Below are 288,358 nucleotides of genomic sequence, written 5' to 3'. Positions count from 1 at the left end.
CACTCTGCACCCCCACTCTGCACCCCCACTCTGCACCGCCACTCTGCACCGCCACTCCGCACTCTGCACCGCCACTCTGCACCGCCACTCTGCACTCTGCACCGCCACTCTGCACTCTCAAACTGCACTCTCAAACTGCACTCTCAACTCTCAATCTCCACTCTGCACTCTCAAACACCACTCTCAATCTGCACTCTCATACTGCACTCTCATACTGCACTCTCATACTGCACTCTCAAACTGCACTCTCAAACTGCACTCTCAAACTGCACTCTCAATCTGCACTCTCAATCTGCACTCTCAACTCTCAATCTGCACTCTCAACTCTCAAACTGCACTCTCACAATTGTCATATACACGTATGTGAGTGTGACAGGAGCAAGGCGGTCATGTTTTCTGCCCCCAAGACCACTGTAATCAGATGCTTTACTGTCTGCTAGAATAGTGCAACTACTCCATATAAACAGTCCTGAAGAATTCCAGTTAGACTTCTGAAAGGGGAAACCTGTTGACAGACAGCCTTTAGAGCGAAAGACAGTTCCCCCCAGCTTATCCCAGATTTGCTGCTTTTATGAACACTACACATAAACTTTGAGAATGCTATTAGGCTTTCAACGTCTTGCCCCTTATTAAAAAAATATTATAGTATGCCACTTGTAGTATGTCATTGCTCTGCATTGTGCTGCTTTGGCATTTCATCTTGAAAAAATACTTTTGGATTGTCTTAAGATATGTAGAAAAAATATACACAAACCTTGAACACCTAAAGAGTGATATTTAAAGAGGAATGAAAGTGAATCTCTGAACTATATGAAACCAGTCAAAAGGTTCCTATCTCCCACTTCCGATAGATGCTTGCTTTTAGAATTCTTGAACTAATGAAGCCCTTTCCCGGCCTGGCATGGAGCAGCTGCGCGCTGAGCGCTGCTGAATGGTGAACGCGCCCGGCCATCTGGATTCACTTACGGAGGCACCCTGACAGCTCCTAATTATAATTAATGTACTTCTTTGCGCGAGCACGCACGAAAAATGCCCAACATGGCGTCCGAAAACTACATTTACCCTATCACTTCAAGCCTATTAAAACGACACCACAACGAAGACGAATCACTGGCCAGATGAGATACCAGACTAAGGAATGTGTGGAATTTGTCTCGCAAAAGCCCTAGGAGATACTTTTTTTTTCTCTTCTTTAACATTAGGATCTCGAAACTCCTCCCACTTACGTGGGCGGAGGCCTCGCCCTAAAAACAGTGAAAAAGGGGGAAGCAAAGATGGAAACAAACCTGCAAGAGTGAAATAAAGTGTCAAGTAGCGCTTGGTGGTGAAAAGAGAGGCATGAGCTGGAATCATAACTGCGCAGCCGTGGTAATCGGAAATCCTGACGTTCGTCGGCAGTGTCTGTGAGCTTTAAAGAAGGCTTTGAGCACAGGCACTTGCTATATTACAAATGAGACAGTGTCTTGTGTTGTGCTTCAACACAAGCTGCTCTCTCATCCTTTCAATGCTATGCAGGCCTCTGTTGCTTCTAATTACATTAATGCGACAACGCTCTCACGTTACCCAATTGTGAGTGTTATAGACCATTTAAAGGGCTGACATATCTGCTGCTTTGCATTTTGAGCCTTGTAGTTCCTCTAATGAGGACTGTCCATAATGCAAAAATGAAATGTGCATTAGCAAATTAGTCCACCTGGCAAAGAGGCAAATTCTGGGCAGTGACTATAAAAAATTTAGGACAAAGGATCACTATTCACTATAAAAATTCAGGACCAAAGGTTAATTTTACAGACATATCTGAGGAGGTCACACAGTTCACAAATAGGAGGCTAACACAAGCACAATCAAGATAGAATGCTATTATTTTGTCTGTGTAATATATAGTAGTATTGATCAAACTTTCAAACTAGCTGACCTTATTTAAGGGTCACAAAAGCTACCAAGCATACACAGTAAGTAGAATTTGACAGAGGACTTAAGAGAGAGTTACAATTCCACCCATGTATCATGATTGATTGTGCCAGAAGCAGCACTCTGAACGTGGAATGGACTTTGTGTTCAGTAGATTTTCTATTTGAAGTTCCTCTTCTTATCAAAGCTGGCAGACTTCAGAAGTTCTTTGTTCCCAAGAGCAAATGAATAGAGGCAGAAAAGGAATATTTCAAATGAGCCCTGATCCGAAGTTCCACTTTAAGATGTTCAATATCACACCTGTAGAAAGTGTAAATGACATCACTCTTTTTACATTAAGAACTTAACCAGGCAGCTTTGAAAAAGCAGTTTTCCATTTCTGTGCACAGAATAGGATGTTGCCTGTTAGAGCTTGCAAAGCAGGAGCAATTAAACTGTGTTTGTTGATTCTCTACAAGAGTTCCAGATGGTGGGTACAGTTAAACACATCAGCATCTTTGCCAAGTTGCTGAAAGATTTAGAGAAGCAAAAGAAGCCTATGCAGATACAGCCATTGCCTCACCTAAGCTAATATTGGCAGCTGCCTTACAGATCCACACTACAAATGGCCACAAGAGTTCAGCAGATGTCACTGAGGCAAGGGCATATGAAGCAATGGATAATCAAAGGGAAACAGCCATTACAAGGGATGCACGGTTACCATGGATAGTCTTTACCATGCATTTTTTTACAACGTATATGCCTTTACCAGGTATGCCTTTAAAACGAATTAACATAGTAAAGGTATGAATGGTAAAGGCGTATACGTTGTACTGGTAGTAAGGGCATACGCTAGTAATGGTGGTAAAGGCACAGGCATTGTAAAGGCTATCGGCATCGTTAGAGGAAACGGAGAGACCCTTCTGCTTCTTTTGATCGACCTGTGCCATGCCTTAGAAGAGTTGCCTCGTCGTCCTGTTATGGTAAGTGGGGATCTGGCCTGGGGCGGGTGGTACTGACTTAGGCATTTAGACTGGGGATGGGGTTTCTTTTTAGGGACTGGGGGTCAAGGGAAGGTCCCCCTGGGGTACAGCTTTAGGGTTCAGGGCAGTGGCTGTGTATTTGTTAAAAGGGATGGGGGCCGTGGTAAGGGGTCTGGTTTTACGCAGGGGCGGGGTGATTGTGAAAAGGGGTGTGGGCCAGGGAGGTTTACGCAGGGCTCCAATTTTAGGGCTCAGGGCCGGGGTTGGTTACTATTAACAAGGGTCGGGGACAGGGGACTGGTTTGGGGGCTTGGGGCAGGTGTCAGGGAAAAACTTTATCACACATAGGCTTTTGACATACATACCATTACAAATAAATTTGCTGTAAAGGCATGCGTGGTAAAGACATACTCGGAATAAAATGTGGGGTAAAGGTTATGTATGGTAAAGGCATTCGTGTTGTAACACTTGCATGGTAAAGGCATGCATTGCAATGGAATGCGTTGTGTCATATATCATAATCAAACAATGTGGTAGAGTTGACTTAATTATGCAGTTATAAATGCCAAATTGTGTGGCCCAATATAGCTCATTCTGTTGCAATAATATTACTTTGTCATTTTAACAGGCCTTAGTGCGATCTGGGTAAAGGTGTCACCTGATTAGTACCTGCTCCTGGCGTCTTCTTCCCTCATGTTCCCGCTCCCTCCGGTGTCTTCTTCCTGCCCTCAGTAGCACCGCCCACAGCCACCCCCTCCCAGGACCTACTTAATGGCAGCCGCAGCACGATTGCGCAGCGGGTATGCCGCTAGCACGCATTGGAGTACCAAAGCCAAACCTATCTGCAGCCGTTAGTGCCTAGCACCACCAACCCTGGTCAGATCAACCCCAGCCGCTACATAGCTTCTACCCTTCACTAGCTAGATTCAGAACGGTAAACCACCCGTTGCTACCAAACTGCACCACCCAGCATGGTAGGACCTTTCTCCTGCCCCTACTGCCACTAAACCTGCAACTACTTGCCCTCATGCTCAATCCAAACTCCTACCTCCACGCCACCGTCTCAGACAACTACCCCAACACACACCACATAAGACCCTCCACCAACTCTCACAGGCACGCTCATCAGCACCTGCTCACTCAGCAAACATGCTATAAAAATCTGAGACCTCCTCAACTGCAGTGCACCAGAATCACTCTTCCTGATGGAAACCTGGATGAACCCCACTTAACCTCCTGACATCACTGTGGCCATCGCAGCGGGATACAACAATGTACGCCAAGTAAGTAAGTAAAAGATTTTATTGCACAATTATTTAAAATCATTGCAATATGCACATACAAAAAAAAATGACTGTTTAAGTAGAAAAGAATTCAAATCTGTAAAAATAGGCTGTCGGATTGATGAGTAGGGAAAAGAGAAGGGAAAACAGAAAAACCAAAGAAATATCACTTAACGGGGCTTAAAATTCAAGCTTAATCAAATGGTTGAGTCCAGAAATTAATTTCTATACAAGAATGACTGTTTAAATAAAGAGAGAGTTCCAGACTATTAAAAGAAGCTATAGGATAAATGGGTAGGGAAAAAGGAAGGGAGGGCAGAGAGGCCACAGGAATGTCATTTAGAGGGGATTGAAATTTAAGCTTGATCAGATGGTAGAGCCAAGGAGTTGATTTCTGTGATGAATTTTACAAAGCGAGTCACCATCTGTGGCGAATCCCCCCCTCATACAGGCCTCGAGTGCTTCTTGACATGTCCTGACGCCTAGAAGAAGCCAAATTGGTCTCAGCCAGAATATTCTTTGTACTCGAAGGCGATGACAAATACACAAAACGTGGATCAGGCTTTCCTTTCCCTGATTGCAGAAACGGCACTGACAAGAAGCTTCTTTCATATATCCTTGGCCAAACTTGTATGCCTTCAGCGGAATTAAGCCGAAACGAAATCTCATTAATTGATGCTTAATATAAGGCTTCATTGCTGATGCGAGGTAAGATGGTAGGGTTTTCGGGGCATACAGTTTGGCAGCCCAAGTGCCATGAGAGAGCTGAAGTACACGTTGCGTATCCGATTCATTTGATAGAATTTTAGCTTGCTTAGTTAGAAGCTTTGATTTCGTTTTGTTGGACAAAGGAGAGGACCAAATATCCTCCGCTTCGAGGGATTTGAGGCAGAATGTTAGATATTTATTCCATGATGTAGTTGGATTACTGAGCAGGAGCCATATGCAGCTCTTTAGCGTATGAGATTCGGCTTGTTTCGCTTTTAGGCAATATGAGACGTATCTTGCGCCCATAATCCAGTGCATGGAGGATAAAGAAAACTCTTTCCGGATCTGGCCGTGGGAAGTCGAGTTTGGCAGTCGAAAAACTCTACGATAGCACGATGAATGTGCTCTATCTAGCCAGTTATTCATTTTATCTTTGAAGATGATTGCTCCAAAGGAAATTGTAGGGAGAAATTTTGCGTTGATCAATTTTATCACTGGGACAAAGTCATGGGAATGCAGAGCGCTCTTCGATCGCATGAAGGCCCCCTCTAGGCTACTAGCCACTGCCTGCATCTCAGTTGTATGCACCGAGCATCTCCCTTTATGATCAATCCAGACGCCCAGATACTTATATGCAGCGACAGTCTCCAGTGGTTTCCCTTCTATGAACCACGTGATCTTTTTTGTTTTCGCGGATGAGATTGCCATCGCTTTGGTTTTACTAACGTTTATCTCAAGCATATTGTTGTTACAGTACTGAGCCAGGGAATTGAGCAGTCTTTGCAGCCCCACCTGAGTTTGATCTAAAAGGATGGTATCATCTGCGTATTGCAGGATTTGGATTTTTCTTTGACCGATTCCTGGGAGAAAAGCTCTGGATCGGCACAACCATTCTGGTAGGTCTGCGAGGTATAGGTTAAACAGTAGTGGTACAAGAATGCACCCTTGCTTTAGGCCTCTATTTGTATAGATTTTATTGGAGGTAGACCATTTCGATGTTACTCTGACTTTCACCCAGGTGTCCGTGTGTAGGGCTATTAGTGCATTTAGTAGCACCCGTGAAATACCCCGTATAGCCAGTTTTTCCCACAATTTTGGCCGGCTGACGCTGTCGAAGGCTTTACGAAAAATCGATGAATCCCATGTACATTGACTTGCCTTTTGCAGCAAGGGTTGTTTCCATCAGGTGGACTATGGAAATCAAGTTGTCCTCGATGTGGCAGCCTTTTCGAAAACCAGTTTGGGTGGAGGGGATTAAGTTTTCCGCTTCCACCCATTTTGTAAGTTCTTTTAAAAGTATACTTGCGTAAGCCTTCCCATCCACATCAAGTAGGGCTATCATCATCAAGAGTGGGGAGGAGGAGCCAAGATGGCGACCGGAGCAGACCTGTAGGCTCCCGGCTCCGCCAGCCTTTGTCCGCCGCACCGACATCCTGGCATATATCCTGGTGAAATTTCATACCGGATCGCGTGCGGCGTGGCGCTGATTCCAGCGGTGTTTTCCCTGAGTCTCTCCCTGCCCGGCGGCCGGAGATAGCTCCGGGACGGCTTTCAGCCCTGGACCCTGCCTGCACACTCGCTCTTTGCCGTGCCCCGGAGGACTGATGGTGGCCAGCCTACCCTATCGGCGCTGAAGACCTGAGCGCCGGCGGGAATCTCGTGTGGCACCGGCCGTGTGGCGCCGCTTGAGAAGAATTGAAATAAGCGGTTAGAAGCGAGCGCTTGCTCCAATGCGGCACTAATCCGAAACGGATCCTTTGTTTGAGACAGATCATAGGCGGTGAGGGTCGCTCGGCCATGTTTGCTTGCCCACACTTGCCCGACCCCACGCCTCACTATCCTGCTCCAGTATGGAACGCCTCTCCGCAATGTGACACTCACTGGCTTTGTCTTTGGTGCTACTGAAGTCCTGCACTGCCGCTTGTCTGTGCCACGTTACTCCTGGCGATTACCCTGGATTTGCGCCATAATGGCTTTGTCTGGTGCTCCGTGTTCTGGGGGAGGGCGCCCGTCCCTGCCAGTGGACTGTGCTGCCCGGCCTGAGATGGGGTCCGATTTTCAGGCGCTTTCCTTTGGAAGTGAGAGACATGGGCTTCAGCCCACACTTTCTTTCGGTACCATCCTGCAGGCCCTGCGCGACTTCCGTGCCGATCTGTACCGAGGCTACCAGATACTTGGGGGGAAGCTGAACGATATGGCGTCGGCGCTGCGGCAGGGATGCGACGCTTTGACTCAGCAAACCCTCCATTCGTCTCCGCCTGCGTCCCACGGGGATACAGTGCTACCTTCTGCCCACTGGACGGATTTGCCCTCCTCCAATTCTATGGACGCCCGAGGCCGTCAGCCTTACAACGATGTCTGGGATACTTTGTCTCCCCTTTCACCGGAGAGTGCTACATTGTTGGATTTTACATCGCGAGTCCCTTGGAACCTATCTACAACATTGCTGACTCTAACGATGGCTCCTGAGTTATATCCTCCGACTTTGTTATTGAAGAACTCACACATTCTGCAAGTATCTGAGGAACCCCCTACTGTAGTCGGTGGATTTTCTGGTGACTTTCGACGGCCATTTTGTGTTTCTACGGCACTTTCATTCTCTCTGCGGCCATATTGTCTCTTTGCTTTACAGTGGGCGGGTTTCTCCAGGGGAGCATGTTTATGGATATATCCACGATCGGGCCAGGGCTAGGCTGCATCTTAGTTAACAGCTTCATTGTTGGTTGAGCCGGGGTTGGGACGTTTTTTCTGCATCCAGTTTATCTAACGCAGCTTTCCTCTTTGCTCTCCCTGGGGCGGACTGTTTCCTTTTCTCTGACGGTTGTGGCTCCTCACGGGGGGCGGATGAAGGGGGCCACCTGAGATCGGGCCAGGGCTGGGAGATTTTTAGTGTGCTGTACGCGCTGCCGGGCGGGGACTGGGATGGGACTACACATTGTCTGATTTATTCGCACATTTTGAATTGTCTTTCCCCACCTCCAGCTTGCTTGCTACTTCTGTTGTGTTGCTGATACTTGAGGTTGGGGATGCTTTACGGGGCTGGTGGTGACCGGGAGTATGTTGAACTTTCCTCCTCCTACTTCTTCTGAGAGTTGGAGATTGGGATGGACTTCTCACTCTCTATACTCTCTTTCCCGCTTGGGGTTCTTTTGGGGCGACAGGCATGCCTATTGGGGGGGGGTGGGCCGTAGCCTTCCGTTGGTATGCAGGGTGGGGGGATGGGATGTGTTTCGTGTTTTTCTTTGTCTCTATGGCCCTCCTCTTTTTATTCCCTTTATTCTTTCTATATTTCGGGTGACTCTGGGCGACAGGCACGCTGTTTAGTGGGGTAGACCGTAGCCATTACAGTGATGTAGGGTGGGGGGGATGTTTGTTGTTTTAGTTTGTTTTATTCTATGGTCCCTTTTTTGCCTTTTTCAGGGGGTGGGCTGTGTCCCTTGGTGTCTATTCCTTTGTCTCGTGAGCGTCTGCACTTTTCTCCTTTTCGGGGTGGGTGGGCTGTACATATGGCGTCCACTTTATTCGTTTGTTGGTATTCTTTGCCCGTTTCGCGCCTGTTATGGGAGTGTGGGGTCTCTGGGCTCTGCTCTACTGTGGTCGTCTACCTGCTTAAGGGGTTGTTCCTCCCGCCCCCCCCATTTTTCTTTTTGATATATGTTGCTTGACGCGCTAATAGATATGGTTGCTGCCTCCCTTATTCATGTACACTGTAAAATGTAACCTCTTTATCCTGGCGCGGGCGATGTCCTGACTTTTTTGCTTCTATCCTGTTTTTATCCTGTCGTATACATTGCTTTAATTTTTCGATTCTCCTGACTTTGCGGCCGGCCCCTGTGGTTGTGGGCCAGCGCTTGTACTTATACTTGTCTTTCAAATAAAGGTTTTTCAAAAAAAAAAAAAAAAAAAAAAAAAAAAAAAAGTAGGGCTATCATCCGATAATTATCGGGGTTGGGGACACGGAAGGAACCTTGCCAGGAGGTCGGGATGGTGTGTCCCAGTATTGCATCCTCAAAAAGAGGGGTCAGTATCAGAGCCCATTTTTGTACGCAGGCTTGGAGCACCTGCGTGGGGATACCATTGGGTCCAGGAGCACCACCGGAGCGCATTTTCTTTATGACTCCTACCATTTCTTCTGGTGTTATCTTGATGGTGGAGATTTGGTCATCCTCAGTGGTTAGCTGGTCAAATGTAAGTCGGGAGCTGCTGCTACTATTTAATGTATACGATGCTGTGTAGAGTGTTTTAACATAGTTCTCCCAGGCAGCAGGGGAGATATAAGTTGCGATAGGTGGTTTAATGGCTTTGGTTGCCTCATTTATCCACTTCCAAAATTTCCTTTGGTCCTTAGTTTTGATTATCTTAAAGACTGTCGCCCAACGCCGCTCTTCTTCCTGTCTTTTCTGTCTTTTTAAGGCGAATCTGGCCTTCCTGTAGTCTTTTCTGGCAGCTGATATATCATTCTTCAAGGATTTAAATTCGCTTTCGTTGTTCGCATGGGCACGTAGCAGCTTATTTAGTTTACTCTTTGCGAAAATTATAAGTTGTTTTTGCTCTAGCAAAGTAGTTGGGACCGGGAGGGCCTTCGGAGGGTTATTTGTTAGTTTTAATATTAGTTGGTCTCTAAATTCGATTAGTGTTGCTTCCCAGGAGAATCCTGTTGTGTAATCAGTACCAACCGGATGCCGTTCGAGGAGAAGTTTATCAACTTCCGCTTCTATCATTTCGCGATTCCCTTCAGACCATCTCAGTTTTCTGACATTCTGGAGGTTAGATTCCCGGTCAATCAAGGGAGTTATCGGGCGATGATTCTGCCTGAGGGCAATCTTGCATGCAAGAATGGCGTGGTCGCTGTCTAAAGTTGGGATTATCGAGAGCTGGCGCACCAGGTGAAAGGCAGTAAGTGATATCCATATATAGTCTAAGGTAGCCATACGGGATGGAGATATATGGGTGTATGCAGCTGGTTGATCAGAGGCTAACCTTCCGTTCAAAGTACGCAAGCCAAATTGATTTAATTTTGTTGCCAGTTTTATTCCATTGGCTTCCTTCCGTTGGTACTGGGGTTTAATCTCCGGGATTGCCCACTCGTCATTTACTGATAATATTTGAGAAGATTGGGTGGAATCAATGTCCATTAAATTTGAGTTGAAGTCACCCATTATCAGCCACAGATCATTTGGGAATAGAGCTTCAAGGTTATTTATTATAGGGAGCAAATTGCTTAAAGTAGTCTCCCGTCGAATTTTTACGGGATGTAGGTAGACACAGCCGAGAATGATTTTTTGCTTTGATTTTCCCTTGTTGTAGCTCTCGGTCTGAACGCTGATAAAAATGTAGTCACCTTCGCCGTTATAAAGTGTTTCTAATTTTACAACCAATGTATTCTTTACAGCGCTCAACACCCCCCCAGATGCATGACCACCTACTGTGGACGGACTAGCAAGGGATTAGACTACAATAAAATCTTCCCAGGTAGTATTCTCCAGGGCCCAGGTCTCTTGAATGGCGAAGACGTCATCTGACTTCCGGGAGTCCGTAGTTAATCGACCTATTTTCTCTTTTGTTAGTCCCCTGATTTTCCAGGAACAGACATTTAGGCAGCAGGCTGTGTCATACTTTGATTTGCTATCCTGCTGGATTATCTGTACATTACCCTAAGGCCTTGGAAAGCCACGACCAATCTTGAGATTTATTTGATTTAAATACGCATTTACGTGGACCACCTGTTGTTGTGGCTATCACTTGAAGCGGAGTATCGATCCATGGTGCGGCCTTTGACTCCTGTCTATGGCCGCGTAGCAACGGGGGGAGCTGCCGTTTGCTCCCTTCCAAATTTAAATCGGAACTAATGTTGTTGTTGGTAGGTGGGAGTTCAGGGATGTTTTTTAGAAAGGTCGGATAATTGATGGTGGTATAAAAGCTAGCATGAATGCCCCATTCACTCAATTGCTTTGCGTTGTTCAATAGTGACGCATTTCCTTCTTTTATGAACCAACTATACAAAATCCCCTAGGACCCAAGAATTTATTGATGTACCTAGTGGATTATTGCATTTATAGTTGTCTGCGCCAATAAGTCCGTGAATTGACATATTTATATGTTGTTTTAAATGTGTATCAGTCTTGCACAGAATTGATGTGTTTTATATGTTTTATGTTTGTGTTTTTTGGACAGCAAAACTAATATTTGAATACAATACAGAGAATATGAAAGTATATGAGTAAAACTTTACTTGAATTTTTCTTTGTGGTCAGTGTGTTTGGTTATACTAGTATAGGTACCACTGTTTGTGTACCCTACATAGGGACTAAGTTTTCAAATAATACAATTGAAATACTATACTACTGTGTATTTCTGTCCGACAGAACCATTATTATCAATTTCTTCGTTCAATAGTGTGGCGGCCAGATCTGGGTTAGAAAAAGTTACCAGGGTTGACCCATTTTTCTGTCCCGAAGCAGGGTCCATAAAGGCCACTGTTTCAATGTCCGCTGAGTTGACACTTTCTAAGCCAGAGAGGTGTTGACATAGCTTTAGAATGTTTCCCCTGTTTAGAATCTCTTGATTTTTTTGGCACCTCCGCCCGGTTTGTAGGGGGGCCCCTCGTGTTTTCTTCAGTTTTTTCTTGTTCTTTCTGGACATCGAGGTTCCTTCCTTTAGAATTTGTTTGGTCTCAATTAAAGTCATGGAAGAGCTTATTGTGGTAGATGGTTGATCAAGATGGGTATTTATTGTGGCATTAAGTCGTTGTTGGTCCAGTTTTAAGGTATTATAATTATCACTAGGGCTGACTGAATTGTTGAGGTTTAATTTTGCTGTACGTGAGGTTTCTAGGGTTTGGAGTTGAGTTGGAGAGCTTGTTTTCTGTGGTATAGTTTGAGACTTTATCTTTAAATCTTCTATTAAAGTAGACATTATTTCGAGCAAGGATTCAAGTTTTGTATTAAAGGCTCACAGATACAGTTTGTCTGAGCATGATTAGGATGCGAGGTTGTACTTGCAGACAGTTCCTGACTTGAATGTACTGTGGGGTTGTAATTTTGTCCGGCATTTTTTTGAGCTCGTCGTATCAGTGAGTTTAGCTGTTCCAGTTTAGAGTCTATACCCGTTATGGAGTCTGCTAATAATTGCAAAATGATTATCTGTGTCTCCAATTTATCCGCGTGCATATGGGCAGCATTAGCCATAGAGTTCAGAGCTTGGTTAGTGACTGCAAGAAGCATTTCAACTTTAGCCGTTCCTGAACTAACTTGAGAAGACCCTTGTCTAAGGTCTGCCCGGTAGGGATTGTTTTCAATGGGATAATTACAGGCGAAAGGCGAATTGATAGAGAAGTGAGTTTGGTCTTTTTGAAGATTTTTGTTAGGGTCATAATTGAGACCTATAGAAGGACGTGCTTTGATCGACGCCTCGGATGGGGCAGTGTTGCTGAAGGGAGAGTGTTAGGGTTTGGGGGCTAGTCCCATTTCCATGACCATGTACTGACATCACATGATCTGGGCAGAGGGATAAAAGGTTGTCCTACCTTTGTCTCAGTGCTTGATATTGCCCTTGTGTGGATTCTGGTATCCTGCTCCCTGGTTGCTGGTTATTGCTGTTGAGGATTCCTGTTGTTCTGGATTCCTCGATCTAATTTTCTTTCACGGGCTCGTGAGAGACTTTTCCTTCCCCTGTTTGCTGCCCTTTTCTTGTCCATAGTTAGTTAGTTCCTATTCCCAAGTTTTGGTTCCCTCTCCCTTCCTTTTGTGGTTTCCCCGCCTTGTTTCCCTTTTATTTGTCATTAGTGTTCGGGGGCTCCCGTTCACTGTGTTGCCTTCTTTTTTCTGGTTACAGTGCCCTTATTTTGTGACTACGAAGAAACGCTATAGAAACGAAGCGTTTTCACCGCGCACCGCGTCCTTTCTTGAGACGCTTTTTGCATCATTTTGTGGCGGATGTGACGTTTCGGGTCGCTCCGCGAAGGGCTGTGATACGGAAAGTTTGGAAGACTCAGCGTTACCGAGTACTACAGACCGACCCCCTTTTCCCTGTTCTTTTCCCGGTTACTCATTTTATCAAGGGTTTTTTTTTGTGTTTATCTGGTACAGCGTCATACTGTGTCCGGACTGGATCTTTTTTCCCCTTATGGCCCGTAAGTCGGAAAAACGAAGGACACCGATATTATTAGCTCCTGCGTGGCAATCCATCTAGAGAGCATTTGTCAATTTGGATTGTCCAGTGCCTGCACGAAGCAAAGCCTGCACTATCACGGGTAAGAGGCATTGTGTGTGTTTGGGCAGTTCATGGTCATTGGAATTGGGATACAGCCGTATAAGTAGAGTTTGTGTTCTTTTCTTTTTGTTTGCTACAGGTGCAGAAGGTGTGGGAAGGAGCTGTGTCCTTTAGATATCTATGGGTGGAAGACTTGGTGTCTCCTCAATATACCACCCTCTTTTCAGATCCATTGGCATACTCATTGTACTAATCTCGTGAGTGGCCACTGGGCAGGGAAAGGGGACTGGTTCATGCTACGTTCCTGCAGTGCTCGGGCTGGGCGGAATCCAACAGAATATCAAGCCCACGTATATTAGCACTGCCCGGACTAGCATGGATGAGGATGGGAACCTGTTGAGTGGGAATGCGGGAGGTCCCTCAATGCAAGACATTATGGGGGCTTTGCATGTTTTACAGGCGCAGGTTCAGGAGCTACAGCAAGAGAACGTAGGCCTTAAACAGGAACTGGTGGCTGTTAGGGCTAGAGAGCAGTCGCAACAAAGGGGAACGGCTCCTGTCATACAGCCCGCTACATTTCAGTATGGCGGAGGGGGGGACAAGGTGCGGTCGGTGGCAGCGGTCCCATAGCAGTGACCGTGTCATCCCCTGTTGCAGTTCCCTTAGCACCCCCTGAGTGATTCACTGGGGATAGCGCCAAATTTGGAATGTTCATGACCCAGTGTCAGCTGCATTTTATGTGTAGACCAAGTGCCTTCCCTGACGACTCTGCTAAAGTCGCCTTCATGATATCGTATTTGGCTGGCAATGCGGCCCAGTGGGCTATTCCATTGGTGGACAGTGACGATCGTGTGCTGTACAATTATACTGCGTTTAAAGAATTGATGCGGGGTCTGTTCGCCAAGCATGCGTTCATGCAGGCGAGCGATGCAGAATTGATGAAATTACGGCAGGGCAGGCAGGATTTGCTGTCGTACATAGCTTCCTTTAATCGGTTGATATCTGAGACTCACTGGCCAACTGAAAAGAGGACTTCTATATTTTATCAGGGTCTTTGCGAGGAGCTTAAGGACATAGTATCACAGGTGGTAGATCCACCGGAGGACTGCGCGGCGTTCATAGACCTTGTGGTTAAATTGAATCATCGGGTATCAGAACGGCGCGGAGAACGCAGTCGTTTCCAGGCATCCAGGAGTAGTTATGGGAAAGTTGAGACAAAGGTAGGTGGGGAGAGTAAAGCGTTGCCCGAACCCATGGAGATAGGAGGGGTGAGGGGTCCCCTGACCCCGGAGGAGAAGAAAAGAAGAAGAGAGAACAATCTGTGTTTGTACTGTGGTCAGGGAGGACATTTCGCACGGGAATGCTCTGTTAAGCCCTCTGGTGCAGGTTTCGGTAAAAAGGTAGCCTGTATACAAGTGGAAAGAGGGATGAGTGTGGAACGAAATAAACAGTATGAGGTTTTGGGCGCTGTAGACCAAGCTCCAAGACATTTCGTTATAAATGCTCAGCTACTGCTTTCAGTACATAACCATGTCCCTGTATCTGTTTTGTTGGATTCAGGGGCTACTGGAAACTTTATAGACATAGCGATGGCCGAGAAACTAATGATTCCTTGTAAGTTGAAAGAACAACCTGAACCGGTGAGGGCCATTGATGGGACTGAGCTGACCTCTGGTTGTATCACTCGCCAGACCGCTCCTTTATGCTTGTTATGTGAAAACGGGCACTCAGAAACAGTGGTGTTCGATTTGATCGATGCCCCTTCCTTTGGATTGGTGTTGGGTGTCCCGTGGTTGCAGAAGCATAACCCCAAGATTGATTGGGTACAGAGATTGGTGACGCTAGATTCGGTGTACTGTTTGGGGAATTGTTACACTGTGGCACGTGAGCAGGTTAACCCTTTGTTCTGTGCCGCGGCGGAGGTGGGATCTGTCCCGCCACAGTATTCTGCCTTCAAGGATGTGTTTGATAAGGGCTGTGCTCAAGACCTACCACCAAACAGATCCTATGATTGTAAGATCGAATTGATACCGGGGGTTTCACTGCCTTGCAGCCGAGTGTATGCTCTTTCGGAACCCGAAGAGATACATCTGAAAGGATACATCGATGAGATGTTGCGATTGGGGTTTATTCGTCCTTCCTCTTCCCCTGTGTCATCAGCTATATTTTTTATTCCTAAGAAGGAAGGGACGTTGAGGGCTTGTGTTGACTATAGGATATTGAACACGGCTACGGTGAAAAACAGGTACCCTCTTCCACTCATCCCCGTGTTATTGGACCAGCTCCGCAAAGCAACGGTATTTACCAAACTAGACTTGCGGGGTGCTTACCATCTTATAAGGGTCAGACCCGGGGATGAGTGGAAGACGGCCTTTAAGACCAAATATGGCCTGTTTGAGTACACTGTTATGCCGTTTGGCTTGTGTAATGCGCCAGCGGCATTCCAGTTTTTTATTAACGAGGTCCTCAGCAAATACCTAGATCGTACTGTTATCGTCTATTTGGACGATATTCTTATTTTTTCTGAAGTCAGGGCAGAACACACAGAACACGTGCTGCAAGTATTACAAACCCTACAGGAACATCAACTCTACGCCAAGTTAGAGAAGTGCCAGTTTAGCGCCCCTGAGGTGGAGTTCTTGGGCTTCATCATCTCGGCGGCAGGGATCCGGATGGACCCACAGAAGATACAGGCCATTGTGACCTGGCCTGTGCCAACTACAGTGAAACAGATCCAGGTGCTCCTAGGATTCGCCAATTTTTATCGGCGGTTTATTTCACACTTTTCCGATATAGTGGCACCCATGACCCGCCTTTTGAGGAAGGGTGTCCCTTTTGAGTGGACCAGTGAGACTCAGGTGGCTTTCCGTTCCCTGTTGGAACAGTTTACTTCGGCACCCGTGCTGGTGCACCCTGATCCTGCCCAACCCTTTTTCGTAGAAACTGACGCTTCTATGTGTGCCGTGGGTGGGGTGTTGTCCCAACGTGACGAGGCCACTGGCCATATGCATCCCATCGCTTTTTTCTCCAAGACATTACTGCCAGCAGAACGAAATTATACGGTGGCTGAACGGGAATTATTGGCAGTAAAATTGGCTTTTGAGGAGTGGCGCCATTATCTATGGGGCGCTAGGCATGTAGTAACCATCTATACTGACCACAAAAATCTAGAATTCTTTCGTTCTGCTAGGGCGTTAACACCTCGCCAGATGCGGTGGGTTTTGTTTTTTAATGAGTACGATTTTATCATCACGTATAGGCCAGCTGCTCAACAGATCAAATCGGATGCTCTATCACGAATCCATGGTGACCCCAAGGAAGATGGTTCCTTGAGTGAGGATAGGGTTATGATTCAGGGAGAAAGGATTATAGGGGCCATGGTAATGGATGATTTCCCCGCAGTAGTCAAAGAGAGACTGAATCAGTTGGATTTGGCTCCCTGGTTATCGTTGCCCCTGATGACATTGAAAGAGGGGTTGCTATACCACGAGAGTAAGATGTTTTTTCCCCCTGTTCTGAGACCTATGGTTCTGGAGTGGTGTCATTCCTCCGCTTTGGTAGCGCATCCGGGGGCAAGGAAAACGAAGGAACTGTGCATGAGGTGGTTTTGGTGGGATTCTATGTCTAGTGACATTCAGGAGTACGTGCGTGCCTGTCCTATATGTGCCATCAGTAAGCCTCCGCACACTAAGCCTTCGGGGCTTCTCCATCCCCTGGAGGTACCCCCTGCCCCGTGGCATACCATGAGTATGGATTTTGTTCCCTCTCCCTTCCTTTTGTGGTTTCCCCGCCTTGTTTCCCTTTTATTTGTCATTAGTGTTCGGGGGCTCCCGTTCACTGTGTTGCCTTCTTTTTTCTGGTTACAGTGCCCTTATTTTGTGACTACGAAGAAACGCTATAGAAACGAAGCGTTTTCACCACGCACCGCGTCCTTTCTTGAGACGCTTTTTGCATCATTTTGTGGCGGATGTGACGTTTCGGGTCGCTCTGCGAAGGGCTGTGATACGGAAAGTTTGGAAGACTCGGCGTTACCGAGTACTACAGACCGACCCCCTTTTCCCTGTTCTTTTCCCGGTTACTCATTTTATCAAGGGTTTTTTTTTTTGTGTTTATCTGGTACAGCGTCATACTGTGTCCGGACTGGATCTTTTTTCCCCTTATGGCCCGTAAGTCGGAAAACGAAGGACACCGATATTATTAGCTCCTGCGTGGCAATCCATCTAGAGAGCATTTGTCAATTTGGATTGTCCAGTGCCTGCACGAAGCAAAGCCTGCACTATCACGGGTAAGAGGCATTGTGTGTGTTTGGGCAGTTCATGGTCATTGGAATTGGGATACAGCCGTATAAGTAGAGTTTGTGTTCTTTTCTTTTTGTTTGCTACAGGTGCAGAAGGTGTGGGAAGGAGCTGTGTCCTTTAGATATCTATGGGTGGAAGACTTGGTGTCTCCTCAATATACCACCCTCTTTTCAGGTCCATTGGCATACTCATTGTACTAATCTCGTGAGTGGCCACTGGGCAGGGGAAGGGGACTGGTGCATGCTACGTTCCTGCAGTGCTCGGGCTGGGCGGAATCCACCAGAGAGAAAGGAGGTACCCCATTAGGATTTGGGGTAGATGTTTGTGATAGAAAGTCAAAGCTACGTTTTTGAATGCAGTCATTTGGTACGCCCTTTGGCAAATTTGTCAAATTTTCATGCGGTAATAGACTTTGCTGGGTTAAGATCTTTGATGATTGAGTCGAGGAGTGTGATGATGAAATCCAAATTATAGAATCAACTGGGGTACGTGCCGTGGTTTTGACATTATCTTTCTCTTTTCCCGGCTGAGAGAACGAGTTTTCTTTCTCTATGTCAGAAGCGATAACGAGGCCATTAACGTGCGATGGGACGGGGAAAGCAGACATTGACATGGGTGATGATGCATCAGACGGTTTGCTTATACTTGATTGGAGACAATATTCTTCTGAGGGAGGGGGGGGAAGGGATAGTGGTAACGAAAGTAGGGGTTGACTACCCGGTGAGTTAGCTTGTGCATTCACTGGCATGGTGACAGAGTCAGAGACTATAGTCTTGCGGCAAATGGTTATTTCTGGGTAGAGAGACATCGGATTAGCGGACATTGAGGAGTTTATATATTGTTGTTGTGAGTTCATGTTCTTATTTCGAGGGCAATGAGGATCAGCTTTTTTCAATTTGCCCATCCGGGGGAAAGTGATCTCTGATATCAGCGGGCCCACTGATTTTTTCTTTTGGCGAGTGCGAAAAGCAAGCCGTTTGCGCAAAAAGGCCGATTGGCGCGTTTCCGGCCTTATGGATTTCCATTGAGGCACTTGAGAGCGATTCAACAACCTCTTCCGTTCGTTCCAGTTGCAATGGGCGGGAGGGGGATTGGTGACCACGACCTGCCTCCTGGGGATACAACAGCTTTGATTTCTGGCGATTGGCAAACTTATGTGGACGATGTGTGGATTGCAATTGGAGACAGCTCCTGGTGCGCATTCTAGTAGGTCCTTAGTTAGGATGTAACTAGTCGTGAGTGCAACGGGGGTATCTCCTAGATGCGGAGGTGGTTGTAGCGTCTTAAAGTGTAGTGCCCTTAGTTTTAAATAGGGCCGGCGTTTCTCCCAGCAACCGCAGCCTTTGGTAGAGACTAGCTGAGACCAGCTGGGAGGCAGCAAGAGCGAGAACAAAAGCGAGCGGAGCACGCAGGGGGAGGCCACCGGCAGGATCCGATCTAGTCGGACCAGCCTAGCCCACTACCCCCCGGGCTCTTACTTTGCAGCAGCCTCTAACAGCAGCCGCGCTCACCGGTTCTCTGTTGAGCAGAGTGACCCTGTAAGGCCTTTTCCTTGATTCAGGCCGGGGCCCCCAGAGATCGCTATGTTGTGATTGCAGGTGCAGATGGTTTCCCTTATGATTCACTTGCACGACGATGACTCTCTTTCACAGGACTTGCAGGCGGCCTCAGGCTCCTCTCGCCCCTTTCTTCGACATTCCCCCCTGGGCGTTCCGCTCCTTGGCGCCGCAAATGTCCTACAGCGATTCGCCGGGAGTAGCTTGCACGACCATTGCCAGACTTCACTGGGGGGAATCGCTTTCGCTCTCCCTTGTCTCCTCCGAACAGCCGCCTGTTTTCCAAGGTGAGGCGGGGCAAGGCAAAAGTAGATAGTTGTGCAGTTTGTGCAGATGTGAGAATTTCAGGGTTGTCGGGCTGTTACAGGATTTTGCAGATTTTCGCAATATGCGGCAATTGTGGGAACAGGATAGTGGGAAGCAGGGGGGAGCAGTGGCAGAGCAGATGCCAAGGGGGGTGATGAGAGAGGCTAGGAGAGGGGGGAGCCGCACCAACCTGCTCAGCCACTCGTCCTCGTCCAACGTGGCCCCTCCTCAATTACCCCCGGTGCACAGCCCTAGTCCTGGTCCACGTCCGGGCTCCCTCAGTTTTTTTCTTGCAGCTGCTCCTTTCCAGGCCAAGCTTTTTCCAAGCCTGTTCCTGCTCGCTCGCTCCGGAGCCCATTCGAGCCGCCACCTGCTCCTTCCACTCACGCTGCACAACTGCTGCTAACTCCGCCTCCGCCTCCGAGAACAATTCCGAGCACCTGAGCTCTGACTCACAACCAGAAAGGATGTACCCCAAACCACCTTCACAAACCTGGATGTGGACTAGCCATCATATACTAGATCACCATCAAATGTGCAACAACCACATACAGTGACTCTCCCTTCATGGAACACATGCACTTCAGTGAGCAACTTAACAACAGCTCCACCCTGAAGGACGCCCTAGCATACAGACCACCCAGACCTCAAACTAACTACAGCAACCTCATCTCAGACTTCATCGCCCCAACACCATCAGACTCCAACAGCTTTATACTTCTCAGCAATTTAAATTTCCACCTCAAAGACCCCACTTGTCACTCCCTTACCAATCTCATTGAGAGTCTGAAGAACAGTGGTCTTTCCCAGCCCGTCACGGGCTCCACACATATCGTGGGACACACTCTAGATGCAATCTTCACCTCCGATAGCAGCATCTACTACAAATCCTTCTCACCACTCACATGGACTGTCCACTCCATCATCCATTTCACAATCTCCACTCTGCAAGCCAAAGTGCCACCAATTTCAACTTACCCAGTCAAATTGAAGCAGAATAACAGAAACTGACTGGCACAGCGCGCTTAAAACAAACCAACCCAACACCACAGACAACCTAGTCAAAGATATCACCAAATTCAACCAGTGGATCTCGAATTGTGCAGACACACTCACTCCCATCTAAATTCACAAACACCACAGAATGAACAGACAAACCACCTTGTACACCGACCAGCTTCAGAGCTACAAAAGATACTGCAAGCTGCTTGAATGGAAGTGGAGATCCAACCACGAAGCCGATGAAAGATCAAACTAAAAGGCCGCATTCAGGCACTACCACCATCTCTGTGAGACTCCAAGAGAAAATCCCTCACTGATTGGATTGAGATAGCTACCACAACCACAAAGACATATTTTCCATCATCAAGGAATTCACCACCCCAAAAGCCACATCCAATTCCATCACTTCTTCACAGGATCTCTACAACACCCTCTCAAACTTCTTTCACAGCAAAATCAAAAAGATTTACAACAACTTCAAAAAACAACCCAAACCCAAAGGACATCATCACCAACCTGCCCACTGCCTACCTGGACAACCATCTAACCAACTGGAGAACACTCATCAAGGAAGACGCCACTACAGTCATGAAAACTGTCCACTACAGGGCTATAACAGACCCCTGTCCACATCATAACTTAGGAAGTCTCTGATCAGCAAACTTCTCACACACATCATCAACTTCTCCATCGAATCCGTCACCTTCCGCGAAGACTTGAAACACGCAGTAGTCCTGGCCTTCCTCAAGAAACCTTCGGCCAACCCCAGCGAGATGAGCAACTTCCGACCTTTCTCCCTTCCCCCTTTGCCAGCCAAAGTGATACAGAAGAAAATCAACCAACAACTCACCAACCATCTGGAACTCCACAACCTTCACAACCACTCCCAGTCCAGTTTTTGAAGCAGCCAAAGCACAGAGACAGCACTCATCACCTCCACAGATAAGATCTGAACCCAACTAGACTGAGGCGACACTGCTGTGCTCATACTGCTAGAACTCTCTACTGTGCTCAATACTGTGTCACACTTCAGCCTCATCAAACGACTTCATAAAAAGGCATCCAAGGACAAGCCCTCAAATTGATATGCTCCTTCATCACAGGAAGAACACATCAGAGCCCAAAGACTCGAGCAGAGTCCCCAGAGGTTCATCTCCCAGCCCAACCCTGTTCAACAGCTACATGACAACTCTCACTGATGTCATCATAGCACATAGCATATCCATCATCTCCTATGCTGATGACACCCAACTCAACCTATCAATGTGCAACAAGTCCATCATCACCAGGACCAACTTCACTGACTGCATGAACAGCATAGCAGAATGGATGAAAACCAACTGCCTCAAAGTCAACTCCAACAAGACAGAAGTGCTGATCGTCTGGGAACAGGAACTCCCCTTGGGATTCCACTGGGTGATCGTCAGAGCTTGGTCCTACACCAACACCCAATCACCACATAAGAAATCTGGTAATCACCTTAGATGACATATTCAACATGTCCGCACAGGTTAATGCAGTCATCTCTTCCTGCTTTCATATACTTTGAATCCTCAGAAAAATCTTCAAATGGATACCCAGGAACACCAGGCATGCAGTCACCCAAGCCCTCGTCACAAGCCGACTAGACTATGGCAAACCTCTCTACACAGAATTGTTAACCACCTCCTCCACCAGCTTCAGACCATCCAGAACGCTACAGCAAGACTCATTCTAGACCCCACTTCACAACCACATCACGCCACACCTCAGAGAACTCCACTGTCTTCAGATACACAAACACCGTGAATTCAAACTCCACACACACACACACATACAGGGCACTGCACAACATAGGGCTAGCATACCTCAGCAGCCATCTTCACTTCCACCAACCCACCAGACACCTATGCTCAGCCTCACTCTCTCTCGCACACACCTCCCGGATCCGCAAAAGCGAAACGGGAGGCCTAGCTTTCTCCCACATCGCACTCAAAACATGAAACTGCCTCGCTCTGCACACCAGTGCCTCCTCCTTAGTTCTTGAATTCTTCAAGAGGCTGAAGACCTAACTCTTCAGCTAACTACACGACTCATGCACCTATACACATGCTCCAAAGCCTGCATACCATGGTGATAAGCAGCGCTTTACAAATCCAGTTAGCATTACATAACATAACAAATCCATTGACACAAAATTTGGGTAGTTGACTAAATAGATAATATTCTATCACTTTAGAAGATGTTTTAGTTCTTTTAGTTATATTGAAGATTACACTTTTTTTGTGCAAAAAACATATTATCTGGGCAATGTATTAATAAACGTAGAACCACATTTATAATCCCATAGTGCAGAGTATTTAGCCCTTTGTAGTCTTTTAATACATATGTTTTTCATTAACTTACAGACTCAGGGCCTGATTTATATATTGTATATTGGCGTAGAGGGTACTCCATTGGAACGCAACGGAGTTCCCTCCCCGTCAATATAGTAGTCTGCCCACTGCAATTACTTACGGGCAGAGCTTAGGGCTAATCACGGTGGGTAATACTCTGTCTCTGCTGTGATTAATCCGCTCTGATGGCCCTCCTGTGCTGTTAACTGTTGGTGAAGACCAATATAATACATAAAGCAAGGATATGTTGCTCTTTCAAGTCACATCTCAAACCAAGCCATTGACCCAACCATGGTGTCATCGCTCCACTCATACCTGCATGCGCTTCCATGTTTAACATGACGCTGCTCTGCAACTTTCATCCAACACTTCTCCCTTATCTACAAACATCATGCACACATGCACAGCACATAGTTTTCCCTTACAGGTGTAACTGCTACAAATTCTTTCAGACATGCGCAAGGAATATTGCCTAGGAACTCAACAAACACCGGAGGCCTCATGTGACCTCCCAGGACCTAGTAGCTCTTTATAAATAATGCATACAGTGTAGCTACTTGCTCAACCATCTGGAAAGTGATTTTGCCCTCTTGAGGTAAATGGAAAACACTCTATAATTGACCTTACAATATAATGCCACAAAGTACAGAAGGCTGCTTAATGTTTTATTACAGCTCCCTGTCCCCTCCTGCACAGATTTGTTATGTGACAAAAGCATATTGTTAGATGAAGGTTTTACTGGCCCTACCTAATAAACACAGAATTTCTTGGTTGTGTGCATATCTCCTTTATTTTGCTGACACCTCCCCGAGCACCTGAAGTAACTTAACATCACCCATGCAAACACCCAGACTACTTCCTCTATTAAGAGAATCCTACCTTTTCATTTACAGATTGAAGCTATTTATGTATGTGCTGCTAAGGTCAGTGTGTAATTTGCACATCACAGTTCTAGTCTTAATAGGATAACTGAGTGGGTTCATGTGCATACTGGTGTAACTGGAGGCGTAGATTGTGGTGTGGGGACCTCTGTGGAATATCGCCGGTATTGCAAAGCAGGATTGGAGTGCGCGGACAAAGCTGTGTCGATACTAGTGCTGGCACATCATTGTCTGGATTGACATGCCTTGGAATGCTTTCTGAAGATTCCAGCATTGAATATCTGATGGTTCAACTGAGGGCCCATTGCAGAGCTGTGTGGGAAACAGGGTTATCAGAGGTACAAAGAGAACTGTGTTGGGGTATCCACTTGGAATGTGTAGGTTGCTTTAAGGAAGCATGGAGATGCCTTGCTAACTGTGTGCAAGTCCAAATAGTGCTTCAATCCATCAGTAGCGATGCACTGTGAGAGCAGTAGCAGTGGCACTACTGGGCATCATTAAGGAGCACAGTGGAGCTGTGTGTGGGTTCTAGTTTTGGAACACCAGTGGTACAACTGCATTGTTGGCCAAGTGGGGGTTTTGGAGTTAATTCGGATTGGGGTTTTAACATTCCTCTTATATATGCTACACTGCAGCCGCCTACTCACTCCACTCTGCCAAGCCATCCACTTCCCCTTTTTGCTCATGAATCCCCACTCTCCCACAGAATGGCTCTTATTTTTTTTTTTAGAGTTTTATTTAGCGCAAACTAGACCCGCAGATAATGGGTATCAGAGCGCTTGACATGAGCACCAGTTTCGTTACACATGGACACATTCATTTTTGTAGGGCTCGGGGAGATTAAGTGATTTACCCAGAATCATAGGATGTTGAGCGTCGTTGCCAAGACTTGAACCCACTTCCCCAGCTTCAAGGTCGACCGCTCTAGCCGTAAGGCTACATCCTCTCCCCAAATGGTTGTTTATCCTGCCTCACTAGAGCCTTCCTGTTCCTTCTACCAAACTCTTTGCCTTTGGTCTAGTTCTTGATACCCTGCCTCTCCCACTGCCTTTAGTTTGTCTTGTTCCTTCCATTGAGCGCCAATAGGTGTATCCAGTGATCCTTATCGCGCCACCTCGGCTCAAAGACTGTTTGCTCCCTTCAGCCCATGACTGAGGCTTGGTGTCCAGAGTGCATCCACTACCCTTCAATGACTCCTGCTCACCCTGTTAGATTCTGGGAAGACCCAAACCCACGGTGTGTGCAACTCCTCATCTCAGCCCTTTGACATCAGCCTTGCTGGATGCTACGAAATGCCAAGCCAGAGATGAGTGATATGGAAAGTGAGAGCAGCTACACACCTGCAGGGCAGAAGTGTCATGCAACCCTCCCTGGCAGTCTGGCCCCACATGAAGTGTGTCCCTGCCTCGTGTGCACTATGGTCAAAGCCAAAGCAACCAATGCTGCCAGGTTTACTTATCCAATGTTTAGTTCTGTTACCTTGAATCTAGGCACAAAGCTTGCTGCTGGATCTGCTTAACTTTGATGTGCCTTCTCTCCCATTTACAATCAGCACTTAATTGAAATCAATGCTATTTACTCAAATTTACCATTGGTTTCCAAGACTATCATTATCTTTCCATGCAATGCTACTCAGGCCGGTCCAACAGTAAACTTAGAACAGAATATGGCACATGCACCCAACACAGCTTAGACATGCTATCATGGGCCTCACAGGGACTCAGCATTACTACAGCCTCCTACAGAACACATTAAGTGGGATCCTGCACAAACAAGCGAGCATTAGTTTGGGGTTTAACCTGCTCCCTAGAAAACTACTAAGTAATGGCACACCTGAAATACCACCCCAACTAATTTAAAAAATTGAAAACATTCAAAAATGTGCAAATGTGCCATTTAAATGGACATCATTGTCCATGGAGAGTTCTCCTATGCCATCAAGGCACAACATCAAACAGTGCCCATCTGAACAGAACTCTTATCATCCACCCAACAGAGTCCTGATTTACTAGCAGATGTATAACTGGTTTCTGAAATAACACGCAAGTCTCACATCAAACACACATGCACACACGTCCAAACACATGAACACACACAACCCTTCCGAATAATGTACAAGTCAAATAATCCTGTTATAATGTAAGCATGTTAGCTGCCTCTCCTGCCACACCCAACAAACTCATACTTCACTTAACTTCCTACAACAAAGTATCAAGCAACTTCACACTACCTGCTTATTACTATAAGTCATATACAGTGGCGGATTCCGGTCTGTGGTGGAATACTTAAAACCAGGAAGAGAGCCTAACCCAATAGGTGCTCTGAGGTCGTATCAGAGGCGCAACTAGAGCCAAACTTTCGAGGGGGCAGGGGAGGGGCTGATTTTTCCAGCAGTATGCAGAGTGGAGATGCAGGAGCTCTAAGAAGGGGTGAAAACACAACTAAGCCCCGTTAGCAAGGAAATAGTCTTTTAAAGACCTGTAAAGCAGGGCCGGACTGGGAACCACAACCGGCCCTGGCAAGGAGCTCAACCCCCCCCCCCACTCAGGGGGGATGGAGGTGCCGCCGAGCTCTTTGCCGAGGGCGGTCTTCGGCCGATTTTGGTACAGGGCCGAATTTGCAGCTATGCTGCAAAAACAGCCCTGTAACAAAAACGGCCCACAGGGGCCCAAAACCGGCCCCCACCCGTACAGCGCATCAGAGGATTGCCCGGTGCCCGCTATGGCCAGTCCGGCCCTGCTGTAAAGTACTCGGGTGCGGCTGTGTGTGAGCCCGGGAAGCTGTCTTCGCCGGGGCTGATCCACACGACGTGGGGGGGGGGGGGGCTGAAGCCCTGTAAGCCCAATGGGCATTGCGCGCCTGGGTCTTATAAATGACAGTGATACACATAATATACCACCTAAGGTGCCTTTGCTGGTTCTGTCTCCCCTACTATTTTCCAAGGATGGTGAAGTTAGGAGTGCAGCAGCAGGAGAGAGACAAAGATTTCAACTTTCAATCATTTGTGTTACCCCTCTGATCAGAGGCGGAACAAGAGCCACATTTAGGGCTGGGGGCTACTAAAAATTTCAGGGGGGCTGACTCATCCATAATATGCAGAGCAGAGATGCAGGGACTCTAAGAAGGGGTAAAAAACAACAAAGCCTCGTTAACAAGTAAATGTTTTTTTTTAATACCTGTGAAGAACTCGGGTGCGGCTGCAAGAAGACGGACGCCAGCCCACAGCAGCACAAAAACTGTGTGTGCCGGGAAGCTGTCTCAGCCGGGCTGACACACACAACGGGCGGGGGGGGGGGGGGGGGGGTGCTGAAGCCCTTTGAGCCCAATGGGCGTTGCGTGCCTGCCTCTGATGTCATGTCATTAAGCAAGGGTTGAGTTGCACGATCCCAGTAGATGTGAAACTGCCTTACTGAAGTCTTAGCTGAGTTCAAAGTTGTGTCAACAATGTTAGCCTAAATTCAAAGAGACAAGTGATAATTGAGAAGTGGAGACATTGTGTTCAGAACAGAGGACGTTTGAGATAACCTCTTAGATAGCTTAGGCCCAGATGTACTAAGAATGAAGCCAGTAGATATGGTCACAAATTGCAAACCCACTTTTACCGAATCCATTCTGTTTTTGTGAACAGACCTTTGTACTAAAAAGTTTGTTCATAAAAACCTGATTCATAGTGGGTAGCAATTCGACCTACTTCATGAATGTTAATGAGGTAGGTCGCAAATTGGGACCCAGTATGAACCACAGCCATCACAGTGATGGTGGCCTGCTGAGGTCAAGAGACCTCCATGCCTGTGATCACATTTAAATAAAGCAATTGTTTTTTTCAAATGCAACTTGTTTTCCTTAAAGAAAAATGGGAAGAGTAAAAAAAAAAAATGATATGTTTAAGTAATATTTTTAAAGAGTAAGCAGTGGTCCGAGGGAATACTGCCTACTCTTAAAAATGTGTTTTATCCACATTTTCAAAGGGTCCTTTATGTAACCCATACACCCTTTGCAAATGGTTACCGCTACATGTTTGTAGTCTGTAAAGTATTAGTGTTTTGCAACCAGGATTCGGCCACATTCTGATTTGGTATTTGGAAGGGTGCTCTAAACACGCACCTTCCAGATACGGAATCGGTATTTGGTCACAACCCCAAATTGTGATTCGGAAACAGTGTTACTGACACAATTTCTGTTTAATAAATGACAACATGCTTTCTTATGGTTGCAAAAGCACTTCGTACATCTAGCCCTTAGTTAGATAAATATAAAATGTTTGTTAATGTGGGTATTACTTTCAAAATATACTTTCATGTTAAGCACTCTTGCAAGCTATGCCTCAAAGCTGGCCCCCTAGAGTTTTATCTATGGAATTTTCTATAACATTGATTCATGTTGGGAGTGATATTTGGCAGTCATATCCAGGTACCTTTCATCAGGCCATGCAAGCAGAGTCATCATTCCACAGAGCCTATTTATTTCTGCTTCTTACCAAGCTATAATGTGAAGTCTGCACAGGGCAAAAAGCTTCTACATTCAAGATGATGATTCACAGTAACTACATCTGAGAAAAGCTTGCACACTGTTTTAAATCTGAGAACCACATACTAAATACATTAAGAATTCTTTCACTTATGTGAATGAGTATATGTACAGATATGTACTCCTCCATACATTTGATGCCATAGAAGTTAATAGAAGTGGAATCCAGCAATTTCTCACATATTAAAAGGAGGCATGTGCCAATTGGTTCTGGTTTTCCTAGTTTGGTTTCTTATCGCAAGACATCCTTAGTATGATTACCAGTAATGTTTTCCTGCTTAATGCACTAAGAGAATATGTGCCTGGAGTGGAATCGCACACCTGTCAAGGGCGTGTTCTATTTTACTGGGTGTTATGATTCTTACATTGAAATGAGTACATACCCAGGGCATTGTGATACTGTAGTGGAAATGTGAGCCCTTAACTGCAGCATAGTGGAAACTGGTGTTGAGCTGGAACACTCAGCCCATTAGTAAGTCAATCCCTGGTATGTCTGATCAGCCTGCTGGCTAGCATGTATGTTAAGCATCATAGTAGTAGCAGCGCCAATCAATGTTTGAGCAGCACTTTGATATTGCTCGATCACTAAACGATGTGTTTGCCTCATTCTCATGCATAAGATAGAAGTGATAGCAAGAGACCTACATTGTGAGGTTTGAAACATGTTGGAGCTAGTATTTCTATTTCTAAGTGGAAACTGATGTCATGAAGTATATTCTAAGGTAAGAGACCTCCTCTGTAGGTGAGCCGTAGTCCAGGCCAGAGCGAGATTGCATGTCTTACTTCTGGTCTCACTGTATCTGCTGTGTGTGAATTGGAAAGCTTACACTGTTGCACTGGCAGATACCCTTACACAACCCACTCTGCAACTGATGTGTGTCTAAGAGAAGCTTCAGATTGTATACCGGCCTATGTCTGTCTTTCAAGGCTCTGATTGGCTGCTGGCAAAGGAAGGCTGTCCCTGGGCATGTGGTAACTGTATCATCATGGAAGCAGTTTAATTAGTTTAGACATGGTGACTAAAATACACATAACTTTTTAGGTCGAGCAGTCAAGACCTCTTGTATATACTTTAGTATATACTTATTATATACTTATGTGTGTATGTACTTTGTGGGCTCTGTAGATCAGCCCTAGAACTTGTCTGCCAACGCTTAGGGACTTTTTTCTGTTCAACTGCCTCTATTTAACTATCTTGATAGAAAATGACCAGCAGCGGTCAGTAAAATACCAGAATTGCTTTCTGCTGAGGCACTTTCTTTTTTAATTTTCTGGCAACTGCTTCTATTTAACTTTTTTGATAGAATGACCAGCAGAGGTCAGTAAAATACCAGAATACCTTTAGCACTCTCTAGATTCCAGTCCATAGAAATTGTCTTCCACAAGCACCTGTATAGACAATAATATTTTTTTCAAATATTGCATTTTCAGAGATATGACCACTGAAGGCCCTGATTTTATATTAAAAACAGAGCTTTGGACTATACCTTTTCCTGCTGAAAGGCAATATTTCTCTCCATGTGTTCCCATACCTGGTATGTTGGCAGTGTGGTGCAGTAGATATTTCAGCACCCAGGCTAATGTGATGCATAGATAAATACATATAAGGTCCCAAAGGCGAGACCGATTGCATTGCACATGCTTGTTTGTATTGTTAATATATTGAATTTACTGTTTAATGTTTCTGCGATTTTGGTTTTTCTTCAACTATGTCCCTTCCTGCAGTGTCATCAGAGTCAAAGGTCCTAAAACATTACTTTATTTGATTCACCAGATCCGCTTCTTAGGAAGTCATTGAGGATCAACGGATATGTGTCAGCTCTGCTACCCCAAACATTTTGGTGAAGCGCCATCCATGGGGGAGGAGCACGGAAAAACCAAAGCGTAATTTTTCAACAACTAGTCCTTGTACCTTTGCTCAGTCTCCCCAATAACAAGCATTATTCACAAGAGTTAAAGCTATTGGCAATACAATAGCATAAACTCTCGCAAATGCGAGACGATTGGCATTGCAAATATTTTCTTGTTTGCTAGCACCCATTTCTTTAGACAAGCCGCGTCTAAAGAAAGGGGCGTGGACAACATTAAAGAAAAACCTCAGCATGCAACACTTTGAAAAAAAAGCATCTGTTTGTCAAGTTGACAAACAGATGGGTTTTTTGTGTGAAAGTGCCTATTCTACACTTTCACTTTAATAGCGGCCGTGCACCCTTCTTTTGACATGGCTTGTCTAAAGAAAGAGTTGTGGCCTCCATGAATGTGAAAGCTCCGCATGGGCGCTAGTAAACACATTTTTTATTTTTTTAGGGTATGCGTGGCCTCTATACTTAAAGCGGACCGCCATTAGTAAGTAAAATAAAGAAAGAAAGAAGCGTGGCTGCTATAGTTAAAGTGAACCGCCATTATTAACTCAAATAAAAGCAGGCAGCATGCTCCAACCTAGTGGCTGGAATAGGGGCAAATCATTAAACAAAATAGTGCTCACAGCCAAGATAAAGCAGACTGTGTAACAAGGCAAGTAAAAGATCCGGTTGTTATGGGAGGTAACAAATGCAGACAAGGCGGTACCAAGGACGGACTAATAAGCCTAATAACAACTTGGAAGCCAGCATTTACGAAGGACAATCGCACAAGCCAATTAAAAATATGGGCGGAGAGTGGGCGGGCCTTCAAGCCATACCCAGGCTCGACCTAAAAATGTAAGGGGAGGAAGTAAATGTAACGCAGATTACAAAGGCTCATCAACACAGTTGGCGGGTCAGAGGTGGATGTAAAAACAATGAAACACTGTGTAGTAACATGCTGGAGAGCAAGAGAAGTTGCTTTGTTCCTGGCACCTGTCATTCATTACACAGATATTTCCAGGCAGAGGTCCAAATACAATATTTCCTTCTTAATAAAAAATCATTTTTACCTAATCTTACCTTACTATTCTCCCAGTAAGAAATGCAGTTTTGAACATGTCGGTGGAAATCGAAATTAATTATGCTTTTATTGAGTAAACATTGGCATTCTTCCTAAGAGAACAGACTTTTAATTGGGCATATGATGATGTAAAAGCAAGATTTGAACCCTGGACCTTCAGACAAAGGCTCAGATTTAAAAAGCTTTTGCATAATAGCTGTGTTGTGAAATCCAATGCAATAGTTTAAATGCCATTTACCAAGTTGCACAGTGGAAGATTTTCATCCATTTTTACCCCTTGCATTGTGCCAGGTACCCAGTGCATTGCGTTGCCTCAAATATATTGGGGAGAGGAGTTGGCCTAACGGCTAGGGCAGTCGACCTCGAATCTGGGAACTAGGGGGCCTATTACGATGGCGGATTTCCCGCATCCTCCGGGCCGGCGGAAGCCACCGCCGGCCCGGAGGATGCAGGAAATCCGCCGCAGAGGCGTGAAAGACCCACCGCCAAATTAGGATGGCTGGTGGGTCTTACAATCTGTCCTCCGCTTTTCCGCCGCGGTCGCCTTCCGACCGCGGCGGAAAAGCATTAACATGGCTGGCGGTGTCTATCAGACACCGCCATCCATATTAGGATGGAGTACAAAGTATGCTTTTCCACTGCGGCTTTTCCGCCGTGGAAAAGCATACGGAGCTTCACTTCGGGGGCCCGTTGCGGGCCCCCTGGGTGAAGGGGGTGGGGGGTGCACATGGGGGGTACCTATGGTACCCCCCTGCATTTGCGTGGACAAAGCGGCAGGCACCGCGCGGTGCCTGCTGCTTTGTACACGCAAATGCCGTGCATGCATTTTTAACATTGCGGCGGGTGCAGCTTGAAGCTGCACCCGCCGCAATGTTAAAGATTGAGGATGTGACCGCCAGGGTGGTGGTCACATCCTAATTGCACAGGAGGGAACTCCGCAGGCAATGCGGAGGTTCCCTTCTACTATATGGTGGCGGACGGACTCAAGTCCGTCCGCCATCATAATCGGCCCCTAAGTTCGATTCTCGGCAATGATGCTGAACATCCTGTGATTCTGGGTAAATCACTTAATTCCTCCATGCCTAACAAAAATGGGAGGAGAGGCTCTTGAGGCAGAGGTTACAGTCAAAGACCAAAGGAGGACATCATCAAACACTACGGATTGAATAAAGCCAGCATCATCTCACTACTGGTAAAACTGGACCTAATATGGAGCCCATCACCGCACCATCACATGCAATACCATCACAGTGAAGCTCCTGGCGGTATTACACCTGCTTGAAGCTGGAGTTTTCCAAAGTACAGGGTGGCTGGCATTTCTCAGAGTTACTTGTCATCTTTTTTGTCAAATGTACTGAATGCCAATCTTTGCATTACTCCACGGTATCTACAGTGTCACGCGGAACAAATACAGGTAAAACAATGTTTTTACCACATGTGCTGGGTGTTATACCATTGCTGCCTCCAGTAGCAGCTGCACACATGTACAGAAACTCGAAACATTCATACTCCTTCGACATCCAAGCCTTTGTAGATTCTAACTACTGGATGACCAACATTGTGGCAAAACATGCAGGAAGTGCCCATGATTTTTATAGATTACGGCACTCTACAATAATCATCATCTTGAACATGGCCTGTGTGGAAATGTATTGTTATTATGTAAATAAAAGTATTTTATTTTCCTTAAAATCTTGTGATTAGTCATTTTAAAGAGCCGAACAAATTTGCTGGCTTTGCCAAACAAAAGTGATGAAAATTCAGTGCAAAGTATTGTGGTTTGATTCAATTCCCAAAGAAATGTTAGCCATGTGTTTGTAAGTTGGCTAAAGTAACGAAAAGTACAGCTATTCGCTTTGTGTCAGGAGGGTTTACCATGGGTGGTACATGGGTGTTTCAATGCAACCACTGATGGGTTTTGATGCAAATCCCTAGCTACAAAGACTGTACACAGGGATATACCGCAAATACTTACGCATCCATGAGGCGTGCGAAACAATGCATAAAAGTGGATTTTTTTTTATTTCTACTCACTTTTTCAACTTCACATTTGCGCTGCAAAAATAAAGCAAACATACAAAGTCAGTAAGGAACAGAGTATCAGTTTATACTGAAAGATTCACCCTCAGTACAAAGATTATGTAAAACAGAACACACCCTTTCACTATGTTCCAAAATTCAGATGTCAGCTTGTGTATGAAGCAAAGAGACATACATATTGTTGACATTAAAAGATAGCTGAGTAGTTACAAATGAACCACAGACCAACTTTAAAGCTGTAATCTCACACACCTTCCATATAAATGTTACACCGGCTGCACACACACACTTGCAAAAAATATATGCATGTGGGACTTATTATCGGGTTGTATTTTAGCCACTATCAGTGGCACTTTCCAACAATAATTCAGTATTTTGAAATTCCCATGAGAAATAAATATATATTTTTTTAAACTACTTGATAATTTAGGGAAAATAGACAACCACAAGTAATGTACATTCAGGATAACTGAAAACTAATGCTAAAACATAGCAAAGTGTATTTTTCTACGCCTTCAGATTCTAGAGAGTTACAAAATATAAGTGTAGTAGTTTCTCTCTCAGTTCTCTGTTTCTGTCTCTATGGTTACCATTTCCTATGATGTCACTGTCATGGCAATAGAACAATATGGTTTGAATCCCAGGATGATCTTGTCAGTTCCTGGAAGCTGTGGAGATGAACAGTCAATAAAGTACGTGCTCTTACTGCTACCTTGTCTGGCGTAATAACTACAAAGTTGGCTACGAGTTTGACTGTTCTTCCCTCCACCCACGTGTGCAGCGACAGTTTCCTGCATTTCCAGTCTTCCTGACTCATCTTTGCTGTCTGCAGTGTGGATATCCTTCTTGTTGAGACATCAAGGAAGAGGTTGTCCTTCACGCCTGTTTGGCGTATGCCCATTGATTTATTTTACCCTTCCAGTCTGTGTTACGACGCTGGTGAGCCATCTTCAGCATTGTATTTCCATCTTCAACTGTGCTGTTAGCCTTCAACCAGCGCTTGGGAACATTTCTTTTGGTGGCATTAGCAGGCGTGGCTGTAGCTCTACTTTTTTTTTGCTAGCGTGGCTGTTCTTCCAAGATGGGAATCATTTAACTGCCTGGGACAAGTGTGGTTGTGTGCTGTGGCCAACGTTTCACAAGGATTGTCTGTTTGAAATCGTTGGGAGACATCCTTCTCTCTCCACAGTTCTTCCCATTTGATGACGTCGTGGAATCCTCAGCAAGAGTCAGCGGAGAGAGATAGTGCGTCATTTCTGTTTCCTTGGTGACCGCTGAACGCATCAGGTGGTGTGCGTCTTTTTGTTTCCCTGGTTACCGGAACGAAAAGAGAAGCTGCGCGTCATTTACAGGAGACACTTCCTTTATGTTGTTGTTATTGAGAGAGAATTATTTGCGTGTTGCTGGGCTGTTGAGCGGTTCAAATGCTTTTGGGGGAAAGACTTTACGCTTCTCACTGATCATAAGCCCCTCATTCCCATTCTTGAGGGTAGAATTGTAAAGGTAAACACTCCCAGATTCGCTAGAATAAGTTCAAAGTAGCTGCAGTACAATTTTGTTGTTGTGCACATCCCAGTTGGGAAAAACACGAAGGCTGATTATCTTTCAAGCTCTCCTTTGCCCTTAGGAAAAGATGATTGTGATGTCAGTTTCAGTTTCAAAATGCTTTATTCGGTTTGTACGAGTACAACCATATAGCAACATTCAGAATGCAGTTGAAATCACATTTGTAAAAAGAAAAAAGAATAATGAAACTTTTACTAAAAACAATTACATCGATATCCAAGCCAATCTGGTTAAAACCTGCAAGATATATCACATTTGTATACAGTAAAAATTGGTCACTATAATTAGCAGCATTTAAAAAGATTAGTGCAAAACATGCCAAATGGAATAGTGCAAATCAGAAAAAGGCCTATGCTGGGTATAAAGTGCAATGGTATGTGCAAATATGCAAGGATATAACTAAAGTGCAATGTCTATATAGTCTCTTACGTGTTTTAGCAGCAGTTTGTATACAGAAAATTTAAAAGGACGTTAATGCAAGAGGGTTCAAAGCCGGAGGACAATCATTACCAGGATACACAACAAGTATAAAATACAGAATAACCAAAAATCATATATAAGAGAAATGCATGTGGTTTAACAATAGCTCTCAATTAGTCATAGGATGTGTTTACCAACGGGGGGAAGGACAACGGGAATCATATAATGATAGATTTCCTGTGCCCGATACATTTGAGAACATAGATGGCTACACGGTAACACACATTCGGAGAGGGCAAGTCAAACAACAATTGCATTGCAGCTCTTATATTGCACGCACTGTATTCTAAAAATAGTTGCTTCAAATAAAACTTTCTAAAACCAGTATAAAAATTACAAAATAATAAAAAGTGGCAGATGCTCTGTTTAGATTTCCCATCGCATGGGCACGGACATGACCCGGGTTTTTTTACAGTAGGGAAAGCCACCAAATGGTGGACTATACCCAGCCTCAGGCGTGCTAAAACAAAGCGATGGGAGTTAATATTAACAAATGTAAGATATGATGGGAATCCTGTGCTTAAATTATACTCCAGGTACAATTTGAAGGTGCTTTGTATAGCGTACCCCTTCATTCTGATCCCTTTTGCATGATCCATATAGGTGGTTTTGAGGTCACGCTTCGTTAAAACTGATTCTGTTGGGATTTCTTTAAAAATATCCTGACCAAAAAGGATCTTATACCAGTGGAAAATGTGTTTTAGCCAAGGGATTCTTAAGTGCTGATCCAATTTAATACAGTCTAAAATTACTTCCTGGGTAAACTTGGTTTCTTCTTTAGCCCAGATGGATCGCCAAAGAGAAAGGGGACGTAGTGCAATCAGATCTGTGGCATGATATATGCCCAGCTCCCTATGGGTGATCTCATTTGACGCTGAAGCAGGGAGACATAATAAGCGTTTCAGGTACCTGTTTTCCTCCTGCTGAATGGATAGGGCAATCTGGGAGTTATATCCCCATATCCCTGCTCCATATAGAGCAGAGGACATGCACCTTGAGTTATAGATGGAAATCATCTCTCTTATTCTGCGCCCCCCCAGTTTGGAAGCGAATCTGAAGATACAGTTTGTATTTCTAGTCATCTTCATGCCTACACAGGATTGCTCGTTTACCCATCTCCCATCTCCTGAGAAGGTAATGCCTAGATAGCAGAAGTGTTGCACAGACTCAAGTTTATCCCCATCTAGGAAAAATGACCTACTTTTCTTTAATTTCTTTCCACAGGTCATGGTCATAGTCTTACCCTTGTTAATTTTAAGCTTTCTGCCCTTAATAAAAATGTTAAATTTCTCAATTAGCTTTTGGAGCCCATTCGCGGTCCTAGAAATCAGGACCGCGTCGTCCGCATATAGGAGGACGGGTATTTGTTTTCCATTAATAATGGGGGCATCAGCAAAAGATTCTTGTAGGAACAGGTCAACCTGGTTTATAAAAAGGGAGAACAACAAGGGAGCAAGAACACACCCTTGTCTAATTCCTCTGCCAATTTTAAAAAAGGGGGTGCATTCTCCATTCGGTCCGAATCTAACTTTACTTGATAAGCTGCTATACATTCTAGCCAGTAAATGGATAATTTCTGGGGGTGCGCCCATAGCAAGTAATGTTGGCCAGAGCAGTGTGTGTTCCACTAGATCGAACGCTGAGCTTAGATCGGCAAAGCACATGAACAGATTCCCTTCCTTGGCTTTTGTGTACTTGCCGATGATAAGCTCAAGGTTCACACACTGCTCCATGGTTCCTATGCCCCTTCGGAACCCATACTGGATTGCTGACAGGACATTTTTATCTTCGGCCCAGGACTCTAGTCTTACCAGAAGCACGCGACTCAGTATCTTTAGTGACGAGTCCAAAAGAGAAATTGGGCGGTAGTTTCGTGCTTCGGCCCTTGAGCCTTTTTTGAAAAGTGGCACCAAGATAGATTGGCCCCATGAGGTAGGTAACTCGTCCTCGATAGCAGCATTAAAATAGCGTGTTAAAATAGGGGCCCATAAATCGATCTTGGATTTGAAGAAGTCCACAGGGACCCCATCTGGGCCCGGGGCTTTCCCCCCCTTGCTCTTCTCAATTGCATCCCGCACCTCATTTAAAGATACCGAAAACAATAATTTCTCCCATTTAAAACAGGTTGGCATTTCAGTTAAAACATTAAGATTTGAAACCGGAATGGAATCAAAGATACAATCAGAGTTAAAAATCCCAGTAAAGTGTACAATCCAGGCCTGACAACTGACATGGGAGGTTAGTTCAGGAATGTTGTCGTTCTTTAAGAATGGACTATTTACAGTGTCCCAGAAGAGTTTATGGTCTTTAGTTTCTGCAGCCTGATCTAATTTAGCCCATGCCTCGTCCTGTAGTTCTCTCTTCCGAGTGGCTAGTGCAGTTTTATAGTTATAACGCTCTTCCCTGATCTTACACGGGTCTCTTGGTTTGGCATCAAGCGAGATTTTTAACCTTTTTAGTGAGTGGGCACAATTGTCATCAAACCACGCTGTCTTGACTTTTCTTGGATTCTGAGTTTTGCGTGTCAGTGATTTCTCGATAGCTTGCGTAATAATTAGAAATTTAGATAGCAAGGTTCCTGGGCATGGTGTCGGGGATAAACAGTACTCCACCTCTCCATAGCAGTTTGCGATGACATTAGTAACAATTTTAGCGGGGTCAACTTTTGTCCACTTCACCCTTGTCCCGTTCGGCCTTCCTACGGTGATGTCATGAATGGGTTGACCATAGGAGTTCCTTTTTGTCCCCCAGCCCAGTAATTCAACATATACACTATTGTGGTCACTGACCGTTTGTTCAATTACCCAAACATTAATATAGGTTGCAGAACAGGATATGATGATATGGTCAATAAAAGATTGGCTATTCCTTCCATGGAATGTTGGACATCTAGCGTTGTTTGCATTCATATTACATTCAAGGAGTTCCAGGTCATATTTAGCCAATAGATTATTAAACGCGCTGCCAAGGATGTTGTGCGGGAAATGATTGTATACACATGTTGTTTCCCTTCCAGAGTATTCCTCCCTGTGGCCACATGCCCCCTTAAGTGCATAAGTGCATGTTTTGATGTTGAAATCTCCTGCCCACAAAATGGCAGCTGGTTTGGGTGTACTTAGTAACATTGCATCGATGGCCTGCTCGATATCAGAAATGAACATCCCCTGTTTGTGCCCAGCGATGTTGTTATAAAAATTCACTATTATTAGGTCTCTGTATCCACTGTGGGCCAAACGCAAAACGGAAGCATGTTCTCCTAAGACTGCCTGATCGCTAACCCGGAACTCAGTCAATGTTGTAGATAACAGAGTCACTAGCCCCCCCTTGGCTCGACCAGCCTGGGAAGCCACAGCCAGCACATTGAGAGAGGTATATCCCTCGACGTGTACTTCAGCCCTGTCCCAGGTTTCTTGTAGGCATATTATATCATAGCCCTGTTTGAGAAAGTCATCCCATACGGGTGTGTTTACCTTGGAAGCTAGCCCGGCTATGTTCCACGTAATAACCCTCAGTGACTCTTCCCTAGATACTTGAGGTAGAACAGTAACTGATGTAGCTGACGATAGTATTTGATTACCCAGATGATTTTCAACAATACAAGTGGTGTTGTCTATCGTGGTTAGATCGTTTAAGCTTGTTACAGGAATGTCTGTATGAGGTTCACTTGCAGGAAGTTCTTCAGCAAGGGTATTCATGAGTCAATCGTTTTCGTCTAGGGAATTAAATAACTGGAATCTATTTGATGTTGGGACTGTAAATTGACCATAGATGTTGTTTCCAGGCCCGATGGCATTGTGGTGATTAAGGTAATTGGGGTTGAGCATTCTGTACAAATTCATAGGAGGTTGTGGGACATGCTGATTACTAAAATCGTGAAGGGTCGAGGAGTACCCAGCTGATTGTACTAGTGCCTGCTGTACCGGTAGATAAGGTGTGTTAATTGCTCTAGGATGTTTAAAATTCTGCACCGGAATCTTGAACCCCACCAGATTTCTATAAAAGTAGTCCAATGGGAATAGGGTTGTATTGTAATCATTATCTGAAGGGGTGGGTGCGTTCAGGATAGAATCTCTTGCCCATTCGGTGGTTTTGTAATTTATGATTACACAGTCCCCATTGATTTCCTTTTTACTAGGGCCCACCCACCCTACCCTTTGAGTTGAAATGATCTGGCCTGCCCCACTTAAGGGGAATCCACAGTTATGAACAAGCCAGTATAAAATTTTGTTTTTAAGTGTTTCACTATTTTCAAATTGGGAGGGTTGAAGTTTTGGTACATTGGCAAGGATTGCCACGTATGGCCTACTTTCTGGTGGGAGGTTGATCACAGCGGGAATAATATTGTTATAATGGCTACGCGCTGGTGGATTCCTGCTTACTGAAGGGTGGCCCATGGGCATCTCCCCAGTTGCTCTGAGGGAGGAGGATGTTGAAGGGCCATTGATGGCATTGCCTGGTATGTTGGTATGTGGATTTACAGTTTTTCCGGTAGCTGCTGTGGGATTCGTATTTCTGGCTGGTGCAACCTGTGGTTTAGATGTAATATGGGCAATCGTGTTGGCCTTATTCACAGTCGGTACATTTGAGATGGTTTGAGTAATTTGTGGACCTAGATGTTCGAGAATGTCTAATTTGGCTAAGCCCAATTTTTCCAAGTTTTCCACCTTTTTGCCTATTTGCTCAAGTTTGTCGTTTAGGGGGGCAATGAGGAGCTTCATAGCATCCATAATGTGACCCATTATAGACTCCATATTAACTGCAGGTCCTGAATTTGGCAGTGGTGGTTCGCTTCCGTTAGTTTGTTCAATGGGAGGTGATGATAAGGTTGCCTTCTTTCTCCTACCCCTTTGTTTCGCACATCCCCTAGTAAGAGCTAGTAATTTTCTGTGATGGATACGTCTAGATCTACGATGGGCAGTGCCATGATTGGTCATACTGTTTACAGTGCTGTTATTGGGTAGATCAATTGTGTGGGTGGTATCTTCGTTGTCGCAGGAAATCAATATTGCGCTAGGCGCATTGCTGGGGCCCGGTTCCTCAGATGGTGTTACATTAATCTGCAGATTAGGAGTTAGGGACAGGCGACTGTCCCTATCTTGGAATACTGTTGGAAGTGTAGGAGGATCTTCTATTGGAAGTGGCACGGTCCCGGGAAGGCCTGTGTAAGATTGCATTAAAATGGAGTCATTTGATAATGCAGTCATATTTATATTATGTACAGTACTGTCGGCAAGTTGTGGTGTCCGATGGATTAGGCAAGTACTGGGTGGTAGAGACAATCGTCTCTCGGTGTTTTCAATGGCATTTGCTACCACCACAATTGTCTGTTGAAGCATACGGTCAATAGCAGTTAACGTTGGTAACGGTGTTTTAGTTTGGGCGGTGATCCTTGCAACAGAACGTGTGTTAATGGGCGTTTTTTTTGCCATGTTTTTAGTGGTGGATTTGGATACAGTAGGAGCCATTTGCAATGGGCTTTAAATCACAAATGTAATACCTTAGTGATCGGTATAGAATTGGCCAGGGGGTAGTGCCCAGCCCAGTCTCCTCGGGCCTCTGAGGGCCACAGAGGGCCCGCCCTTTGCCCGGGCTTCGCCCCGGGCACGGCCCCGCGCGCGGTCCCGCGACGCGGGAAGGCCAGCCCCTTAAACAGCGCCTCCGGGCGCCAAGCCTCTACGCGACTTCCGCTCGTGTCGCGGAGGCTTCTGGGTGTTGAAGTCTCTACTCCCCCTACTCAGCTGCAGACCCGGTGGTGGAGGGCTGCCGCGGGGGGAGGAGACAGCAGGCAGCAGGCGCGGCGGTGGAGGCTCTGGACCCCTGTCCGATGAGGCTGGTGGCTGGTGGCAGACCTGGATCCCTGGGCGCAGACGGCAAGCTGAAGGGCGGACCTGCGAGCAGGTAGGCTCGCGTGCTGTTGCACTGTTTACCGCCAACACCCGCTCCCCAGCAAGGCCAGCCCCTTAAACAGCGCCTCCGGGCGCCAAGCCTCTACGCGACTTCCGCTCGTGTCGCGGAGGCTTCTGGGTGTTGAAGTCTCTACTCCCCCTACTCAGCTGCAGACCCGGTGGTGGAGGGCTGCCGCGGGGGGAGGAGACAGCAGGCAGCAGGCGCGGCGGTGGAGGCTCTGGACCCCTGTCCAATGAGGCTGGTGGCTGGTGGCAGACCTGGATCCCTGGGCGCAGACGGCAAGCTGAAGGGCGGACCGGCGAGCAGGTAGGCTCGCGTGCTGTTGCACCGTTTACCGCCAACACCCGCTCCCCAGCAAGGCCAGCCCCTTAAACAGCGCCTCCGGGCGCCAAGCCTCTACGCGACTTCCGCTCGTGTCGCGGAGGCTTCTGGGTGTTGAAGTCTCTACTCCCCCTACTCAGCTGCAGACCCGGTGGTGGAGGGCTGCCGCGGGGGGAGGAGACAGCAGGCAGCAGGCGCGGCGGTGGATGCTCTGGACCCCTGTCCGATGAGGCTGGTGGCTGGTGGCAGACCTGGATCCCTGGGCGCAGACGGCAAGCTGAAGGGCGGACCGGCGAGCAGGTAGGCTCGCGTGCTGTTGCACTGTTTACCGCCAACACCCGCTCCCCAGCAAGGCCAGCCCCTTAAACAGCGCCTCCGGGCGCCAAGCCTCTACGCGACTTCCGCTCGTGTCGCGGAGGCTTCTGGGTGTTGAAGTCTCTACTCCCCCTACTCAGCTGCAGACCCGGTGGTGGAGGGCTGCCGCGGGGGGAGGAGACAGCAGGCAGCAGGCGCGGCGGTGGAGGCTCTGGACCCCTGTCCGATGAGGCTGGTGGCTGGTGGCAGACCTGGATCCCTGGGCGCAGACGGCAAGCTGAAGGGCGGACCGGCGAGCAGGTAGGCTCGTGTGCTGTTGCACTGTTTACCGCCAACACCCGCTCCCCAGCAAGGCCAGCCCCTTAAACAGCGCCTCCGGGCGCCAAGCCTCTACGCGACTTCCGCTCGTGTCGCGGAGGCTTCTGGGTGTTGAAGTCTCTACTCCCCCTACTCAGCTGCAGACCCGGTGGTGGAGGGCTGCCGCGGGGGGAGGAGACAGCAGGCAGCAGGTGCGGCGGTGGAGGCTCTGGACCCCTGTCCGATGAGGCTGGTGGCTGGTGGCAGACCTGGATCCCTGGGCGCAGACGGCAAGCTGAAGGGCGGACCGGCGAGCAGGTAGGCTCGCGTGCTGTTGCACTGTTTACCGCCAACACCCGCTCCCCAGCAAGGCCAGCCCCTTAAACAGCGCCTCCGGGCGCCAAGCCACTACGCGACTTCCGCTCGTGTCGCGGAGGCTTCTGGGTGTTGAAGTCTCTACTCCCCCTACTCAGCTGCAGACCCGGTGGTGGAGGGCTGCCGCGGGGGGAGGAGACAGCAGGCAGCAGGCGCGGCGGTGGAGGCTCTGGACCCCTGTCCGATGAGGCTGGTGGCTGGTGGCAGACCTGGATCCCTGGGCGCAGACGGCAAGCTGAAGGGCGGACCGGCGAGCAGGTAGGCTCGCGTGCTGTTGCACTGTTTACCGCCAATATTAATGTCAATATTAATGATGAGTGTTTGATTGCTGCGGTGGATGCCTGTTGTGTGGGTTGTTTTTCTGAGCGTGATTGGTTTTGTGGGATGGAATATGATACTATGCTTAAAAAAGTGAAAGAGTTTATTGTGTCAGGTTGGCCAAAGGAGAAACATCTTGACACTAATCTTCAGCCTTTTGCCAAGGTTGCTGAGGAGCTTACTGTGGAGGGTGGTGAAATAATCATGCAAGGGGATAAGTTTGCTCCTCCTGAGTCTCTTAGAAGTCTCATCATTAGTTATGGTCATGAGGGGCATCTTGGCCAGACCAACATGAAGAAGAGAATACGTTCTGTGTATTGGTGGCCTTCCATGGACCGTCAAATAAATGATGTTGTGGAAGGGTGTATCACATGTTGTACTAGTGATAAGACCATTAAGATTGTTTCACCTCCTTTACAGCGTGTCGAAGCACCTGAGGGTCCCTGGTTGAAGTTAGCCATTGACTTTGTGAGACCTTTCAATATGCTATCCAACAAGTAAAAGTTTGCATTGGTTGTTGCTGAATACTTCAGCAAGTGGTGGGAAGTTCATTTTATGACAGATCCTAACTCACAAGAAGTCATCAAATTTCTCCAAAGTCTTTTTGGTAGAGAAGGTTTTCCCAAAGAGATTGTATCCGACAATGATGTACAGTTTATGTCAAAGGAAATGTCTGACTTTCTTCACCAATCTGGGATCTCTCACCAGGTGGTGGCTTTATATCACCCACAAGCTAATGGTTTTATTGAGCGCAACAACCGCATTCTGGTTCAATGTGTTCATTGGGCTGTTTCAGGTAATGTTGATATTAGAGAGGCTGTGCAGAGTATGTTGTGGGCACATCATACTACCCCAAGCACCATCACTGGTTCTAGTCGTTTCGCACTACTTAGAGGAAGACAAGCTTCTTTTCACATGAGTCCTGTCTGGATGATGAAATGGAGTTTATTATCTCGTGATACAAAAGAAAGAAATAACATACGATCCCGTCCTGGTCGAAATGATTGTAGTGCACCTCCCCAACCGGTGGTTTATGCTGAGGATTGTTTTAAGACTACAATTAATGTAGGAGATTGGGTGAGAATTAAGTCTCCTCATAATGTCCCTAAGGGGCTATCAAAGTTTGGCCCTCCTGTTAGGGTGGATGCATCTTCACGCTTTGCCATAAGAATCAATGGGAAAATTTGGTGGAATATATCTAGAGTTTATAAAATCCCTTTGAAAGTTGTGATGCAATTGGGTATTGAATCAGATAATACTGTTTAGTCCCAATCTGGTTTGAGAAAATCATCAGTTAAAGAGAGGGAGCAGAGACCTTCCAGGGTTGGAACTTCTTTGAAATATGTTACTCCATGAAGGAGTAGTAGGACCAGAGTTCCGCCAAATCGCTTAAATCTGTAGTTTGTATTTTGATTAATTCATATCAATTATAATGTTTATTTATCACCATTTATTTTCATGTTCTTCCTTATTTTCCTTGTTCTTTTTATTCTGTATTTCATGCATTCATTCCTGCATCTTCATTTTTCTATTACTTTGTGCAACATTCGAGAGAGAGGAGATGTTGTAGTAGTTTCTCTCGCAGTTCTCTGTTTCTGTCTCTATGGTTCTATGGTTACCATTACCTATGATGGCACTGTCATGGCAATAGAACACTATGGTTTGAATCCCAGGATGATCTTGTCAGTTCCTGGAAGCTGTGGAGATGAACAATCAATAAAGTATGTGCTCTTGCTCCTACCTTGTCTGGCGTAATCACTACAATAACACATATCAATTCACCTTATTCGGACTTGATACACAGTAGGGTAGCATGAAATCCAAACAAAAACAACACAATATATTTATCTAATTCTGGTCAGTCAGGATAAGAGACATAACTGTAGAAACTGCAGCTGACATTCACATTACAGCATGAGTTAAAGATATCACTATCCATGAGAGATTAAAACAAAAATTTGAGACTACATTTTAATTCTTTTTTTTAAGTAATTAGTAACTTGAAAAAACAGGAACATACATGATGCAAAAGTTTATCTTTGACACACCATATCCTGAGATGGTATTGAGTCTTCAAGGTTGACAGTGTCAGCGCCCTGAATTTCAGCAACTATCTCTGGTCCTATGACTGCTGCCACCTGCTCCTCCACGGAAGTCCTCATGGATTGCTGGACCTCCGCCAGTTTCCTTTGCAGCCCTCAGGTTCCTTGCCAGCTTTTCCTTGCTCCTTGAACTTGTAACCATGCCACCTTTTCTTTCATTCATCCATGGTCCTTCAAGTAGGTGCCACTGCATTGACTTTGTCAACTATAGCTTCCATAAAAATCCCTTCTTGAATAATGGTAATTTAGAGGTGACAAAATGACACTGCTCTAGCTTGTCACCTCAGAAATCAATTATTCATTCTCCTTCTGGTTAAAATTTAGCTTACATTTTCTGGGAGTCTCCTAGGCTTGCTGGGTGACCTTCTGGCTGACCTCGGGCTGGTTGCATCTTCTTGGTTTGCCATCTTGTACATTGGAGAACTCCAGAACACTTGATTCATTTTTTCACAGCTCTTTAAAGTTAAACATGATGCAAGAACACCTTGCGTCACGCAATGTATGATCTGCGTCACGAAACGACGAGCAGCGTTAAGTCATAGTCCACTACCACGCAAGGCTTTTTACTATTGCAAGACGCATAGTAAATATGGCGCTGCCCATGTCAAAAAATGATGCCTTCTGATAGATTTTTTTGTTGTCTTTGCTGCCCCAGCAGCTCCTATCTTTAGATATGCTGTGCCACATAGTGCACGCGCAGCATGTCTATGGAATTGTGAATGTGTGAGAGGACTCAAATGAAAAGCGCCCTTCACACATACGCCATCTATGGAGCCCTGCTGATTCCCCATCTCCTCTGCAGCTGACACCCACCCTTTGTCTGTCAGTGTACAGGTGTTGGAAATGTAAACACACAAACAGACAAATCTGTCAATGTGTGTGTTTCTGTTTCTGCCACTCGAAGCTGCAAATAGCAGCCTCCCCCCATGCACCAGACACAACTGCATGCTTCTGACCAGTTTAACGTAAACCAGCCTTGTATTAGAACATTGGAATGTTGGGAGCTCCATTGAAAACAATGGAGTGCTCCGGGCTTATAATGGCCGGTATAAGCCAGGAGCTCCAACATTCCAATGTTTCTTTGTTCACAGCTCTGGCTGTTAACAAAGGCTTCAGGGAGCCTGAGGGGATTCCAATCCCCTCACGCTCCCATAAGGCTTTGTTCTTTTTTGTTAGAACATTCTGCCCTCAAGTGGCAGAATGTTCTAATAGCCTTATAGCCCTTCGTATCTGGGCTATATCAGCTTTTAAAGTCCCTCTCCCTTGCTAAAGGCCCTCGCCAAACGCTGGAGAGGGCCTTTAATAGCCGGTATAGCCCTCTACGGCGGGCTATAAGGCTATAATAAGTGTCTGGTGAGATGGCCATAATTTCCTGCTCTCTTGTACTACAAACATTCTACCTCAAATATCTCCCTCCCAGCCAATGGCTGTGGGTTTTCAGGTTGAACATTGCTCACCGCTCTTGCTGTTTCAACAGGAGCTTTAAGTCTGACCAGTGTCTTGTTTTCACATTGTCTGCCGGCTCGCTCAGCAGGCATTGTGCCTCCCAGCTCACCTGGATTCAATAATTTTGGACTGGTATCTGGGAATAACTGGGATATTTTTCACCAAGAGGTTCTGAGCAAGTTCTCATATTCAATGAGAGTGAGGCGCGCTCAGAGCGCGTTGCTGGTCCACGAGGACAGCTCTAGGGGGTGTGAAAGCAAAGTGGGGTGCTAACAGTCAACAAAGGATGTCATCTACTTCGGAGTCACATAGGCAACGCGAGCTTTGCCCTCATTATTTATGCTGTCCCAAGGAATCCCTCTGTGGAAATTAGCAACGCTGCAGATGCTTCACCCTAATGCAACTCTCTAAAGAACACAGGAAAGCAGCGGGTGGACAGATGCTGGACAGATGCCGAGCGCTGCCTCCTCAAGTCTATAGAGATGCGAAAGAGCAACTGGAAAACTGATAATGGCCGCTATCACTCTCACCTTGGTCCCACGATGGGCATCATTTAGGGGTCGCTAGGGGTTGCCCCTTATGACCCCTGGCACTGCCTTTACGACCCCTGGCCTCACAGGTGGCAAATTCAGTGCCAAGAACACAGGGGCAGCTCGTCCTTCTGTACGTCGATTGGGGCTAAACTTTCCTTGTTGTCCGTCAGTTGTTTGTTAAGCTAATGGAGAATGATAATATATTATTCACTATTACTGTAATACAGAATGGGGTATAATTTTGCTAGCAGCTGACGGTAAGTAAAAAGTTCTTCTAAATGTTTGTTGTGTGCGTGCGTGAGAGTGTGTTTATCTGAGAGACAGTGTGTATGTGTGAATGTGTGTGTATGTGCAAGCATGTGTTTGTATGAGGAAGTAAGGGTCAAATGACTAGTGATGTCACTTCCGCTACCTCTGGTATTTTGACGAATTGCCGTTCATGAACCCCACCCCACTAAATGTTCTCTTCTGATTGGATTAAAGCAGGGAGACAGCACATGAATACCTGGAGCTTAAAGCCACCATCTACCTACCACCCCTCCCCCATGGGTCAGTGAGACACACCACATGCAGAACAGTGACTGATTATGGGCCAGATGTAGGTAAAATCAAATTTGCGAATCCTTAATAGCGAATTTTACTGATTCGCTATTAAGGACTCGCAAAATTGAATGAAGGTAGGAATCGCTAAAGTATTAGCGAATCCTTAATATTCCTTAATAACAAATCGCAAATTGAGATTCGCTAATAAGGAATACCTACCCATTCATTCCTATGGGCTTGGAGGCCCATAGGAATGAATGGGAAGATATTCTCCATTTGCGATTTGCTATTAACGAATCGCAAGTAACAGGCGCTATTTTAAGGGTGCCAGGGTGTCAAAAGGATACCCTGTTGCACCCCTGAAATGTGCATGTGTGCACATATGGTGCACATACGAATGTGTGCCACATGGCACTTTAAAAAAAGCAAAAAAGTGTTTTTTAAAGGAAATCGCTAATTAACACCAACTTGAAGTTGGTGGTAATTAGCGATTCCTTAAGGCTAAAGTGCACTTTCTTTTGTGCTGCTTAGATTGCATTTAAGGAATCGCAATTTGCGATTCCTTCAATGCAAGAGCAAAATAAGGGATCGCAATTTTGCGATTCCTTATTTTGCTAGTAGGTTTAAACTCACCTATATTGCTCGTAGCCAAATAGCAATCGCATACGCTGAAATTCTGGGAATTTCAGTGTTAGTGCTCCCTATTTGGCCACCTACATCTGTCCCTGTTCTCCTCACATCTACAGAGACTGAAGAGCATAGCCCTCGTCCTGAAGGATTATGCATGTCCAAGGGTAGGGAGATGGTGGAGTATGGTGCAATGCCAAGTAGTCTTTTTAGGAGGCATTGTGTGAAGGGCAGAGTAGAGGGTGAAGGGAGCAGGTAACCAGAGATATATTTCCTAAAATACATATACAGGAATGGGGAAAATTGGAGGGAGGTGGGGGTCAAGGAAGACACTTCTTTGTATTGCTCTCCCATGGTTCTTTCCATGCCTTAGTAATCTGTGGTATCTGATCACTGGTGGGGCGCTTAGGTGGCGGCCACACACACAACACAGAATTGCAAATGTAGTTGGTACCAATAAAAGAGATTTTTTCACCTCAGTCGAGGAATATCAAGTCAGTTGCAAACCCTGCACTGAAAAACCCTATCTATGATTCTGTCAATGAAAGCTGAGCTACTACTGCCAGGATCAGGCTGCAATAAGACAATATAACACAACACGTGTATTTGTACAGCACGCTTTAACCCAGCAGGGTATCTTGGCGCTGAGTAACAGATGTTTATTGTTACCCCACTCAATGGTATAATATGACACATGTATTTGTAACAGGGTTGTCAGGCTTCATTCATTGCAGCAATATTATCTGAATCCTTACATAGTGTTTTATCATCTAAATCAAAAAGCACTTGAATAGCAGGGGTGACTGTCTCATTAATCAGTTTCAGAGGGATGGAAATCTCCTCCTTTGACTCTCTGGTGTGGCCAGTGGTTAGTTACACACTTCTACAGCAGATACCTTGACCTTCTGACCTATCTTACAAAAGGGAATGAGATCCAAGGGTACCATGCCACCCGGTCTCCTTCAAGTTGTGCATGGGTCAGGAAGGCTGTGGAATAGATTTATCAGAACCGGTCATTAACAGGAGATTAAAGCATCTGAGGTCAGACCTGGCTCTTGAGCATCAGCTCGTGCACAGAGCGATGGTACATCATTAATTCGAGAGCCGCAGAGGCTGCTGGGGACTTCTAGCCACATATTATCGCTAGTCGAATGGACATTAATGGATTATTTCAGTTTAACATTATGAATTCCTCTTGCTGTATTCATATTCTCAACCCTAATTGAAGTCACCAAAGCTGTGGAATGTTGCCACAAAATCCAGTATATTTTTCACACTTCATAAGAAGAAAAGGAAGTGCTTTTCATTTCCAATCTATACGTTACTAGCTGCATGCTAAGTGGTCCACGTGTTATCTGACATCTTAGCTAGTTGTAGTTTTTTATCCGGAAAGATTGCATTCTCTGACTTGTAATTTTCCTTTTACCATCGTAAAGCCACGCTAAAAAAATCCTAGAATGGGAAAAGGTGCCGAAGAAAAACCTAGGGCTACCTGGCGGTGGCACATCTGATATAGAGCTTCTTACATGTGCATTTCTATATGTTTGGCCTTGCGTAATGTCATTGTATAGGAAGGCCTGAAAAAAAGTCTATTTTACAATCAATCAATCAGTGCATTTATATAGCGCGCTACTCACCCGGGGGGTCTCAAGGCGCTTGGGGAGGGGGGTCCGCTACTGCTCGAACAGCCAGGTCTTGAGCTGCTTCCTGAAGGCGAGGTGGTCCTGGGTCAGGCAGAGGTGGGTCGGGAGGGAGTTCCAAGACTTGGCGGCCAGGTAGGAGAAGGACCTTCCTCCTGCAGTGGCTCTTCGGATGCGGGGGACGGCGGCGAGGGCGTGGCTGGTCGATCGGAGCTGGCGTGTGGGGGTGTAGAAGTTGAGGCCGCTGTTGAGGTATCTTGGGCCTTGGTTGTGTAGGGCTTTGTGTGCGTGGGTGAGGAGACGGAAGGTGATTCTCTTGTTGACCGGGAGCCAGTGCAGGTCTCTCAGGTGTCCGGAGATGTGGCTGTGTCGGGGGATGTCGAGGATGAGTCTTGCTGAGGCGGAGGCGTTCTGGATCCGTTGGAGTCTTTTCTGGAGCTTGGCGGTGGTTCCGGCGTAGTGGGCGTTGCAGTAGTCTAGTCGGCTGGTGACGAGGGCCTGGGTGACTGTCTTCCTGGTCTCGGTGGGGATCCACCGGAAGATCTTACGTAGCATGCGCAGGATGTTGAAGCACGACGAGGAGACGGCGTTGACTTGTCGGGTCATGGAGAGGGAGGCGTTCAGGACGAAGCCCAGGTTGCGTGCGTGGTCTGTTGGTTTGGGTGCGCTGACCAGGGCGGGGGGCCACCAGGAGTCGTCACAGGCGGAGGGTGATGATCCCAGGATGAGGACTTCCGTCTTGTCTGAGTTCAGTTTCAGGTGGCTGTTCATCATCCACTCGGCTACGTCTTTCATCCCTTCGTGTAGGTTGGCTCTGGCCGTGGCGGGGTCGTTGGTGAGGGAGAGGATCAGCTGGGTGTCGTCGGCGTAGGAGATGATGTTGAGGTTGTGTTGGGGTGCGATGGCCGCAAGGGGGCTCATGTAGACATTGAAGAGGGTGGGGCTGAGCGAGGAGCCTTGAGGGACGCCGCAGATGACTTCGGTGGCTTCTGATCTGAACGTGGGGAGGCTGACTCTCTGTGTCCTTCCGGCGAGGAAGGAGATGATCCATTCTAGTGCCTTCTCCTGGATTCCGATGTTGCTGAGGCGCTGCACTAGGGTGCGGTGGCAGACAGTGTCGAATGCCGCAGAGAGGTCCAGGAGAATGAGGGCTGCTGTTTCTCCGTTGTCGAGCAGGGCTCGGATGTCATCGGTGGCTGCGATGAGGGCGGTCTCGGTGCTGTGGTTGGCCCGGAAGCCAGACTGCGAGAGGTCGAGGGACCCGTTCGTCTCGAGGAAGGCTGCCAGCTGCTTGTTGACGGTCTTCTCGATGACTTTGGCCGGAAACGGGAGGGGCGAGATGGGGCGGTAATTTTTGAGTTCGGTGGGGTCCGCTGAAGGTTTCTTCAGTAGGGCGCTGAGTTCGGCGTGCTTCCAGCTCTCCGGGAAGGTAGCGGTGTCGAAGGAGGTGTTGATGATGTCCCGCAGGTGGGGTGCGATGACGGCGTCGGCCTTGTTGAAGACGTGGTGGGGGCAGGGGTCGGTAGGGGATCCGGAGTGGATGGAGTTCATCGTGCAGATGGTGTCTTCGGTGCAGATCGGGGTCCAGGCCCGGAGGGCAGTGGTGGGGGGCGTTGGTGCGTTCGTGGGGTGCGTCGGTTGTGTGCTGAAGCTGTTGTGAATGTCCGCAATCTTGTTGTGGAAGTAGGAGGCGAGGGAGTTGCAGAGGTCTTGTGAAGGGGTGATGTCGTTGGTTCCGGCGTTGGGGTTGGAGAGCTCTTTGACGATGTTGAAGAGTTCCTTGCTGTTGTGTGCGTTGTTGTCCAGTCGTTCCTTAAATGCAGTTTTCTTGGTGGTGTGGATCAGTTGGTGGTGTTTTCGGGTGGCGAGCTTCAGGGTGGTCATGTTGTCTGGTGTTGGGTCTCTGCGCCAGGCTTTCTCGAGGGCTCGGCAGTTCTTCTTGGAGATCTTGAGTTCGTCGGTGAACCATGGGGCTTTCTTGCTGCCGGGTCTGCTAGGCGGGGTCCTCAGCGGGGCGAGGTCGTCTGCGCAGTTGCTGATCCACTTCGTGAGGTTGTTGGCGGCCTGGCTGGCGTTCGCTGAGCTGGCGGGGGGGCCTGGCTCAGGGATGCGGCGAGCTGGTCGGGCGTGATCTTGTTCCAGTTTCTGCGTGCAACCTGTAGTTGGTGGTGGTGGATCGAGTTCTTTCTGAAGCTGAAGTGGATGCAGCTGTGGTCCGTCCAGTGGAGTCCGGTGGCGTGGCTGAAGGTGATGTTCTTGCTGGATGAGAAGACGGGGTCGAGCGTGTGTCCGGCGTAGTGGGTGGGGGTGGTCACCAGCTGCTTGAGACCGGGGTTGGCGAGGTTGTCCAGCAGGGTGGTGGTGTTGCGGTCGTTGTTGTTCTCCAGGTGGAAGTTGAGGTCCCCGAGGAGGATGTAGTCGGTGGAGGGGAGGGCGTGCGGGCTGATGAAGTCTGCGATGTCTTAGCTGAATTGTGTGCGTGATCCCGGGGGTCTGTAGATGAGGGTGCCTCTGAGGGTGGTCTTGGGATCGGTGTGGATCTGGAAGTGCAGGTGTTCGGCGGCTCTGAGGGTGTCGTCGGAGTTGGTCATGATGCGGATGGTGTTCTTGTGGACGATGGCGATGCCTCCTCCAGTCTGGTTGATGCGGTCCCTCCGGGTGATCTTGTAACCTTCCGGGATGGCGATGGCGATGTCGGGCGCCGAGGAGGCGTTCATCCAGGTCTCCGTGAGGAAGGCGACGTCTGGTGATGTTGTGTCGAGCAGGTTCCAGAGTTGGACGGCGTGTTTGTGGACGGAGCGGGTGTTGATCAGGATGCACTTCAGGTGGTTGTTGCTGGTGGTCTGCTTGGTGGGAGTTGGTGTAGTGCAGGTCCGGATGCAGGTGTACTTGCAGGAGTGGCAGCTGAAGGGTCCGTGGGTGCGTCTCGGGGTGGCACGGTAGCATCCCGGGATCCGGCCGGTGTTGAGTGCGCTGAGTTCGGTGGCGTCGTAGGTCCGGCGGGTGGGCTGGTGTCTGCGGAGGCCAGGGGTCCTGGCGCTGGGCGCGGGCCAGGCGCGGACGGGCGCAGACGGGCTTACCTTTGGCGCGCCCGCTGCGCGTTTGCCACTCTGCCATATGAGGAGCGTGGGGGGCGGAGCGAGGGAGGAGCAGCTAGGAGGCGGGAGCGGGGCGGCGAATGGGAAGGGAGAGAGAGGGAAGGGGGGCGGGGCCACAGGGGGGCAGCGGTGGGGAGCGGGCAGGAAACGCGACCGGGGCTGGAGGGGGAACAAACGAGGGGGAACAACGAAAATCAGAGGGCACAATAAGCGGACAGCAGAAAAGGTACAAAAAGGTACAAAACAAAGTTACTTAGAGCAGGGGGCAACGCAGGGAGAAAACGATGGAAAAAACAATACAATACAATGGGGAGCAACGCTGACACAAGCGACGTAGAATACAGCCGTGCAGCAGAGGAACTACCGCTCCAGCAGACCAGGAGCACAGCTGTGGGCAGCGGCGGCACTTGGTAGGATTGGAACCTGGGCTCACTCGCAGAGAGTGTGCGCGGTGTGTGGGGTGACCGGCCCAAAGGGTATCTACCAACAGAAGGTGTCCGGCTTCTCAAAACAGATTACTCAAATGCATTTGAAAGAAAAACTGAAAATACACTTCTCTATTTATCAGAATGGCAGACATCCACTAAATAAAAAAAATATATATAAAATACTTTAACAACCTTTTTTGAATTAAAAAACTAATGTAACAGTAGTTTTAATTAAAATATAATGAAATGGCAATCAATTTTTAAATTACTTTTAATAAATATTAATGCTTAACACACAAATGTAATTGTTTTACTTTTGGTGGGAATTCATTTTTATATTTAAACTGCAGAAAAATAATTTTCATTTTATTTAATATATTCAAATTAAATAATGATTTAATTCAAAATTAAGTTAATAGTGCTGCTGTTTTTTTGTTCTACCTTTAAAATAAATACATGAGATTAGTTTTCATTAATATTTAACATAACAATATTTCACTTTTTTTGTTGTTAAATACATATTTTGTTTTTTACTTTTCCCTTATACTTTACGCAGGGGGACATTCGAGGTCGAGCTCTCACTATGGCAAAGTATAGGCAATATTTAAAACATTTATTAAACTCTATGGTAAATTAGTAAAAATATTTGTACGTCAAATATTATTGCAAATTACTTTTATGTATTTATTTTAAAATGTAAGTGCAGCCAATGCAAGGCTCTTAAGTAGGGGGCATAGAAAGTGCCCGAAGGAAGGTCGCATGCCAGTCGCGCAGCAGTGTCCTGCACCACCTGTAGTTTAGACAGCACCAAATGATTTGCTGCTATTAGCAGGAAATTGCCATAGTCCAGGCGCCTCATAATTAGAGCTTGTTTTAGGGTTTTCCTGGAGGGTGAAGGAAGAGATGGGAACCCTTTCTTACGCAAGCGCATGGTAGCAAAACAGATGCCATAGATGGATGAAACATGATCTTTCAGAGACAGGGTAACATCAAGCCTGATGCTGAGATTGTTTACTGTTGGCCTAGGAATAGGGGCAGAACCCAATTTGGATGACCACCAATTTCAGGACCAATGCTGCTGTGCTTTTCCGAACAGCAATATCTCAGTTTTATCACCGTTCAGCTGGAGGCACCAACTTCGCTCTTCATCCTGGCAGCTATTTTCCTCATGCAGTCTGTGAATCTTAGTTAGATCCCATCAAGGTCAAGTACAAACGAGGTGACTAATTTGGTGTTGTTAGTAATGGGGGTCACTAGTTGGCAATGGTTTGCACCATTGACCAAGTAGGGAGCCTTCTTCCCATTTAGGCTAAGAGGGATTCACTTCTAAAATAACCCCTGCTCCGCCCCTTGGTAGCTTGGCTAGAGCAGACAGGCTTATCTTAGAGGCAGTGTGTAAGCATTTGGGCACACATACAGTAATACAGTAAAAACACTACAAATGGACACCACCCCAGTTTAGAAAAATATGTTATCTTTATCTAAACCAAACAAGACCAAAATAAAAAAAATTCACAACACAGTAATCAAAATATGGCTTTTAGGAGGTAAAAACAGTTCTGTCCATAGTAAACTACAGATGCGACACTTTCAACTCAAAGTACCTTGAATGTGTCACAATCACAAAAAAACAACCGCAGGCAAGGTGATGCGTTGGTTCCTTACTCCAGCGGAGGTGATGCGTTGTTTCCTTACTGCCACGCAGGAGGTGATGCATCGGTTCCTTACTGGAGGGGAGGTGATGCGTTGGTTTCTTACAGTGAAGGGAGGTGATGCTTCAGTTTCTTACTGTGGCCCCGGTGTCCTAGTAGACTTGGCGCCCCGGTGCGATGTGTCGGTTCTCTATGTGGCAGCAGCAATGTCACTGCGTTGGTTTCCCCATGATGCATTGGTTCTTGCAGCTGCACAGCAGTGCCTGTGTCGGAATCGGTGTGGTGATCTCGGACTTCGGAGATCAGTGCACGGGAACTGGCGTGCAGTGATTTCTCCAGCCGCGGGCAGGCGTTGCGTCAGTTTCTTCGGCAATGCATCGGAAACAGGTGCGGATGCGTTGCGCTTCTTGTAGGTGCGTCGCTTTTCCAGCTCCCAACAGCAGGAATAACCTCCAGAGGCCCAATTCAGCAGCAGGTACCTCCTGGCAGGTCAGAACTCCCAGCAAGGAGGTTCAGAGGATCTGGTGGTGAAATCTTTCTATCCCTGAGACTTCAAAACAGGAGGCAAGCTCTACTTCAAGCCTGTGGAGATCTTTCTCAAGCAGGAGACACAGCACACAGCAAAATCCTTTTCCTCTCCATGGCTCAAACAGCCACTGCAGGCCAACCCCAGACAGCACACAGTAAAGGGGCAGTACTTCTCCTTCAGTTTTCCCAGCTCTTTTCCTTGGCAGAGGTTCCTCTTGTATTCCAGAAGTATTCTAAAGTTCTGGGTTCTGGGCCCCAATATTTATATTCTGTTTCTCTTTGTTCTCTTGTGGCAGATAGGCTTTGTGCTCAGTCAAAACCAATTCTGTCCTCTCTGGCCCAGCTTCGCTGCAAGGGGTGGAGACAGCATTGTGTAAGGCAGACCAGGTCCATTCAGGAGAAAGGAAATCTCCACCCCCTACTCTAAACGCAGCCCAGGTCTATTCAGCCCAGCCCTGACTCATTCAGGAAAGAAAGGACACACCTCACCCCCTAGTGGCTGTCTACAGTGCAAGCACATCCAAAGCCAGACAGTCAATACATAAACCTAGCAGAGGCACACTGGATGGCTAAGCAAAAAACTCCCACTTTCTAAAAGTGGTATTTTCAAACTCAGAATATAAAAATCATCCCTACAAACAGATGCATCTTTAAGGGCCATATGTATGAAGCAAATTCGCATTCGCAAACGCCGAAATTCGCATTTCGGTGTTTGCGAATGCGAATTTGCCAAATGGTATGTATAAAGGAAAATCTGGTGCAAAACAAGGAATCGCAAAATTTGCGATTCCCTATTTTGCAATTGCATTTAAGGAATTGCAAATTTTGCGATTCCTTAAATGCAATGTATGAAGCAAAAAAAAAGCAAATTGTCCTTAAGGAATCGCAAATTACCACCAACTTCAAGTTGGTGGTAATTTGCGAATTCCTTGAAAAATGCAAATTTTTGCATTTTTCAAAGTGCCTTGTGACGCACATACATGCTTTAGGGCATGTATGTACGCCACATGTGCACCCATGCTTATTTCAGGGGTGCAACAGGGTGTCCTTTGGACACCCCTGCACCCTTGAAATTATTCTCAATTTGCGATTCTGAAATTGCAAATCGCAAAGTGAGAATAACTTCACATTCATTCCTATGGGCCTCCTGGCCCATAGAAATGAATGGGAAAGTATTCCTTAATTGCGATTCGCAATTTGCTAATGTAATTAAGGAATACTAAGAATTCGCAAACAAATTCCGAATTTGTACATACATCCCAATTTGCGATTCGTGGTTGCACTTGCCAGGTCAACATGGCAGTACTAAACTGCATAGAGACACTGCAATGGCAGCTCTGAAAACCCTTTGAAAGGCTGCTGGTGTGGGTGGCTAAATCAGTGCTGCAGGCCCACAAGCAGCATTTGATTTACAGGGCCTGGGCACACACAGTGCATTGTACTAAGGTCTTAGTAGTAAATCAAATAAGCCAATTATGGAACCACTAATCCATGACAACAATTTACAGAGCACTTGCATGTTGGCACTGAACAGCAGTGGCAAAGTGCCCAAAGCATCTAGACCAGCAAATACAAAATCTCACACACAGTAAAAATACAGGAGGCAAAGGCAAAAATACAGGGCAAACCCACGCCAAGGATGCCAGGTTTAACAGGTGTCATCAGCGTAAGATAGTATCTCAAAGCTCTACGCTATAACAATCTGAACCAGGAGGGGGCCACATAGATATTAAATAATGTGGGATTCAAATAAGAGCCCCGAGGGACCCCCTTATTGACAAGCATGGTATGCAACTTAAAAGAGTCTAGGGAGATCATCTGAGTCCTGTTTTCCAAGAAATCCATAAACCACTGTAAAGCCTTTCTATAAATCCCTACCTAGTAAACCCTATGAATCAGAAAAGTGTGCAAGACAGTGTCGAAGGCTGCTGACAAATCAAGCAACACCAGCGTAGATGGATTGCAAGCATTGAGGGAACGTCTGATGGTGTCAATAGTCGCCACCAGCGCAGTTTCATTGCTGTCAAACGCTCTGAATTTGGACTGAGTCGGGTCGAGAATCCCATGCTCTTCCAGATGAGCGGCGAGCTATTTATATACCAAACTTTCCTTGCTTTTTCCTAAAAATGGAAGAGGAAAGATGGGTCTTTAATTGGAAAAGTTCCTTAGGTTGGCATTAGGTTTTTATAGGATCGGGGAAACCTGCGCTGCTTTCCAGTGGAAATTTAGCAACGTTCAAGGAAAAATTAAAAAGGGACATAAAGGAAGGTGTGTAAGCATGGTAGATAAACTAAATGCTATAAAAGGAGGGCATGGGTCAGATGGGGAGCCTGATTTGGCTTTTTGTAACACACCCTGCACTTGGGCTTCAGTGAAGGCTTCAAACCTGTCCAAGTGGGCAGCGACATTAGAAAGAGGCGAATTGTAGATGGAAAGATCATCTAACTGCCTGGGGAGATTTGGAAAATTCTGATAGATTATATTTGTTTTCTCCTCAAAGAAGTCGACAAGGGAATCACATAATTTGTGAGATGTTGGGATGACACAAGTAAAAGCGTGCGGTTTAATGAATTCATTGGGTGCTATTAAAAGTTCTTTAGCTGAGTTTCCTGCCTTATCAAATTTATTGGTTATATGGTTTTTATGTGCCTCTCTAATTTTCCTGTATAGCTGGTGAGCTTTGATTTATAGGCATCTTTGCCCAAAGAGGATTTAATCTGGCCCTATCTTTATTCTAGCCCTTTACATGAGGCTTTCTCAATTCTCAGCTCTGCGGAATACCATGGGGCGTAATGTCTACTGGGAATAGATGATGAGTGTTTGAGGGGGGGCAATCCTGTCAAACACTAGGGAGAAAGCTATGGCAGTCAGCCAGAGCACAGTTAATATAATAGTGGTCTCCGAGGGTTGGAAGGCTGCATAGAAAGAGGCCGGCAAGACTAGTTTCCATTGCCTCAAGTCTATTCTGCTAACTCTTGTAGGCTTATCAGTCCCCTCTGCCCTTGGTATATGAAAACTAATCAGGTGATGGTCATTCCAAGTGAGGGGCAGTGGACAGTCACTCCCAAAGGATAGCTTGTTAATAAATATTAGGTGTAAGGTGTGTCTTGCCATATGGGTAGGACCAACCTCTTTCTGTTGGAGACCTAGCATTTCCAAATCTGTCAAACCTTGGGCTACCTCTGACTTCGAGGTATCTTCTCCATGGAAGTTAAAATCACCCAACAGAAGAAAGTTGTTTTCTGCCGATACATATGGAGCAAGGTGTTCTGCTAACAGATTACTACGCTCTTTTTTGGCTCCTGGAGGGCGATAAACGCAGGCTCCCTTCCATTGGTCTACTACAGAAAGCTCAATTTTAGAAAATACACAATTCCACCCAATCAGATAAAAAGGTGTCAATAAGTGCTATGTTAACTGTGTCCCAGAAAGCAATGGCCATGCCACTCCCCGGTCTGAAACCTCTATCTCGTCCTACCAGTGGCGTAGGCGCATCGCCCCACTGCTTTTAAGCAGTGTAACCAAAATAAAAAGATAACAGAACGTTATTATAATTTTATTTGTTCCTGCAGCAAGGGTGGGCGAGGCTCCTCTGCTCTCAGTGCAGGGCAGGGGAGGAGTGGTTTGCCCACTTCTAAGTGCACAATGACTGTTTGGTCTGGCCTCTCGGGCAGGCCAAACAGTCATGCGCACTTTCCCTGTAATGCAGCCTGAGTGGAGATCATGCTCAGGCTCCCTGTTCCTGGCTGAGTGTCAAGCCACTTCGCTCAGACCAATCACAATGCTGCATTACAGTGTTGTGATTGGTCAGGGAAGCCAGGGTGCTTACCAATTTGTCAGAGGAGCCTGGCTGCTTCCTGGTTCCTCAGTCCTGACGAGGAGGAGCGAATTGGCAGTGATAAGATGAGGTTTAAATTTACATTGCCCCACGTCCTCTCCCTCCCCCAACCTCCAACCCACCCCGCTGCCCGTGATCCTGCCACCACTGAGTCTTACCAATTGGTAGTTGTCAGAAAGCGCTATCGAATGCAAGGAAGAAGTGAGGAATTTAGCCAAGTTTCAGTGAAGAAACTTAGTTCTGGTGCAAAAGAAGAGAGAATGTACCAGAGTTCCATAGCGTGTTTAGACATGAAGCTGATGTTACAATAAAGGCCTTTAAGCCTCTAGGAGTAGATTGAGGGTGTGAAACAAGGAGCACTAGAGAGAGTCGAAGGAGGAACGTTGACTAGCGGACGGGCAACCGAGTAGATGGCTTCAGCCCCCTCTCATACCCTGTACATAGGAGTGATGGAGGTACAAGAAACCCTGCAAGAAATGCATGAAACTGGGCCTTCAAGGTAAGGCAGAAGGAGGCAGGTGCAGCAAGTAGCCTGGCCACCAAAGCTCCACGAACTGGGTTTGATATGACATAGTTCCGAAGAGGAATAGCATAGTCTTGTAGTATAACTGACCTTGCATGCAAGAGGAAACGGGGCTCCGGACGACGTTCAGGCATGGACAGGTGCAGAAGGGCTTGCCTTTGGCGCACCCAGCGGTGTGCCCGCTGAGCGTCCTTGCTCGCATCGGGACTAAAGAGGCATCCACCAACTATGGTCTGACAGATTGGACTGCTAACTGCCCAAGATGGCAGCTATGACATTAAACAGGAAGTGGTGGAAAGGAGTAAAAGCTGTCTCTGCAGAGTTGGTAAGTACTGTGGCAGACCAGAGAGCAGGGCAAATGAAATGGAGGCCGTTAATGAATGAGTTGACTGATATAGACTCCCCTCATAGAGAGCGGCGCAGTGAATAACGACAACTGAAGTGAAGAATAAGGCTCTAACTAACTCAATGCATGCTAAGTAAATCTTGCCAATAATAACAAAATGTGAAGAACACAATGTTAAAATACACAGAGAGCAGTCCTGGATGCTTGATGTGTTAGCTGACCTTTTGCCAAAGGCAACACATGGTGGGCACAGGGCCAGCCCTTCGGCGTTTGGTCTACCTATGGTGTGCTTCCATTGTAATAAATGTAAAGCATCCTTGTGCTGCACTCCAAGACCCTTACTATCATTAACATTTAGTTTCACACCACAGCATGAGAGCAGCATCGTCTAATGGAAACCCAAGCCTCAGCATCGCTCCATTCAGAGCTCATTGAAGCTAAAGGAATAACAACCGGACAGCCATCTTTGTGAGGGGTTCAATCAGAACAAACAATGCAAATAAATGTAAGGCCCTGCTTCGCTCTCAAATGTGGCCCTTGGTGGATCTGCTGTTCTGCAAGGACCTAACAAAGAGACCATAGACACAGCAAAATCCCTGCACTCAGGTACTTCAAGGAGGAGCAGAAGCTTCTTGTGCACCCTCAGGTCCAGCCAGTCACCCAGGATGCAAGTATCAGATGCCAGAAACAACCTGCCTCCCTTTCTGCTGATGCAACAGCAGTGAATCCTTTCTGGCTGCTGGAAAGAGCTGCTTCCTGCTTCATATTAGCTCAGCAGTGAATGGTTCAGGCACTGTGACACAGAATTCAATCAGTGAGGCCTGGAAGGAGCGTGCCTCCATCCCAGCAGTGGGTACAGCTGTGAGCAGTTTCCTGGCCACTGGAAATAGCCTGCTTCTCACTCCCCACCGGTGCAGTGACGAAGGTCTGAGGTCTAACGTCAGTAGCAGACCACCTCTGGCTTGCAATTCCTTATCAATAAAGGCTCCCTGCTTTATTCAATTTTTAAATTGACAATGTGCCTGATTTGTGTATTACCACACATAGGTTCTCTAAAGGAGCATTTTATCCCACCAAAAACGTACTGCTCCCAAAAGGACAGTCTTACAACTATTTATATGTTTAGTAGTTTGTGAAAAGCGCATTTAGCTGTTAGGATGAGAATCCTCACTCACCCAAAGGTGACATGCTTCTTCATAGGGTTCCCTCCTCACAAAAGCACCCTTGTGCGGGCTACGATTCCCGAATATCACCTTGAGGAGCAGAGGTGTTTTCGATAAGTAGAATGGTAATGCTGATGAGTGAGGGGCAGAGTGCAAGAAAAAAAACTACAGTGTCATTAAAACTATCTCCAGGTGGGCAAAAAACAATTTTATTCTCGTGCCTCCATTGGATAGGGTTAAAAACGTGTGAGGACAGGCAGGGCCGGCCCTAGCATGTGCAAACTGGGATGTATGACGTTACAACACATACTTTTACATCGCATGCCTTTACAACGCGGTATTTACAACGAATACCATTACAACGCATAGTGCTTTTAGGCGCTGGATAGTGATTTATTTAATTTACTATTTCAACTCCAGTCCCCGTGGATAGTAGGGAAGGTGTTGGATAGTATATTAAATACATTCCCTATCCTAGAGCGCCCCCCAGCGCAATGCGTTGTAATGGTTTGTGTTGTAAAAGTGGCGTCGTAAAGGCACTGCGTGGTAAAAGTTGCGTTGTAAAGGATGTTTCCCGTGCTAACTGTGCACCTGCACAGGGCCGCCAAACCCCAGGGGCCGCCACAACGAGGATCCGTTCGTGGCACTGGCGGCCCCCTGGCAGGATTTGGCGGCCTCCCCTCCGGCGGCTAGCAATGGCAGTGGCCGGCCAGTGCCGTTGTTTTGTTGTTTTACCGATACCTGCTAGTAGTTACTAGTTTCACTTTCCCAATCCCAGAGTGCAGCCAGCAGTTTGGGTCCCAGGGCCGTCAATCTTAGCATCAATGACGTGACGGCCCTGGGACAGCCCCCGCGGCGCGCGCTGCCTGTGCGCAGTGCGCAACTCACTACCTGCTGCGCAGCTAACGCGGCGTCACGCCCGGTCACGAGTGGTGGTCTGGTCACGAGACGAGAGAGTGCGTGCGTGCATCGTCACTCGTCATCGAGAATAAAGAAAGAACATTATAACGCGCAGGCCACCCTCACAGAGATTGAACACCTCTGGCTGTCCGACTCCGGTTCGTCGGTTCCCCAACCCTATTTGGAAGTGAACGACGGTGAGAGACTGAGCAGGTCTCAGGCAGCGGACGACAGCGGACTTGCACTGCAGGTATATAGACTGACAGTACAATTAATTTCAAATTTGAATCGATCTGTGAATATTACAGGCAGGCACTGTTGTGCAATGTGGGACGGTGCAGGCCTCGAGTCGAACAGACAATGAAACTTGAACTTAACAGCCAGCAGAGGGAGGGGCGGGTATATCCGTTCTGGGCAATTCCAATCAGGCTCCTCTTCCCAGGAGTATATTTCATCTGTATTTTTGTGCCTCTTGCTGTTTTTTAGTTAACCACCATTTTCATTCTAACTTCTAAGCGTTCTGCCAGTTGCCGCACAGGCTGTTTTTAAAATAACTGGGATGTTTTTAACTAAACTTGTGTATCTGAAACACGTGTACAAATACAGTAGAGATGAGGGTTACAAACAGTGGCTCGAGGAGTCTCAACAGCGGGAAGCTAAAACGGGGCCGAGTAGGTGAGAAGACAGAGAGATATGGGGTAAGATAGGAAAAAGGGACAGTGAGAGGGAGCGAGAGAAGGGTGAGCATGAACAGAGAAGAAGGACTAGGAAGATGAACAGGTGGATGAAGAGACAAGACGGGGTGACGTTAAAGAACGGGAGGAAATCAGAGATGTACGCATGGGATGACCAGGAGAGAGAAACAGACAGGATGGAGTGGGTGAGAAGAGAACACTGGGTAGACGAGACATGCGCAGGAGCAAGAGACACGTGGATAGGGGTGGGGGGACTGGATCTGGGGCAGAATGAAACTGGAGAGAAAGTCATGGGAGGGAAGAAGATGAATATGCAGAAGACTTGATAAAACAAAGGGAAATATATGCAGTGCTTGAAAAGGAAAAATAGAAGTGCAGGTACCAGAGTATCTGCTTGTTTTGTGAGAAGTGCCGGTATTCTCCAATGCAAAGTATTGCTTTTCTTTTAAAACGGTACCGGTAGTGCCCCTTTCAAAATAAAAAAGTGCCGGTACTCCATACCGGGCAGTTCCGGCCCATTTAAAGCACTGTATATATGGGGTAACGGTAGAACTGGAGAGGCTGGTGGTGAGGCGAGAGGAAGAAACCCTAGGAAACTGTGGGTGCAGACATTTAGAAGGACATGGACAGGCGACGCGTGGGAGAGAAAGGCAAGTGATGGATAAGGGGAAACTGGGGAGACACATGAGAAGGGTGGAAAGAAAACAAGTGGGGAAACAGGACAAAAGGGGAAGAGAGAAAGGTAACCGACGGGGTGGGGTGCAATGAGGAGAGTAATTAAAACTTGAACATGGAAGAAAGAGAGGCCAGGTAGAGAACGGGGCTAAATGCACAGGAGAAACGGGAACAAACTGGAGAGAAGCCAGGGAGAGAGGGGCGAGACATATATAGTCGAGATGGAGGGGGGCAGCGTTGAGTGGGCACAGGGCGAGGCAGAGAGGACGAGCGCAAGAGGGCGAGGGGTGATAATCATCTAACGACTTTTCTGGACGTTTTATTAAAACACCTTCCTGAGCTCCGCCCCTTCCGGACCCCCTCTTCCAGGGCCCCCAACTACGCTCCCTGCACAGGGCCACCATGAGCCTAGAGCCGGCCCTGGGACAGGGGATAAAAGCTACCCTATCTCAGTGGGTCAACATATGTCAGCCCCTTAACGACAATCTAATGTTCACGGGCATTCATCAGACCAGAGATAAATTGTCACTCTCCTTTCAAAGAAATAATCAAATCAAATACTAGCCATACAATCGACTCTGTGATTTACTGGTAAATTACTCTTGTCCTCAGTTTTCACCTATGGCACTGGAAAAAGAAGAGAAAATAGCAATTGCTCATATTTTCATTAATTTGTAATCCATTCATCAAATTTAGGGGTAAATTGGTATATAGCTGATAGTCCATCACCATCAACCACCCTCATGTAAGGGTAGTAAAAAGGGCGAAAGAAAGAGGAACAATGGGGCATATTAGCAACGCTTTGCGATTAATATCGCAAAGCGCGCTTATCGAGTATTTTTTCATCGCCGGCTATCGCTGGATTCCATCACTGAGATATCACGTTATTAGCAACGGCTATCTCCGCGGTGATGGAAAACCCAGCGATAGAGGCGAAAAGCAGGATTATCGCAAGAATTACAGCGATAATGACCCAGCGTTAGGGGGGTGGTTGCTGATAGGCCATGGTAGTCTCAGCCACACAATCCACCCCCCATTGAGTTGAACGGACAAGTCAGGTTTTGAGCAGGTCTAAAAAACCTGTCATAACCGCGGTTAGCACGACTTTCATTGTCGCTAACCGGGTCGCATTGCTGATAGGAGTTAGGTGTGTTTGCGAGTGGATTCCTATTGTTTTCATGGGGCACGCCTACTTTGCATGTCATTAGCGATATATATCGCTGACATTCAAAGTGGCAAGAGAAACGGTCGCTGTCACCGGAAAGCTGTCGCTAACAGCTGTTAGCGACAGCTTGTTATTTGGGCGATAATAATATCACCACTATAGCAGCAGAAAGTGCAGCTAAAGCGGCGTAAATGCCCTTGCTAATATGCCCCAATATTCTTACCCGATATATAAAAGCATATTCTACTCTCAGATCAGTCCCCATCAATGTTTACAGATTTGGATTAAAAACTGTTTAAAAAAAAGAAAGCACATCAAAGGGGAGGTGTATATAGGTGTGTATACTGATCAGAGACAGACCTGGATTATTAATCATCCTTATCACAGATTTATAGCAATCTGTCATACGAGGCTCACTATTTCCTGTGTGAAACATCTGACAATCTTTCACTTTTTTCAAATTCAAAATTGTCCCGAGTGTTTTAAAGCCAACACATGTTTCAGGTATTCCTAAAACGAGAGATAAGCAGAGCATGCTCAAAATTCAGGTATTCAAAAAGAGGGCGGTACTTAGGACCGAAAGGGTCGCATCTATAGAGATGCGTCACTTTCCTAGTGCCACCCTAAAAAATGCTTGCGCCACCATGGATTCACCGTATTTACAATACGGCACACCGTGGCAGAAGGACTGACAGATGCGTCAGAAATTCTGACACATCTGTTGGGGCAAAAATCACGCATTGCTGGAGTTGTGTCGCAAGCACGGCGCAACTCCAGCAATGCATTTTGTGGCCTATTCCCACCACACTGCGTCAATCCTTACGCCTGCTTCCTAAAAGTGACACAGTGACATCTTGTAGATGTCACTGCGTCACTTTTACGAGGCTTTCCTGCGTAGGAACGACCCCCTCCATACATTATACCTGATGCAGGTATAATGTGATGCAGGGCTTTACAACATGACGCATCTAGGGAGATGCGTCACGTTGTAAATAGGGTGCATTGTTTGCGCCACTGTTGCATCACAAAAAGTGATGCAATGGCGTCGCAAAGAGGCGCAAGGAGCTTGTAAATCTGACCCTCCATTCCCAAAAATATCGGATATGGTCTGAAAGCCATGTCCGGAGATGGGGCTGGTGAGAGTCTAAAGTGCCATCGCCGGCGCCCATCTATCATACCGGAACTATTCTTCAAACAGGCCCGGCTCTAGAATTTTTTCTTTGGCGGGCCGTAAAGAAGCATGTGTGGGCCATGAAGATGAGTGGGTACTGGCCAAAAAACAGCAAAGTATTTAATCGCTCTGATATTTTAGGCATTGGCATCTGTCTGCGCTTGACATTTTTGACACAATCAGCACCCAAAGAGCACCATACTTTGCTTTCTTTCATGTGTTTCCAACTTTGGGGAAGGGAAAGGATGCTACTTCTCAAATTATTAAGATGCAGAACTTTAAGACTGCAGCATGCTCCTGGTCATGTGCAGCAGCAGAAATGTTTTTGCTGCCTTAAAGAGCCACTTTACAGCTTTTCATGTTTTTAAAAAACTTTGGCAGCTTTTTACTTTGCAAAACATTGAAGTTTATGCATTTTCGGGATATCCATACGGGTCATCATAACAGCTAATATACATTGCTGACTTCACACCTCTCTCTAGGCCTGAAAGTTGCCTACATAATACTGTTAATCATTAAAATAAACGATAAGGCGCGCACCCAAGATGGTCGCGTGAGCTCAGAGCTCCCGGACCTTCGCCACCTCCATCGACTATCCTGCAACTAATCCTGATTTGGACGACGGGCTTTGGTGGTCGAGAACCTGCTGATCACTTATCCGTTTGTGAATTTCGATTTGGTCTCCGGGAACAGAAGATATGGATTTTTGAATATCTGCGGCCTGCTCCATGGCACTGCCCCGGGCTTGCCTACTCTGCCAGCCGGGTAGTAATTGAATAACAACGGCCTGCGCTAACCTCCCTTGCCCGGTCTTCTACTTTCAGTTTCGATTCTGACGATCCTACGTCATTGACCTTGCCTTGGTTGCCCTGGTTGCTTGCTTCACTCAACTATTCGCAACATCGCTCGGAGATCCGGACTTTCATTGCTCTTTGCCTAGTGACTGGTCCTCACTTTATTCTCTGAGCTTCTGCGGGCACATCGAGTGTAGCCATTTTCACTAGGTCTCAGAATACCCTCCGGGGCACACGACCTAAGATGGCCACCAAGCCTGAAGCAGAGAGGCGCAAGACCAGACCGGCAGCTCGAGGAGGTTCTGTCCAATCCAACGTCATGGACCGATATACCCTCACTAACAGCTCTCCGAGCGGAATGGCTAAACCCCCGGCTGGCATTGAGGACGAATCCCTGCTGGGTGATGACCCGTCGTTGAAAGACGTCATGTGCACCATTGCTGGGATGAAGGCCGCGATGGGACAACAGTATGAGGCCCTAACCCACAAGCTGGACACTGTTGCCATTGATGTCACTCTGATCAGGGCGGATCTTGCAAAAACCAACGAAAAGGTCAAGTCTCTCGACCTGAAGACAACTAGTCTCATCACCGACGTCTCTGACCTACAGACGGAGGTCGGTAATCTGAGATCCGCCCGTGACTATCTCTCCCGTCGCTTGGACAATTTTGAGGGCCGAGCACGACGGAACAACGTCCGACTGGTCGGTGTCCCGGAGAAGACAGAATCGTCAGCTGTGGACCTACTGGTGGAGGACCTTGTCCTAAATCATTTGGCGCCCAAGGGCCTGAGCAAGTTCTTTGCAGTTGAACGGGCCCACCGTGTCCCGGGTGGCCCGCCCAAGCTGGGTGCCTCTCCGCGCCCCATCATTGCGCGGATTTTCAACTTTCGTGACAGAGATGTGATACTGCAGGCTTCCCGCACATCAGGCCCCACGGAATATGAGAACGCTGCGGTCAGCTTTTACCCAGACTTCACCCAACAAGTCCAGAAGCAGCAGCTGGGGTTTCAAGGAGTGAAGAAGAGACTGAGAGACAGGGACATGAAATATGCCATGCTTTTCCCGGCTCGATTGCGTATCGTCCACAACGATAGAACATTTTTCTTTGATCATCCTGAAGCGGCTAATGACTGGTTGGACTCGCTGCCTACGGGACGAGGGCGATTTGAACAATCGGAACTTTCCGGTGGAGCGGAGGGCGGCCCGACGGAGCAGGAATAGGGAGCGACATCGGCTCCCGGACCGACGTTTTGACTTTCGGCAGTGGTTCGATGCTACACTGATAATGATTGCTACTTCATTGTCTTACTGGGGTGTGGGTGAGGGGCGGGTGAGACTTCCTCCTCTGGGGTTCTTTTCGTAGATTAGTTGTATGTTAGGGCGACAGGCACGCCGCGAGTTGGGGTGGCTTTTGAGTCTAACGCAGGGGTGCGGGGTGGGGGGCATGATGTTGTTCTGGGGGGTTGGGAAGTTCAGGGATGTGTTTCTTTGTTTTTTTCAAGGCATAATGCTAATGATCCTCTGTGTTGTGGTGTCGCGGCTGGTGTGGGGGGGGACTTGGGGTGGACTCTGGGATGGGGGTAGGGGACTACGGATACTGTGTTGGAACGTAAATGGTCTGGGAGACAGAATTAAGCGGGGAGTGGTCTTGCAGTTACTGAGACGCTTGTCCCCTGATGTGGTTTTGCTTCAGGAGACGCACTTGCTGGGTAATACGTGCCATGCCATGAATAGGCGTGGCTACCGTCTCGTTGCACACTCAGGTTTCACTTCTGGCTCCAGAGGGGTGGGCATTCTAGTCCGGACCTCCCTCCCCCTCGCTGTTGACGACATTATACTTGATGATAGAGGGCGGTACGCCGCCATTGTGGGGCGGTGGGAGGGCAGGGTGGTTACATTATTTTCTGTTTACATACCCCCAGGTCTTCAAACAACGACCTATGCAGATCTGTGAAGAGTGATTCTGGGAGTCCCCGAGGGTTTGCTTGTAATCGGGGGGGACTTTAATTCAGTAGTATCTGGGATGTGCGATCGTTACCCTCCCCGAGTTCTCGCTAAGTTCCAATCCTGGCTTGGGGACTTCATGGGGGCGCTGGGGCTGACCGATTGTTGGCGCTTACATCATCCTGGGCAACAACAGTATACCTTTCACTCTGGGGCCCACGGCAGCCTTTCGAGATTGGATTATGTCTTGATGCCCTCCTCCCAGACTTCCCGTATAGGGGAGGTGAAACATCTTGCCAGGGGTATTTCGGATCATTCCCCACTGTGGTTGGTTGTGAACGCGCATGGGGGATCGGAGGGTCGAGTGGCCCCGATCAACCCGTGGTACCTCCGTGATCCTAAGATTAGAGCGGAACTACTTAAAACAATTGATCAATACTTTGCCGAAAATCTGGGGTCTGTATCCTCTTCTGTCTCTTTGTGGGAGGCGTACAAAACTGTAATTCGGGGGCAGGCCCTCTCGTCGATTGGCAATGTTAAGAGATGTAGACGAGAGGAGGTTGTTCGTCTTGAGACTGAAATTACCGTTTTTGAGGGAGAGTTTGATGCTGGGGTCTCCCCTGAGAGGCTTCATCTGTTGGACCTAAAACAACATGAGTACAGAGCTCTGGTGACTGATGCAGCGAAGGAGATGAGTCGTGAACAGCAGGGACGTCTGTATGATGTGGGAGATAAGGCTGGGAAGTTGCTTGCTTGGTTGGATAGGAGAGAATGCGCGAGTCGAGTGGTTCCTGTTATAGTTGACGCGAATGGTGAGAGTATCACGGACCCTGCTGGAATTGTTGAGAGGTTTGCCGATTATTTTCGGGTAGTGTACTCCCCTGTGTCTGATAGACCGGAGCAGGACTCCCACATGCTTTTACGCGATATCTCGCTACCACGTTTGTCTGATTCAGAGAGGGACCTGCTGGAAGTTCCGCCCACGGCGGATGAAGTTGCGACCGCTATCCGTTCGATCCGCTCCGGGAAGGCCTCGGGCCCTAATGGACTCCCTATAGAACTCTACAAGCTCCGTCCGGATGTGCTGGCACCATATATGCGATCTATGTTTTTGGAATCATTGGCGGAAGGGTTTCTTCCTCCTGACCAGAGATTGGCTTCCATAGTGGTTATTCATAAAGAGGGTAAGCCACGTGACCGCTGCGAATCATACAGGCCTATTTCCCTAATAAATGCTGAACCCAAGATCCTGGCCAAAGTTCTTGCTAATCGTCTGGTGACTGTTATAGGTGATCTGGTTCATCCAGACCAGTCCGGATTTATACCGCATCGCAATACGGCACTTAATCTTCGGCGCTTGCATGGAGTCCTCGTGCGAGCGGGGACATTGAGAGAGTCGGCCATCTTGGCGTCTTTGGACGCCACCATGGCGTTTGACACGATTGAATGGCCCTATATTTGGGCGGTCCTTTCCAAATTCGGGTTTGGGCCCACCTTTATCCGTTGGGTTCGATTGCTTTATGCTGATCCCTTAGCCCAGGTAGTGGTGAATGGACGTGTCTCGGCCTCCTTTGCTCTCGGTAGAGGTACGCGCCAGGGCTGTCCTCTGTCCCCACTCTTGTTTGCCCTTGCTTTGGAGCCACTGGCGGCTTGGCTGCGATGGGAGCCATCCATGAAGGGCATTCGATGGTCTCCGGAATTTGAAGACCGTGTATCTCTGTATGCAGATGATATCCTTTTGTACCTCACATCGCCCCGAAAGTCGTTAATCGTCCTTTTCGACGTTTTGACTTCTTTCCGTAAGAATTCCGGCTTAGTTATAAATTGGTCTAAATCTTGCGTTTATGTTCTCTCCGGTGATACTCCTCTTCTGCCCCGTGATTGTCCTATTCCGGTGGTACTAGATGGTTTCAAATATCTGGGAATCTTTGTCACCTTGGACCCCACACTTCGGTATGAGCGCAATCTGCTGCCCCCTCTCAGACGCCTTCGGGCGGATGTCGGGACTTGGAGCAGACTCCCCCTTTCTCCCTTGGGACGAGCTGCATTGTTTAAGATGATGTCGCTCCCCCGATTCCTTTATGCGCTTCAAAACACGCTTGATGTAGTACCAGCGGATTATTTTCGTGAGATTGAGAGTCTACAGCGGCACTTGTTATGGGGGAGCCGTCCTCGCATCGCCCTCTCGAAGCTTACACTCCCTTGGTACGATGGCGGCATCGCTCTCCCGGACATTCGTCGCTATTACTGGGCCTCTCAATTGGGGGCCATCAACCATGGCACCTACACTCCCCCACTAAACCCGGCTTTTGCGATGGACAGATGGTTGCTACCCGGTGGGGACTACAATAGGGCTCTATATGCGAAATCAGTTGGCGGGACTCTTACGGGCCCCACCAAAACAGCAGTGCAGGTGTGGCGTAGAGCTACGGCGGCCACGGAATGGGCCGACAGGCCGACCCGGGCTACCCCACTATATGCTTCGTATAAACTGGGCTCCCTTTGGCAATCGAAGGGATTTGATCGGTGGGACATGATCGGGATCAGTAGGGTAGATGACGTATGGATCAAGGGCAGGGTCAAGACGTTTGAGGAATTGAAAGTTGAGTATGGGCTGAATGATAAGGAATTCTTCAGATATGCGCAAGTCCGGCATGCGGTCTTGTCTGTTTTCCCACTAGGCTCGGACGTGCCGGAGGCATCCCCGCTCGAGGATCGGATTCTGGATGGTCACGTTCCTGATAGCACGATCTCGCTAATTTATAAAAAGTTGATCAATACCAGGACTGATCTACTAGTTAGTCTTCGAGGGTTGTGGACCAGAGATGGTCTAGAACTCGATGATGAGGATTGGCAGTCCGCGATTTCTTCCCCGAAGGAAGTGGCTATCCCGGCACGTCTTCGGTTCGTCCAACTAAACATTTTGCATAGGGTGTATGTGACTGGCCCGCGTTTGGTTCGAATGGGATTTTCGATGGATGGACTGTGCAGGCGCGGATGCGGTATGGTGGCTACATTCCTTCATATTATCTGGGAATGCCCTGCTGTGATACGTTATTGGAACCGCGTGCATGAAGTAATGAGTGAGGTCACGGGAGTGCGATTGATACCTGAAGTGCGAAGATGCTTGTTGAATGTCTGGGAGCCGAATGACTACAATCAAGCGCAGCTCCGCTGGGCGACCTTGGGCAACATGGTTGCCAAGCGTGATATTGCCCAATTGTGGGGCGCTCAGAAGCCTCCGACACTTCTGGGGTGGACACAAAACATGGATTGGTGCATGTTTCGAGAAAAAAACTGTGTATGTATCCCGTGGCAAACCAGGCAAGTGGGGGAAAGTGTGAACCCAATGGAACGCATACCGTGGAGATATATGTACTCCCCCACTGTCGGAATTTGATGCTGATTTGTCTTCCTCCCAACCTGACGTTTCCTCCGCAGGAATATAGTTGTTTTGTATATATTTTGGTCTCCTTCCCCCCCCCACTCCCCCCCGATTATGGATTGCACTACTGCTTGATTCCTCTATGTACCCCCCCCACGGGCCACGTGATGACACGTTTTAATGTACTGCCTTGTTTTGTGTTGTTCCTTTGTTTTCTTGTTTTAAAAGCAATAAAAAGTTTTCACAAAAAAAATAAACGATAAGGGCGAGCACACAGCAGGGTATTCCCTGCGAAACATAAAGGTGAAAAACACTTGTTTTTCAGTTCCGAATGGCCTTGGGTGGGCCAAGAAATTCCTTGGGTGGGTGTGGAAAAGTAAATTTTGCCATGTTCTGTGTCCCTACGTGTTCCCCATCCTATGTTATATGTGCATGATTAATATGCATATGTATTCCCTATGATCGATTAAAGACGCAATTACAGTTGTGTCCATCTCTAGTATGCCAGTTTCCAGTCTTCGTGAATGCAACGAATATTAGGCCTATGTAAACCCATGTTGCCACGTTTCACAGTGTGCACGTTAATTCAGTAAAAGTCCCCGTTTCTAGGCCTCAAAAGGGCCCGGACTCAGATTCAGCTCCTGTCTCCTGAACCCTCGCTGAGGAGCGATACAGCCCCCACCTGCATCCCTGACCCTTCACTTACTTCCTGCCTCGCAGTGCCCGGCTCGGCCTGGCTCTGCCTGCCAGTCTGCCAAGAGTATGTTATGATTCTAGTTATCAGTTCAGCCCTCCTTCTCTGCATACCTAAGCTACTGAATCGCATCAATAGTTTCCGTCATGGTCTAGCCTTTACGTCTCCATGTAAGAGAAATACTGTATTAATGGTCATTTAATATTCCTCAACACGCACTACATGTAGAATAATGCATGCACCAGTCTTAGAGTCTGTTAGCCTTTGCCCTGATAACTTTTGGATTCTATCAACATGTTCTCTAAACATCAGATACTAGATAGTGTTTAGGTACATGTCGCTCTGACACTCCAGACTTTCGTCTCCTCTTCCTAGTGCAGAAGTCATAGCCCCCAGCTCCTCCTGGTAACACGTCATTGCCAGCTTGCGCGCACCACTAGGTCAGAGGTCCCGGCTCCTTAGGTAGCCCCCTCCATGTTTCCGCCCCATTTATGACATATTCTGTTACGTTTACATCACATGTCTATGTATACGCCTCTTGTTACACCCACTTTATGCCTTATCTTTCGCGACTGCTACAAACTCCGCCTACTGCTACGCCTACTACACTGAATGTAATGCAATTGTTTTAGTATATATATGTTGTGTACTGTTATTAAAGTTAGCGCGCTCATCCCAGATCCTGCCCCGGCAGCTGCCGGGCCCTGCCATCCGTTTCCATGCAGGTTGTCCTGTTCCTGTCCTTTATGCTTTATTAAAACCTGCAAAACTCCAGCTACCTCGAATCTTGACTCTTATTTTATTGAGCTATCTGTTTATTAATGATTCCGAAAAATAGAACAGGTATTTAATTATTTATTTACCACATAATGGCGCCCGAATAGGGACTTGCCCTTTCCCCACGCGCCGGCGAAGCCACGCAAGCCCCCTGACCCTCTGCAGCCGTGACGGAACCATCCTGCGCACCGGCAGATATTTCTGCTTCAAGTATCCCTCAGGTCCAGGGAGGAGACGGAGGTTGCGGTCCAGCATCCAGACGAGGCGGTGGAGGAACGCGGCGAGTCCCGACCAGAGCCCAAGCCGAGAGTCCAAGGTCTGAGGTATCCAGAGGCCCACCTGTAACTAAAGTCCGAAGTTCATAGTCCGTCGTCGTAGCAGTCCAGTCCAGTCCGAGGCCTTCCGTTCTTGCTGCCCGGTGAGTACCGTTGCTGGGGTAGTATCTAGACAGGGTCAATCTAATTGTCTCTGGTCCGTGGGTTTGGGTACGCAAATCCAACACGAAGTGTCCACCTAGGTGGATGCGGGTCCTGACGTGTCTCTTTAAGAGACCGGTAAGTTCTGTACTGTTTTAGCAGTACATCTAGAAATTCTAGTAAGTTCTGTTCTCGAGAAATTCATGTGTTCTGTTCTCAGTATTCTAGGTAATATTCTGTCCGAACTGTTATTCTAATGTTATTCATGTATTTTTATGTCGTGGTATGAATGACTTGTTATTCAATTTATCATCGTGTTTATTGTGTATTGTATTGTGTCTATATTCTAGAAATCATGCCTCTGTTCTCCAAATTACGTCAGTTAAAAACTAGAAAAGGGCTGCTCGAGGAAGCAGTCCCTGTCCCTCCTAGGGACAGTCCAGGTCATTTTATGTATCACAAGCATGGCTTAAGTGCCATAATATATCTAGACTTATGGTCTGATTATACCAGACACCTCGAAGAGAAATATAGATGGCCCGTATCGGGTACATGGGATGCCGAGTGCATCATGCGAGTAGAAGAAGCATTATGGAAAAAGAAAGCCAGACAGTCACAGAAAGATGCCATCGAGTTATGGCGCAAAGAATCTCATAAAAGAACCGAAAAAGAATTCAGAAAAGCAGAATTAAGTAGAGAATCCTCAGAAAGAGCCCAAGAAAGGGAATTAATCGAAATAGGTGAACGAGTTAAAGTCGAACAGTCAGACAGACAGAGGAATGCCCTTATTAAGGGTATGTATCCTCTTCTTGCCGAGGGCTTGCCAAAAGCAACCCCGGAGGCATCCAGTAATTTTCCGCCACCATTAGTTCCGACCAAGCTACGTCACAAACCGACCGCAGCTGATATTTTTCTCTCGTCCTATTTGGACGACACAGTCCCAGAGTATGCAAATTCTGTTCCGCCTGCTCCTGTAAATAATGTGATTCCTGTTCCTCCAGCCACCGGGGCACCCGTCGCAGCACCTGTTACGGTACCCCCGGTCCAGCCCACAGTACAAGTACCCGCTACATCAGTCACTCTCCCAGCCCGTACAGTACACACAGACGATTCCAGTCTAGGAGCCACGGGGGGAGGTTCTCCTCGTACCCCGCCTCAACACAGACGTATGACGCTACATGAACTAGCGTCACAGCGTACACCCAAATTTCAGTCAGTTGCAGATATCAAGAAAGCACTCACCGAATGCCGTTATGATTCAGTCCCAGGCGATGACGCCATGGTCATATATTCATTGCGTGTAAGACGGGTGACCGAGTATTTGGACACCCTGCCAAATATGAAGGAATATCTAGACCGAATATATCGTTTTATCCGTACAGGAGAAGATCCAGAAAGCATTGGCGATGCTATGAACAAAAGAAAAGTCGAGATTCAGCTCATACTGTTAAAATTTATAATTAATTGTTTAATAAGAGAACAAGATTATCCAGAAAAAGATCGAGAAGAAATGAAAGTCCTGACCAGGTGGAGTGACCATATAGCCGAGGGAAGACACAAGACACTAGGTAGTATAGAGAGTATGTACAAGAAAATCCGTAAGGAAATAATAAAGTTACACGAGAAACGAGAAGCAACACAAGCAACCGAGAAAGAAAATGACTCTTCTACTGAAGAAGTAGAAGACGAGAATCCCGCCAGAATAGCGTATGTAGGTAAATCTAGATTTCCAGACCGACATTTACGCCTAGAACACAAGAAAGTTTTCTCTCTTCCAGCACCAGAACAAGGTTCTCTAGAACAAGTATTTCAAGCTACCGATCACATTCTGAAAGCACGAATCGGTTATAGTGAGCTTAGTACCATGCATGAACAAGAACAAGCCCGATCAGCAGTCCGATGGGCTACTGATTCTACCACTTTTCCAGACGAAATAGTGGCACAAATGTTTCTGAAACTGCCCCCAGCCGAGCAGCGACTGGTGGGTATGTATATGATCCAGCACCTCATCACCCTGTATGAGGGACAACATTCCGATCCAGGTCCGTTACATGATGTATTAAACGAGTTACTACAGTATAGATGGAAAGGTCTAGGTACCGAATTAATTAGTATCATTCTAGAACAGCGCCACAAATACCGAACGTTTTTAAACCCGCACTTTGTTCACGTCTCACCCCCAGGAAGTAAACCATTTTACATAGATAGACAGAATCCGTTACGAGAAGTACATCCAGTCAAGAAAGAGGGTGGTGGTCTAGAACGAGTATTTGTTTACACCCCTATCACAAAGATGGAACTCTTAGAGATGAAGAAATTAATTCCCTGTCACGACAAAGATCCAGCAGGGTTCCACCGTGAATTAAAGGACATGCTCCGCATGGGAGAATACACGTATCCAGATATCATTAAAATGTTAAAGGTCCTGTTGCCTGCGGGCATATATGAAAAACTCAAGGAAAAAGAATGGGAGGTGGGAGAGAAAAAGATAGATTGGACAGCTCTAGAAGCTGAAGATAATACACGTGTACCAGGTACCGGTCTAGGAGATAAATGTAAAGAATTACCAGAGTTATTGATTCAGGTTTTGCCTAGGTTATTAGCCACGAAAAAGGAAGACTGGGATGCAATCTCAGCCTGTAAACAGAAACCAGACGAAGATACTAGTGATTTTTATTCTAGATTCGAGAAATGCTTTATCATCAACAGTGGTTTGAAGACAGGTAGCGAGTCATACCCTCATCTTTTTGTTACTAAACTAGTCGAGAATTCAAGTCCACAAGTTAAAAATCGAGTTTTGAAAGTCGAAAGTACCTGGCAAGCTAATACTCCGTCCCAAATGCTTCAAATGCTCCAGTACCACCAGAATAGAATCAGAGAAGAGCAAGAACACGAAAGGAAACGTATGAAAGACACGAAAATGAAAGTATTAGTTGCACAATCTGTTCCTCAAGACAGTCAGAAGAGGGGTATGAATCAAGCCAGTCATCCTGCAGCTCCCGTTAAAGGGACCTGCAATTATTGTAAACAGCCAGGTCATTTTATAAACGAGTGTGCAGTTCTGAAACACAACATAGCCACTGGTAAGACTAAAGAAAGACCACGTCCGCCTAGACAAGAACAAGTTTCACAGACTTCTCAGACACCACAGAATGCACAACAGACAGTTACAGTACCGCAGCCTATAGCTGCAACACAGCATGTTACACAGATTACTGAATGTCCCGCAGCATTTATGGGCGCAAGGTCCAACTGATGTAGGTTTCATGCACATCAGACCCCATTGTGTGACTCTCAAACCAGGTATTGTTTTGCCACGAATCAGACAGTACAGATTGCCACCTGAGGCTGTAGCAGCCTTATCCAAAATTATTGACGAGCTCATTGCTCAAGGAGTGGTTGTAGAAACTGTCTCCAATGTATGTAATTCTCCTATCATTCCAGTCATGAAACGTACTGATCCAAATGCACCTCCAGTATATCGATTAGTGATTGACCTTCGAGAACTTAATAAATGTATCATACCCCAGTATCCAGTAGTCCCAGATATTTCATCCCTATTGACAGCCATTGATTCCGAAGCCACGTTCTTTACTGTCATCGACCTCAAGAACGCATTTTTCAGTGTTCCCATTCATCCAGACAGCCAGTTCCTTTTCGGTTTCTGTTTAAATGGAAGGAGCTATAAATTTACACGAGCTCCTCAAGGTTTCACAGAAAGTCCTAGTATTTACAGTCAAGCACTCAAGAGACAACTAGACAATATTCACATGCCAACTGACACTGCCCTGCTCCAGTATGTCGATGATCTACTGATCACAGCCCGTTCTGAACGTGACTGCGAGCGTGCGTCACTTACAGTTCTGTATTTCCTAGCCGAGATGGGGCACAAGGTGTCCCCTTCGAAGCTTCAATTCTGTGTACAGCAAGTGATCTACTTAGGCCACTTACTGTCCAAGTGGGGTAGGCAGTTGACACCTGACCGTATCCAGTTAATAGCAAGTCTCCCTCAGCCCAAGACCCAGAAGGAGGTACGAGCTTTTATCGGCCTCACTTCTTATTGCAGACAATGGATTCCTCAGTATGCATTTCTAGCCAAGCCACTGATACAGTTAACGACACAGGAGGCAGCCGTATCGACTGTCCTCCCTTGGACATCCGAACATACACTTGCTTTTAATGAGTTAAAGAAAGCCTTATGCCAAGCCCCTGTTCTAGCAACACCGAACTATAGTAAGCCTTTTACACTTTTTGTCACAGAACGTGATGGTACAGCATTATCTGTTCTCACACAAGATCAAGCAGGACAATACAAGCCCTGTGCTTATTTTTCGAGCACATTAGATCCAGTAGCCCAGGCTCTGCCTGCGTGCCTCAAGTCAGTTGCAGCCACAGCACTAGCTATCAGACAAAGTGATTCCATAGTATTAGGACACTCCCTGACAGTACAAGTTCCACACTCCGTGGAAGTTCTTTTAAACCGAACCCAGACTCAGCACTTGACAATTGCACGTTTAACAGGTTATGAACTGACACTGTTCCAGCCACACATAGAAATCAGACGCTGCAACGTTCTAAATCCTGCTACACTGTTACCGTCAGTTACTTCAAATCCGGCCACACATGACTGTGTGGAAGTTGTTAACACTATGACAAAGCCAAGACAAGACCTGACAGATATTCCATTACCTAATCCCGACCTGACACTTTATGTGGATGGTTCATGTATGAGAACTAGTACAGGAGAACTAGTAGCCGCGTATGCAGTGACTACTGAAACTGAAGTTATAGAGACACATCGTATTGACACCCTGTCCGCTCAAGCAGCAGAGCTCGTCGCTCTGACCCAAGCCTGCATACGTGCCAAGAACCTGAAAGTTAACATATACACAGATTCACGTTATGCATTCGGAGTCGTACACGACTTTGGAGTGCTCTGGCAAGAAAGAGGTTTTATGACTTCTCATGGGACCAAGATTCAGCATGGTCTCCTCATTCAAGCTCTGTTAGATGCAATACATTTACCGACAGCTATCGCTATCATGAAGTGCAAAGCACATACGAAAGTTACTGACATCATTTCCCAAGGTAACGATCTAGCAGATCGAACAGCCAAGCTTACAGCTCAGACACCAGACATTCCAGTTAACACAACACTGACACACACTCCAGATCCGACTACATGTATGACAGTTAAGGACCCTACACAAGATGTCATAGACATCCAGTCACATGCTACTCCCGAAGAAATGAAGAAATGGTCTGAACAAGGAGGGGTCCAGACAGATCAGGGATGGTTGACGAAGGGAAAAGCCACATGGTTTCTCCCCGACTCTATGGTTCAAGTCATTATCAATACCGCACATAGTCCTGCACATTTAGGAGAAAAAGCCATGTTAGACAGTATCCAGAACCTTTGGTTCAACAAGCATTTACGAGCTGCAGCCAAGCAGAAAGTCCGTACCTGTATGATATGTTGCCAGTTCAATCCAGGTAAAAGTGTCCCGGTGGAACAAGGGGGATTCCAGCCTCCTGACCACCCTTTTGAAGTCCTCCAGATGGATTATATTCAGATGGAGCGATGTCGAGGTTTCAAGTATGTCCTTGTAGTTGTATGCGCTTTGTCCAGATGGACAGAAGCATATCCAGTCCCAGATTACACAGCCGCGACCACTGCCAAGCAGTTGGTTCGTGAATTCTTCCCCCGTTATGGACTCCCTAGGGTCGTGTATTCAGATAACGGCCAGCCATTCTCATCTGAGTTAATGAAGCATGTTTCCCTTCTGTTAGGGTACCAGTGGAAGTTTCATTGTGTACGCCATCCTGAAGCAGCAGGTCTCGTAGAGAGACATAACCAGACATTGAAAATCCGCATCGCCAAAGTTTGTAAAGAGAAAGGTGTAGACTGGCTAGTAGCTCTGCCAGTCGCCCTATTTTATATGCGCATGGTCGCACATTCCAGATCAGGTCTGTCCCCTTATGAGGTCGTATTCGGCCGCCCCCCGAACATGTGGGGTACACCTAGACCCCGAAGTATTACCGATGTTTCCAGTAATATGCTGACAGATTACCTAGCTTCCTTGATGTCTGCCCTACACTCTTGTCGTTCACAGGTTGCCGCCGCATTTCCAGACAATACCGAGGTGAAACCGCATGAAATCGTTCCAGGAAGTCTTGTCCTTGTGAGGAACTTTGATCGTTCAAGTCCGCTGGAGCCTCGCTGGAAACAACCTCAACTTGTCCTTCTGACCACCCGCACGGCCGTGAAGTTGGAAGGCCGCAAAGGCTGGGTGCACCTGTCCCACGTCAAGAAATTCCATGGATGTCGCATAAAAACATTGGACTGTTCCATTTTAAAGGACTGCCAGAATTCTAAAGATTGTTCCATTTCTAAGGACTGTCCCGCTACAAACTTTGAATCAAAGCCTCCCCTGTTAGAGGAAACTCCGCAGCAGGAGTATAAAAAGAAGCTCCGGTCTAGTAAAATAAGTCAGCCAGTTTAATTGTCTAAGTCCCCCTCGGGTGAAGCGGTTAGACAGGTTTCTGACATGTATGAGATAGACCCCCATAGTGAGAGAGTTAGTCAAAACTCTATCAGATGTATCGTTTTTCTAAGTTTTCTATTATTTTTGAGTTTGATGGTTACCTGCACAAGTTATGCATTACATTTATGTTTTCCAATTTCTCATGTAAATAAGTTTTCTAATTCTACAGTAGAGCACACATTTAGTGATCTGCCTCCTCACGAGTTATCCTATCGTCTTGCTATGAGAAATAATACATTCATTAGTATGTTACACTATTCACACCAGACCAGCAATGCTACTAATTGTTGGGTGTGTGGTCGACTCCCCCCTTTCCAGACACCGAAGGGAGTTCTGCCACTCTTTCCTTATCCGTTTTCACATAATGGTTCGTGTGGAGCATGGTCCACGTTAACGTCATCTTCTAATGATATGTTACTTCTGAATAGTACATGTTTTTCAGACAAAGAAGGTCTCACCCATAGAACAGGGTTAGATCTAGAAAATGAAGTTTATAATTTGGGTAATTATTCTTCGAATTTTATGGTCCTGAATGTTCAGTCTGATACTACTCCAGACTTACCTGCTATTTCAGTACTACCAGTCAAAGGTGAATTATGTGTCAGAAAGAATGGTTCCGCACATGTAGGACATAGTGATTGCACTACTATTGTCGAGTATAGTGACAGTGGGAAATCTATTTTCAAAGCCTCACGTCATTCTTATTTTGTTTGTGGCCAGACCGCATATGTTCGTCTGCCCCTCGATTGGGATGGAACATGTTATATTGCCTTCCTACTGCCACCAGTTTTTCTAGCACCATCTGATTATCATAGAAACACACATCTAGTACACATTAGACATAGAAGGGAGATCGAGTCCCCAATTGTCGATCAAACTGAAACTGCTCTAGAACAATATCAAGATTTCAATAAAGGTTTCTTCTTCTTTATAGGACCTGTCCAGAATAGTAAGTTAATCCGTAGGTTAACCAGAACCCTTGAAGCAGTAGTGAATGAGACTACTTCTGCTCTAGGTAACTTAACCGAAGAGCAATCCGCTATGAGATTTGTAGTGCTCCAAAATCGTCTCGTCCTTGACGTCATACTGGCCGATAGGGGCGGGGCATGTAGAGTCATCGGATCTAGTTGCTGCATTTTCATTCCTAATAACGCGCCGTCTGTTTATTCAGCTATAACCAGACTTCATAAAATTGCCCATCAGTTACACCAGAATCCAGGCACCTGGACATGGTCCGGTTGGCTCTGGAGTATCATATCTGCCTGGGGATGGAAAGTATTGTCATTCCTAGGTATTGCAGTAATGATCATATTCAGTTGCTGCCTCTGTATACAATGTGGCCCTGCGATTTGCGGCATTTGTGCTACATCATGTATTCCTAGTCCTAAGTCCCGTTCCAAGACAATTCGAGATGAGCAAATGATACTGTATGAAATGATAGATGGTATCATGAATATTGATGTTTCCTGATGGAAACGTAGTGACAAGGAGGGAATGTGGAAAAGTAAATTTTGCCATGTTCTGTGTCCCTACGTGTTCCCCATCCTATGTTATATGTGCATGATTAATATGCATATGTATTCCCTATGATCGATTAAAGACGCAATTACAGTTGTGTCCATCTCTAGTATGCCAGTTTCCAGTCTTCGTGAATGCAACGAATATTAGGCCTATGTAAACCCATGTTGCCACGTTTCACAGTGTGCACGTTAATTCAGTAAAAGTCCCCGTTTCTAGGCCTCAAAAGGGCCCGGACTCAGATTCAGCTCCTGTCTCCTGAACCCTCGCTGAGGAGCGATACAGCCCCCACCTGCATCCCTGACCCTTCACTTACTTCCTGCCTCGCAGTGCCCGGCTCGGCCTGGCTCTGCCTGCCAGTCTGCCAAGAGTATGTTATGATTCTAGTTATCAGTTCAGCCCTCCTTCTCTGCATACCTAAGCTACTGAATCGCATCAATAGTTTCCGTCATGGTCTAGCCTTTACGTCTCCATGTAAGAGAAATACTGTATTAATGGTCATTTAATATTCCTCAACACGCACTACATGTAGAATAATGCATGCACCAGTCTTAGAGTCTGTTAGCCTTTGCCCTGATAACTTTTGGATTCTATCAACATGTTCTCTAAACATCAGATACTAGATAGTGTTTAGGTACATGTCGCTCTGACACTCCAGACTTTCGTCTCCTCTTCCTAGTGCAGAAGTCATAGCCCCCAGCTCCTCCTGGTAACACGTCATTGCCAGCTTGCGCGCACCACTAGGTCAGAGGTCCCGGCTCCTTAGGTAGCCCCCTCCATGTTTCCGCCCCATTTATGACATATTCTGTTACGTTTACATCACATGTCTATGTATACGCCTCTTGTTACACCCACTTTATGCCTTATCTTTCGCGACTGCTACAAACTCCGCCTACTGCTACGCCTACTACACTGAATGTAATGCAATTGTTTTAGTATATATATGTTGTGTACTGTTATTAAAGTTAGCGCGCTCATCCCAGATCCTGCCCCGGCAGCTGCCGGGCCCTGCCATCCGTTTCCATGCAGGTTGTCCTGTTCCTGTCCTTTATGCTTTATTAAAACCTGCAAAACTCCAGCTACCTCGAATCTTGACTCTTATTTTATTGAGCTATCTGTTTATTAATGATTCCGAAAAATAGAACAGGTATTTAATTATTTATTTACCACATGGGCCTGGCCCACCTGGGCAGGGGCGGCCTTAGGCATGTGCAAGCTGTGCACCTGCACAGGGCCACCAAACCCCAGGGGCCACCACGCCAATATATATCCTTAATATAATAATCCTCTGAGGATGGATACATATTTGCGTGGCTGCCCCTGGCCGGGATTTGGCGGCCTCTGGGTCTGTTCCACTTCCAAACACCCTGACCTCTCCTCTTCACTGGCCTCTGCGCTCCGCCCCGCCCGGACCCCCTCTTCCGGGGCCCCCTACCTATGCTCCCTGCCCAGGGCCACCATGAGCCTAGAGCCTCCCGTGACCTGGGCCACCTTCTAGAACCGGGCTTGTCTTCAAAGTGTAATCATTAGCGGCAACCTGGAAGTGCTGGGTCTCATGGGAATAGTAGTTTTTTACAAGAAGAACTATCTTTAATACAAAACTATGCTAGAAGAGTACAGGGAGTATCAATTCAAACAAAGTCTTCCGATACTACTAGCATTGTTTTTTATATATATAAAACACTTTATTTCACAATTTGTCCAAACAATAAAATAAATTAGATATCCAACATCTTCAAAGTGTATTGATTAGCCGCCACCAGAAAGTGCTGGGACTCATGGGACTAATAGTTGTTTTAACAAGAAGAACTTTCTTACATTCGAAACACTGCTAGAAGAGTACGGGGAATACTAATACAAAGGAAGTCTTCCGATATTACTAACAATGTTTTTTTTTTAAGGACATTTTGTTCAACAGTTTGTTGGAATAATAAAAACAATTAGACATCTGACGTCATGTGTGGCATGCTATCTATCCTGATCTAGTTTAGTGCAGTTTTACCCCATACACTACTTCATTCAGTATTCTCAGTGGTACAATGCTAAGCGGACGGAAGAAGGAACCAAAAATAATCCTTAATTTTTATGTTTCTTTGCATATCCTGAACAATGCATGTATATCACATTTAAAAATGTCTGGCCAAGAGGATATATACTGATACCAATACAAAGGTGTATCTAAAAATGGTGCCCTTGTTATATTCTCTCACGTATATATCTTCTTATGGACTCATATTTCAGGTGATTAAAACCATGTGGATGGTCTAGTGTGACCTTTCCTTTTGATACTTTATAATGTTATCATAGGTTATATAACCATCACAGGGATGACCATGGGATATCATCATTAAACCCTTTCAGATGGCTCTTAAGTCTGAAAATCCAACGTCGTTCTCTACGATAAAGTAGTGTGTTCATTTGTGTAGTATAGTATGGTTTATCTAGCACTGTCCATTTGATGTACTAACATCATAGCAACATAAGGGAAGGCCTCCTCTCCAAACAGCAATGGCAGGAGCAGTACAAGTTCTTTGTGCACCACTAACTGTGTGAAATAAAATGGTTGTGCTTCTTTCACTGACACTATGCACTCACACCCCTCCGGGGCCCTGCACTTACTGCTCAGAGCTGCTGAACATGCATTGAGGTTGGAGTAATTGTGTAAAGCTGAACATGCAGTAAGGATCATAGAATTTATTTTATTTTTATTTATTTTTGGAGTTTTATATATCGCTTACAAGACCCGGGGGTATCAGAGCGCTTTACTGCATACATAAAAGTGAAAACATAAGCAATAAAGTACAGTGAGAATCACGGGGATATTGGGTACCAAGAGGAACGAGGTCATTGTCCGTATGCATAGAGATGGCGGTTGAGGAGAAATTCTTTTAGTTGTCTCTTGAAGATCGTGAAAGAGGGATTCGTCCAGATGTGAGTAGGGAGAGAGTTCCAGATTTTTGGGGCATTCCCAGAGAAAGAGCAGGAGAGGGATTTTTGTTTATGTCTTTTTGGGGGGATTAAGAGGAGTGACTTGGAGCTTCTTAGGTTTCTTGTTTGACCAGCTTTTGTGAGTTTGTCTGCGAGGTAATCCGGTGTGCCTGTGTGCAAGGCTTTATGTGTGAGGCAGGCCGTTTTGAAGGCACGGCATGCTTCGATGAGTAGCCATTTTAGGGCCTGTAGAGTAGGGGTGATGTGGTCAAATTTCCTGGTCCCTGAGACCATTCTTGCTGCTGCGTTTAGGGTGGCTCTCAAGGGGGCTGTGTGTGTTCTTGCTGTCCCGGTTAGAGTGGCCTTACCATAGTCAAGTCTGGATAGAACTAGAGATTGTGTTACAGTTGTGGTAGCGGTCTAGTTGTTCCGGAGACGGAACAGGAAGCAGCTAGGCAGGAAGCGGAAGGCGGCCATGTTGTTTGCTGGCGCCGACCGCAAGAGCAGTCACGCAGCCCCGGCGCTCCCAATAAATACATAATTTAAAGCAAAAACGGAGTCTATGATCATCATTACAATGGCGACGAGTCGGGATCTCTAAAGACCCGCGCACGCACACGCGACCTCGGCGATTACACCCGCATTGTGCGTTAGACACAAATTAAGCTCCGGAGCGCGGCAGAGGAGCTGGGACCAGTGAAGTTTTGGCGCGAAGGTGAACCACCACGTCCCCATGCCAAGCAACTGACAGCCAGCCAGCCAAGCATAGTGCACCACCCTACCAAGCTGGAAAAACGCCCAGACAAACGCCCAGACAGCAGAGGGCACCAAAGGACAGTGAGGGACCACTGCTGATAACCAGAAGAACACGGCTGGGTTGTGCACTGCGGAGGAACATCACCTGGTGACCAGGCACCCAGGCAGAGTGACACACGCTGGCGCAAAAAGCAGGCCCATCACGTCCAGGGGCGGTAGGGGCAAGGCAGGCGACATCCGACACCACTAGGGGCACGCTAGTGGAGGATAGCGAAGAGGAGAGCGGGGGAGACGAAGGAGTGGAGCAGGACGCTCCGGGCAGTCCGACCAGGCAGGCAAACGCCGCATCTACTGGAAGGAGGAACGCACCAACCATGGCGAACCCGAGCAATTCTCTCACGCAGCTGGTGCCATTCCTTACGAAGAGCGGAGAACCAGAGAGAAAATGGGAGGACTGGAAGAGGTACTTCCTGAATTACCTGGAGGCATTAGAAGAGGAGGGCGACACCCCATTCACAAGCAAAAGAAAAAAGAAAATTTTGCTCCACAATTTAGGCCCAGAAGGGCTCAGGATCTACGACACCATAGTGAAAGGTGAGAGGACGGCGGGGGACGCGGAAGTGTTTGATCACGCCATTGAGGATTTGGACGCACATTACAGACCAGTGGTGTGTGTCGCAATTGACAGGTTCAATTTCTTTCAGAGAAAGCAGAAAAATGGTGAGTCAGTGGACGAATACGTGGTTGCACTGAAGAAGTTGGCCATCACCTGCAAGTTTGGAGCCCTACATGATGAACTCGTTAGGGACCAAATAATTATGCATACCACCAGCTCTCACATTCAGGAGAAGCTGTGGGTCAACGGCGACGCTCCCCTCAAGGAGATCTGGGCGATGGTCAAGAAGGCCGAGTTGTCGAAGAGGTGCGCTCAGGCGGCGAAGAGGGATGCCCAAGAATCACAAGCGGTGTGCAGAGTGATGACGCCCAACAGAAATGACCGATGGAAACAGAGTGATGCGAGGAGGAACCAAGGAGGTAGCAGAGCAGAGTTCCATACAAGACCGCAGTCGGACGGCAGGACACACAAAGCGGGTAAAGCACAGTGTTACCGGTGCGGTAGCAGCTCTCACTTGGGCAACGACAAGGCATGCCCCGCCTTCAGGGCCAAGTGCTCCTACTGCAACATATTCGGACACTATGAGAAGGTGTGTCGCAGGAAGCCCAAAAGCGCAGTGGTGCGGCTGGTGGACCAAGAGCAAGGAGGTGATTCCAGCGACCAGGAAAGTGCAGTGGAAGAGGAGGAATTCCTCTACATCGACGTACAGATTTTGGAAATGGATGGCTCCAACACGGATAGACCCAGGCTAGACATGCACATAGGGGGAGTACCCCTGGAGATGATTGCGGACAGTGGAGCACCTATATCTATAATCCAGAGACGTGTGTGGGAGAACGATTTCGCACCCATTCTCAAAGACACTTTGTTACCCATGGATGTGAGACCGGTAACGTACACCGGACAAAAGATTCCCATGCTAGGCTATTGTCCGCTCATGTTCGAATTTAGAGGCCGGCAGGCGCAATGTAAACTGTATGTTGCAGAGAAAGGCCCATCTGTACTGAGTTGGAAAGACCAGGGGGCATTGGGAATTCAACTCAACCCGGGAGGCATAGAGAAAATTCTACTGATGGACATGGAAGTCAAGGAGAATGTGCAGTTGTGGCGGGCAACGTATCCGAGAGTCTTCAACGGGCAGATAGGTGAGCTGAGCAAATACACGCATCTCATCAAACTCAAAGACGGAGCGGTGCCGGTAGTGCACAAAGTGAGGAACATCCCGTTCCGCAGCAGAGAGGCAGTACAAATAGAATTGGAAAGGCTGGAGAGGGAAGGCGTCATCAGAGCGATTGAGAGTGCGGAATGGCTATCTCCCCTGGTCGTTGCCCAGAAGCCCAACGGCAAGGTACGTCTATGTGTAGACCTGAGAGAATTAAATAAGAACATTGTCGTGGATAAATTCCCCCTTCCGCGCATCAATGAGATGTTGGCAAAAACTAAGGATGTCACATGGTTTTCCACGGTGGACCTATCATCCGCCTACCATCAAGTGAAGCTTCACCCATCGTGCACACACCTCACCTCCTTTATCACGCCATTCGGGTGTTATGAGTTTGTGAGGATGCCGTTCGGCCTTGCCTCGGCAGCGGCCGTATTCCAGAAAATAATGCACAAACTGTTGAAAGACCTGAAGGATGTCCTTTTCTTCCAAGATGACATTTTAGTGATGGGGAAATCAATGCATGATCACAACGCAAAGCTCCACAAGGTGCTACAAAGGCTGCAGGATAATGGGTTGACTGCTGAATGGTCCAAGTGCAGTTTGGGAGTTCAGTCTGTCACATATCTCGGTCATGAGATTAGTGGACAGGGAATTACACCCAAGAAGGCAAACATCAGAGCCATCGAAGAGGCACCCACTCCAGAAAAGAAGGAGGATGTTCGGTCATTCTTAGGAATGGCTGAGTATTACAGCAAGTTCATCCCACAGTTCGCAACCAAGACACACTGTATGAGACAACTGCTTAAGGAAAGAAACAGGTTCCAGTGGAGAAAGGAAGAGCAAGCGGAGTTCGATGCACTCAAACGAGAAATGAGCACTGCAATTCCCCTCAAGGGCTTCGATCCCAGAGCTGAATCCGTTCTCACCACGGACGCAAGTGACCGAGGCCTAGGGGCAGTCCTGATGCAGAGGGAGGATTCGGGTGAGATGTCGACGGTCAGCTTTGCCTCCCGTTCGTTGACGCCTAATGAGGAGAAGTTCAGCGTGGTGGAGAAGGAAATGCTGGCTGTAGTCTGGGCAGTGGAGAAATTCAGGCAGTATCTATGGGGGGCCAAGTTCCTTGTCAAAACGGACCACAAGCCATTAGTTCGCGTCCTGACGTCGAGCGGACATGATCATGCCACACCCAGAATCGCCAAGATGACCCTCCGATTATTGGACTTTGTCTATGATGTTGAGCACATACCGGGGCCACAGAACAAAGTGGCTGACTTTCTGAGCAGGGCGGCGGCCATGGACGAGGCACAGAATGAGGAAAAGAATGACTGGGAAGGATATATGGTAGCAACCATTCAGGACACCGAGGAAGTAATAAGTGCCCAAGACTGGGAAAGTGCCTACAAAGAAGACACGGATCTGGAAGCAGTGAAAGGCTACGTAACACATGGCTGGCCTGAGAAGAGACATTTGAAGGAGGAATTGAAAAGGTACTGGGAAGTTAGGGAGGAGCTGTCTATAGCGGACAACCCTGTGTTCCTACTCCGTGGTGACAAGGTGGTACCACCCCAGAGCATATTGGAACGGCTGATGTCCTTACTCCATGAAGGGCACCAAGGGATCACGAAGACTAAAGCGTTGGCCAGACAGGCATACTGGTGGCCGGCCATTGATGCACAAGTTGAACGGCACGTGCGCAACTGTGAGTCCTGTGCCAGGGCTGACAAATCTCAAAGCATGCTTAGGCCGCCATTGGGAAGATTTCCTATTCCGGAAGGTCCATGGGAAATGTTATCGGTGGACATAATGGGGCCAGTTCTGGACAAAGATGGTACTCCGAAATATGTACTAGTGGCAATTGATAAGTATTCCAAGTGGCCGGAGCTGCAAGTATTGGAACAGGTGGACACTGAGGCGGTGATACGTTTCTTGCGCACCACGTTCGTCAGCGAGGGCATCCCCAGGATCATCACCTGCGACAATGGTCCCCAGTTCACGTCTGAGAAGTGGATCGCCTTTACCAGCAGGAATGGCATTGAAGTGAAACACACCCCGATCTACCACCCCGCTGGAAATGGACAGGTGGAGCGCTTCAACCGGGTGATAATGGGCACCATACAAGCAGCTATTGAAGATGGCCTAGATTGGGAAAGAGAGTTGGAAAAAATGATTTGGGCATATCGCATTACACCCGGAAGTACGGGCTATAGCCCCTTCAAGATCTTAAGAGGTAGGGAAGCATTCACCAAAGACAATGCGGCCTGGAAGAAATTGGTGGTGCAGAGCAAGTGGTCACCAGCGGTGGTAAGAAAGAACCTGGAGAGAGCACAGGACATATACACTGTGCATTATAACAAAAGGAGGAACACGCGCAGTACGGAATTGGACAAAGGAGAGTGGGTGAGGGTGAAACTCGCCATCAGGAAGAAGAAAGGGGAAAGTAAGTTTTCTCCACCCCTCAAAGTAGTGGTAGTAGTAGTAGGTCACTGGGGGGTATGAATGGTTTGATTTTGTTGAGGAGTTTTAGGTTGTAGAGGGCGCCTTTTGCTGTGGGAACTCATGATGAGGCTTGGGTCTAGAGAGATCCCTCGTGATTTGACTGAGTTTGCTGGAGTGAGTTTGCAGTTTAGAGAGGTAAGGTGGTTTAGCCATTCTTGGATCTGAGCAGGTTGCTCGTGATTTGAGACGACAAGGATTTCGGTTTTTTCTTGGTTGAGTTTGAGGTGGTTGAGAGTTAGCCAATGTTCTACTTTTGGAGTGGAGTTTAGGCGATTGCATAAATATCACTGAATGATGGGCAAATGAAAATGTGCTATTAGGCATATCTAATTTTGATTAATAAGGGATAGTGAAAATCTGAACATGTACTAAGAATTAGCCAATGATGGTATCTTTTGACATGTGGATATTTGTGGCACTTGGTGTCACTCCTGCATCATGCTTGCACTGGCATAAAAGTGGTAGGCTTGACATATTTTAGTCATTCTTGGCACTATAGAACACACTCCTGGTGTAATGCTTGATCTAGCATAATATTGGTAACTGTTGTCAATTCAATTCAATTCAAAATAAGCTTTATTCGAGTTCTTCATAGGAAACTATGAAAGCTTATACATTAAAACAATATTGACAAAAGTCAAAAACAATATACATTCTATACAAAAATACAAACAATATTTTCAACATAAAATATACTCATATTAAAAAGTCTCCCTGCATCAGTCACATTCTTTAAAGACCTTACCTTGAATTCAAACATGTATACAGCACCATAAAAATCATGTAATAATAGTCTTTCTGCAGCTAATTACATTATTTAAAAACGTTCAGCCGCGGTCGGTAGTGGGATGACCTGCAGGGCGGTGACGTGGGGAGGGGGAGGGGCAGGGTGGGGGTAGTAATGTATGGATTACGGAGTCTAACAGGTTAGTAAACATATAAATAAATAAAACGAATTTCGGTGCGTGCACTGCATCACCAAATGCAATGCAGTGTGCGCAACAAAATTCGTTTTATTTATGTATATGTTTGCTTGCCTGTAAAACTCAGTAATCCATACATTACTACCCCCCACCCTGCCCCTCCCCCTCCTCACGTCACCGCCCTGCAGGTCATCCCACTACCGACCGTGGCTGAAAACCTTACCATAGACAAAACGATATGCTTATTAGGTAAAGTCTGTAGGAATAAGAATGCTGGGCAACATTGCCTGAACCCGTGCAACCTTAATATTGGTAGAACCTAGGTCTTTTTCTGTTTATCGTAACATTGGCAAAATAATACAGTATGAATTGTTGTCTGCTGTGACTTTTCATCACAAGGGCACTTACAAAGGCATTGCAACCAGTCATTTATCTCTGGAAATGTCATTAGGTGGTGAAAAATGCCCAATCTGAAGTTTGTTAGGAGAAATCTGTCTTGGGTCCCCTCAGTAAGTTTTAAGTATGGTTGAATGTCATAACTGTTGTCATTTTATATGATTATCACTATTTCTGTTTAAGGTCTGACAATGTAATCTTTGTGTAACCTGTTTGCTTCCAACCTCTCACCCATTCATCCATCTCTGCAATTATTCATTTATCCATTTTTTTCAAAAGCCCATTCATGTATGCACTTGCTCACGCCTTCACCATCAAATGGGCACTCATTCTCACATTGGCCTGCTTACCTATCCCACAAGCCACACACAAACCTGCCAATCAATAAAGAAGAACTTGCTCAGTTAAGACAGATATATTAGGCAGTTGAAGCTATCAACAAAAGAACAAAAACATTTTGAAAATATTTATACTATGATAAACAATACAGTTCATCTAATGGTACGCCTAATATGCTGTAGCATAACGAGGGTGCAATTAGCTCACTAACCCTCAAATAAAAATAAAATCAATATTAACCACAGTAAATTAGGTTTAATTCCCTGTTGTCCACTGATAACGGGACGGTATTTGATTGCCTACTTGAGAGTTAACTGTGGATAAAAGGCTCAATACAACATTAATAAATGTAACAACAAGAGCAGATGTGATATTATTGGGCCTTTAAACCAGATTCCAGCAAACTCAGCAAGGGTTATCATGCTTTCTCTTAAACAAGCATTGGCAAATGTAATACATTTGGTCTATATTTTGAATTCTGACTAAAACAGTCAGTCAAAATATGTTTATTTCAGATTAACACATCCTCAAAAACACTATAAAAAATGAACAGTAAAGGTCTTGAATGTCAAAGAGCCTAACCTGGACATACAATTTCCTATCTAAGGAATTGGTGATACAGTCCAGGTATTTTTCATACATAGAACTTGACTTGAACTGCACAAAAACATAAAAAGCCTTGTGCTGGAAAAATAAAAACAAAAAACAGTTGTGTTCGGGATGCAATATATGTATGAGAAACATAAATGAATGTATGATGAGTCATTGTACTTTTGAGAAGCAAAATAGTTCCTCGTGAATTATAATTCAAGCACTCCCTAGGAGGAGGAATAATACACCTTACACCCAATAGAAGGATGTCAGAAAGAAATTCCCCACAAGGATAAGCTAAAACGTACTCGGTTAAAGATTTGGTAACAATAGGTCATGCTGACAGTTGTGCTCCCACGGCAATAAAAAAAAGCTTTGGAGGTAAAGCCATCTTGAGTCAATAAGACCTGCACAAACAAAAAGCATTGTTGTATAGCCTTCGAAGTAAACCCAATAGATAAAGCTAGATGGGCACAAGGTCAGATAATTCAAACACTTTCTAAATTGTCAAATGGGCACATAGTAAGAATGACACTTAAAAACCGACCTTATATTCATATTATTATTGCCTAGGAGAAAGTGCTGAGGAGTAATACTTAAAAGGAAGACAGGACCTATTTAGACATTTCTTGGAGCGTTAGTAGAACAATCTGCCTCAAAATACAATATTTTAATAAATTCTCTAAAATTCGGTCATATTCCCAATTACCCCCCTGCTTGAACAATCCAGGGGTTGTGGAAACTCTGATTAGTTCTGTTGAAATCAGACCAAACAAGGTGATGAACAAAGATAGTGATGTTTGTTTTGCAGATCACTCTGAGTTTGCAAAAGTGCATTTCAGCAGTTGCTTCCACCTCATCTTAAAGCACTTCATGGTACACTCCTCTTCCACCACAGTGAAATCTTGAAAGTGGGAGAACCGACTCGATTATCTTGGGCTTTCACATATTAATTAGCTAGATATACTGACTTTGATGGTGCTTGTTTATGTATAAGAGCAAAACAGAAGGCAGAACAAGCAACTGAGTTTGTTTGAGCGTCCACCTGGGAACAGAAAGTGGAAGGAGGGACTTATGTCTATGGTCAAGGGGACTACTGCTCTTGAGCAAGTTGTATTGTACACACTGCAGAACTCTCTGACTTTCTGGCTTCTCTTCTTTGGCTTCCTATGCCTCAAAAACACCCAAACAGGGCTGACCTAATGAATGGAATCTCAATTTCAGTACTTTTCAAGGCATCAAACATGGATCCCAAGTATATATGAGCCTTAACAAGTTATTTTTCAGAGGAACAGGCAGAATAGGAACGATCAGAGTAGTGCTAGGGCCAGTCTAGGGAAAACAGGCCTGAGTGAAATTTGTCAGTTGGTCATAAAAGTTAATGGAAGGGTAGAGGTGCCTTCAAGGGATATAATTTAAATAAAATACAGTTTGTGAATTAGAGTTGGTTCAAGAAGGAGAAATCAATTGTCCTAAAGTGCAACTAATACATCAAAGTTAAATGAATCAAAACCATGATCACATATAAGAATTTGGAACACATACACAACATATAAACAACGAAACACGAAGGTGTATATTAAAAAATGAATTTTATCAAAAGTAATTTTTTTTAAATGATTCAACAAAGCAGAAAATAGGAAATGCAGGTACACAAAGATAAAATCAAATTAATATGTGCCACAGCAGAACCTAAAAAACACCTATCCCAAATCAAAATGAATTAAACATTGCAGGGATAAGATGATAATGTCAAAAAAGTTAGTCATTAAAGTGTTGAAGGATCACCTCTTCAAGTAGCGCATCTTGTGTTGGTAGTAAGAAGTGTCCAGATCCCACTGTCTGTCTGGATCATATACACAGAAACCCCACATTGCTTAATGTAAAAATATTCAAATTGTGTGTCCCAGCCCTCAAAACGTTCTGGGAGCTGTTGTTCTTAACTTTATAAATACGTACTCACACATACATCCTTTATCAAGCAACTCATATGGCTTACGCTCCAAGCAGAAGATGAGTCTGTGTGCAGACACGGCATGCCACTCATCTACTAGACTAGAGTTTGTCCAGGCTAGTGATTGGATGCTGGTGGCAGGCATTTAGCACTTTTGGTTAGAAGTTGTTGGATCACATTGGATAATATCTGTATGTTTTTCCATGGGAAGGCAGTGCCAGGTTTTGTTAAGGTATGTCTATGGGTTCATCCAGCCTGCTAACCGAGTGATTTAATATCACAGGTGCCAGATCTGAGCTGATCTTTATTGCCTGGCGACACGTCTGATGCTTTGCTGATATACCAATTGAGCACCGCAGTTTCATGACATTCATCCTGAGATCTTCACTGCCATAGACTCATTCTCATCTGTTTTCTACTCCTTCAGCTCAGTATAGGGGTAATCAGGTTTAGTTCAGAGGCATTTATTCTCCTGCACAGACAGAGCCACCACTAGCAGATAAGTGGAGAAGGGCAACTTTGTGATGATTTGTGGAATGTTAATGGCCTGAAAACCTTCAATTGCCCCATGGCTTTCCAGAGATTTCTAGATGCCCAAACACAGGATATGTCTTGGAAGTCTTAGCCAGAGGGAGAGTATGAGTTGTATGTTGTTGGCGTAGGAGAGAATGTTGATGTCGTGAGCTTGGATGACAATTTCCAGAGGGGTCATGAATGCGCTGAAGAGGGTCGGGCTGAGGACCAACCCTTGAAGAACTCCACAGATGAGGTTTAGGGCATCCAAAAAGAAAGGTGCCAGTCCGTCTATCTGTGCTCTGAAAGTCTGGAAGGAAGCAAATCCAGTGAAGAGCTGGTCCTTGGATTTCAATCTCGTGTAGGCATTGTATGAGGTGGGAGACCATCTTGAATGCTGTAGAGAGGTCTGTGTGGATAAGGGCTACTGTGTCTTGTCTGTCCAGGATCATGCAGGCGTTGTCTCTGGCAACAATGAGGGCTGTTTCTGTGCTGTGGTTAGATCTAAAGCCAGAGTGTGTGGCCTTGAGGAGTTGGTGATTGCTTAGGGTACCTATATGAAACATAACACCACTTTCCTGAACACTTGGAAACACGCCCCCGTCCTCTAACTACTCAAGAAACCCTCCATGCACCTATCTTCACTCACCAAATACAAACTGATCTCCTTACTGTTGGACCAAGGGAAAGTCTTTAGAGAAACTCATCAACAGACATCCCACTGACCACCTAAGCAACCACCAACTCCTCAAGGCCTGCAGAGATGGGAGATTTGAGGATCAGTGTGAGTGCTTCGCTGATGGGTTGGGATCTACCAGTGAAGGTGCGATGGGAGCAGGGGTCTGATCTGGCCCCGGAGTGGATAAACTTCATGGTATCTCATCCGTTGATCGGATGGCAGGCCATCAGGTCAAAGTCTCACCTTTGGTGGAGACCTGGGGGAGAAGAGTTTTGAAGTCAGCAGGGATCGGTGGAAAGTCGAAGTTCCTTTATATGGATGAGTATTATTTATATATGGTGCAGGTAGTGTTGAGAGTTCTGGCTCTGGGGCACTTCTCTCCGAGCATGGTGACACTCTTCCAGGCTATGCACTGGGCATGGAAATATTTGCGCGTGGTGAGGACATCAGTTGACGAGCGATGATCCGCAAGAGCGATGATCCGCAAAAGCAGATCAACCAGGTCGCACTGGCAGTCGAAGATGGGCCTCTAATGCAAACGAAATGCCTTTGAGTGGTTATTTCTGTGAGCATTACAGACTAGAAATAACTGTTTCCAGTTGCCTGGACGTGCTACTGTTTGATAAGGTGATAAGAGGTCAGAATAGCAGAGAGGTATTTCATGTGCATTTATGTTTTCAACACTGCCAATCTCACTGGAATTGCACTCGGCAAATTACACATTATCCACAGTACTTTACAAATGCCAGGAAATGATTGCAGGTTCAGCCAGGGCTTATGTGAGTGCAATGCATCACACAGTGTCTGAACTCGGCACCACACATTCTTTTCTTCGCGCTGCAAAACTGCGCTCCCCCGCTGGGGGACTATTTACCGCGTGCCTCTATCATTAGCAAAATGGCCGCTGCTCCGGCGGCGATGGGCGCGCGCGCGCCTTCCTCGGCCCCCGCCATCATGGGTCAGGAGTCAGCCCATCGAAATCTGTTTATCTCCCATCATCTTCCTCCAGAGGCTCGGACCACGAGCCCTTACCCTGCGTCTGATCAGAGCAAAAGAACAAAAGGTGGAAAATGTCGCAAACACGCAGTAATGAGCCCTCTGTCTTTTACCTTCTCTTGTCAACGGGCACAGCAGCGCTCTCCAGGAAGGGGGGACATAAATTTATCTTTGATTGCGCGCCATCAGCCCACAGAACGGCCTTGCTCTACGAGCCGCTAACGCTTAATCTCGAAGCCCCTAAAATCTAATTAAACCATTGTTAAACTGCTTTTATTTTCCAGTAAAGATCCCGCTCTGGGTCTTAATTCGCCGCCATAAGTGACAAGTGATGAATTGGCCACCCTGGGGTAAAAAAGAGAGCTTAATGAATTGATTGCACGTAAAAACAGATGGGGTAATCAATTACTATCGTGGTAAAAACGGCGTTAAGCGTCATGGAGCTAATCAAGGGATGCTCTCTCTCACCTGTAATGTGACAGCCCTGCCCGCTTCCTCATTACTCCCATTCCCTAAAACAGAATTTAAGCTTACTGGTGTGAGAAACTAGAGGCGGTTTGCATTGATGTATGTATTATGTCTATTGCTTGTTGTTTTAAACAAGCGTATAACAAAATAGTCTGCCACAACACAGCTGCTAGGACTATTTGCCCCATGGGGGCAGATGCCATTTTCCTCACCACTGTGGTGCTTCACAGATGACCGCTCTCCTCAGCAAATGTAACTGCAGACAAGAAATATAGTTGTATACTGAGCTGGTTGCAGGCACCTAACGCTGTTTAGGACCGTTGAAATTAATATATATATATATATATATATATATATATATTTAGTTGTCATTTTCATTCTCTGGTCATTTATTTTTATTTACTAAGTTTTGTATAGCACAAACCTGACCCAAGCAGAACAGTCTGCCCTGGGCGGCATGAGTTTTGGGGGCAGGGCCCCCTACTCCCGCTCTTACCTGCGGCCGCTGCAGGGAGGCAAACGAACATAGGAATCCCAGCACCCCGCCCCCCTCGCTTTTAACCCCTTTGCAGTGGGGCTAATTCCCCCGCAATGTGGGGGGGGCAGGGGGGCTGCGCGTGGCACCGCGGTGCTTGTGAGGAGCACAGCTCGTCATGCAGCACAGTGGCGCTGATCTCATGACGAGCTGAGCTTGTCATGACTCCGCCCACTCAATGGAACGCCCCGCACATGAGGGGAATTATCCCCGCGTGGCCGTTCCGCGGCAGTCATGACGAGCTGAGCTCATCATGAGCACAGCGCCACTGTGCCTCATGACGAGCTGAGCTCGTCATGAGCACCAAAAGTGTTAACAAGCGGCCGTCGGGTGGAAAAAGCAGAGGCTGCCACGGACGGCATAGGGTCTAGCTATGCCACTGTGCGCATCCCTGAATTCTCACTCCCCATTGGCAAAGGGTCAATACTGTTTTGCATATGGCTGGGTCTAAACTGAGGTGGCTTGGCGTGCAAAATAATGATGGACAGGGATGTGGCTTGAGTAATTACTAGTGATTGAGATTAATTTAAGCATTCCATTCATTACGTTTTTTGTATACTTTAGTGTGTCATCCTAAATGGGTGGGTATGTCCAGATGTGGTCAATGGAACCAATCTCTACCTGTCTGATGAGCCCTAACTTGAGTGAAACCGGCCCTTGGTTGCATGTGTTCCAGTTCAGGGAGACCTGGCCAGGCAGCTTGGCCTGGATTGTTCCTACTGGAGCAGGGTCAAGACTGATTTGTATATGACAGGGTCCAAACTCAGGTGGTATGGTATGCAAATTAACGATAGACTGGAATGCAGGCCGAGTAATTACCATTGACCAAGATTATTTCAAACATTCCATCCATCACTTTTTGTATACTTTAGTATGTCACCCTAAGTGGAATGGGTATGCTATGTTTTGTGCACATTGTGTCATTGGAACCAAACTAGGCCTGGCTGATTGGCCCTAACAAGGGCAAAACCGGTCCTGGGTTGCTTGTTCTTTCATTCAGGCAGGACCTGGCCTGGCAGTTCAGGCTGGAATGTTCCCGTTGGAGAAGGGTCAAGACTGTTTTGCATATGACTAGTTCCAAAGTGAGGTGGCATTGTGTGCAAAATACCATTTGACTGGGATGCAGCCCTCAGTATTTACCAGTTTCTCAGATTAATTCAGGCATTCCACCCTCACTTTTATGTATGCTTTTGTCTGTAATTAAATCCTCCATGCCTTCTTGCCAGCAGGCTGAGCCTATGGTTCTTTCCCAGGAAAGTTAATCCACTCTTCATTAAAAACTAATTAATGCCACTGGTTCGAAGTGATTAATTACTGTTCTTCAGTATGAGTGTTTTCTACATAATGGGGACTTGAATAGGTATTACCATCAGTGAGCAGATTTTTGGATGTTGTCAATTTAATTGATTTTGGTTACTTTTGCATACACATTCTGCACTCTTCCCGGAGACTCCTGGTTCCACTCAAATGAGATTCAATTTGAGGTATACCTACTGAATGTGATTGTAATTCTAGGAACAGTATGGTTAATTGTTCATTATATCATTAGATTGCAACCATTAAAAAGCTTAAAGGATGAAATGAACATTGTGAAATTTCCAATAGGAACATTAAAAGGAGAAATAAGACTGGAGAACATTTATTACTAATATGTAGGGATGTTTGTAATGATGTTCATCGAAATATACCACTGTTGATCACTCTATCTTTTCTTCTGTACAGTAAGACATGTCATAATAATTTATGTCTAGTAATGGTAGACCTATTGCATACAATAAGGCAGTGTAAGTATTACTCACTATTCACGTAAATTTAAATTATGTGCCTACACACAGTAGGAGATGAAAAATAGTTTACTCCTAATATTGGTAGATATTTTGCATTCAGAAATCAGTGGCACCACACACACGCCTATGATATTGTCAAGGTCTGGTCACTGAGAAGGTCTGTTGAGTCTCCTTGATTGGCCAAAGGCAACTCCTCCTATTGTCCAGGGTGTCACCAAGTGGAAGGGGTCTAGTGTGCTCTTAAGAGGGTTCTAGTTAGGAGGAAAACCACAAACTGTAAAACTGTAAAAAAAAAATGCAAAAAAAAACTCTTGAAAAATCTTGTAGCTCTTGACTTAAGATGAAGAAAAATACTGAAGGGATTAGCAAGGCACCAATTTCCACCCGACATCAGGCAGTAGAAAAGTAAGTGGGCTATCCAAAGGTGTAACCAAGCAGACGATCCAGGTCTTAGAAGCAATAATCATGGACACAAATAGTAACAAGGAAGTGAAGAACTTGACAAAACATAATGATCTGTGATGCATCCTTGAGCTGGGAATGCCTCCTTTTAAATGATTCAAATAACTGACATCACAGGAAAAGACTGTACTTCATCTGGTATTGGGAAACTTGGAGCGCACCCTCTTGAGAGACTGCTGTCTTGTAAGGGGCACTTTATAAGGCTTGTTCACACCCCACTTTTGGAACTTATTGTATTAGTTTGGCTCACAAGAAAGAAGGCCAAGTATGACATTCTTCACCCAGAGCAACATTCTGCAGTGTCTCCGCCACCCTTCAATCAATCACTCAGGGTCTAAAGACCCTTCATGCCTGACACTTCAGGTAGATTGGAGAACACTCCTCTGGGTGACTGCGCCCGGGAAATCTGAGTAACAGGGACACTCAGTCGCATGCTGAACGTGTCGCTCAGCAACACGCTGTCCAGCAGCATGAGGACCGCTCCTTCCTCTTTTGGATGCGCGTAGACTCTGGTGAGCTCTCGGCACAGCTCACAATGCAGGTGTAACAGATGTTCTCATTCAATAAAAAAACAAAATTGGGAGGAACTAAATAGTTCAAGAAGATAAGCGTGAGAGTAGTAACCGTCACAATCTTAGATGTATAATATTTTAAATTTTTAACGTTTTCCTAATTCCGGTGAGCATTGTTACTAAAGATCTGACTTTTCAGCTCCCACCCTATTGGACAAAATGTGGTGAGTTTATCTCTGGTACAATCTGTTTGCCAATACTGGCTTCACAAGTATTTGCAATGCGATCGGCCTCACCTTTGGGATCCTATAAGTGTTTACACATGCATTATATCATGTTATATTACTGCAATGGACTATGTGGCAGTGATTATAAGTGTGGCAGTATATTTGGCAGTTGTTGACTTTAACCCCCTTCCCCGCGGCGCAAATACGGCCGCGGTGCGGGGAATCAATTAGGGTGCGTAACCCCTTGCGTGCTCAGGACGTCCCCCAGCTGTCCTTCGTCACGCTGGGCGTGTGCTCACGACGGCCTGGGGGCGTACAAACTCCGCCCACTAATTAATTCTTCTGCACATGCGGGGGATTTGCGCTGCGCTGGGGAAGCGGCAGCGTTCGGAAGGCCCCCGGCCGTCCTGAGCACACACCCAGTGTGACGTCAGACGGGCGGGGGCTGTTCTTAGCACACACGGGGTTAACTGCTAACAGGGTTAATTACCTTACATCTGTAATTTTTTTAACGATTTTATATATGTATTGAAATGAAATGCCTCTTGTTTTATGTTTTCTTGTAAAAATGTACATGTGGAACTCAATGAATGTCCAAATCTTTTTATAATACTAAAGTGGAAATGGTTTTCAATTACCTATTTTACCCATCTCCATAAATAAAGACCAACCAGGAGGCAACCCTACTTATAAACGCCTTATTTTGAGTGCTGAGACATGTTTACAATTGGGCACAAGTAGTGTTTGCATCCGATTTTAGATAACACCTCTTGAATAAAATGCGCTTGGCCCCGGGTTATTCATCAAGCGAAATGCGCTCGCAAAAGGGCCAGATTCTGAGAATCTGGCCCTTTGCGAGTGCAATTTTTGCATTTGGGATTCATCATCCCAAATGCAAAAATCGCTAATAAAGAATTCGCAAATATGCGAGGATTAGCATTTAAGAATCTCTATTAGAGATTCCTTAAATGCTATTCATGAAACATTTAAAAATTGCGAATTCGCAATTTAGGACCGCTATTTACCACAAAGTCAAACCTCGTGGTAAATAGCGAAAACTTAGAAAAATGCATTTTTCTAAGTTGCATCTTACACACACACATGTCCTTTGGACATGTGTGTGCACAACATCAGCGTAAATTCACATTTCAGGGGTGCTACAGGGTGTCCTTTGGACACCCCTGCACCCTTGAAATCGCATCCTTATTTGCGATTAGCAAATTGCTATTCGCAAATAAGGAATAACTCCCCATGCATTCCTATGGGCCTTCTAGCCCATAGGAATGCATGGGGAATAAGGCCCATAGGAATGCATGGGGAGTTATTCCTTATTTGCGAATAGCAATTTGCTAATCGCAAATAAGGAACATGTAGGAATTGTCAATATTTTTTGCAATTCCTACATGAATCTTGTTTTGCAAGTCCTTAATAGCGATTCCTTATGAATCGCTATTAAAGACTCGCAAAACGGGTCTTTGATGAATCTGGCAGTTATTCTCTTTTGTATATGCAAATTCCATCAGGTGCGACAAAAAATGCTCAAAAGGGAGCACTGTGCAGTAATTCCGATCGCAAAGGCTGTTACTGCACGTTATTCCCCAATGCACAAGGAAACACTTAAAATGAAGCGCAAAAACTCCCCAGGGACACAACGACGTTGTATATTAACTTTATCCCTCAGGCAGTTTTTTGAGCCCAGTGTTATGGTGCCCAAGGATTGAGGCTATGAGTTTATTTGACCCGAAAGGAAAACAAATAAAATCCCATCCCATATTTCTGGAAAGGTCTGCTTTCTTTGTTTCGAGAACATCAGAAAATATATTTGCATTATGTTCCGTACATTCTCGTCTCTGTGCTTTTTGAATGCAAGCAACGCATCTACAATTTTTTTTTTTTAAAGGAGGGGATCATATTTAAATACCAGACTGGAAGCAGGCCAGGGAATGGAATGGCGGGGGTAGGTGTGTTAAAGGGTAACCAATTTGAAGGGATGGTGGAGTGTTCTGTGCAGATTGAGAATACTGCACAGAGAAGCCTGAGGGAACCAGGTCTTCGCCATTACAGTGGCCCCGTCAGCCGAAAGCCATGAGGAAAATCCCAATTGATCTGCTTATGCAGGGTTTGAAAGCACTAACAAAAAAATAGGATAAATTAAAGCAAGCCCTCCCCTTTTTCACTGTCGCTTTAATGAGCACTTAGAAAAACCACAGAGGAGGAAGCCTACATATCGCTTTTCTGACTCTCTCGCTCTCTTTTTCCACCTCCCACCGCCTCCATCGCCACTTTCTTACCCAGGTTCTGTTTCAGGAGAATGGTGTCGGGCGGGCTGTCCTGCTGAAGATCATCACTGTGGCATGCGCACCACCGCAATAGCAGGGCGAGCAGCCACAGTACCAGTTACGGCCAAGCCATCGCCAGTCCTCTGCCGGTGGGACAATGCAGCTTGGGTGAAAATAACAGCCACCCGAATTGAGCGACTTTGCCAGTGGCAGCTGTAACGGTCCCTACCAACTATTGCTCCATGGAATCATATGGCCTCTGATGCCACCCAACGACGCTGAGTGGCTTCCCTTCTTGCCCATACTATCTGTGCCCTCACTTTGGCCGCTCACGCCATGCTCCTTAATTACAGATCTCGGGTCCTACCGCCTGGGCAGCTCCTGAACCCGGCCCGCCTCTCTAACCTGCCGGCCAGATTTCACAAGTACAACTTAAAACAACCTTTGGGTGCTGAGTTACGGAACAGAAAGGCGCGAGTGCGCTATAAAAAAGTTAAAAAACGTAATAAGAAAAATAAAAGCCAGACCAAAGAAGAGTAGTCAGGCGGTGATCTGCGGGTGAGGAGGAGGGAGTGGAACCTGCAAAGCTTCACTTTGTCCTGTTTTGTTTCGCTGCTTGTGCTGTCTCTGCCTTCCACCGTGAATTGGCCCGTGTTGCAAACATTAAATTAACTCTTTCTGCATGAAAGCCGTTGTATGCGAATGTGTTCTGGACAGATCAGGCAAAATATAGTGCGAACTCACCCAGCCAATCCCAGGAGAAAACAAGCATTTACAAATGCAATAGGACTCGTATTTAAGCGAGACCTATTGCATTGTAAACAAAAGTGCAGGCGTCCAAGAACGCATGAACAGGAGTGGGAGATAGTGGTGGTGGGCAGAGAGAAGTTATGGACTGTGGGAGGAATGGGGGGAGGCAGGGGAACAAAAGAGTTTTCAAAGAAAAGGGGCCGATAGCCATGGAAGGAGAAAAATGACGTCATAGCCGTTAGGAGGAGGGACTAACCAGCCGAAAACGCATGAGAATGCAGCATTTACAATTTAAGCCAATGAAAAAGATGTGCTGAAAGTGGGCGGAGCTTCTCGCCACTATACTGTATACTGCATGCCTCGCAAAATGAGTAGTGCATGCGCTGCACCGCTAGACGAGACCTAAAAATGTCAATGTCTCATCCCTGGCAAACAAACCTTTAGCTAATGCTGGAGATCCTAAGAACCTCAGCACTTGTCATGCTTTCCTTTCCTCACAAAGATCATTAAAAGTTGTTTAGTTTAATGTATGGAATGGCTAAGAATTGCCATTTCCAATTGTGACTAATGTACAGGAGCAGGCAGTCTTAGAAATAGACCGCGTGACCATAGTTCACTGCCTCATTCTGTCTAGACTTGATTACAGCTGCTCCTTATTAACAGGCCTTTCATAGTGCACTGGGCAGGTTTGCACTCAGTCACTCACATTGCCACTGGAAGCAAATCATTTGAACACATCCTGCTTCCTTAAATACCATCCCCTGGTTTCCAATTGTGGCTAGATCAGTCTATAGGATGGCATGTATCACTGGTAAAGTCTAGCACAAAAGCACTCTCTACTTGACCTAAAAAATGAGCATTTGAAAACTTCTGGAATTGAATTTGAATTTGAATTTGAAAGGATTTGTATAGCGCTCGTGCACCTGGCGGTTTCTTGGCGCTTACTGGCAACAGCTACTCTGGAGGACAATAGATGCTAGGCAGAACTGAATCTCTTCTGTTGGAATCAACAGCATGTATAGGTTGCATACTTTCCTTTCGATGAGTGGACCTTGACCCTATCATTTCTACTCTTGTGGACTTCAGGCTCACTTTTGGAGGGTTACCACAATATGAAGGTAACAGTTACAAAGGAGCGCACAGCGTGTGTAAGTAAAGTATATGGGTTTCTAGTCAAATTGGTGCTCTAAGCGGAAGGAGTAGGTTACCACTACTCTAAAAAAAGCCAACAAGTGACTTAAACATAGATAAATTATCCACCAAGCACTCGTCTTCAAATAAAGTCAATATCTTCAAATGTTCCTGTGTTGTTTTTATTCCATCTTCACGTCATTAGATTCCATCATCCAATATAATGTATTTCATAACACCAGCCAACACGTGTTTCGTCTAGTCAGTCTATGACAAAACAGACTTCTTCAGGGCTGTAAATAATATAATAACCAATATATATATCACAATTCTGTATTAAATATTAACAACCAGCATAAATTCACCGAATGCTGTGTTGAGAAAAGAGTAAACAGGGAAGTACCAATCACCAAGAGAAAAGCCTGAAACACCCGATTTGTAAAGCAATGCTTATGCTTGATACCAATGTAACAATCCCATAAAAGTCCCATACAACAAAGAAAGAAACAGTTAAAACTGGAATGACGTACCCAAAGAACTTCTAGTTCAAATGTGTAACACGATGAGCTATTTAGCAAGTAACCTAAAATACCAAAAAATTTAAAAACCAAAAAATTAGACCTAATCAAAAACAACATCTTTTGGACAAAGTCAACATCAAATTAACAGCTAAATCCTTATCAACTCACCAAATTAAAGAACAAGGTCCGTGTAGCACGTGTAAATCAGCTTCTTGTATAATCTCATCAATCCAAAGCAACCAAAATTATAGTCAACCACTTCTGTAAGTAAAGTGCATATCATTTTATCCTTGTATATTACTAACACCCAAAGTACCACTACCTGTACACTCATACTGTGACAAAGACGCTATATTGCGTCAGAAATCCGAAATCATGCTGTACCTGAAATTTTAAGAGTTCATAAATCCAGGGCGCCATCAAATCAATAAACGTATATCAGCGTAAAAAGGGTCCAAATGTTCGTAAATTCAAATTAATATATCCAAGCTATCGTCGTATCTACAATCACAAGTAAATAACTCCATTTAGTATAAAACTATTATCCAAATCAATCAACATATCATGTAAGCATGAATATTTTCATTTATAGACTCACCGCAAATCTGCATGAACAGAGTCAATTCCTTCGCGTGCTACACCGTCGCCATCTTTGAGTAGCAATTTATATCAGAAACCGCGGGCGCCATCTTAGAGTAGGCAAACTACCGTTTCATGTTAAAGGACCACAGACGAAACACGTGTTGGCTGGTGTTATGAAATACATTATATTGGATGATGGAATCTAATGACGTGAAGATGGAATAAAAACAACACAAGAACATTTGAAGATATTGACTTTATTTGAAGACGAGTGCTTGGTGGATAATTTATCTATGTTTAAGTCACTTTTGGAGGGTAATAGAATTTTGTATGGTCATAATACCATGGGCACTGTTCTCTCATTTGCTCTCAGATATCTCCTCTCTCTAAAAGGACCCAACTTTTTGTCCTTTACCTCTTAGGCTGAAAGTGATTTCCACCTGGTCATTTTATCTTCATTGAAATTGAATAGTATTGTGTGGCTCTGTTACTTTTAAGATCATTGTCTCTGCAAGGGGTCCAACCCAGCAGCATAGTAGATGGCACTCCCTTCATGATAATTCTGTCTGGAGGCTAGCTTCTCATCCCCACATTTTCCCCTATTCCCCCCACAGAAGCCTTTCTCATCCACCTCCCACCCGACGTCGCTATTCTGCGTTCCATTTTCAAGCACAGTCATGGATCCTACCTCACAGAGATTTCTTGACGCCAAGCTGAAGACATTGGGGCACAATGCAGTTACTTGCTTAGTGCTTTCCTTAGTCACATGGTGCAGCTTCCTACCCGCCTTCCATAGTTACTTCTGTAGTGTTTTCCTTAATTATTTGCTGTAACGTCTTCCCTTTATATTGGCATACTTGCCATCTTATATATATATATATACATACTGCTGCCTTGTCAAAGCATTGCTGTAGCTTTGTCTTCTAGTTGTAAGGCACTTCAATCCCCTTGTGCCATATCTGTGCTGTTCAAAACCACAAAATTAAATAAACAAATTGTTATTTGGGAACATTTCACTCCGACGTTAGAGGTTACCTAGTACAGCAGTTCTTAATCTTTTGGTTTCTGTGGACCCCACTGAATCACTACTGGAAGCGGAGGACCCCCACTTGAGCGATTTCTACGTTTTGAACCTTAAAACAATGCATAAAAATACGGAAACAAATATACATCAAACAAATGCACATATAATGACATATTTTATTTAATTAAAAAGTAAAAATAAATAGAAGTTTTAATAAGAAGGGTTGAGATTTCCAAAATGTGGTTATATTTCTAAAAGGCAAAACAATATGCTACACTCTGGCATATCACTTTATCTTTGCTGCTCCTAGTGCATGCTCTCTTTTTGGTGGAGTATGCCAGTGTTTCAATGGAGACCGCTAGTCGACCATGCTAGATTCTGTTTGCTATGTCTGTGCTGCTCTGAAAAAACAAGCTAAGGATACAAACTTCGGGGCCCATTAAGATGGCGGGCGGATTGCCCCCGCCAGGCTGGCGGTAGACACCGCCAGCCTGGCGGGGGCAATCTGCCCGCCATCCGCACCTGAATTCCCCCCGCCATATTAGGATGGCGGGGGGGACCGCAGCGGTTGGAGAGACCGTCCGCCGCTTTTCCGCCCCGGTCGCCTTGCAACCGGGGCGAAAAGGTTTAATATGGTGATGGTGTCTAATAGATACCGCCAGCCATATTATGATAGGCTTGTGCAGATGCCTTTCCGTGGCGGCGATGCCGCCACGGAAAGGCATGCGGTCTTCACTCTGGGGGCCCCCTGTGGGCCCCCAGAGTGAAGGAGAGGTGGGGGGTTCACACGGGGGGTACCTGTGGTACCCCCCCTTCATTTGCATAAACAAAGAGGCAGGCACCGCGCGGTGCCTGCCGCTTTGTCTATGCAAATGCATTAATGCATTTTTAGCATTGTGGCAGGGGCTGCAGAGAGCACCGCCCGCCACAATGCTAAAAATGCAGGATGAGCCCGCCACTGTGCCTAACCCCCCACGGGACCTCCGCCCTAATGGCGGGCAGTCCCAAACCCCGGTAGGATGACATCCTAATAGGCCCCTACATTTCTTAACGGTCCAGAGAGAGATGCGGACAGTACTACTGGGTTTTTTCCCAACACCTAAAAACAAGAAGTTGAGCAGGAAATTTGTGCTTCTGGGCTTAATAAAGAAAAACATTGCAATTGAATGGCAAAAACCGATGCCCCAGAAGCGTGAAAGAGGGCTGAAAGACATGTGTGACTGGGCAACTGCAGAGAGAGTAAGAATGAAACAAGTTAGGAGAGACGACAAATTAGAATACGACCTCAAAGCATGGACGGCATTGATAACTGACCTACAGTCCCCAACAGAAGCGAACTCACAGATGGGACAGCCAACCCATAAAATTCATAAGGCACACAAACGCAGGATAGTTGAACAGACGATTATTTATTCAGACAGCAAAAGGAATACAGATGTCTGACAGGGGGTGTGGGGGGAGTTAAAGGGATAAGTTGGCATAAAAGCAAATAAGCAGGAAACACCAACATTTTTTAAGTTCAGAATGAATTTTATTTCAGGGAAAAAGAAGAGACAAGGTGCCAAAACAAAGTGCAATAAAAAATAGAAAGTACAAGCATATCAATGAGCTATGGGCATAATACATGTAGAAACATAATGAAAGCTAATCACAGGTATCAGGGATAAAGAAAATGAAAACCACAGTTGTAGAGATAAAATCAGATAAAAGGAAATACATACAATTGATAGTGGAAAATAAACGGAATGCGGAGGGCAATCAAGGAGGCTTGAGAACCTCTTGCTGCGAGAGGAAACACCAACATTAAAGGTATTTATCATAGAGTGAGAAAAAGTCACAATCTAAAGGCCGCAACATCAGTAAATCATGTCATAAGCTGAATGATACATAAGTATGTATAATGACCAGTGTAGCACGAAGCCGTTGGAAGAGTTACTGTACGATCTATGCTAGACAATGCTGTTGTATGTATTTTTGAAATGCCAATAAAGTTGTTTAAAAAAATACTTAATTTCTAGACTCAAATTTCAAATTCTTCATATTTACAGAGTGTTTTAAAAAGTTTAATTTTACATTTGTTTTCCTAGTGAATATACTTTATTAATTAACTAATATTATTTAATTTTCTAAACAGTTGCAGACCCGCCAGTGGCCCACGGACTTCAGGTTAAGAACTGGACAGCCCTAAGGCACATGAAATTCGCCATGTAAAGCAAGTAAGATTCCGAGGACAAACAATGCAATTAAACAGGGAAGGAGCACTAGAGCTGTTCTGTAAGGTGAATATTTCATAATATTTAATGATGCACACTCTCACGGTAGAGTTAACACCATCCGAGAAACCCAATTATGCAGCAGCCAATTGCAGAACAGGAGGTAATGGAACAGCAGCCAGAAGCGTTGCTAGCTAGAGTGGACCGGGATGCTGGATGTATGCATTTTGATCTAGTGTTACTGCAAATGACAAGCTAGGTAACTTAATTAAAAAGCATATGCTGATACCCAATAAGCACATTAGATGGTAGACGTAGGATACACACTTTACTGAGAAATGGAGATATAGTGATAACATGTATAGCTGGCACATAGTCCAGATGCGTTTGCTCTGTTGGTGCAATAAAAACTGAGGGACAGACAAGTCTCAAGCTGATGGGACAAAGATAAATAGAAAGGGATCAATAATAAAGCAAGGATGATCAATATATGCAGGTTTCAGCTGAAGGATACTGAAATCCTGGAGTTTTAGAGGCGACAAAGGAGTTTAAAGTGTTTCGGAGCACTGAAAACAATAGTAGTGTCTGTATTTGGGAGCAATCACTGGAATAATAGGAAAGGAATGAAAACAGATATGAGCAATTGCTTTTTATATTGCCTGGCATAACCCACTGCAATAACAGGAACACAATCATGGAAATATTAGGTATGGGGTAAGGGTAGCAATAACCAAATACAATGCCCAGGACAAGATTAACTTGTGGTAAAGGTAGAACTTTAGAAGTAGTGAGAGTCAGGGATAAAACCCATCTAATTGTGCTAGTGGGAAGCTGTGAGTATCCTGAGTCCTTATGCAGTATGGCCGATAGAAACATGTGTGAGTTCTTAGCAGTCCAGTACCAGTGCCCCACATAGGTTAGGTATTCAAAGGTCCTTCAGAATGCCAGCCACCAAGTAATTGGGTTACACTAGAATAATTAATCAGGCTGAGTTTGTGCCCCTGGTTACATTGAAGGAGTCTGGCCTGCTGGGTGTGCCTCATCTGCAATGTTTGGAATATTAGAGTAGCAAAACTGAGCCTTGCCCCAGCATCCTCTCTCAAAATGACAAATGTCTTACTACCTCGGTGAGAGTCTGCAAGTCAATTGTGGCAGCCAGCTATCCTCCATGCACTGGCAGTGTTTAGACATTCAGTGTATCTTTAAGAGGCAGCACTTGGCCCCTGGCATTCAAGGCAGACTCAGCATCTGCTGTTTACCACGGGCTCACCAGCTCCTGAGTTCCAAAAGTCGCTCTTCAGCTATCACCGTAGACAGAATTAGATTAACGCAAGTGCCTCTTATTTAAAAGACCTTAGCCTAGCAATTTGAAGTTGGGAGCAGCACCTTAGGCCAAGCTTCTCCAGTCAATTTTACCAGCTGGAGATCCCTAACAGTATGTGGTCACCATCTCTGCTCACCACTGGGTAACCGGGTATCTTGACTGGCTCAAGATGAGATTACCTAGCCAGTGTCCACACCACAGTGGAGTACGCCCTCCTTCACTGTTGAAACCCCAGGCCTAGGAATGAAGGTGACTTCACCATAAGGCCTGCCAATCCAATTGACAAGATAAGCCATTGCAAGGTGGGTAGAGGGCCAGATTGTTAAGTAACAGCAAGGGTTATTGATCATGGCATTGTGACCTTTCCATTCAGTATTTTTCCAGTGGTATTTTAGGCCTGGAGCTTTTAGAAGAGTGTCCATTCTTGGGATCCACTAGAAGACACATTGTCAGTGCTACTCCTCAAGATAAACTGAGGCTGGTTGTCACACAAACATTTTTGGAAAATGAATTGTACAACCAAGACCTGAGGACTCTGGCAACCATCCCTTGAGCACATAACTCCCAAATAATCACAATTTGGGACACCTTTTAGTGGAGCATGAATGGTAAGCTTCCAACACCTTGGATCCACTATTAGTTTTTTTTTTAACTGTTGCAAATCATTATAATTATTAAACATATAGGGCCAGATGTGTGATCATCCCGTTTTGCAGGTCGCAAATTGCGATATTTTGTGACTTGCGAAACTAAATGTACTAATGTGTCTCAGACACATTTAGTGATTCCCAATGGGGTTGCAAATGAGCTGCCTCATCAATTTTTATGAGGCAGGTCACAATTTGGGAATGGCCAGCCCTCACAGAGATGGTAGCCTTCTGGGGTAAGCAGACCCCCATGTCTGTGACTGCTTTTGAAATAAAACAGAGTTTTTTTTAATGGAGTCCTTAAAGGAAAATGGGATTAATTCAAAAAAGTAAAATAATACGTTTCTGTTTAATTTTTTGAGATTAGGCAGTGGTCCACGGGACCACTGGCTTCTCTTAAACAATATTTCCGCTGCCCAACACAGAGGGGAAGCGGTCCCCTGGGTACCCCTTCCTGTTTGTGACTGGCTGGACTGTTCCCATGAGGCACAGGGTCAGACTGATTTGCATATGGCCATGTCTGGGTTGGCAGAGTGAGATAAAGAATGAAGATGGATTAAACCCAGATCAGTTGACTGGGGGTGAGTGCTTGCAATGTTCAACACTCCGTCCATCATCCCCTTTGGTTTTGCTTTGTTCGCCTTAAGTTGGCAGCGTATGCCCAGATGGGAATCCCTTGCTCACTTTGCCACTGGATTCAAGCTAGCCTGGCTGATGATGGCTGATTAGCCAGAAACTGGTTCCAGGATGCTTATGTCCGGTCCAGGGAAGACATGGCTTGGCAGTTCGGGCTGGACTGTTCCCATGAGGCACAGGGTCAGACTGATTTGCATATGACCATGTCTGAACTGGGGTGGCGGAGTAAGCAAAAGAATGATGATGGATTAAACCCAGATCAGTTGACTGGGGATGAGTGCTTGCAATGTTCAACACTCCGTCTATCAACCCCTTTGGTTTTGCTTTGTTCGCCCTAAGTTGGCAGGGTTTGCCCAGATGTGGGTCCCTTGCTCACTTTGCCACTGGATTTAAGGTAGCCTGACTGATGACGGCTGATTAGCCAGAAACCGGTCCCAGGTTGTTTGTTTCCAGTCCAGGGAAGACATGGCTTGGCAGTTCGGGCTGGACAGTTCCCATGAGGCACAGGGTCATACTCATTTGCATATGGCCATGTCTGAACTGGGGTAGCGTAGTGAGCTAAAGAATGATGATGGATTAAACCCAGATCAGTTGACTGGTGGTGAGTGCTTGCAATGTTCAACACTCCGTCCATCATCCCCTTTGGTTTTGCTTTGTGTCTGGCTTACCACCTACTTGAAGTAGGTGGTAACTGCGATTGTTTTGTAACCACATTTGGGGTCGCAAAACAGTCGTACATACCAGTGCGACTCGCTATCAGGAAGGGACTCTCTTGGCACGACCCTTCCGAATAGTGACTCGCAAACCCTATTTTGCGAGCCTGTAATAGATTACCAACTTGCAAAATAGGGTTTGTACATACCACAAACCTTTTTAGAGGTGGCAAACGGGCCAATTTCCCATTTGCGACCGCTGAAAAGGGTAGTCCATCTGGCCCATAGTTGTCTGCCAAGGTCTTGAATTGCACGTGCAGAGCTTTCTCACGATGCCAACAAGATTGCGTCTTCAGCAAGGAGCAATGCTGCGACAGGAAATTGAGTCACTGAAGGAAGATTGTGGAGATAAGACTAAAAAGAACTGGGGTCTAACCCCTGTTCTTTTTCTCAGCATTAAAATTAAGATCATATCATCTTGTGACACGAATCTGAGAGAAGGAAGACCTAGATTTATAAGACCTGTAACAGGCAAAAATAAGAACCAGAGCTGGGTGACTCAAGGCCCTCTGTGCAAACGACTGCCCATCAAAGGATTCCTGAACTAAGTTACAGTATCTCATGTAGTGGGGGTGGGCAAGGTATATGTAATATATGTAATACCAAAACATGCATCTCACAAACATTGGTTTCCTGTCCAACTCCCATTTTCAGCCTAACATATGTCACTGAAATTGTGTTATTACCTCTTTATTAGAATAACCCACCATTTTCGTGAAACAACTAAGAAACTTTCTTCTTCTGAAGGCCCCTCTGCTATGGCAGCATCCTTTCTGAAGCACTCTGTATCTGAACCCTGTTACCTGCAGCTGAAGAACCTCTGAAACCTGTGCCTGAAACCACCCACTTCTTCCCACACCCTCCCCGAAGCCAGGCTGCACTCACTGGCAGTCAGCTGAAAAATGACCCCTGACGTCAGTCACCCAGATTGATTTATTTTTATTTTAAAACCTCTGTGCACTTCCAAGTCCCAAGCAGCAATTCATCATGATGCATTAGACTCCTTCCTCGCAAACCAGTGGAAATGCAAAGACGTACACGTAGAAACCCAAAGAGCTCTCCAAGCACCGTATCTTCTCAGGTACAAGGCGTTTTATTCCTGTATTGTGATCACAAAAAAGAAAACACATAGATTGACGAAATGACAAGGGGACTAGGCTTCCGTCACATTTACCTCTCACAGTAAGAGTATCCATGAGCGCCAAATCCAAGCCAAGGTTTTAGGGTAACCACTGACCATATAGTAAATGAGTTCCATTTAGATGCATCATGTGTTAATTTACCTTATGAGGCCAACCAGAAAAACCTGGCTTGGATCCAGCCACCCTACACCTATGCTTTTTTACAAAATGGCGTCCGGGGCAGCAGGGGCTGGGGGGTTGTGGCGGAAGCTTGTCAAATGTTCAAGATACCCACACAAGAGGGATGTTTCAGCTCTTTCCCTTGCTTTATGAAAAAATACTTCATTGCTACATGTGTAAACAGGAAAGCCTCCCCTCTACTGGACAGTGTTTATCCTTGTTTAATTTAAAAGAGGACTTTTAGTTCATATGCAGTGAGTGATCCCCCAAGATCCAGTCAAGTATGGGGTTTATAGTAAACTCCTGTTATGTACAGGCCCATTGCCTGTCTAAAGAGGTACCGCTCAGTCTAAGCGCTCTGTAATATGTGTTAAGCCACCATCTTAGTGACACGTTATGGACCCATCACCAAACGTTGTAGGTAGAGTCTGTTATAGAGCTTGCCACCTCCTGGGCTGAACCAAAGGGTCTTATTAAAGTGTATTAGTTTGCAAGCCCCTTAGGGAATATCACAATGTGCATGTTGTAACTCCTTACGGATTATCACAAATATGCATGTTGTTTGTCATGGCCCAGGGCTGACCCAGGAGGTTTTATTAAAGTGTCTCTGTTTCCAGGACCCCTCAGGGATTGTCGGGAATGTGCATGTTTCTGGGCAGTGTCCGCGGCTGGCCGAGAAGTGTTATTAACGTTTCTCAGTTTACAAGACCTGTTAGGGGTTATCACAAAGTAGCATATTTCTGAGCAGAGTCCTGTTCCACGCCAGAAGATAACATAAGAGTGTCTTAGTTTAGAGGACCTCTTGGGAATTATCACAAATGTGCATGTTGATGGCCAGGGTCCTGGGCTGGCCCGTGAGGTGTAATAAACTATCTCACTTTCGAGGATCTTGTAGGAATTGTTACAAAGGTGCAGATTGCTGCCCATGGTCATATGCTGGCCCAGGGTTGTTATCTGGGACGTAGTTCCATTGGTGCAGCTTCAGGGCCCAGAGGCCTGCGGTGGGCCACTGTACACTGATTATTGATATGCCTTTTCAAAGCATTTTGACTATGTCAGCGAGCTTTGGTCAACACAGGTCCAATTTATCTTCAACAAAAGTTGAAATGGTTTCTATGCTTAGCTGCAGCCAATTTGGTCACCATTGGTAATCCGCAGCAACAGAGATTAGGGTGTCAAATGTTCAGGGTCATCACTGCTAAGGCCTGGAACAAGTTACCACCAGCCTTGCGCCATCCCATACCCGACCTGAAATTCAGAAAGCTACTAAAATAAAACCTCTTCTATCTATACACCTCTAGCTCTGGCACTGGCAAGGTCTTGTCCTTTATATTCTGTCTGATGACCTTTCAGCCCATGGCACTTGCAAAGGTAACTGGTGCACTTTACAAGGAGCATTGACCAAGAGACACCCGCTAGCAAAGCTTCACAGACCGTGTCCATGTTCACTGAAATCAGTGGTATTTATCCAACCTAAGCTGCCAGCGGTGAAGGTGGCAATAACAGTGACCAAGCACCCTTCTTGTTCCAAACAAACTTGTGTACAGTGACTACCATTAAAACCATTGAAAAAGGGAAAATATGCATAGAGCATAGAGAACCAGGGTACAAACCAGCCAGACACGATATGCAATGTATGTCCTATCAAAAGCCCATGACACAACTGAACAGCAACCCAGATATTTCACTACCAAGAGCTCCACTAGAAACCCAATGAATATGGCACCCATACACGTGCTGTATACCAGCATGCTCACAAAATGCAAACAAATCTGTCTACTCATCACTTGGGAGACCATAAGTTTTCAACAGAAAAAGTTTTGACAAAGGACTTACTATCACAGAAGGCATGGGGAGACAAGGCAAGTGCGTAGAGAATTGAGATTGAATTAAGAAATAGAAACAATACAGTAAATAGATTGGGAATGCAGATGAAACACATTCTGGTGGCATAAATACCTCAATGGGATGATCACACAACTCAAGATCACATACTGACAAATGTCACGCCGAGTCAAGCAGAGAATGATATGAAGAAGAAGAATAGACAAGCACTGAGCTACATTATTAGGATGTCCGTTGTGAGTCTGCAGATAATATTACACATTTACAGGGGTCAGTAATGACTGAGTCTTAGAGTTCCATAAACAGGAAGCTGAGTGGTGTGCAAAAAAATGATGGATTTAACCAAGATCCGTGACTGGGGGTGAATGTTCGAATGATTCAGCATTCCGTCCAACATGTGTTCTTTTTTCATATGTTGCCCTAAGTGGGAAGGGTTTGCCCAGACATGAATCCCATGCACGCTACGCAACCATATTCAAGCGATCCTGGCTGACAATGGGGGAAACCCCGAAACCGGTTCTAGGATGCTTCTTTCTGGTCAAGAAGGACCTAGCCTGGCAGTTTGAGCTGGATTGTTCCCATGGGGAACAGGGTCAAGACTGATTGGCATATGGCTAGGTCTATATTGGAATGGCAGGGTATGCAAATAGTATAAGGAAACAAAAAGTAACTGTGGGTCAAAAACAATTTGTCGACTAAATATTTATCTAACATAAACAGGAAACAGAAAATGTATCTAAAAGTGTGATACAAGGTCAATGGGATACAGTCCAAATGTGAAAAATACCCATCAGTTATCGACCGATACCGCCCTTGTCATCATCTGGGACCCTTCACACCAGGAAGAGTAAACAATGCAACCACCTGTGAGTATGTTCAAAATGTGGGTGCCCCAGTGGCTATTGGTATGTTAATGTGACCTGATAACTGTAAAGCAGTGCGTGAATATAAGTGGGGGTGAAAAAAGGAAGTGCGAAAAAAGCCTAAAATTGGAGAGACAGGAGGAAAATAAGTACCTATCAGCTTCCAAAGAATAAAATCAGTGCGCAGATATAGTAGTTTTAAGAAATAGCTACTATATATAACAACTAGGTCAACTTGTTTCTGCAGTCTATGGACCCAAGTAGGTGTCCGCTGCTTTCATCAGGACCGGAGGTCGCTACTGCTTAAAGAACGTGGTGAACAACAAATAAAGTGGGAAAAATATCACCTGGACATCCTAGGTATGATAGTCCTCCTAGCTATTTGGTAGGAGAAAACTGCTCCACCTCACCTGGCTGCGGCGCAGGTAAACAGAGCACTGCTCTGGCCGTCGGTACTCCGGGCGTCCCTCTGGGCCGTCTCGGGGAGGTACCGGGAGGTATGCAAATAAACAATGGATTTAACCCAGATCTGTGATGGGGTGAATGTTCAATTGATTCACCATTCCATCCATCATCTGTTCTTTTTGCATATGTTGCCCTAAGTGGGAAGGGTATGCCCAGATGTAGGTCCCGTGCTCGCTACACCACCAGATTCAAGCTATCCTGGCTGATGAGGGGTGAAACCCCGAAACCGGTCCAAGGATGCTTGTTTCTGGTCAAGAGAGGACCTTGCATGGAAGTTCAGGCTGGACAGTTCCCATGGGTAACAGAGTCAAGACTGATTTGCATATGGCTGGGTCTAAACTGGAATGGCATGGCATGCAAAAAAGATGGATTTAACCCAGTTCTGTGACTGGGGGTGAATGTTTGATTGATTCAGCATTCCGTCCATCATCTGTTCTTTTTGCATTTGAAGATGGAATACCAGGCAGTCCTTCACAACACAAGCTGTAGGGGATCTGTGTTGGGTTGCAAAAGAGTCACCCAGTGGTGTTGATCATGATATGTTTACTAACACCATGGGCCTGTAGAGATTAGCAGTCAACATGAATCAGTGTGGCAGCATGTCACAGACGACAAGCATCCTGCATAGGAGTGAGGGCACCACATCATAAAGACCACCTGTGGCACGGACCTGCCTACATCCCTCTGTAGCAGCTTATGTCATCGCATCATAAATGCAACCACTAGAAACATTGTCTCTCGCATGAGGGCGGGATAGAAATACTCCTCTTGGTAAATATATGACATTACAATGCAAACAATTACAACGCATGCCTTTACAACGCAGTTTTACATCGCTACTAGCATTACAACGCATGATTGTACAACGAATGCCACTGCAACGCATTTTTAGAAACTACCATTACAATGCATACCATTAAAACACATACCATTACAATGCATACCATTACAACGCATAATACTTTTGGGGCAACAGTGGGGTAAGTGTTGGATAGTGTACGGGCAAAAATTACTATTCCGCCTCCAGTGAGTGCAACTGTAGGGTAAGTGTTGGATAGTGTAGGGTTAAAAATTACTATTCCCACTCCAGTAGGTGCAACAGTAGAGTAAGTGTTGGATAGTGTAGGGGTAAAAATACTATCCCCATGTACCCCAAAACCCATACCCACCGTAGAACTAAAAAATCCCCACTACTTACCTTATAATGCATTGTAATTACATGGGTTGTAATTACATGCATTGTAATGGTATGCGTTGTACTGACATGCGTTGTATCGACATGCCTTGTAATGGCATGCAATTTAAAGGCAGTTGTGTTGTAACAGCTGCGTTGAAAAGGTGGTGCAGTGTAATGACTGCATTGAAATGGTTGTTTCCCCTCTGGGCTAATCTAGAGTGTGATTGACGATACCTCAAGCCAATGGCTGAAAAAGGATGATCCAAGTAGGCCAATGGTTGGAAGGGCTGACTCAAAGTCCACTCGATGTATAGCGCCAATACAGACCTAAAAAGGACAACTTGAATTTGCCTCAAAACTAGTCCTTTCCTACAGATTAGAAAATGAAATGAAATGAAAGCAAAAATTATTAATGTGTTTAGTTTCTTATACACTTTACCAAGAATATGTTTCAAGGCAAAACGTTCTTACTTGAATCCATATTTCACAAAGGGGAGCAAAATAAATGTTTTTATTTCCAGAATAAAAATGTATGCAGTGGCCCAGTGCTTCTAAAGCATTTGACGTACATTAAGGTACGGAAACAAAATAACCCAATTTAAAGACCAATTGTTCCAAACTAAAAAAGTAACCCAAACACTAAACCCTAGTCCTAACGCTAAATACAACATCTAACTGTAAAACCCTAAACCTAACTTTAAAACTGAACCTAAATCCGAAAAACATCACTCTTTGGTGCTTGAAGGTCCACACCTTGGAACACGGCGACCCGGGAGAAAAACAATGAGCATCTGAACACTGCCACCAACATACCGTCATACTAGGAGTTATCCGCTCCTTAACAACACGATAAGATCTTCCCGGGCATACCGCCACGAGGAGAACGCTCACAGCGCGACCTCCCGACCCCTTCTTATGGTTATGAAAACCTCAAATTTTTCAAGAAACCACACAACGATCTTGTTGCACTTTGAATAACACTACCCCAGGAGCTTACTTCCCTTTGGCTCAGCACAATCAACGACTATCACAGTAGGTCACTGGCCCTGCCAGGTCGGAAATATCACCGGTGGAGCAACCGTTCCATCCTCCTAATTTGAACTACAGCCCTGAGGAGTCGCGGAAACACTTTTCCAAACACGATGAAACACGTGTCGGCTGGCTGGTTCTGGAACGATTAAAAAGTTTGAAATATCATCCCACTGTACAGCCTAATTCCTTGTGTTTCTGTTTGCTTTGGTTGCCAATACTGGTGTTGTAACATAGACACGACTATATGATAACTTATTAGTGTGTGAATAGGGCATTTTGGTATATTACTGCGGTGTAATGCCTTATGTGCGTGGCTGAGTAGCTTAAGCACTGCCCTCTGTCGCATGGGTAGCCAGTGGAGTTATTTCATGCACATGGATGCTGAGCCCAGTCTGCTTTTATCGCATACCAATTTTGCTGCAGCGTTTTGTAGTACTTGTGGGCATGAAAAGAGGTAATCTGCCATGCCTACGAACAAGGCATTGCCATAATCTAGCTTGCCTAATGAGCAAGCTAGAGGAAAACGAGCTGCATAAAAAAAAAAAAAGAATATTGACAAGCAGTCCCAGACATGGAGGTCTGCTGAGCCCAGTAGGCCACCATCCCTGGGAGGGACAGCCATTCCCAATGGGGTCACAAATTGCGAGTGGCTCATTAATATTCATGAGCCTCGCATTTTGCGACCCCATTGGGAATCGCAATCAGTGTCTCTGACACTGTTGTACATTTCAAATTGCGACTAGCAATTTGCGGCTCGCATTTGAGCGCAAATTATGAATCGCAATTTGGAATGGCCGTAAATTTGGCCCTAGGTCTTTAGTTGGTAAAATCATCCATACCAGCATTAGATTTTTAGGTCTCGGACCTAAAGGCTGCGCTTGCGCAGTCTGGGGTCGGAGAATTCATGTCCTTTAGTAGCGCTTTGGAACCCGCCTCCCTGCCCTGTCTCTCCTCCATTGGCTGGCTTCCTAAACGGAGGCCAGCCATTGGAGGAGAGATGCATCACTCCAATTTAGCCCCGTCTTTTTCGGATTCCGGGGCGTAAGTTTTGCTGTTCCTCAGCTCGTGACGTCGTCCGTCACTCAGGACAGCAAAACACGCCCCTGAATCCGAAAAATTTCGGAAGCTTGAGGCCGCCATTTTGCTGCTGGTAAGGTTGAGGAAGGCTGCTCTCGCTCGCTTTCCTCGTTCCCGCCGTCTTTTTTTCCCGCCCCCTCCCACTGTCCGTGTCTTTTTCTTAAAAGGTGACTGCGCACCACGGGTTAAGAGGGTCAGGAAACTCCGTGAGGAGAGGTGGAAACCGGAGCAGCAAGAGAAACCGGAACTGTGCTGGCAGCCCCGGCGCTCTGCTGCTAACGGACACCCCAGCACCGCAGCCGGCCGGAGCACCTCCAAACAAAAACACCATTATATAATGCGCTCCCCAGCGTCAAGCACGTGGCATCGAGGCGCTAAATAAATGCTACATTGTTGTTATTCCACGGCGGGCCCTCTGCTGAGCCTTCTGCGCGCGCGCGGCTCGGTGCAGCCGCGTAGGACTGGTGCTGCGGGAGATGGGGAACAGCTCCCCGGACGGCGCCCTCAGAGAGCAGGGACCAGGTACCGTGCCTCAGGCTGGACTTCTGAAGGATGCGCTGCTTTATGGCTCTAATGCTTGGACGGGATCTGCGCCTGGAGCACTTAGAAAAGTCGCTCGATCTGCGACCAAACTTCATCTATCCTGAGCTGCGGAGAGAGTTGGGAAATCCCACATTTCACCTTCTTCTGGTAAGACGACCGTGCCTGCCTTTTAGAAGATTTTCGTAATAGGTTTACTGTGAAGAGTTCCGTCAGCACGCGCTGTTTCAGTATAGAGAGCGTTATTTTGAGATAGATAATCTCCGAAATCTGAATTGTCATGCTAAGGATATTAATTCTGCCCAAAACTCGCAGCATGTAATTTGAAATAAGCTGGGTTGAGCGATAACCCAGTTTGAGAACTTTTACAATTGTAGATACACTATGCAGGCGTCTCCAGCCAGTAGCCCTGGATGCTACATGAAAAGAAGCCCAGCTTCAGCCCCTTCCCGTGCCCGTCCTCAGAGGCTTGCGAGGCGCACTCGGCTCCCTGCTCCGAGCGGACTATTGTGTTTCCTACCATCGGGATATCAAAGTTTTAAAACACAATCAGTTAAACACACGCTTCCATGCACACATGAAAAGAAGCCCAGCTTCAGCCCCTTCCCGTGCCCTTCCTCAGAGGCTTGCGAGGCCCACTCGGCTCCCTGCTCCGAGCGGACTATTGTGTTTCCTACCATCGGGATATCAAAGTTTTAAAACACAATCAGTTAAACACACGCTTCCATGCACACATGAAAAGAAGCCCAGCTTCAGCCCCTTCCCGTGCCCTTCCTCAGAGGCTTGCGAGGCCCACTCGGCTCCCTGCTCCGAGCGGACTTTTGTGTTTCCTACCATCGGGATATCAAAGTTTTAAAACACAATCAGTTAAACACACGCTTCCATGCACACATAAAAAGAAGCCCAGCTTCAGCCCCTTCCCGTGCCCGTCCTCAGGGGCTTGCGAGGCCCACTCGGCTCCCTGCTCCGAGCGGACTTTTGTGTTTTCTACCATCGGGATATCAAAGTTTTAAAACACAATCAGTTAAACACACGCTTCCATTCACACATGAAAAGAAGCCCAGCTTCAGCCCCTTCCCGTGCCCGTCCTCAGAGGCTTGTAATCCGCTGTGAATCTCTGCCCTCCCCCGATGGCTGACGCCCCGGTGCCTGCAATCCCGGGCTCCGGGCCCCTTTTCCCCAGTCAACTCTCGCGCTCCGAGGCCGGGAGCGGCGGCCCGCGGGCAGGAAGTGCCTCCTGCAGGGAGCGGGGCCTGTGGCATGGCAATGGGGCTCCGGGGGCCGCGAGGAGCGCCTTCTGGAACGGGCCAAAGTAACACAGGGCTCCGCCGTCCTATCGCCGGGAGTGGAGACAATGCCAGGGAGCTCGCCGCGCACCTGCACCCTCGGCTGTGGCACCCACGACTCGGGGGCAGCCGGGGGACTTTTACCAGCAGCGGGGCACGGTCCGGGCTCAAGCCCCGCATGCATCACCAGGCAGCTGCGCGCGGATAGCTTCACATGCAGGCAGAGGGCATTCACTGCCAAGCGCCGAGCGAGAGGAGACGGGCGCAGACTAAACATAAAACTTCTGAATCTGTTGGACTACTTCAAAAAAACTCCAAAATCGTCTAATAATTTCTGGCAGCCCCAGACTCAGGAGACAACCAGATGTGGAGCCCTGCCTAGGCAGTCTAAAACAAGTATACTTCCTCAACAACCGCCATCCCCACAACATTGGCAAATTGAAGACAAAAGGATAGCTCATCCTGCGGAGGTATTCATCTTTGGATCAGTACCGAACAAACCTACGCCGGAAGGCCTGGGGGGCGCAAGTCCTGTATCGCCCACCACTAACAACCAATCAGAGCCACAACCAGCACAGGAACCCGGTCAGCAATCATGTCCCACTGCAGCGGATATCCAAGGGGTTTGCCTGCTGCAAACATCCCCAATGAGTCTACGGAACGCTCCAAGTCCCTCCATAGCTCAAAACCAGAAATCGGAATCACCGGCAAAACCTCCCGGTCACGACCCGGCCGTCTCAAAAGAAGCCTCAACAGCTTCACATCAACAGCAAACTTTCGCTCAAATCCATGCTCAAAGTACCTATGTGAGTAATAATCCTCGTCAAACATCCCACTTATCCCAAACAATAAGTACACCTATGGACCAATTGACTGCGTCAAGCCCAATGCATATTGCATTTTCGCCAGCAGCAGCAACAACTCCATTGCCACAAAAGTCGCTCAATAAAGTCGATCCAAGTGACCAGCTATTGGCGGACCTGTCATTCTTCTTTAAAAACACTGAAAACCCTATCAAGGTCACGTCAAACACGTCAAATACCACCTCTAATACCACCCAAGAAGACCCCATAGCTATCAGCGTCTGGCCTCAACTCTTGCAAACATTCCAACAAACCGTTATTGCATTAAACTACCACTCGGACAAACTGGACGCACAGGTTGATCTCCTAAACACCCTGGCACTGTTCACGTCAGGGATTGATAACAAACTTGATAAATTGAACAACTTAATACGTGGAGCACAAGCCTCGACAAAGCTCATACAGTCGGTATGTTGCTGTTCTCCTATTATTGACTCACTATCTTCGCTTCCTGACTTCCTAACTAGTGTCATAAAGGAAGTTAGGATGCTGAAAGGCGGTAACCCAAGTATATCTCCCTGTCCGTTATCAAAAAATCCACTAGATACGACCCAAGATCCAGCCAACTTGCAGCCTCCAACACACAAAGGCACCAAGCCAAACGAGAGTACAGTCCTCGGCTCAAATTGGCTGAGCGAACAGTCAAAACCTGGCCACTCACAGTGTGACCTGGCCGAAGCAGCATTGGGAAACACTGGGACTTCGTGTGGGCGTACTATGAGCACAGATCACCCACTGATAGGTCAAACAATCAGCATCGTGTCCTCGGCTCCTCCTACCCTGGAAGAGCTGCCAGCGTTTCAACCACAACTTAGCAAAAGAGAACGTAAGCGCCAGCGTAAACAGAGAAATAAAGCAAGGGCAAAAACAACTGCTGCCCATCCGGTATACAACCCCCTTTTTGCAATGGCATCCAACAAACAGGCTCCCAGTGAAACAAACGCCCTTTTACCCCCAGGAAATCCTGGAGTGTCCAAATCAGAAGGAGATTTACCTGTAACAGTCACTCAACTAACCACGGGGAGCCTACATGAGGCAAGAGAACCAGCAGTTCGAACTGCAAAAAAAGAGCCTGGCCCCGTGGTAGAAAAGACAATCACGAAAACCGATGATCTAAGTACACCAGGTCCCACAGAGCCCCAGGCAAAATCAGAACTGGTGCATGCCTCATTTTCATCAAAGACAGACAGCACATCGACAGGATTGAAATTGATGAAAACAATTTACAATCAGAAAACAGCTTCGCCCACTAAGCGACGGCCCACTTGGAAGGCCCGCCATCGTTCGACGCAACAGGAGCAAGAACTGGATGAAGGTCCGTCAACCACTAAACCCAATAATATGGGTATAAGTCAAAAATAAACTGAGCCCTCAAATGACTCGTCACATTCCCATATTCTACTGGCACCCGAATACAAATCAAAGGGCCGCCAAGACATTCTTAATAGATCGAACATTTTAAAACTGGCAAATGGTATTCCCGGATTTCCTGGTCTAGTATCAGATGACATCGAATCTATTGAATTTCTCCCACCAAGAGGTACCCAACCGTCGGAGGTAACATTAGTGATATTTAAATCAGCCAATTGGGCAGGCACGTTCCTGGACCATAAAGCCATATTAAGGGAATGGGGCATCCGAGCGTACTCATACTACACCCCAGGCTACCCCACCGCCCTACTGAACCAGCCAACATTATCGCAAAAATCCGGAATAATAAGACTGAAAGATCACCAGAAAACATATTCAATTTTAAAAAATGCGTCGGGCCCGAGGAAGATCAAAATATCATTCCCTCAGCGGTCACCAATATCGACACCAGCCAAGGATGGGATTGGCTTCCAGCCATTTTGTCAACCAAAAGCTCAGAATGACCACCCGAACCAGAGGCAGTGGCCATTGGCCTCAAACGCTTGGCAACGCCACCTTCACCAGCAGCAGCATTAAATACACAAGTGGATACTACCATCTCATTATGTTCCTGGAATATAAGCGGCCTCCAGCAAAAAATTAACGACCCTGATACCTTTTCTTTCCTGTGTGAACATTCAGTAATAGCACTGCAGGAAACTTGGGCCACACAAGGGTGCCCAGTCATCGGGTTCATTGAGCTATGGAATCCAGCAATTAGGGATAGCCGCTTTGACCACCCTAAAGGTGGCTTGTCAATATACGTATCAAACACCTTAAAAGGTCCAATATCACGACTGCCCCTTGACGAAGATTGGCTACTTGGGGTTAAAATCAATGCTTGGCGGAAACATCGTCCACTGCTCCTTTTAAACGTATACATCAACCCCAGCACTCGTACAAAAAAAGAGCACCTGATACGCCTAACGGAAATAATGAACGACATAGCCGCGGAACACCGGACCTCAGACTGTATTGTTACGGGGGATTTTAATACCTACTTATTCCAAGGGAACGTAGCAGACATTGATGGGCCTTTCTTATTTCCAATCACCGGGCTATAATACAAACTAAACCGCCCATCCAAACTCAAAGTGGACTGGGCGAGCTTTGTGTGACTTTTACAGTGCAGGTTACCTTGTCATCAACTGCAGAACAGTGGGTGACACCCCGCCAAACTGGTCCTGGTCAAACGGCACCAAGCAATCCTATTTGGATTATACTATCTGCAATGCCGCCCTGCTCCACTGTTTAATCAACTTCTGAATTTATCCAAGAACTGAAAGTGACCACAGGCCCCAGGTCATTTCCTTTAATATAAACCCTGTGAAACACAAAACTGCACCGTCAGCATGCCGGGGAATACACACGGAAAACCTAAAGCGCCTTAAGTGGACTGAAGAAATTAGCCCGAATATCCTTCAAGCAAGTGCGGACATCATAAGACTAGGAACTGAGCAAGAGGCAACCCCGACTGTAACCTGGACAATGCTCTGTTCCCATCTGACTCATCTTTTTCCAGCAAAGCACCAGGTCGAAAGGGTAATTCAGACGCGTCAGTTTACAATCTCACAGCAGACCAAGTTACTCAAGAAAGCCAGAAACGCAGCCCTGCGGGCACTGGCTACATCTCCGGGTAATAGCGAACGCATAATTCACTATCAAACCACTCAAAGATCTTTCAAGCTGGCGATCGAAAAAGATAAACGGACTCATGAAAACCAATTTTGGTGCAAACTGGTGTGGGAGAGTAGGCAAAAAAATTCTAGAAAATTTTGGGCTCTCATTAACCACACTAATCCCTGGACATCGAGCTTTGGATCCGCAAACATCCAGGAGTTAGACTGGGTAAGATACCTATCTGACCACTTTAAGTCTCCAAAATACCCAGATCCCGAAGGAAGCAGTTCTTTAAATAAGATTAGCCAAGGGCCCGCCACCACACGGAGTCTACCTGCCAACTGCTTACACCTTTGCAACATGGACCTTGAGGTGGCACAAGAAAGAGTAGCTACTGCAATGACAAAAGCAAGACCTGACGGGGCTCCGGGCCCCAATGGCCTGCCACAGAGCCTGTATAAATCTGACATTGCTTTCTGGTCCGGAACACTAACTAATCTCTTTAATTACGCTCTGAGAACAGCAACAATCCCGGACTCATGGTGGGGCGCCATAATCCACCCAATTTACAAATCAGGATCATGTGCCCAACCGAACAATTACAGACTCATTGCCCTCCTGGATATTGAAGCCAAGCACTATGCAGGCCTCCTATTGGAGGACCTAAGGTTGTGGGCAAAGGACTATAAACTGTTGCCAATGAATCAAACAGGGTTTGTTGCAAACTCAGGGACCAGCACTAATTTGTTAGCAATTTCAACTATAGTCGACAAGGCACTACTAACATCCAGGTTAATGTTTTGTTGCTTTGTCGACTGCAAATCAGCCTTTGATAGAGTCCCCAGGGAGGCTCTATGGGTAAAATTAAGGAAGTTGGGGATTCCAGAGAATCTATTACAGGCAATTATCCAACTCCACTCTCGCACATGGGTTCGGGTGAAGTTAGGGTCCGGCACACATCTCTCGCGGAAAATAATGACAACTAGAGGCGTGAAGCAGGGATGTGTGTTGGACCCCCTTCCCTTCAACCTGTTTATAGCAGATCTGTCGGCGACCCTGGACGACACTAACAGCCATTCTCCAAAAGTCAGTGGCTTGGGTCTAAGCAACCTGTTGTACGCCGACGACCTTGTCCTTTTTAGCCTCACCAGGGTCGGCCTACAAAGGCTTCTTGATAAACTGCATGACTATACGACTATTAACCAATTAGAGGTCAACATAAAAAAAACGCAAGTTGTCCCCTTAGGCAAGAAACGACATACAGGTGGTGGTTGGTCATTCAACAACATAAGCCTTGTAACAGGCCAGTCGTATACATATTTAGGAGTCCACTTGGATTCTAAATATACTTTTAGAAAGCAGCGTAACGAGATCGCAGTGAAAGCAATAACCCTTGCAGTATCATTAGGCAAGCTTGCAAAAAATCTCTCAGGCCCAACTCTATCGCCTCTTTTGGAGGTGATGAGAGCAAAAATTGGCCCTACTCTATCGTACGGCATAGAGTTATTTAGGGGGAAAATGAATACAGCCTTGAACCAGCATACTACCAAAATGTATAAAAAGGTTCTCCGGCTGCCAAATTCCGCATCTGCTGCACAGATAAGACTGGAGATGGGATTGATAAACTACGATGCCTCCAATATCGGGGCTTATCTTAATCTCTGTCATAAACTAAGACAAGCGGACCCCAATACATTAGAATGCCTAGTCTGGCAAGAAATAACCCAGAAAAATCCAGGTGGAACTTACGGCCGTCTTTTTGAAGATGCCATTCAGCAAATGTCAGCAAGTGATTTGTGGGCCCTGAATCCTAGTCAGACAGTGTTAGACCCGTCTGCTTCTGAGAGTCCCCTCACCACTATGATTTCTTTTGTTCCCCTGTACCTCCCAAAATTTGTCGCTTTTTATTTGTCTACCAGGACTTTTTATGTGTTGTCTCATGTGGCTAGATGTTCCTTGACGTCCAGTTGCTCACAAGGTTTGTGGCACCTATTTACAAGGCGCCTGGCCCAAACCTGTGGCATTACAAGCTGGGGTTGTCAACCTCTATAAATGAACCTAAAATGGTGGACACCCTTTTTCCTCATGTGAAGTGACTCCCATTGGAGCCTTCATGAACCCTGGCCTTTTGAGGTTTTGGCGCCCTTTGTTTGGCGCGCATTTCTGACAGGAATTCCTTTATTTTCCTCAGGTACACAAAATGGCTGCTCTAGAACCCCAGTACGGTGGCTGTGAGTGTCCTAAATACCCCTCAAGAGTGCCATGTCATTGTCACAGCCAGAGAAGGTTCTAGAACCTTCTGGCTCGTGCCGGTACCCCAGGGCATTGGCTATATAAGGCCCAGTCCCTGGCGGCAATTTTAGATTAGATGATTAGATGAGATTCGATGATGATGAAGATTGTTCAGACTAGAGAAGAGATTCCAGACTTGACACCAGATTGACACCTGCCCTGTTGACCCATGAGGTGGCTGGTAGCGCAGGCAGTAGAGCAGCAAAGGGTTGCTGGCGTTGTGACTGACTGGCGTTCCAGTCAGCTACGTGAGAAGTGATCTAGCGCCTACAGCTCCTGCCCAGCGAGTACCTCATTGCCCCCCAAAGACTGTGGCCAGATTCGTGTGCCTCTCCGCCCCCCCCGGTGGTGAACTGTGATCGATTTATCGAGTCGCGAGGCGAGAGCAAGTTCGCCGCGACCGCGATCGTCAGCTGTGCCCCCTTTGCGACAGGTGCCTTTAGAGGGGAGCTCGGACGTCTCCGAGCCCCACCAGTGTAGAGCGCTTCCTGCGCAGATTGAAGGTGAGGTGGTGCGCCGGGGCGGGGAAAGGCCGGCCTTCGTTGGGCAGGACTAGCGTCCCTGCCACTCCCCAGTGACCCGGGAGCTGTAGCTGTGGGCGGGAACCACCCTGTATGCGGAAGTCGGAGGGAGGTCCGTGGAGCCCCTGAGAGCCCCGTCGCTAACGAGAGGAGTGCTGTGCCCGACTGAATCGTATCTTGATTGCAGCCGATGTGAGGTGGGCCCGTTTCTACATAGTGAATGCAGCGTTGTGAAGGAACTGTGAACCGGCATTCATTTGACTGTGCGCGAAGGTTGTGTGACCTCTCCGGCAGCCCGTTCGTCAGTCTAATGACTTTGAACTGGTGCCGCCTGTGCTCAAGTGGTGCTAAAGCCCGTAGGTGCGCATAGACTTCACCGGCAAAGCAGAGATCCTATCCCGGTGACTGCCGAGTCCAAATGATGTATTTACTGTGTTTCCTTGCCTTTTAGATATACGCGCATACGCCCTGAGTGATTATTAAAGAGTCCCAAACCTTATTTTGTGCTCAGAGAAGCCGTATACCTGGTCATTGAAAACAGCATAAACTGTAAGAGTTATCTTTCCCATTTGAAACGTATTGCAGATGTAATGATTCTAAAGTATTTAATTGGTGGCAGCGATACCAGAAGAAACATGTGGTTGTTTATTTAAATGAACCAATATTTATTCTGATATTTATTCTGATATTTATTGTGATACTCATTCCTGAAGTTATTCTATTTATTAATACTATTTATTACCAGAACTGTATGACCAAAAGAAATGTATATGTGCTTTCCCAGTCAACCCTATTTACAACAAAGAACTTTTATATAAAGGAATCGTATTTTTCTACAGCAGTGGTGTGGTGTCCTTCTTTTTGGTGTGGATGTACAAGGAGTTATTATTGGGTCAGAGCCGGCTTAACACTACAGCCTTCACTTGCCTTGTCACTTGAGCCAAGCTACCCCCTTTGTGCTGGGCTTGCCCATCGCAGGTCCAACATAAAATTGGTGCTCAGCGGGTGGGATTGCGAGCCGTGCTTGTTTTGAACCCCATAATAATTCAGTGTGCACCACAGGTACACACCCGGAGTTTTCTCCTAGCGGCCCTCAAATTCAACGTTTTGCTTTTTCCAAATTCTTTCCTGGAGGTGGGTGGAAGTGACCCTCAAAGTTCTTATCCTGGTCACCTACTTCGGGGTGGTTGTCCACACTTTTCACTGACAAGATGGAATTCGAAATGTCAGAGCTGGAGACCTATACTGTGGCACAGCTCAAGGATTTCTGTCAGGAGAGGGGAGTGTTTGTCAGGCGAGGGGCCAAAAGAGAGGAGCTCCGTACTAGTCTGCGAGCATGGGTGGAAGCACACACGAAGGGGACGGGAGGAGATTCTCAGAAGTCCGGACAGGGCGCTCCCCAGAAGAAAGAGGGGGGAGATAACAAGAAGCAGGAGTTCTCCAAAGGCCCCCAAAATACCTTTAAGGGGAAAAGTTTCTTCTCCACTTCTAAGGCTAACCGGCAGAAGAACCCTAATCCTGGCCAGAGTCAGCAGCCAAGGGTTATCCATTGCTATGAGTGCGGTGGTATTGGACATTATAAGGGAGACGTGAAATGCCCAAAGAGACCACCCCCTCCCACTGGAGGAAAGGCCCCGGGAGTCGCTAGTGTAGCGCTCGGGGAGGAGATGCCCTTAGTTAAGGGGGGGAGTGGGCGGGTGTCACCTTAGTGTCCCTGGGTGATCGGGAGGTGGTTCCAAAGATCCAGGTGCCCTCAAATACTACCAAGTATGGGCAATGGGTCACCATCAATGGCCATAGAGGGGAAGCTCTGAGAGATACAGGAGCCAGTATGACTATGGTAAGGAGTCATCTGGTGTCCTCAGAGCAGGTGATTCCAGGCGTACTTCATCCAGCCGCGATGGCTGACGGCAGAATGGGCCACTATCCTGTGGCCGAGGTTCCCTTTGAGTGGGGAGGGGTTGCAGGTTCACTTTGAGTTGCCGTAAGCCCCGCCGTGCCAGTCGATTGTCTGCTGGGTAATGATATGGAGCACAATGCTTGGAAGGAGGTGGAATACCGGACTCATACTGAGATGCTGGGTACACCTGATTGGGCCTGTGTGAGTACCAGGTCTGCGGCTGCTCGGGAGGAGAAGTCGCGTGGGTTGGAGCCTGGTACAATGGCCCACCCAGCTGCTGATGAGGGAACATTTCGAAGACAGGAGGAGCCTGCCTCGATGTCCATGCCCCGTGAGACGGATAGGCCACCTGTGGAGGTGGACCCGGAGTCCGCGGAGGAGGACATGGTTCCGTTGGAGGACTTGCCTATCCCCGCTGAGTAGCGAGTGGAAGGAGGACCATCCAGGGAGGAACTGAGCAAGGAACAAAGGGAATGTCCCACCCTCGAGGGTCTGAGGCAACAGGCTGAAGCCCAAGCAGCAGGTAACGAGTCTGGGAACTATCGTGTTTACTGGGAGGATGGTCTCCTCTACAGTGAACCCAGGGCGCCAGTGCACGGATTGTCACGGGCCCTGGTAGTCCCACAGTGTTACCGAGCCTTCCTATTAGAGTTGGCTCATGAGATTCCCTTGGCAGGAGACTTGGGTCAGGACAAGACCTTTGCCCGGCTTGTCCCCCACTTTTATTGGCCTCGAATGAGGGTGGCATCCGACACATACTGTCGGTCGTGCGTGTCATGCCAAGCCAGTGGGAAAACAGGGACGAAGCTGAAGGCTCCCCTGGAACCACTTCCTGTCGTTGGCACCCCCTTTGAAAGGGTGGGCATCGACATTGCTGGGCCCCTAGATCCACCTACATCATCCGGTCACAGGTTTATCCTGGTCCTGGTGATCACGCCACAAGGTATCCAGAGGCAATTCCTCTGAGAACCATTACTGCACCAGTAGTGGCCAAGGCCCTGATGGGGATCTTTACCCGAGTGGGATTCCCCAAGGAAGTTGTGTCCGACAGGGGGACCAACTTCCTGTCAGCATATATGCGGGCCATGTGGAAGGAGTGTGGAGTGACTTACAGGTTCACCACTCCTTATCACCCGCAGACCAATGGTCTTGTGGAAAGGTTCAACCAAACCTTGAAGGGTATGATCAGAAGTCTACCCGAAAGCCTGCGGAGGAAATGGGACGTCCTCCTACCCTGTTTGCTCTTTTCCTACAGGGAAGTGCCGCAAAAGGGAGTGGGCTTCAGCCCCTTCGAGCTTTTGTACGGGCACCCTGTACGTGGACCTCTCAGCCTGGTGAGGGACTCCTGGGAAAAGTCTCCCCGGAAAGTTCCCCAGGATGTGGTGAGCTACATGCTGGCCTTCCGTAGCCAAATGGCTAAGTTGTGGAAGCAAGCTTCTGACAACTTGGAAGCCAGTCAGGCAGTTATGAAAGCGTGGTATGACCACAACGCTCACCCAGTGGAGTTGGAGCCTGGCCAGAAGGTGTGGGTGATGGAGCCTGGAGAGCTGAGTGCCCTCCAGGATCGTTGGACAGGCCCCTACGAGGTATTGGAGAAGAAGGGCAAGTCTACCTATCTGGTGGACGTAAAGACCCCTCGGCATCCGCATCGGGTGTTACATGCCAATCGCCTCAAGCCCCACTACGAGAGGCCCGAAGTCATGTTGGTTATGGTGACTGACGGATCGGAGGAAGAGGACACGGAGCCTCTCCCCGACCTTTTTGCGTCTCAAGAAAAGGATGGGTCAGTGGACGGAGTGAAACTCTCGCCAACCCTGACTCCTGAGCAGCAGGAGGAATGTTGCCAGGTCTTGGGGTCATTCGCTCTTCTGTTCTCCCTTGTCCCGGGTAAGACCCACTTGTGTACCCATGACGTGGACACAGGGGACAGCCCACCTGTGAAGTCAAAGTCTTACCGGCTGTCTGACAAGGTGAAGGCCAGTATCCAAAGCGAAGTAGCTAAGATGCTGGAGCTAGGAGTCATCGAACCTTCAAGTAGCCCTTGGTCTAGCCCGGTGGTGTTAGTTCCTAAAGCTGCCCCACCTGGCACCACACCAGAATTGAGATTCTGTGTGGACTACCGAGGACTAAATTCGGTAACCAAAACGGATGCTCATCCGATCCCTCGGGCGGATGAATTGATTGACCGGTTGGGAGCTGCCCAATATCTCAGTACCATTGACCTCACTGCAGGGTACTGGCAGATTCCCATGTCTAATGGAGCCAAGGAAAGGTCAGCCTTCTCCACACCTGAGGGACACTACCAGTTTTGCGTCATGCCCTTTGGGCTCAAGAACGCTCCTGCCACTTTTCAGCGGCTGGTGAACACGATCCTCACCGGGATGGAGTCATTCTCTGCTGCTTACTTGGATGACATAGCTGTCTTCAGTAGCAGCTGGGAGGATCACTTGCAGCACTTGCAAGCCGTTCTCCAGACCCTGGAACGGGCTGGCTTGACGATCAAGGCCAGCAAATGTCAGATTGGACAGGGGTCCGTAGTGTACTTAGGACACTTGGTGGGCCGGGGAACGGTGCAGCCCCTTCAGGCGAAGATTGAGGCAATCATGGCCTGGAAACCCCCCAAGACCCAGACTGAGGTCCGAGCCTTCCTGGGCCTCACAGGTTACTACAGACGATTCGTGAAGGGATATGGCACTATCGTGGCACCCCTTACAGAACTCACGGCCAAAAAGCAACCCAGGAGAGTCATTTGGACGGAGGCTTGCCAGCGAGCCTTCAACACTCTGAAACAAGCATTGTGTAAAGCTCCAGTCCTGAAGGCTCCAGATTTTTCAAAAGAGTTCATTGTCCAGACAGATGCATCCGACATTGGCATTGAAGCGGTGCTATCGCAACTCAATGAAGAGGGTCTGGATCAACCCGTGGTCTTTCTGTCACGGAGACTGCTTCCCCGGAAACAGAGGTGGAGTACCATCGAGCGGGAAGCCTTTGCGGTGGTCTGGGCACTGAAGAAGCTGCGACCATATTTGTTTGGTTCACACTTCCTTGTTCAGACAGACCACCGACCCCTTCGTTGGCTCATGCAAATGAAGGGGGAAAATCCCAAACTGTTGAGGTGGTCTATCTCCCTACAGGGAATGGACTTTCGGGTGGAACACCGGCCCGGAGTTGACCATGCCAATGCAGACGGTCTCTCCACGTATTTCCGCCTTAGTGTTGAGGACTCCCAAGGGGTTGGGTAGCTCTCCCCACTTTCAGCTGGGGGGGACGCGTGTTAGACCCGTCTGCTTCTGAGAGTCCCCTCACCACTATGATTTCTTTTGTTCCCCTGTACCTCCCAAAATGTGTCGCTTTTTATTTGTCTACCAGGACTTTTTATGTGTTGTCTCATGGGGCTAGATGTTCCTTGACGCCCAGTTGCTCACAAGGTTTGTGGCACCTATTTACAAGGCGCCTGGCCCAAACCTGTGGCATTACAAGCTGGGGTTGTCAACCTGTATAAATGAACCTAAAATGGTGGACACCCTTTTTCCTCATGTGAAGTGACTCCCATTGGAGCCTTCATGAACCCTGGCCTTTTGAGGTTTTGGCGCCCTTTGTTTGGCGCGCATTTCTGACAGGAATTCCTTTATTTTCCTCAGGTACACAAAATGGCTGCTCTAGAACCCCAGTACGGTGGCTGTGAGTGTCCTAAATACCCCTCAAGAGTGCCATGTCATTGTCACAGCCAGAGAAGGTTCTAGAACCTTCTGGCTCGTGCCGGTACCCCAGGGCATTGGCTATTTAAGGCCCAGTCCCTGGCGGCCATTTTAGATTAGATGATTAGATGAGATTCGATGATGATGAAGATTGTTCAGACTAGAGAAGAGATTCCAGACTTGACACCAGATTGACACCTGCCCTGTTGACCCCTGAGGTGGCTGGTAGCGCAGGCAGTAGAGCAGCAAAGGGTTGCTGGCGTTGTGACTGACTGGCGTTCCAGTCAGCTACGTGAGAAGTGATCTAGCGCCTACAGCGCCTGCCCAGCGAGTACCTCATTGCCCCCCAAAGACTGTGGCCAGATTCGTGTGCCTCTCCGCCCCCCCCCCGTGGTGAACTGTGATCGATTTATCGAGTCGCGAGGCGAGAGCAAGTTCGCCGCGACCGCGATCGTCAGCTGTGCCCCCTTCCCGACAGGTGCCTCTAGAGGGGAGCTCGGACGTCTCCGAGCCCCACCAGCGTAGAGCGCTTCCTGCGCAGATTGAAGGTGAGGTGGTGCGCCGGGGCGGGGAAAGGCCGGCCTTCGTTGGGCGGGACTAGCGTCCCTACCACTCCCCAGTGACCCGGGAGCTGTAGCTGTGGGTGGGAACCACCCTGTATGCGGAAGTCGGAGGGAGGTCCGTGGAGCCCCTGAGAGCCCCGTCGCTAACGAGAGGAGTGCTGTGCCCGACTGAATCGTATCTTGATTGCAGCCGATGTGAGGTGGGCCCGTTTCTTCATAGTGAATGCAGCGTTGTGAAGGAACTGTGAACCGGCATTCATTTGACTGTGCGCGAAGGTTGTGTGACCTCTCCGGCAGCCCGTTCGTCAGTCTAATGACTTTGAACTGGTGCCGCCTGTGCTCAAGTGGTGCTAAAGCCCGTAGGCGCACATAGACTTCACCGGCAAAGCAGAGATCCTATCCCGGTGACTGCCGAGTGCAAATGATGTATTTACTGTGTTTCCTTGCCTTTTAGATATACGCGCATACGCCCTAAGTGATTATTAAAGAGTCCCAAACCTTATTTTGTGCTCAGAGAAGCCGTATACCTGGTCATTGAAAACAGCATAAACTGTAAGAGTTATCTTTCCCATTTGAAACGTATTGCAGATGTAATGATTCTAAAGTATTTAATTGGTGGCAGCGATACCAGAAGAAACATGTGGTTGTTTATTTAAATGAACCAATATTTATTCTGATATTTATTCTGATATTTATTGTGATATTTATTGTGATACTCATTCCTGAAGTTATTCTATTTATTAATACTATTTATTACCAGAACTGTATGACCAAAAGAAATGTATATGTGCTTTCCCAGTCAACCCTATTTACAACAAAGAACTTTTATATAAAGGAATCGTATTTTTCTACAGCAGTGGTGTGGTGTCCTTCTTTTTGGTGTGGATGTACAAGGAGTTATTATTGGGTCAGAGCCGGCTTAACACTACAGCCTTCACTTGCCTTGTCACTTAAGCCAAGCTACCCCCTTTGTGCTGGGCTTGCCCATCGCAGGTCCAACAGACAGCATTTAAAATAGGGATCAAAAAGTGTGTGAGAATGAGTTCAAGTATCACCGATAAAGCACTCTTCTTGAAACGTAGTCACGCCTGGGCTCTCGTAAACTCTTATAGACGGCTAGCCCCCGCCTCCTATCTGGCCTGTACATACTCACTCCATCTAAAACGCAGCCTTATCGCCATTAGAATGGGCGACTAGCGATTCTTGAAAGATTTACCCCCCTGGCGACGTATCGCGGAGGATCTAACTTGTAGAGGGTGTGGCAAAACAGCGGAAACTATGTTGCATGTGATCTGCCTCTGCCCAGCTTTTAATTTTAGAATGCAGGTTGAGACTTAAACCAGAATGGAATAGGCTGGGTGCCAGGACTTGCAGGCAAGCCATCATGGTAGCTTTGAATCCTGAAAACACATCTTTAAACATAAAACTCATAAACTTCATTCTGCAAGCATACCGTAATTTCAACCAAAAGAGGCCTCGTTAAAGTGTCCCTCCCACTCTCCAACTTCTAGGGAGGTTAATATAAAACGATCAGTAGCCCCAGGAACCCCGGTTGCTTCCTAAAAACAGATTTCCATCGATGCCGAGTATAACATAAAAGGGTGAAAGAGATGATTTTCTCTCTATATATCATGCTTCAAGCTATTTTATTCAGTATTAAGAGGCTAAGGAGAAGACAATTTCTGTTTTAATAATGACTGTTACTGACTATGTTTTTATTCTTCACTGATTCTTTTTTTAATCTTATTTATTGATACATAATGTGAATTTTGTAACCTTCTTTTAAAGATATATGTGTTATATCTAAATAAAGATAATAATAATAATAACACTAATAATACATCCACCACCACATCCACCACCACCACATCCACTACCACTTCCACCACCACCACCACATCCACCGCCACACCGACCCCCGCATTCACCACCACATGCACCACCCCTACTACATCCACCACCACCACATTCACCACCACCACCACCACATCCACCATCACCACCACATCCACTACATCCAGCACCACCACAACATCACCACCATCACCACATCCACCACCACCACATCCACCACCACCATATCCACCACCACATCCACAACCACCACCACATCCACCACTGCATCCACCACCACATCCATCGCCACCAACACATCCACCCCCACCACCACATTCACCACCACATCCACCAACAACACCACATCCACCAACAACACCACATCCACCAACAACACCACATTTTAGGTTTCACCTGTATAGCACTTGCACTGTGCTTGAGAAAACGATTGTGTTTAATATAAACCTACAAGGGACTTATATCCTGCCTCACTCTCTCACTATATAATACTCTTTCGCTTTTTACTACTCGCTCTCTAATACTCTCTTTACAAATAACTCTCTCCTACTCACTATCAACTACTCACTCTACTACTCTACTACTTACTCTGTGTGTGGGTGCTAATGCAATAGGTCTCGCATATGCCAACGATTAAGCTATTGGCAATGTAATGACAATGCCATTTATTTATGATTTAAAAAAAAGTCATGAGCAATGCCAATAGCTCTACCTTTAATAATGCCGAGACCATTGCATTGTAAATGCTTCTTTTTGTATACAAGAGGGAGTACCAGGGCTTTTTTGCACTCGGAAGGCAACTGTCCTGACAATAAAGAGAGATTATAGATTTCAGTGAGTGCTGGGGCACTCTTATGCCCAAAATGTAAGCATGGTTCTTTCTTTAGTTTTTTCTTTTAGTGCGTCTGTGCTTTTCAATGCTTGGCAAGTGCACATTTTTACAGCTTTGGCTCCTCATTTGCCACGATTACGCATATTGCTCTGTTGGTCAGGTGTGGAACACCCACAGCCCTGCCCTGTCCACCTTGAATGAACTCTGCCCATCTTGACAGGTGCTGCTTTCATGCAATAACCACTGGAAGTACATTCAGGGAGGTGACTGCTGTGTTAGTTCACGAGTCCTACTGTGTGCATATTCATTATGGGTGGGTTCAGGTGGAAACTGTCTCTTGTTTGTGTTCCCAGTTATAAGGGGGAGGGAGGAAGCCCCAATAAGAGGTTAGATTCTGTTTCTCCAGTCTGCCAGGAAACTCTTGTCTGTCAATCAGTACCTATGCTCGGAGGTGAACTTTGGCCTTGATGTGTTGCATGCAGGGTCCAATCATTATGCACATTGGCCTCTCACACATAGTGAACTAGTCAATTAATAATTGTGGCTGCAGACAAAAAGCGGCTTATACAGAGGATATGAGATCACCAGATGTCTTAACTGGCTGATGCCTCTCCATAGCAGGAAGGGCTGGAGTAGGATCAGTAACATCTGGCAATTCTAGAGACTCTGACAGATCAGAAAGTCGCTTGAAATCCCCAGAGCCCAGCCCACACCTGAACGCAGCAGATGCAACCGCAGGGACCTGTTGTGCCACCTGAAGAACTAGCTGACCGAGACTCTCATTGTGCCAATAAGCATTAGCCAAGCCAATGGATCTCCCCTTTAAAATGTGAGTTCTTTATCAGCACTTGTTTGCAAAGAATTGTCGAAATTGAAAGAACAAAATCCAAATGTGCTGGTGGTAAGTTGCAACGCATACTCACTTACGCGTAGTCTTCGTTAGCTGAAATAATATTGGACAAGAAGATAGTGATTTCACAAACTAGAACAAAGAGAAGGGTGCAGTTCAGGATGCAGCGTAGGTGAGATGCGGGAATCTATGACATAATATCGACAGACAAAATATCTACATACAAAAATATCGACACAAAAATATCGACATCAAAAATATCGGAGTTATATCTTCATAAAGGTAAGTACAAAAATATCTAGAAAATATCGTAGCACAAAAATACCGAAATTAAAAATATCGTTTTTTGAAATGTATTAATAATAATGTAATTTAAAAAAAAAATACACATAATTTTTCAAATATTAATTAAAAACATTAAAACATATTTAAAAAATAATAACTAATACATAGACATTTAAAATAAATTAAAAACTCTACATATAAATTAATATATATAATTACACCACATATTGCAACAGTAGGAAAAGCGTTGGATAGCGTAGGGGTAAAAATTACTATTTCCACTCCAGAGGGTGCAACAGTAGGGAAAGCGTTGGATAGCGTAGGGGTAAAAATTACTATTCCCACTCCAGAGAGTGCAATAGTAGGGAAAGCGTTGGATAGCGTAGGGGTAAAAATTACTATTCCCACTCCAGAGGGTGCAACAGTAGAGAAAGCGTTGGATAGCGTAGGGGTAAAAATTACTATTCCCACTCCAGAGGGTGCAACAGTAGGGAAAGCGTTGGATAGCGTAGGGGTAAAAATTACTATTCCCACTCCAGTGGGTGCAACAGTAGGGAAAGTGTTGGATAGCGTAGGGGTAAAAATTACTATTCCCACTCCAGAGAATGCAACAGTAGGGAAAGCGTTGGATAGCGTAGAGGTAAAAATTACTATTCCCACTCCAAAGGGTGCAACAATAGGGAAAGCGTTGGATAGCGTAGGGGTAAAAATGACTATTCCCACTCCAAAGGGTGCAACAGTAGGGAAAGCGTTGGATAGCGTAGGGTAAAAAATTACTATTCCCACTCCAGAGGGTGCATCAGTAGGGAAAGCGTTGGATAGCGTAGGGGTAAAAATTACTATTCCCACTCCAGATGGTGCAACAGTAGGGAAAGCGTTGGATAGCGTAGGGGTAAAAATTACTATTCCCACTCCAGAGCGTGCAGCAGTAGGGAAAGCGTTGGATAGCATGGGGGTAAAAATTACTTCCCACACTACTCCCCCTTTAACACACAACACACTACACATACAAAAAAACACAATTAATATAAATCTCAATTAATCAATTAATAACAATTAATATTATTAAATTGATGCAATTATAAATGAACTAATTAACACTTATTAATTACCATTTTATTAACAATAAATACCAATAAATAAATACAATCTCTTTAATTAATTAAATTTAATTATATCACACCCTATTCCCCTATAAACACACAACCCACAACACATAAATAAATCACATCATTTAATCACTTAATAATAATTAATTACCAAATAATTATTAGTTAACAATAACCACAAATTAAATATATTATCACATTAACTGTAAATAATTTAATTAACTAATTATTAATAATTAATTAACAATTAATTAACAATAACAAAAAATTTAATATATTAGCACATTAACTCTAATTAAGTTAATTAACTAATTAATATTAATTAATTACTAATAATTATTAATTAACAATAACAAACAATGGTAAATACTACTACATTAACTCTAATTAATTCAATTAACTAATTAATAATAATTAATTACTAATTAATTATTAATTACCAATAACAAACAATGGTAAATACTACTACATTAACTCTAATTAATTCAATTAATTAATAATTAATTACCAATTATTTATTAATTAAAAATATTGAAAAATAATAATATTAATTAATTAATTATTATTAAATTACTTCCCACCCTATTCCCCTATAAACCCACAACCCGCTCTGATACTAAAACGCAAAATGTAAACAAAATGACTAATTTCCAAACATACATTAAAAAACATATTTAACAAACATATAAACAAAATAATAAAATACATAACACTAAACAAAATTTCGATATTAGTAACATACATACCTTAAAAATGATATTCTGTGTGTCGATATTTTGCACATCGATATTCTGTACCATCGAAATTAGAACATCGATATTATTGTATCTCGATATTTTAATTTCGATATTTTGTCTCACTACCGAGATGCGGCAGTGTGTTGTATGTGGACCAGGGAGATAAGACTGCCCCATCCTGCCCAAGAGAAGCCCCATCATTTATGAGGAGATGTACACAAGGTGGGCATGAATAATTGCTAATGTGTGTCCATCTCCAGTGGGGTTGTGGGGATTCTCAAAAACAGTCATATTTCTATTGAGTCATATGAGCTATCTTGCAGCACACTGTTCTAGAAATATAGGTACAATTTTTGATTTTACAGGCAGATCTGAAGAGAAACCTCTAATGTATACATTTATATTTCAGGGGCACTTAGTCAGAAGCATGTGTTTGTTTAATCAAAAAGACTTCAGTTGAAGTATAAAAACTCATCACAACACAATTCCTTAGCGACACTATTGATGTTGATCAGTACGAGAAGATAATAGCAGAAGAAAACTGAAACAGCACACACCAATACAAAAACAAAACACGTTTATAACACACAACACAGCAGCTTAGCATATCAGCACTACACAAGAAGACGATAGACTGAACCGGTACACAAAATCAATTCAACAACAAAAGATAAAGCAGCATACAATGCAATACAAATTGCTAACAAGAGAGAGTAAAAGATAACCACACATCAACACACCACAAAACCATGGTAAGCCAGCACCAAAATACAACGCAACACAGCAACATGATAAATGACCACCACAACACACCAACAGAATACAATTACACTAATACAACATCGTGCAACAAGGCAACAATGCAATAGCACAATTGAATTGTATTGTTGTTTTAGGTTGCGTTTTTGTCTTATGAGGGTGTGTTGTGCAGTGGCAGCTGGCATCTGTGGGGGCGGGGGGCAGACAAAATGAAAAATAAAAATAAAAAGGACTTACCTTACAAGTCCTCCTCGCTCTGGACCAAGGATCTCTTACTGTGTAGACTACAGAGCAGGCACCAGCAAACTCCCTTGACCAATCCTGACCTCGGATCTCTTCTTGTGTCGACTACAGAGCAGGCACCAGCAAACTTCCTTGACCAATCCTGACCTCGGATCTCTTCTTGTGTCGACTACAGAGCAGGCACCAGCAAACTCCCTTGACCAATCCTGGTGTTGTTCACGTGCTGTTAACCAGCATGAGAGCAGTGTCCTGATTCGAGGGAGCAGCTTCTCTTGGCGCTCCAGAGCACAATGGAGGCCTGCACTTGCTCCCAACCCAACTGTCTAAGACAAATGGGTTGAGTGTTGTAAAGTGTGCATGTCTGGCTGGCCGTTGCAAGACGGCCAGCCAGAGACATGCGCAATAATAGTGCGCACAGCCCTCTGCCCACTGCCCACTGCTCCTCCCTGCTGCCCCTCAGCAGGCCCCTCCCCGTCCCAACACTCGGTTCAGAATGGGCTGATGAAAAATAAAATGGTGATGAATTGCCATTTTATTTTTCATCTCTGGGATTTGGGGGAATTTAAGTGGGGCGACACTCTTCAGCTCCAACGGAGGAGCCGCCCCTAGTGTTGTGGTGTATTTTGCTGCTGTGTTTTTATGTTTCATTGTTGTGGTCTGTTGTTAATATGGTAATGTTTTTAGCTTAGTTTTTTTATTTAGATTTGTGTTGTTTTGTGGCGTGCTTTGCTTGTCGTTATTGTGTTGTTAGACTGAATTATCTTGAATTATTTATTTCAATTGTGCTGTAGTATTTTGATTTATGTTGTTGAATTAAATAGCTGACTTTAATAATAAATGGTGCGCTATCAGCCAAAAGCCTTGTTATTATAGTTTAGGTGAAAAGAAACCACTTGCCACTGTAGAATGTTCTAACATACCAGTGCTCAAGACCTATAACTTTATAGGTCACTAAAATGTCTGATGGACCGTGCAGTGATATTGCACGTCCCATGCTCATATTAATTATTCTAGATGCAAAGGGCCCTGGTGCTAGTTTCCCCCACTTCGGCAAATTGCGTAAACTTTTTTTTTCTTATTTTATAAACTTTTTATTAATTTTCCAACAACAATGCATCGGTACATCGCATACACATGAGACATAATAACATTTCTCATTTCAGGTATCAATAGAGTAACATACACATCAGTTATATGCAAGAAGGATTTTTGTAAATTGCGTAAACTTTAGCAGATCATTTTATCTGTCTTTGCCTGGGTTTCCTTATTTGCCAAAAATGGAAGTACTCTGACATGGGTTTAAGCGAAGACCTGCATAATGACTGGATATTTCTGTTGAACTGATTGCAAACAGGCGTCAGGATTTGCTGCGACAGCACCCTGGCACCCTGCCTAACTCGCGTCCGTACTTACAGGCGTATGTGCTAAACGCAATGAGAAAGCTCTCATGATGTAAGTCATCTCTGTGAATGGCCCTGCACCAAGAATGGTCCTAGGGAAGATGGGCAGCTCCGCTTTAGAACCTCCCAAATTGTAATCTCCATAGCAACGCTCTTGTTGATGGTTTTAGTGCATGTGTATGGAACAATGCTATCTGCAATCATGGAGCAGATCAGGTGTTCCAGCAGTAGGGTGTGCTCAAGGCAGAAATGGTTTCACCTGGATAGACAGGGTGCTACCTTGACTGCAGCTCCTGACTCTGCTGTGAATGAGCCAGCACCAGAAAGCAAAAGGTGGACGGTGTTATCAGACCAGCAGCCAGAAGTATATTATTGGAGGGACATTTCCCTCATCTATGACCAAACATTAAAGCTGTGACCTATAGATGCAATATTTCCCAAACACTGGTTGTACTACTAAATATCGACCCCTAGAATATCGTGATACAAGAATATCGAGGACAGAATGTTGAAAGGTAAGTGCATATAGGAAAGTATAGATCTAATATTTCTAACTCCACATTTACATACCTTGAATATACACACACAAACACATATATATATATATATATATATATACTAGCAGCCCGTCCCAACGTTGTCCGGGTATTAATTTGCTGCCGGCCAGTAGTATATTGTTTTGTAGGATTTCGTTTTGATAGCATTTCTTATCTGTGACAGGCCTGTGAAACGCTCCGATTCACAGTGCACTGCTGATGCACTTAAGAATGCACGTTCAGTAGTGTGTGAACTCGAGTTTCCCTACTTTATTTTTCCTTGTAATATTATATAGCGCGAACTCAACAACATGGCATGAGCACAATTTACATTACAGAAGAACACATTCATTTGTGGTAGGCATGGGGAGACAAAGCGATTTGCCTGGAATCACAGGATGTTGAGCTGATGCCGAGATTCGAACGTAGCTCCCCAGCTCTAAAGCTTGCAATTCTAGAACTTGTGGCGGGAGGTGTGTCTAAAAGTGTATGTCGGTGCTGGCCATCAATGGGAGAGACCTGTGCATTTTTCAAATGGGTGGTGAAAAAATATGAGTATGTTGCTGGAGATGTGGGCCGCCGTGCCACCAATGTACTTACCGGGGGAGGGTAAACATTCATTATACCGCAACTTTCTTTCCGCATACCATCACTCCGCATACTTTCATTACGAAAGTACCATGACTCCGCAATGCCATTATAACGCATGGCAGTACATTTTATATGCTTTTACCACGCATACATTTACAACGAAATTCATTGTAACTGCATGAATGGTAAAAGCATGTTTTTTTAAATGTTTGGATAAGGTAAGTATGGGTATAGGGTTATATGTTTTGGGGTACTGAGGTATATGTTTTGGGGTGTTTGGGTATTTTAAGGGTTCAGATATAGTTTCGGGTTATGGGGTACAGGGGTACTTTTAGGGTTTAAGGATAGGTATGGGTTTTGAAGTACAGGGGTATTTATAGGGTTCATGGCTAGGTTTGGGTTATGAGGTACAGGGGTAGTTTTAGGGTTTAGGGATAGGTATGGGTTTTGGGTACAGGGGTATTTTTAGGGTTCATGGCTAGGTTTGGGTTTTGGGGTATAGGTGTATTTTTAGGGTTCAGGGGTAGGTTTGGGTTGTGGGGTACAGGGGTATTTTAAGGGTTCAGGGCTAGGTTTGGGTTTTGGGGAACGGGGTACTTTTAGGGTTCAGGGATAGGTTTGGGTTTTGGGGTACAGGGGTATTTTAGGGTTCAGGGGTAGGTTTGGGTTTTGGGGTACAGGGTTATTTTTAGGGTTCAGGGCTAGGTTTGGGTTTTGGGGTACAGGGGTATTTTTAGGGTTCAGGGGTAGGTTTGGCGTTTTGGGGTACAGGGGTATTTTAAGGGTCCAGGGCTAGGTTTGGGTTTTGGGGTACAGGGGTATTTTAGGGTTCAGGGGTGGTTTTGGGGTACAGTGGTATTTTTAGGGTTCAGGGCTAGGTTTGGGTTTTAGGGTACAGGGGTATTTTTAGGGTTCAGTGGTAGGTTTGGGTTTTGAGGTACAGGGGTATTTATAGGGTTCATGGCTAGGTTTGGGTTTTGGGGTACAGGGGTATTTTTAGGGTTTAGGGATAGGTTTGGGTTTTGGGGTACAGGGTATATTTATAGGGTTAAGATGGGTTAGTGTTTAAGGGTGTTGGGGTATTTTAAGGAGTAAGGGTGGGTTATGATTATGGGGTGCAGGGGTATTTAAAGGGAGCAGGGTGGGATTAGCACACGATATGAGACATGGCATGAAGGGCGGAACGCACCACATGCCCCCAGCGTTTGTCAAGCCCCCAGCACACGCCCACAGCACAACGCAGACATGCCCACAAGAGATTACTTTGCTGGCACAGTTCTTTTACCTTTTAAATATATATGGTGGGCATCTGCATAGCCTATGTCCTTCTGCTGCAACTGCCCTTTCCAACGCTGTATTGGGTGTTGTGATTGGTGCTATGGTTCCTGAGATTACCCGCCTCAAAGTTTTGGGCTCTCTCTTTATTATATTAATATAGATGTGTGTGTATATATATATTCACTGAAAAAACCATAGGTTATAGACCATATATAGTTAGGAATTAGCATTTACAAAACCTTGAAAATTCACTGAAAAAACCATAGGTTATAGACCATATATAGTTAGGAATTAGCATTTACTAAACCTTATTTTACTCACACAAAACCATTGAAATTCCATATATAGTTAGTTGCACTAACTATATATCGCGCACCCGCAATCCACTGCTGATGATGTCACATATTACATCATTCATGACATGGTCAGTGACATCACTGATGACATCACTGATGACATCTCAAATGACATCACTGATGACATCACTGATGACATCTCAAATGACATCACTGATGACATCATGACACACCAATACCAGTTACTACATACGCACTCACTGATTCCTACGTCTACACACACATTCACTCATTCACCCATACAATAACTCATACATACAGTCACTTATTATTACAACACTATCATATGCACTCATACACCTATGCAGACAGTCACACACTGCCACTCATCCATGGAGTTACTCACACACCAAGTCAGTCCTGTAAAGAATCAATCACACTTCCATTTCTTCATCTATACAGTTAAACACAGAACACCATACTTCAGTGACATCACTGATGACATCACTAATGACATCTGAAATGACATCACTGATGACATCTCAAATGACATCACTGATGACATCATGACACACCAATACCAGTTACTACATACGCACTCACTGATTCGTACGTCTACACACACATTCACTCATTCACCCATACAATTACTCATACATACAGTCAGTTATTATTAGAACACTATCATATGCACTCATACACCTAGTCAGTCCTGTGAAGAATCAATCACACTTCGATTTCCTCATCTATAGTTAAACACAGAACACCATACTTTTCACACATATACTAACACATACTTACTCTCTTATACAATCACTGATACAAGTACACATTGATATGCACAGAGTCACACACCTCCCAGCCAGCCACACACACACTCAGTCTTCCATACATCCAGTCATTCTTCAATATGTAAAACGTATTTAAACTTTACAAAAACACACAGACACTAGATGATGTCATCAGTGATGTCATTTGAGATGTCATCAGTGATGTCATCAGTGATGTCACTGACCATGTCATGAATGATGTAATATGTGACATCATCAGCAGTGGATTGCGGGTGCGCGATATATAGTTAGTGCAACTAACTATATATGGAATTTCAATGGTTTTGTGTGAGTAAAATAAGGTTTAGTAAATGCTAATTCCTAACTATATATGGTCTATAACCTATGGTTTTTTCAGTGAATTTTCAAGGTTTTGTAAATGCTAATTCCTAACTATATATGGTCTATAACCTATGGTTTTTTCAGTGAATTTCATTGGTTTTTTAACAGCTAATATCTGTAGCTGTAAAATTTATTCTTCTTTAAATCCAAAAATATATTTTATATGTTTATGAATAATTATTTTTTTAAATATTTTTTTTTCTTCGTTCCCGCTTCGCGAATCGGGAACCTTACAGTAAAAAAATGTTCAGAAAAATAAAAAAAAAAGTTCTTTTCAGAACTACCTCCCCGTTATTAAAAAATTGGTACAATATTTGGAACTGTGCCAACCTCTATTTCTCTTAGTTCGCTTCCTAGTTCGCTCGCTGGTACGCGAACTGGAAGCGAACCAAAAACAGTAAGTATAAGGGAAGGAAACACACACTTATGTTAAAAGAAAGACAGCTATAGGGGAGTAAACTAGAGATACTATTACCCATAATCCACTACTGATGATGTCACATATTACATCATTCATGACATGCTCAGTGACATCATCAGCAGAGGATTGCGGGTTTTTTGGCAACATGCCTTATCGACGGTTTAATAACGCTGCCTTTTGCTTTATATAAGTTTTCAAATTGTATGAAATATATACCAATAGGTCTTTATGAACCTTTAGGTAGTGCTTTTGTTCATGAGGTCTGGTCGCTTCCATACACATACAGATGTTTCAAAGATGATCAAGAAGTTTATCTGAATGGAGAGGAATGCACTGAGACGCCAGATCATTCACTAATGTGTAGGCACATACAGTTACACGATTCATGCAACAAACAGCGACCAAATATGGCTTGCGTGATGCAAGGCACGCCAGTTCCTGCTATCATCCCCACGTTCAAGTTGTTGGAAAATGGTAGTTATTTGATGCTCAATAATGAAGATTGTTCTGAGTTAATTAAAAGTATTCCTTTTATCGTAACAGTAAGTGAACGGGTTATTTGCTGCAGAAATGTTCTATTTCCTCCCACACATGAACATAGGGAGTTTTCAATCTGGCCACAAATACCAACCTTGGGACACGTTTCAACAGCATGACAAGAATAAGAGCTCTTTTGTCTCAGAGAGAGGTGGCCTTGAGTTCGGCCCGTGAAACTTTCGTACTTCACATAGCGAACACCCGTACACAGGTTTGCCTTTCAATTTCAGCAACATGTTTCCGACTATCTTTAACGCATCCTCCACAAAATCCCTGGCACACTTTTTTAAAGTTGTTACCAGTGGTCTCGTGACTTCATTTGAGAAAATCTTTGGAGTCATCCCTGCTCCCTTTCATTCCATTTTCTCCACTCTGGTTCGTGGATTGCATTTTTACTTGCATTACCAGCGGACGCTCTTGTACTTTTTTACATTTTTAAATATGGATGTCCCTCCTATGCAACCTCCGACCCTGCAGCTGCTGACACTGTTCCGCAATCGCATGCTAGAATATTATGGCACAATGCCGTTGGCGATATTAAGCACGGCATATGGATTATCTTTTCGGTTCTCCTACTTCACCTGTGTCCAGCCTGTATTTCACTGCCTGACCTGTGATTTCGATTGGGCCATTGATTTGTGTCTCTGCGGACCGGTTTCTCCTGACGTCGACTTTAATCAGCTGATGACTCCTATCATTACTCACGAGTTGATTTGTCCTGGCGAAAGGATTATGGCTGTGGCATTGATGCATGGACTACTTGGTCCCTGGAATTTACTGGCGGCAGCACAGTCTTTCTTGGAACACAGCTTTCTTGAAAACCCACCGAGCTGTCCTCTGATGGTGATAGAGGATCCGGTGCTGGGAGAGCACGTATGTTCTTTTCCGCTTTTAAATTGGATGGCTGAACTGTTTTCGGATGAAGACGGTGACTTCCTGTTGGAGGCTGTTGCAGCTTATTTTGCATACACAGTTATGTCATAGACCTTTTTCATGTTTCATATGCTGAGTACTAGCATTTCATTGACAATTCATTGACTTAATTGTCAAGTTTTTATTATTTACCTTGCCTATTGGCTTAAGACTCGATAAAGTACTTGGCTGTTTTATTTTTCTTTAGCATTGAATTTTCCTAGTTTTTAATGCTTTACCTTGCGGACCGTCCACATATAAACTTGCAATCTGCTCTCATGAGATGGCACTTCTATTATCTTATTCAGTTCGTTTCCGGATCATGAGGAGGTGTCATCTAGGTCCTGGATATCTTTACACCGTGTTAAGTTAGCATGGGCTCATTACCGGTTTAAACGCCATTTTTCCTTTTTTGCAACTTCTGCACACGACATTTAGTTGTTGCTTTAGCTTTCCACCTAGTAGTTCATCGTGGTTTACATGAGAATAATATGTTATTGGTCTACTATCTGCTTTACTTGTTAAACTATATCTGTACAGCGAGTGCTAAAGTTTCAAGAACAACACGGTACAGAATTGTTATGAGGTCTGATCTCCACGACTTCATACTCATAACATAAGTGCAACTTCTGCCAATTCTGGGCATGAGGCGGGTTTTATATTGCTTTGCCGAACACACATACACAACAGTTGATGCGGTTCACATGAAGAGAGAGCTGGTGTATGCTGATGTGATTCCTTCAAATCTAAGACACTAAAGTATGGGCACGCCCTAAACCAACACAAAGAGACCTTCTTAGCAAATAATATAATATGTGTATTAGGGAGGGTGAGATATAAGCAGCCGCGGGCCGTGGAGGGAGTTACGGTGAGGCAGGGAGGCGGGGAGGGGGAGAAGCAGGGTGGAGCCCTCTCTACCTTGCCCCTCCCCCTCCCCGCCTCCCTGCCCCACCGTAACTCCCTCCACGGCCCGCGGCTGCTTATAAGTGTTGCTAACTCTTATTCATTTACAGCATGTTAACATACTGTCACCATTCGCTTTTTATGTACTAGTAACTATGCTGGTAATTTTGCTACTGATAATATGTGTACTTGTATTCTCCACCCTGCTTCTCCCCCTCCCCGCCTCCATGCCTCACCGTAACTCCCTCCACGGCCCGCGGCTGCTTATAAGTGTTGCTAACTCTTATTCATTTACAGCATGTTAACATACTATCACCATTCACTTTTTATGTACTAGTAACTATGCTGGTAATTTTGCTACTGATAATATGTGTACTTTTATTATCTAAGGTACTACGCCTGAGAAGACGGCATTAGTAAATAAACATTTCAAATACACATGTGTTCTTCTTAACTCCATGTTCTGGTTTCTAAGAAATATATAACGACCGACTGTTCATGAGTTCCACGTATCCTGAGGTACTATAAGTTCATATTCTGGATTGTCTAAACATTGAGAGTTTGTTATATCCAATGTGACACTGTACCTAGCTTGCTAAATAGTTTTTGATTACTAACGTGAGTTTTGGGACACCCTAATTCGCCGAGGTTCCAATCCTCTGTCCACAGTTCTGTGTGAGAACAGAAACCCTGCGACAGGGGCACCCCCGACCCTTGCTGGAGCTTCATCACACTTGCGATACAACTCCAGCAATGCGCCACCTTTACGGCACAGATACATCACGCATCTGTGCTGTTTTTGCCCCGTGATGCGCCGCATTGTAAATGCAGCACACCATAGGTGACGGAACAGCGGCACAGAATGACTAACACATCCCTGGTGATGCGCCAGTCATCATAAATCTATCCCTATGCTTCTTATCTTGTTAGAGATGAACCGCCATATGTATCATCAAAGTTATTTGCATTTCCTAAATAGCGAACTTTAAGGAATAAATAGCGATTCTTTACCATTCCTAGTTTGCGATGAGCTATTTGCTAATTAGCCGAATGTAGCCCAATGAAGCCCAATGTAGCCCAATGTAGCCCAAAGATGGCCGCCAGACACACAAAAAAACAAATGTAGCCCAAATATCAGCCAGATGTAGCCCAACTATAGCCCAGTGACAGAATGACCAATCAGCTTCGCAAACCTCCGTTACGCGAAGCGGAGCGCTGTTACAGATATATATCTTTTTTTGAACGTTAATTTCTCAAAATCCACTGGAGCACATATATTGAGACCTAGCAAAGGCACATCGGGCTACCAGTCCCTAATATTTTGCCAAGTTTCGTGCAAATCCATTCAGCCGTTCAATTATTATTTTTATTATTTTTTTTTGCCCCGCGGGGCCCTTTTAAAACCTCCACATCAAACCTAGGGGGTCAGCGAGGATCTACTATGCCCCCTTATAGTTATTTCCCCCTTTGTTTTGACCTCCTCTTGTCTCTCGATCCTACCGAGAGACAAGATGGCGGCCGCTACGGACTGTTTGGAATGTTGACAGACGCCGGAGAACCAATCAGCTTCGCTTCACAAAGCTCCGTTGCGCGAAAAGTCCGCGAACCAGAGCGCTAACCGGTCCGCTGTTACAGATATATATCTTTTTTTAAACGTTAATTTCTCAAAATCCACTGGAGCACATATATTGAGACCTACAAAAGGCACATCGGGCTACCAGTCCCTACAATTTTGCCAAGTTTCGTGCAAATCCATTCAGCCGTTCGGGCTAAAAGTGAGGCCAACCGCCCTATGGAAAACTCAATGTTAAAAACACGTTTTGGGACCCCCCTTTTTTCTCGGCCCCCCCTTGACGAACCCCCCCCAAATTTTCAAGGGCTGCTCAGAAACAAAATGTGCCATTTTCCTGAAAATTTCAGCCAATTCCGTCCACAAACGCCAAAGTTATTAGACATAGAATTTTCAAAAAACCCATAGAGAAAAAATCCTAACTATATATACCTACTGGCGACCGCCAGTAGGTAATATATATATATATATATATTTCCGCTCTGTTGCGTCAAAGGAACCAGGGCACTCGTAGGCGGGTGCCTCCCGTGGTGACGCCCCACGTCTTAAATTGCCGCTCCGATAATCTTATAATCCAAAAGAAAATCCGGCACTCGCAGAAGAAGTATTTAGGTTCGTTTATTGACAACAAACACTAAGCAGACAAACGCGTTTCGGTTTTCCTTCGTCAGTGTCTACCACTGACACGGAAGGAGGCAGGTTTAAAAGACATTTCGTCATTGCAGGCATGCACATAGAAAGAAGACTTACGTTTAAACCCTGTGAGCAGTGATTTAACATTGTCTATTACATTCTAATATCATTTCATAGACGACGCGTATTAAAATTCATACATGTAGAATTTACTTTTATCCTTGTCTCTTTTATATAATTTGATTACGAGACCGGAATAGTCATTTATTTACATAGTGCCTTTTTCTTCATGCAAAGGGTACTATTTTGTCGTCTTTGTTGGTGTGTTATTAAGCCGTGGATCGGCATTTCTCACAGGATATAATTTGAACTTGGGGGCAATGTTCTCATTCTCTTATTTTCCTAAGTGAGATGATAATTCTTCATTCCTATTTAGACCGGTCGGGGCCTTGGTTTGTAGGTCTATTATATATCGGGACTCCAACCTTCTTAGTCTCCGCAACCTATCTCCACCCCTTGGGTCCATAGGTACACAATCTAAAGCAAAATATTGCAACATTTCTCTCTTGCTCTTGTGTCTGATGGCAAAGTGTTTCGCTACAGGATAATTGAAATCTTGGTTTGCAATGGCTCGTTGATGTTCAAGTATCGCTGTCCCCGTGGTCTGCCTATACAATTGTCCCTGGAACAAAAAGATATTATTGAACAAGCAATACTTTATAAACTCTAGGATATCCTTAAGACTGATCAAATCATAGGGAAGGATATTCCTATCTCACCCTTAATCACCTTCAGGAAAGGAAGATCAATAAAGGACAAAATTGTACACAGCCATCTGGCTGACAAAATAGATACAACTGGGAGAATAAGAGAAATGCCGGGCTTTTTCCCTTGCGGAAAATGCAAGGCATGTGAGAATAGCAAAAGAGTAACCACATATGAGATACCAGGGATGAGTGAAAAGAAGAGAATATCAAAATTTCTCACATGTCAAACCACCCATGCAGTATATTGCTTGATATGTCCATGTGGACTAAAATACATAGGCAGTACTGTCAAGAATGTTAAACTACGGATACTTGAACATCAACGAGCCATTGCAAACCAAGATTTCAATTATCCTGTAGCGAAACACTTTGCCATCAGACACAAGAGCAAGAGAGAAATGTTGCAATATTTTGCTTTAGATTGTGTACCTATGGACCCAAGGGGTGGAGATAGGTTGCGGAGACTAAGAAGGTTGGAGTCCCGATATATAATAGACCTACAAACCAAGGCCCCGACCGGTCTAAATAGGAATGAAGAATTATCATCTCACTTAGGAAAATAAGAGAATGAGAACATTGCCCCCAAGTTCAAATTATATCCTGTGAGAAATGCCGATCCACGGCTTAATAACACACCAACAAAGACGACAAAATAGTACCCTTTGCATGAAGAAAAAGGCACTATGTAAATAAATGACTATTCCGGTCTCGTAATCAAATTATATAAAAGAGACAAGGATAAAAGTAAATTCTACATGTATGAATTTTAATGCGCGTCGTCTATGAAATGATATTAGAATGTAATAGACAATGTTAAATCACTGCTCACAGGGTTTAAACGTAAGTCTTCTTTCTATGTGCATGCCTGCAATGACGAAATGTCTTTTAAACCTGCCTCCTTCCGTGTCAGTGGTAGACACTGACGAAGGAAAACCGAAACGCGTTTGTCTGCTTAGTGTTTGTTGTCAATAAACGAACCTAAATACTTCTTCTGCGAGTGCCGGATTTTCTTTTTATTTTCTTTTGGATTATAAGATTATCGGAGCGGCAATATATATATATATATATATACATATATATATATATATATGTATATATATATATATATATATTCAATCAGAACAGGTAGCCTTATGCGAAGCACTGCCACTCGAAGTTTTTCAATAAGCACGTTTATTTGAATCCATTTCACTGCTCGATCCCCAGCAGATTTCAGAGTCTCCTTCGAACATAAGGGATGACCCTTTCCTCAGAGGCAATGGTCGTGAAGGTCACTCAAACAGTTTCTGGTAGTGTCTACTCAAATAGCTCTCACCTGCCTCTATGGGCGTGTCTTAGGCGCACTGCATCCTGGGCTTTGTAGTACACTGTCCTTTAACCCACAGTGGGGCTGCTTCTTCAACCTTGCAATTTGAAACCAATATTCTCCCAGTGGAGCGAGGAGAGCACTGAAACCTGCCACTCCCAGTGCCACTCCCAGTGCGCTTCCTGACAAGTTCCAGTGCTCTCCTCGCTCCACTGGGAGAATATTTGTTTCAAATTGCAAGGTTGAAGAAGCAGCCCCACTGTGGGTTAAAGGACAGTGTACTACAAAGCCCAGGATGCAGTGCGCCTGAGACACGCCCATAGAGGCAGGTGAGAGCTATTTGAGTAGACACTACCAGAAACTGTTTGATTGACCATCACGAACATTGCCTCTGAGGAAAGGGTCATCCCTGAAATGCGTCAGGCTTTTATATTCGAAGGAGACTCTGAAATCTGCTGGGGATCGAGCAGTGAAATGGATTCAAATAAACGTGCTTATTGAAAAACTTTGAGTGGCAGTGCTTCGCAAAGGCTACCTGTTCTGATTGAATAATTTTCGGCTGTTGCCCAGTCGAGAAGCAAGTCCCACCTTGAATGAGGGTCCATGCAGGCTTTTGGTAGGGGCTTGCAGTTATGGAACGAAGGCAGGCGCAGCGCCAACACAGGTGGTGCTGCCTTGGACACGTTTTCGCTGCTGCTAGTGCGCTTCCTGACAGGTACCAGTGCTCTCCTCGCTCCACTGGGAGAATATTTGTTTCAAATTGCAAGGTTGAAGAAGCAGCCCCACTGTGGGTTAAAGGACAGTGTACTACAAATCCCAGGATGCAGTGCGTCTGAGACACGCCCATAGAGGCAGGTGAGAGCTATTTGAGTAGACACTACCAGAAACTGTTTGATTGACCATCACGAACATTGCCTCTGAGGAAAGGGTCATCCCTGAAATGCGTCAGGCTTTTATATTCGAAGGAGACTCTGAAATCTGCTGGGGATCGAGCAGTGAAATGGATTCAAATAAACGTGCTTATTGAAAAACTTTGAGTGGCAGTGCTTCGCAAAGGCTACCTGTTCTGATTGAATAATTTTCGGCTGTTGCCCAGTCGAGAAGCAAGTCCCACCTTGAATGAGGGTCCATGCAGGCTTTTGGTAGGGGCTTGCAGTTATGGAACGAAGGCAGGCGCAGCGCCAACACAGGTGGTGCTGCCTTGGACACGTTTTCGCTGCTGCTAGTGCGCTTCCTGACAGGTACCAGTGCTCTCCTCGCTCCACTGGGAGAATATTTGTTTCAAATTGCAAGGTTGAAGAAGCAGCCCCACTGTGGGTTAAAGGACAGTGTACTACAAATCCCAGGATGCAGTGCGTCTGAGACACGCCCATAGAGGCAGGTGAGAGCTATTTGAGTAGACACTACCAGAAACTGTTTGAGCGACCTTCACGAACATTGCCTCTGAGGAAAGGGTCATCCCTGAAAGGCGTCAGGCTTTTATGTTCGAAGGAGACTCTGAAATCTGCTGGGGATCGAGCAGTGAAATGGATTCAAATAAACGTGCTTATTAAAAAACTTCGAGTGGCAGTGCTTCGCAAAGGCTACCTGTTCTGATTGAATATATATATATATATGTATATATATATATATATATATATATATATATATATATATATATATATATATATATATATATATATATATATATATATATATAATTCAACAAAGAGTTTCCTTCCGAGATCGATCCCGCTGCCAAGTGGTGCGTGATGCCGGTGGAACCACCATCGGGCTTCGTATTCAAAACAATTTAAAAATAAACATGCACACTCAAAAGTCCATATGCTTAGAGCAGAGAGTTTAATCTTCAATCGTTATGCGTTTCGCCAAACTAATGGTGTGATCAAGCCATTAGTTTGGCGAAAAGAGTAACGATTGAGGATTAAACTTTCTGCTCTAAGCATATGGACTTTTGAGTGTGCGTGTTTATTTTTGGATTTCTTGGAATATATTGTAGTGTAGTTCCTATATTTCCAATAGGCTCTGCGCATTGGAATAATATCTTCAGTAGTATAGACGTAGGACAGAGGTTAACTAGGTCTTCTACTGACTATATTAGACTTATGTTTTGAGTGCCAGCTAGCTCAGAGTTCACTAGAAACTTTACCGAATAGGCGAGGAGGAGTTTAACCTCCCTGGATAGACAAGAAGGGATTTAGTTTCTGACAACCATAAAACATGACAACTTTGCTCTCCCTGATTAAGAGTGTATCTCTAGAGTCGTGTGAAAACAAAAGACAGCTATTTTACTCAGTCAATACGTGCGTACTTAGGCCCACATGCATCAAGCATTTTTGTAGTCGAAAACGGTGCGATTCCTTAAAATCGGCCGTTTGCGAATGCAAAAGTGCTGTTTGGGATGCATCATGTCATTTTAGAAGTCGCATCTTTTTTACGATTTCTAAAATTGCGTTAGCATATAAGAAATCGCAATTGTGCGATTTCTTAAATGCTATGCATCATTACAGAAAAATTTGCGATTTTTAAAATTGGAAGTGCAAATTACCACGAAGTTCAACTTCGTGGTAATTTGCGAAATTGTTTAAAAATGCACAAAAATGCATTTTTTAAACTGTTAAGCTACAGACACACATGTCCTTAGGACATGTGTGTATGTAACTTATGCTGAAAAGTACATTTCATGGGTGCAGTTGGGGGTCATTTTGACCCCCCTCTCCACCCTTGAAATGCATTGATGAATTGCAATTGCACATTGTGAATTCGCAATTCCCATTCATTCCTATGGGCATTTTGGCCCATAGGAATGAATGGGAATTGTGAATTCGCAATTGAAAATTTGCATTTTTTTTGCAAATCGGTAAAAATAGCGATTTTTACCGAATTGCAAAAAAAAAAGCAAAAATATTCATGCATAGGCTTTTGCGAATTCTAAATTGCGAATCGTTATTTTTCGCAATTTAGAACTCGCAAAAGCCGATATTGATGCATGTGGGCCTTAGTTTCACCAGATTTGCAGAGAAAAAGAGAGACGGGCGTTTTCAATAAAAGGTGTTATTTATTGAGCAGTCTCTTTCCTCATACAAGAGAAATGAATTGCTACGATTGCAATATTTATAGTTAAGTAAAGTGCATACAGTAAAAGCAGGATTATGAAATAATACTGTAAAAGCATTGATATGGTTTCTTAGCCATATGATACCTTAAAATGGATAAAATAGATACAAACATATATACATTAACTAATCGTACTCAACTGGTGCTTCTAACTACGCCTACCCCGGTGTACCTGACCTAAGCCTAATACATGGGAGGGAGTAAGTAAGTAGCAGTTTAAGTTAAGTTTGGTTTGCCAAGAATCTGACTCAAGAATTCTCTGTAAGGGATTAGTCAGTTCAGTACCTGGGGATTTGAAGGCAGGAGGGCTGGTATCTCTCTCTCAGAACTCGATATCCCAGTCACCCGCGAAGGCGAGCTGGAAATGCTGGAAGCTGGATTTCTCGGCAGGAGAAAAGACAGCGTCTCTCTTAGCGCGTCAAAAGGGAGGGGCAGCGTCCGTGGGCTCTCATCAGCTGGCCTCTCGGCAAGTAGATAGCTGCTCCAGATTCACCACCACCGTGTCTTTGCTTAAGGCAGCGTTGGTATATTTATACCTGAAAGGTGCCGGGTTTGACGTAAGGATGGACATAAGACGTCAATAAGATGTCACTAAGAACGGGTCATTCTTACAGTGCTTTACAGGAGTTCTCGGACGGAATCAAAACAATAGCAGGCGGGGATTTCCCAGGTTTGCTGGAGGCTTGGATTTGTTTAAGAACTCGGTGTGCTTTCTAGGGGGCTGGAGGAATAGAGCTTGCTTAATGTGACAGCATGCGCTATGACTAATTTATGAAACGGGTTTCTATGCCGTTGTAGGGATATTATTGATTTATAACCGTACAAGGGCAAAGAATAGGATATTGATTCAGGTACCTAGATAAAACACACTACACCCACTCCACGAATTCATGTCCATAATTACTAAACTAAGCAATAGTAAACATATCTAACGGTGCATGTGTATACCGATCCACCCCAAAACACATTAATTTGCATCTAAAATGGTATATGCGAGATACACGAAATGAGTATAGGTACTGTACGCTTTCAAGCAGTGTAATCATTCAAAAAGATGCACATTTATATCAGCATGAATGATTTGCGAAATTTACACATGAAATGGCTCTTAATACAGAAAAAAAAATGCAAGACCATTTCATCACATATAAATACAGTTTCTTGTAAATATGCTAGAGGTTGAGTTTAATTTATCGTCTCTAGAGTTCCTAATAATAGAAGCTCTGTTCTCTAAGAATAGTTCTACTTTAAGCAGAGGATGAGTGTAAAAAAATAAATATTTTGGAATCGGGGAAAAATATTTTCGTTTTTCAAGGGAAGAAATCAAACCAGTTCCAAATTTTTCAGTAGCTTTTGTTTTTCAAAGCTGAAGGCCAAATTCAATGTTCAGGGAACGCTGAGTGCTCATTTGCCTAAAAAGTTTATTCTTTCTGTTCGGGCGAGAACATCATTTCAGACAGACTTTCAAAAAAACAGTTTACTGCTTCAGGTGAAAGTTCGACCAAGTTGGAAAATGCTGCTACCATGCAGTCGTGCGCATGATTGCTTTCATCGATGTTTTGATCAACATTGCTTACAGAAGGTCGTACCTGGTTGATGCTGCTCTCATCTTGTACTTCACTACCCTTTAATCGTAGTGGTGAAGTTTCCACGAATGCCGTCATCAGGATAGGTAACCGCTGGGGACAACACAATGCATGAGCCTTTACTGGACTGAGCAAAGTATCTGTATCCAATGGTACTTCTGATTGTAGTGAAATACAGGTGTCCAACACGCATTCTTCGCCGCACAGCATACATCTTAACACATGTAAGATACAATTCTGCCAGGTGGGTCTGAATGAAAGAAACCAGGTCATATTCAGATCTCGTAGCCGGGCTAATCCAAGGACTTTAGTTATGCGGTCCCGATAGCGTATAGCTAGGATCGTTTCTTCCATTGATGCTGGAGTCTTGTCTGTGACATGGCTTGCCATACCGAAGCAGGAGTAGCAAAACTAAGGTGCCTGCTACGAGTCCCAACAGGAGTGGAAGTCCGCCAAAGACAGAATGGACAAAATTAGGAAAAATACCCAGGACTGCTTTGAAGGGTGTTAACAGTCCCGAAAAAACGGTCTTAAATACACTCGCGATACCATTCGTATCAGAAATGTTTAAGATTTCGTTTAGCATTTCTGCAAAGTGTAGGGGGCAATTTGTTGATAATAATGAATGTATCTCTGCCGTTGTCCTTGCAACTTGGAGATCATACGTTTCTTTTGATGACGTCAAGTGCACTGGTGTCTGTAGAAGCACAGTCTTCATTCTGCTTAAAGTATCAATTCGAATAGAAGAGATATTCAAACTGGGCCAAATTTTTCCCTCCCTGTCTGGAGTGTCATTTGGAAACAATACTCGCTCACAGCAAGTGACCATGGAACTCACGCTTACCAGATAAGTTTTTCCTGGCAGCAAGCCACAACATCTGTGATCCACAGTTAGAATGTAGCTCCCGTTAGAAAGCCGTCTAAAGAACGGCTCTATTCGAGTTGCAGGTGTGCCAAGCTGGTGACATGAAAGGTTATTTGAAGTCCCCTCACAGGCCCCATGCAAATTTATGCCCTGACACAGAAGTATACCACTTAGTGATTTTTCACAATTATTACCACTAAGAAATACACTCTGTCCTTTTTCACTATAACATGTGTGTGTATAAGGTAATTTCCATGTTGACTTAGTGTATCCTTTACCCAACCTTTCATACTGGCCTGCCTGTATATATTTTTGGCAGTATCGAAATTGGAAAGTTGTTATCGGAATAGTTATGATTCCGTGTATTATACATTCAATGACAGGTCGTTCTGACATTGTCAATGGTAATCTCTCGAGTTTTTCAATGCTCAGAATTGTATATTCTGCTCCCTTTTGTGCCAAGCTGATTTGTGTATCAGTAAGTTTATAGATAGAGAATAATGACGTTGTGTTGATTAAACGCCAAGGCACGTAGCCTGAACGCAGATTTTGTAACGTCCAGCCAAGCTGTACAATAGAACGCAATTGGGACTGACCGTGTTGCAACATCAGTAAGTCTTGCTCTATTATATCGATTGCAGATGATACAATACTGTCCAGTGAATATATTCTGGAAGACAGACTCATTAACCCATTGTCCACAACAGAAAGTGATTTTTCCAAATTAATACGGTCAATTTCCCGTATTTTCTCTGCTGTCTCAATTTGAGTTTCTTTCCAAGCTTCGTTGTAAGCTGCATATATAGAGGCCGCTATGAAACGTTTTTGACGCTGTTTGCGTGGTCCCATAATGAAATCACACAAGTCAGCACCCTCTTTAAGTAAAGTCAAGTGTTGCTTAATTTCTGCCAGTGTGGATGTTCGTAGCCATTCGAGGCAGAGTTTCCCTACACTGTATGTAGTTACAATCCCTGGATGTTGTCTCTGGGAGTATCTAGGGTCTGGCCTGTTCAATTTGAACCCCTGTATTTTGTTCAGGAATGTATCTTGACAGTTATTTGTGTCTGTGGGCCAGATCAACCATTTCTTCCAATCAGGATGTGTTCTGTTTTGGTTAAAAATATGGGATACGTCTATCTCAGCATCTGTAGTGCTATTACTGTCAGGTGTTGGCTTTGGAATAGACGGTTTGTTTAAGTCTTTTATTTTGGCTAAGCCAAGACAGGTTGTCTGTTGAATTGTGTCATTCAAAAATATAATTTGTTCTGGGATCATGCAGGCTCTAAATAATGATTCTATACCTTGGACCTGCCAATCTTTTGTACCCCAGATGGTTTTCGTTTCAATATTATTGTTCCAGAAATCAAAACCAAATGTATTCATTTTTTCAAAAAATGTTTCTGAATAGATTAATTTTGTGTTTGTCAGCATGGTTTTCATTCCCGTCTTATTTAACAGCTTGAAATAAAACGTTTCTGCATCACTTGTGTTAAACCCTGAGAAGTATGAGAATGTATCATAAAATGTTTTTGAACTGCCTTTTGGTGGAGTTGCACAATGTTCCCATTGATTATAAGTAAAAACATTTCTAGGTTGAGCAGATTTATGCAAATAATGGTTAGAATAGTGATTGTAACAGTACATCTGGTCATAATTAGATGAACCCTGTAAATAATCATGTTCTGTAAATTTTGCTGACATAACTAAGTCCGACATCATATCATTAATACTTTCAAAGTCCCAATCGTCAGAAAATGTGCTCGGTTTTACAAAGTCACTTAATGAAACCTTGAATTGATGTGGATACTTCAAGAGCTCGACCAGGCCATATATTTCGTAATCAGTTTTGTCCCATGCTACCCCACCGGGTATAGGATTGGCTGTGAAGTTTACTGAAGAAAGTTCTCTTTTCTCGATGTGTGAAGACTTGTGTGGCTTCAGGACCAAGTTGATATTCTGACTTGCTGTGTCCATTGTAACATATTTTCCCTCTGTGAAATGTCCCAAGCATATTACCATGATGAGCCAAAGTATTAGGATAAATACACCTTGCGCCACCCAAAATTCAATCCATGGAGAAATCAGATAGGTTGCTTTGAGTTGATGAAAGAGTTCTTTTGCTTTGTCTTTAAAAATCTTTGATGTTTTCGGCTGTTCCTCAGGTTCGCTCGGATCCTCAGAAAAGTCATCGAAGTTGATGAAGTAGCCTGATGCAGTTCTGTCAATTGTTTCAATTGCTTCTGGATTTCTTTTTGCTTTTGGAGTTTTCTTTGTTTCATTAGCATAGTCTGTGGTTACATCATCGTAGACTGGTGTTTCTTGATGCATTATTGCGATTTGGGTTTCAAGAGGTTTAAGTTCCATGGCTTTGTTGCATAGTCCTTGTTGATTCACTGTAGGTTTATCAAATGTGATTAGTCTCTCAGTTTGAACATCTTGGTTTGTAGCAAACTTTGGTGTTCTGCTACTTCTTGGGAGTCCACTTGCCCTACTACTTATTATTGGCCACATGATTGTGGTTTAACCAGGTCGATGGATACAACTCGGTTCTCCTTTTTACCAGCAAGGGGCGGTAGTACAACTGATCTTGGTCCGTTGACAACTAAGACAGGTACTGTTTTTCTGTAAGAAGGCCCTAAATTCCTTCTTCACCGCGATTTTCTCTCTGACCAGATCCCCAATCTTTGGAATCCAGACAGGCCTTGCTGGGACAGGTGGTTTCTCTTCAGTGGCTGTTGGCTGTTGTTTCAACTTTATGTTGCTCAGGTTTTTTCTTGTTTCATTTAAGTCCTGTAAAATAGCCAAACGATCTTTGATATCAAAGCAATTTTCTTTCACCACTGAAGTTTGACTATCGAGGTCCTGGATTAGCATTCTAGTCCCGAACAATAGTTCGTACGGACCGAGACCTTTTAGAGAATTTCTTGGCAGATTATTAAGACTACGTTGGACACGTATTAAATGTTTGACCCACCCAGCCCCTGAACCTAATACCTTTGCCGTTATAGATTGCTCTATGCCTTGTTTTTTTCTTTCCACCATCCCATTTCCCTCAGGAAGGAAGTGATAAGAGTCCCGCAATGCAATGCCCATGCTGGCCATTGCCTCCCCACAAGCTCGAGAGCTTAAAAGCAGGACACTGGTCAGAGTGTAGCATGCCAATCGCGTATATGCCACTATAGACTCGCGAATCTTTTATAACAGTTCTGGCGTCAGCCGAGAGCTGGGGTCTACATTTTAAGTGTATCTAGTCTCTATATGTTAATACAACGCATTATTCCTACTGGGTTTTGCATGTAGATAGCATTATCCTAGTTTAAGCGGAATGCCATGGTAGTACACCGTTTCGCTCGCCACTGCGATCTCTGTTGCAGTTCGGGCAGTTTATTGCTCATTTAGTATGTTGCAGGCTCATTCCTGGCCACCAGATAAAATCTCCTTTATTACCACAGCTCAGCAGCAATAATGGAATAGAACTTTGTGAACATTCTGAAGAGATGACAAGTCCCTCATTGACCAGGTATCTTCCTTCTTGTCAGGCTGCGAAGAAAGATGTCCAACATGAAGAAAGGAACAGGATTCCAACGAGTAAACTTTCAACTTCTAATCCAGTAGATTCTTATTCTGAAAGAAGAAGAATACATTTCCGAGACATTGTTCAAATAAAAGGGTGGGTTACAATTCAGATTAAAAAATAGAGGCGGGATAATATTAGCCTCCGTGTCCTTAATAAAATCCAGATTTTCTGCCCAGCAGGCTGTGAAAAATCTAAATTTTATGGCACGACACGGAGGCCATATTATGCAAGTTCAAAGTGCATTAAGAACATTATCAATCACATTAGAGATCGGTCTAAAATAACAAGATCTAAACATAGTATCATTAGACCAGTCTGCCGCCTTAAGAATTTCCTGTAAACCACCACCAAGGAAATAGGCTTTAGAAGCAGAAGCGCCCCTAAGGGAATGAGCTCCAAAGATGGAGGTGTTCACACCACTTTCGCACATAACTTCTTTCACCCATCTGGCTAGAGTTGGAGAAGAAACTCCTTTATGGGGAAGTCTAAAGGAAATCAATAATTGAGTCTCATTTGATCTTAGATTGGCAGTCCTCCTCTCATACTCTTTCAGACATTTAACCACACAGAGTCTTTCATTCTGAGGAAAAAAGGGGTAGAAGATAGAGGAAGATAAAGTTTTAGTTCTTCTCTTAAGGTAGAAACATACACCCTCTGGTTGAAAGGATCTGCTAGAAATATCTAGAGCTTTGACATCGGAGGTTCTTCTAAAAGATACCAGACATAATAAAACAGTAAGTTTGAAAGAGATACGTTTTAAAGAGAGGGAGGAGTTCTCTCCCCAAGATGATAAAGTTCGGAGTACCAGTGTTACGTCCCAAAGGGCGGTATATTTAGCGGTTGATGGATTAATGACTCTCATGCTTCTCATAATTTTTCTAGTAAGTAAGTTCTGTCCGACGGAGAGACCATCAATGAGGGAATGACCTGCAGAAATTGCAGATCTATAGACATTCACGGTTCTATAAGAGAGTCCTGAAGTAAAGAGTTCAGAAAGGTAGTTGATAACATGAACTAGATCAACTGAAACGGGATCGTGATCTCGTTGAAGACACCAGCGAACCCATTTGCTCCATGCCAGTCGATATGCTTTCCTTATAATTCTTCCAGAGATTCCTTAATCTTTTTTTTTTGTGTAAAATCTTTATTTCGTAGTATGTAGAAGAACAAGAAAGAAAAAACAGCGGTAAACCGCACATCATCCCTCCCAGGGGGCACAATCAGAAGCCAATAGGATTGACAATTCTCACTATTAGAAGGCAGACAGTCAGGCGGCGGGGCGATGCTCAACGGCATCTGAGCTGAAAGCAGCAGAAGCCTAGTGTAGGAAGTCCATCCGCACACAATGCAATCATAGTTATGTAGCTGTTGATGCCCAGAAGGTGAACTAGCCCCGATGGAGAGGCTTCAGCCCCCATGCATATACCGCATTAAACAAAGAACGAATTCCAAACACCCCCCACCCTCCCCCCCCAGTGGTGGTGAGCACAGCAGATCCAATCATACAGAGGACCCTCAACTAAACCTGAAAGAGGTGGAGTGAACGTATGGAGGACCGGCAGACTGCAGATGGCAGGCCCTTAGATAGGAAGCTAACCAAGGGACCCCAGCGGAATTGGAAGTTTTTGAAGTTACCCAGGAAGATGTCCGCAACTCTCTCCAAGCTAAGCAGCTTCCACAGCCTTGCGTGCCACAGGGAGATCGCCGGCGCTTCTGGTTTTTTCCAGGCGGCGGCCAGCGTGAGCTTGGCAGCTCCAACACACAGCCACAAAATCTGCTTATCTGCGCGTGTCTGATGTTCAAGGACTGGGTCACGGAGACCCAGTAGAATATGGTCTATAGAGTCCGCCACCGGATAGCCAAGGATATCCTTGAGATGGGAAAGGATCTCCTCCCAGTATAGTCGGATGACCGGGCAGTCCCACTAAATTTGGCGAAAGTCCCCAAGCAGGCCACAGCCCCTCCAGCACCTGTCAGAAGTAGCCGGGAATATGCGGTGGAGTCTGGCTGGGTACAAGTACCAGTCCATGAGCGTCTTAAGATGTGCCTCCCTCAGGTCTAATGAGTGATTGTACGTGGCAATATCACGCCATAGTGCTGACCATTCCTTGTCTGAAATATCCCGCCCTAGGAGTTTCTCTCAATGTCCCATGTAGCGGGGACGAGGCGATACTGCCGAGGTAAGTAGAAGTTGATAAAGAAAGGAGATGGCTCCCTTCATGGTAGAGGTCCGGAGTATAAAGGCCTCAAAAGGCGAGGGGGGTCTCGTAGCCGCTGCAAGGACATCAGGCAACGTGGCCCAATGAAGCAGCTGGGCATGGCGGTAGCGCTCCGAGGATGGGATACCATAGTCCTTCATGCAGTTGTCAAAGGAAAGGGGAACGTGGCAGGGAAATAGATGGGTCAAGGCTCTGCAACCACCTTCCCTCCATACCGTAAAGGGGCCCTCCTGCATCGCCGGCAAGAAAGCTGGATTAAAATGCAAAGGCGTGAAAGGGGAAGGAAATGTGGTCCAGCGGTCATCAGTAGCCAGCGAGTCCCAGACCTTCAGAGTGGTACTAGTCGGAGTACTAATATAGGCGTTCAGGGGCCTGTCTTTCTTGGGTTTCCAAGCGAGGTCCCAGATCGACCTGCCCGCGACACTCCTGTCCATGTGCAGCCAATGTTTCTCCGACGTACGCTGCGACCATTCCACCAGCACTCTAAGTTGAGCCGCTTTGTAATAGAGATGCAAGTCAGGAAGACCTACACCCCCCTCTCCCCGAGGCCACCGCAATACCGTGAAAGAGAGCCGCGCTCGTCCCTCCTGCCAGACAAACTGGAGCATCTGAGTCTTGAGGCGCCTAAAGAAGTCCCCGTCCAGCGGAATAGGGAGTGCCTGAAAGAGGTACAGGAACTTGGGCAGGAGGACCATCTTGACTGCATGGATTCTGCCCAGCCACGATAGGTATTTGGGCTTCCATCGCTCCAGGTCCGTTCGAGTCCTTGCCATTAATGGTGGGAAGTTCGCCGAGAACAATTTCCCAACTGTGGGCGTCAGGTGGACCCCCAGGTAAACAATTGAGGTAGAGGCCCAGGCTAGTGGAGTCAGAGGCCGCACCCGTTCCACCTCAGTAGGCGAAAGCGTAAGGTTCAATATATAGGATTTGTCAAAATTGACCCTGAATCCAGACACCTCCTCAAAGTGCAGCAGGACTTCCCGGACACAGGGCAGCGATTGCTCCGGGTCCTTAATGGAGAGCAGAACATCATCCGCAAACAGCGTAATTTTATGCTGCTCCCCAGTGAAGGGAAGGCCCTGAATCCCCCCGTGCTCCCGTACCGCAATTGCAAGAGGTTCAATGCTCAAAGCAAAGAGCAGGGGGGAGAGAGGGCAACCCTGCTTGGTACCACGAGAATGCGGGAAGAATGTCGACAAGCGGCCGTTCACCACAACCCTGGAGCGGGGACTACAGTAATTCGCCTTCACCATGGAGATGAATTTGTCAGAAAAGCCGAAAGCCGCTAGGGTATTGAACATGAAGCCCCAGTTCACGCAGTCGAAAGCTTTTTCAGCATCAAGGCCCACGAGGACCGCTGGGATCCGAAACCTATCCGCTTTCTCTATTAAGTGTACTACCCGTCTAGTGTTGTCGTGTGTCTGACGCCCTTTAATGAACCCAGATTGGTCCGGGTGTATGATCGCCGGCATTAAATCCTGCAACCTACGTGCAATGATCGAGGAATAGAGCTTGGCGTCTATGTTGAGAAGGGCAATCGGGCGAAAGGAAGAGCAGAGAGTGGGGTCCTTCCCTGGCTTCGGCAAGATCGAGATCACAGCCTCCGCGAGGGAGCCGGTGGAAGTACCGGAGACAGCCATGTCATTAAAAAGGGAGACTAGAAAGTCACTCACCTCCGTGGCAAAAGTCTTATAAAAAAGCGCGGTATAGCCATCTGGACCCGGCGCCTTGTGAGGTTTCAGTCCCTTAATGGCATTGAGCACCTCACCACTAGTAATCGGGGCCTCCAGCAGCTCATTCCATTCCTTGGACACTTGCGGCAAGGGCAAATCCCGTAGATACTCCCGCTGTGCACTGGCTTCAAGGGGCTCCCCCGTATAGAGGTCCGCATAAAAGCGACCAAAGAGGGCTGCCTTCGTCTCATCACGGTACTGTAGATCTCCCGCCATGTCACGAATCCCACCCACGTATTCCCGCTCCCTCTTGTCCCGCAATTGACGGGCCAAGTGTCTCCCCACCTTATTCCCCTGGGAGTATGAAAGGCGTCGCAATCTCAGCAATGTGAACTCCGCACTATTGTTGTAATGGGCTCACAACTTCCCCCGAACCTCCGTCAACGGGCGAAGGGTCAGCCGCGATGGATGAAGTTTGTGGGCCCGCTCGAGTGTCTCCAGTTCCGCTTCCAATTTCTCCCTCTCCTGATGTCGCAACTTATTGATGCGAGAATTAAGAGCAAGACAAGTGCCCCTGATAGACGCCTTAAAGGCGTCCCAGGTGATAGAGACGGAGGTATCAGACACCGGATTGAGAGCGAAAAATTCTCTAATGGACTTCCGCAAGTCCTTACAGGACAAATCGTCCCTGACTACCGATGCCGGGAAATACCACTTCCGCTGTCCCTCACCGGCCTGCGACCACCGCAGAGTAAGCACATGCAAGCTATGATCGGAGACTGACAGAGGGAGTATTCTAGAGTCAAGGACATCTCCCCGCAGCGCCTGGCTCAGAAAAACATAGTCCAGGCGTGAGTAGGAATGGTGGACATGTGAGAAAAAGGTGTAGTCTCGGGATAGAGGGTGTATGGAACGCCAGCCATCGAGTAAGCCTATCTCCCCCACCATTCGCTGCGTTGCAGCAGAAAACAAGCCTGTGTCAGCCCTATGGGCGCCGGAGCTATCCAACTCTCTATCCCACACCAGATTGAAATCCCTCAACAAGAACAGGCTCCCCTCAGCAAAGTCACCCACCTTCTGCAGCAAACCCTGGATGAAGCTATTCTGACCAGCATTGGGGACATACACCACCACAAAAGTGCACAGCTTCCCATGAACAAGACCTTTAACCATCAGCCAACGTCCCTCCTTATCATTGCGAACCTCCAGGGGTTGAAAATGCAGGTCTGCACGAAAGAGAAGGGCCACCCCCCTATGCTTTGTGGCAGCAGAAGAACGATATATGAGTGGAAACAGTTTATGCTTAAGGCGCAGCTCATCCTTACGAGCCAAGTGAGTTTCCTGGAGACCCACAATGTCCAGTTGGTGATCTACCACATACTTCCACACCTTCTGACGCTTTTGCAGAGAGTTCAGCCCTTTAACATTCCATGTCCCTATACTAAGAGGCATCGGGAAACAACAGACTCGAACCCGCTACAAACACCCCGCACCCAGCTCCATACGCAACCCCCCGTTCAGCAACCAGGAATAACAGAGGAAGGCCTACCAAGGGACCCCCCCACCACCCCACAGCCAAATCGAGTATGTCCAGTGACTTCGGATCCAAGGGGTTCTCCTGCAAACCCATAGCAAGCAATCACACTCCTAGCAGGATCTCATTCATCCACACAGCCCCGTCACCACCACTGCCCCCGCCACCCCCTCCCCCCCTCAATCCCCCAACCAATCCCTTCATTCCACCCTCCCCCCCCCAAGGAAGCACCAATGCAGCCCCCAACTCAACAGTAAAGAGTACAAAAAAGAACAATGTCCGGAACCATACCCGTAGAAACGGGTCAATGAGGTCTTTCAGTGGGCGAAGACAGGACACCATATGGTGCGTCCCGTAGGCCATATACCTGGGCGTCTTCCCAAAAAGTACAAATTTACCCACGGTACCTGCACGGTCGCGCCCCTCCAGCGCCATGCGAATGTCTTCTCAATGTTCAGGCCGCCCCAGAGCCATGCTGTGAGACCGCCTCTGTGGCCGATGCCACAGAAGCCACCGCAGCTCCCCTCTCCTGGAGGCTGGTCGCGCGGTCAAGCCATCTTCGCTCCGGCTCCCCGCCCACCCTCTGCCATGAGGAGGATCGCCGTCTCCTCCGTGATGGGGAGCCATTGCTCTCAGGTTGTGGATCCGCGTCCTCGATACCCAGGAGGTCCTTTGCCGCCTGAAGCGATCTGAGCTGCGCCAGTCTATTCTGCCAACGGAAGATGATGCGGAATGGATGACCCCAAGAGTAAGCTATGTTACGTTCCCTCAGGAAGGCGGTCACAGGGCGAAACTCACGTCTCTTTTGCAGGGTTGACGCAGCCAGGTCTTGATACAGCTGTGGATGGTGACCCCGGAACTGCAGCGATGGAGACTCCCTAGCCTTACGCAGGATGCGCTCCTTCAATTGAAAATCGTGGACGCACACTAAGATGTCAGGTGGAGGGCCCCCTCCACGTCTAGGCAGGCCAACTCGATGAACCCTGTACATCCGAATCTCGTGAATATCGTCATCATCCAGGAGCTGTAGGAAAAGAGCCAAGACATAGCCCCGGAGATCACCAGATTCCCCTTCCCAGGGCACTGAGCGAATGCGGATGTTGTTCCTTCGCGAGCGATTCTCCAAGTCTTCCGCATGTGCTTGAAGGTCTAGGTTCTGCTCCATGAGCCGAATCACATCCTGCTGCAGCTGATGCACATCATTCGCCATACTCAAGTCATGGTCCTCCAGGGTGGCCACCCGCTCACCTATACCGTCCACGTCACGCCGCACCTCCCGGAGGTCTGTCGCCAGCTGAGACCGCAGATCCGAGATGTCCTCCTTAATGGAGGAAAAAAGCTCCATCATGAACGCTTTGGTGGCAGGAGCATCGTCGTCCCTCGATCTGGGTGATGCGCTAGGGCCAGGAGATGCCGGCTGCTGGGATCCCTTGGATGAGCCATCTTTACCAGGCTTCCCTCTCCACTGGGAAGCGGCCATCGCTACTCCTCCTCTCACACTGGTAAGCTGATCTCGGGTTCCGTCCGCCACCTCGGCTCCTCCCGCCGAGCGGGACCTGACAAGGGCCAGGCCCAGGCAGCGGCAGAATGCACCCCACAATGCTTCCGAGGGGGGAAATGCCGTTGAGGGACATGCTGCTCACCACTCCGACAGGAGACCTCGCGGTGCACCGTGACGCTCGTGCTTCCAAGCCTCACCACACGCCAGCAATCGAGGTAACTATATAGTGGGCCCACAACAGCAAGTTAGACCGTCCCCTGGGTCCATTGGGGGCCGTCAGCCAGCTCCAGACCCCCAGCCGCCACCTGCGACAAATCCTCTCTCGCAAGGCCCTTATTCTCAGTCACAGCAGGGCCTCTTGTCGGGCCCCCCGAAGTCCAGGTGCACCGGAGCCCCTTAATCGCGCCCTGCAGCAATAGGCCCCTCTCCTTAATGGCGGCACCCAACCGGCACTCGGCCGTTAGATAGGGGGGGGAGAAGGGCGGCGCTCCAGCGTGCCCAGCTAGTCCGGCCGGACCCGCGGGGTTCGGGTACCAGCACCCTCACTTCGGACCCAGGCCGACCAGGACCAATGGAGTGGGCCGCACTGGTGCAGCACCGGCCGCAGCCGCAATGCGGGTTAGGCCGCGCCTCCGAGAATCCCCCGCGCGGACCCACAGCCTCTCTTACCGGGTCCGCGCGGCTCTGCAGCAGAGAGCGGGAGGGGGGGCCGATGCAGGCGCAAGATGAGGTAGAAGCTGTGAGGCCTCCTCCAGGCCCGGCTCTCCGCTGGCACCGGCCGGCCGCACTCGGCTCCTCAGGTCCGGCACTCGTCACTACCCGAAGGCGGGGACTCCCAGGCCGCAGTCCGCTGCTGCGCTCGCGGTGTAACTCCCCTGCACAACACCTCCGGGAGCCGGGAATGCGAAACCGGACCACGCTCCACGGCAGCTGGAAGCGCTACAGGCCAGGGGGGACCCGTAACTCGGTGCTCTGAAGGGCTATTCAAAGCGAATTAGAAACAGCGCCGGAGGGACGGCAAAGCACGTCTCACTCCGTCGCCATCTTGGCCACCTCCGTCGCCATCTTGGCCACCAGATTCCTTAATCTTAAGGTGTCTAAGACCCTCACCCATGTGTGCGTCTGCTATTAACAAGACTCTCCTGTTCGTGTTTGGAATTACTCGATCCCCCACTCCAGGGATTTGAGCAAAAGGAACGGAGTTTGCATCGATTATGTATGTATAATTGAGTGGATAGTTGACGGGTAGTGCTGCACAGTCGCCTTTTGATGACGTTTTAACTGCCAGCATTGTTTCCCCGTCTATGTATTTTCCTGAACGCTTTTTTGTAGCTACGGAAGCCGATTTAGTTGCTTCCGCTGTGGCTGTCTCAGCCAATGAATTCCCTGAAACGTGAACGCCATCACGTTCATGACTCAGTGAGTGTATCACGTGAGTCTTTGGTAGTTCTTTCTGTAAAAGAACTACTTGTTCCCAAAGCGATTTTTGCTTGATTGTGGCACCTTTTTCATCTTTGTAACCGTTTTCAACCCATTTCTGCAAGTCGCTATTGTATGCTTTGACGCAGTAATGTGAATCGCACACTATCAGTGTCGGGAATTCGCGATCCGCATTATCTAGCGCCATTTTTAACGCTAGTATTTCAGTTTGTTGCTCTGAATTGTTTTCTACAGAGTGTGATTTTATTACCAGAGGTCTCAATTTACCTCCACGCCACACGTTTTTAACTATCTCGCATGTGGCGTTATAGGCTTGTTTTCCCCAAACTGAGGGTTGTGCATGTCCGTCTGTATATATTACACAGGCGTACTGTTGTATGGGCAGAATGTCGATTGGCAGAGGATATTCTCTTTCATATTCTAGATTTTTTAGTTTTTTCATGTTCGGGTCAAAATAGTATTTCACTTTGTCTGTAGCAAGAGAATTTTCCCATTGTATCCATTTTGGATTTAATGCCACCGTAGTTAAATTACATGGGCTTGTTAATGCCTCAAAGGCTGATTCTGCTGTTAAAACAGTAATCCGTCTGCCTTGGGCCTGGGCCCTTTCTTTTGCTATAGCTGTTTGAACCGCATGTACAATGTTTTCCTTAATACTAAATGTTTTTTCAGCTTCTGTGTACAAATGTGATTTGTATGCTATTGGTACCGTTTCTCCCTCATTAGAGGTTAGGTATGTGAATCCGCATCTTCCTGGGATGACTCGAATCCCAAGGTTGCGCGTGTTATCGCGTGTTTGCAATTTTGTTTTAGCTAACATGTCTGTTTGCAATGATCTCAAAATTTCTGTGTGTTTTTGAGTCCAATTGATTGTTTTAAAATCCGGTTTTATTAGTTCATAGAGAGGTGTAACCCTCTCTGCATAATTTAGAATGTAAGTTCTTCCGAAATTCAGGAAACCTAGAACTGATTGTAAGTTCTTCAGCGTTCTTGGTGCTTGGATTACAGCACATTTCTCTAGGAAATTGTCAGCCAGGCTTTTGCCTTCACTTGATAATTCATATCCTAAAAACAGGACAGTTAGATGGGCAATTCTTGACTTTTTGAAGTTGAATTTGTAACCCTCTGCTGCGAACCCAAGTATCATGGTGTTCACTCTTTTCAAGTGAGTATCCAAGTCATCATCTGTTAGATAGATGTCATCGACATAAGATAATGCCTCATCATCATACATTTGTAGTAACTCTGTTACTCTCGCTGAGAATAAACCTGGGCTGTTCTTGAACCCCTGTGGCAAACAACAGAAATTTTTCTGCGAGCCATTTATTGAGAAAGCGGTCAAATATCTGCTTTCAGGTGCTATATTTTGACAAAAGAATCCATTAGAGATGTCTAATGTTGTTTTGTATTTTTTGCGCACTATGTTATTCATTAGTGCTGCACTGTGTGAGTTTTGTACTGCAAAGGTTTTGCAACATGAGTTAAGGTGTCTGTAGTCCAAAACTAGACGATATGAATCGTCTGGCTTGGAGACAGGAAACAAAGGGTTATTCATTTGTGAGGTGCACGTTTCAATCACCCCTTGGTATTCAAGTTGATCTAAGATCTCCCTGACCTGTTTTTTAGCTTCTTGCTTAATTGGGTACTGCCTCTGTGCAGTTGGTTGTGATTTTAACTGGATTTTGTGAGGAGGAGAGTCCTCATCCCATCCAACATGATTTTTATATAATGCAAGAGCTTGGGCTACTGCCCACTTTCTTGCAAGTGTATATTTTTTATGAATTTGAATGTGATTTGAGAAGGCAGGCATAATCATTTCTTCGCCATGAGGGCACTCCCTGACAAACTCCGGTGGCCAGTCTTTTTCAGCTAAAAGGATGTCATAGCCTTTGGAGAGGTTATCCCAAAATAGACCCCTTATTTTCCTTGTCTTATCTCCCTCTATACGTAATGTTATTTCGTATATTTTATGAGGTTTGCTAACTCTGGTGTCTGCAGTTTCCACCTGAATGTATTCATTCGTGTCCACTGTCTCCAGATGATTCATCAGGATCTTGCGAGCTATGCTCACTTCTGCTGCGCTGTCTAGCATTGTCTAAGCCCACTCTCCGTTTTTCAGCTGTGTCCTCAGTATCCTCGGCATGTTTGATTACTTTAATACTGGCTACCTTCTTTTTTGGAAATTGTAATTTTTTACTTTGATGAGCAGGTTCCTTGTCTTTGGACTTGATGTGCTCTTCCCTGTGTTCTGACCGTCCTCTTCTTTCCGATTTCTGCGAGGAAGTCTGAAAAGATCGAGAGGGACGTGTATCAATATCTTGATATCTATCAGGTTTCTTCAAATTATCCCTATTTCTAAGGTTGTATCTTTTCTCAGAGGGCTCCCTCTGGGGAGACTTGTGTCCTTGGTCCGGAGATCTTTCCCTCCGCCGAGGAGACCTTCCTCTCGACTGGAATCTTTTTTCTTTGGGAGTGGATTGTTTATTTCCATCCCAGCTCTTTTTTGGAGCGGTTAGATTATTTTTAATAAATATCTTTTCAGGATTTTCCGTTAGTTGGGGTTTTACTGGTTTCCCACCCAAACTATCTCTTCCTAGTTCTTCATAGGATTTTTCTATGATTCTGGCAAGTTCAAATGGTTGTTCTGCTATATCTTTTTCTTTCAACTTCTGGCGGATCGCCACAGATGCTGCTTCCCCTTTTATGTTGGCTAGTAATATAGCCGAGACCTGCTTGAAGTCTTTCAGTAATTTCATACCCAGAGTTAAAGCAGGTTCTGGACCGTATTCATTTTGAATCTGTCTTAGCACATCTGGTATTACCGCCATAGACGGAACACCATGCGTTTTTGTGTAGATGGAAGCAAAGACTGTGCCCCAAGTGTCACAGTCCTCCACATGTGGTGCGATCCCCATTGGAAGACAGATAGTCAGAATTCTGTGTTTCTCAACAGGGGTAGTATCTGGAAATACTGCCTCTATTTGAGTCATTTTTTGTGCTAACCAGAATGGAATTTGTTCCCGTTTTATGGGTACTTTACCTAGACATGACTGTATTTTCTGTGGTGTTATTTTATTTGTATTCCCCTGATGAGGGGTCAGCTGTGGAATGTTAATAGCTGGTTGGACTGTTGAAGCTGGCATTACATATTGGACTAATTGTCTATGTATTTTAATTAGTACTTTTAGTTGGACTAGAAGTTCTGGTATAGACATTTTTTCAATGTCTGGATGTGGTGTGTAGCCGGCTAGAACCGGCCACGTTGCTCCTGGTCTACCTAGTGGACCGAGCCTGGTGATGTGATCATTATGTTTTAGGGCGCCTTTAAACCAGAGCAGGTGCTCTTGGCATTTTAATGGGATTTCCACTTCCTCGAAAGGAGTGTACGCATCCGGAGGTTCCTCTATTTTATAATAGTGGAATTCTTTTGTGACACCGTTTGCTGCTGGAATGTTTATCCATGAATAGAATACCTCTGTCTGCCGATATTCATCTGCCTCAATTACGAATATGACTGTACCACCTCTTGGTGTTAGTCCATTTTCTATAAGTTTAAGTGTTATAGTTTTTCTTATGTTGACCGGGATGAGTATTGCGTCCGGGTCAGTCTGCAGGAGACTTGTGTCATCTGCTAGGAGTTGAGCTGCTATTCTAGCTGCCTCCCTTTCTCCTTCGTTGTCTGACATTTTACTGACAAGAAGGTTTTTTGTTGCAGATCAGGTTTCCAAGGAAACAAAGATTAGGTGCACAATATTTTGGAACACTGTATCCTTCAACGTTGAATAAACCAAAAACTATACATAGAAATCTCTTCCTACTAAGTTTCGGTGGATTTTAACCTTTGACCCACTCCAGACGTCTTTGGAGTATTTACGGGAGAAAGGGTCTGTGTGAAAAAGCACAACTGAGTTACTCTAATGCCTTGCGTTAGATTTATCGCCTTACCAAACCGTTGGGCGCCATGTAGTGTAGTTCCTATATTCCCAATAGGCTCTGCGCATTGGAATAATATCTTCAGTAGTATAGACGTAAGACAGAGGTTAACTAGGTCTTCTACTGACTATATTAGACTTACGTTTTGTGTGCCAGCTAGCTCAGAGTTCACTAGAAACTTTCTCGAATAGGCGAGGAGGAGTTTAACCTCCCTGGATAGACAAGAAGGGATTTCGTTTCTGACAACCATAAAACATGACAACTTTGCTCTCCCTGATTAAGAGTGTATCTCTAGAGTCGTGTGAAAACAAAAGACAGCTATTTTACTCAGTCAATACGTGCGTACTTAGTTTCACCAGATTTGCAGAGAAAAAGAGAGACGGGCGTTTTCAATAAAAGGTGTTATTTATTGAGCAGTCTCTTTCCTCATACAAGAGAAATGAATTGCTACGATTGCAATATTTATAGTTAAGTAAAGTGCATACAGTAAAAGCAGGATTATGAAATAGTACTGTAAAAGCATTGATATGGTTTCTTAGCCATATGATACCTTAAAATGGATAAAATAGATACATACATATATACATTGACTAATCGTACTCAACTGGTGCTTCTAACTACGCCTACCCCGGTGTACCTGACCTAAGCCTAATACATGGGAGGGAGTAAGTAAGTAGCAGTTTAAGTTAAGTTTGGTTTGCCAAGAATCTGACTCAAGAATTCTCTGTAAGGGTTTAGTCAGTTCAGTACCTGGGGATTTGAAGGCAGGAGGGCTGGTATCTCTCTCTCAGAACTCGATATCCCAGTCACCCGCGAAGGCGAGCTGGAAACGCTGGAAGCTGGATTTCTCGGCAGGAGAAAAGACAGCGTCTCTCTCAGCGCGTCAAAAGGGAGGGGCAGCGTCCGTGGGCTCTCATCAGCTGGCCTCTCGGCAAGTAGATAGCTGCTCCAGATTCACCACCACCGTGTCTTTGCTTAAGGCAGCGTTGGTATATTTATACCTGAAAGGTGCCGGGTTTGACGTAAGGATGGACATAAGACGTCAATAAGATGTCACTAAGAACGGGTCGTTCTTACAGTGCTTTACAGGAGTTCTCGGACGGAATCAAAACAATAGCAGGCGGGGATTTCCCAGGTTTGCTGGAGGCTTGGATTTGTTTAAGAACTCGGTGTGCTTTCTAGGGGGCTGGAGGAATAGAGCTTGCTTAATGTGACAGCATGCGCTATGACTAATTTATGAAACGGGTTTCTATGCCGTTGTAGGGATATTATTGATTTATAACCGGACAAGGGCAAAGAATAGGATATTGATTCAGGTACCTAGATAAAACACACTACAATATATATATATATATATATATATATATATATATATATATATATATATATATAAATACACACACACATACATATAAACATATATATATATTGGGTAGGGACATACATGTTGAATAAGTTATAGAAAATCTATATCTACTTACTTGTCAATATTTTGAATGAGATATTCTGTCTTCGATATTCGGTGCCATCAATATTCTAGTTTCAACACTCAGGGTGCACACCGTGTGATTCTATGTCAAGTAATACATGGATTTTTGAAGGGTACGTATTAAAGCACACTCAATCAACTTTCCACAATCCAACTTTATATCGTATCAATTAGATGCTATGTAAGGTAGATGGTTGTAAAATTGTAAAGTAAGATGACTCACAACTTTGTGTATTTTCTAAACTATTGAAGCTTTGTGAAATGCAAAGCTTATGAAAGTCTGTTTTTTATTTTATTTTTTAAAGCTGGCATCAGCTCAGAGCCATCCCTGCAACATGTCTTACCTCAGGTGGTAGATGTCCAAAATCCACACTCAACATTCTTTTGCTGGGAGATGTCCTATCTGGGACATTCTGCATTAGGAAAGCATCACAACTGGAAGGCCAGAAAGGATAAACCTTACCTCAGGCAAAGTTAGGAAACTTCATCTGCTTCCTAAAGTGTGGAGTTTCTCAACTCTGCCCAACTTCGTAAGTGAAGTTTTAATTTAATTTGCCACTAATTTAAAATAACTTCAAAGAGTGCTTGAAGCATATCCATCAAGATATTTGGGGAAATTAGTAGCATACAGTGTCTTTTAAACATTTTAGGGTACATCTATGGTAAAATCTAAATAGAATGTAAATGTCATTTTACAGGGGCAGCTGGTAAGGCCAAAAGAGAGATAGTTCAATCTCATTTGATCAAAATCCGTGTCAAAACTGAATGGACTTGAAGCAGTCTCCGACATTGGCATACACCCCTCATAGTTTTAGGCAAGTTCTTCAAAAAAACCTTTGTTAGAAATATGCCAGCAAGACAGATAGGGACGGTAAAGGATAGGTGATTGTGTGAGCCTGTGGATGGCTCCATCTGAGGCCTGTGGCTTGGCTCAGTACACTAGTCCGATCTCCAGTTAGAGGAGCTGTAGATGGGCAAGCAGTAGCATTTCGTCTAAAGCTCTGAGTGGTGTGTTCATGGTTTGCATCTAGGCAGGGGCGTAACTTTGTTACATTCCCCTCAAAAATGTATTCTGTTATAAGTAAATGGCTATACATGCTTTCAGACCAGTGTAGTGAAGTGTTTGTCGGATTTCACCTGGGGATTTTACACACTCTCTTGCCTCTATTCTGAAGGCCGAATAAATGATTGATTAGATGAAAGATGATTAGTTTGTAAAAAAAACTTTGTGTTTTAAATACTCATAACAATCAGCAGCAGCTGCTACTTGTTAGCATCAGTGGGGGTGGAGTGGGGGTAAGGGGAGGGGGGAATAGGTTAAAAAAAAACACTTACCTCCTGGTCGGCCAGCTGGCCGGCCGCCTCTTCTCCTACATCCTCTTCCTGGCTTCTTGAGGGAGGGAACCAGAAAGCGGGAAGCACCCGGGCTCCCAGGCTCACTGTAGCCAATTTAAAAGTTACAATGCAGTGCTTTGATTGGTCTGAGGACCATGGCACAGCGCTCAGCTAGGGGTTGGAGGGGTGGGCATGTTCCCCATGCAGGCTATAATGCAGCCTGCATGGAGAACACAGTATATGCGCATGACTGATTTGGGCAGGCCGAGAGGAATGGCCAAGTACTCATGATCACATAGGGTGTGCAACCCACTCCTCCCCTTACTCTAAGAGCAGCCCCCCCACCCCAAGACGCAGCAACGGGGAAAACTAAAATGATAATAACCTCAGGTTAGCCGCCACTGCTAACAATATGCCCTCCTCTCTCTTTCCACTGCCCCTTAAGCTCCCCTCATGTCCTGCTTCTTATTTATTGTGTTTTAACAAGATAACCCAGCATGATTGTTGAGAAATCTGAATTTCTCCCCACCTCCCTCCAATCGTATTGACCAAGGTACGACCCTGGCATCTAGGATCCTGCTCTGTGACACCATCTCTCTATGATGCTGCTTTCATGGTACCTCCCATGTGGATGCTACTGAGTCCTCCACTTGCAGAATCATAGAATCCTCAAGGTGGCACTCTCTGTGTGGCTAACATTGCTAGAGAAACATACACTTTGCAGAGTCCTGAATGTAGAAATAGTAGACACCTGCCACGTGTGCTAGAAATGGAACATATATACCTGCAGAGAGACTATTTGGCATTACCACAGGTGCAGATAAATGTTATAGAACAGTTAAGAGACGGTCATATTTAAATGTTCACTAGAAAGCCAAATCGCCTGATTAATAGTACTTGAACTTTTCACCAAGTAGGTTTTACTTTTCAGCGACTCTACCAGCAAATGCAGGCATGGCTGATATGCAACAAAAGAGAAGGTATCAGCACTTCTCACTAAGATCCTGTAGTAACAAATAACAAGGGGGTGCCATTGTTAAGCAATTCTCAAAAACACAATGTGGATTAAGTAGCACTGGTTATCCGGTATTAGGACTACAAAGACCAATATGTAAGGTGATTTTTGAAACTTACATTAAGATCCCTTCTAGAAAATAAAGTGCCGAATTGTGCATTGCAATCACATTGGGCCAGGTATATTGGCCAAAACATGATAAGCTATAAATTCCTCCCGGATCCGGCATTGTGGGGTAGGTCTTCCGCTGAATGGGTGCAACACAAACGACACTTGTTACTTTAACGTGTCCATCTCATGCTGTGAATCGATGAGGCCAGTCATGATCATTTTATAGATTGGCCGCTGCATCAACAGGTACTACACCATTCTGGTGCAACTTGATGGGAAAACTAGGTTAACACACCACATTACCAGTTGCTTTTGGTGTAGACACATCACCTTTTTTACTAGGTCCTGAAGAATTGCCGTCAGATCCACCAGACTAACAGGCAAGAAACATGTTGACAGCATAAGATTGAGCGCAAAAATCTGCAACATCATTGCAGAGAGTCGCCACTTCAGTTTTTAACCAGGGTGGAAGGCAGGATCATTAAAATGATTCTTCCTGACTCTTCCAATTCCCTCTTTTAACTCACACGGTCTACTTGACTTACACTCTTGCACTTCTACACTCTCAAGACCCCTCACACCCACTGCACCAAACGGCAAGAAATAAAAGATCTCTGCCAAAGAGCCCCTGCATAGGGTGCCTGTCGGGTATTGCCGCACCAACCCGACGAGGAGCATGCTCGATGATGAAGCATGACACCCAGTGAGCTGGGTGTGTGAGGGCCCTCATTCCAAAAGGAAGGATTCCCCGTCCTTCCTCTCGTTTGACACCTTAGGATCTCGCCCCCCCCCCCTTTATTTTCTCTCTCCCCCCCCCTCAGGGACTGCATACCTATTTTGTCTTTGAAGGTATAAATTCCACCTAAAATCTCCTATCATCTTTTCTCCATGTATATCTAGCTCTTATTTTTGTTCCTTTTCCCTATTTCCTAAGCTTTGTCCTCATGGCCTCTCCACTACCCCTTTCTGTTTGCTGCTGCATCCTTCTTCCCATTTCTGTCTGTCTTGCTCTCTCTCTTCCTTTTTCTATTTACTCTTCTGTCTTTCTCTCAATTTTCTCTTCTTTTCTAGAACCTATTGCCTCCATCTTCTCTTCTATCTTCCCTGTGTTTCTCAACATTTTTTATTCTCGCCTCTCTCTAGCCCATGTATAGCAACTGAACCTTCTCTTGGCTGCACTTATCCAGAACAGCACCTGCCATTTTTCTTTGACCAGTGTGCATTTTGCTGTTTCCCCAGTACCAGAAGTCTATGGTCCTGGTGCCTCCTGGAACTGGAGAAGTCCCCTACGATCATTGAACAAAGAAGTTAGTGCAATGTGGCCATCATATCTCTGCAGCTTGTTGTCAGTTCTTGTTGGACAGGGCATCAGGCTGCATGGATTTGGTGGTTTTAAATTGTTTTAGGACAGACAATGACTCATTGACATCCACCACACTACCTTCATTATCTGGTGGACTTCTACGGATCATTCACAGTACTGGAAATGAAAATGTTTTTGGTAAAAACACCAGAAACATTTTGTTTCCCAAAATTAAAGTGGGGACACGAGGGAAAGGCTTCCCACGAGTCCCAAGTTTGGTCTTTTGTTTTGCTGTATTGTGCAGCATGCATGCTGTGTGCGCTAATATTGCACAATAAAGCAAAAGTGAAAGCAGACCATGCTAATGGAATCTGCAGGGATCCACAAATGCCGTACAACACAACGTTCTCACACTTCTCTCTAAGACAACAGTACCCCAATTGCTTGACTAGGCTATTAGCCATGAAAGCGAAGGTTCCCTAAGTCCCCTAAAACACAAAAAAACATCAAGATTTTCCCTTGCAAAGTTACCCATTATGGGGATGTGGGTAGCTGCGGAATTTAGGCCAGGACTCAATGGGCGCCCAGGGAAACCTGTCATACCTAGACATTTCTGAAAACAAGGCACAGATGGTAGTCTTGGGTGTTGTGGCTTGCATGGATCCCATCATCTCTTCTCACCCATAATGCCCTGTAAACACAAAAATGTGGCTATATCGTGTTGACCCTGGCAGGGTCATCTAGAACTTAAACCATTTTTGAAGGGTAGATAGTCTGTTATAGAAGCCCTTTGTGACATGGCAAACTATTTTGGGTAATTTCAGATTCGCACTACTGCTAGTTAGGGTATATTTAGCGCTATGCAGCAGGCACATTAACCTAACAAACTATGTGGGTCCTGCAAACAAAATAAAGATCTCTAGAGCAGATTCAATATCTAACCAGGCTATATTTCACAACAGGCCAGCGCCCCTAGAAAGGCTGTAGGCTGGAGTAATGTCAGTCAAATGTAAGTCGTGCCTGACTTGTGATGACTCTGACCCAGCACAATAGCTTAAGCAAAGCACTATGCAATATTGGAATCTGGAAATTTCCTAATTGAATATTGCGTCTGAATGGCTGGTAGGTTTAGGCAGTGCCAACCAATATGTATCAGGAATAGGAAAGGTCATAAAAGTTGCTAGCTTAAGAACAACATGATTCTACGTCCTGTACAGTTGTGCAATCTTTTCACACAACAAATTTTTGTTTGACATACCATATGCCAAAGATGAGATGTAGTTCAGCTAATGTGCATTGAATTCTTGGCCTCTCAGTTGTGACTTTGAACTAGTGTTTGGTAACACCTTTAACATCAGTTCCTCACACTCAAAACTATGCCTTCTCTCAGTGGTCCATCATATCCCCTCTGTTATTCAACATCTACCTAATCACCTAACCAAACCCGATTAAATCATTTAACCTCACCTGTTACTATGCAAAAGATACTGAAATCGTTTTTAAAATGGTTGGTCTGGAAGACCACTACAGTTCAACACTTCAAGACTGCCTTTGGGCCATAAACACACAGATGGAAAATAACCATGTAAAGCTAAATAACACAAAGACAGATATTATGACCAGCGGACAATGGCAAAAATTCCAGCCTACCACCATATGACCTAAGGAACACGAGGCCCCTCCAACAATATCACGAGACGTCAGAAACCCAGGTGTAACCATGGATTCAGACCTATGTTTGATATGTTATGTCAATAACATCAAACAGGGTACCTTCTACACAATGAAAACACTGTGTTGCATCCTCCCATACCTTGGATACCAACAGAAGCTGCAAGCCATACTTACACCCGTAATCTCCAGGCTTGACTATGCCAACTGCCTATACCTTGGCATACTCATATTATGGAAAATAGAACTCATCCAAAATACTGCTGCAAGACGTCTTTGGCACCTTCACGCAAGAGAACATATGACCCCAGTCTTGCAATCACTCCATTGGCTACCCATAGCAAATAGGGCAATGTGCAAGGCACTTTGAATTGTACACAGAGCTTCCAAGAAAAATGACCTATATACCTACAGGTTTACATTCAAGCAATACAAACAAAGCTGGACACTGTGCTCCAGGCTTGCACCACTTATCAGAATACTACCTTACCATAAGTAATCTGGAGGAGGCACTGCTTTCTCAGTACAAGCCGCCATTCTCTGGGACTGTCTACAAGCCAGCATTCAAAGCATCCAGAAGAATACACTTAAGAAGACAGTCAAAAACTTAGCTATGTCCAGGACAACTACACCACACAATCTAGCAACAGAACCCTGACAGTCACATCTTCAAGCTCAATCTTCAGAAACCCAACAAGCAACCTACTTCCGATAGCTAGGTAAGTTAAGGAGGGCTGACCTATGGTTCACCAGAGTATTATGTAGTTATGTCATTTCTTATCTGGCCCACACTAATACTAATACCATAACACTCAGCAGTCGGTGGCCAATGGTAACTCAAAACTGCTACATTGACATAAGACATTTCTACTATGAGGATTGTTTATCACCAGTACTGTGCAGTCAATAAACAATCTGTCACTAAATGCACAGGCATCGACAAACTTAAGAGATCTGTTACAAACTGCATGTCACTCATAAGACTTTGTTCTAGTCCATGAATGCAGGTCCTATATATATATATATGTATACAAGGCCACTCCTTTACATTTCACAATGACACTAAGATATGGGATGATAGTAATAATGCATATCCAAGAAGATCACTCCACTTCTCTCTCCCTACAACCATTCCAGCCCAGGCCCACAACTACATTTAACCTTTCTGATTGGACAACCCAGTGCAGTAACTATCTAACTATAATCATTAGAAATACCATAAAGTGACCTACAGAGCAGTTCAAAGCTACCAGCATACTGAAAACCAAAAACTTTGTGTCTGTGTCTCTCACACCTCGTCATCCACCACATTGCTATGTTCTGAGTCCCAGAACACGATAACCACACCTTGGTGGTTATTATGGACAACATGGGAACATTTGCCACATAAGCTCACAAAACAAAGACAACACCCTTCCAACCACACACCATGCTATATGGCATAGCTTGTCGCCCATGTAAGTAAGCGCTGTATAAAAGCTGCAATACAATACAATATTTATCATTTGTGCATTCCCAAGTTTTGTTTCAATCACACTTCAAAATTACAAAACAAAATATGCTTCATTTTTGCTTTGGTAACTGCTGATATATGTTGAAATATCTGTACAGTTAATCTATTGATATGTATATTTTTGTGTGTTAGAAATAAGTGTTTATCTTACAGTCTTTCTTTTCTCATTCCCAGTCCACATGGCACTGAAATTATGCGGTTTTGAGGCTGCAGTGCTTTCCACATAATTATCAATTTTCCACACTTGCTACATAATCCATTATCTGCTACATAACCTGCAGATTTTAACAAAGAACATGTTTGTCTGTAGCTCAAACGGGTCAAAAGTTTAAAAAAAATGCAGCAACATGTTGTGCCAAGCAGTGGAAGGTCCTTACACAAAGGTTGACTGGTAACCTTTCAGTTACACATAGTTGTATTTGGTTGTGGAACTGGTACTAATGAAGTGAAACTTTTGCCCAGAGAGTGCTAACATGTGATAATGACAAAATAATGAAGTAATAGTATCACAAAATGTGCCACATTAAGACACATAATTTGTGTTTTCTTGCTACATAATTTTGTCAACATTGCCATATAATCTGAGCCTCCCCTGCCATATCAGTCCAGTGTAAACACAAAACAACATCAGGTGGTTATGTGATTCAAACGCATCCTTACTTATGCATAAGGGACATCTTACTAAAAAAAACATTACCTCAGATTTCTTTGGTTATATTTGGAAAAAGCACATTTAAAACTTTCACAATTGGTGCGATGAAAGAAAAGAAAAAACACATTCAATTCATTTGCTGCACAATGAATAGTTTGTGAAAAACCTTGTGCTAAGTGTTAAAGATCAACAAAAACAAACTAGGTTCAAGCTCATAATTGATACAAACTAAGACATAAACGTTAAAATTCAGTCTTCACCAATCCTAAAATTGAAAAGCCAGAGCAATAAATTCACAGAAAACGCTCTTGGTGATATAATTCCAGTGGGCATGCCTGTACCCCCGCAAAATAGTCACATATTTCACTTTATAAAATCCTCTCACTTTGCAGTCAGAGAAAGAACAGTAAATAATATCTCCACGTTTACAAAAATAAGCCGCAATTTCTCAGAAGACTTTGCTGACATTTAAAGTTTTTCTGTAAACATGCAGCAAATATAACAAGATGAAAAAGGCATCTTTATTGCTCATTCACCTTCTGAACTCGAGCATGTTTTTTTTCTGATTAGACTGACTGTATGCATTCAAATGAGAATGCAGTTTGTTTAGCTAAACTTAATTTTTAATGATGTTTCGATACATCCTGTGCCAGCTGCCTTGGTCATTTGGGGATGTGGAGGCAAGGATTAATATGGGCTGGCCAGGCCCTCAAATCCTTCTCCTCCCCACCCCCATGGCTACGGCCCTGGGTGTTACCGCACTCCTGATTCCCAAATGAAGAACTAATTCTGGACATCTGAACAAAACAAACCACAGCCACTTCCATAAAAGAACCACTGCAAGAGATATATATATATATATATATATATATATATATATATATATATCCTTCCTAGATGGATTGGGCAGGGTGTGTTACTGTAAGCAAGGCAGAGATGTTACCCTGACCAGGAATATTCTGGGGCCCCGTATTGGAAACAAATATGAATGTTAGGGCTACTTTCTTTTAATTCAAGCCTGTATGATGCCAAACCATATTGAATTATACTTTAACCTTCACACAAAACCAGCTGAAAGTCTTTAAAGGGACTCCAAAACTCCTAAAAATTACACGGGGCAAAGAAAGTCAGAGGTAGAGGTAAGCAGATAGAGGTTCTGATAGAGAAATCGACTAAGGTGTGATAGAGGAGGAGAAAGATAATTTTTCCAGGGATCCCGTGCGGATTGGGGGCCTTGGGTATTGCCCATTTTACTCTTTCTTGAAGATGTCTATGTCGGAGAGCCGGGGCAGTGACGGCCCCATGTCTGCTGCGGCATACATACCAGCAAAAGCATTTCTACACCAGCTCGTAGTCCTCAGGAAAAGATCCAGAACTTCATATTTATGGGTAATAAAGACTCATTTCTCTAGCCCATCAGCCAGTCGGAACTAGCTCATAATATAAAGTGCAGGCCTTTCCGCCCTTGGGATTACAATGCACGGTTCCCAGCATGGTTTCCATGCCGGCCTGTCTGACATGGAAACCATGTTGGAAAACGTGTTTGGGAGCCCCCAGCAGAGCCCCCTTGGGTGTGCGGCCTCAGTTTCGGGGCAGAGGAGGCACCTATGGTGCGCCCTAGTTGATCCCTGCACCCCGTGGGAGGCACCTTATGAACAGCACCTCCCATTTCTCTACGGGAGCATGTATTACGGCTGGTTTACGGCCATAATGCATACTCTCATAGGGAAATGTAGGAATGCGACTGAACAGTGTTCGGTCACATCCTAAGTAGGCGGTCGGGACCGCCGACCAGTGGTCGATCTGTCCCCAGGCGCGAGGTGTTGGGCGGACTGAAGTGCACCCAACATCGTAATTAGCCCCTTAGTGTAGTAAATGAGTATGTGTATGAAACCCACTGAGTTGCTCATGGGTGGGAGAGGAGAGAGTCCCCCATGACTCAAGCAGAGCATAAATAAAGAGAGAAAGATTACAAAATAGGAGATTGGGGCCACACATGAGATCAGCAAACATGATGGAGGACGACCAGAGGAGTCGCGGAAGGGATGTGAGCCAAGATGGCGCCGGTTTAATGAGCGAGCCGGACCGAGCAGCAAGAAGTGGTCGGTGGTCGAGCTACACTGCAAGGAGGTGCCGTCTGCAGCCCATCAACCGAGGAGACGGTTGGCAGCAGGGAAAGTAAAATCCAGGCAGGCGGAGAGCCCGGGGCAGCGCTGTGTGGTATCGGTCTGTCACGCTTGCGACGACAGCAGGGGGGCGGCCGATGCCTGGAAGCCCCCCGGGTCCCTGATGTTGTGGGGTGAAGTAGGCCTCGCGCAAAGTGACTGAGCGAGTGGAGAAGGAAACCCGAGGCGTCCCGCCTGATCTTAAAATGGCGGCTGTCTCTCTCCCTTGCAGCTACGACACAGTAGGCTCCCCATGAGTCCCTTGGAAAAGGTGGGGTGGTTCCAGAGGGGTCCCAGACCCAAGCCTGCCACAAAGGCTTTAGACCACTGAAGTTTGAAGGCGAAGAGAAAAACCACTTGATGCGTGACCCTAAAATGGCCCCCAGAAGTAGCCTCCCCACTATTGAGCCTCAATTCAGCAAGCATTTAGGACAGGACTCATTGGGAAAGTTTCAGGGGGGCAACAAGACATCACACAAGGGCATGCTACGAACCCCACAAAGGAGAGATACGATGCGGGCGAGCTGAAGAGAAGGAGACAACCGCATCGATGCCGTGTCAGAAGAGTGCCCAGCAGAGCTTCTGAGAGAGGTATGTCTGAGGGAATATGCAGGGAGAGTGCTCCAGAGTATGTAGAGGAGGAGCACTCCGAAGAGCCCAGGGTCCCCCTTCTACTGGGACCCTGCTCAAATGCCCCACACTCACCACTGATGCTGGAAATCAGGAAGATTTCCATACTTTGGAATTGTCCCTTCCACCTCTCCTCTCTCCACTCTTGACCTGGGGCGAGCTGGAGGATGAGGCGGACGGCGTTTCCCAGCAACACCGTGACCGGTGCTCTTGATGGAACTTTGACGATGCCCCTGAGCGGAAACCATAACTGTCTGTACTAACCGCGGTGCTCGAGCAATCTTCGCTGATGCCTGGTGGAGCTGTCCTATGCAGCTGTAGAGGAGTTTGTCTCTGGTTCACCCCTCGTCCGACACCTACCCAGCCGGACATCGGACATTGTTTTCCTTGCTTCCCCATTGTGTTTCCTACCTGCATTCCTTACCCCTGTTTACCATTCCCCCTCTACCTTTTCACTCCCCATAAGACATATTTACTCGCTAATAATTCACATTATTGTGTAATTCTCATTTTTTTTTCTCCTATGTCATACCTGTCTATGTAATTGTGTAACCTGTAACTCACTGATCCTCATGTAAAGCGCTCTGATACCTCCAGGTCTAGCCAGCGCTATATAAAAATTTGCTAATTAAATAAAAGGATTAGAATAAATTTGGGGAAAAAGCTGAGCAGGAAAAGAGGGAGCAGAAGAAACAATGGGGGGCAAGAGTGGATGGTGGAAGAACATATACAGCATGGAGGAGGGCAGAGGGCACAGATTACAGTGAGGAGCCAGGGCCAGGGAGGTGTCGGGGAGCAACGAAAGAGCAGGGGTTCGGCAAGAGAACAGAGCAACATAGACCACAGCTGGAGCACTTGGAGAGGGTGGCATTAGCACACACGGGAGAGAGAGCTGAAAAACACATGCCTACCGAAGGAGTGCTTAACGAAAAAGAAAAAGGTAGCTACCTAAAAGTGAGCATTGGCGGGATACAAGTTAACCAATGAAAATGATGGAAAATAGTCCATGCTCCAGAGGAGCAGAAAATACAAGAAGAGAAAGGCAAGCAATTGAATAAGCAGAAAGCAAATGAGAGCGACAATCAAGTCAACAAATGGTATACAAAGGGCGGGCAGTGAACCCACTGTAAGTTCACAACATGTCTTTCCCATTTATTCAGGGCTCAGTCTAATAAAGGGCATCCTACTAAATTGAGGTGCCAATTTTGAGAAGGCCCTACTGAGGAAAGCCCAGAAGAAAGAAGGTGGTCCTAGATCCCTTGCACTGTTCTTAATAACGCTGATATATTCTCCAGATGAGATAAATTCATTATTTTAAATTCTGTATTGCAGGGGAGTCGACCTTCCCATTACTAGAAGCACAGGCTCTTAATGTAAAGTTGGAGTGGATGGTAAGAAATAATCACGCAGCAAATCAGGTCATAAAATGTATTGTACATATGTTAGTTATATGGAGCTTTATTAAATCACAAAATTCCATTTTACTTTAGATAATTTTATTGTTTGTTTTTTATTTGACGCTGTTGTTCATAAATTGTTTATGGTTGTTGACATAGGAATGAATTGTTGTTAAAATTTTCTTCAAGAATGGTGTTCATATTACCAGCCAACACATGTTTCACCCTATTGTGACATGTACACCTTGAGCTTTTTCTAGGAATTGTGGTGGTGTGTAAGTAGAAGTCTTAAAGTCATAAAGTGATTGTTCGGTTGTGTGTACATCGGTCACTCCGGATGATGTCTGGTGGTGGCATCTATCTGAGAAAATCCTTCTGCTAAAAGTAAGTTGCTATTTTTAGTTTCTGAAAAGCATATGCCACTTTTAATTAAGTTTACAAAGTTAGCAACATGTAAAAAAACAAATCACAATGATGGTTGCCCGTTACGGATACCATTCACAAAAATGAAACATACATGAAACAAATTCAGAATCTCTCTACTTCGTGGTTTCATATGCTATGCCCCCTACTTTAAAAATACTAAACAAGCATTGGCAAAGCTAATAGTTAAAGGCTAAGTTTGGTGTTTTATAACTTAAGGCTTTACCCACTATGCTACATTTTCTGCCTCCTAGTTGGGAGGTGGTGGGAACTAAGAGGCTGCAAATGCGGTAGTGACAGTCCCTTTATGAATGTGTGACTACAGAGGGGCACCCCCTCCACTTTCCCAAGTTATGGAAGAGTATCTAACCTAGTGAAAGTAGAGACAAGAAATGTCCCATAATAAGGGGCCGATTAGGGTCCGCCATCCTGTCGTGGCAAGGGACCGTCTGCCATAATGGCGGAGGACCCGTGCGTCGAATTAGGATGCACCCACCACAGTGGCGGGTGCATCCCGCATTTTTAACATTGCGGCGGGGGGTGCTGGAAGCACCGCCCGCCGCAATGCTAAAAATGCATGTTGTGCGTTTCAAAACACAACATGACAGGCACCGCGCGGTGCCTGCCATGTTGTACTTTGAAACGCAGGGGGGTACCATAGGTACCCCCCATGTGCACCCCCCACCCCCCCTCTTCACCCTGGGGGCCTGCAACGGGCCCCCAAAGCAAAGACCGTATGCCTTTCCGTGGCGGCATTCCCCAAAGCCATCCTAATGTCTATCAGACACCGCCACCAAGGCGACCGCGGCGGAAAAACGGCGGACGGTCTTCCCGTCCGCCGCTGACCCCACAGCCATCCTAATGTGGCGGGGGGGTCATTTGAGTGAGGCCGGCGGTGGCTACCACCAGCCCGGTGGGGGCAATCCGTCCGCCATCCTAATCGGCCCCTAAGTTCGCTCACTACCAGACACTTGCATGCATTAAATATTTTTGTGTCAAATAGACTTTATACACAGACTATTCGGATTTAAATCCAGAGATTAGTTTGGGTCATGAAGAAAGTTGTAAGACCTTTTTTTTCTTAAATGGCTGAAACATATAGACCCTTTCAGATGATAAGCCACTAGTAACCCCTATCCACTGCTGATAACAACCCGTTAGTGTTATCCCTTCCATTTTAAACACAGTCCTAGTAACCATTAATAAATCATTTGGACCATTTGGTAGTGTTATTGAAGACTGTTTTCATTTTTTTCCTCTGGCTTCGGGAGGCAGCAACTCTCTCTCAAATGCTGAAAACAACTCTTGCTCTGAACGATGGTGGTTGTAGCCCACTTGGACTCTTATGAGTTTGAGTGTGGGAATGCCCAGTGGTGAAGCATGACACATTATGTGGGTGAGGGCCTTGCAATGCCCAGTGGCACACTTATCCCAGGTAACTGACAAGGAGTAAGCCCTATTCTTCTTCTGAGTATGCACCGTAGGCTATCAGCTGCACTTTAGATTGAAATAAATACATCAATAATAAACCCATAATTCTCATCTTGTGGTGATCTTCCATGTGGAATCCAGTTAGTGCTTGTTCCAAAGTGAGTTTGGTCAAACCTGAAATATTATATTGAGGTATGGAGAGAAAAGAGTATCCCCTTATTATTCAATTAGAAGATGACAAAACAGTACCTTTACCCTAAGAGAGTCATTTGAGGAACAAGGAAGAAGAGCAAATCTTGTGTGCAAAAGAGGTGGAGTGAAGTGCAACCTAAGGTGAGGCGAGAAGTGACCAAGCTGAGAATATAGGTTAAAAAAGAGTGCCCTGGCTGGGTACTGACAAAAATGTCTTAAAAGCTGGAGAAATTAGTCACTCTGAGGGTCAGAGGGGAGGGTTGAGGAGAGGGTATTCTGCACAGTTAAGCAGAGAACATCCTCTGGAGGTAGGCAGGGGTTCACCTGAGGAAGTGCACAGAAGCCTTTACCACGAGAGAGGTCGGTGATGACAAGAATGTACAAGAGATAAAATAGGTGCAGAGAACAGAGCATCAGATTGGGACAAAGAGCAGAAAATATGCCTGAAACAGGGCAGAGAAGAGACCCCTTGGGGTAAACAGAGCATAGAGTGTGCATGCGCTTGTGCAGTGTGCAGGAGAGATCAAAAGATAAGATGATCATAAAGAAACACCACGGTGAGACAATTCCCTCAGTGTGAATTTAAAAGTGCAGTGTGGGGAATTCTTTCATTATTATTGGGGATATTATTGATGGAGTTATAGAAAAGAGAGTGTAAGACACACTGGTCCATACCCCTTGCACCTCAGAGGGGTAAGAGAGTCCTTAAGAAGGTGCACAGCCTAGGCTGGAGCAGCTTAGGCTGCAATACATTATGGTGGGTTGGAAAGTGGGGGAAAAAATCCATAAATATGGTGTTGGTTAAAAAGTCAGCACTGTCTGAAACTGTTGCAAATGGCCTTGGGCCAGTGGGTGCCGGCATGCCTCGCGGGTGGCGGGGCGGATGCGGGGGTTGTGGGTTCCACGTCTCTGCTCCTGCTCTCCTGCCTCCGACTCCAGGAAGCAGGCAGCCATGCTCCCTCCCCAAAGCCAATCACAATGCTTCAATGCAGCGCCCTAAGGCAATCACAGCGCTGCAATGCAGCATTGTGATTGGTCTGAGCACCGTGACATGGCGCTCAAGCTGCGGCTGAAGGGGTAGGCATGTTCTCCAGGCAGGCTGTAATGCATGCAGCCTGTATGGCGAACAGGGAAAGTGATCATGACTGATTTGGGCAGCCTGAGAGGTCATTGCACACTTAGGAGTGGGCAAAACACTCCTCCCCTACTCCGAGAGCAGAGCAGCCCAGCCCACGTGCCCACTTGCCCGCCCGCAAAGCAGCAGGACACGAAGCATAAAAACTGTAAGTTAATATCATTTTATGTTTCTACTTTTCACTGCTTAAAAGCAGTGGGGCGACGCTCCTCCGCCTTAGCGGAGGAGCCAACTTCCAGTGTTAATTATGTCACACAAAATCAACATGGCCTCTAGATAACTTCCTCTGTAGGTTCCATCCTGGCACTGGCTGTCCTGGGCCTTTTTGGTCTTTAACTGTGTGGCCGGCCACCCTCTGCCCATTCTCTTTGCATGGTGTGCTAGGCCATTTGCCACTGTTGTTTCTCCATCTCTGGCACAGACATTGACAATCGACAAGGGGCCTGAGAGAGTAAAAGCAGACAAGTGGCCAAGGGTCTCATCGCAAATCTCAAATTTCTTGCAAAATCAGCAGCCTGCAGTGGTGCCCATGCAAACAAGTGAATATAACAAACATCGGTGGGGGGTGATTCTATTGTTTTCAGCAGAAAGCATTGGTCCTGCTGTGCACCACGCGATTTGGCTCTCTGTTCGGATGTATGTCATTACAAAGCATGCTTTTACCACGCAAGTCGTTACAACGACTTGCGTTGGGGGGCGCTGGATAGTGGAATAGTTTAATTTACTATTCCAACTCCAGTCCCCGTGGATAGTAGGGAAGGTTTTGGATAGTAAATTAAACTATTCCCTATCCTCCAGCGCCCTCCAGCGCAAGTCGTTGTAATGACTTGCGTTGTAAATCCTGCGTTGTAAAGGTACTGCGTGGTAAAAGTTGCGTTGTAAAGGATGTTTCCCCTCTGTTCACCCCACCACCAGGAGACCCACCAGCACAGTAGAAACTATCACTGTGCTACACAGGCGAGACGACCCCCGGCTCCACCTCTAAGTCTTTTCCACTGACCCGAGCAGTGTGTGTTATTACCCATGTGTGACCCAAGCACATGTCAGCTGCCTCAACTCTGATCACATTACACCTGGAAGCAAATGTGTTTTTCCTGTGTACATGTTTATCAGTGTAATTGAGAAAGGGTTGTAATTGTTTTCGATTGAAACTTTGCTCTACAGGTTGTGGTTTCCTACAGGCTCCTTTTACTTTCTTAGGAATCAGATAAGCAGATCTCACAGATGGGTCTACGTTGCTTGGTATCTGTAAACAAACACTGATCTGTGTCAATCTCTCAGAAAGCAAAACATGCAAAACAGCCTCTGTGAACGCGCCTGTCCCCACCGGCCATGCAAACGAGACCACAACCTATGAATAGAGTGCCTGAGTCACCCCAGTGACTGGGGTAGACTGCTGCTGCCTGCACCTGGCATGCAAGTGACATTGAAGCCCTAAGCATGACAGGATTCTTGGAATTCTCACAACTTCTTAATAGGCAAGTCAATGTCTGAGTTTCTTCAATGCTTGTTGAACAGCACGGCATACCTAGCTATGGGGGCAGATGCTGAACACAGTTTGATCTTGCCATTCTGCTGCAATCGTACTGAAGTATGTCTGGCATACAACATCAGCTGAAGCTCCACCTACAGATGACGAGTGTATTGTTTATTAGGGCACGTCATATGATTCTAGGACAAACTTGTCGGAAAAAGGAAGTAGTGCCTTTGCATAAGCACTAGTTTAAAGCAGTTTCTAGACCATAACATAGCAAATGAAGCTTAGTTTGTGTAATTTATCAGTTTACTTGGACAAAAACATGCAAAAACTGATGAATATTAATAAAAAGAATACTGCAAAAATGCAGCAAAAATGGAATAGTTTGCTACACAATTTTCATTTATTGGTGCTGCAGAATGTCCTAATTTGTGCCTCAATATCCTCGGGTTCTGCTCAATGGAATGTGTCAATAGTTTGCCACTACAATAGCTGTAGTAAGCCATTCATCAGTTACTGACTCCCTGAGTAGGGATAATATCTGATTGACAAAGTCTGGGGTTATTTAAGAATTATGTTATCGGGCCTCTGAGACGCAGGCATTTGGAGCAAGCACCTGCCAATTTAGGAACATAGGCTGTTTTAAAAACAAAAGGTTTTTTTCTTACTTTCATTGAATTTTATCGACATAAGAAATTATAATTTGTCACCAGCAGAACCCTGAACAAAACATCAAACAGCAAGACAGGACAACTATTAGAAACGAGGCATATGCATCCCATTTACATGTTACATCCGCTCCACCCAAAATACCCCATCAGCCTTGTCAGTTTCCATCCTTATTATTATACTTTATATAGTTATGTGCACTCCTCTATAGGCTTGCCTGACCTCCCATAGTTTATTCCAATTCATAAAGCATCCTTTACATTCATAGACCTTCTTCTCTGCCAACGTGCACCAACCATGTCCTCACAGGTTTTCAGGCCCGATGGCTCCTTTGCTCTTCGATGCTTGGAAATATTGCATTTTGCGAATTTTGACTTGCTGGAATGCAATTGCAGAGATCTTGGGCCATATGTATCAACATCCAGATTTGCGAATCTCAAATAGCGATTTTTTAGAAATCGCTCTTTGAGATTTGCAAAATGGTATGTATGTAGAAAATCGCATTTATTTTGCGATTTCTTAAAATTCCTTAATTGCAATTAGCAAATTGCGAATCACAATTAAGGAATAATTTCCAATTCATTACTATGGGCCAGGAGGCCTATAGGACTGAATGGGAAGATATTCTCAATTTGCGATTCGCAGTTTGAGAATCGTAAACTGAGAATAATTTCAAGGGTGCAGGGGTGTCCAAAGGACACCCTGTTGCACCCCTGAAATTAGTATGGGTGCACATGTGGCGCACATACATGCCCTAGGGGCATGTATGTGCTTCACATTGCACTTTGAAAAATGCAAAAAAGTGCATTTTTCAATGAATTAGCGAATTATCACCAACTTGAAGTTGATGGTAATTTGCGATTCCTTAAGGCCAATTAGCATTTTTTTTAATGCTTCTTACATTGCATTTAAGGAATTGCAAAATTTGCGATTCCTTAAATGCAATCGCAAAATAAGGAATCGAAAATTATGTGATTCCTTGTTTTGCACCAGCTTTTCCTTAATACATTCCATTTAGCAAATTCGCATTCGCAAATGCCGAAATTCTGCGAATTTTGGCGTTTGCTAATGCAAATTTGCTTGATACATATGGCCCTAGGTCCCTCTCAGATGTTCATACCCACATTCACATCCATTTATAAAGGATCGCAAACATTTTACTTACCTCATTATTATTCATGAGTCATAATTTTCTGTGAGCAACTGAATAGTATTTGCAGTTTGTCCAAGGACGCACTGTATTTGCGACGACTATTTCCAGTTTTCTCAAATAATGAATTTAATTGCATCTGATTTAGGGAATAACACAGTAGCACCAAATTTTCCCTAGAAAAGCAGATTGTGATCATCTTATGTAATAAAAGGCATATAGTAACTGCTTCCCTCATATAACCTTACCCATAGCAACCTTTTATGTGGCATAAAATCCATGTAAAAAAAATGCCAAAGACATATAATCTAAAAGAAAGAAAGAGATCAAGTTCATTCATTATGGCAGTACAAAAGAAAACAATTACAGAATCAGGATTCCTTATTTTGCTCCAAGTCATGGAAATAATGCACATTTGTGTTTTTACTTCATTGAACTGTTGAACTTGGTTTATTATTTTCAAGCTGAGCCAAACAGACCTATAGTGTGACTGCTAAAACATTGTCCTGATGTAAAGCAGGATTCGGTTGCCAAGGAATTACACACATTTGCTTTGCATGAGTGAGAAAACAGCTAATTCTCACACCAGATACCCTGCAGCGAGGGGGTTTACACCTGACACTTGTAACTGTAACAGCAGTGGGGAATAGGAAAACTGCAAAATTGAACATGTGTGCGAAGCCAGGGAAAGATGTGTAACAGCAATCCACCACATCAACTACCTTCAGACCTGCAAAGGAGAGACCTGCTCACTTTTTAGGTCTCGCCTACAAGACAGCGCAAGCTACCTGTTTGCAAAAAGACCGATTGTGAACTTGAAGTGATCTTAGATCCCACCCATTGTGTCCCATTGGTTGCCTTTATTGCCTTTCTTATATTCTTGCTTTTTATTCATTAGCTTGCATGGGCTTTTCTTCATCGTCTGTTTGTACCTCCCCTGGTGCAAAGCCTCGTTAATTCTACCGCTCTCTTTTCTGGTACTACTTTTTAGGTGTGACATTAGCCAAGACCTTTTGATTTTTCTAAACTAATATGCATAATATACTTATAGGGGCTTGCAGCCACCTCTCTTCATCCATTGGTCTGTTGTTGTGTTGTTCATACTGTACTTCCAACCACAACAGCATTCAGCATGGGAAAATGAGTCAGCCGACTTCAGCCACTGGTTAGCATCACTTTGAGTGACTGTACTTACTCTTTCACAATGGACACATCCACACACAAGATAGTTCCCTTCAGTGCCAGGGCTTTTGTTTTTACTTTATAATTACTTTAGTGTTGCCTTTATGTTTAGAGCCTAACGACCTTTCTGCCACATGTGAGGAGAGGCCACATTCCACGCTTTATCAGTTTGTGTGTCCTGCCAATCCCATTGTAAATCCCTTTTGAAGTGTCCTTTATCTGGCTGCCGGTATTTCACAGCATAACAGATTCCGTCCATTTGAAATTGTTCAATATTAAGTTATTCTCTTTTAGTAGTAAACAAACTGAAAGGTTCAATATTATACATATGCATTAATAAGCAGCAATTCTTCAGACTCCAGAATTCTTCTGGACTAAATTTCACCAATGGTTCTTAAATAAACTTTACCCAGTAAGAAAATCAGCCTATATTGTGTTTAATTTGCAGCACTTTTGTTTTCTTTCTTTCTTTCTTTCTTTCTTTTCTTTCTTTCTTTCTTTCTTTCTTTCTTTTTCCCTCTATCTTTCTTTCTTTCTTTCTTCCCTTCTTTCTTTTTCCCTTTTTTCTTTCTTTCTTTCTTTCCTTCTTTCTCTTTTTCTTTGTTTCTTTTCTTTCTTTCTCTTTCCTTCTTTCTTTCTTACCTAATTTCTTTTTTCTTCTTTCTTCTTTTCTTTCTTTCTTTCTTTCTTTCTTCATCTTCTTTCTTTCTCTTCTTTTTGTACTGTTTTCTTCTTTCTTTCTTTCTTTCTTTACTTTCTTTTTCTGTATTTCCTTTGTCTTTCCTTCCATTTTTTCTTGCCATCTTTCATTCTTTCTTTCCATCTTTCCTTCCTATCTTACTTCCGGCAAGAGCCTGCCACCCAATGGCAGAACAATTAGCTTTTTTAGGTCTGTTTTAGCCAAGACCTTTTGACTGGACAAAAAATATATGTATGACATAGTTACTTATAGGTCTTTTCAGCCACACATCATACATGTATTTGTCTTTCGACTATAGTAATGTGTTCTTTTTGTGACCCAAAAACATTTTTGCCTTTAGATAATGTTTTTTTTTATTTGATTGTCAAACACCAGGCAGCTTCCTGAACATAACGTCTTGCAAAAACCCTGACAAAACAAGAATTGCCAAAGGTCCAGCAGACAACGGCAGACATATTGGCTTTGCCAGTGCTTTTTTCTTTCTGGTTAAGCACTCCATGAGGGTACATGTCTTTTCTTGCTGTCTCCCTCTCCCCTGCGTGCTGAATGCTGAGAAGCAGAGGCTTGGAGTCCCTTTGATTGCACTCTTGTGAAGGTGCTGTTTGTGGTGTGCCTCCTCCCTCCCAGTGTTTAGCATTGGCCATTCTCTTGGTGTGCCTGACTCCTGCCTCTGTCCCTCCTCAGCATCAGAGCTCTGGGGCTCCTTGAGGAACAAAGGACTTAGCTGCTGTTGCATGGGTGTGAGCTGAACCCCCAGAGCTGCAGCATCCTTCTTATCTGCTTTTTGTTATCAGCTCAGGCCCTTGCACACTCTCACCAGTGTTGCTCCCTGGAGTTCTTTGTTCACATTGATGAGAGCAGACAGCGATAAGATTGTATATAAAAGACCTTTGTGTACATTTGGCAAATGCGGAAATGTCTGGCTGAGAGAAAGACAACTTTGCCTTAACTTGCATTGGGAGGAACCTGCACATGGTTTAAGGTCAGTTGGTTGAACGCCTGCTGAGAAAGGTTTGGTGGGGGCTGTTTATATGTGTATGTGTGTGTGTGCACGTGCGTGCGTGCACGCCTATTCAGGGTAGCTTGGAGTTTGCAATATAATCAATCAATCAATTAATCATGACTCTTATAAAGCACACTACATACCCGTTGGGGTCTCAAGGCGCTGGGGGGTGTGGGTGCTGGAGGTGGGAGAAAGATCTGCTGCCAGCGGTCGTTCTTCGGATGCGGGGAACAGTGGCAAGGGCGAGGCTGGTGGACCGGAGCTGGCGGGTGGGGGTGTAGAAGTTGAGTCGTCTGTTGAGGTATGCTGGGCCGGTCTTGTGGAGAGCTTTGTGTGTGTGGATGAGGAGTTTGAAGCTTATCCTCTTGTTCACGGGGAGCCAGTGCAGGTCTCTCAGGTGGGGTGTGACGTGCTGGGGATGTCGAGGATCAGACGTACCGACGCATTCTAGATGCGTTGCAAATGTCTTAGGAGCTTGGACGAGGTTCCTGCGTAGAGGGCGTTTCCGTAGTCTAGCCTGCTGGTGACGAAGGCCTGGTTGACTGTTCTTCTCGTCTCGGTGGGGATCCAATTGAAGATCCTGCGGAGCATTCGGAGGGTGTTGAAGCAGGATGAGGAGACGGCGTTGACCTGCTTAGTCATGGAGAGAGTGGAATCGAGGATGACCCCTAGGTTGCGTGTGTGGTCGGTGGGAGTCGGGCTGTTCCTAGTGTTGTTGGCCACCAGGAGTCGTCCCAGGCTGAAGGGGTGGAGCCGAGGATGAGGACCTCCGTCTTGTCCGAGTTCAGCTTCAGTCGTCTGTTCCTCATCCATTTGGCGACGGCCTTCATCCCTTCGTGGAGGTTGGTTTTGGCGGTGTGAGGGCCTAGGTGAGGGAGATGATCAGCTGGGTGTCGTCGGCGTAGGAGATGATGTTGAGGTCGTGCTGTTGGGCGACGTGGACGAGGGGTACTATGTAGATGTTGAACAGCGTCGGGCTGAGGGAAGAGCCCTGGGGTACGCCGCAGATGATTTTGGTGGCAGTGGAGCGGAAGGGGGGAAGGCGGACGCTCTGAGTTGTGCCGGAGAGGAAGGATGTGGTCCAGTCCAGGGCCTTCTCTTGGATCCCGGCATAGTGTAGGCATGTTTGTAGTGTGCCGTGGCAGACTGTGTCGAAGGCGGCTGACAGGTCCAGGAGGATGAGGGCTGCAGTTTCTCCGTGGTCCAGCAGGGTCCTGATGTCATCAGTGGCAGCAATGAAGGGCAGTTTCGGTGCTGTGGTTGCTGCGGAGCCCGGACTGGGACAGGTCCAGGATGCTCTTCTCCTCGAAGAAGCGGGTCAGTTGTTTGTTGACGATTTTCTCTGTGACCTTCACCGGAAACGGAAGCAGCGAGATGGGTCGGAAGTTCTTGAGGTCCCTGGGGTCCGCCTTGGGTTTCTTGAGTAAGGCGTTGATCTCGGCGTGCTTCAAGCTGTCCGGGAAGGTTGCTGTCTCGAAGGAGATGTTGATTACTTTCCGGAGATGGGGTGCGATGGCTGTGCTGGCTTTGTTGAAGATGTGGTGAGGGCATGGGTCCAGCGGTGATCCGGAGTGGATGGTGTTCATGATCTCGCTGGTGCCCTTGTCATTGATGCTGGTCCAGGAGAGCAATTCAGAAAAGGGGGTGGTGATGAACAGAGTGTCTGAATTAAGCAGACCACTCTTACCCAGTCCAAAGATCAGGGCTTGATCCATCACCGTTATTTAGCTCACTGCCCCATCTCAGCTCAGAACCTGGCTATATGCAAATTAGTCTGTCCCTGGCCCAGTGCATCATGGGAACAGGGCAGACCAAACTACCAAGCCAATTCTTCACCAGAAAGGATACAAGCTACCGGGGACCGGTTTCTGGCATTTCAGCCTCGTCGGCCCGGCTTGCTTGAATCCTGATGGAGCAGTGAGCAAGGGACTCATGTCTGAGTATACCCTGCCACACCTATAGTGGCCAAAAACGATTCAGAAAAGGGGGTGGTGATGAACAGAGTGTCTGAATTAAGCAGACCACTCTTACCCAGTCCAAAGATCAGGGCTTGATCCATCACCGTTATTTAGCTCACTGCCCCATCCCAGCTCAGAACCTGGCTATATGCAAATTAGTCTGTCCCTGGCCCAGTGCATCATGGGAACAGGGCAGACCAAACTACCAAGCCAATTCTTCACCAGAAAGGATACAAGCTACCGGGGACCGGTTTCTGGCATTTCAGCCTCGTCGGCCCGGCTTGCTTGAATCCTGATGGAGCAGTAAGCAAGGGACTCATGTCTGAGTATACCCTGCCACACCTATAGTGGCCAAAAACGATTCAGAAAAGGGGGTGGTGATGAACAGAGTGTCTGAATTAAGCAGACCACTCTTACCCAGTCCAAAGATCAGGGCTTGATCCATCACCGTTATTTAGCTCACTGCCCCATCCCAGCTCAGAACCTGGCTATATGCAAATTAGTCTGTCCCTGGCCCAGTGAATCATGGGAACAGGGCAGACCAAACTACCAAGCCAATTCTTCACCAGAAAGGATACAAGCTACCGGGGACCGGTTTCTGGCATTTCAGCCTCGTCGGCCCGGCTTGCTTGAATCCTGATGGAGCAGTGAGCAAGGGACTCATGTCTGAGTATACCCTGCCACACCTATAGTGGCCAAAAACGATTCAGAAAAGGGGGTGGTGATGAACAGAGTGTCTGAATTAAGCAGACCACTCTTACCCAGTCCAAAGATCAGGGCTTGATCCATCACCGTTATTTAGCTCACTGCCCCATCCCAGCTCAGAACCTGGCTATATGCAAATTAGTCTGTCCCTGGCCCAGTGCATCATGGGAACAGGGCAGACCAAACTACCAAGCCAATTCTTCACCAGAAAGGATACAAGCTACCGGGGACCGGTTTCTGGCATTTCAGCCTCGTCGGCCCGGCTTGCTTGAATCCTGATGGAGCAGTGAGCAAGGGACTCATGTCTGAGTATACCCTGCCACACCTATAGTGGCCAAAAACGATTCAGAAAAGGGGGTGGTGATGAACAGAGTGTCTGAATTAAGCAGACCACTCTTACCCAGTCCAAAGATCAGGGCTTGATCCATCACCGTTATTTAGCTCACTGCCCCATTCCAGCTCAGAACCTGGCTATATGCAAATTAGTCTGTCCCTGGCCCAGTGCATCATGGGAACAGGGCAGACCAAACTACCAAGCCAATTCTTCACCAGAAAGGATACAAGCTACCGGGGACCGGTTTCTGGCATTTCAGCCTCGTCGGCCCGGCTTGCTTGAATCCTGATGGAGCAGTGAGCAAGGGACTCATGTCTGAGTATACCCTGCCACACCTATAGTGGCCAAAAACGATACAGAAAAGGGGGTGGTGATGAACAGAGTGTCTGAATTAAGCAGACTACTCTTACCCAGTCCAAAGATCAGGGCTTGATCCATCACCGTTATTTAGCTCACTGCCCCATCCCAGCTCAGAACCTGGCTATATGCAAATTAGTCTGTCCCTGGCCCAGTGCATCATGGGAACAGGGCAGACCAAACTACCAAGCCAATTCTTCACCAGAAAGGATACAAGCTACCGGGGTCCGGTTTCTGGCATTTCAGCCTCGTCGGCCCGGCTTGCTTGAATCCTGATGGAGCAGTGAGCAAGGGACTCATGTCTGAGTAAACCAGGAGAGCAGGCAGTTGGTGCAGCTGGTGGTCGTGGGGGTGGTGGTTGTCGGGGCGGTGGTGGCGTTGAAGCTATCGTGGATGTCGGCGATCTTGCGGTGGAAGAAGGTGGCCAGCGAGTCGCACAGGTCTTGCGAAGGCGGGATGTCATTGGTGTTGGAACTAGGGTTGGAGAGTTCCTTCACGATGTTGAAGAGCTCTTTGCTGTTGTGTGCGTTGTTATCCAGGCAATCTTTGAATGAGGGCCTTTTGGCAGCTCTGATGAGTTCATGGTGTCTGCGGCGTTCTTGTGGGCTGCATAGCTGTCTGGTGTTCGTTCGCGGAGCCAGTTCTTCTCCTGTTTTTGGCATGTTCGTTTGGAGGCCTGGAGGTCTTCGGTGAACCAGGTGGCTTTCTTGTTGGTGTGGCTGTTGGAGGGAGTCTTGAGCGGGGCGAGGGTGTTGGCGCAGTCGTTGATCCATTATCTGAGGTTGCGGGCGGCGGTGTCGGGGTCGGTGGAGTCAGTGGGTGGGCTCTGGGCGAGTGTGTTGGCTAGCTGGTTTTCTGTGACCTTGCTCCAGCAGCTTTGAGGCATCTGTTGGGTGCAGTGGTGCGTAGTGGGCTTCCTGAAGGTGAGGTGGATGCAGTGGTGGTCGGTCCAGTGGAGTTCGGTGGTGTGGTTGAAGGAGACGTGGGGGCTTGCGGTGAAGATGGGGTCGAGCGCGTGGCCGGAGGCATGGGTTGGTGTTGTCACAAGCTGTCTGAGTCCGAGGTTGTCGAGGTTGTCGATCAGGGTGGTGGAGTTGGTGTCGTTGTTGTTCTCGAGGTGGCAGTTTCGGTGCTGTGGTTGCTGCGGTGCCTGGACTGGGACAGGTCCAGGATGCTGTTCTCCTCGAGGAAGCGGGTCAGTTGTTTGTTGACGATTTTCTCTGTGACCTTCACTGGAAATGGGAGCAGCGAGATGGGTCGGAAGTTCTTGAGGTCCTTGGGGTCCGCCTTGGGTTTCTTGAGTAAGGCGTTGGTCTCGGCGTGCTTCCAGCTGTCCGGGAAGGTTGCTGTCTCGAAGGAGATGTTGATTACTTTCCGGAGATGGGGTGCGATGGCTGTGCTGGCTTTGTTGAAGATGTGGTGAGGGCATGGGTCCAGCGGTGATCCGGAGTGGATGGTGTTCATGATCTCGCTGGTGTCCTTGTCATTGATGCTGGTCCAGGAGAGCAGGCAGGTGGTGCAGGTGGTGATCGTAGGGGTGGTGGTTGTCGGGGCGGTCGTGGCGTTGAAGCTATCGTGGATGTCGGCGATCTTGCGGTGGAAGAAGGTGGCCAGCGAGTCTCACAGGTCTTGCGAAGGCGGGATGTCATTGGTGTTGGAACTAGGGTTGGAGAGTTCCTGCACGATGTTGAAGAGCTCTTTGCTGTTGTGTGCGTTGTTATCCAGGCAATCTTTGAATGAGGGCCTTTTGGCGGCTCTGATGAGTTCATGGTGTCTGCGGGTGGCGTTCTTGTGGGCTGCGTAGCTGTCTGGTGTTCGTTCGCGGAGCCAGTTCTTCTCCTGTTTTTGGCTTGTTCGTTTGGAGGCCTGGAGGTCTTCGGTGAACCAGGTGGCTTTCTTGTTGGTGTGGCTGTTGGAGGGAGTCTTGAGCGGGGCGAGGGTGTTGGCGCAGTCGTATATCCATTATCTGAGGTTGCGGGCGGCGGTGTCGGGGTCGGTGGAGTCAGTGGGTGGGCTTTGGGCGAGGGTGTTGGCTAGCTGGTTTTCTGTGACCTTGCTCCAGCAGCTTTGAGGCATCTGTTGGGTGCAGTGGTGCGTGGTGGGCTTCCTGAAGGTGAAGTGGATGCAGTGGTGGTCGGTCCAGTGGAGTTCGGTGGTGTGGTTGAAGGAGACGTGGGGGCTTGCGGTGAAGATGGGGTCGAGCGTGTGGCCGGAGGCATGGGTTGGTGTTGTCACGAGCTGTCTGAGTCCGAGGTTGTCGAGGTTGTCGATCAGGGTGGTAGAGTTGGTGTCGTTGTTGTTCTCAAGGTGGAAGTTCAGGTCCTCGAGGAGGATGTAGTCCGTAGAGGTGAGAGCGTGAGTGCTGATGCAGTCAGCGATGGAGTCGCTGAACTGTGATCGGGATCCGGGGGTCTGTAGACGAGGGTTCCTCTGAGGGTGGTGTTGGGGTCGGTGTGGATCTGGAAGTGCATGTGTGCGGCGGTGCTGAGGGTGTCATCGGTGTTGGTCGAGACTCTGATGGTGTTCCTGTGGACGATGGCGATACCTCCTCCAACGCGGTTGGAGCGGTCCATGGGAGTGATCTTGTAGCCTTCTGGGATGGCTATGGCCATGTCGGGAGCTGAGGCGGGGTTCAGCCAGGTCTCCGCCAGAAAGGCGACGTCTGGGGAGGTAGAGTGGAGAAGGTCCCAGAGTTTGACGGCGTGTTTGCAGGCGGAGCAGGTGTTGAGAAGAATGCATCTGAGATCAGAGGTAGTTGGATTCTTTGGTTGGTGGGTTGGTGGGCTGGGTGCTGGTGAAGCTGCAGTTCCGGCAGGTGAAGGGTCCTTGGGTGTGCTTCGGGGTGGGCTTGTAGCAGGTGTGTTCTTGTCCGGGGTTGAGTGCGTGGAGGGTGCTGGTATCGTAGCAGAGTCGGGTGGTGTGGGGTTCGCGGGGGCCAGGGGTTCTGGTGCGGGGCGCGGTCCAGGCGCAGAGGGGTGCCGACAGGCTTGCCGTAGGCACGCCTCCGGCGCGCCAGCGGCGCGCCCGTGCAGCAGCCGCCATATATGGGGAGGTGGGAGGGAGGTGCAGCTGGGAGGCGGGAGCGGGGTGGCCAATGGAGGACGAGGGGGGCGGGGCCACAGGGGATGCAGGGACGGGAGCCGGCAATCGGGGGAGAACGCAGAGGGGTGGGCAGAAGGCAAAGGGGCAAATAGTGGGGACAGAAAATGTTACGAATACTGGCAGCAAAAGCGGGCACAATACAATACAAACAGAGATGCAATACAGCACAGTACAACAAATAGGGAAAAAAGACGGGCAGAGCCTACGGCGGGCATTGAACCCTGGTCACAGTGGCAGCAGCTGGGCTGGAAGTAGCGGCGCAGTCAGGTGGAGCTGTGTGGTGTGGGGAGCGACCTGCCTGGAGGCAGGGTCAGGGGTCACCATGCGACTCCTTTTATCCTTTTGAATCTGGTTAACTAGATGAAAAGGTTAATGCACCTACTCCAGAGCCCAGCATAAACCTGAAGTTCAGCGTTGCAATGCTGGGTGGACCAACTCAGCTATTACAACTTTCCAGGTTGCACTGCACTACACATTTCACCTATTATTCAATGAGGCAAGACACTTCCTGCTTTGTGCTACTAAAATGGAAGCTGTTATTCTTAAAATATGTTATTGAACTGTCTGAGCCCATGACTTAAGCAAGGGTTTCCCCATTATTCGCATGAATGAGACTACTGCTATTGTGCAACCCTCATTAATGCAGGAAAATTCGAACACCGAGGATATCACAACAAGTGGCACTGGTCTCTGCTGTCACACAGACTGCTTTTAGTATTTTTTTTTGTTGCATTATGACCTTTATAATTGAGTTGTTCCGCTGGTAAAAGTTATTCTTAAGTGCTAACGCTTTTCTCATGTGTGCTCCTTGTCACCCACCTGCACCTCTCTCGCGCTTTCTTTTGCAGGAAGAAACTGTTGCACCCTACATCATCAGTGGAGGGGGTTTCAAACTCATGGACAGATTGTCTGACTAACGACATTTACATTGCAAAGCAAAGGGATGTGAGTTTGACTCAAAGTAGCACTAAACAAGGACAAAACCTTTGGGCACAAATGTTGGCAGTGGTCTGGCTAGACATATCGCTTATGTTAAGACCTTCAAAGGCAAAGCTGCAGTGTCTTGTTTTTTTCTACAAAGCATTTCCTTCCTTGCACGTGTATTTTGACCGCAATTTATTTAAAGAGGGTTTGTAGAAAAGTCTCTCAAAATGTTTTGATCTTTGTTTGAGTGCCCGGCTGGCCTAAACTAGGGCTGGCATGATTTATAAAAAGGCATTGAAGTTAATGTTCATTTACAAAGTGTGTAGGACGCTTTTATGCTTTCATATTTGGGACACCCGACCTGTTGCTGAAGCCAGCAAGACATGAGCTTTGTTCAGCTGCCCTTATGTAATACAAGAGATGTGTAGCCACATAAGAGCATAGGAATGTTCAGAAAGTAAAAACAATTAGTGATTGTCTGACTTTTGAAGTCGCCATAATGCTTTTGTAAAAAAAAAATATTTTGCACTTTGGTGATTAACTATCCCATGATATTGGTTTTTGTAATGGCAGGGCAGGCCGTTATTGGAAGTGTTCTCTTATCCATTATTAATGATAACATGCTGGTTGCTGTACCGTTCCTTTCCTTACAAATAGTTACTTTTCATTTTAAATCAATACACTTGCTGGGAGCAGCAATACGTGATGGGCGTTTTACATATAAATGACAGAAATAGTGTAAACATATGTTCATTAAAATCAACTTCCATTCTGTTTTTTTAAAGCCTGCGGCAAGAGGGACAGACAACCCTTCCTGAGAAAAAAGAATAAAGATGCATTTGAGGAGCTTTCATACACTGTTAAAAACAAATGTGCTGAACACCAGCAGAAAGGAAGGAAGCCATGTTTACTGATGACTTAGGGACAAAAGCCAGGCCTTTGAAGGTGGTGGTGTGTCAAACCTGTTTATCCACACTTACACCAGCAGAAACATGTGTTTCCTCGAGGGCTCCACTATGACTCTTAGAGAAGAAGGCATCGCAATTTACAAGCCATCACTAACAGGTGTAAAGAATCTAACTTCCTGTTGCTAAAAGGCTCATTTCAGAGGAATGTAGGCTTTACTTTGAAAGAAGCATAGTAACTGTGTCTCTACTCCTCACACTGCGTGTTACTGTTGCCATCCATTGTACATTTACTGACTACAACATCTACTGCAAAAACTTCTTATGAATTCAGACTTCTGTACTCACAGCTACAATATAGCCCAATGTACAAACTGTACAAAAACAGCAGTGCCACGCACGAGTAACTTTGCTTTACTTATAAAACCTCATTTTGTTTTCAATTATGTATAATATGTCAATCTGGAATATAAAATGCGTGCTTTCTGCTTTTTACAGCAGATAGGAAAAGGTTAAACTACATTTTCACCATGCTGAAAAATGCCTTAAGCAACTCTATTCAATTTTCAAAACATTTGCTTTCCCTTTTTTTACTGAAATCTGTTTTTCTCCTTCATGTTAACAGAGAACAAAGTTGATTTGTAAATAAAAACTGGAAACTTTAAGTACAAATGAAAGCAGCAATAAATCCATCACAGCGCCAGGGCTCGAAGATTGCCTGTAGATGTAACATGACATGAGTGCCAGACATGTTCTTGTATGTGAGATGCACATGGCTTCAAGTTTTGATGGATACATCATGTCTTTTTTGTTGCATAAATTCTTTCCAATGTTGAACATTGTCTTTGTTTGTCATCCACGTCTTATTTAAAACACAGTTTTTGCTTTATGATTTCAATGCTTTCAGCTTGTTTGAAGCGAATGTCTTTATTGTGGTTTTCAGACCTTCATGCCAGCAGATTGATTTGATTTTGGGTTTTGCAAGGCGCGGATACCCAAGGGTGTCCCTGGCGCTCCCGACTGTAAGAGGAGAAGCTGACATAAAGAGACAGGCACAGGAGAATTATGGAAACAAATGAGTTTCCAGAACTTTGTGGAACATAAGTGTGGTTCCACAGGGATGGCGGGAGGAAGAGCGTTTCAGGCTTTCGCGGTAATTACAGAGAAGGAGCGGCATCCAAGACAGGCTCGACAAAACCTTGGGACCGGTGGCGGCTCCTCCGCTAAGGCGAAGCAGCGTCGCCCCACTGTTTTTTCAGCACTATAAGAAAAAATAAAATGATACTAACTCAGTTATCATCATATTATTTTTTCCTTTTTAGGGCGCGGCAGCTAAGCTTTGTGAGGCGAAGCAGGGGCGGGGTGACAGAGCAGCCGAGGGCTGGTTAGCCCCGACTCCTAAGTGCCCAATGACTATTTGGTCGGCCCTTTCGGGCTGACCATAACAGTCATGCGCACTTCCCCTTTTCTCCACCCAAGCTACATTACAGCCTGGGTGGAGAACATGCCCAGGCCCCATGCCCTATCTGAGTGCCAATCCACGGCGCTCAGACCAATCACAATGCTGCATTGCAGCGTTGCAATTGACTCAGGGGAGCCTGGGTGCTTCTAGGCTGCTTCCTGTTCCTGCCGGTGGGAGTGGGAGAGACGCAACCAGAAGAAATGCCAAGGAGGACGGGGCAAGCAGGTAGGTTTAATTCTTTTTTTATTCAACTACACCCCTTCCCCCATCCCCGCTGCCGCTATCCACACCCTATCAGTGCCGGCCGCCACTGTTTGGGACACAAACCAAAAAAGAGGTAGAGGAGCGAAAATGTCTGGAAGGAGTATACTTTGTGAAGATATGCAGTTCTTGTACGGTTGAGTGGACTGCCTAATGGCAGAAACAGAGCATTTAAATTGCTCAGTGCAGTGTGCTAAGACGCATTGAAATGCTGGCAAATTTAGGAATTTAGTTTTTGCCTGAAAAGGGGATGAGAGGTAAGACTTGTTTTTAGTATTTTTACAATAAAGAAAGAGTAGGAAATAAGTCTCTTTATATGAGCCTCAAAAGACAGATTGACATCAAAGGTGACTCCTAAATTACAAACATTAGTAGCGGAACGAGGGCTAGCCCCCAATGAATGAGGCCACCAGGATGAAGACCAGGAGGTGGAGTTTCCAAACATGAAGACCTCGGTTTTGTCTGAACTGAGTTGGAGCAAGTTGGAATTCATCCTCTCTGCCACCATCTAAGATTTTAAGTCATCTTGGAAATCTGAGCATAGAATTGGAAGCTGAAGGATGAAACTAGATCAGCTAGAGGTTGAATAGGCTCAGACTGAGAAAAGGCCCTTGGGGAACGCCGTCCCTTTGCACAGTGTCGGATGAGCGATGTGGGCCATGAAAAACCATTTGTGAATGAGAGCTCAAAAATGACTAAACCCATCAAGGATTGTTCTTAGCAGAGCAGCTAGGCGAAGCCTATGTGGCACGATGTTGCGAAAGATAGCCTTCAAATTTTATTTTTTATTTTATTTAGTGTTTTCCATAGCGCGAACATGACCCTGCATAGGGTATCAGAGCGCTTTACAGAAGTATTTCAACATTAGAACCTTATAGATTACAAGTCACTAAATCTTTGCAACATTAAACCTCAGGAAAGCGTATAAACATGTATATCAGTCAACAGCTGAATTAATATCAAAAAGCTTAAAACATACAACCACGTGTAAAACATATATACAAGCCCATATGTGGTTGTATCTAGTAGGATGAGCCCATAGAGCCCCCAGAATCCAGACTCATTTGCATGTTATTGTTGGCGGCGATCAATAAGGTCTCTGTACTCAATGTGGGTCTGAAGCCTGATTGGAAAGTTTTGAGATTGTTATTCTGACTTTGTTTTTATTTAACCAAAAAAAATGCAACTGTATAAAAAGATAAGGAAGAGTGCCATATAGACCCCATTTCATTTTTTTGTTTGCAGTTTTATATAACGCGAACTCGAACCGAAGGTGTCAGAGAGCTTTACATGAGCACCAGTTGCTTTACAGACAGACACATTCATTTTTAGGCCTGGGGAGATAACGTGATTTGCCCAGAATCACAGGATGCTGGAGCCCCCGTCAGACTCAAACCTGGTTCCCCATCTTCAAGGTCGGCAGCTCTAGCGGTTTAGCCAGATCTGCTTTATTGTGCATCAGCTGGCATTGGCAACGCTTGTTTCTTTTAGTTCAAGCTGTTCAAAATCGGCAACAAGCAGTGCTTTAAATGGGCCGGTACTGTCCGGTACGGAGTACCGGCACTTTTTGATTTTGGGAGGTTGAGTACCGGCACTTCTCAAGAGAAATGCTACACTTTTAATTGGAGAGTACCGGCACTTCTCATAAACAAGCAGGTACTCTGCTACAGAGTACCTGCACTTCTTTTTTTCCATTTCAAGCACTGGCAACAAGCACTGACAAAGCAAAAAGGTTGGCTAACACATTTCAAAGGTGAGACCAGTTGGCTCTGCTACTGCTTGTTGAATCTCCAAACCAGTCCATGGCGGTTCCCAGCACTTTCGATCAGCCTTTACTTTTTGCCAGGTCCCCACCCCTGTCTGTTTCATAACAAATAAACCTGGTGGGAGCATCAATCAGTTGATGAGGCTTCAGGGGTGTAGGAAGGGGAGAGCGGTGGGTGCGGGCCGCCCCGGGTGTCATCACTGAGGGTGGTGACAAAATGGCAAAAATATCTGTTTTAAACACATATTTTCGTCAAGCTGGGCAATGCAAGATATTTTCCGCACCGGGTACCACCTGACCTTGCTACGCCACTGTGAGGCTTTCCTTACTAAGCATGTGCGTAAAATCCGCTCCGCTCGCGGATTTTTCGGATTTTCGGCAAATTCGCAATCCGCGAACTCTCGCGAATTTGTCGAAAATCCGTGAATCCGCTCGCTGTGGATTTTTTGCTTGGTTGCGGCGCGCGGCGTGGTGCACGGCGTTCACTTTCCGTCATTAAGCGTTTGCCGAGTTGTTTTTCTCGATCATATTTTGCGAGTGCCGCGCCATTTTGGATCTTGCTGCGTGATCCCGCGGGAGTTTGGCGCCCGCGAATACGTAATCGCGGCTTGCCACCTTGCACAGCACACCTCGCGAGAGTTCGCAATTGCGAACACGTAGTTGCGGCGGAAAGAAACAAACTCGCACTCGTGAAATAGAGATTTTGCAATTCTGCACAAGAAATCCACCAGCAAACAGGATAAACCTTCAGAAAATGATGATTTTTATCAGAATCACTCCTCAGGTTGACATTTGCATGGCCTTTTTTTTTGCAAGGAGTCCATTTTTTGGGGGGGGGAGGGAAGAAAGTGCCCCACAGTCTCCAACTTCCTGTTCCTGTCCAGCAGGCTCCTCCCAGTGCTTTGTCCATCTCCTGGTCACTTTCATTTGGATCTGGAGCTGGAAGGATTACTTTTTGTGGGTGCTGCTGGATATTTGGATTTGAGGCCTTTTTGACTTTCTTTGGATCACTTTTGGATTAGAAATCAACTTTCACAAGTAAGTTTGTTTGGGGCATTACAGTTGCTGCAACTACAATTTTTGAACTTTTTCAGAACATTAAATAAATTATATTGTGGGTAGCCAGAGTATCCAGTAGGACCAGGGTTGGTTATGGGTGCATGATACAACTGTTTTGTTGAATTTAAACACCATTGAGGCCATGGATGGGCTGGGATTGTGCTGATTTTTGTTGTTTTTGTCGTTTTTTTGGGGCTGCTGGTGGGGCCCTTTGCCCAGGGGTGGTGAGTGTTGCATGGGCCTAGTCTTTCTGTGGGGTGTCTTCTTGAATTTAAACATCATTGAGGCCATGGATGGTCTGGGATTGTGCTTATTTTATAGTTTTTTGTTGTTTTTTGGGGGCTGCTGGTGTGGCCTTTTGCCCAGGGGTGGTGGTGCATGGACTGAGTGTGCCTGTGGTGTGGTCTCACTCTCTTTAATGTAAACATCATGGATGGCATTGGATAGTGGTGATTTCTGGCTGTTTTTCAGTTTTTTGGGGGTGTACTGTTGATGTGGACTGGCCATGTGGGTGGTGGTGGTGGCCATCTTGAGTGCTGGCTGGTACAGGCAACATGTGCTTGGGGTGCAAGGGGCCATTTTGAAGAGAGGCAGTGTCTGAGGCCTGCACTTATTTTGCCTACTTTTCATCCATTATGCCCAGGGGTAGTGAGTGTTGCATGGGCCTAGTGTTTCTGAGGGGTGTCTTCTTGAATTTAAACACCATTGAGGCCATGGATGGGCTGGGATTGTGCTGATTTTATTGTTTTTTGTCGTTTTTTGGGGCTGCTGGTGGGGCCCTTTGCCCAGGGGTGGTGAGTGTTGCATGGGCCTAGTCTTTCTGTGGGGTGTCCTCTTGAATTTAAACACCATTGAGGCCATGGATGGGCTGGGATTGTGCTGTTTTTTGTTGTTTTTGTCGTTTTTTTGGGGCTGCTGGTGTGGCCTTTTGCCTAGGGGTAGTGGTGCATGGACTGAGTGTGCCTGTAGTGTGGTCTCACTCTCTTTAATGTAAACATCCTGGATGGCATTGGATTGTGGTGATTTATAGCTGTTTTTCTGTTTTTTTGGGGTGTACTGTTGATGTGGACTGGCTTGGGGTGTAAGGGGCCATTTTGAAGAGAGGCAGTGTCTGAGGCCTGCACTTATTTTGCCTACTTTTCATCCATTATGCCCAGGGGTAGTGAGTGTTGCATGGGCCTAGTCTTTCTGTGGGGTGTCTTCTTGAATTTAAACACCATTGCGGCCATGGATGGGCTGGGATTGTGCTGAATTTTGTCGTTTTTGTCGTTTTTTGGGGCTGCTGGTGGGGCCCTTTGACCAGGGGTGGTGAGTGTTGCATGGGCCTAGTCTTTCTGTGGGGTGTCCTCTTGAAGTTAAACACCATTGAGGCCATAGATGGGCTGGGATTGTGCTGTTTTTTGTGTTTTTTGTCGTTTTTTGGGGCTGCTGGTGTGGCCTTTTGCCAAGGGGTAGTGATGCATGGACTGAGTGTGCCTGTGGGGTCTCACTCTCTTTAATGCAAACATCCAGGATGGCATTGGATTGTGGTGATTTTTGGCTGTTTTTCTGTTTTTTTGGGGTGTACTGTTGATGTGGACTGGCTTGGGGTGTAAGGGGCCATTTTGAAGAGAGGCAGTGTCTGAGGCCTGCACTTATTTTGCCTACTTTTCATCCATTATGCCCAGGGGTAGTGAGTGTTGCATGGGCCTAGTCTTTCTGTGGGGTGTCTTCTTGAATTTAAACACCATTGCGGCCATGGATGGGCTGGGATTGTGCTGAATTTTGTCGTTTTTGTCGTTTTTTGGGGCTGCTGGTGGGGCCCTTTGACCAGGGGTGGTGAGTGTTGCATGGGCCTAGTCTTTCTGTGGGGTGTCCTCTTGAAGTTAAACACCATTGAGGCCATGGATGGGCTGGGATTGTGCTGTTTTTTGTGTTTTTTGTCGTTTTTTTGGGGCTGCTGGTGTGGCCTTTTGCCAAGGGGTAGTGATGCATGGACTGAGTGTGCCTGTGGGGTCTCACTCTCTTTAATGTAAACATCCTGGATGGCATTGGATTGTGGTGATTTTTGGCTGTTTTTCTGTTTTTTTGGGGTGTACTGTTGATGTGGACTGGCTTGGGGTGTAAGGGGCCATTTTGAAGAGAGGCAGTGTCTGAGGCCTGCACTTATTTTGCCTACTTTTCATCCATTATGCCCAGGGGTAGTGAGTGTTGCATACTTGCATGGCCCTAGTCTTTCTGTGGGGCGTCTTCAATGTAAACATCATGGATGGCATGGGATTGTGCTGATTTTTCTGTGTTTTGTCGATTTTTTGGGGTGTATAACTGAACTGATGTTCCTCTGTCTTCCATTGCTTTTAGGTGCACAAGACTCAAGAGAACCACCAGTCCCAGGAAGAAGTCCTGCAGCGGTGTGTGTGTGCAGCATAACATCACGCGACGTCACGTCTGGACACAGACAACTCTGCAACTCGTGCAACTGCTGCCTGCTGTTCTGACCTGCTCTGAAGAAGATGGCCCCAAAAAAAGTTACCCGTAGCTCCTCTAGCAAGAAAGGTGCCAGTAAGGAGCAGAAGAAGCAAGTTACCAAGGAGACTGGTGTGCCGGCCGCCCCTTTTTTTGGGAGTAAAAAAAAAAGTATGCCTGCAGCAGCAGCGGGATCGGCTGGGGACCAAGCTGGGAGCAGCACCCCCGCTCCATTGGGCTCAGTGCCACCACCACCACCACGCCAACTTAAGTCCAAGCCCTTGAGTGCTGCAGAGGCAGCCAGTATAGTTGTTCAATCACCATCGACCAGTGATGTTGGCTCATCGCAAGAAAGCAGCAGCAATGTCCCTCAATCAACACAGGTTGTTGTAGCTCATCTGATGAGTGTTGAACAACCACAGCCGCAACAACTATCACATGTGCAAGTACAAGCCCAAGTACATGTGGAAGGAGAGGCAGCGCAAGGAGATGCGCAAGCAGAGGTGCATGGAGGGTCACAAGTGCCCACAATAGTTGTTCCTCCCGAAGTAGGGGCACATCAGGAAATCGACAATCAAGGCGAGGTATCATTTGAGGAAGACACTCCTCCTGATGATCATTCATTGTCTTCCACACCCCTAGCAAGGAAGAGATCAAGGGTGGTGTCTACATCTTCTTCAAGCACACCTCCTTCTGATGATATGGATCAAAATTGGGAACCAGCACCACTGCCGTCTGAGAGTGAGGCACACCATGATCTGACAAAGGTAGTTAAGCGTAAAAGGAAGCTCGTCCAAAGTCTCAGAGTTATGGAGTGTGATGATGAGGCTCAGCAAGAAGTGGCGGATACTGCTGCTGATGAAGACTCTGACAACGACGACCCAGTCATCATAAAGGTAACTGCAGCCCCAGCGGGCATGCAGCAAACAGACATTTTGACCCTAGCCCGAAAAGCTGCTGAGCGTGATGATGATGATGTTGTCGACGAGGAGGCAGTGGAAACACCACCACAATCATTGGAGTTAAGTAGTACACCAACTCGTACCGCTTCCATATTTCTTTCTGGCAAGAAGGGACCTCCATCCACCTCGACCTTAATTAGTGGCGGGGAAAGTGCACAACGTACAAAAGTTGGGCAATCCAGATCCTCCACTTCATCTGGCATTAGCAGCATGACCACCACCACCAGTATCGCCGCCTCCTCCAGGCCCCACAGACACTTCAAGTCACCAATTTGGGACTTCTTTACTGTTTGCCCAAAAAGGGAAAAGTTCGCCATTTGTACCCTTTGTAAGGTTGCAGTTAGTCGTGGTAAGTCAGGTACCAACTATGGTACCGGAGGCCAGAGAGGTCATCTTAAGAGACAGCACACTGTCCAATGGTTTGCGCACCTAAAGGCGATCAAGGAAGCCCGAATTGGAAGTCAAGAAAACGTTGATGTTTCATCTGATGATGACGAGGAGGAAGAAGACGTGTCAAACACTTCACTTACACCCAGTACCCCTGTCAGCAGCACACCCCATGAGAGGCACACTAAGAGTGTTGGAGCGAGTGAGACACCAACGCGCAAAAGTTCACCAGCGAGCATAATTGCGTCAACGAAGTCATTATCATCCCGTAAATGCTTGGTCCAAGGCAACATTAGAACCATGTTTTCTTCAGACGCGCCATATGAACGCAACCACCCACTGACGCGTCTGTATAACACTAAGCTGGCTAAAATGCTTGCTGTGGACCTTCTCCCTTTTTCTTTTGTAGAAGCGGTAGGTTTTCTAGAATTAGTGGCAACGCTCTGCCCTAAATGGAAGGTTCCTAGCCGGTTCTATTTTGCCAGAGTTGCGGTTCCAGCACTACATGAAGATGTGCTGGAGGCGATTGGGGCAGCTTTGCAGAAGAGTGCTGTTCACACTATACATCTGACAACAGACATGTGGACCAGTGGCGCAGGCGCTGATTACATGTGCATCACTGCACACTGGGTCTCTTTTTCAGGTGTTAAAGCAAAGCTAAACGCAGGTGTTGACCCGGACCAAGTTTTTAAAGCTGCTCGGAAACATGCAACACTAGCCATGTTTGGCTTGGAGAAAAGTCAAACAGCAGAAAACATTTTGGACGAGTTTAACAAAAAGGTCTTTCACTGGCTGTCCCCAAAAAAACGCCAGATTGGTTATGTTTCCACGGATAATGGCGCCAATGTAGTTAAGGCCATGGCGATGGGTGCATATTTCAGAGTGCCGTGTTTGGCGCACTGTATCAACCTGGTAGTTCAAAAATTCTTGAGTGATAGAGACAGTACAGCGTTCGAGGTAATGGCCACCTGCCGCAAAATGTGCAACCATTTCAGCCATTCTTTAAAGGCCCGGAAGCATCTGAGGAGGCTGCTACTTGAACGTCGAATGCCAGTGAAAGCACTCATCCAGGAGGTGGCAACACGTTGCAACTCAACCTTCTACATGCTTGACCGTCTGTATGAGCAGTATACGGTACTCGATCACTATTTCTTAACAGAGGGTACAGCTCAGAAGGACCTGCGGATGGGTGCGGCGCAATGGGACATAGTTAAAAGCCTGACAGACATGCTTCGTCCTTTTGAGTTCTTCACGCGTGCAGTCAGCCAGGAGGACTGTAATTTGGGACAAGCTATCCCATTGTTGTGCATGCTGGAGCACCAACTGAAGGCGATGTCTTCTGAGTTAGAAAAAGATGGAAAAAAAAAAGACCCTTTTATTTTGTCGGAGAAATTATTAGACCGCCTACGTGGTGATGAAGGTCTTAAAAAGATCAACTCAGAACAGCATTACATTTGTGCTACTATTCTGGATCCACGCTACAAAAAGGCGCTGGCAGGCCAAGCATTCTTTTCTTTTGCTGATGAATATGTTAAAAAGTACAAACGTTGGCTAGCCTGGTCAGCCAAGAGGTTTGAAAAAGAACGGCAGGATATTGAAGGAGAAGGCAGTACATCAGCATCAGCATCAGCAGGCCATCCCCAGTCAAAAGAATCCACTTCTGCACCTGTGGCTGTGGCACAAGTGACCTCTCAGCCGTTAAAGACACCGGCAACCGGATCATCTGCACCACACACAACAGTAACAGTTGCTGCTGTAGAGGATTGGCTAACTTTGCTTGGGTATGGTTCTCGAAAAAATGTCACAGGCACAGCAAAAAGTAAGCAAAGTGGAGGAACCGTTGAGGCCCTTGAGTCGATGGTGCAGGACTATCTGAATGACTCAACAGAGGTCTTTCTTAATGATGAGCCATTGCAGTATTGGCATGGGAAAAAACAATTGTGGCCACAGCTCTCCAACCTGGCTATAAACTATTTGTCTTGCCCACTCGCAAGTGTGTCTTCTGAACGTGTTTTCAGTGCTGCTGGTGGCATTGTAACTCCCAAACGGAGCCGCCTCTCGCCCAAAAATGTGGAGCGGCTGACAATGATCAAGATGAATCAGCACCTCATACCACCAGATTACAAAGTACGAGAAAGCATGCCGCATGAAGACGAGGAGGAAGGCAACGTAGATGAGGGGATTTGTTCTCTGTTCGGTGACACTGACCTCATCCTGCCTGAATTCGCAGAGTATGATGACGAAATCTTCTTCTTATTCCCTGACACCGAGCCCTGAAAATGAGACAATGAATCAATAACTTTCTTTTTCGTCCTTATTCACTTTTATTCCTGTGTGTCTGTCTTTCTTTGTTTTCCACAGTTAATTTAATTCAAACTTTAATCACCTAATCCCAAAAACAAGCCCATCAGCAGAACTGTCTTCACTTGTTTGCTTATTGATTTGAAGGTGCCGCAGTCTACATTCCTCAGGTTCACAAGTTCAGAAGAACATGCTCCTCTATCCTCCTCCTCCTATTTCCCTCAAAGCAGAGGGCTGGATTACGCCCAATGAAGAAAGACTCAGCACTTGTGGGGGTGTTCTACTTCTTTGCGGGTGAGTTGACGGCTCTGGGCCCATTGCTCTGAAGCTCTAATAACGGATAAAAGTGTTTAGGACCAAATATGAGGCTGAAATTTCTTGCCGTTTTTGCTGACTTGCTTGCCTTTGAGGTGCTCTTTGGCGGGGTTCCGGGTGTTTGTGGGTGAGTTTTGGGGTCTGGGAGCACTGCTGCGACAGTCTAATCTTGATTGCATTTCCTTTTCAGGAAATCCGTGGTGGAAAACAGGAGTTATGATGATGATGACCTAGCTGCACAGCGCGTTTGGACCGAAGGCCGAGAGATATTGTAAGTATGAGATTTTTCTTTTTGGCTGTTTGGGGGTGTTGTCGCGTGCTTTTTTGCGGGTGGGTTGGCGGGTCTCTTGGGGCATTCCTGTGAAGGTCTAATACCGGATAGAAGTGGTTTGGACAAAATCCATAAGGAAAAGCCTTTTTTTTGCTATTTCTTCTGACATCTTGCTCAATGTAGCGTTTTGGGGGGCTTCCTGGTGTTTGTGGGTGGGTTGCGGGGTCTCTGTCGAAGCACTGCTGCGACAGTCTAATCTTGATTGCATTTGCTTTTCAGGAAATCTGTGGTGGAAAACAGGAGTTATGATGATGATGACCTAGCTGCACAGCGCGTTTGGACCGAAGGCCGAGAGATATTGTAAGTATGAGATTTTGCTTTTTGGCTGTTTGGGGGTGTTGTCGCGTGCTTTTTTGCGGGTGGGTTGGCGGGTCTCTTGGGGCATTCCTGTGAAGGTCTAATACCGGATAGAAGTGGTTTGGACAAAATCCATAAGGAAAGGCCTTTTTTTTGCTATTTCTTCTGACATCTTGCTCAATGTAGCGTTTTGGGGGGCTTCCTGGTGTTCGTGGGTGGGTTGCGGGGTCTCTGTCGAAGCACTGCTGCGACAGTCTAATCTTGATTGCATTTCCTTTTCAGGAAATCCGTGGTGGAAAACAGGAGTTATGATGATGATGACCTAGCTGCACAGCGCGTTTGGACCAAAGGCCGAGAGATATTGTAAGTATGAGATTTTGCTTTTTGGCTGTTTGGGGGTGTTGTCGCGTGCTTTTTTGCGGGTGGGTTGGCGGGTCTTGGGGCATTCCTGGGAAGGTCTAATAACGGATAGAAGTGTTTTGGACAAAATCCATAAGGCAAAACCTTTTGGCACTTTTTGTAACTTAGGGTTCGTTAGGGTTAGCCCTAGCAGCAGGATTGCATGTGTTTCGGGGTGTTCTATTGCAACTCAGTTCTGGGGTTTTAGAGCACTCTTGGAGCGATGCTGGCTATGGATACTTTTGCTTGCTTGCAAGTGGTTTGAATACAATCCACGGTGGGTAAGGGTGTATTTGGGCCTACTTTTACTTTTAAAGTACGTTTTGTCACCATTTTTCTGCTAGGCCTCGTTTTTTGAGATCTGATTGGGGGTCTTCTACATTTGCGACTGGCTTTAGTAAGGGTCTTGGTGGGAGCATTGCTGGGAAGGTCAAATTTTGTTCTAAAACACAGTTTACAGTACACCTACCTTGAGGGGAAAGATCCGCTATAATATTTTGGCCATACTTATTTATCCTTAAAAAGGTGACTCTGACAGAGTACGCAATTTCTAAAATATTGTACTGTCTATTAGGGAAATCAAAGTGTGACTTTTTGCACCACACAGCGTACATACCTTATATTTATTTATCAGTGGTATTGTAATAGCACTTCCTGTTTTCCGTTCAATAATTACAGGCCGGGTTTCAGTCAACATCCGCCAGGCAGGCAGTGGACAGGGTGTCTTCTGTCAGTGGTCACCAACATTGATGGACGAAGCGTCAGCTGGAATGGAGGAGTGCCGCTAATAAGAGGAATTGTTTGCTGCATGCAACTTACTTACCAAATTCAACAGGACAACTCCAACAACATACAGAATACAGATACAGTATCCATTGTTTTCTTCTATGAGTGTGACTGCATTTGGTTAGCTTTAGTTTGTACCCAAAGATTTCTTTATCTTCAATTATTGTTTGTCCATGCTGTGCTTCTTTTTCTTCTCTCAACAAAACCTACCCAAAAAGAAACCCCCATTCCCATCCATTTTCCAAACCCTAACCCTCTTCCCCCGGGCTGTGTGGTTTTGCTTGATGTCTGACTAAATGACATCAATAATTCCACACACTTGCTGGGGAGGATAAGGTCATAGCAACAGGCTGGTGAAGGAATACGAGGATATATTCTAGACTTACTCAGCTTTAGTACTATTTCTTGTAGTAGTAGGAGACAATGTCAAATAAATTCAACGCAAGTACTAGTTATACTTGCAATACTTTACCATTTGTTAGGCTACATTGTGGCACTGTTCTAGTGTACTGTCACCTGCTATATTCTCGAGCGTACCGTAACCGTTGTAATGCTACAGTAAGGACAAACCAGGTTTCGTTTTCTTTTTTTCCATAGGCATGCAACTGCCACTGTGTCACACCACTAGTACCACCGCAATGAGGAAATTTCATCCGCCAACCTTATTCCCCATTTCACGTGGAGCCAGCCCTGGGCCTAGCCCTAATTTCTAACACAAATTACAGGTAAGATAAGCGTTTGGTGGGAGGTAGTATAATGGAGTATTAGGACTAGACGAGAGATTGACGGTAGTACTACTAAAGTCCTAGGACTCTTCAGGAAAACAAACTTACTGTTACACCCCCACCCACCAGACTGAAAAGCAGTAAAAAACAGGTATGGTCAGATAAAGTTTAAAAAAGTATATTTATGTAGCCCTAACAAAATAATCTCCCTCAAGACCCTCCCTAACCCCAACGATTGTCTTTAAAAAGTCCCAAAAAGCACCCAACTCCCAAATCCCACCCCCAAAAGTCTCTAAAAAAAGGGCAAGGGACACTCCACTACTGGAGGGGGCTGGTGAATTTTGCGGCCAGGGCATCATACTCCTTGCGGAGGGTGGCATGCTCGAAGCGGAGGCCCTCCACCAAGTTCTTGTACCTATGGACCTCCTGCTCCAGGTAGGACATTCTCACTCCTAGGCGGCGCTGGCGTGCCTTGCAGCTCCTGTGGGGGGCAGCTGGTCTTTTTGCTGCTTGGCGGTGGCGGTTGGCTTTGTTAGCCCGGCTCCGTACCGCTGGAGCACTGCGCTGGCTGGCAACCCGTGGGGTCACGGAGGAGGATGCAGCTGTCCCAGTCGAGGATGTTGTGGTTGCACCGGTCGACTGCGTGTCCTCCGACTCCTCCAGGGCCACCAGCCGCCGATATTCCGCGACAGTGGCATCCAGCCTCCGTTGCCGGGCCATTCGAGCCTGCTCCCTCCGTGATGTCGATTTGGAAGGAGCAACTATATGAAGAAAGAAAGACATAGTCTGTAACCAATGCTCCTTAACATTAATAACACAAAGTGATTGAGCCGAAAGTTGTGTCACAGTACAAGTAGCAAATTGAAAGCACAGTACATAACTATTGAGGACAGTATCTATCTAACCTCCCACTTCTGCATCCTTGCTCTAACATTAGTGGTAGTTTAATGAACAAATTCTACGACCACTATGGACTTCCATTACAGTCGACTATGACAGTACACCAGTCTTATTCTTCTTCTTCTCTCTTGTTTCGGAAAATTGGTACGTTATCTTATGCAAGCCGGCAGAATGCCAGCGCAGTGAACTTGCACCCGAGAAAAACAGACGCACACCATGATGAGTGAGACAGACTTGCGTTACTGTACCGGTCCAGTACATGCAGGTGGTGAAGCTATTACTTTTCTATTACGGGTGGCACTGAGAATACTCTGTTACAAGGGCTACTGCTTAATTAATTTACCTTTCACCCTACAGTGCAAATAAGTACTAGAAAAGGAAAATGAAGAAGCTAAATAATTAGATTATCTATCACTTCACATGGGATGTATTTGATGACATATGGGATGACTTTAGGTGCTTTGCTTATTATTGAGTGAACAGTGATACACCCACACATGAATGACGTACTACTACTAAACTAAAGTTATTAAGAGAGGTACGGAGTGTCCACCGTAATAACCGGATATATGCTGTGCTTGCAGTTGCAATACAAACTATTGCTACTATTCATGGTCTTATTGGACAAATTTACAATTTCTTTTCCTTGCCTTCCCTACACTGGAACGGACGTGCGGGTGCGGTGTTACATGCTCTTCAAGGTAACACTTAGTTCATCCAGTGACCATCTACTCTCTCTAGATACACATGTGCTATCTAAGAGTCAGATAATACCATGCTCCAGGCATCCATCCATTCAAAGTATATGCACACATACAGTTTATGTTTCACCCACCCAGGCTGTTGTCCTTCCACCCATCCTTGCTTCATCATTGACCCAGCCATGCACCATACCATATTCTTTCCTTCCCAGCCACCTCGGGGGCCAAGCAAACACATATCATTCTTCTTTGCCAGCCATCATAAAATTTCTCGTCCTTCCACACTTACTTACACCCTTCTTTCGCTTTTCGAATATATAGCTTACCTGTGCCCGCCACCACCGTGTCAACCCTCACAGGCACATTGGTGTCGTCCGCCACTCGCACCGCCTCCTCCCCAGAAGAGTTGTCCTCCTCATCCACCACCTCCGCACTGGCCCCGCCACCAGATGTTCCACCTACAAAGTAAATTTTTAGAATGTTAGAATACACCACTCACTACTGTATAATATTTGGTCTAGGAGGAATAAAGAAAGTTACAAAAAACGAAATACAATGTAATAATTTGTAACTGTATACTCTACAGTAAAAATTTCCCTTTTTCCAGGGAAGGCTGTTGTCTTGCTGCACTTTTTGGCACAACTGATGAATGCTTGCTTTTTATTTTTAACACACAACACTTTTTCTCCTAACAGAAGCTTGACTTCTAAGAACACGATCAGGGTCAAGCTCAAGTTCAAACCAGGTGAGAGCTCAGCTCGACCACAAGAAATGTGTCCAATTAATCGTTAGCACTAAGCACTTTTCCATTTTCAGTTAAACGTTTACTTTTATGACAAAGTTGATTTTAATAAATGTGTTTAGTTTTAATAAAGCTTTTAAACTTAAATAGACTCTGTGGTTTTTGGTCCTCCAGACTAGAGGGGATGAGCTAAAGGTTTTGGAATTTTTGCAAGCATGAGTGCCTCTGACACTTCTTGACTGTTACTCTGTACTCTTGCCCTGCGTAGGATAATCTAATGATCATTGGGGATCAATCATCGGTGACTTAGGGAGCTAAATGACTCTGCCACACTATCTAGTCAGTAAGGAGATTGGGGGTTCTTCAAAGTCTGATATCACTGAGGTATGTGGAAAGAAAGTCTACCTGCGCCTATTATAATTGATAAACAATGCACTATTTAGTGTTCATAGTTCGGTTTGTGCAGATTTGTCCCTGCAACAGTAGTAGAATGGATTGTCCTCCTATCCAAACCAAAAGTAAAGTAGTATCTTATTCTTTCTTGGTGGTCATTCACCTTTTTATTGTTGGCAATTGTCAAAGCATAAACATTTAGAAGACTTGAAAAGACATTATGGACAATCCCAGAGGACTGCACTCAGTGCATAGAGCTATTGTTGACTAGAATGGGAGTCCAATGGAATTGCCAAATGTGCAATCTTAGTTAGCTACACAAACAGACTAATAAGAATAATCTAGTAATACCACAGGGAGTCATAGTCGAGGCAGGATAAGAATTTAGATCTAGTCTACAAGAAGATCAAAGACGATTTAGAAAAAATCGAATGAGGAACGCTAGGAAAAAATAGGTACTCTTTATTAAAATTAAAACTTACTGGGGCCAGCAGAGGAGCCCTCGCCTGCCCGATCCTGGCCTGCATCCTCCTGAACAGCACCCTCCTCCTGTGTCCTCTTGCCCTTGGGGGGAGCTGATGTACAACATGAAAGAAAGAAAGACCAGAAAACATGGATGAGATTTGTCAACCAAATCAAACATTTCCAAAGAACTATAACAAAATATTTTGGAGAAATAGCAAATAGATAGACAACTATTCCACGGGATATATTGACCTATCTGATATGGTATACTACGTTATTCGTATTGCCTGATTTGCGGACCGTTGACTTTCAAAGTTCCTATGTAACTCAATAAACAGACTACTAAAAAGGTTTGCCTAGGCCTGGCAGGCAGAAGTCCGCAGCACGCAAAGTGACAGACAAAGTCCACCCTGCTTGCAGATCAGTGAATACTCAAACTATCAATCCACCGACCACCACCACTATTTCTTCTTATAGCCATGTGTCTAAAGGAAGGACTGGACTTCAGTCTGTTGGGCTGATTTAGAAGTCCCTTGCGGCTCATTTTCCTCCATTGTTGCGTGACTTTTGTGACGCAGCGGCAGAACAAAAGAGTCGCCATGGTGCGACGTATATATTAAAAAAAAAACGCATATGGGAGATGCATCACGATGTAAAGCCCTGCACCATCAGGGGGCGTTCCGGCGCAAGGGAGGGCGTTCCTGCGCAGGAACGAATCCTAAAAGTAGCTGAGGGAAATCTACAAGATGTCAATCAGTCACTTTTAGGACAATGATGCGTGACTCAAACCCTGCGCCTGCTTGAAGCCGACGTACGGCTTGATGCAGCATTGGGGAGATAGGGCACCCCAGAGCATTGCTGGAGCTGCGCCATCGTTGGCACGCAACTCCAGCAATGCGCCGCCTTTACACCACAGATGCGTAAGGCTTCTGTGACGTTTTGGGCCAATGGGTGGTGGTGGCATGGCGCACAATTACTGCCGCATCCCTGCTACTTTGCAGGGATCCGCCGGTAATTGAAAATATGACCCTTAGTGTCTCATTACGCAGTTCTTTACACTACACTCATACATAATTTCTCAGGCCAATGAAATGAACACAAAATACAAAACAAATAGGCATAGTAGCAAGCAAGGCTACTGAGAAGGAGAGCAGTGCACCTGAAATGCATAGAAGATTTTGAAATATAATTTACCTAATGTAATCGGCAGCATTATTGCTCTTGGTAAAGAACAAAGATTTGCAAATAACAGAGCCGGATAAAACTGATTAGTGATGAAATAGCTAGAAATGGCTACTACTACTCACCAAGCCCGGGGACCTCTACGCCGAGCGCGTCCAGCAAGTCCCGTTCCCGGTCCATGACATCCGTCCAGCGGTGGGTGGCCTGGTTATAGGTGCGCCGGACCCCAGAGAGCTTAAACATGGCCCGGCACACCTTCTCCCACCGCTTCCGGCGCTCCCGGATGCCATAGCCGGTTGCAATCTTGCCGCCTCCCAGGATCGTCTTGGGGAGGCGGCGCTGGACGTGGAAGATGAGTGCGGCCACCTCCTCCGCGCTAAAGATCTCCCGTGGCATCACTTGCTCCCCCCTCAAACGGCCGCACGGGAGCCGGGCACGGGGTGCGGGACCCTTCCCCTTCTCAGGGTGCTTCCCGGCTCCTTTTACCATGGTCTGGGCAGAAATGAGTTAAATAATAAAGAAGAAATAGAATAGGGAAGAAGAAAATAAAAGAGTTTAAAAAAGTAGTTTAAAATTAACAAAAAGTAGCAGAAAACACAAAAATATAGAGCTAGAAAAATAGAGGGATAGATAATAAGTAAAATAGATCAAATAAACTTAAAAAAAAGCAAAGGATGGCAGAGATTCAGAGAGGATACAGAAAGCATGCCCAGAACCATAGCAATGAATGAGAAACAAGATGCCTGCGCCCATTCACGACCGCGTGGGTAAGTTCGCGCGAGATTTTCCTCGCGAGCACGTGCGAAATTGTACTAGCGAGCAGCACACTTTGCGAGATTACACATAGCGGCCGGAAACGGAATTACGTCACGCAAACAAGATGGCTGCGCCCGTGTACGACCGCTAGGGTAACTTCGCAAACGTATAGCTACAAGCGCCTTGCGAACACGAAAAAAATCACGCGAACATACACGCCGCAAAAAAAAAAAGTGTATTCGCTCGCATTCGCGGCTTCCGAAATCGATCTCGCACGGATTCGCGCCCCGCAAATGACGCGAAATTGCAGAAAAACAATTTTTGCTAAACTGAAAGCAATCAGCAGGTGCAAAAGTTCAAACTTAACATTAGTAACCATTCACTCTAGTGCTTCCTGAGGGGCCCCTCCAGAGTTCAGTTGCCTATTTGCAACTATTCCATGACCCTGCTATGACCCAAACAGCAGGCTCATAGAATAGCTACAAGTAGACCATAAAGGTCCTGTGAAAAAAAATTGCACTGCAACAGAAAGCAAATTACAGATAAGGAAGGAAGCAGGTGCCAGCCAGACTGGAAGTTTCAAAATTACTGACACATTAATCCCCCCCTAATTAATTCATGGCAGTTGAAGAAGGGCAGGTGTGCTTGCTTTCACTGCAACAGAAAGCAAATTGCAGATAAGGAAGGAAGCAGGTGCCAGCCAGACTGGAAGTTTAAAAATAAGTGACACATTAATCAACACCAAATTAATTCATGGCAGTTGAAGCAGGGCGGTGTGCTTGCTTTTTTTCACCCCCATAATCTACAGTGATAAACAAACCTAATGGGTGGCAGTCAGGATGTACCAGAGGGTGGCATGGGTGTACCAGAGGGTGGCAGTGGTGAAACAGAGGGTGCTGTGAACCTGTGATGATAAACCAGACGTAGAAACAACATAGTCGCGGCCGTTGCGAGCCGAAAAGTAAGTTCGCAATTGCGAAATGGTCCACAAATCCTCGCGAACGCTCGCCAACAAAAAAAACGGAAAAATCCGCTAATCCGCGAGAGTTCGCGGATTTTGCGGATTGCAAATCCGTAAATCCGCAAATTCGCGTACGCGAGATCCGCTAGATCCGCCCATGCTTGTTCCTTACCCCCAGGCTGGACGATCCCAGCAAAGAGTAGAATTGGCAACAGCAGTACTTAATTTGTAAAATCATAAGTGCCAGGGCTCTTGTCAGTAGGCTCTCATCAGTGGGCCACTGCAGCACTGCTAATGACACTACCAACACAACTACTAGCCATCACCCATAAGTGTGACAAATTCAGACTATCCCCGGAACCAACAACTATGAAAATAGCTTGGGCTGCATTTGTAATTTTTGATGTACATTTGATTCATAATAAACTGCTGTTGTATCATACATACCGGAGTAAACAATTAAGTCCCGGTTCCAAGCATCGGAAACCACCAGCTCAAATTAAGCAATGGGCAACACTTTGCAGCACCAAAACCCAGGGGACTGTTTTCTAGAATGGGGGGTTTGCCGTGTCTCCCTACCTCCAAATGTCGATTTTTCAGGCTGGCAGTTGAGCCTGGCAGTCGGATTTGCCTGTGTTTGTGGCGGGTTCACTGGGAATCAGCAGCACTGACACACACAGGCATGTGCCTCTGTGTTGATAAAGTACCCCTATCCTCCCTTCCACAGACAGATCAGTGATTGAAATCTTAGAGCCCTGCAGGCTCTGCAGTCAACTTCCAGAGAAGCATTTCACACTGTAAAACCAGGCTTCCTACATTTTCAAACCCTGTGAATAATTGCCACCTATTTGTATTGTCACGTGCTAAGGAACACAATTTCAACATGCACTTGCTCTGATGGCAAGTGATAAACCGGATCTCTGTTGATTTCTCTGTTCAGTAACTTACCTTTGTTTTCCAAAGGGCAGGATGGAAAACAAGACAAAAGTACATATCAATCACTCAATCGATCAACCATTTGTAGCCTCCAATAACACTATACTACTTGCATGGACTCATTTGTATCTTTAGCTTGAAGACTGATTAAAATGTTGCCTCTTCCTGTATCTTATATTGTGAATATCATATAAAAATTGTGATGTCAAACTTAACTGTCCTTCAGTGTGCTGCCTAGAAATATCCCACTAACATGCTGCTGTTCTCTACATCCTCAACACATTCTTTGTTTTGTAATATGGTTCAAACAACACCACAGTCACATAACACGGTTATTTCTTTGTCTAACTACCTCACTTGTGAAGCGCTCTGATACCCGTATCAGAGCGCTATACAAAACCTTTAAAATAAAAATAAATAAATAAAATCTCATGTTCCTGCTGATATTAAAATGTTCTCTGTAGTTCCCTGTATTGATCCAAGGAGTTAGAGTCTGTTTGTAACCAACACTGAATACAAAAAAAAAATAACCAGTGGGCTGCTCCCTCCCTCGTACTAACACACACTTGCGACACTCACGACACTCGCGACACGCTCTCCCTTTCTGGCCAGTATGTGCATCAACCACTCAGACTACTTTACTGGGTCTGAAGCCTGTGACTGGCACCTTACAAACAGATCACAATACCAGACACTACTCATTGGAATCAAAACCTGTGGCCTGCAGGTGTCAGTTTATATGGCTTGTGCTGCAGGTGCAATAACCCACCGAGCTCTCTCACAGGCTTTATAATCTATGACATGTAAGCTACAACCAGAGCACCGTAGGAAACTCTTCGCCTTATCTCATATCCTTAGTGATCTTATTGGGACTTGAGCCAGTAATCAGGAAGTGTAAAAGTTTCTCAAATGTGCTCAAATCACCAAAATACTGCCATCATTTCGCAAGCTCTTTTTAAACAAGGAGCCCTGAATTCTTCAATATAATTGAAGGACAAGAATACATTTAGAATATATTCCTCCCTCCTACTGGCACTGCTGACCCTCATGAGCCTTCCAATAGCTGTCTTGATTCTTGCAGTCCACCCTGCGCTTGTAGGGTGTACCATTGTTGACAACAGACAGCTTAAAGTTTAGACCTAACAAGGATACCTGATGTCAAGTCAGAGTTCTATGATCTTGTAAGTTGGCTCAGCCCAAAGCCCTGTGCCTCCAGTGGACTTCTCTGTAGCTAGCCATTTGACATATATGAGAGACATACCTAAGCATTTGCCTGGAATAGGAAAAGCTAAGAGGTGGAAACTCATTTTGATCCCAGAAAACCCTTTGACCCTGGCCTGAGTGCACTTCTGTCAGTGTGTCTGTTTCTGAAAGAACACATATGAATATAGTCCATAACCATCCCTAAAACTTACCTAAGAAGTATCACAAAACCATTATCTTTAAGCAATACAAAACACTTGTATGTGTCAATGAAACAAACACATTTTAAAACTGCCAACCAAGGTAAATGCCTGTTTTTCAATTGTTTTGATTTGCACCATTTCTAAACTCAATTATTCTTTTGATCATGAAACAGATACATGCGATTTACAGTAAGTTAAAACAACATCTGAATATTATTTCCTATTTCTGAATTGATATGTGTGTGTGTTTATCTACGTTTGTTTTATGTGTGTGACTTTTCATTCCTATCATTTTGAAGACCTCCCATTCACTGAAATAAATAGTGTATTCACTATTCTAATTCCACACGCACTTTGACCCTGGAGTAGGATATAAGGCAGACAGAGACAATTATCATCAATCAATCAATCAGGGCGCTACTCACCCATGAGGGTCTCAAGGCGCTGAGGGAGGGTCAGCAGATCTGTCTAGCCGAAGAGGCAGGTCTTGAGGGTCTTCCTGAAGGTGGTCAGGGAGGGAGCGCGTCTGATGTCTGCCGGTAGCTCGTTCCAGGTCTTGGCTGCAATGTGAGAGAAGGATCTTCCGCCTGCTCTGGCTCTGTTGATGCGCGGGGTTTCGGCCAGTGCGAGGTTGGAAGATCTGAGATTTCTTTTGGGTACGTGGAAGTTGATTCTGTCATTGAGGCATTTGGGTCCGTTGTTGTGTAGGCAATTGTAGGTGTGAGTGAGTTTTTGGAAAGTGACTCTTTTCTCAACGGGGAGCCAGTGGAGACTTCGTAGGTGTTGACTGATGTGTTCGTGTCGGGGGGTGCCGAGGACTAGTCTGGCGGTTCTGTATTGTCTGAAGTTTGCGGAGTAGGGACTTGCTGATGCCGGCGTAGAGTGCGTTTCCATAGTCCAGTCGGCTGGTGATGAGTGCGTGGGTGACTGTCTTCCTTGACTTAGGGGGGATCCACTTGATCTACTTAAGGTCTTGCGGAGGATGTGGAGAGTGTTGAAGCAGCTGGAGGTAACGGCGTTGACCTGTTGGTTCATGGTGAGTGATGAGTCGAGTATGATGCAGAGGTTCTTGGTGTGATCTGAGGTGGTAGGTGGGCTTCTGAGGGGGGTCGGCCACCAGTTGCTGTCCCATGCAGAAGGGGTGGTACCAAGGGCGAGGACTTCTGTCTTCTTGGCGTTGAGCTTCAGGCAGCTGTTGGTCATCCAGACTGCAACGTCTTGCATTCTTTTCTGGAAGTTGAGTTTGGCAGTGGTGGGTTCTTTGGTGAGGGAGAGGGTGAGCTGGGTGTCTTTGGCGTAAGACACGATATTGAGCCCGTGTTGTCAGACGATGACTGCAAGGGGGGCCATGTAGATGTTGAAGTGGGTGGGGCTCAGGGATGAACCCTGTGGGACTCCGAAGGTGATTTTCGTGGGGTCGGAGAGGAAGGGTGGGAGTCTGATCCTTTGGCTTCTTCCGGTGAGGAATGATCAGATCAAGTCCAGGGCTGTTCCTTGTATGCCTGCTCTGTGTAGTCTGGTGACTAGTGTGCGGTGGGAGACGGTGTCGACGGCCGCTGATAGGTTGAGTAGGATGAGGGCTATGGAGTGGCCTTGGTCCAGAAGTGTGCGAATGTCATCTGTGGCGGCAAGTAGGGTGATTGCTCTGGAATCCAGATTGGGACGGGTCAATGGCGGCATTCTCTTCAATGAATCGTGTCTGTTTCCTGTTAACGGTTTTCTCTGCAACTCTGGCTGCGGAGCAGAGGAGCGAGATGGGCTGATCGTTCTTGAGGTCGGTGGGGTCACCTGTGGGCTTCTTGAGCAGAGGTCTGACTTCTGCACCCTACCAGTCATCTGGGAAGGCGCCTGTTTTGAAGGTGGTGTTGATGGTGCATTGTAGTTCGGGAGCGATGGCAGCCGCGGCTCTGTGGTAGATGTGAGGGGGCAGGGGTCAGTGAGGGCCCCGAGTGGATGCTTTTCATGGTCGAGACGGTGTCTTCGGCCGTGATTGGTGTCCAGTTGGAGATGGTGGGCTGGCTGGTGTTTCAGGGGGGCGGGGGGCCGTCTGTGGTGCCTGGTGCATGGTCGATGAAGTTGTCGTAGAGGTTTTTGATCTTGAGGTGGAAATAGGTTTCAAGCTTGTCCCAGAGGTCTGTGGCTTTGCTGCGTGGGTTAGTGAATTCTTGAATAACACTGAAAAGTTCCTTGGAGTTGGCCAGGATTTTGTTGTGGATGAAGTTCCTCTTGGTGGCTCTGATCTGGTTGTGGTAGTCCGTCATGGCGTCCTAGTAGGTGGTGTGGTTTTTGGTTGTCTTGGTGTTTCTCCAGCTCTTCTCCAGGCATCGGCATGTGTGTCTGGCTTCTTGGAGAGCGGTGGTAAACCAGGCGGCTTTCCTGTGGTGTAGTCTGTTGGGGTTGTGTTGCGGGGCGAGCTCATCTGCGCAGTCGGAGATCCAGGTGTGGAGTTCTCGGGCTGCGTCATATGCGTTGGGTGTCCAGTTGTGGTTATCCCAGGTGAGGGTGGAGTTAAGTTGGTCGTCGGTAACCTTGCTCCAGTTTCTTCATGGTGGGCGTGGGGCTGGTTTGGTTACCTTGGGTTTGTTGATGGCGAAGTGTACGCAGTGGTGGTCGGTCCATGGCGGCTGCGTTGTGCGGCTGAATTGGAGGCTGTATCCTGCCGCAAAGATGGGGTCGAGGCTGTGTCCTGCTCTGTGGGGCGGTGTGTTGATGAGTTGTTTAAGTCCGATGCAGGCGAGGTTGTCACAAAGGATAGTGGAGTTGGGGTCGCTGGGGTTGTCGCGGTGGAAGTTCAGGTCTCCAATGATTATGTAGTTTGTTGAGGCGATGGCGTGGGGAGCAATGAAGTCGGTGATGGTGGTGGCGAAGGGTGTTCGGGGGCCGGGGGTTCTGTAGATGAGGGTTCCTCGGAGTGTGCCTTTGGGGGTGGTCTGGATCTGGAAATGCAGGTTTTCGGCGGAGGGGAAGGTTTCGCTGGAGGTGGTGAGGCGGAGGGTGCTCTTGTGGGTGATGGCGAGGCCCCCTCCTGGGTGGTTGGGGCGGTATTTCCTCTGGATCTTGTATCCCTCTGGGATGGCGGTGCTGATTTTGTGGGCGAAGGTGCGTTGGTCCAGGTCTCTGTGAAGAAGGCGACGTCGGGCGAGAGAGAGTCGAGTAGGTTCCAGATTTCCATTGTGTGTTTGTGTACGGAGCGTACATTGAGGAGGATGCATGTTAGGGTGTTGTCGGTGCTGACGTTGGCGGTGCTGGAGGTGGTGGTGACGGCCTGGCGGCAGTGGAGGCCGGAGAACTGGCCGTGGGTCATATTCGGCGAGGCCTGTTGGCATTCTCTAAGTCTTCCAGGGTTGAGTGCGAGGAGGGTGGTGGTTTCCGTAGCGATGGGTAGTGGGAGATCCAGGGTTCCTGGTGCCTGCCGCTGTAGGGTCGCGGACGGGCGCAGACGGGCTTGCCTTTGGCGAGCCTTCAGCATGCCGGTGGCGTGCCCGCTGCGCGACCGTGCAGCACCCGCCATTAAGTAGGGGAGGTGGGAGGGTGGAGAGGCTGGGCGGCGGGAGCAGGGGAATCCTGGGGGGGGGGAATTCCCAGTGGGAATTCCGGGGGCGAGGGGCCACTGGGGCAGCAGCGGCGAAAGGTGAAAGGAAGAGGCAGGCACGAGAAAATAAAAACTGTGGTGGAATTAGAGAAAAACACAGATGGGCACAATAACAGTGACACAACAGGGAAAAATTCAGAAAAAAATGGGTGAGAAAGGTTACGGTAATTGCAGGCAGTCTGGTCTCAGTTGGAGCGGGCAGCAGGTGTAGGAGCAGACAGCAGCCTCGAAACTCCCAAGGAGGAGGTCGGGGTCTGGAGGCAAGAGACAGCACAGCAGAGATGCAGGGAGAGAGTGGACCTAGACCAAGGGTAGTGCTGCCCTTAAAAAATATTTTTGCATGCATTTGCAAAGGGAAAGGGGTCCAATGGGCACCCCTTCCCATTTGCGAATGCATTACCACCTACTTAAAGTAGGTGTTAATTGCGAGTGTTTTGCAACCGCAATTGCAGTCGCAAAACATTAGTACATGATTTTGAGACTCACTATTTGGTTGGGAACGCCCCTTCCAAATAGCCAGTCGCAAAACCTATTTAGCGAGACGCAAATAAATTGCGACTCACTAAATAGGCTTTGTACATGGCCCATGATGTTTTTGCATGCGCAAACGGGTTCGCAAACCTGTTTGGGCATGCAAAAACGGGTCATACATCTGGCCCTAAGTTCTTTGCTACACTTGCCCAAAGTACCTAAACACACTACAGGGACCGGTCCTCATAACACACCGGTCCTCACAAAGATAGTGTTTGTCTGGTCCTGGGTGGGTTTACCCACATCACAAGGTCCACAGTGTGGGATATATATAAATACACACACACCCACACACATACACACACATGTTCAGGAATAAAGGAATCTCTTCATTCTTTAATGAGTGTTTAATTCATTGCAGGGCACATGTGCTTGTGTTTATTATTTTATGGTATATAAATAATTGTTCATAATGCATGTATTATTCTGTAAATGTTCTTTAGATATAGGTGTGACTTGACAAAACAAGTACATATACATGAATGTTTGGCTTATACATGAATAAATAGATCGAATGTTTTGTGGTTTTCCCTATATAAGTCCACACACACATATATACATATATTAAGTATATACCTACATGCTTAAGTAAAAATGTGCACCTCTACTGTGACTAAAGCCATGACATTAAGGCTAGGATAAAGACCTGGTTGTGACAAAACATCTTGGGACATCATTATGCATTCCGTATGATAATTTACCTCCCATTTCTATTTTTTAGGTCCTGGCAGTAATTCTCTTGGAATCGATGATAACACACTTGGCATAAACAACACTGTTCTGGATGTTTTGCTTTACTTTCAATTGCAGAGGACAAAAATAAATTATATTAAAAAAAGTGCTTGGAAGCAGATTTGCCAGTCTCTTCATGTGTACTTGCAGATTATTTTTAACTTCTCTCACATTTCCTGTCCAAATATAACTCTGAGATGTATCCTGGCAGGCTAGGTGCTGTCTTGAAGACTTCTCATCTTCCTTCATACCACAAGGCAATGCTGGCCCTTGAACCGGGCACACCCAGGCATTTACCCAATTACCTAAGGCAACAGGAAATAGGAGGCGGCAAAACGCGGCCTCTCAAGTCTCAAGTCTGCCAGAGTGCTTTGAACAAATGCACTGCCCCCTCAAAGTTCATGAAAGAGCTGGACAAGTTGTGGGTGCCGGTGATAGGCACAATGGCCAGCTTTACTAACGCTTTGCATCGGGGTTTACTTTACTTTTGTAACTCAAACCCAACGCAAAGTGTTAAGGTGGGATTTACTATCCAATGCAAATGTGTGTAATGCACGGTCCTGCATTACTTTGAGCCATGGGTGGTGGATCGGCGTTTCCCTGCCACCAACCATGAGTTTTGACACAAATCTCTATCTACAAAGAACCATAGACAGGGATATGCCCCACTTGCGCTACAAGAATTAAACCTCCTGCCCCTACCCTGTGGGCGGGCAGATGTCATCGACGTTCTATCCTCCAACTCTTTCAACTTTGGACTAAAGAATTTCACTCCAGTAAAAAGGAGATGAAGCAAATTTGCTTTTTCAGGGCTTTTTGAGAGTGCTCAGCCTCTCATCCATAAAGGATATGGGTTGAATTCAAGGAATTTAGGGCCAGATGTTAGAAGCTCAAATGCGTTCGCAAATGCCGAAATTCACATTTGAGCAAAATGGTATGTATGTAGCATATTTCAGTGCAATATAAGGAATCGCAAATTAGCGATTCCTTATTTTGCGATTGCATTTAAGGAATCGCAAAATTTGCGATTCCTTAAATGCAATGTATGAAGCAAAAAAAATTGCTAATTGTCCCTAAGGAATCGCTAATTACCACCAACTTCAAGTTGGTGGTAATTTGCGAATTTCTTGAAAAATGCCAATTTTTGCATTTTTCAAAGTGCCATGTGATGCACATACATGCCCTTAGGGCATGTATGTGCACCACATGTGCACCCATGCTTATTTCAGGGGTTCAACAGGGTGTCCTTTGGACACCCCTGCACCCTTGAAATTATTCTCAATTTGTGATTAGCAAATTGCAAATCGCAAATTGCGAATAATTTTACATTCATTCCTATGGGCCTCCTGGTCCATAGAAATGAATGGGAAATTATTCCTTAATTGGGATTAGCAATTTGCTAATCGCAATTAAGGAATTTTAAGAAATCGCTAAAAAATTGCGAATTTCCACATACATACCATTTTGCAATTCTCAAATAGCGATTCCTTAAAAATCGCTATTTGAGAATCGCAAAAGTGTATCTTGATACATCTGGCCCTTGGTGATGAAGGGCAAAGGAGGTTTCAGACACAAAACAGACTTTTTATTCCACATTAAAAAAGATGAGTCAAACAGTCCCCTACTGACTGCATGTCGTCATATAGAGGCTGGAAATCTCTGAGCAGAGATTGGACAGTATATGCAGCAACAGAATTGGCTGCTTTTGAGATATTAGAGGCAGAGTACACCCCCTTCACTGCAGACTCCACTCCCTTATCTTTCTGACGGAGAGGTGTCTTCTGGTGGAATGGTACCCAGAGAAGGGAGACCTGCCATGAGTGAGTCCATTTTGACATTAGAGAAAATATCATCAGCAAAATTAGCAATAGGAGGATTACATCTTGCTAGGAATCTGGGAAAGATTCCTTACATTCCCTTCGCTAGACTTTGCAAATTCCCCCTTGGAAATGCAAATATTCAGGGTCCTTCCTTCAACACTGTTGAAAGAAATCCTCTTGACCACGTACGAGACGGCCTCCTATGAGCGGGTCATCTATAACCTACAGGATAAGACAGATCCTTTCCTCCTAACCTGGGCACCTTTTCTCTGGGATGAAGCCCGCTAGCTCTTTGTTGAGTACGACCCTGACCCCCTAATGCAATGGCGTAGCTAGGAGGAGCCAGTCCACCCCGGGTAGCACGCGTTTTGGGGGTGGCAGCCTCCTACCTGCCATCTCGGGATGGCAACAGCCCGCCGCTCTTTACTGCGGCCGCCGCGGGGTGGCAAATGCAGAGACCACCACAGGCACCCATTGGGCTAGCTATGTCAGTGCCCTAATGGGATGACTAGATACTATATTACGCTGACACTCCCTTGGGACCCTGTCAGGTCATGATCCTCGAGGGTGTGTGCCTCCTCCCACCACCTCTCACTTCCCTCTTCAACTCCCCTCTTTCCCACATTTCTCTTTTTCTCTGCCTCGCTTCTCTCTTTTCTCTCTTTCCACCTCTCCCCTGCCTTCCCACCCTTTTCCCGTCTCTCTTCCCTCCTTCCCTGGTGTATGTGAGAATGTGGGCTCACTGTTTGGTTTTGCTTTTTTAGCTTCTTTTTTGTCATGTCTTATCTTTCTGGCCCTCCTATCCCCCTGCAGTTCCTCCTGTGCACAGATATGGACCCACGTGCCCTCCTTGATATTGCCCTTTCTTGACCCCCAAGCGCCCAGCCTCTGGGACCTAAATATGCTATGTATCTAGTGCTGTTATTCTTTTTGCATTGTGTTTTTCATACATCATTATTGTTTTACATATTGTCCCTTATGTTCCCCTTTCCCTTATACATTGCTTTGTTCTGTTCTTTCAATAAAGAATTGTGAAACAAAAAAGAAAAAAATCATCTTCCTCTGAAGTAGGGTTGAGGTCTTAAAATGCAAAATCTTTCTTTCCATGGTTTACAACTTAATTCAAATTAGAAGAATTTTGAACATATCTTCCATTCTGATTCTGAAATTCCTCTGTTACAGGATCAAGGTCAGAACCCCACTGTTCATCACTTGTGTGCTTAGAGATTGCCAGATCAATGACTTGTTTCAGCAATGAGTAGGAAGGAAGATCTGAAGGGTGAACTGAAGGAGGAAGTCGCTTCATGTTCAGACGTAGAAAACCCTCCCTCTTCACAATGCTTACATTTTCTAGACGGGGTCTCCAACCCTTTTTTTACTGAAAGCTACTTATGTTCAATGAAACACATTGAACGCTGCTAATATTATTAGTGTTGTATAATTTCAATTTTCATATATATATATATATATATATATATATATATATATATATATATATGTATATATATATATATATATATATATATATATATATATATATATATTAATTCAACCAAGCAAAAAAGTGCTAATTTAAGATGCTGGGTTGCACACAGGTGAGCTACTCAGAGGTATCTGTAGAGCTACAGTAGCTCACGAGCTACTGGTTGGAGACCCCTTATCCTGAAGGTGTGCAGAAAGAAGAACGACCTGCCCCGTGATGGTCACCATTTCTATAGTGGTAATAATCTTCATTGCTTGATTACTTAAAATCATTGCAATCACAACAAGTTCACATCTCAATCTTAAAAACTAGATTAATCATTAAAAAATTCATTACAAGCAAAGAATCTTGCCACCACATAAAATAAGAAACTGTCCTATAGATACAATTTAAAACTTATCAATAAAATAAAATCCAATCACATAACATCAATAATTAATTTCAGAATAATATTGCACATTTTATATTTTAAGGTGACGGCGTGCACAGCATACTATTTCCTTATACATAATGGAACGATATTCTAATGAATAACCATTTATTTCAGCTGAAAAACTTTACCCATGTTGTAATTCAAAGCATTAATGCTAAGGTGCAAAATTACCATTTCTATAGAGGCCTAAACGATGCAGCTCCCTGTACTCTCACAAGCCGGTCACTTGCAGAGAAAAGGAGTCACAGCATTATCACCCCTCTCCTCCACTCTGCAGAAGAGGGGACACAAGAACTTCTCAAAGATGCACCAGTGGAGTGTACTGGCATCAAGGCCAGAATCTGCTCCTGCAAAAATCCAAGCCGCCAAAGGAAACAGGAGGATGAGCCCAGCAGAGATCATAAAGCAATAGACCGCAAAGGCAAGGATACTGCCTGTAGAGTCTGCCTAAAAAAGAAATACAAAACACTACGCTCGCTGTAGTGCAACCATAGGGACACTTGAAAGGTAGAAATTATACAGCATAAATGTAATAATAAAAAGAAACTCTTCCCTGACCCCTAGGCATGGAAAGACATTCTAGCAGAAACAAGACAGAAAAAACAGGATGTTGTGTAGAGCATGTTGACACTTGATTACTAGCTGTAAGGGAGAAGCTAGTACAAGGATCTTAGAGGGTACAAATTTTGATTTTTAAACTGGGTTTTGATAGGCTATTTTCTGACTGTGGGACGCATTAGACCGTATTGTACATGGACTGGGACGATGAAGGCGAACAAGGAGGTCATGGGACTTTTCTCCCTTGTGCACCAAAAATTTTAGGACTTGCCCTGATGTTGTAGGGGGAGATAAGTCAGGTTTGGTATCTACAAGGCCATTCCTTCCCAGAATTAGAATCTACAGGGATCCGCGTTACTGGTTCTTTCTCTCCGTGCAGTTCTATGACAGATTTGGATGCTGGATCTTATCGTTATGCAACCCATTAGTGCCATTAGGAACGATACGTCGGAGCTATGCATGTGATGTGCATTTTAACGATGGAGGGATCACAAGTCCGCAGCGGATTAATGGCGCTGTGTTCTGCTGCAAAGTGTTCGCTGAGCCGAGTTAATGTAGGGCCAAAGTGACAGTATCCGTGCCACATCTCATTAGCTAGCACTGCGGCAACTCATTTTCTACTTCATTAGGGTTGCTTTTCATGGCTTTCTGTGCTCATCTGACTCCAATGCAAATGATAGTGAGGGTCCTAATGGTAAATGCTTCCCAAGGGCCGGCCCAATAACACACAGCAAATACAGAACAATAGGTTAGAAGTGGAACCACTTAAATGGAAGTACATTTCACCCCTAGTTGAAGCCCAAAGCACCTTCCGCCTTACTAATGCAATTGGAACACAATTTCTCAGCCTGTTAATTTGCATAAATTAAGAGCATTCGCAGGATTAGCCACAAGAAAAGAAAATATATGGACTCAAGTCAAGTAGTCTGCCACCCATCTTTCAGTTTTTTTTATTTGTGAAATTTGCTTCATTCTTCATGAAATTGACACCTAGTGATTGGTGTGGCTAAAGCCGCTTTGTGAGGTCAAACGCCTTTGTGCTCATAAAGTGAGTCATTCCACAACAGTTATTAAGGTAATAGTGACAACACTCACCCTTTGACATAGCTCCAATGACGTCACAGGAAGTGAAATCACACACATTTTGATCCTTGTTAGAAATGGGATCTCAAGTTAGCAGAGGCATGCACCCTGTCCAAGTAGGGACCCACAATTCTAGTCAGGTTAAGTGTAGTACATACTAAGTTTACCTGTGCTCACCCTCTGGTAACTTGCCTCAGAGCAGTCAGGCTAACTAAAGAGGCAATGTGTAAAGCATTTGGGCACACACTGAGTAACACAGTGAAAACACCACAAAAGTATTGCACACCAGTTTAGAAAACAGACAATATTTATCTGAGTAAATCAAGATCAAAACGACAAAAATCCAAACTACATAAGTCAAGATATTAATTTTTCAAGATTAAATGCAGTTATAGCACTTAAAAACACAATAGCTCTGGTCAGAGCTATCTCAACGTTCTTGACGGGACCAATCCACAAGTTCAGGCGAGCCACGATGGAGCACAGGCTGGCTATGGAGTTGCTCAGACCCCAGTACAGTATCTTGGAGACACTGAGAACCAAAGATGATGCAGGGCACTGGGGAGGAGAGGCTTCTCTGAAGCAGTAGTGCGTCTGTTCCTTAATGTGATGCATATTGTTGGTGTGTCGGTGCTCGGGGACGGTGCATTGCACAACAGAGGTGAGGCATCACTGAAGCAAGTGAGTTGTCAGTTTCTGGAGGCAAAGCAGAGTTGATGAACCGCTGACTCCCAGGGACGATGCGAGGTCCAGGGCAGGTGATGCTGCGGTTACGGTGAGGTGTCGGTACTTATATGGGTGCGGTGGAGATGAAGCGTTGAGGGTTAAGCAGCGAGATGTCGACTTAGCAGTGTCGATGTCATACCACGGGGCCACAGGTGCTGCGGCGAAGTCGGAGTCGGGTATCACAGACTTTGGAGAGTACTCGAGGCTCACACAGTGGCAATTCTTTGGGGGTGCTGCGGCAGCATCATTGCTTGTGCTTTAAGTAGCGGTCGTTGCTTTGGGTGGGGACCATGGCTTCAGTGCAGGCAGCGATGCCGGTTCCGAAGTGGTGCTTGAAGTCAATGTGCTGATTTTCTTCTTTTTAGTACAGAAACTAACTTCCAAGGGCCCAGGAACTGGAACCACTTGGCAGAGTAGGGCTCTCATCAGAGGAGCCCAGGTGCTGCAGGTGAAGTCTTTGATGACCTTGAGACTTCCAAGAGGAGGCAAGCTCAACTCAAGCCCTTGGAGAAACTTTAAAAAGCAGAATGCAGAGAGCCAAGTCCAGTCCTCACACTCCCAGGACAGAAGGAGCATTCAGTAGCCCAACATAGCAAAGCAATCAGCAAAGAGGCAGTCCCTCATGGCAGCACAACAGCCATTCTTCCTGGCAGAATGCCCTCAGTCCAGAAGTGTTTGTAGTGTATGGCATCAGAGGTCCTGTACTTATACCCAGTTTAGCCTTTGAATTAGGGAGACATCAATGAAAGGTCTTTGCAGTGCACAAGACCATGCCCCCCCTCCACACCCCCCAGGCCTGGCTCCAGGCACTCTACAGGATGAAAGAAGTTCTTTTTGTGGGGATAGGCACAGACCTATTCAGGTGTAAATGTTACCTCTTCCCACCACTCTAGCTCAAGTAGACTCATCAGCCTGGTGATGGGTCATCACAATATGCAGGACACACTTCAGCTCCCTTTGTGTGTGACTGTCCAGAGTGAATTCACAAAGCCCAACTGTCATCCAACCCAGACGTGTGTATTAGGGTTAGGCAGAGGCACAGAATGGTTAAGTAAGAAAATGGTAACTTACTAAAAGTGGCATTTTCAGACCTGCAATTTAAAAACCAGCTTCACTAATAGATGAGTTTTTAAATTATAAGTCCAGAGACACCAAACTCCAATTTTCTACCTGCTCCCAATTGGAAGATACACTTTTAAAGTGTTACAAGGCAGCTCTAATGCTAACCTAGGGGAGAGATAGGCCTTGCAGTAGTGAAAAACTATTTTAGCAGTTCTTCACTACCAGGACATGTAAAACTCAAAAGTATGTGTCCTACCTTTTGAAAACACTGCACTCTGCTCATGTGGCTACCTCTGGCCTACCATAGGATTGCCTTACATGTAATAAAAGGGAGGGGTTGGGCCTGGCAAGTAGGTGAACTTGCTAAGAAGATGTGGCAGTTTAAACTGCACACACAGGCTCTGCCATGGCAGGTCTGAGACAGATTTGAAGGGCTAATCATGTGGGTGGCACAATCAGTGTTGCAGTCTCACCAGTAACATTTGATTTACAGGCCCTGGGCACATGGTGCACTGTACTAGGGACGTATGAGTAAATCAAATATGCCAATCATGGAGAAACCAAACATACAATGTTTTAGAGGTAAGAGCATATACACTTTAGCACTCATTAGTAGTGGTAAAGTGCCCAGAGTCCTAAATCCAACCAAAATAATGTTAGAAAAATAGGCAGAAGGAGGCATAAAGTTTGGGTATAAACCTGCAAATCAGCCATTTTCAACAATCCTGATAACATGCAACTCATTTTTCTTGAAAACAATCTTTATTGATAACTGGAGTTTCTAGGAAGTGAACAAAGTGCGACTAATAAAAGGCAGAGAAACAGCAACTGAAAATATCAAGAGCTGAGAGAGAGAGGGAGGGAGAACCGTTACTTCATTATTCTCCTCAGCTAAAAGGAGGTTCAGCATACCGCTCAGGGACTTTGCAACTAGATGCAGGTTTACTGTTACTTGAGAAAGACAACCAAATACTGATCAGGCAAAGCCAAAACGTGATCCCAGATCAATCTAATAGGCTGAGTTGCTCTGAGCAGTCCCGCCATTGATTTACATTCCAGATCAGGCTGCTGTATTCACAGTGAACGTTTGTTGCATAGGGCATCTACTTTAAAGGCACTCGAACAAAAGGTGATTTTCCCTAATCTAAAGCACCTAATTGCTGCATGTGGCTGCCACAAATTCTTAACCTTCGTATTCACTGCCTTATATCAGAGGAGGAGGAGGTTGCTTGCCTGGTACTCCCCACCTCTCTTTCCTGGGTCTCCAAAGATCAGAGGGAAGTGGAGGAGGGCCGCAAACTGATCCTCTGCCGCTCACCGTTCCAGAGACCTAAAGAAGCTAGAAGACACCATCAACCATTCTGTATCTTTTCCGCCTCCTATGTGATGTCATCAGTGATGTCACTAACCATGTCATGAGTGATGTAATATATGACGTCATCAGCAGTGCATTGCAGGGACGCGAGTTATAGTTAGCTGAACTAACTATAACGGGGGAATTTCTATGGTTTTGTACGAGTGAAATGTCCAACTAACTATAATGCCCCTGAAACCTATGTTTTTTTCAGTGAATTTCTAAAGTTTTTAAATGCTAATTTCTAACTATAACGTGCCTGAAACCTATGGTTCTTTCAGTGAATTTCTAAAGTTTTTAAATGCTAATTCCTATCTATAACGTGCCTGAAACCTATGGTTTTTTCAGTGAATTTCAAAGGTTGTTTAAATGCTAGTTTCTAACTATGCCTACAGAGGTAGGACATGCGAAGAAAGAAGAAAAAACGCACAGAAAGAAGCCAAACAAATGCATAAAGAAGCAACAGAAGTCCACAAAGACGAAGAAAAGTGAAGGATGAAGCAAGACATGTGCAGAAAGAACCAACAGAGGAGCAGAAAGAGGCCTTGTTGCCAAAAATCATCCTGTGCCCACAACTTTTTCAGATGGCCCAGTACTATGCTAAAAGACACTTAGAATACAGTGCAAACCACCTACATACACTAGGGAACACTATGCGTTGGTGTACCCCTGTGATTAGCATGACCTCCTCTGTAAAGCCCTAGTACATAATAGTTGTTTGGAATGGCCACCGATGGGTTGGACCTGCTTTGACTGTCTTACAGCATGATTGTATGAATCTGCCCTACCTTTCCCGGTCCTGAAGAAGGCCCGTTTTGTAAGGGATAACCACCCTACTACTTTCAGGGTCGAAACGTAGACTGACTACAATCCCTACACCAACTCCTACCTCAAGTGTGATTTATACTACTTACTGTAGAAGATTGGTTGTGTAAATAAGTGTGTCATTTAATGCAACGTCGCTTGGCTCCCTTTGGAAGCCAGCGAATGAGTTTTGTTTGGTATCTTTTATGTCTGACCTGTTTTGTCACAAATCCCCGATTTTATCCACTTCCAATTACTTCACTTCCCCCCTCCCCTTTTGGGCACAGCAATGATAAACAGTGTATTTATGCAATGTACAGTAAAATGGCTTTAAGCACCCTGTGATTAAATAACAGTGTTGCTTTAAACTAGTAAAAATAAGTTGTCACTTTATATATTTTTTCTATTCTGTCCTCCTGTTCTGGGACCCCTCTTTCTGTACTCCTTGATACCCAGGTCCCAGCGACTTCTTTTGGGTGAACCCTACTTTCTGTAATATACTAGTACATAATAGGGCAGGGGGATTAAAACTACCTCTTAAAATGCGCTACGGGGCACGTTTGCACAGGGGTGAAGGGAGGTGAAGACCTGGGGTGACATGTCTGCAAATGCGCCCTGTGGCCGTTTTAAGTTGGGAGATTAAGTTCCCTTGAATACTGAGGGTCCCTAGGCTCCAACTAGCCAACCAGGTACATCCAGTAAGAGCCACAGAGCTGCATTGCAGAGAGGTGTAAAAAGGGGTGTGGTCTATACCACCTCTCTGCAACGCAGCTCTGTGGCACTTACTGGAGATACTTAGTGGGCTAGTTGGCTCCCAAGGGCCCTCAGGATTGAAGGAGAATTAATTCCCCAACTTAAAGCACGCTAGAGGGCGTGTTTGCACACATCACTTCAGGCACGCCCCCTCCCTTCACCACTGTGCAAACGCGCCTGTGGCAGGTTTTAAGTTGGGGAATTAATCCCCCTTGAATCCTGAGGGTTCCTGGGGCCCAACTAGCCCACCAGGTACCTCCAGTAAGCGCCACAGAGCTGCATTACAGAGAGTTGTAAAAAGGGGCGTGGTCTGGACCACCACTCTGCAACGCAGCCCTGTGGCACTAACTAGAGGTATCTGGTGGGCTAGTTGGCCCCCCAGTAACCACCAGTATTGAAGGGGGATTAATTCCCCAACTTAAAGCGCGCCACTGGGCGTATTTGAAGAGTGTTGCTGGAGGGGGCGCGGCCTCCAGCACCATCGCGTCTATTTTCTTTTTTCTTTTTTAAGAAGGGGGGCTGTGTGGCCCACCTTCTTTTTCTATTTTATGGGCCCCCCCACCCGAGGTCATATTCGGCCCGGGGACCCCATCCCCTGGGGCATGGCCAGTGTTTTTATTTTTAATAATTATTTGGAGGGGGGCTGCGTGGCACCCTCCTCGGGCCATTTATGGCCCCTGGAATCCCAACTCCCGCGGCCGGCCTTTGCGTGATTTTTGTTTTAAAAATTATTTAAGGGGGAGGGGAGCCGCGTGGCCCCCCTCCCGGGCCACTTCTGGCCCCGGGGACCTCATCCCCCGGGGCCTGGCCTCTCGTCGGGGTCCGTGGGGGAGAGATAGAATTCCCCCACGGTTCCTGCCGGCTCCTCCTGCGGGAGCCGGCATTGTTTTGCCACATGGGGAGCTGCTGACATGCAGCTCCCTCTGTGGAAAAGCAATGTGGTTTGGATTTTGGAAGAGAGAGCAGGTTTCCTTCACCAAGGAAGGCAGGTGCACAGGGGTAAAGAGACGTCGACACCTCCGTAGATGACCATGGATGACTTGGAAGAAATTGCCTCTGGAGAAGAAGATGAAATTGTCTGATGGAATCCAAGGGTGTATTATGGAAGTGAAGAACCCGCAAGCAGAGGGGAAACGTCTATGCCGCTCAGGAGTGACCAGGAGGCACGGAAGAACAATGCCCACCGATGTCGGAAGGTTCAGGAGAGTCAGCGGTGACCTTGTTGCTGCAGCTGTGAGGACCAGGAGCTGTGCTCAAGTTTTCTCATGCTTGATGTTGGTGACTAGGTGGCCATTGGCCGGCAGGAGTACCAACAAACCTTGGTAGCTGGAACTGGTGTGGAGAACAGAAAGGAGCAACATTGGACCCAGCAAGGTCCAGGGACTCACCAACAGCAGGAGAGTCAGAGCAGGCCCCAAGAAAGCAGGAGGCCCACTTAAGCAGCAGAAGACCCTCAGGAGGACTCACGGGCCGTAAAACACAGGAGTTGCAAGAGGAGATCAAGCAGCTCACCAACAACGAAGGCCCAGGGTGCAGAGGATGAGGTGAGGACGCTGATGGGGTGCACAAGGGTTCGGTTCCAGCAGTTCCATGAGGGATAGTGGCTTCAAAATTGCAGAGAGGACATCTCGGGCCTTCAGGGAGTTGCAGAACCACCACCTGTGTTGTGGAGCTTCGGGAAGTCCATAGGACGACAGGAGCAGGAGACCGATCAGCTTCAATGCTGTGCCTGCAGATGCAGGGGAGTCACTCCTTCACTCCAAGGGAGTTTACTTCGGGTGTCCGTGATACTCAAAGGTCTGTCAAAGAACCTGGAAGAAGCACAGACACAAATGAGAAAGTCTTGCAGAACAGCAAGACCAACAGCAGCAGGAGTCTTCCCTGGCGCAGTTTCCGTTCCAGCCAAAGTCCAATGAAGTCCAACTGTCCAGACAGTCGAAGGGTGACCTGGTTTCAGTCTTGTCCCATGAGGAATCTAAGAAACCACCCATAGGTAAGCCCTTACGTACCCTAGGGAAAGGATTGGAATGACTCAGGGGTCCCTCCCAGAGGAGGGTCTGGCTGAAGGGAGGATACTCCCATATCCTTTGTCCAGTTTCTCACCAGAGTGGGAGCCAAGGGATCCCTGAACTGGCTCAAACTAGAGTATGCAAGGAGGGCACCAAATGTGGACTTCAGAGCAGTCTGATGGTGCTGGCAAGCGCCCCACCCTGACCTAATACACTAACTCCTGCCTGAGAGGTGGTCACACCTCTCTGTGGTAGGATATCTATTGTTCTACCTTCCTCTGCTTGAGCTTGGCTCAGCAGCAGGAGGATAGAACTGTGTCTGTTGTCGGCAGCAGCACTAGCTTGGTGTCAGACCCTGAAAGGCTGTTACCGGGCATACAGGTGGGTACCCCAAGGGAGCCCCCAATACATGGGATCATACTTCCAACACTGGACGTCCACTATATGTATTAAAATGGCTGACCACATTACAAATCCTGGAGAATCAAATCCAGCGTTTGTAGGGATGTCCTGATCAATCAGGGACACCCTCACACTTATAATCGAGTACCCTGCCCTCAGGCCTGAAGAGCCTGCCGAAGGGATGACTTGTAGATTTTAAGTGCAGTGACATCAGATATAAGGAAACATATAACTTTTGTGAGAGGTGCAAGCACCAACTTACACAGGCTGCAATGGCAGGCCTGTAGTCACTGTTTAAGTGGACCCCCATTGGTGGCACAATACATGCTGCAACATATGCGATACCCTTGGTGTACCTATGCCCTGGGTACCGTAGTGCCATATACAAGGGACTTACAAGGGTACACCAGTAGCCAATTGTGGTTATACAAAAGTACTTACCATGGTCAAGTTACGGAGAAAGCGCATTGACTGGGGTCCTGATTAGCAGGATCCTAGTCAGACTAGGTCAAAAACACACATTGACACCAGGCAAAAAGCAGGTGTAACCATGCTAGCAGGATCCTACCTCTCTACATACTTAAGATGACTCTGGGTAAAAAGATAAAATCAGACCTAGAGGTAGGCTGAGAGAAGAAAACAGGTTGAGCTAGACTGAAATGTGGGTGACAGAGAATGAAACATCACTTTCCCAGGTTGACCCCTTGGAAGATGGGGGCCCTGAGCAGTTGGCCACCTTGCAAATATCTTAAAATATCTCTGGTTTTGGGAGTTTAGCCTGCATGGGTTACGCAGACTTGACAGAGTGCAATTTGTCTTTTCCTTTATATACATCCTATTTGAGTTTGCAGTTTTTTTAATGTAAAATGGCTGTTTTCAGCTATACATAAGCGGTAGTTTGGGTTTATATAACTTTATTTGACACACAACTTTTCATTTATTTAGATATGGTGGCCATCAAAACATTCATGCTTTGCTTTATTACCTAGCAGACTCATGCCTTTGATGTTTAGGGATTGATCTTGGTGGTACTAAGCCTGTTTCTGTGAATCCAGTTTAAAGGCTGGTGTTGCAGATGTCATACAGGTGCGTTAATATAGCTATAGAGCCCTCCGTAGCAGGCTCTACCAGCCATTAAAGGCCCGCTACAGCCTTGAAGACCTGAGCCCAGGCCTACTTCTCATAGGTCTTGTTTGAAAGGACAAATATTTAGGAACAAGGATTTGAAATAGAGTGGACTGACAACAATAGTAACTGACAACAAGGATTACTACTAAGGATACACAGTAAAGGTAAGAAGGAACCAAATACGTAAATGTAGGGAAGTCTACTGGATTTTCACTCTTAATACCTACAACATAGGAATGAACAACGAACTGCCCTGGGACCAGGTCCTTAAATATAATTATAGCTGATTCCTTTGTCTGTTATCACTTTAAATTTTCCATGGTTAAAAAACATTTTTTTGCCTTTTCTCTTTTTTCCCCCCTTACACTGTATTATCGTACTAAGATGGTTGCCTGATACATCATCAAACTAACATTGGCTTGTAATTACAGTATAACAGCTTTTGAATGTGCAGTGAGCACATTAAATACAAATATAACTATAGCCAATTTTCCGATATGTCATCACCTTTACTAAAGCACACACGTTATCTGACCTCCACTTTATTGGTCTTCTTAATGCTTCGTATTTCTCCCATCAGTTCTCAATACTCAGTATTATATATTCACCAGCCATGCCAAGATGGCCGCCGTGCATACCGCTAAGATCACATTGACCCGCAGCACAGGACCTTAGCTTCCGATGGTGCCGTGAGCACATCCGGTTCACCAACTACGAAATACGCGCGTATTATTTACTTATAAATGCATACATGCCAACATTTCAGAAGAGCAAAGAGGGAGATTTTTACAAAAAATCCGGAGAATGGGGCCTTGAATCGGGTTACTGTCATGTGTGGGCTTTGGAAGTGTGCTACTGCAGGATCGGACATTTGACACGCAAATGCACGTTCTTTTTCTTACCTTTCAGAAGCATGGAGCGCAATGGCAGGCAGAGAAAAGGTGATGCAAGTGTTGAACACTGCCTGGCCTGGCACGTTGCTGGCAGTGAATTCACCCCCCCCCTGTCCCCCCAGCCCGCCCCTGAAACAGGGCACACACACAGCCGCCCGGTGTACTTCACAGGTCTTTAAAAGACCATGCGCTTGTTAATGAGGCTTAATTGGTTTTTCACCCCTCCTAGCCCCTGCATCGCCCCTCTGACTTTTTCTGGAAAAATTAGCACGTTACACAATACCAAGGCCTGTCAGCTGAAAACCTTGAGGAATCGGGTTTTGCTTGCAGGAATCGGGAGGCGGGAGACTAGCCCTCAAATCGGTAGTCTCACGCCTGAATCGGGAGGGTTGGCATATCTGTAAATGAGACCCTTCTTTCAGCGCCGTTCACTTTCCGACCGTAACCGACCTGGCGTTTGTACCGACCCAATTATTGGAGGACTCTACTACTCGAAATCCAAGGTAAGAGTTTCACCTGCGCCGCTCGGTCACACATACTCACTATCACAAACACCAATGACTCTAAACCGTCTTACTTACACGGTACGTTCTCTTTGTTAACTTCCTAGAAGCGCTGCCCTACTTATTTATGTCATCAACATTGAAGCCAAGAAATAGACGACCTTGAAGATCTAAGCCATAGTCGGCCAAGGTAACACATCTATTCCTGTTTCCTTCAATAAACAGATCAGTTTAAATCAAAATGCTATTCAAAGAATAAATGATGAATGAGTTCCCTCCTTTATCAATTGCAGCGATAATTTTCTTCACCTCGTTTGATTGAAGGGAACCCTCACCAATATGCAAAATTTACAAACTAAGGTAATCTTAGCTAATTACTATATGGCAGATTACTAGAACTAGCTAACATTCTTTTGCAGTCAAAGGCCAGCTATTTTGGGTTCCCCTCGCTGTTGTTATTCATGCTGCGATGTGCAATCGGTCTGCACCTTTTTACATAACGCTTTACCGTTTTTCTAATTACGTACCCTTACAATTAATTAAATTTCATATAGTGTGGCAGTTTGTATCGTGACGAGGCAATTGGGCCTAGTCCTGTCCTATTCTTATACAGTTTTTCTGTTCCTGCAGTAATAACCACCCAACAAGTCAATGCAGCTTTTGAGATTGCCTACTCTTTTCGCTTGTATATTGTCATGCCGGAGCACAGCCAAGAACACCATTACCAGCTGCACTCTACGTGTAGGTACCACACCCTTAGAATAACGACAGTATCTATTAAAATTCCTTTAACCCTGCATTGAAGTTTGAAAGTGTTTCTTATTTTATTTTACTCTTCTCTATCTGTAGTATAAAGTAACCGTTTGGTACTTCACCTGGAATCCTAGTGATCAATATAAAACACCTAGAGTCCATTCCCTTGCGTTGCGGATGCCATACTTAACGGGTAAGACATCACTCACATGGTTAATTGTAATATAACTAACTTTATATGTTTCATCCGCTGTTTTCTCCCTGTTTTTCTTCCCTTTTCTTCTCTTTCTCTGCTTCTTTTCTCTTTCCTCTCCCCCACCCCCGCTCTCCTTTGGACGCCATACATGGAACGATTTGCAATCAATAGCCGCACAACCCTCAACGTAAATAGTAAAACTGATATAGACAAGTAGGCTTCTTTAGATTTTCTCATACCTTCACCTCTTGATCCCATGCCCTCGGAGCTGTAACCTAATTATGGTATCATGAATTGTGTGTAACATTGTAAATAGATGTATATATGTTTACATTAAGATGGTTTGTTGTCCCTTGTTTTTAAGATAGCTTTGTAATTATTAGATGCATGATATTGTACATATGAATGATATAAACATTAGGAATTGACACTGACACTGATATGGATTTCTTATGTATTTTGTATAGGTACCTTTGGAACATATATCATGGCTCCCTGATGAAGGCTTAAGGCCGAAACGCGCGTAGTGTAATGTCAAATTACCCATAGCCATGTTTTCGTGATTGTACAACCTATAATTTTTGTATATATATTATATTTTGTGTATTTACTTGAACCCACCTATGACATCTATATATTTTTCACCAAATTATGTTGTGATACATAGCAAACACATTACGATGACCAAACCTGTATCGTCAATGAATGTTTAAAAACTAAATCTTAAAGAAAAACTAAATAAAAATATATTTTTGAATTAAATATCATCTTAAATGATCTGTTCCTTCTTACCTTTACTGTGTATCCTTAGTAGTAATCCTTGTTGTCAGTTACTATTGTTGTCAGTCCACTCTATTTCAAATCCTTGTTCCTAAATATTCGTCCTTTCAAACATTTATTGATCCCAATTTAGGAACTCTAGTTGGGGATACCTCCTGTTCTCACACTCCTACTTCTAATAGGTCATCAACTATTTGCATTGTGTGTGGACAGGTAGGCACCTGCATACATATGCTTTGGGAGTGCACGGGTATTCAGAGATATCGGACGGGAATTGTGGGACTTATGGAAAGTGTATTGGGCCAAAAGATTGACGGCAATATAAAACTAGTTCTCCTCGAAACTTGGAGGCCAATGGACCTTACCGTCAAAGAGCGCCTGTGGGTTACCTTGGGATTGATGGTAGCAAAGCGTAATATAGTGAGGCTGTGGAAGGCCCAAGAACAACCCAGACTAGTGGATTGGAGCAAGGATATGGACTGGTGCATGGTCACCGATAAAACAATATATGCTGCAAGAGGGTGCCCCAACAAATGGTTACTGGTCTGGGATAGCTGGAACGCATACAGGGGTGGGATCTGCGAATCCCTGTTGACTAAGGATGATACCATTGCCCAACGACTAAGCACGTTGCAACTGTAATCAATATGACTGATGTTTCTCGGGGGAGTTGTAACTCCTTTGGCATTCACCTGTGGTATCACTACGAAATTATGTGGTTGTGATGATTGTTGTCTATTTGTCATACTCGATTTCAATAAAAAGATTTAATAAAATAAAAAATAAAAAACTATTCGCATTGTGGCGTAAATCTGAGATTTGCAGTTTTCAAAGCTCCTAGGCGAGTGGAGAGAGCCACTCGAATTGTACAGATGGTCTCCTAATGCATCAAGATCCCCTGCGGACTGACACAGGAATTAAAGAAAGGAGCAGCTGACCGACCATTTTGGGTCACTCCCACCGAGCAGTAACAGTGTGTGCAGTGAGGTTTATTGGTCCAGGATGGATTTAGGCCTTATACCTTTGCGACAAGGATGGTGATTACATACACACCAACATTTTAGAAGAGGAAAGTGGGAGATAAAATAAATTCAGGAAAATGTATTTCCACCATTTACTTCTATTGAAACAGAGGCAGTTTCAAGTGGTGGGCATTTAAAATAAAGCCATTTTGATTACCTCCCAAACCCTAGCACCTCTGAGAAGCCAGTGTGAAGCATCTGCAGCCAAGCGGATGATTATGATGCTGGCAAAATAGGTTTGTGAATTAGGCCCTACAATTAGAGCACAGGCTGTCTGTTTGGATGTTCATTCGGTGACCCAGTAACGTTGCCTTCAAGTTTTATTTGCATTTCTGTCTGTATTTGCCTATTTTCCTTCTTGCTCATCTCATCAGTATTTGTCTTTGTTTAATTTATATAAACTGTTGGAAATGGCCTTTTCTGCAGGGTCACCCTCAAACTTTTTTTACTGCCTCCTCCCCTTTGTAATGAACTCGTTTTTCTTTAGTTTAGGACTTTGGGCACTGTCCCACTTCTGACCAGTGCCAAAGTGCATATGCTTTCTACTTACAAGATAGTCACTTTGGCTTATTTAATTTACCTATAAGTCCCCAGTAAATTGAACTACATGTGCCCAGGGCCTGTAGATTGAATGTTACTGGTGGGCCTGCTGCACTGATTGTGCCACCCACTTCAGTAGGATTTTAAACGCCTCAGACCTGCCACAGTAGATCCTGTGGGTGCAGTTTTAAACTGCCAAATGAACCTATTTTCCAGGCCCAGACCTTCCTGTTTAGCAGTGCGGGCTTGACTGTTCCCATGATGCACAGGGTCAGACTGATTTGCATATGGCCATGACTGAACTGGGGTGGCGGAGTGAGCTAAAGAATGATGATGGATTAAACCCAGATCAGTTGACTGGGGGTGAGTGCTTGCAATGTTCAACACTCCGTCCATCATCCCCTTTGGTTTTGCAGTTTTAAACTGCTATTTCGAACTGCCAAATTAACCTATTTGCCAGGCCCAGACCTTCCTCACACAGCCCTAAGGGCAGGCTGAAATGAATTTAACAAGTAGGGACATGTACTTTTAAGTTGTACATGTCCTAGTATTGAAATACTCTTAAATTAGTTTTTCACTACTGCAGGGCCTATCTCTCCCATAGGTTAACATGGGATAGCCTTATGCATTTTAGAAGTGTAGTTTCTCACTGGGATAAGATTCAAAAATCAAATTTAGTGTCTCTGAACTCACAATTTAAAAACACAACTATTCTGAAGTAGGTTTTTAAATTGTAGTTCTGAAAATGCCACTTTTGGAAAGTTGGCATTTTCTTGAACCATTCGGTGCCTTCTGCCTGTTCCTGGAATACACATCTGGGGTGGGTGACAGCTGGCTCCATGCAATCCCTCTAGACAGTTACACACAAAGGCAGTGTAGGTATGACAGAAGAACCATCTGCATGTTGATGGGTCATCCCGAGGCAGGATGAGTGGGAGGAGCTGATACTTGCACCTGGATAATGCTGTGCCTGTCCCCACACAAAGGATTAGATACTACCCCTATAGTGAGTTGGAGTCCAGGACAGGAAGGGCAGGGCCTTGTGCACTTCAAAGCATCTCTTTGAAGTCTTCTTACTTCAAAGGCCAAAATGGGTATAAGTACGGGCCTCTGGCACCATGAAATCAGAACACTGCTAGAATCAAGGACATTTGGCCCAGGGAGAAGAGCTGCTGTGCTGTAGGAGGGACTGCCACTATCCTAACTCCTTTGCTGTGTTGGCATACTGCCTGCTTATTGCTGTGCAGCAGGAGAGATTGCTACTCTGCTACCTGCTTAGCTGTGCTGGCCTGCTGCCTGCTGCTTTTTACCTGAGAGTGAGAAGGACTGGACCTGATCTCTACATCCTTGAACCCAAGTTCTCCAAGGGCTTGTCTCCTGTATTGAAGTCTCAGGGTCATCAAAGACTTCCTTCAACTTAGGTTCAGCTGCTGGATTCTGCCAACTGTAAATCCTGCCCTGCCAAGAGGTGCCAATCCAGTCCTGGGCCTTGAATGTGGGCTCAGCAGCTGTTTTCCTATGATGTAATCCCTACCCTGCCAAGACGTGCCAATCCAGTCCTGGGCCTTGAACGTGGGATCAGCAGCTGTTTTCCTACGATTCAGTAATGACTTTGTGCTGATCGGCACCAACACAGTGCCCTTTGATGCGACGCAGAATTGCTTCGAAGACATTCCTGTGTGCCTCGACAATGACTCAGGACCTCATCTTTGATAGGGCACTCGTGCTTGATGCGCTCTAGTCGCCTGTACTTAAGCAGCCTACGAGAGCATCCGTGTGATTGCTGCTCGTTTATCTCCCTAGGCGGATGCCGGGAGGCATTGTTTAAACAGCGTTTTAAACCTATTTTTACTTGCTCATCTTTTATCGTATTATTGCTCCTTGCCCTTCAGTCCGCTCCCTCCCTCCTCCTAGCGTCCACGGAGCTTATCGTGACGCTTTTTATATTTTAACACTTACTTGCGTGCTGTGAGGGACTCTGCAGAATTTGCACTCTGTTTTAGTGGCAACACTTGAATATTCCTGCCTAGCACCCAGGGTGGCTATCGGCCGATTTACGGGCCGAGGCTCCCGGGCGCCGCATTTCGGCAGCGGCCATCTTTGATAGGGCACTCGTGCTTGCGGCGCTCTAGTCGCCTGTACTTAAGCAGCCTACGAGAGCATCCGTGTGATTGCTGCTCGTTTATCTCCCTAGGCGGATGCCGGGAGGCATTGTTTAAACAGCGTTTTAAACCTATTTTTACTTGCTCATCTTTTATTGTATTATTGCTCCTTGCCCTTTGTGTCCGCTCCCTCCCTCCTCCTAGCGTCCACGGAGCTTATCGTGACGCTTTTTATATTTTAACACTTACTTGCGTGCTGTGAGGGACTCTGCAGAATTTGCACTCTGTTTTAGTGGCAACACTTGAATATTCCTGCCTAGCACCCAGGGTGGCTATCGGCCGATTTACGGGCCGAGGCTCCCGGGCGCCGCATTTCGGCAGCGCCCATCTTTGATAGGGCACTCGTGCTTGAGGCGCTCTAGTCGCCAGTACTTAAACAACTGGTTATGACTCCGCGCAGCGGACGCGATCAGCGGCCGCGACGCATTCGCGCCGGAGTCGAGCCAGAGTCCAGCCCGTCTGCGCCCGTCAGCGATAAGGAGGCGCCAGGGGCCAACCACAATGTTTCAGGTGATTCTTCTCATCTACCTACTGTCCTGCGAGCCTTAAAACCCTCCAGGCTGCCCTGTCATTACTCCCTTACTCCTGAAATTCTTGCCAAGACCCCTGCATGTGGCTGTATTAACAAACCCATTATGTCTACCCTGCCGGATAAGGCTATCCATCGCCCCTTTCCTGCGAAGCCATCCCCTTCTCTCACGGTTTACACGGGTCTTCTTCTGAACACCCGCTCGTTGGTCAAAAATAATATCTCCTTCAGAGACTTTATTACACAGGAAAAGCCCACCTGGGCCTTCATTACAGAAACTTGGGCCTCAGAATCTTCTCAGCCTGACCTGATAAATGCTATTCCTGAAGGGTACTCGCTGGCTAGGATGGACAGAGTAGGCCTTGTGGGAGGAGGCCTGGGGATACTTTACCTCAGTTCTGTAAAATGCCGGACTGTCCATCTGTCCTCTCCATCCGAGCACCTACAGGCAATGCATTTTACACTTACCCCCTGCCCCACTATCTCCTTTACCGGGATATTGTTCTATAGACCTCCTGGTCCTAGGTCGGCGTTCTGCTCTGAATTCCTCCATATTCTAGAGCCCTACATCAAGGGGCCCTGCCTAACCATTTTGGGAGATTTTAATTTCCATTTGGAAAAGCATACTTCCCCTGACACTTCCCATTTGTTGGATGCTTTATCCTCCTATGATCTACCTCTGCTGGGGACTGGGCCTACCCATTTAGCTGGCCATACTCTAGATGGAATTTTCAGCAACGATTCTCGACTCTCTATTGGTACCCCTTTCCCCTTGTCGTGGTCAGACCATTTTGCAGTTCCTTTTCGTTTTTCCCCTCCTCCTTCCAGTGGCCTCCAGCCCCATCACACCAAGTGGGTCTTGAGAAGGAATTTTGGGGAGATTACAAATAACTCCCTTGCCCCTTTCTTGGCCACACACAAGCTCTCTTCCACTGGTGACGTCCACACGATGGCTCTTGACCTTTCCAATTCCCTGACGGAGGCTGTCAACTCACTCGCCCCGGTTAAGCCCCATTATTCTGCCAGGAAACGGCTCCCTGGTACTCCTAATCTCTTAGGATTCTTAGACAAGGCTGTAGAAGGCAGGAAAGGCTTTGGAGGACTCATTTTGATCCTATAGAGAGGGAAAAGCATAGAGCCCTCCTCAAAGACTATAAAGCGGCCGTACTTAGAGATAAACAGACTCACTATTCCAAACTCACGTCCTCCCTCAAATCATCCAGTGATCTATTTAAGATTGTGGATAACCTTTCCCTCATTCAGATGCCTGCCCCTATAACAGCTTCACAGGCTCTATGTGACCAGATCTCTACTTTCTTCCATGAGAAGATCATGAATATCTCCATAGACTTGGAATTACATAACTCCAGGCCCCTCTCTGCTTCCTTTTCGATCCCCCCGGATTCCTCTGTCCCTACCCCCACTTATTTTCCCGCTATCACCTTTACCCATCTGAACTCTCTGCTGGACAAGCTTAAGTCCAGATCACCTCTGGACCCATGCCCCCTAAAGGTCCTCAAAGACTGTAGACACACTATCCTTCCCCCTTTGATGGAGGTGATGAACATGGCCATTTCAGAGGGGATTTATCCCCTCTCCTGGAAACTGGCCACCGTCAAGCCCCTACTTAAAAAACCTACACTGGACCCCGGGACATTAAAGAACTTTCGTCCCATCTCCCTTCTCCCTGCCCCTGCTAAACTTTTGGAGTCTCATCTCAACCTCCATTTGAGTGCGTTCCTTGACAGTACCAACTCTCTTGATCCCTCACAGCATGGCTTCCGGAGGACCCACAGCACTGAGTCGGCACTTACAGTGGTGGTCGATAGTATCCGCTCTAAGGTCGACACCGGTCATACCACCTTACTGGTGTTACTTGACCTTACGGCGGCTTTCGACACCCTGTCCCCCTCCATTCTTGTTAGCCGACTCAGTGAGCTGGGAGTCAAGGGTTCTGCACTCAATCTTCTTGCTTCCTTTCTTGATCAACGGAAGCAAAGGGTCAAGCTAGGCGAGTACATGTCATCTGTAAAGGCCGTGAAGTGTGGGGTCCCTCAGGGCTCCTCACTGAGCCCGACGCTTTTTAGCATTTACGTCGCTCCTCTCGCCAGGCTTATAAGATCCTTTGGGCTGGAAGTTCTCTCCTATGCCGACGACACGCAGATTATGGCTTCCATCTCCCAATCTGTGAGCTCTACTGCGTATAATTTTAAAAACTGCATGGAGGCGGTCGCCGGATGGATGGTCAAGAACTTCCTTAAATTGAATGGCGAAAAAACGGAGGTCCTTATTTTTTGGGGCAAAATTGAGATCTGGTCTATGGATTGGTGGCCGTCTGTTCTTGGGGCCTGTCCTGTGCCGACGTTTTCTGCCCGCAACCTTGGGATCATATTGGACACCTCCCTTTCTCTGGATAAGCAGGTCAGTAGGACTGTGTCCACCTGTTGCAATGCCCTGAGGATTCTGAGAAAGATCACTCATTATCTCTCCCCTGAGGCACGCAAACAGGTGGCAATAGCAGTCATTGCCTCCAGACTTGACTACTGCAATGCCCTTTATCTCGGCATTAGCAGTGGTCTTATCCAGCGCCTCCAGACCGTTCAGAATGCGGCTGCCCGGTTTGTTGTAGGTGCTCCTAAACGTTCCTCGGGCACTTCCATCAGAAAAGACCTGCACTAGCTTCCCATGCAGGCAAGGATCAATTTTAAGGCTTTATGCCTTACTCATCGTGCCCTAAATCAATCTGGACCGGAGGCTATTCGTGCCCTGGTGGCCCATTATGTCCCCGGGAGAACACTCCGCTCATCCAGCAAATACCTGCTCACTGTCCCCCGTATTGCCAAGGTCAAATGGGGTGGAAGGTCTTTTCGCTTCCTTGCGCCCCGACTCTGGAATACGCTCCCTAATGACCTCAAGGTTATTTCCTCCCACATACAGTTCCGCAAGGCACTCAAGACTTGGCTATTCCAAGAAGCCTATCTCTAATTCCCCCCTGGCTGATATTTGAGCTCTCTGTTTACCATCTCCAGCGCCTTGATGCCTCCGGGTTTAGTTGCGCTCTCTGTATACAAATTTCCATTAATAATAATAATAATAATACTGCGAAGATCGACAGCGACACAGTGCATGCATCATGAGGGGTTCAATGATGATGCGGAACTAGACTGTGAGGCTTGACAATAACACAGTGCCTGCATCATAAAGGTTCAACGACAACGCAGGACCCGACCGCGAGGTTCAATGATGACACATCGGCCCAACTTCGTGAATCAGAATCTAAACATCGAGTCTTCAACGCCAACACTTGCCCCATCCAAGGAACTTTTTTAGCAGGCCCTGAGTGGGTCTTGTAGTGTTTCTGCCCTCCATCGTGGTCGGCCTGAACATTTGATTTACCCAGACCAGCGTGACCTCAAATAACCCCTAAGCGTTATTGAGTTCTAAGCACTATATTGCAGTTTATTGTTTAAAAATTCATATCTCAAGCTCTACTTATTGGATTTATGTCGCTTGGTCTTATTGTAATCATAAAAATATAATCTTTTTTTCTAACCCTGTGTGGAGTATTTTGTGGTGTTTTCATTGTGCTATTGTGTGTGTGTATTGCACAAATACTTCACAAATTGCCTCTTTACATAAACCTAACTGCTCTGTGCCAAGCTACCAGAGGGTGAGCATAGATTATCTTTTATTGTGTATGTAGCTTACGCTGACTAGAGTGGTAACTCCTGCTTGTACAGGGTGCCTACACTGACAATAGAAATGCCAGTTCTAACAGTAACCAGTCAGCATGAGCACTAGTCCTTAAAAGGCTGTTTCTAACTCCAATTGACAACCTCTTCTGTTGCTGCTTACTAGCCCACAATAAAGTTAATGACTGGGGAAAGTGTTAATTACTTATTTAGTGCTTGCTTCTAGGTGCCAGCTTGGATGCATTTTAGGGGGTGGGGGGTCCTGCCAGATGTACTAGTTTGTGTGGAGGTTGGGTGGGGTATGTTGCTACCTACAAGTGCATTGTGCGACTTTTGTTCTGTTCCTTTGGCTTCTGTGCTATTATTATTTTTTACAGGGCTTTGTGCTCCATTAATCCTTTGTGCCTCGGTGCTTCCCTTCAGCTAGGCTCCAGAAAGTCTCACTCCATTGATTCCTTGTGTTTTCTGTTGTTTGTTGTTGGGAGACAGGATGTGCTGTGATTGTAGACTAACAGGCACATGCATCATTGTAGTCATTTACGATTTCTTAATTGCGAATTTTAAAGAATCGCAGTTAAGAAATCGCAAAGGCCTATGCATGTAGAAATCGCTGAAAAAATTGCGATTTATAAACATTCCTTAATTGCGACTCGCAAATTGCGAGTCGCGATTAAGGAATCCCTCCCCATTCATTCCTATGGGCCTAGAGGCCCATAGGAATGAATGGGAAGACATTCTCATTTTGCGAATCGCAATTAGCGATTCGCAAATGTTGTATGTGATTTCAAGGGTGCAGGGGTGTCCAAAGGACACCCTGTTGCACCCCTGAAATTGATATGTGCACCCATGTTTCGCACACACATGCCCCAGGGGCATGTGTGTGCGTAACATGGGACTTTAAAAAATGCACTTTGATGCTTTTTACAAAAAAATCGCAATTTACCATTACCTCACATGTGATGGTAAATTGCGATTCTTAATTGCAAAATCGCAAATCTTTTTACTTTCTTGCATTGCATTTAAGGAATCGCAAATTGTGATTCCTTAAATGTAATCGCAATTTAAGAAATCGCAAATTTTGCGATTTCTGAAATTGCGAGGGGCTACTTGTTTCATGCATTCCAAAAGCAATTTTTGCGATCGCAAACGGGCGATTTTTGCGATTCGCACCGTTTGCGATCGCAAAATGCTTTGATGCATGTGCCTGTATATGTGTTTGTGACATTGTGATCATTGAAACTGATCTTTCGTTTCTCTGGCCCGTCTCTAAACTTTCCCTTTTTTTATTTTTGGTATAGTGCCACACTTGTCAAGGAATTATAGGCTCTGTAATATTGAATTTAACATAGAAACTAATGCTAGTTCAAAAGACAATGATAATAGACTTGATATGGAGGACGAAGAGTTTGCTAAAAGGAATCTATATAACTTATGAGGACTATTTCCACCTGTTACACCAGGTATTGGCTCCTGGATGGTGAAAGCAATTTCAGAAAATATTACCATGCATACTATTGGTGGAAGGCCATGCTCATCACGTTACTTCAGAGGTACTAGGGGAGACTGTAGTTTTTAAGTGTGGCATTAGCCAGGACATTTTGTTTTCCCCAAATAATTCTTTTAAAAAATACATACATATAGATATATATGGGATTCCGGTCAGCCCTCTTCATCCATTGGTCTGTTGTTGTGTCATTCACAATTTAGTTCCTCCCACCACAGCCTATAGAATAGAGCAATGGAGCAGTCCACTTCTGCCACTGGCTTTCTTCCCGGTGAGGGATGCCCTGATTACATACCGGTAATCGTCATTACTCTTAGTCCTATTCATTCTCAGGCCAGTTTTTACCTTTGAGGTTTAGTTGCCCAATCCCAGGGCAGGTGGGTGGGGTAAAAAAGCATTTCCTGTGCTGGGATTGGACAACAAAACCTTGTAGGTAAGGACTAGGTAGAGGATGAGGGACGTAGAGGTAATTGCATTTTGCCTGTGTACATGTGGATTTCCGCCTGCCAAGTAGTGCACTACACCTTCATCTCTGTTGTGAATTTCATTTTCACTTATATCAGCTGCAGCTGGAGCCCGGGATATGCCCCGACCCCTCAGTCATCAACAGCATTCGGAGGCAGGGCACTTCAAGCCATGATTTATTGACAGCCACTGGCTTCCCACATCTGTGTCTGCCCCAGACTAGTAGCCACTGTCTACCTTATCCGAGGTGTGTAGCCATTAGATAACATTGAAGGTGTGCAGTAGTGTTTAGCCACTACATTTCACTGGTTTCCTTTATTGAATGGTATCCCCATTTGTGTTACAGAAGGTCTCCCCACAGGACAGACAGGTATTTGTATAGTACATGGTTCTCTTTGCAGTTATTATAAGGTTTACTTCCACACTTGTTGTTTTCTCCAACCCACAGACTTTTTGTGACGCACCAGTGCTGTGGTTCTATCCACTTTTTTTCATGTGTTCCTTTACTATCATTATTTTTATTATCATTACGTTTTTGGATATGTGGAGTACATTGGTTCCTTCTCTATGTTCTACACATGGCTGTTTTATAGCATTGGTAATTTCTGATCACAATACCATCATTTAACCACAGACTTTTATGTACTTACGTGCAACTTTCTGCTGTTTTTTCCTCTCTCTGCGTATTCACGCAATTATGTTAAGTGATATATGTTCATTGTTTTCTTTGTAGATTGGCCCCTGAAGAAGGGACTCTCAGGTCCCGAAATGCATCGGCCCCACGTTTAAATTTGTTTTTCGTAAACAATTGATTATCTGTCTCTTTGTAAATGTTCTCAAGATACATGTATCTGGAATTCATGCTTTTGATTTATATGTGAATGCAACTAAAAAATGATATCAATGTAAAAGAAATGTTTGGGATTTCAAAAATTACCTGGAAAGATTTACATTTACAAGTATATTTGCTATTCTTGTGATTCATTTTTTATATAGGGCTGTTAAATTGTATTCAATGACCTAGAGGGTCACTTTGTGACCATTTGTGGATAGTGCGCAGTGTTGCGACCTTCTTGGTAGCATTTTTCCACTTTTGTCTATTGATCCATGTTAGACAGCGAGGGTTATACTGCTGCACCAATTGTGTTAAGATTGTTTATTTGTTATCAATATTTGATTACCTTTGAGTACCTTTAATTGGTGTGCGCTTCCAACCCCACTTCTTTTCCCAGACTAGTATTGCCATATTGCTGCTATTTTACTAGCAGTACCTAATTTGTAAAAGTTAGAGAGCCGGTGCCAGCAGCCGGTGAATTTAAATGTCAGCGCTCCGATTATCAAGGCTCGCAGTCTTAAATCCACCTCAAGCCTCTTTAATAATAATAATAAATGAGTTTCTAAAGCGCATGGTTACACTAAACAGTATGTCCCCGCGCTGCAGCAAGATAACCTGTTCTGGACAGATTGCACCGGATAACGACCAGACACTCCCTCACCCTTTATCTCTTTATCTCACTCTTATTGTTTCCCACGTTCTCCTTTTGTGATGATTTTGCTGTCTTTCTCTTCCTTTGTCTTTCCAATTTGTGTTCTTTTCTTGCACTTGGTAAAAATATGATGAGGGAAAATAAGTACTGCCCCCCCTTCCCCCCCAAAAAAGTGCAGCTGACACCCACAAGCAACCACCGGCTCAAATTAAGCACTGCATCGTACTATTCCAAATTGCTCCTGCACTGGTTGGGTTGGTGCGATATGGCACTGTGCACTCGTGACTGTGGCATGGTGAGTTCCATCTTTCATATATGCTGGGACTGACCCAAGATTCAGCGATACTAGAGCGGTTTGGCATAGGTCATGTCTCGGGCTGTGGGCTGCAATGTACCGAGAGAGGCTAGGTGGCTCCTTCTGCACATAACGGGGGAGGAGGTGTGGCCCAGATGCTTGAAAATATGGCTCATGCTGGTGGCTGGGGCAGCAAAACAAAATATAGCAAGAACCTGGGGGTAGAGTTGACACCAAGTCTAGTGGTCTTGGAAAACGACCTGGATTGGTGTCAGAGGACGGAGGAAGTGGTTTACCAAAGCCAGGCCTGCCCCGGAAATGGGGGAAGGTTTTGCACCCACTGTGTGCATACAGGGGCAGATTTACAAGCCCCTTGCGCCACTTTTGCATAATTTTTCCCATGTTAAAAATGATGCAAAAGTGGCACAAGGGGCTTGTAAATATGCCCCACGGAGTATAATGTGATTCTCCCTCAGGAGGGTGATTGTAGCTCACCTACCTAGATGTAAGATGGAAGTTACCCTGTCTGGTACAGTATTTATCCGCATGCGCGCTGCGGCGATTTTCGCGCTACACGGCTGTTTTCAAAAAGCCGCGTTAGATGACGAGCTGAGCTCGTCATCAGCGCCGAAGGGGTTAAGATGTACAAGGGGCTCACAGACTACTTCCGTAATTATTCAATTGTTTTACATGTAATATATCTTTCTCTCTGTAGTGCCACTCCTGCCAATAGCCGATCAATGCCGTTATTATGTACTGAGCGATTGTTTAATAAAAAGAGTTTTCAAAAAGTACTCTTGCTTCCAAAAAACACTGGGCTAGGCATCAAATTATTGTATCTGAGATGGGGAACAAAGAAAAGAGGGTCCTAAAAAGGGAGAAGAAGCAGAGGACAAAGCAGGGAAAGGGTAGAAAAGAGACAATGAGGGAGCAAGGAAAGAATATGCCAACGCCAGATAGTAAAGGAAAAGATCACAGGATTGGAGAGAAATGCAGAAAGGGAAATCAGGAAAGAGGGGAGAGGTGGGAAGCTGAAACTGACAGATAAGACAGTAGAACTGTTGGAGACTTGAAGGAGAATGGGGATTGAAGAGAAAAACGCAGGAAGTGTGATGATGGAAGAAAGAACGAGAGAAAGAAGGGCAAGGGGTTTTTGCAAGGTTGAATAGTGAATGGAAGAAGGGAGTTCACAGCATTATAAGATGATGGAATGCATGATCACTGAAGCCCACTACCTGTCGCCTGCTGCAGTTGTTGCTGTCAATCATGCAGAGGACCCTGAATTATGGCCGTGCCTGTCAGTGTGTGCACTGAGCTGCATCTGGTGACCTAGTTAATCAGTACTATTTGGAAGATGGCATGGATTATTGGCTGCAAGTGTGCCAAGAGTACCCCAGCCATGACCAGATTGGGTGTACATTGAAGTACTCTTATGTTTAATATGCAGTGTTGTGTTGCAGCTGGGACAGGCTGCTTGTGTTGATATCAGACACTATAACTCACTGAGGTGGTGGCAGTCAAAAGCTGCTCAAAAAGGGGTGCCCATCTTTGATCTGCTCCTGTCGGGCTAAAACAGCACTTTGTCCCACAAGATCACCAATCTCTACTTTTAGGCCCCACGTGGGCCACAATGGGGTACGTAGTGCTGGTGGCGCACGTTCTGAGCTCCTACAGGAAGGGCTTAAACAGACAGAAGGTTAACTTGTGTTGCATGATAGCTGAAAGGGCACAAAACTGTTCTGGCATTATTCCTTTGCAGTTCTAGGGATCTTCCTGGCTACAGGAGGTTCAGCCTCTTAGCGTGGGACTTCTTGATGAAAGGAAACATAAGTGCATGGTGACAGATTGTCAGGAGAACCTTGCTTCCAGTCAAGAGAGGCTACCTACATATGGCCTGATGTTGTAGAGGGCCTATTGTTCTACTCTTTCTTAAAAAACATTTAGGTGAACACTAGAGGTCTCTCTCCTACCTGAACCCCGCAAATGTCTCTTGAATATATGGGAACCAAATGATCTCTGACGCCATGGTCAAATCTGGGGAACGATAGGCATGATGGTAGCTAAAAGAGACATAGCACAGAAGTGGGGAGCGGCCAATGCACCTACACTGGCACACTGGTGTAGAAATATTGATGTGCTAATGCTAATAGAAAGAGTGGTATATACGACAAGGTCATGTCCACGCAAGTGGAACAAGATCTGGATGCTATGGAATGTATATAGGGGGGACCTGTGTGACCCGCTGCCTGAAGAGACCACTACCGACTCCGATGATGAGATAGGAGAGGATGAAAATAGTTTCTCCTGATGGATACGAGTAGTAGTGATAACAGTCCCACGCGACTCTTACGGACGACTCACTACGGTGACGTGATACAGCCAGTGTACACATTGCCATAAGCAAATGCTGAATACAAATTACAATGTTGTAAATGATGTCAACTGCCTAAGTTACTGTTTAGTTGCTGTTAATAATAACTATTTGGTAAAACATTGCATTGCATACACTATAAAAAAGTAAGACACTACTTTATCTACAGCTTATACTGACTCAAATACCTAAAGCTCCTTCAATACGCCGCCGGACCCAAGGTTGTCGGCTGACAGGCTGTGTTAATCTAAAAATGCAGAATGACAACTGAATAACAACGGCCGGCCCCTTGGGTTTTAGGCCTAGAGCTGTGTAATGGTATTATTGTGCAATAAAGGTCTTTATAAAAAAAAAAAACATTTAGGTGGATATGCATGGTGCTCTTTTTCACAATTTCTCTCACCTGTAGTAATAACGTGTCACTCAAAGTGCCAATTGTCTGCAGTTGTAACATCATAGATAGGCAGGATTAAAGTATGAAAATGTCGCCCATAATCACACTGAAAATGTGTCAGCTATGTAGTGCTGCAGGAGAAACATGAACACAAACTGGTGTAAAGTAGCCTTGCCAAGTGTCAGACACCTTGGATTTGACTAACGCTTCTTATTAATGTTCCCCAACCCATAAGGATTGAATGTTAGCATGCAGTGCTTGCTCTGTAAACAAAACTGATTGAGTCTCCTATAATCCTCTCTCCTCGCGTCATGGTAGTGCAGAGATGAATTCCCAACACGCGCACATCATGGCTGGTTGGACCCAAGTCTGATATTATGTCTTGGTTATGACAGGATTCAGAGCATTCAGTCTAAGGGGGTCATTAGGATGGCGGGTGGACTTTGCCCGCCCGCCATCCTCATGGGGATTGGGACCGCCCGCCATAAGGGCGGGTGTCCCGTGGGGGGAATTAGGATGTGTCACAGTGGTGGGCACATCCTGCATATTTAGCATTGTGGCGGGCGGGGCTCTCAGCACCGCCCGCCACAATGCTAAAAATGCATCAATGCATTTGCATAGACAAAGCAGCAGGCACCGCATTGTGCCTGCCGCTTTGTCTATGCAAATGCAGGGGGGTACCACAGGTACCCCCCATGTGCATCCCCCACCTCTCCTTCACTCTGGGAGCCTGCAGGGAGCCCCCAGAGTGAAGACCGCATGCCTTTCCGTGGCGGCATCGCCGCCGCGGAAAGGCATCCACAGCAGCCCATCATAATATGGCTGGCGGTGTCTATTAGACACCGCCACCATATTAAACCTTTTCCGCCCCGGTCGCCTTGCGACCGGGGTGGAAAAGCGGCGAACGGTCTTTCCGTCCTCCGCGGTCCCTCCGCCATATTAGGATGGCGGGGGGGACCGGAAAGACGGAATATAGGTGCGGATGGCAGGCGGATTACCCCCGCCAGGCTGGCGGGGGCAATCCGCACCGTATCCTAATAGGCCCCTTAGACTGAACTCTAATTGTACAGAAACTGTGGAGTCTTTGCTCCTCCATGAAAATTGTTTCTACACTGACCCATCCCCTCAAGTGGGGTGCCATCACCAAGGCACCGGACAGTTGTGTGAGGAAATAACTAGGAAAGGGTGGAGGATAAACCTTATTGTTTAGAAGGGTCTCTGCCATGTGTGAAGCATGGCCAGTGGGAAGAGCTGACAAACATATGGCAAAGTCCCCGCAAAGTAAGAAATTGTTTTATATGATCAGTGGTGACCTCCGATTGACCGACAACTGATAATCCCTGTCCCTACTGACCTGGTCAAGGCACCAGCACCCCATAACACGTAACCTGCTCCTCTGGACACATAACCTGCTCCTCGGGCACTCACAGACATTATGAGGCAACAGACAAGCCACAGATGAAACCATGACTGACCCTGCTTCACAGCTCTGACAGAGTGCTCTCTATGGCTGACTCTTCAAACTGGTCAGCAGGCTTCTTGGCTGATTGAAGAAACGCTGCTCGCGCTGAGCTGCTATTGCGTACTTTGCACAAATATTTAATGTGTCTAGACTTGGTACGAATATTTTAATGTGTTTAGACTGTTAGTAAATCCTTGCTTTTAAATTGTGAATTGCTAACACGCTCTAAAAAACGAGCATTACCGGGGAATTATTCGCGGGGAACTGCTTGCCGCTGTCTCTTGACACTCCCCTGATCCAGCCAATCACTGTGGGGTGGGAGGAGCGGAGGTGGGGGCAGGGGATAAATGCCCGACGAAGCGCGGGAGCGGACTGATTGAAGAAACGCTGCTCGCGCTGAGCTGCTATTGCGTACTTTGCACAAATATTTTAATGTGTCTCGACTTGGTACGAATATTTAATGTGTTTAGACTGTTAGGAAATCCTTGCTTTTAAATTGTGAATTGCTATCACGGGAGCGGAGGTGGGGGCAGGGGATAAATGCCCGACGCAGCTCGGGAACGCAGCGGACACGCCAAAGGCGTGCCAAAGGCGGGCCCGTCTGCGCCCGTCTGCACTCGTTCAGGCCTAGGGCCCAGCCACTATGCCCAAAGTCGTAAGTATTCCTCTAATGAACTTCACTTCCTCCACTCTCCTACTCACCCTATTGCTCCTGAGCTATCGGCTATTTTAAGGCAATTGGTATTTGGAGATCTAAGGCACATTATGAATTGCCGTTGGTACAGGTGACACCTCTAGTGGGCTGCCATAAAAACACCGGTAGACCTTTATGTATTTTTTATATAAACACTCGTTCCTTAGTGCAACACCAGCTAGACATCTTTCTACTCATTGAAATAGAGAAACCTGACATTTTGTTAATTACGGAAACATGGCTGTCACCTGATTCCACACCTGATATCCTTGCTGCGTTACCAGATAACTATTATATACTCCACCCAATAGGTCGACAGGAAAAAAGGGCGGGGGAGTAGCTGCAATAATTCATAAAGACCACACATTTGTGGCTCTGACACCTCTGACCCTTACAAATGTTGATAATTTGATTATTAAATTAGTATCAGAAATAGAACCACTGGTCTGTGTCTTGATCTATAGGCCCCCGTCATACATGCCCACGTTTCCTACCTTGTTAACCGAACAAATTTCCATTTTGGTCACGAAATACGCAAAAGTTCTCCTAATAGGAGATTTTAACTATTGGGCCAACGATCCATTGGGTGGCACACAATCAGGGGAATTGACAGACCTTTTAACAAATCTTAATCTGACACGGTACATCACTCAACCAACCCATATTAAGGGCCACATTCTGGACCAAGTGTGGTCCACTAACCCCTTATCGGCTGTCCTATTGTTGAGCCGTGTATATGGTCAGACCATCACTTAATTAAATTGATAGTGCCTTTCCAGGCTAGAAACATCTTGGCTAGGCGAGAGGCAGGTCTGTCTCGGAAATGGCATAATCTGGATAAAGAGCAGTTTTTGATAACTCTCACTAATACGCTCCCCACAGTGGATAAAGATATTGAGCTATGTGAGGGCAGGCTGGCCAAGTGGCTATTGGGGGCCAGCAATATACATGCGCCTCTGAAGAATTTAATACCTGTTCGACGGGCAGACGCGCAGAAATGGTTTACAGAGGACTTAAAAAAACAGAAACTACTGCTGCGCCAAAAAGAGAGGAAATGGCGCTCACAATATGCTGAAGATATGAAACAGGCCTATCTGGCAGCTAGAGGTGACTATACACTAGCCATTATTACAGCTAAGAGATCCTATTTCTCATCCAGGATTTTGAATGCCAGAAATAGTTCCAAGGAAATTTTCACTATTGTTAACGTACTCTCTCATCCTGATAGGATCCTCCCGGACCCCTCTCCCACACAAGAATTCTGTGATACACTGAACAAATTCTTTTTAGATAAAATTGCACGAATTAAAGCAAGCATACCTAAAACATCTGAGGCAAGGACGATTCTCACTGTAAACAAAAATACATCCGTTTTAGATTCCTTCCGAGTCATAACTATCAATATACTAAACAACTTGTTGTCCAGGGTCCCCCCTGGACAGCTGTCCTCCTCATGTTATGAAAGAGGCCTTCTCTAGTTTTCCTGACTTATTGATCAGTTTCCTAAACGAGTCCCTTTCTCAGGGCCTCGTCCCTAGGTCATTTAAAGACGCAGTTGAGGTCCCACTTCTAAAAAAAACAGGCGCTGACCCTGCTATCCTGGCAAATTACCGACCTATTTCCTTACTCCCTTTTTAGGTCGAGCCTGGAATTTCGCATCCGAAGGATGCGTCCAGGTGGAGACTTATAGTTAGCTGACTCAGGGGAATGAAGGACAAGAAACTGCCACGCGCTTCTCTTCGGCTGGATTACACTGCGTGCACGCGCACCCACACTCACGCATGCGCACATCACAGCCACACGCATACACAGCCACACGCACACACAGTTACACCCACACACGCGCCCCCCCACTCACAGGACAGGCTCAAGCGCACACACAGCCACGCATGCACACCCCCCCACCACCACTCACAGGCTCATCACGCGCACACACAGCCCCCCTCTCCCCCACTCACCGGGTGTCTCAGGCTGCTCTCGTTTCGTACGCTTTTCAATATCTTACGAGGACACCTTCCTTTTTCTCCACCACTATTGTGTCGTCATTCAGGAGGGCGTGGCTTAACAGCTTCTTTGCGTGACATACTGGTGTTTACAGCTGGTAGGACTATGGTCGCCGGGAAATGTAGTTCAGCCGTGTTCCCTGCTGTCAGTGTTACCGACGCTTTGTACCCCACATCCCACCGTGCCTCTCGTTTGTTTTTAGGGCTCGCTGAGCCAATGTGTTTTGTTTCAATCACTAATGATTCACACTGCAGACTTCTGAAATTGCCGTCCGAGCGGATTGGATTGCCGCTGTTTCTACGTGGAAGTACATCTTTCAGTGATTCATCCGGCCCGTTTCCTGTACTAGACTTGACGAGGAATGTATTACCAGTGTTTCCTCACATTCTCATAGTTCGGGAGTTCGGCCCTCGTTCCGAGTGCCATACGCTTCCCCTGCCCGAATTTCACATCCCACTGGCCTCTCCCAGCCTCTCTTCCAGCATTGCTGAACCTCTGTGCTCGCCCTGTCCTGTGATCATCCATCCCTAGAGATGCCATAAGCCCCCAGATTCGAGAGCCTGCGCTGCACAGCTCACACCCAAACATGGTGAAGAAGGGACGAGCCGCCGTGATTGGCGGCCTGCTCTTTCTCTGCCTCCTTTGCGCCATAAAGTCCACCAAACAGGAACACAATATAATAGAGGGCTGATCACGGGACAACACGGCTTGATCCTGATCCTCCGGTGCCTCATCCATTATAGCCTGTATTCATATCCAGCTGCTTCATGCATGCTTCTACCCAGGGAATGATCCTGAGCTCCAATAACTTCTGCATGCTGCTGCTTTTCCCCTTGTATACACCTGCAGCCTCAGGCATACGGTGCTGCCCCTGTGCACACTGCCTCTTTCAGCCTTCCCAGCTGGCTTATGTTCGTACCCGGTGCCCATTAAGCCAATGCTTGTTCTTTCACGACAATGGTTACAAATCACCTAATAATCTTCGTGTGCCGAAATACATGCATGATGACTGGTTCTTTGTAAAGCGCTCTAATGCCCTCGGGCCTGGCTCGCACTATAAAACAAATACTAAAAAAGAATCATTATTGTAAGGGGAATTGCCCACAGTAATGCGTTTGCCGCCAGTGCTAATGTTATTGCTTTTAGGCTACTCTGGATTGACTTTTACGACGGGTCAGAATATTTTTCCTTTAAAAAAAATAATAAACTGACGAACACCATCATTGTTATTCCAAGCGCTTTTTACGTACGGGGGCTTTATTCTGTTTGTGCGCTAAGGTATATGACCCTCCTTTTTTCAGGTTAGCCACGATCTCCATTCCATTCTAACTCATCCATCAAAAAAGGCGATCCCGCCTTCACTTTCCTTGTTTTGTGTTAGGGAGGGAGGTTGGCGCTAAAACCTAATACAACACATATTGCATTACAAATGCTATAGGTGTCACATTTGCGAAAGTTATAACTATTGGCATTGTAAATGACAAAGCTATTAATTTCGCTATTTTCAAAACCAACACATAAATTAAAAAATTGTCATTTACAATACCAATAACTCAAACTTTCCTAATGCGAGACCTATTGCATTGCAAATGCTTGTTTAGCCAAGGTGCTGGAGGCACATGTAGCAACATGTTTGTCCGACTTTATTGAATCATCAAAGTATTTGGACCCACATCAAGCGGGTTTTCGCCCAGCGCATGGTACAGAAGCGGTCATGCTGACAGTCCTTGACTCCCTACGTCAGAAGGCCGACCTAGGTATACCTCAGGCATTGGTCCTTCTGGTTTTGTCGGCGGCGTTCGACACGGTCGACCACAAAATCCTGTGCGACCGTGTTGGGCAGGCCGACATCCAGGGTTCGGCCTTCAGTTGGATTTGTTCCTTCCTCAACGGTCGCTCTCAAGCGGTTCGACTAGGGAACTTTATGGCTGCCAAGTCTTCCATTTCTTGTGGGGTCCCGCAAGGATCCTCTTTAGCACTTCAGCTATTTAATATTTATTTATGTCCCTTGATTCTGGCATTGAAAGAAATGAATACAGTCACTTTTAACTATGCTGATGATTTGCAGCTCCTGTTCACAATTGATCGTACCTCAAGTTCAGTCTCACAATTTCAAGAGACAATGCGGTTTATCCGTCAGTGGATGGATCAGAACCATCTTAAATTGAATCCAGACAAGACCGAACTGTTGCTGAGAGGGAACAGCAGCAGGTTCTGGGGCCCTCATTATTTGCCGCCTGAATAAGGTAATCCACCACAACCGGCCCCCCATGTACGTAGTCTGGGGGTAACCATTGACAGTGACCTATCCTTGAAAACACAGGTCGGGACAGTGGTTTCCTCCTGTTCCTTTCAACTTCGCAGGATAAGAAAGATCTGCTGTATGTTTACTCACTCAGCACTAGTGCAGGTGGTGATTGCACTGGTGTTGTCCCATTTAGACTACGCCAACCCTGTCTATCTGGGACTTCCACTCTTTCTATTCAAACACCTCCAACTGGTTCAGAACCAAGCGGGAAGGTTGATATTTCATCAACCCAAATGGCACACGGCATCCGTCCTCCTGAAGAAGTTACATTGGCTTCCGGTTGCTCAGAGATCATTGTTTAAATCAGGATGCCTGGCATTTAAGTTACTATATTGCAACAGCCCTGCATTTATTAAGAAGTTAGTCTCTAGGTATATCCCCCTACGTCCCCTGCGCTCTGCCCAACTTCAGTTGATGATTGTACCATCTTATAAACTCAAACACCAAAGTGGACGTAGGTTTGCCTTTTTGGCTCCTAAACTCTGGAACGCATTACCCATCGAGATCAGAAGCTGCACAGACTTGATGTGCTTTAGAGGATTGCTGAAAACTTGGCTTTTCATGCAGGCCTACGCATAACACCACACGGGTTGCATCTCTTCAGTCATAGCGCCATGAAACCTCTGGGTGTACGTGCGCTCTAGAAATATGCGCTCTAGAAATAATTGTCAACATAACATAACACAAGGTGGCAGTTGGTCGGTCCACCCACAGTGATCTAACAACCTGAACTGGCACTGATCTATCATTCCAGAAAGGTAGATATTTTTACAACACATTTAATTTATGAAGCTTATCAATACCTGCTGCTTGGGCTGCTAATATCAACACCTACAGCTACATAGGTGCTATGAATCAGACAACAGTAAAAGCACTAACCCTTCCCAAAACATAAAACACGTTGGACAAGAGGCACACTTCCATTCACAAAAGTGGTTGAAAATTGCATCCCAACTTTTTTGAGAATGGAATTCAATTTTTCAATCCCAGCCAATGTGCTAATAGATCAGTTCACAAAAATAGTATTAACATTCCAACCTACCTCATTACTATTCACGAGGCGGGTTGCAAATTGTGACACACTCTAAATGGTGGCCATCACAGGTATGGTGGCCTGCTGGGGGGCAGCAAACCACCATCTATCTATCTATCTAAAGAGAGATATCTATATAGATATATGTAGATATATATTTTGTACGGCGGTCACCAGTTGGTAGTTAAAGTTAGGACTATGATTCCTTAGGAAAAACAATTTTTTACTTGCCTATATTGTTGGAGGTATTTGACGAATCCTCACGAAATGTTCCCAAAAAAGTGCGCTGGTAATTCTTGTTGTGCATTGGAAGTTTTGTGGCGATCTGTCAAGCGAGGGCGAGAAAAAGGGGGAGGGGGGGTCAAAAAAGGTGTTTTTCCAATGTTAATTTCTATAGAGATTTTAGACATGACTACAGCCTCAACCGCTGGATGGAATTACACCAAATTTGGTGGAAAGGTAGCTCTTGATCCAGAAAGAACCCTTTTTGTTATTTGTTGTAATTCAGTTTGATAGTTTAGGAGATATTGAAGAAAACCACAATTTGTATACCTAGGGACACGAAGGCTCCGCAAACCCTCCCGAACTTGTCCTGAGAAAAATCCCGGGACCAAGGGGCATCATTTAAAAAAAGAAAGGGGGTGCACGGGCCCCCCCTGAGACTTTTGGAGCCCTGAGGACCACCACCTCCCCAGGGCTTTATTTATAGAAAAGGAGGGGTCACCCAGGCCCCCTCCTGAGGCTCTTTAAGCCCTGGGGACCACCACCTCCCCAGAGCTAAATAACCAGTAATGGGGGGCCTGCGAACTCTCTGCGTGCCTCCAGGACCATCACCTCCACGGGTCCAAATACGTTCAAAACAATGGGAGAGGAGCCGCGTGACACACACAGTCCCTGGGCCACATACAACCCCGGGGACCACCCCCGCCCAAGGCCGGCTCCCCTCGTGGAGCGATTAATTGCCCGGGGACTGCCACCCCCCAGTGCCGGGTCCTACTATGTCCTGAGCTGACAGCTCCCACCAAGCCAAAGCAAACACTCCAGTTCCAGCAGGTGGAAGCTGCCAAAGTGCTCCCTCCTGCTGAAAGCGAAGGTTTTATCTCTTTCCATGCTCTCAGACATGCGGGCAGGGAAAGAGATGAAACTATTGCTCTTGCAGACAGGGAGTTGCGGTTCTCCAGGTGTGTGAGAGGATGTGTGAGTGGTTCTGTGGATGATGTCACTAGTGATGTCATTTGAGATGTCATCAGTGATGTTATCAGTGATTTCACTGACCATGTCATGAGTTTAGTAATATGTGAGGCCATAAGCAGTGCATTGCGGGGCGTAAGTTATTGTCAGCTCAGGTAACTATAACTGGTGAATTTCTATGGTTTTGTACAAGTAAAATCTGAGCCTAACTATAACGTCCCAGTAACCTTTGTTTTTTTAGTGAATATATATATATATATATATATATATATATATATATATATATATATATATATATATATATATATATAATATGCCACATGCTGTTAGAAATAAAAGGACTTTCCCTGAATCCCCGCTGTGTCCTTGTTTGATATTTTTCGTGCTGGCCAGCTGCACGAGGAGAGGACCCGCCCTACAAGTTGGCCGAGGTATTGCTGGCAAGCATCTCTGAACTTTCTTCCAAGGTATTGGATTACCTCGGTCCGCCACGGACACATATGCAAGTAAGGGGCCGCTGTTCAAATACAGTCCGTGACTGCACGGGGTGGCGCGGTCACTGAACCAGCGTCGCACGGCCCGACTGATGCATGTTATTGTGGCTGGGGCGTCTGGGGACCGGAGGAGGGCCCTATTGTTACTGAATTATCGGGACTTACCTTCTCTACCAAGTTCCCCTTTGTAACAACATCCAGCTCACTAAGGGCTCAATATGGTCCGGTCAGGAATCTAATCCCAGCGAGGATGCATGCTGGGAACTGTAGTCAAGACAACTGAGACTTCGTTGCAACCCGATAATTGCCAACAGGAACCAGCTGACCTTCCACCAATGGATATAAAGCAGCAAATTTAAAGGAGTAATTTGGCAGTATCCTGATGACAGCGGGATCTGAAGAAGGCAAATTCCGCCGAAACGCGTAATGCCACATGCTGTTAGAAATAAAAGGACTTTCCCTGAATCCCCGCTGTGTCCTTTCAAGTACTTGCGAATCAAGTTGCTTTTTGTTTGATATTTTTCGCACTGGCCAATTGCGCGAGGAGAGGACCCGCCCTACAAGTTGGCCGAGGTATTGCTGGCAAGTGTTGTAAAGTGTATTTTAATCTACTTATCTGTCATCTATCTTCTCATGCTTTCCAGCTTGCCTGTATTTAGAATGTTACATATGTCATAGAATGCTTGCTATGAAATGTGTCTTCACTTGGTGATGGAAGGCTGAGCATCCAGGAGGACAGCTCCTGGTGGGGCTTAATTAACTGCTAACTTAATTACTTATTTAACCATTAAACTACCATCTTGGTTCACCTGTACCATCTGTAACTTCAGCTACAATAAATAACAACTTGGAACTACACCCTGACTCCATGAAGATTATAACATTATTACAGCAAGCATCTCTGAACTTTCTTCCAAGGTATTGGATTACCTCGGCCCACCACGGAAACATGTGCAAGTAAGGGGCCGCTGTTCAAATACAGTCCGTGACTGCACGGGGTGGCGCGGTCACTTAACCAGTGTCGCACGGCCCGACTGATGCATGTTATTGCGGCTGGGGCGTCTGGGGACTGGAGGAGGGCCCTAATGTTACTGAATTATCGGGACTTACCTTCTCTACCAAGTTCTCCTTTGTAACAACATCCAGCTCACTAAGGGCCCAATAAAGGTCCGGTCGGGAATCTAATCCCAGTGAGGATGCATCCTGGGAACTGTAGTCAAGACAACTGAGACTACGTTGCAACCCAATAATTGCCAACAGGAACCAGCTGACCTTCCACCAATGGATATAAAGCAGCAAATTTAAAGGAGTAACTTGGCAGTATCCTGATAACAGCGGCATCGGAAGAAGGCAAACCGCCAAAATGCGTAATGCCACATGCTGTTAGAAATAAAAGGACTTTTCCTGAATCCCCGCTGTGTCCTTTCAAGTACTTGCGAATCAAGTTGCTTTTTGTTTGCTATATATATCTATATATAGATATAGATATATAGATATATATATATATATATATATATATATATATATATATATATATCGATGTATATATAGATAGATAGATAGATATGTATATATTCACCAAAAAAAACAAAGGTTACTGGGACGTTATAGTTGGGCTCAGATTTTGACATTTACAAAGAAAAGGGAAGAGTTCCCAAAGGTGCCCCTTCCCTTTTGCAAATGGATTATCAACCAAACTCAGAAGTCTGTAACTTTTCAATGTTTTGCAACCAGACTACATTCGCAAAACATGGATACATTGCATTGCAAACTTCAGTTTGAAATTTGTGATGCGATCACCATTCACTGACTCGAAGAATGGGTTTAGTACATATCAAAAAGCCATTTTGCAGTTGTAAACTCAGCGATTTGGCGAATCGCAAGCTTGCAACTGCAAAATGACTTTGTACATCTGGTCCCAGGGTCCATCTAGTCCAGTAGCCCCTCTGACCAACCCCATCAAACATGTTACTGTTTGTAAAAGGTGCCAAAAGTGTATTATTACATTTGCTTGTGCAGAGATAATAATGAAGCACTGTTTACATTCCCCTGAGAAACACACCCCATTACTGCTTGGTCTTAAAGTTTGATAACTTTATGTTATATATGCAGAAGTCCCAGAAACCAACAAGCTGTGTCCAATTGCAGAAAAAGGTCAAAGAAGCAGGGGGTTCATTTCTGAAATGTATCTAATTACCAAGGTGTAGAGTCTTGTAATAAAAGGATGCTGGAAGTCTTTGGTTCCCACTGTACACCGCAGGCTTGCAACGTAAGCGTTGGAGGGATGAGTGGAAGGCCGACTTAGAGTGTTGAGTTCTGACTTGCAGTCACCAGAATAAAGACATGTAAAACTACTCTCCATGTGTGGCGTAGTAATTGGCGAGTGCCTAGGCTTGGGCGCACATTACAACTGGTGACAAGATAGGGATCCGAAGCCTGTACAGTGAAAGCACTTTTCTAGAGAGTTTGCCGTGGTCCAGCGAACATGTCATGTATGCTGCGTGTGGCACAATTGAAGTGTAGAATCGATGCTGGCACAGGTGGAGTCTCAGCACAATGCCAGCTTGTATAAAATGCTTGAAGACAAAGAAAGCGACATTGAAAGACTATGTGCCGGTGGTCAGGAACTGAATTAAACGGCTGCAAATAAAAGGTATGGGGCATTTATGCAAATTAATGCCGTATGCTATACAAAGTTAGAACGCTAAAGGCGGATGCAACAAGGTTACAAAAGTAGTGCACAGCAATACTTAAGTACACATCAAATTGAAATTAATGTGCTATGAAGCAGAGATTAACCAGGTAGTTGTGAAGAAACATTTAAACACAAGGTTGACCAGAAGGACGGTCAGGGTTTGTGCACGCTTAGTTGTCCCCAGACGAAGCGGCGCGATTGGGCCCCAGAACAACTCCTTAGTCTACCATAAGATAAAGAGCTCCAGTGGAGAGTCAGGGTAAGATACAAGCTCCAAGAATTCTTAAGGATGATCAAGTTCCACAAAAAGCGCGCGAGAGACGACTACTGTCCCCCAATGTATATACGCTGCTGCATTCCTAAAACTGCCATCTGCATTTGATACTGTCAAAAACACAATATTGGCAATAGATGGATAGCATGGATGGAGACTTTTGAAGATTTTTATAGATGCAATACATGAAAAATATGATAAACGATTATAAAGTATCTGAGGAACATGGCTGGTGAAGGAGTGATACCCCAAGATGGTGAAGTGATGTAGAATCAATGTAAACAGCCTTGAATTTCAAGTTTAATCCAAAGCCAAATGTGGATTATAAAAGATACATATTCAGTCAAGAGCGTCAGTGACCAGGTTAAACCATCAATTAGTTTGGGGAGAGAGTGGATGTTCTGGTGAAGCACTGTAAATTCTATTACTTTAATGATGAGGAAGCTACTTGATCAGAGTAATTGATGGATGTTTACCAATTCTTTTGAAGAACAATGCTGAAGGAAACTCTCAGTTTAGAGCAAGTCCTCAAGGCTGCTTGCGCTGATGAGCATGCTAATCGTCAAGCAACTCACATGGAGCCTGGAGGCACCCAAAGTGTCAGTCATGAGCATGAAAAGTAAGCATAGTACAAAGCTGAGGGACACATAGCAATGTCTCCACAGAAAAAGAGAACATATTACAGATGCTGATTTTAATTTCCACACAAAGGTAAATGTCCCGCCATTGGACAAATGTGCCTCTGCTATGGTAAAGTGAACCATTTCATGACGATTTGCAGGGCGAAGAGAAAAGTTAGTGCGTCATAGCATGAAGACAAAATGGTCGACTGAACGCTACCTCAGCAACGTTCGACGCACTCCCACATGGCCAAGCGGTCACACCAACTGAGGCAAATTGACACTAAACAAAGTTAGTCGTCATCTAAATCATAGATAAAGTCTCAGTTTCCAGTGACTGTGACAATGATAATTCTGCGATGCTGAAGTTTGCCTCAGAAAGGCATGCACATGTAGGACTGGTCAAATGTGAGAAAAAACTAAAAGTGAAGAAAAATCGACATGAAAGTGCACCAAATACATTCAAACATTGTTCAAAGATCACTCTAAAGATAAATGGGTGTTCAATACCATTTATAATTGACAGTGGCTCATCGATAAATATCATGCCTGCGGAGAAGTATCAAGAACTGTCTCCGTTACCACAACTTACTAAGTCAAAAACAAAAGGATACACATGGGCTGCTTCAATGCCCTTAAAGAGTTATGGATCCTTTGTAGCCACAATGAAATACAAGACAAATGTGGTACCAGCACCTCTTTATTATTTTATTATTTTGAGTATTTATAAAGCGCGACTGATACCTTGCAGGCTTCCTGGCGCTGGAGAATACTCTACTGACAGATAACCGGGAAGACCAATCAACAGACATTTATTGGGGGAAGAGCCAGGTCTTGATACGTCTTCTGAATGGGAGAAGCTGAGAAATCTGACGAATGTCAGTGGGCAGGCTGTTCCATAACTTGGCCGCTGCAACCCTGAAGGATCTGCCCCCTGTTCTGGCTTTATAGAATCTGGGTACCTCTACCAGACAGGCCGAGGATGAGCGTAGATCTCTAGCAGGAGTGTACCACCGAAACAGGGCTTGCAAAGGTTTGGGTCCAAGTCCGTGCAGAGCCTTAAAGACAATGCAGAGGGACTTGAAAGCCACACGTTGTTTTAGGGGTAACCAGTGTAGCTCGGCCAGAGCTGCTGTGGCCGAAGCCCTCCTCGTCCAGCCAAGAGCCAGCTTGGCGGCGGCCGATTGGATGCGCTGTAGTCGATCCAGCACCGTGACTGGAGACTCCAGGAGCAGGGCGTTGCAATAGTCAAGGCGACTAAGTATCGTACACCTGACTATTGTCGCCCGAGCTTGTGCCGGGAGGAGTGGCATGATTTTCCGCAGCGAGCGAAGCAGGGCCGTGCAGATCCCCACAGTTTTCGTCACCTGGGTTTCCATACTCAATTTGTTGTCAAGCATGGCTCCCAGGTTGCGAACCGAGGCAACTGGCAGCGGTTTGTCTCCGATCTCTGGGGGCCAGAATTCGTTCGGGAACTGGCGGGGTATCTTAGTACCTGAACAAAACAGGACCTCCGTTTTGGAGGAATTAAACTGGAGGGAGTTTCTGTGTAGCCATCCAGCCGTCTCTCTTAGGCAGTCGTGGAAGGTGGAGAGAGAAATGGCATCTTCACCTTCCCAAGAGAGGATGAGCTGTGTGTCATCAGCATAATTTATTGTTTTGATCCCAAAGGATTGGATTAGCTTGACTAGCGGGATGAGGTACACGTTAAAAAGGATGGGGCTGATGGAGGAGCCCTGAGGGACTCCCTGGGGTACTGGTGCAAAGGAGGATTGGAATGGGGGAAGGGAGACAGCCTGTTTTCTGTCCCGAAGGTAGGAGTGAAACCAGAGCAGAGCAGTGCCCTCCACTCCCACTTCACCCAGTCTCCGCAGCAGCGTACCATGGTTGACCGTATCGAATGCGGCAGACAGGTCCAGCAGTATCAGCGCCACTGGCTGGCCCCTGTCTGCACGCATGCGAAGATCCTCCATGGCTGTTAAGACTGCTGTTTCGGTGCCGTGGGCAGGACGGAACCCGAACTGGTAGTCATCAAGAAGTTTGTTCTGTTCTAGGTGGGCGGACAGACACAAACTGACCCATCGTTCGGCGACCTTCGCTGGGAAAGGCAGCAGGGAGATGGGTCGGTAGTTTGATAGACACTCAGGGCTCAGCGAAGGTTTCTTCAAGAGAGGAGTGATTAACGCCTGTTTCCACGGGGTTGGAACAAGGCCACTGTGCAAAGACTGGTTGCATATTAGGCACATAGTGCTAAAAAGTTCGTTTCCAAAATTTTTCCAAACTTTTGGAGGCAGGGGGTCAAGTGGAGAGCCCGAGGTGATACCACGCGCCAGTCTTTCAAACTCGAAGGCCGGGATTGGGGGAAATTCCCGTAATCTAGCCAGAAGGACAGAGCCTGGAGGCGGCAAGTTTTGAGAGCTGGTGTCCGGTCCCTGCATGTTGGAAGTTCCCGAAGAGGGAGGAGTTTCCAGGTTGTGAATGATGGTGTTTATTTTATTAATGAAGAACACTGCAAGATTGTCGCAGAGTGCTTGAGTGGGGGGCTGTGTAGAGATGGCACAGTCTGGATTGGTTAAGTTTTTGAGTATCTGAAAAATACTCTTTGAGCTGTTGGTGGCGTTGGTAATGATGGAGCAGTAATGTTTGGCCTTATTTTGGGCAATGGCAGTTTTGTACTCCCGGAGGTTTTCTTTCCAGAGAGTTTTGTGGGTGTCAGCATAGCCTTGCCTCCATTTTCTCTCTGCTTGTCTACATGCTAGTTTGAGAGCTCTTAAAGAGTCATCAAACCAAGGGGCCGGTACTCGTCTCTGTGGTTTGCCCTTTTTCTGAGGGACGAGGCGTTCCGAGATGTTGGAGATCCTTGTGCAGAGGGATAAATAGTTAGCCTCAACTGGTTGAGTAATGGAAAAACTGTCTTCCACTTCAAATACTGGGCCATTCAGTCTGTGTTTGTCCAGAGCCTTCCAGTCTCTGTACGGGGGTACAAGGCCGTGGCGGGGTGCCGGTCTGCAAGACCTGCTGCCTACTATAAGAAATTTAATAAGTGCATGGTCGGTCCAGCACATCGGCAAAATATCGCTTAGAAGTGCTAGCTGAGGGGAGGAAAAGATTAAATCAAGCTGGTGCCCCGCTGAGTGTGTGGGTTTGTTCACTAGCTGGGAGAGTCCCATTCCTTCACAGGAAAATAGGAGATTATTAAGGGCAGAATCTAGGCTGCCGTTGGGCCAAAGATTAAAATCGCCCAAGACAATCAGGTTGTTATGAGAGGTCGCCATATTGGTAAGGGTGGTGAGGAGCGACTGCTGCTGAGTGAAATTGAAAGCTCCCGGCGGGCGGTAGCAAATCACAGCCGTGAAAGTTGTTCCAAGATGACAATCGATGGAGAGGCCTAGTATTTCGGTCCCGACCACTGGGTCCATAGCAATAGTTTTTACAGACCAAGAAGCTCTATAGATTAAGCCGACACCACCGCCCCGACCCTTAGGTCGAGGGAGATGCAGGATTTTGAAGTCTTGTGGGCAGGCCCAATCCAATTCTATATTGCAGTCAGAGTGGGTCCATGTTTCCGTCAGGAATAAAGCATCTAGATGGTGATTATCTATGAGCTGGGCGATTTCGTGAGCGTGTTTGGGCAGGGACCTGACATTCAGCAGGCCGCCTGTGAGTAGGCCTTTGCGCGCAAAGTCGAGCAGAGGATAGGCGGTGTCCTGGAAGGACAATTGACCTTCATGAGCGAAGTCTCTAAGAAGAAGTAGAGCCTCACGCGTCAAGTGCGGGGAGCTACTGAAGGACGGGGAGATCGGGGCCGCGGGTGGCGCACCGGGCGCTGCCGAGGCGCGGACGAGCGCAGACGAGCTTGCCTTATGCGCGCCTTCGGCGCGCATTCGGCGCGCCCGCTGCGCTCGTCCGCTGCGCTTCCTGCCAAGGCACATACTAAATAGAGAGTGACTGCGTAGGAGGGGGGTGCGTGGCCAGCCGCGGTGGGCGTGTCTGGCGGGTCCCTCAACCAGGAAGTGGCGGCAAGACGCGGGACTAGGGCACCAACAACAGCTGTCTGCTGCCGAGCGCTATCGCCGCAATGCCAAGGTTTTTTTCAGTGCGCAACAGGTATTAAAAACACAAGATACACTGTTTAAAAAACAAGTTTTAAAAAGATCGTTGCTCCCGGCTTTCCGCCTCAGGAGTTCTCCGTGTAATGGGTGGCGACGCTCGATCAGCGCGCTTTTATATGAGCCTGGGAGGGGGGGGCGTGGCCAGCCGCGGTGGGCGTGTCTGGCGGGTCCCTCAACCAGGAAGTGGCGGCAAGACGCGGGACTAGGGCACCAACAACAGCTGTCTGCTGCCGAGCGCTATCGCCGCAATGCCAAGGTTTTTTTCAGTGCGCAACAGGTATTAAAAACACAAGATACACTGTTTAAAAAACAAGTTTTAAAAAGATCGTTGCTCCCGGCTTTCCGCCTCAGGAGTTCTCCGTGTAATGGGTGGCGACGCTCGATCAGCGCGCTTTTATATGAGCCTGGGAGGGGGGGGCGTGGCCAGCCGCGGTGGGCGTGTCTGGCGGGTCCCTCAACCAGGAAGTGGCGGCAAGACGCGGGACTAGGGCACCAACAACAGCTGTCTGCTGCCGAGCGCTATCGCCGCAATGCCAAGGTTTTTTTCAGTGCGCAACAGGTATTAAAAACACAAGATACACTGTTTAAAAAACAAGTTTTAAAAAGATCGTTGCTCCCGGCTTTCCGCCTCAGGAGTTCTCCGTGTTTATGTACTTCAAGTGCCTGTTTGTTGAGTTTTAACACCGCAGCTGAAATAGGACTGATATCAGTGAACTACAATGCGAATGCCCATCATAAAATGTAAGTCACATTCCTTCTTTATCTCATGGGCTAGGAAAACTCAAAACAATGAAAGTAAAGTTGCACATAAATGAGGATGTTCGTCCTGTTGCTCAAAGACATAGACTAATTGCATTTCACTTGCAAGATGCTGTTGAAAAGGAACTTAATTTGTCACATGAACATGACACCATTGAACGCTCCACCGGTCCGACAACACGAGTGTCTCCCATTATAGTAGTGCCCAAAAGAGACAGTAAATGAGCTGTACGCATATGTGTTGACATGCATCAGGCCAAAAAGACAATTGAAAGAGAGAGACATCCCAGTCCGCACATTGCTTATATGATAGGTCAACTGAATGGGGCAAAGTTCTTCTCTCCACTTAAATAAAGGTTATCAACAATTGGAGCTTGATATAAAATCCAGGTACATTACAACCTTTTCTACGCATATTGGTTTGTTTTGCTATAAGCAATTTTAGTTATGGTGTATCCTCTGCTGCAGAACTTTTCCAATTCTGCATGTCATACAGCCTATAGTAAATACATTTAACTGTCGTGATGACATATTAGTTTTCGAGCCACATAGAACGAACATGACAAAGCTATCATGCAAGTATGTAATTTGCTGATCACTGGAGATTTAACTCCGAATGCCGACAAATGTGAATTCCACAAGAAAAGCTTGAAATCCTTTGCCCATGTCTTCTCTGATGGGAGTATGAACCCTGATCCAACCAAAGTGCAAGCATTGTCTACTGCAGATCCCCACCACACGCTTCTATGTTACGATTCTTTCTTGGACTGGGCAGTTACTGTTCAAGATACATATGAAACTTTGATACAGTCAGTCCACCGTTACGAGAAATAATGAAAAAGAACGTATCTTTTCATTGGTCACGTGAGTGTGAGAAGAGCTTCCAACACATCAAGCAAGCCATTGAGAATGCCACTGAAATGGCTGCTTTGATCCCAAACTACATACGGAGGTTGTATGTGGCACTAGCTCGGAAGGGTTTGGCGCAATCCTTGCACAGCACAGTCGACAGGCAAATGCCCGGACACATATTGTGCTAGTGTGAGCCTGTCACAAACAGAACGTGCTTACTCGCAACCTGAGGAAGAAAGTTTGGAAGTGGTCTGGGCTTTAAGTATTTCCATGTTTTCTTGTACGGAAAGTGACTGATCATCAAGCACTGCTGATGATATTTGGCAATCCCAAAGTCAAAAATCCTCCTCAAGGTGGGAGGAGCCAAGATGGCGACCGAGATGGCTGCATATACGCCCGGCTCCGTGAGCCTTCTCACCCCACGCGTACATCCTGGCAACTATCCTGAGCCGTAACGGCAAATTTAAGTAGGAGAAAGACAACTTTCACTGACCGTTTGCTCCTGAGGCTTTTACGTGCGGCAGACCCGTGGCAATGTCCCCGATTGTTTTGAGGCCTTCACAGAGCTGGGACCGGGGTGTCGAGTGTGGAGAGTAGCCGGCCGCGACTGCGACAACAGCGGCCTCTGGTGGAGGTGAGGAGGCGGCCGGAGGGAACCGGAGATCTGTTGGGCCGATGGCGACAGTGCCGACCCAGTCCATCTAGCGGAGTGCCTTGTGGGACGTGCGGTACAGCAGGATTGAGGGGAGTGCACGATACTTGGCCCCCTTTCCAGTGTTGTGTCCGGGCATGATTATTGACATCTCCCGGAATCGACGGGCGGCTCCCAGGGAGCGGCGGAGATTTTGTTTAGCCTTTTGGTGACCCTCCGCTGGGAAGCCTGCCTTGACTTTCGGGATCCTCGTGGTTCATCCTGTTGCTCCCTGGTGTGGGGCCCGGTCCCGAGGTGAGGTGGAGAAGGACGAGGCCGGATCAACTAAGATGGCGGATGGTGCCCTCTTACGCACACCACACCCAGGCAGAGATGCTGCTGTGCGGGAGAGTCCTGGAGTCTGGCGACACGAGAAAGAACCCTCGTCCAGAGATATCCTGGCTGCGCTAACAACCCTGCATATGACCCTGATCCAGGATGCCCTGGATCTGGGAAGAAGGATGGCCGCCATTGTTGTCCCACCGTTCCACACGGGCATGGCTCGATCTCTAGGAGGCGCCGATGTGCCCGCCTCTGCGTCAGTGATGAGTGCTCCAGCTACGCCTATGTTCGTGGAGACGCTGGAAGACCCGGTTCATGAGATCGCTTTGGACAGATCTGTTGTACATGTGAGTGACTTGTCGGCGCACTTCTCTATTCGGCGGCTGGGGAAACAGCGTCGATCTATGGTTTGGACTGCCCTGGCGGCGTTTCGGCGCTTACCGGAAGGTGTGACTCTCTCTCCCTGGCTGGTGAGACTGTGTTCGGACTGGAGGATGTCTTCGGGGTCGATACTGACACAGACGGATTTCCGCCATACATCTTCGGCTGGGTTTTGGTGGCTGAAGTCCAATGGAGTAATAACACTGCCCGGTCTGCCCGGATCACTCGGACCCTCCACGCTGCTCTGTATGCCGATTGATAAGTGGACGTATGTTGGTACTACTGATAGGAAAGGCCAGGGGTGAGACCGTCTGGGACATGGTGTACCTTATTGTTGGCTGACGGTGACTTGGGGGACACTCTGCGGGGATGTTATTGATTGTGCTATCGGTGATTACTGTTTTCCGTGGCTATTCTGATCTTGTTTTTAGGATGTTTACTGTGCGCGGTGGTGGAGAGGGGGCCGGGTGGCTAGATCGATGGCCCTTCCCCACATTTTTCCTCTTTTTCTTCTTTTTCTCTTCTTCTATATTTCGGGTCTCTTATTTAGGGTGACAGGCACGCTTCTGGGGGGGATAGGCCGTAGCCTTCTGCAGGGATGCAGGGTGGGGGGTAGAGGGATGGGGTTTGTTAATTTGTCCTTTCTTTGTTTCTATGGCCCTTTGTCTTTCTTCCTTTTTGGTGTCGTCGTTTTTCATGTTTCCTACAGTATGTTTCGTTTTGAGGGGTGGGGTGCAGCTCGCTATGAAACGTGTTTGTTTTTACATTTATCCTGACTCGTATGCCTTACCCCCAATACTTCAAACGTATTTGCACTATTTGCGGATTTCCTGCTTCATGCTTGCTATTGTAGGACCATGTATGAATTGTAAAATGAACCTTCTCGAATCCTGAATCTTGCACAGTACGCTTGAATACAAGTTATATGCTGGACACTTATTAGACCCCGATTTTCGGGCTGCTGTATTTTTCTATATTGATTTGCTGTACTTACGACTTGACTAGCGGCCGGCCGGGGTGGTTGTAGGCCCATGCTTGTATTTACTTGAAGTAACAATAAAGGTTCTCAAAAAAAAAAAAAAAAAATCCTCCTCAAATTGAATGTTGGGGTTTGAGGTTACAAGAATACAACTATAGGATTTGTCATTGTCCAGAGAAAGATCAGAATCCGGCTAATTATTTTTCAAGAGTGCCATTACAATGCCTTGGTACCCGATCTAAGACAGCAGAGGCCTACATCAACACGAGCACACGAGCTACCATGCCTTTAGAATACATTTTCACTGCCATGAGCCAAGATAGTGACATGTTACGATTAAAAGACATTATTGCTCATCAATCGTGGAACCATTACTCCAGACTTTTCACTGATGACAGTGACTATTTGAAGTTCAAATATACAAGAGATAAACTTTCAGTGACTCAGGAAGGATCTGTGACATTCTACGAGGTGCACACATTGTTATTCCTGAGAGTCTAGGAAATTAAGTAATCAATGTCACCCATGAGGAACATACAGGTATAGTTGCCACCTAGAGAGCTCTCCGTGACCAAGTCTGAATCTCGACAAAAGGGTCAGAAACAAAATTAAAGACTTGTCATATATGCAACTGCCTTTCATCTCAAGTCATTCAGCACCTTTTGAACATGTAAGAATTGCCACATCAAGCTTTGGAGAAAGTTGCTATTGAATTCTTTTATCTTCTTGAGAATGGACATCATTTTCTAGACTTATTTTTCACTGGTGGCAGACCTGTCATCCACTACACATGAAAAGATCATTCAAAAACTAGATGGCATCTTTGTGACAGATGGTGTACCTGCAATATTAAAGTCTGACGACAGCCCACCATTCAGTAGTTGAGAATTTAAAGACATTCTATGTCACCTCAATATAAAGCATCAAAAAAGCACTCCTCTTTGGCCCCAGGCCAATGGCCTGGTAGAACAGTTAAAGAATACTCTAAAGGAAGCTGTTCAGCGTGCGGCATTGGAGAAGCTCGATCTCAAAGCTGTTTAAGATACTACTCTTTGAGCTTACCATACAACCCTAACTCAATGACTGGGAAAAGCCCTGCAGCTCTCATGTTTGGAAGATGATGACAAAGTTGCCCCAATGGCCCGACCTCAGATCTAAGAATGAGGAAGACATTCACACTACGGATTTTTGTCGCAAAGAGAAATGAAAATATATGCTGACAGACAACGTCATGCAAAGGACATCACTTTTACAAGAGCAGTTCGAGTGCCTGTTAGACAATACAAAAAAGAAAATCTGATGCTCCTTTTGAGGTTGAACCCTTTACCATCACTAACACCAAAGGACACATGGTGACTGCCCACCATCCTGGGAAGTCCCTTACAAGAGATTCCTCTCATTTTCGACATAAGGTCCATCACTAACTAAAAATCGATGTCAATGTAGAGACTGGGTCCAGATAGACTGTTGATGACTCTGTGTCTGCTGAAAATCCCACCTTACCTATGTGGATCACTGACACTTCGACTGCCAGTTCCCAGTTTCCAGTGACCCGATCAGGACGTGTGATTCAGGTGCAACAACGCTCAATTGATGAATTTTAATTGCTTGTGTATCTATGTATTTATTCATGCATTTATTCAGATATTTATTTATTTATGTATCTATTTTTGGAAGTTGTATCTTTTTATTTCACAAAGCAGGAGATGTAGTGTCTTGTAATAAAAGGATGCGGCAAGTCTTAGGTTCCCACAGTACACATTAGGTCTGTAAGGGTTGGAGGGATGAGTTGAAGGCTGGCTTAGAATGTGGAGTTATGACTTACACACACTGGGATAAAGATATGTAAAACTACTCTCCATGTGTGGCGTAGTTATTTAAGAGAGCCTAAGCTGTCAGGACGCTACACAAGGTATAACTGCTTGATTTTACTTGCAACACAAAGGCACTCAAAGTGTCACACAAGATATTTAAATGACACTTAAACACATGAATATGTCACACATTAGCAATCTCAAAACATAGTAGCTGTGCTAAAAGAATGACATTAAAGCACCTACTGTGACTGGCTGCACAGCTTTTGGCAGTTCTTCATCCAGGACCACACAACTAACAACAGTTCTGGTAACTCCTCAGTGCTGTCCCTCCCCCTAGAGCCTGCAGATGAAGCATGTTCATGCCTGGTGGAGTTGTGGGCCTGGGAGGCCTTGAGGCTGTGTTGCTAGGAAGCACTTAAACAACCCCTTAGCTAAGGGACAAATTGAGACAGCTGCACATTTTAACTGTTTCTTGTCCCCAGCAAGAACAGCCTGGAAATCCCAGATACTTTTATTTTTAGCCTAAAATTATGCACTTCCTCTGTTCCTCATACTACCCTTTGCAGCCGGAGCTCAAGGGTCCCAGCGTTCAAGCTAGTGGTTGCAGCTGCAACCCCTGGTGACCCCTAAAAGACGTTCACAGCTCTAAGGTCAACAAGTATGAACCCTAGTTCATTGATGTTGTGGCCTTATGTCAGGGCTGCTGACTTTGGAACTGGGGTACCAGTCTGGAGTCCCGGCGGCGTAAGCTCAACATCCTATGATTCTTCTGGGCACATCACTTAATCTTCCAGTACCTAAACAATGAATGTGACTTTGTGTAATGTAACTGGTGCTCATGTAAAGCCCTACAATGCACTTGGGCCGCGTTCGCGCTATATAAAAACTGCAAAAAAACACAATAAACACTAAGAGGCATTGAGAAGGCTTGTGCAGAAACTCACGAGTAAACATTTATGTCAATTAAATGTTTGTGACTAAGGAATGGGACAGTGGGGAATGGCAGGTATGTTTGTTTCTTCCTTTATTAACTTCGTAATTTAACCTGGTTGTGCAAGTAAGAATACAACCCCTTACAGTAAGGACAGCTACAGAGTAACAAATGTTATCATTTTTATTTTGAAGAAAAAGGAAGTTTGGCAACTGTGAGAAAACACACATTGTGACACACACATATACACACCAGGAAGGGCCGGCACTGACTGGGGTGGCTGGGGAGGGAGGAGGGTGCTTGGGGGTAAGTGGGAGTAAAAAAGAAAAAATAACTTACCCCCTCACCGCACCTCTCTGCCATCATCCCGCCGTCTTCTATCCTGGCCGGTCTTCCAAACAGGAAGCACCCAGGCTAAGGCTCCTCATAGCCAATCACAATGCTGCAATACAGCAAAGTGACCACATGGTATGCAGCACATAGGCCTCATAGAGAACTACATGAGCATAAATAAATCTAGAAGCAGCGAGAAGCTGATGGGAGAGGGAAAGTAAATGTGTGGGAGTGAAGGGCAAAGCAGAACGCAGGGAAGAAGAGAACAAGTAAACAAATGCACTCACATTCAAGATCCAAAGCAAAGTTAACAAGCATTAGAAATGCAATAGGTCTCGGATTTATTTGAGTTAGAGATAATGGGATTGTAAATGGCAATGTCTTTTAGCAATGTGTTGTGGAGTGTATGCATGTGGTGTGCAGTGGAATTATGTGGGTTGGATTGGAATAGTAGCAATGGTGGCATGCTGCGCTTTAGATTAATATATTTAAAAGTAAAATGCACCATACTGCGATTGCTACAATAGTTAATTGTGGATGCGTTAACAATTGATGTGTGCACTGATGGCTGGTGGTGTGTGTGCCTGTAGACATTGTGCACTGACGGCTGGTGGTGTGTGTGCTTGGTGGAAGCGTGCACTGCCGGCTGGAGGTGTGTGTGCTTGGTGGAAGCGTGCACTGATGGCTGGTGGTGTGTGTGCCTGGTAAAAGCGTGCACTGATGTCTGGTGTTGTGTGCCTGGTGGAAGCCTGCACTGACAGC

At 45.9% G+C, this 288,358-nt stretch overlaps 1 long non-coding RNA gene across 2 annotated transcripts; it reads left to right on the top strand.

Moving 5' to 3' along the window:
- Nucleotides 1-61,971: 61,971 nt before the first annotated feature.
- Nucleotides 61,972-206,444, top strand: LOC144785646 (uncharacterized). 2 transcript variants are annotated; one of them, XR_013602005.1, is made up of 3 exons: nucleotides 61,972-62,181; nucleotides 108,476-108,620; nucleotides 206,317-206,444. It is a non-coding gene; the product is annotated as an uncharacterized LOC144785646 (long non-coding RNA). The 2 variants fall into 2 exon arrangements; XR_013602004.1 differs by lacking the exon at nucleotides 206,317-206,444 and adding an exon at nucleotides 204,711-204,828.
- The last annotated feature ends 81,914 nt before the right edge of the window (nucleotides 206,445-288,358 follow it).

The sequence above is a fragment of the Lissotriton helveticus genome, chromosome 10 (genome assembly GCF_964261635.1).
Source record: "Lissotriton helveticus chromosome 10, aLisHel1.1, whole genome shotgun sequence".
NCBI classification, from domain to species: domain Eukaryota; kingdom Metazoa; phylum Chordata; class Amphibia; order Caudata; family Salamandridae; genus Lissotriton; species Lissotriton helveticus.
The sequence above is the reverse complement of the archived record's forward strand: the minus strand, read 5'-3'. Positions and strand labels throughout refer to the sequence as shown.